The following is a 264,367-nucleotide window of genomic DNA, read 5'->3' on the forward strand; positions in this document are numbered from 1 at the left end:
TGAGTCACCGTGCCTAGCTGGATTCCTTTTCACATTGGCTTTTCTCATGACCAAATGTTACCTTCACATCTGCTCTCCTTAATGTCCAGAGAAGGAGAGAAAAACTCTCAGAAGATTCTGCATGTGTCCTCTTATGTCTCATTGGCTTAAAGTGGTTCTTATGTCATTCCTGAACTAATCCCTGTGGTGAAAGGAATGCCATATGCAGATAAGCTTAGGCCTGGGTTCCTGTACCAGTCACTGTGGCAAGGGAGATGACATTACCCTTCATTCAAAATAGTCTTCCTCTGGGGCTAGGTATAACAGTGTTCCCTGAAGTACGAGAGAAGAATTATACTGGAACCTGAATTAGGAAACTGTTAGAAAAGGGAAGAGAGGGAAATTGGTGCCTTGCAGGCAACCAACAAAGACCATGACTTCCACTCTAATCTTCCTCAATGCTATTATAAAAGCCTTTCCACTGTTGCCTCCAAAAAGTTCGTAAATTTTTGTCAAAGAAAAGGAATTAATTTTTCTTCTATTGCAACAGAATAATGCCTGGCAATAATGATCATAATATGTCTTTTAAAAAGATGTAATTTATAGGAAGTTCTCTCATTTGATACAGATCAGTTGTTAGATTATCCTATTACTTAGGTTACAACCATTGGGGGAATAGAAATAGAACTATATCTTCAAGAATGTCAGACTTGGAGAGGATATAGAATAATTATCATCACAATGAAGGTATAATTATAAACTCCAAAGTGGGATTCATTAGTTCTAACTTTCCCTTACTAATGATTGTCTACAAAGAAACAATGTAAAGGTTACAGAGAGAAGCCCACAAAAAGCCTAACAAATAAGCTACAGAATCTTTCCTTGCTAATTAAAATTATGTTAAAATTTTAAAGTTATGTTAAATTTATGTTAAAATTGGCCAGGGTGGTCTCAAACTTCTGACCTCAAGTGACCCACCTGCCATGAACATTCTGTCTCTCCCAGATTTAGCCCAATATAGAGTAAATACTGATGCTATCAAGAGAAACAATGGCAACTGTGAACATTGCAGCTTATCTGTTTTTCATTGTATGCCCAGCAAAAGGAGATATTCCCAAAGAACCTCATAATGGAAGCGAAGCTGAACATTTCATGGACACCATCTATAAAACAATTATTGTTGGCTGTATTTTAGACTTCAGAGTCTAGTCTTTTAGGTCTCAAAAGGCTTGATAGTTCTGGGCTGCATGGGATTCTTCTAGATGAGTTGTTGTAGTGGTGATTGAAGTGAATAATGGAGAATTATTTGGGATGTGTAATGGACTAATGTCTGTGTCACCCCCAAATTCATATGTTAACTCTTAACATACATTCAGTGGTGAAATTTGGAGATGGAGTCTTCGGGAGGTGATTAGGTCATGAGGGTGGCATACTCATGAATGGGACTAGTGCCCTTGTGAAAGAGGCCTCAGAGAGATCCCTCACCCCTTCAACATGTGAGAACATAGCAAGAAGACAGTATCTGTGAACTGGGAAGTGGGCCCTCACTAGATACTGAATCTCTTGGTGCCTTGATCTTGGATTTCCCAGCCTCCAGAACTGTAAGAAATAAATTTCTGTTGTTTATAAGCCACCTCATTTATGAGACTTTAAAAAAAAAAAAGTTATTGTGTATATTTAAGGTACACAACATCGTGTTACAGGATACATAGAGCAAAATAATTTTTAGAGTGGAACAAATAAACATATGCATCATCTCACATGGTAACTCATTTTGTGTGTAGAGGGGGTAAGAGCAGGTAAAATCTACTCATTTAGCAGGAATTCTAAATACAGCACAGTTTTATTAACTCTAGCCGTACTATAGCCATGGTGTTGTACATCAGCTCCTTGGACTTGTTCATCCTACATACCTGCTACTTTGTGACTTCTAACCTACATCTCCCCATTTCTTCCTTCCACCCCCTAACCCTGATAACCACTGCTTTATTCTCTATCTCTGAATATTTGACTCTTTTTTTTTAGATTCAACTTATAAGTAAGATAATGTAATACTTTTCTGTCTGTGTCTGGCTGATTTCACTTAGCATAATGTTCTCCAGATTCATCCATGTTGTGGGAAATCACAGGAGCCCTTTGTTTTTGGAGACAGAGTCTCGCTCTGTCACCCAGGCTGGAGTGCAGTGGTACAATCTCGGCTCACCACAACCTTCACTTACCGGGTTTGAGTGATTCTTCTGCCTCAGCCTCCTGAGTAGCTGGTACTACAGGCTCCTGCCACCATGACTGGCTATTTTTTTGTATTTTTTTTCCCCTCCCTGAGACGGAGTCTTGCTCTGTCGTCCTGGCTGGAGTGCAGTGGTGCAATCTTGGCTCACTGCAACCTCCACCTCTCGGGTTCAAGCAATTTTCCAACCTCAGCCTCCCAAGTAGCTGGGATTACAGATGCCCACCACCATGCCCAGCTAATTTTTGTATTTTTAGTACAGATGGGTTTTCACCATGTTAGCCAGGCTGGTCTCGAACTCCTGACCTTGTGATCCTCTCATCTCAGCCTCCCAAAGTGCTGGGATTACAGGCATGAACCACCACCCTAGCGTTTTTGTTTTTTTTTTGGTAGAGATGGTGTTTCACCATGCTGGCCAGGCTGGTCTCAAACTCCTGACTTCAGGTGATCCGCCTGCCTGGGCCTCCCAAAGTGCTAGAATTACAGGCATGAACCACTGCACCCGCCTTTTTTTTTTTTTTTTTTAAAGAGACAGGGTCTTGTTCTGTTACCCAGGCTGGAGTGCAGTGGCGTGATCATGGCTCACTGTTATCTTGAAATCCTGGCCTCAAATGATTCTCTCGTCTTGGCCTCCCAAAGCACTGGGATCACAGGTGTTAGCCACTGTGCCTGACCAAGATCTCCCTTTTTAAGGCGGAATAAATATCCATTTTACACACACAAACACACACACACACACATTGTGGTACATATATATGTAAATATATTTGTATTTTTATACATATATGTAAATATTTATATATGTTTATGTATATATACAAATATAGCACACTCTCTTTTTTCTTTCTTTTTTTTGAGACAGAATCTCGCTCTGTCGCTCAGGCTGGAGTGCAGTGATGCGATCTTGGCTCACTGCAACCTCTGCCTCCTGGGGTCAAGCAATTCTCCTGCCTCAGCCTCCCAAGTAGCTGAGATTACAAGTGCCTACCACCACGCCCGGCTAATTTTTGTAATTTTAGTAGAGATGGGGTTTTACCATGTTGGCCAGGCTGGTCTCGAACTCCTGACCTCAGATGATCTGCCCACCTCGGCCTCCCAAAATGCTGGGATTACAGCCATGAGCCATTGCGCCTGGCCTCCATGATTTCTTTATTCATTCCTCTGTGGTCGGCTGATGTTTTGTTACAGCAGCCCAAATAATCTAAGACAGATTGAAACACATAATTGTAGTACGTATTTTAAATATTGGCTGAATGAAGTTATTTTTTAAAATTTCATAGTGTGAAGTTTGGCCTATTAAGGGCAATTACCCTATTAAGAAGATGCCTAAATTTGAAGTATTCTAGCACGTGGTTGATGAATTCTTAGCCGTGAGTTTAGGGGTAATGGGAAGTACATTCAGACCTGGAAGTGATGTCTTACAAGGCGAGTCACAAGTGTAGGTCCTCTGAAGGGTTCTACATGTATGAGAGGAACCTACTCAGTGGTCTATACTGTTTTATCACATTTTGCAGGTACATGGTTGAGTGTCCAGTGTTAAGTGTAGGCAGGCACAAGTGATAAATAAAACTATCTTCATTAATAGCCTCATCGTCCCTGAGATGAACCCAGATAAACAGGAAAGTTTACGATTAAATTGGATGACATTGTACCCTAGCAGGCTTAGGAGGCAGGAAAAAGAATAATAGCATTTTGGGAATCACCCATTTATTTTTTGGCCAGGAGTACCATTTGCACTTGCCTGATTAATGAAAGAAGTTATGCTACACAAGGGACGATTAGAGTCCCTAATGAGTCAAATTAGTTTCCTTGAAAGGGCCCCAGTGGCCCTCTCAGATTGCATCCTGGCACAGCAGAAAGACCTGGACCCAGGCCTTGTCTGCTGGGACATGTAACTGGCTGTACTTGCATGGGAGGCCTCCCTTACTCCTAGTTCACATGGCTGACTCTCAGGGTATGCTCAGAGCCCTGTAAGCTTGGACAGATAGAGAAATTTTATTTAGTGGCACTGTATGAGTTTTGCCAGTTGTTTTGAGGTTGTGGGACTATATAGTACAGGTTTTTGAGTGAAAGATCTGGAATGGGGGTAATTTTCTGACTTGTTGGTCTCAAAGCACCTTAAAACCTAAAATTAACCAGTGGAAGAATTAAGCCTCTGGCCTTAATTTATAGGGGCACATATCTGCTAAGGGCTTCATTCTGAACTTACTAGGAGTGCTAAGTCTTTTTTTCTATTTTTGAGACAGGGTCTTGCTCTGTCACCCAGGCTGGAGTACAGTGGTGAAATCATGGCTCACTGCAGCCTTGACCTCCTGGGCTCAAGCTATCCTCCCACCTCAGCATCCCCCACCTCCGACCCCCAGTAGCTGGGATTACAGGCCTCTGCCACCACATTCAGCTAATTTTTGTATTTTTGTTTTTAAACAGAAATGGGATCTCACCATGTTGCTCAAGCTGGTCTTGAACTCCTGGCCTCAGGCGATCCACCTGCCTCGGCCTCCCTAAGTGCTGGGATTACAGGTGTGAGCCACCATGCCTGGCAATAGATCTTTTTGAGGTGGGGTCTTTAGGAGTTGAAGGTGAACTTTATGGTGAGGAGCTGCTCTTATACCCTAGTAATTAAGCTCATCTGGCATCAGTCTGTGTGAAACTACTAAGCATGCAGCAGGGCACGTGTGCAGGTATTTTCTTAGGACAATGGCATTGAATGCTAATGTGTAGTGTGCATTACAGGGTCACCGAGTTCCTGACTGCTGGATTCTGAGTGACCCCCTGGCCTTTCTCTAGGACTTCAAAGTCCCATATGGTAGCCACTGGCCACAGGTGGCTACTGAGCACTTGAAATGTAGCTGGTACGAATTGAGATGTACTCCAAGCATAAAATAGAACCTGGAATTAAAAGATTTAGTCTAAAAAAGTGTAAAATATATTGTTAATCATTTTAAAATATTGATTATATGAAGAAATACTATTTTTAGTATCAGGTTAAATAAAACATATTATTAAAATTAATTTCACTTATTTCTCTATACTCTTTTGAAATGTGGCTACTAGAAAATTTACATGGCTCAAATTATGTTTCTTTTGCACAGTGCTGCTCCGGAGAATAGTCAGTGGGAGAGTTAGGCTAGTGAATGTGTGGCCAGAGGCTGTAAAATCCAAAATCTATGAATAGATATTGGGTCTGAGGAGGTGCTCCCTACAAGCAAGGCATTCAGAATTGAATTTCTCCAGTTTGCCTAGAGATCAACAGACCACATCCATTTCAGTCCAGGACTTTCAGCACCAGAGGTGTGTGAGAGGCAAGATCCAGGGACCAAATAAGTCTATCAGTTCAGAGAGTCATAAAAAATGTTGTTAATCAATTGCTAGGAAACTAATATTTATAGCCAGTATTCAAACATCTGAATTGGGCTTGGAAAAATTGTTTTATTTCCTGAGAGAGATGCCCAAGGCTTTAGCCTCCTTAGAGATCTAACTCTCTGATGAGCCTCTCAGGGCCTATTAGTACGAGGAAGTGAGTGGATAATGACGCCCTAAGGTCACTGTGTGCAGGCCACAGTATTCCTGACATAGCCTCTCATTCTTCCCAAGGAGCATGGGACAGTGCAGCCTGGTTTAAAGTGAGGCGGGGCTTTTCTTCAAGAATAGTTGGCTCTATGTTGTGGGATACTATACACATAATTCAGCATCTGCCACAAATGCATCATTGAAAGATTGGCTCATGTCAGACACTGTAGAGCTATTAGACTTTGGCTGGAAACAAATGGAAAAAGCAAATGGAAAAACAAATGGAAAACTCAGAACACTGGCCTTCTAATACAAACACTCACCTCAGTGACCAGTCACAGCCTTTCTTCCCTGAGGAATCTTGGCCATGTCATGGTGGGTGGGGGCAGTGGCATCTGGAGAGTGTTTGCCAATCTTGACTCTGTATCTTTAAGTTGCTTGATTCACCTATGCACCTGGAGGGGTAACTTTGGGCACCTAGCAGCATTTGGGACCAATCAATCTGACCAAAACATTCAGTGAGCTGTACTTCAATCATCTTCCTGCTCGTTTTCCCATTTTGGCTTTCTTTCCCATTCACTGTCAAGCTGCAGACCTTCGGACTTGACAGTTATGTCTGGTGACTCCAGCCTTAGACCCTTGGCTCTCCCTCAAGAGATTTGCCTTAGATCTGTTCTACTAGAGCTCCTCTATTTGTATTTCCTTAGATATTTAAAAAAACAAAAAACAGTTAACATAGCAGGCCTGGCTCCTTACTAGGTTTGCCCTTGGCTGACATCTGCAAACTTGAATTTGGGAAACGTTTCTACTACGCTAACTGATAAAAGTGGCTTACTATACCTAAACTGTACAAACAATGTGAGTTTATGCTGAATACCTGCTTTACTTCTGGGAGTCTGGAATTTGGTGGTAGGCAGAGGATGCCTGTGTGATTTAACCGCCAGTAAAATCCCTGGGTGCAGAGTGTATAATGAGCTTCTCTGGTAGAAAACACTTCCCACATGTCATTGTGACTCATTACTAAGGAGTTAGGCATGTCTTGTGTGACTTCATTGGGAAAGAATTATCAAAAGCTTGAGCTTGGTTTCCTCTAGACTTTGCTCCATGTGCTTTTGCCTTTGCTGATTTTTCTTTGTACCCTTTTGCTGTAACAAATCATAGCCATGCGTGTGACCATATGCTGACTCCTGAGTCCTTCTAGCAAATAACCAAATCTGGGGATGGTTTTGGGGGCCCTTCACATATCAGTTAATACGCGGAAACCACTGGAGGAAGTCTTGAATGTAATTTTTGGTTTGATTATTTTTCTTAGAGTTCAGAATGGGAATCCCTGAATACATCAAGCATTACATGATATGGTTGGGAGATCCAAAGCACTAAAGCCGAGGCTAATAATATGTGGAAAATTGGCATATGTTGTAGACTTCCCAAAAGACCCCTGTTAGGACAAGTAACATAGGGTACACTCAGGAGAGATCAGTGCAGGAAGACCAAGGAAGGTCTGAAGGATTCAGTATGGCAGAAAGACATGCAAATCAGAGACAGGACCCTCCTTAAACAGAACCCAAGACCATATCCCAGAAAAGGGAATAGAGAGACAAGGGCTGGTATTATCTCTGTCACATTGGCTGAGTAGGTTAAAATCAGAAAGTGTGCTGGAAAAACAAAGCAAAGCAAAGCAAAGCAAAACAAAACAAGGACCTGCAAGAAAGAATAGACTTCTTCTGGGGGGAGGGACAGTGTCTCTGTCGCCCAGGATGGAGTGCAGTGGTACAATCTCAGCGCACTGCAACTTCTGCCTCCCAGGCTCAAGCGATCCTCCCAGCTCAGCTTCCTGAGTATTTTTAGTGGAGATGCGGTTTCACCTTGTTGCCCAGGTTGGTCTCGAACTCCTGTGCTCAAGCGATCTGCCCACCCCAGCCTCCCAAAGTGTTGGGATTACAGATGTGAGCCACCGCATCTGGCCACTTCTTTTTTAAAGTGTACTGTTTTTGATAAAGCTGTAGTTAGGAATCTTTTTAGGGACAAAAAGTTTACAAATAGAAAGAGTAAAAAAAAATTTATTGAGAAATATTTTCATTATTCTACCCTACAAAATGAAAGTTTTTTGTATATGGATGGTGTAGATTAGGTTTAGCACTGAATATTTTTTATGTATTAAATATTCAAAAAAAAAAAAAAAAAAAAAAAAGCCCTGCAAGGCCTCACTAGTTTTGTTTTCTCATGGAAAACCAGAGTTCAAATTCCCAATGGGGATGCAGCCCCTGATTTTTTGAAAGACAGAATATGTAGTGGTTATGAGCATGGCCTTTGGAATCAGATGCCTTTTTTTGAGTTCTAGTCCTATTTATAGCTGTGTAATCTTGGACAAGTTAACAACCTCTTCATTTCCTAATTGTCTTTTCTTCAAATGCAAATAATAATTATAATTGCTTCAAAGGGTTGCTGAAAGGATGACCTGAATTAATCCACGTAAAGGACTTACATAATGCCTAGCATATACAGTATGCTCAATAAATGGTAGAGATCATTGTTATTATTATTATGACATGATTCCTGTGCTCTTGGAAAGTGAATTCATAGGATGTTGTAAATAATTGAGAGCTATAGTGATATGCATTGATAACTTGCAAATGTGATAAAACAAAATGCCCCTACATTTTTAGTTATAAAACTAACTAAAAGGAATCACATGCAGGATAGCTCGAAGGCCCAGAAATTTGTTTTTTGAGACGGAGTCTCGTTCTGTCTCCCAGGCTGGAGTGCAGTGGCGTGATCTCAGCTCACTGCAAGCTCCGCCTCCCGTGTTCATGCCATTCTCCTGCCTCAGCCGCCCATGTAAATGGGACTACAGGCGCCTGCCACTACGCCTGGCTAATTTTTTGTATTTTTAGTAGAGACGGAGTTTCACCATGTTAGCCAGGATGGTCTCGATCTCCTGACTTCGAGATCCGCCCGCCTCGGCCTTCCAGAGTGCTGGGATTACAGGCGTGAGCCACCGTGCCCGGCAAAAGGCCTAGAAAATTTTAATGACACCAGTTTGAAGTTATTATCACATTTTAAGAATGTATCAATCAAAACAAGTCGTTGTTCAACTGTGGCAGGACAGAACAGTAGTTCCAGGACTTTGAGTTTTATGACCAAGTTAGAAAAAAAATTGTAGAATGTGATGAAGTGCTGCCAACTTTTCAATTTACCCAAGACTGGCATGAAGAAGATCTGACAGTCTACTACTGCTGTCATGTCCTAAAAGAAAAGATGTTTTGTCTCCAAAAAATAACAAATAGCATATCTTCAGAACAAAGATAGTACTTCCCAGAAAGGCTACTAATCTAGGGAGATGTTTTCCCCCCAACAGGTGAAAATCTCCTGAAAGGCAAGCAATACTCTTTGGATCAGCCCTTGGGATAAGAAAAGTCACAATTGGGGCTGAGCACAGTGACTTGTGCTTGTAATCCCAGTAGTTCAGGAGGCTGAGGTGGGGAGATCGCTTGAGCTTGAGTGAGGAATTTGGGTAGTGAGGCCCTCCCCTGCCTGCACAGTCTCTACCAATTTTTTTTTTTTAATTAGCCAGGTGTAGTGGCACATGTCTATAGTCCCAGCTACTCAGGAGGCTGAGATGGGAGGGTTGCTTCAGTCTAGGAGGTTGAGGCTGCAGTGAGCTAAGAACATGCCAATGTACTCCAGCCTTGACCACAGAGCAAGATCCTGTCTCACAAAAAGAAAAGTCACAAAGGCAAACACCAGTAGTGTCCACTGTCCAAGCAAAAGGAAACTATGCCACCTAAATTTGACCTATTCCTGGTTCCAGTTGAGAAACCACTTATTTTTTCTTCCTTTCTTTTGTAGAATCATGGTCTCACTATTTTGCTCAGGCAGGTCTTGAACTCCAGGCCTCAAGTGATTCTCCCATCTCAGCCTCCCAAAATGCTGGAATTACAGACCTGAGCCAACTGTGCCTGGCCTTGCAACACCATTTCCAATGCGAAGATAAATATAGGAGAGTTAGGCATTGATTTTTTTTTTTTTTTTTTGGTAGTCAGCTATTTAACTAGGTTCTTAAGATATTTAGAACACCAATTTGTGAGGATAAGTTCCATTTGTCAGGGCAAACACAGATCGCAGGTAGCTCTGGAGCTGAGGAATAGCTTTGATTTTTGGTAAAATTTGTGAGTCCACAGCTTTCTGATCAATCTTGCGCTGCTCCATAATCTCGTATTTCTCTTTTTCTGTGTCGAAGATCTCACCTTCCTGGTGTCTGGGCTTCCGCAGCTTCTTCTTGAAGTAAGCATCAGTAAGATGTTTTGGGATTTTTACATTGCTGATATCGATTTTGGTTGAGGTGGCAATGACAAATTTCTGGTGTGTTCTTCGTAGAGGAACTCGATTGAGGACCAGAGGTCCAGTTACAAGTAACAAGCCACTAGCCAGCTGCTTCAGGAAAACCACCCTCTTGCCCCTGTGGCGTCCAGTGAGGATGATCAGAATGGTCCTGGGGGTAATGCTGGCTCGCAGTTTTCTCACGTGCTGACCTAACCACCCAGGTACCACCATTCTTGTCACCACCAACTGGTTTTGTAACAGTTGCAAGAACCTTCTCCTTCTTTTTCTTTTCAACCTTTGATTCAGCGGCTGAATACTTCCTCTTGTACATGGCCTTTCTGGAATACATGGCAGATCGGGAATACCTGCCAATTCCTCTGACAAGGACAGGATTGCGGCTGCAATGGGGCTTCCCCTTCTTGGGCTTTTTAGCCTTGAGGTTACCCTTTTTCACTTTGCCACCAGCATTAGCCTTCTTGGCTTCGGGTTTCTTCTCTTTAGTATCTGGCTTCTCAACTTTTTCACCCGCCATCTTGCAAGATGGGAAAGAGGAGGCATTGATTTTGAGTACTTCCTCTTAATATGGTCACAAAAGTAACAGGACTTTCACTAAACATTTGATTTATCTGTTTCTCTTATACTCATGAAGGAACCATCTAATTCCAATGTACATCAACCAGGGAGAGCCTGGGTGGACCACCTGAACTTCAAACATTTCTAGCAAATCATGGAAATGACTTCTGAATATGGCTTAGCTTCCTATGTAGCTTCATTACAGGAGAGGGAATATGCTGATTATGTCCACAGGGGTATTGCTGTTTTATTTCTCCTAGTAAATTAATACATTTGCATTCTGGTACCTATTTTGGTCTCTTGTGCTTTTCAGACAACTTGTCCCAGTCTCTCAGGGCCTGATTACTCCCAGGCACTGAGAAAATGACATTTCCAGGAAGCAGCTCGTCTTCTTGTATACCATGGCACATGCACACTATTCCATTTTTTTTGCTACTTTATTATTATTATTTTTTAATTATACTTTAAGTTCTAGGGTACATGTGCACAACGTGCAGGTTTGATACATAGGTATACATGTGCTATGTTGGTTTGCTGCACCCATCAACTCATCATTTACATTAGGTATTTCTCCTAATGCTATCCCTCCCCCAGCCCCCCACCCTCCTACAGGCCCCAGTGTGTGATGTTCCCCACCCTGTGTCCATGTGTTCTCATTGTTCAATTCCCACCTATGAGTGAAAACATGCGGTGTTTGGTTTTCTGTCCTTGTGATAGTTTGCTCAGAATGATGGTTTCCAGCTTCATCCATGTCCCTGCCAAGGATATGAACTCATCTTTTTATGGCTGAGTAGTATTCCATGGTGTATATGTACCACATTTTCTTTTTTTCTTTTCTTTTCTTTTCTTTTTTTTTGAGATGAAATCTCGCTCTGTCGCCCAGGCTGGAGTGCAGTGGTGCGATCTCGGCTCACTGCAAGCTCTGCCTCCCAGGTTCAGGCCATTCTCCTGCCTCAGCCTCCCGAGTAGCTGGGTCTACAGGCGCCCGCCAGCACATCCGGCTAATTTTTTGTATTTTTAGTAGAGACAGGGTTTCACCGTGTTAGCCAGGATGATCTCCATCTCCTGACCTTGTGATCTGCCTGCCTCGGCCTCCCAAAGTGCTGGGATTACAGGTGTGAGCCACCACGCTCAGCCTATATGTGCCACATTTTCTTAATCCAGTCTATCACTGATGGACATGGGGGTTGGTTCCAAGTCTTTGCTGTTGTGCACACTATTCCATGTTTAAAGTCATGCCTATCTACTGACATTTACAAAAAAAATACATGGCAGTGGCTTTACTAGTCAAGGTGCAAGCTAAGCTGCTATAATAAAGAGACTCCAAAATATATTGACTTAAATAAAATGAAGTTTCTTTCTCTCTTATAAGTCTAGAGTAAGAGGTCCGGGGCTGGCCTGAGGGTCTTACTTCATTAGAGCAGAGGCCTGGGTTTCGTTCGGATACCCAAGTTTCTTCTGTCTCCTTGCTTTACCACCTCTCTAGGTATTGTCTTCATCCATGTGGTTGAAACTGGCTCTCTCCATGTTTATATTCTAGTCTGTGGGAACGGAAAAAAAATGTTGAGGGCAAGGGACTCTGGCTTTAAGGAAAGATGTGGAAGTCACACACATCACTTCTGCTCATAACTTATTGGCCCAGATTTAGTTATATAACCAAATCTAGCTGCAAGGCAGGCTGGAAATGTTCTGCTCAGTGTCATGCCCTGTGACTAAGAATATATAAAACATGTTGATTTCTCTGAATCATTGATCTAGACTCATGGAATAATCCCTGTGAAATTTTCCTGACCTTACCATTATGTAAAGAATAATAATAAACCTGCCTCCCCTTCCTCCCAATCAGAGGTAACCTCTAACTGAAACTTGTGTTAATTATTCTCTTGCTTGAAATAATAGTTTTAGACTGGGCACGGTGTCTCATACCTGTAATCCCAGCACTTTGGGAGGCCGAGGCGGGTGGATCACCTGAGGTCAGGAGTTGGAGATCAGCCTGGCCAACATGGAGAAATCCCGTCTCTACTAAAAATACAAAAATTAGCTGGGCGTAGTGGCAGGTGCCTGTAACCCCAGCTACTTGAGAGGCTGAAGCAAGAGAATCACTGGAACCCAGGAGGCAGAGATTGCAGTGAGCGAAGACCATGCCACTGCACTCCAGCCTAAGCAAAAAGAGCAAAACTCCATCTCAAAAAAAAAATAACAATAATAATAATAATAAACCATCACCATAGATTTACTATCTGTATATGTATTCAAAAAATGAAATACTTTTTGTTCTGCCTGTTTTGAGTACCACATAAATGCACTTACTCTTTTGTGACTTGCTAAACATTGCTTTGACTTCTGGTTCCTTTTTGCTTGACAATTTCATCTTCAGTTATTTTCTCTCCTGTTGCATTTTACTATAAACGGAAGGAACCAAGCCCCTCATTTAACACTGCTTAGAAACCTCCAATTTCATCACTTGTGAGTTCTACCTTCCACAAAACACTAGAACATAAACAGAATTCAGCTAACTACTTTGCCACATGTATAAACTAAATGGGGAAGTTTGTTTTTTGTTTTTGAGGCAGGGATTCGTGCTGTCACCCAGGCCAGAGTGAAGTGGTGTGATCATGGCTCACTGCAGCCTCAACCTCCTGGGCTCAAGCAGTCCTCCCACCTCAGCCTCCCGAGTAGTCGGGACCACAGGCATGCACCACCACACCTGGCTAATTTCTTTTATATTTTGTAGAGGCAGTGTCTCGCTGGGTTGCCCAGGCATGTCTTGAACTCCTGGGCTCCAGCAGTCCTCTCACCTCAGCCTCCCAAAATGCTGGGATTACAGGTGGGAGCCACCCTGCCCAGCCCTCTACTCACTTTTCCCCTTAGCATTTAAACATACTCAAATCTCTTTCCTCTTTAAAATGAAAACAAACAAATAAAAACCTTCATTAAATTTGCTGTCTTCTGATTTCTCCTTTCCTTCACAGGCCATGTTTCTTGAAAAAGTGGGCAAGATTCATTGTCTTTATTTCTCCATTTCTCATTCTTCCCTTGACCTATTGTGACTGGCCCCACCATTTCACTGAACCTGCTCTCCCTTATTAAAGTCAACAATAACTCTTAGTTGTAAAAGCCTATACAGACTTTTCTATACTTATCTTACCAATCACTGATTATAATAACAAGCACTGTGAAATATTCCTTCCTTGAGCTTTGCTGCTGCTTCAACTTCTATGACATCATTCTTGTTTTCCTCCTCAAAGGCCCCTCCTTCTCCATCTTCATAAACTTATTTTTCTACACCCTTTACCACCTCTTTAGGGGTGTTCCCAAGGGTTTTATCAGAAACCATGTTCCCTTCTCATTTTATAAATGTTTGGATGACCCCATCTACATTGATGATTTAAGTATCATCTATTAGCCCACGACTCCCAGATATATATCTCTAACTCACACTCTCCATATAGCCAACTGCCCTTGAATAATGTCCACTTCCGACTCAGTGTTACACAGTTCCCTGTCTTGGGAGATGGCACTTTCATCTATCGACTCACCCAAAAGCCTGAGAATCTACCTAGATTATCCATTCTTCTTCAAGTCTCCTTCAACTCCTGGAAGTAACTGATAATATCAATTTTGCACCCCAGATATCTCTCATACCTGCCTCTTTCTGTCTATGCTTGCTATCACTGCCAGCATGATTTATTCCTGAGCATCTTATGTCTTAGATAGTTTTACCTTTTATGGAAGTGGCTCTCAATGATCACTGTAAAGCAGAACTTGAGGAAATTAAAAATACATTCGGCCAGGTGCAGTGGCTCACGCCTGTAATCCCAGTACTTTGTGAGGCTGAGGTGGGTGGATCACCTGAGGTCAGAGTTCGAGACCAGCCTGACCAACATGGTGAAACCCCATCTCTACTAAAAATACCAAATTAGCTGGGCGTGGTGGCACATGCCTGTAATCCCAGCCGCTCAGGAGGCTGAGGCAGGAGAATTGCTTAAACCTGGGAGGTGGAGGTGGCAGTGAGCTGAGATTGTGCCATTGCACTCCAGCCTGGGCAACAACAGCAAAGCTCCACCTGAAAAAAAAAAAAAAATCAAATGGTTGATGACTCAACTTAGAAATTACTTTTGGATGGGAACTGGACTTTCACATTTTGAAAAAGTTCTAATGTGCACTTAGGATGGCAAGCTATTGCTTTATGATCTGTGAAGATGAATTGGAAGTGGATTGGAAGATGAACTGAACCATCCTGGACCAGATGTAGAAGTAATCTGACTAGGAAATATCAGAGTGATCCAAGGCTACCAGAAATATGTCATGAGTCTCTGGTAATTATGCTCTTGAACAAAATCAAATAAACAATAGCAAAACCATGTACTTCAGCTTTTTTTTGTTATAATTGGTATATGGGATATTGAACAAAGTTGATCCACTGCTTTCTCAATCACAAAGGGGTCAGTAGGTTACATAAACATACGATGTGAACATGGGAGACTGCCTGACTTCTCCGAAGGCATCTGATTCCAATTTTTTCTTTTTCTTTTATTATTTCAGTCTAATCCCATGACAGATTGTGATTCCAATTTTTAAAAGCACTGCAGCACATTTTGAAGATGAGATTTTACCTGGAGCTGCCAGTCTAAAACCCTTTTTAAAGTCACGTCTACGTATTAATTTGCTCAGTCACTGTCTGAGGTCGACACCCATTGTTGTTATCCTGTAGCCCTTCATCCTCTTGTGGGTTAAAAAACCCAGAACATATCTTTCCCTCATCTCCCATGCTCAAGCCATAGTTTGAGTGAGAATGACCTCAACTTAGCTCCACTGTGAGCCCTGATACCAGAACTTTGTATTATTCCATTGTTATGGCAATAGTAATTGATTCGGAGGTAAGCAAGAATCTAATCAGTTTCTGTGAGGACAAAAGTTTCCTCTGTCTTCCATAAGAAAGTTCATATCCACCCCAGGATGGTTCAGTATGAGAATGTAAGCAGCCATAGCTACTGGCCACTGCCAGGGGAGCAACTAGGACAGTGCATGATGCTTGAAGGTGAAGCCAAGACCATGGCAGGTAGAGTGGAACAAGTCTCTCTACTACAGACTTTTCAGTAATGCAGACCAACACCCTCTTTTTATTTCTTTAAGCAAATTAAAATTTTAAAATAATTTGTGCGATGGTCTGAATGTGTTCCCCAAAATCGATAGCTGGAAACTTAATCCCCCATGCAACAGTGTTGGGAGGTGAGGCCTTCTGGGAGGTGTTTAGGTCATGAGGGCTCTGCCACTATAAAAAGGACTTGTGGGAGTAGATTTGCCCTCTTTCACTCTTCTGCCATGTGAGGACACAGCCAGCAGGCCCACAGATGCCACCTTAATCTTGGACTTCCCAGACCCCAAAACTGTGAGAAATAAATTTGTTTTTCACAAATTACCCAGTTTGTGGTATTCTGTTATAGAAGCACAAAATGAACTAAGACAACTTGTGACATAAAGACTGATTTAATATGTGGTCTTTATTAGAATTAAAATAGTTTTGGCCAGGTGCGGTGGCTCACGCCTGTAATCCCAACACTTTGGGAGGTGGAGGTGGGTGGATCACCAGAGGTCAGGAGTTCAATACCAGCCTGGCCAACATGGTGAAACCTCGTCTTTACTAAAAATACAAAAAATTAGCTGGACGTGGTGGCAGGTGCCTGTAATTCCAGCTACCGGGAGGCTGAGGCAGGAGAACTACTTGAACCTGGGAGGCGGAGGTTGCAGTGAGCCAAGATCATGCCATTGCACTCCAGCCTGGGCAACAAAAGCGAAACTCTGTTTCAAAAAAAAAAAAAAAAAGTTTTATCACTTGTATACATCCCTTTCTAATATTATTAATTCATATGCTAGTTAATTTTTTTTTTGCTAGTTATATAACTAGCAAAAAAGTAAGGATGATTTTGAATCTTCCCATACTCAGAGGTCATAAAAATTCAGGTCCATGATTAAGGAACAAAATTATCAAGATGGAACAGTGATTTATGGGAATTTGTAACACCTTTCCACCATAGACATCATCAAAAGAGGTAAGTCTCAGACTCCTTGCTATCATGCCATATTAGAAAGTATGCTGGGTGCGGTGGCTCACACCTGTAATCCCACCACTTTGGAAGGCTGAGGCAGTTGGATCACTTGAGGTCAGGAGCTCGAGACCAGCCTCACAAACATGGTGAAACCCCATCTTTACTAAAAAAATATAAAATTAGCCGGATGTGGTGGCACATATCTGTAATCCCAGCTACTTGGGAGGCTGAGGCAGGGGAATCACTTGAACCTGGGAGGCAGAGGTTGCAGTGAGCCGGGATCACACCATTGCACTCCAGCCTGGGCAACAAGAGTGAAACTCCGTCTCAGAAAAAGAAAATAAAAAAGATAACGAAAGATGTAGTGCCTTGCTCAATAGTATTTATGAACATTAACATGTTTGGATATGTTTTATGAAACAGAAACAAAAGAATATAGTTAATTCATTTGATTATATGTTCATATTGAATTTGCATGTTGAGGGCCACATAGTAAGTAAAATAACTCTGAATATAAATTAGGTTTTATGATAATAATAATTGGCAAAATCAACAGATATTTATTGCATGGTAATTAAATTTATTCAATAACCTTTTGTAATCCATATTTACAAGGATCTTGCAATCCAATTACAAGATAATTGTTGACCACAGTCAAAGGTAGACATATAGAACTGGAAAACACACAATTGTTGCTACTGGATTATAGTTGCTTCTAGGACCCCTCAGATGACAGAGCAAAGAGACATGTGTATACTAACCTGTGTCTATATACACATTGATAAATATTTCTATATGTAACCATCTGCATCTATATTAAGTTAAGCATGAGTTCATACTGATGTCTCCAACTTTAATCCATTTAAATAAATGCAATAATATGTACTTAGATTTGCTCTCACCTTAGGACACAACTCAATTATCTTACCGGTGTTTTGTGTTCCAAAATTTTTGAAACTGCCTAGAACAAAGACTTGTCATGCCATCCAAATCTTATGGCTAAGTGACTAAGTTCTGGCCAGTGGGAAGGACAATTGTAGGGTGGGACTTACAGGGAGGCTTCTGAAAATGAGAACAGTTTGCTGACACACCTCTTTCCTTTACTTTTCCCTTCTTTTATTTCCTCTTGCCTGGAACTCAGACAAGATGGTTGGACCACTAGCAGCTATCTTTGATCATGAAGTAATTATGAGGTTCGAAAATCATTTTGGACAGTAAAACAAAATGAGAAGCTTGGATTTTTGACAACTCAGAGCTGTCAAACTGGCCCTGGTTCTGCCTACATCCACACTGCTTTTATGAGAGGAAAAACCAAATTGTTATCATTTGGACTTTGTTTTATCCAACCAAACCTGATGCTGACAGTTTTTGAAAGTGACTTTAGATATAGTTTCTTAATCAAACTGGATTGTTTTTATGACTGCTTATATATTATTCAGAAAAAGACTTCTTGAGGAAAGTCATTTTGAGTTGAGTCCTAACAAGTGGGGAGTGTAGAAGCGGTATTAGAATGTGTGGAAAAGAAAAAAGGAAGGAAAGAAGAAAAACAGAGAACCTGAGGAACTCAGAGTGCTCTGGGAAAGGGAGAGTAGTGCATTGTCAGGGAGGTGAGTACAGAGAGAATATCTTAGGAATAGGCGTAAAAATGATTAGATAGTGTGGGTATTGTTGGGAAAGTCTTATTCCTCTTCCCAGATTCTGAGATTCTGATGACAGGAATGTTAGATTTTGTTTTTTGAGACGGAGTTTCACTCTTGTTGCCCAGGCTGGAGTGCAATAACGCGATCTCGGCTCACTGCAACCTCCTCCTCCCAGGTTCAATCAATTCTCCCGCCTCAGCCTCCTGAGAAGCTGGGATTACAGGCGCCCGCCACCATGCCCAGCTGATTTTTGTATTTTCGGTAGAGATGCAGTTTCACCATGTTGGCCAGGCTGGTCTCGAACTCCCGACCTCAGGTGATCCACCTGCTTGGGCCTCCCAAAGTGGGATTACAGGCGTGGGCCACCACACCCAGCTGAATGTTAGATCTTTTGTTAGAGTCACAACACACGCCCCTGAGCTTCATGGCTTTTTAAATCCCAGTCTATTTTCTCTCTGTTTAGATTAGATAGTTTCTACTGTTCTATCTTCTAGCTCAGTGATTCTTTTCTTTATTCTGCTGTTGAGTTAAAAAATTGTATTTCTTGCATTTTTTTCAGTTCTAAAATTTCCATTTATTTCTTCTTTATATGTTGTTTCTTTCTTTTTTTTTTTTGAGACGGAGTCTCACTCTGTCGCCCAGGCCGGACTGCAGTGGCACTATCTCGGCTCACTGCAAGCTCCGCCTCCCGGGTTCATGCCATTCTCCTGCCTCAGCCTCCCGAGTAGCTGGGACTACAGGCACCCGCCACTGCGCCCGACTAATTTTTTGTATTTTTAGTAGAGACGGGGTTTCACCATGTTAGCCAGGATGGTCTCAATCTCCTGACCTCGTGATCCACCCACCTCGGCCTCCCAAAGTGCTGGGATTACAGGCGTGAGCCACCGCGCCCAGCCTATATGTTGTTTCTTTGCTGAGATTTCTTTTTATTTAATTCAAGCATGTTTTATTTATTATTTTTATTTTACTTTTTGAGAAGGAGTCTCACTCTGTCATCCAGGCTGGAGTGCAGTGGCATGATAGCTCACTGCAACCTCCGCCTCCTGGGTTCAAGTGATTCTCCTGCCTCAGCCTCCCGAGTTGCTGGGATTACAGGTGCCCACCACCACATCTGGGTAATTTTTGTATTTTTTTTTGGAAGAGATAGGGTTTTACCATGTTGGCCAGGCTGATCTTGAACTCCTCACCTCAAGTGATCTGCCAGCCTCGGCCTCCTAAAGTGCTAAGATTACAGGTGTGAGCCACCACGCCTGGCCTCAAGCATGCTTTAATTGCTTCTTGAAATATTTTCTGATAGATGCTTTCAAATCTTTATTAGATAATTTTAACTTGTCATCTCAGTGTTGTCATCTATTGTCTTTTTTATTCAGCTTGAGATCTTCCTGGGTTTTGGTATCATGAGTCATTTTTTAATTGAAATCTGGTATCATGAGTGATTTTTTGTTGAAATCTGGACATTTGGGTATTATGATATTTTGGATATTATTTAAACCTTTTATTTTAACTAGTTTTTCTTGACACTGCTCTGGCAGGGGGCATCAAACTTGTAAATGGCAACTGGTAGTAGAAGTCCAGGTTCCTTATTCCACCTCTGTTGACACCAAGGGTGGGTGGTTCTTTGTTACTGCTGGGCAATGGTGGGAGTTTCAGCTTCCCACTAGTTGTCCACTGATACTTCCCTAGTTGAGAGGGCTTGGAATGGCTCCTTACTGCCCCCATGTAGCCTCCACTGACACGATGGAGGGGAAGGGGTGACATCCTTACCATTGGGCAGTGATGAAAGCTCTGACTCTCCAATACACCTCCAATTACACCATCTAAGCAGGGAAAGGGAGGGGTACCTCATCACTGTAAGGTAGAAGTGGAAATCCAGTCTCGCCCCATGGTTTCCAGTGACACCGAGAGTAGGGAAGGATGTGTGTGGAGGATTACTTGTTACTGCCCACTTGAAGATGAAAGTCCCATCCCTCTCTTTTGTTTTCTCTGACATCACCTTAGAGGGGTTGAGGAGTACAGTGATTGGGGTATTAGGATGTTGGGGTGTCTCATCACAACCTGGAGAGTGTGGAAGTCTGGGCTCCCTACTCAGCCTTTGCTTTATGGGGTGGGGTCAGTGTGTGTATTGTTTGTCTACAGTAGAGTGATTATCTTCTAAATGTTTTCTTTCTTGCTAGGCTGCTCCTTTTTCATTGCTAGAAAGAGCAGCCTTTTATTGGGGCACTTTTTGTCTATCTATGCTTCTTGGCATTTTGGGGTTTCTGGTTTTGGCTTCTCCAGCACCCAGTTTGGGATATATAAGGCTACATGAAAACCCAAGGAACTTCCCACTGTCCTGCTCTCTGGACCCTAGCCAGTGTGACTTCTCTCCACCTTTCAAAGTCTCCCTATGTTTATCTTATATATAACTTTGAGTTTTTAGTTGTACTTAGAAGAATAGGGAGAAACCTATCTACTCCATCTTCCTGGAAGCAGAAGTCAGGGGCCACTATAAGGCATTGAAACAATTTCAAACAAAAATGCGTGGCAAAGACTCAGGGAGGAGTTGCAGTGCCTTTCAAACAAGGGCATCAGGAGGGCAATCAAATGAAGAAAGCTAGCCAGCCACAGGCAGTAACTGCATTTGCCACTACAATAATATCTGCAAGCACCTTCAAACAGTAAGAATTACTTAAAAATTCATAACGCCTTTTTAAAATCATAGAAACCTATGAAAATTCCTTAGTTTATGAATCAATGTAGGGCTTCTTGGAGGAGACATTGTTGGAGGAGACAATGCAGGGCTTCTTGGAGGAGACACAGTTGAAAGACCAATTGCAGTTCAGGAGTTAATTATAGAAACCTGTAGGGCTGGAGGAAGAAAAAGAAAAAGAAACCTGTAGGCCCACATTTGTTGCCTGCAGGAGATCTATTCCAGCTAAAACCTGACAACCCAGGAAGAGAGGCACAGGTGGGAAATGCTCCAGAAACTCACCCCTAGTAGGGGTGGGGACCCAAATCTAGGAGAAGGTCTAATTGCTGAAATGAGTTTTTTCTCCCTCCCACCCTTCCTCCCTTTCCTTCCTTCTTTTCATTTTTTTTTTTTTTTTTTTTGAGACGGAGTCTTGCTCTGTCACCCAGGCTGGAGTGCAGTGGCCCGATCTCGGCTCACTGCAAGCTCCGCCTCCCAGGTTCACGCCATTCTCCTGCCTCAGCCTCTCCGAGTAGCTGGGACTACAGGCACCCGCCACCACGCCCGGCTAATTTTTTTGTATTTTTAGTAGAGACGGGGTTTCACTATGGTCTCGATCTCCTGACCGCGTGATCCGCCCGCCTCGGCCTCCCAAAGTGCTGGGATTACAAGCGTGAGCCACCGCGCCCGGCCCTTCTTTTCATTTAATGTTGGGTAGAGGGTTGGGGTGGAGAGATGGTCAAAGAAGGAAGTTATTTTCCTCCCAATTACAGACAGGGACCTTGCACTCTGTACAAGTTTTTGGAAACGTTGCCAGCATGCCCGAAAACATGAAAGAGCCCAGATGGAAATGATCCATTCCTTTGCTTTCAACTCCATGGGTTACTGAGTGAAAAAAAAGAGGTCAAAGTCAAACTTTGTTGATTGTGCTACTTAGATTGGGGTTCACATTTCCCTAGCTACTCCATACACACTCTCTTTCCTGCTGTATTGCCATTCTCCAAAGGCGATAGTCTTGCTTTGGTGTGGTCGTGGCTTCCAACCCTTTGGTGGAGTCAGTGGAGATGAGAAGGCCTGCAATTACCCTCAAGGGGTTTACAGACTCGACTATTTACACCAAGCACTGACAGAAGAATGAATAAATGTCTGTCTCTCTGAACCGCGCAGTGGCTCACGCCTGTAATCACCAGCACTTTGGGAGGCCGAGGCGGGCGTATCACTTGAGGCCAGGAGTTTGAGACCAGCCTGGGCAAAATGGCGACACCCCGCCTCTACTGAAACTGCCAAAAAAATTAGCCGGGTGTGGTGGTGCACGCAGGCCTGTAGTCCCACCTCACCTACTCCGGAGGCTGAAGGAGAATCACTTGAACCCGGGAGGCGGAGGTTGCAGTGAGCCGAGATCGCGCCACTGCACTCCAGCCTGGGTGACAGAGAGACTCCGTCTCCAAAAAAAAAAAAAAAAAAAAAAGGTCTTTCTAATACACATACATATACTACTACTATCTGGATTTTATATTTAGTTTTGCTTACAAAATGGATTTAGGCTGTAGAATTTTCAACGATTAGAGAAATATGCCTTGAAATAGAAAGTGCAAGTTTCTAGTAATTCTTCCCTTCAAAGATGTTACTAACTTCCTTTCCTACTATTTTTAGTATTGAGAAACTGTTGTGTTAAATAAAATCAAATGAATTTAAAAGTTATTACACACATGGTAGCTTTCTGAGTGTTTTTCAAGCTGCGAGTCAGTTTTGTCCTTTTTAACACGCAGCGGTTGTGGGGACAAGGTTTCCGAGGAGGCGGGAGCGAGCGACGGCCACCGCCTCCCACACTCCCTCTGCTTTGGTAAACAAACATACTCCCGCCCGCAGGCTGTAAATGAGGCACGAGCTTGGGGGCAGAGCCAGGGCGCCTGACGTCACTGTTCAAAAAGGCCTCTTATTGGTCCTTCGCACAGCTGCGAACCTGGGAATTCTGATTGGTCTGTTTCCCTGTCCGTAAGGGGATTGACAGGTCCTGCCGCGTCAGGCCGCTCCTCTCGGCTCCGCGCTCCTTCCCTCGCGCGTGGGCACCCGCCCCCGAGCGGTGAGAGCGCGTGCGCGCGCGCCCTTCTCCGCGGGCGAGCCAGCCAGTCCCGCTGCACACGCTCGCAGTCTGTGGGCCCTCCGGGAGGCGGCGGAGGTCACCGCGGGGAGGAGGGGCGGGGGCAGCATGGCAGCCTCCTTACGGCTCCTCGGAGCTGCCTCCGGTCTCCGGTACTGGAGCCGGCGGCTGCGGCCGGCAGCCGGCAGCTTTGCAGCGGGTAAGGACCTCACGCCTCCTCCCCCTTGTCCTTCTTTCGGCCGCTCGCTTCTTCTGTCCAGACGGCGGAAGAAGTCTTTTCTCGGGAGGCGCTGCGGTTGGGCTGGGACTTAAAAAACAATATTTTGGCTGGTACTAAAGGCCTGTCCTCTTCTGCGGCCGCCACTCACTCCGCGAGTACCCCCCTCTGCCTTCCCTCCCTTTCTCCCGGGCTCCTTATGAACGGGTTCAGCGCCCTTTTCGGGATTTAAGGAGTTGGGGAAGAGCTTGGGCTGAAGGGAAGAGTATTTGGGACCCCGGCATGCTGCTTTGGAGTTAGGACTCCGAGGACGTTTGGAGGGCCCAACTCCATGGGCAACCCCAAACTCACCCCAGCGACCCCTGGTCTTTCAGCGCCCCCAGGGTGCACCTTAGGTTGGGGACACACTTGGGCAGCAGGGCCTGATGTTTAACCACCTGAGTCCGAGGGGATGGCCTTACTACACAAGCGGTGGCTGTACAAGCCAGGCAGTAAGTCAGCAGTTTCAGTCACCCTTGACCAGCAAGACGGGCTTCCCCCCCTCTTCTGTAACTGTGCTACCTAAAAAATGTCATTTCTGTCAAATTATGAACCAAAACACGTTCAGCGTCCTCAAGATTGTGGGCAGAATTAATCCTGCCTCCCTCCTCTCATACCATTGTAAATTGTGGAAGCTAGCCATGAACTTATGAAGAGGCAGTTTTTAGAGCCAGGATGAAGATCCACGGAGATCTAATACAGTCTTTCATACTCCGCACGAGGGACATGACACGGCCCCTTGGATAAGTGAATCAGGATATTCCCAGCAAGACCTAGAAAGTTGTTCTCAGTTGTTCCTAATTCCTTCACTTTCTATCACACCAGGACTCTTCTTTAATCGAAAAATTGGTTGATTTGTGGGGAGACTGCCGTTGTCTTCCTGTGAAAGTTTGAGAGTTGTTAACAGTGCACCGTTTAGCAAGATCATACTGAGAATTAATAACAAAAAAACCTTGGCATTAATTTTTTCTAATCTTTGCTTAAAAAAGTGGGTTAGGATTTGAGCCCCCCGGCCCCCCCGCCCCCCCCCCTTTTTTTTTTTTTTTTTTTTTTTTTTTTGAGACAAGGTCTCTGTCACTCAGGCTGGAGTGCAGTGGCCCAATCACACTGCTCACTGCAGCCTCGACCTCCTCGATCACCTCCCACCTCAGCCTCCCGAGTAGCTGGGATTACACGCATGTGCCACCATGCTGTCCGATTTTTGTATTTTTAGTAGGGACGGAGTTTCGACATGTTGCCCAGGCTGGTCTTGAACTCCTGCGCTCTAAGTGATCCTCCCATCCCAAAGTGTTGGGATTATAGGCATGAGCCACCGTGGCTGGCCGGGAATTGTAAGAACTTTCTCTTACAATTCTTAACAGCTTCCCATTCTCCCCCTCAGTGAAACCTCTGAATTTCCTTTCTGGTTGGAGAAGAACAGAGGCTCAGTGAGATGCAAGAGAACAGATGTCTGATACAGAACCACAGTAACAAGATAAAAATTCAGAATATGCCAAACTTGAATGTAACCAATGTTTGAGCTTCATATATTGAGCTGCAAAAATGCTTCCAACTTTTGAGATAACCCTAAAAAAATAGACACTTTTCCACGGTAGCACCAGTTTTCACATGAATTCACAATTCTTTCAGTTCTCATTAGCCAAGGAAGACATTTGCTGTTTAGTGGTTTTACAAGGTGTTCTAATGGTATTTTAATGACCCCTTGATGTACCTTTTAGAGTTATGAAAGTTCTTACCAATTCATGGTGAAAGAGCCTGAGGCCTAAGACTGTAATGCGTGCCTCTGTAAACTGGGAGGGCCTACCTCAGAGTGCTGAGGTACTCAGCACTCTGGTCTTGTACTTTGGGTTCTTTGGCCCAAAGATAATGTAAGAATATAGATTTCTGATAAATTTTAAATAGTTCTTTTGTGATGAAGTGGTTAAATCACTTCAGCAATTTTTTTTCCTCTGGCATTTTTTTCTTTTTTGCCACGGAGTCTCGCTCTGTCGCCCAGGCTGGAGTGCAGTGGCGCGATCTCGGCTCACTGCAAGCTCCGCCTCCCGGGTTCATGCCATTCTCCTGCCTCAGCCTCCGGAATAGCTGGGACTACAGGCGCCTGCCACCACGCCCGGCTAATTTTTTGGTATTTTTTAGTAGAAACGGGGTTTCACCATATTAGCCAGGATGGTCTCTATCACCTGACCTCATGATCCGCCCGCCTTGGCCTCCCAAAGTGCTGGGATTACAGGCGTGAGCCACCGCGCCCGGCCTTTCTCTGGAATTGTTTTAAACATTTAAATTTCTGTTAATTTTAGTTTACTGCAAAAGTGTTAACTTTTCTGACATTAGATTCTTAAAGAGTGGGAAAAAATCTACCTGCAAGTTTGGAGTCAAATGACATTAAGAAAAAGAACCAGGTTCAAATAGTAATGTGTGATGTTCTGAATTCTGTTGGATATTTGTAGTATGTTTCAGATGTTTATATCATATGAATGATAATATTATAAGCAGCTATATAATTTACTGTTTAAAAAAATGAAACCTAAAAGTTGCCGGTTAGCACATCTTTTTAACTTTTTTATAAATACGTTTTAGAGACAGGTCTCCCCGTGTTGTCCAGGCAGGAGTACAGTGGCACCTACTTAGCTCACTGCAACCTTGAACTCCTGTACTCAAGTGATCTTCCGCCTCAGCTTCCCAAGTAGTTAGGATTGCAGGGAGCACCACGATCCCCAGCTAATTAAAAAAAATTTTTTTTGAGACAAGGCTGGTTGCCTACTATGCTGGTCTAGAACTACTGGCCTGAAGCCATCCTCTTGCCTTGACCTCCCAAAGTGTTGGGCTTGCAGGCATTAGTCACTGTGCCCAGCCTGCCACATCTTAATTTTTAAATGTATGTTTGTTTGTTTATTTATTTATTTATTTGAGATGGGGTCTCTCTCTCTCTCTCTTGCCCAGGCTGGAGTGCAGTGGAGCAATCATGGCTCATTGCAGCCTCAACCTCGTGGGCTCAAGCAATCCTCCTGCCTCAGCCTCCCAAGTAGCTGGGACCACAGGTGCACACCACCACGCCTGGCTTTTTTTTTTTTTTTGTAGAGATGGGGTCTCACCATGTTGCCCAGGCTGGTCTTGAACTCTGGGGGTCAACTGATCTTCCTGCCTCAGCCTCCCAAAGTACTGGGATTACAGTTATAAGCTACTGTGCCTAAGCCTAATTTTAAAATACTTAAAGCATTGAAAAGGAAATAGAAGAATGAGAAATATTAAATTGTACATATATTACTATTTCATCACCTGTTTGATGAAATTGTGTATGTTATTTTACAAGGTAATTAAGTTTAGTTTCAGTCTTATTTGTACAGAGAAAAAAAATCTACAGGTGTAGGCCCTCTACAAAATGTCACGTTGTGACTCTCCAGCTTGTACATGGAAAAATAAATCACATCAGATCATCTTGAAGTGACCACCTGACCAAAGGTAGAATGGAAAAATTAGTATCATGTATAGAAACAGGAATACAATTTTTAATATTATTGGTCCTTTTTGTATATATGAAATTTACTTTCAGAGTAGCATAACTCATTGGATAAATCAGATATGTAATGGCAGTTTTTCCCTTTACATTAGCTTCTAGGGCTGCACATGAAGTTCTGAAAAGCTGCTCGTGGTCCTGGGACTAAAAGTTGACCCTAAACTTGTGAAATTACATAAGGAACGTATTTATTACTAAAATAAGTTGACTGAAACCATAAAAGCCTTTATAGAGAAAGTCATCACCCTTAGTTTAGTAACTCTTAATAGTAAAGCAGATAGAGTGCTTATGATGTAGTATTATGTGATAAAATGGATATAAAAACATAGTATTATGTGATAAAATAGACATACATTGTATAGAAAATATAACCTTATGATGTAATGAAAAATGCAGTCAAAAGACTGAAAGTCCATGCAAAATGTTGTTTTTATTTTTGTGTGATAAGATGCTTCCCCTTACGACTGTATACTTTTTCATTCTAGTTTTCTACAATGAAAATGCATTACTTTGAATAGAAAAGCCTCAGAAATTTAAAATAATTAACTTGTTACCAATTTTTGCATTTTGACACTTAGTGAAACCTGCTTTTTGGTAGCACTTAAGGTTATCAAGATATGGATAACTCCCCTTGTTACATTGGAGAAAGAGGTCATAATCGGTAAATTTGCGTCTATAAATTTAGAAACAAACTTTGCCAAGTTTTCTGGCTAGTTTGTTTTCATTGGTCCTCAGTAATAGACACTAATGCTAATTTCTTAACCAGTCAACCAGTATCACCTTTGTATTTTGTTGATTGATTTTCTCCCAGCTTGGTTTTATTTATGTTTTAACTCTACTTTTTCCACGCACTGCTGTCAGAAGTTATTTAAAGAGAGATGCATTATTTAGGTTTGAGAGTTTTTAGGGCAATAATCATTCTATTATACTCAGTGGATTTCTGCCCCTTCGGGTGCAAATTATTTTATATTTGCCAAGCGCTTATTCAGGTGTTTCACCTTAACTAAAAGCTTTCTTTCCTCAGATACAGGGCTTCTCCTACAGTCATCTATACCTTTTTCTATCTCTTTGGCTCTTACTTCTAACCCACTAGGCAGAAAGGGGCAGTTGGCATAGGACTTGACCTGTACTGCTACTACTTGACCATTTTTGGTAAGAGTAACTAATACTTACTATCATGTGCTGGGCCCTGTTTATCGCTTTATGTGCATCATCTCAAGTAATCTTTACAATAATCTTCTGAAGTAGGTACTTTTATTGATCAAATGATGTCTAGAGAAGTTAAGTAACTTGTAACTTCAATGGTATACATCTAAGAAGTGAACTTATCAGGATAGGAACCTAGGCCTTCCCAACTCAGAAAATTTTAAACATTATCACCATCAATAAATAACTTCTCTTTTGACATCAGGTTATCTAATTATACTGCCCTTTCTTTAACTTTGCCACAGACAAAGATGAAGTAAAGAGAGCTGAGTCCTTTGAAAACTTTATCTTCATTCACATTCATGTTGGCCCATCCAACATGGCCTCATTGTTATTAACTTCTTCAGCTTCAGTAACAAACATCAGTACTCCAGTTTTTCTAGGATCTTAGTAGTAGGAGTGATTCTCTTGCCGAGATTTCACCAGCAGAACTAGTCTCTGGTTGATTTAACCCCCTCTGTGATTCTTGTTCTAACAAACATACTGTCACATAATGCTCATCACCTGGTCCTTTGACTGCCTCCCGTTTCCTCCAAGTACATAGACATGCTTTCTTGTTTCCTCATTTCGTAAGGTCTCTCTCTAGGTTTGTCTGTACCCAATCTCAAACTTATTTATAATTAGGAATTTCACTGATGCCTAATACCATTTTTTTCAGCCTCTTGTATTTCTGGATAAATCCATTGTTGTGGTCTGTTTGTGCCTTTCTCCAGCTATCACTTAGCTTGGTGATATTGAGAGTCACAGAAGTTTGCTGATTAGATACAATGCTTTCATTAATCTCTTGTTTATTCCCCATTACACTTTCAGATTTTCCACAGCATTTCCAGAACTTTAACTTAGGGCTGGCAGCTCCTGAACCAGCCATTTGGCAGAAGGTTGCCATTACCATGTATTAGTTTAGGCAGTTTGGAACTTGACCTCGGATCTAGGGGAAAGAATATTGGAGAGTCAACCTGCAATGTGTAATGGTTGCTGCGACACTGTTTACCTTTACACAATCCACTTTTATCAGCAGCATTACTTTGTAATTGCTTTAGAACTGGCTTTTATTCTCATATGCCCATTTGATGAAACTTAGTTTATTATTCATTCATACCTAGTTTATTATTCATTCACATAGCATATATTAAATTACACTGTGCCACTTCATTTATTTCATTTTATTATAAAAGTAGTTACAAAAGTTACATGCTCATGGTAAAAAATGGTAAAGTTTATAAAATAAAAAGTAATATTTTCTTCAACTCGGACCCAGTAGTCCAACTCTCCAGGTGTAAGTGCTGTTTCGTGTGTATCCATACAGAAAATCAGAAAAATTAATGCATATGTATCCTTTTTTCTTCTCTTATGCCGTATCCTATAGATAATGTTCAGCATTTTGTGTTTTGGTTTTTTTTTCTACTTAATAACTTATCCTGGAGATTTTTTCCTATAATTTTAGATAAATATGTCACCTTTTTTTAAACGTTTGCACATTTCATTGTGTTGATTTACTGTGAATTATCAAGTGCCCTACAATGTATATTTAGTTATGAATTAAGTGTCCTATTAATATATAATTAGTTATGAATGAAGTGCCTTATTAATACATAGTTATTTGCAGTTTTTTTGGCTGTTACAAGCAGTGCTGTAATAAACTATATCTTTGTGTTGTTCAGAGTTTAATACATAGTAGGGATTGCTATGGCCCATAGTTGGGCACCTTTTTTGTAAATAAAATTTTATTGGAACACGGCCATACCCATTTGTTTGTATGTTGTCTATGGCTGCTTTCAAGCTAGAGTAGATGAATGAAATAGTTGTAACAGAAGCCTTATGGCTCACAAAGCTGAAAATAATTTACTGCCTGACTCTTTAAGACAAAGTTGGCTGGCCCCTCATGTGTAGTATATATTCTTAGAAATGGAATTGCTAGGTCAAAGAGTATGCATGTTTTAAATTTAAATTTTAAATAAAAGTTCAAATGTAGTTTTTTTGCCAAATTACCATCCAAAAGGTCGACCTAATATACAATTTGACAGTATATGAGAGCATATGTTTTCATCAGTTATTTCTTACCGAGTAGTTTTTATCAAAGAAAAAACTTACCCAACAGGTGAAAAATGGTATCACATCATTTTGTTTTGTATTTCTCTAATTATGACAAGTTGGGTATATTTTTAGAGGTTTTTTTTGGGGGTAATTTACATATTTTCTGTTGTCATTTTGTGATTTTTGCCTACTTTAAAAAATTATTCTTGTTTTTCTTCCAGATTGTAAAGTTATTTTACATATAAAACAAAGTAGCCCTATTTTTGTCATGTGTTGGAGTGTTTTTCTTATTATTTGTATTTTATCTGTTTGTGATATTTTTTCCATATAGATATGCTAAACTTTTTCCTCTTGTTTTATTATGAAAAGTATGAAGCAGAAAGTATTGAAAGAATAATGTAACTGACATCCATATACTCTTTCCTTAGAAACAACAGTTGTTAATATTTTGCCACACTGACTTTTTTTCTTCCACATATATACCTATCCCACTTGAATCATTTGAAAGTAAATTGCTGACATGACACTTTAACCCTAATGCTTCAGCATGAATCTAAGAATGAGGATATTCTCCTATGTAACCAAACTACCATTATCCTACCTAAGCCAATTAGCAGTGATTCCATGGTATCATCTACTGTACAATTTACATTCAAAATTTCATTATTTTCTTAAAGGCTAGCTTTTTTTTTTTTTTAAAGTCAGGATCCATTCAGACTTCACACTTTACATTTGATCTATCACTTTAGTATTGAGAACTATCTTCTCTTGTTTCTATAAGTATGATACTGACTTTTTAAAAACAGCTTTATTAGCAATATAGTGACATATGATAAATTATACATAAAGTATACAATTTGATTAGTTTTGATGTATATAAGTCAGTGAAGCTATCTTCACAGTCAAGAGAGTGTGGCTGGGTGCAGTGGCTCACGCCTACACTCCTAGAACTTTAGGAGGGTGAGGCCCACTGATTGCTTGAGCTCAGGAGTTCAAGACTGGTCTGGCCAACATGATGAAACCTCATCTCTACAAAAAAATGCAAAAATTAGCCAGGCCTGGTGGCATATGCCTGTAGTCCCAGCTACTTGGGAAGCTGAAGTGGGATCATCTGAGCTTGGGAAGTTGAGGCTATAGTGAGCTATGATCATGCCACTGCACTCTAGCCTGGGTGACAGAGTGAGACCCTGTCCAAAAAAAAAAAAAAATAGTAAACATATCCATCACCATACCCCTGAGATTTATTCATACCTCTGGAATATACAAATATTTGTATACTTTTCCTGGTTATAGATTTCTAGCTTGACAGTTGTTTTTTTCTTCCGGTATTTAAAAAATGTTGCACCACTGTCTTCTCACTTGCATTGTTTCTGATGAGAAATCTGCCTTTATCCTTATCTTTTTCCCTTTCTACATAGTGTGTCCTTTTTCCTGTGGCTGCTCTTGTGCGTTTGATTGTGATGCGTCTTAGTATGGTTTTCTTCATGTTTCTTGTATTGGGGTTCATACAGTTCCTTGGATGCATGGGGTTTGTAGTTTTCATCAACTTTGGAACATTTTTGGCCATTTGTTCTTCACATATTTTCTGCCCCACTTCTCTCATTTGAGGACTCTAGTTACATATGTGTTTGGGTGGTTGAAGCTGTCTCACAGCTTATTGATGCTTTCTTTATTTAAAAAAGTTTTTTTTCTCTGTGTTTTGAATAGTTTCTATTGCTGTATCTTCAAGGTTATTAATCTTTCCTTTGGTATCTACTCTTCAGTTAATCTTCTGGTATAATTTTCATCTCACATATTTTATTAGTAAATTTCATCTCAAGAAATTTAATTTGGATTGTTAAAAATATCTTTCATATTTCTACCTTTGGAATATATGGACTACAGTTATAATTTTTAATGTCCTTGTTTTCTAATTCTAACATCCGTTTCAGCTTAGGGTTGGTTTTGACTTTTTGACTTTTGAATATATACATTCCCTTGGGCTTCAGAGAGGTTCAGCTTTTGGCCTTCAGCCTCTTCATACTCATCTGGTGATTTTATTAACTTTTACAAATTTCACCTTTTAACTTTTGAGACAAATGGCTACCAGGTATATCTCTTTTTTCTCGTCCTATCGTTGAAACCTTGGTCATGGTATTTCTAATAGTCTGTTGGACGTCTTTTCAGCTCATTGACAGTTCATGGTTACCCTGGGTAAAACTGAGCCAGCTCTCCTTGATTTCTTCACATAGGTATTGGTAACGCTATTCTTTTGCTGTCATTTTGGACCTCACCCTTATTTTAGCCTATAATCCAATCCATTGTTAAATCCTTTTACTTCTGTCTTTGAAATAGTTGTTATACCTGTCTTTTTCTGTGGCTACCACACTTTATTAACTTTGACTTTGTTATGGACTGAAATTTTATGTCCCCACAAAATTTATACGTTGAATTCCTTTTTCTTTTTTGAGACACCAGAGTCTCGCTCTGTCACCCAGGCTGGAGTGCAGTGGTGCGATCTTGGCTCGCTGCATCTTCCACCCACTGTGTTCAAGCAATCCTCCTGCCTCACCCTCCTGAGTAACTAGGATTACAAGCGCATGCCACCATGCCTGGATAATTTTTGTATTTTTAGTAAAGACTAGGTTTCACCATGTTGGCCAGGTTGGTCTCAAACTCCTGACCTCAGGTGATCCACCCACTTTGGCCTCCCAAAGTGCTGGGGTTACAGGCATGAGCCACTGCGCCTGGCCAAAATTCCTAACCCTCAATATAATGATATTAGGAGCTAGGCCCTTTGGGAGGCAATTAGATCATGCGGGTAGAGCTCCTGTGAATAGGATTAGTGCCCTTATACAGAGAGACATGAGAGCTGCTTCTCTTTCTGCTCTCTACCATGTGAGGATACAGTGAAAAAATAGCCATCGGCAAACAAGGAAGTGGACCTACCAGACACTGGATCTGTTGCCACCTTCATGTTGGACTTCCTGGCCTCCAGAACTATGAGAAATAAGTGTTCGTTATTTAAGCCATTATGGTATATTTGTTATAGTAGCTCGAACTAAGGCATCTAGAGGATTACTGTCACTTTTATATTGGTCTTCTTGCCTCTAGGCTCTTTTCTTCCAAGTTCATTCATTGTACACTGCTGCCTCATTTCTGTTCCTAAAGTGTAAGTCTCATCTGTCATTTCTCTTGCCCACCGTTTCAATAACTACCTCTTGCCTACAAAATACAAGTTGTTTAGCATCCTTCCATCCTTCCACATTATGGTTGCATTTTTTTTAAATCTTAATCTCTTGCTGTTTTGTTTCTTTGTGCATTCTTTAGGAAGAATAGAGGGCAGTATCATACAGTGTTTACAAGTGGAGACTCTAGAATTAGAATGTGTGGATTTGAATCTTGGTATTACAACTTAGTAAAGTATTGGGTATTTTACTTCAACTCAGCATCAGGGTTCTCAGCTGTAAGATGGGCTTCATATATATCTTATGGTGGTAATAGGTCTGTTTATAAAGTGCTTAGTACAGTGTCTGGCGTGTAGTAAAATTGCAGTAAATATTAACTATTACTGTCATTTCTTCATGGCTCTCCTAGTTCCTTGTATATATTAATGTTCCTTTTTCTATATGGAGTTCCCCTCCTCCTTACCCTCCTATCCATTTGAAATCCTACCCCTTGTGTAATATCCAGGTCAGATGCCACATTCCTCAAGTTCCCACATCATGAATTCTCATTTTTCATCAGCATTGTGTTTTTATCCTTAACTGTCTTGTGTTAATGTTCATGTACATGGTTTATTTCTTCTTGGTTTTAAGCTTGTTAAAGGCAAGGACTGTGTCTCTTACCTTCCTTGGCATCTCTTTTGGTACATGTGATAGTTGCTTAATATTTGTTGAATTTGTGAATGAATTGTGGTTCTACCTGACCATACTTATGAATTGTTTGACCTAGAGTGAATTGCCTGTTAAATTAACTGTCTTTAAATTATAATCTTCCTAGTTTCTAATGTTTTTAGATTGCTAAATTATACCTTTTCAACCTTAACACAGTAATGCCACATTTTCTTTCTGGCTATTATTGCTAGTTTGTTTATGAGCATTAGTTAGAGTTCTCTGATGAAGTGTATTCATTCTGTTTGATATCAAAATAAAATTTCAATTTGGTGTCACTTTTCTGTCATAGAATTCCTTGCGGGCGAGAAAGATTATACCAGTGTATTAAACTTAGCGCCTGTTAAATGATGTTGCACAGAAATGACACCCACATTTAATGGAAGTGTTAGAGTCAATCATTAAGTTAAAGGAATTAAATATGCTTCTAACCCAAGAAGACCTCTAGTTCTTAAGCATTAGGGCTTCAAATAATTTGCTTTTAACAAATCTCATTCCATTCAGATTCAGTTCAGGGAAGAGCAGATTAAGTTCAGTTCAGGGGACCTGAAACTTAAAAGAGGGACTGTGATTAGTTGTTACACTACAAATTTTAAAGCTTGAGTTCTTGAAAGAAAAAAGAAAAAGAATGCTGGGAAATGAAAGAGCAAGGAGAGTTACTTCTCTCTCTCCCCTCACTAGACTGTGAGCTTTTAAAGGACAGGGACCATACATTGCTTGTGTCTATCTCTGAGCTCTGTCATAGTACTTCATGCAATGAATATTTATTGAGTGGAGTTCTAAATCTAGAAAGTGAAAAATTGCATCTAACGTTATTTCCATAGTAATGTAAAGCCTCCCCACTCTGTAACACATTACTTTGATTCATATGCCCACGGAGTAATTTCAAAAAGTCTTATATGAAAAAGAAAAGAATAAATAAAACCTGTATAGTTTTTAAGGCTTTTTTTTTTTTTTTTTAATGGCAGCCTGGTCAACATGGTGAAACCCTGTGTCTATTAAAAGGACAAAAATTAGCCAGGCGTGGTGTTGTGTGCCTGTGATCCCAGCTACTTCGGAGGCTAAGGCATGAGAATTGCTTGAACCCAATAGGCAGAGGCTTCAGTGAGCCGAGATTGCATCACTGCCCTCCAGCCTGGGTGAAAGAGCGAGACTCCGTCTCAAAAAATAAATAAATAAATAAAGATAAAATAAGGAAGTGTCTCTTTTCTGAAATTTCAGAGTTGTTAGACCAAGGTCCTGATACTGTTACACTTGCCATTTAAAGCCTATGGAGGTATCTCCCCTTTCTCCCCCAGGACCACCTTTGTAAACTGGTGATTCCGTTCTCCTGGGTTTAACATCTTTTTGAGTTTTGTTTGTTTGTTTGTTTGTATCATTGGAGGGGATGATTTCTGTAACTGTGGGAGTGGGAAGGTAAAAAGCTTTTCCATTCTTGGAGCTGTTCCAAGACATAGGTCTTATTGAATACTTTCTGTCTTTTATACACATTATTAAGGGAGATAATATGGAATACTTCACATTATAAGTAAATTACATGTTAGGTGTTTTATAAATGATAACATTAGCTTATTAAAAATGGTAAAAGAATGTTATACAGGTACAAAACAGGAAAAATGCTTAAAATTTTGTGAATATGCCCCAGAAAACTAAATAATTAGAAGTTAGTCTGCCTGCACATTATTGATAACTTTAAATGTGGTTAGGTCCATTAGTTTAAAATTTGCCTTTTAAAAGTTAGTGGGTTTTTTTTAAATAAATGTATTATTATTTTGTTTATTTTTGAGATGGGATCTCACTGTGTTGCCTAGGCTGTTAAAACTCCTGGGCTCAAGCAGTCCTCCTGCCTCAGCCTCCCAAGTAGCTGGGATTATAGGTGTGCACCACTGCACCTGGTTCCTAAAAGTTTCTTTTATTAAAAAAAAATCTAACAATTGACTTGCTAATATTAAATGAATGTTTACAATAAAAAATGTTATTTGCCCCTATTGAAAATAATGTATTGAAATCAGTGTGTTCTAGGTCAGTGGCTTCAAAGACTCCAGTTGGATTCATTGGACTGGGCAACATGGGGAATCCAATGGCAAAAAATCTCATGAAACATGGCTATCCACTTATTATTTATGATGTGTTCCCTGATGCCTGCAAAGAGTTTCAAGATGCAGGTGAACAGGTAAGACCTTTTCTTTAGATTTGTTTTAGATTTTGAGGATTAAGTAGGTGACAGCTTCTTAGAAGTATACCCAATGGAGTTGTAAACCTAATTCAGTGTTAATTTTATATGTATGTAAACATTCATCCAACATCCAGATTTGCAGTAAAAGAGAGTTCTCATCAGACATTCAGGGGTATCTATTCTTTGGCAGGTGACTTGGAACATTTTGCACGTTTTTTCGGAGGGCCTTGTTTTAGTTCGGTATCAGTTTTCTCAGATAGTAACTTTACTGATTGTGCTGTTAAAGTAGTTAGTTTGGTGGAAATAACCTCCTGTGTTATTAAAAGCACAATTGTCTTTAAAACAAGAGTAGGCTTAGAGATACAAAGCTTAGTTTGAGTTCCAGCTCAGATACATGGTTTCTTTTTTTTTTTTTTTTTTTTTTTTTGAGATAGAGTCTCGCTCTGTCACCCAGGCTGGAGTGCAGTGGCGCGATCTTGGCTCACTGCAAGCTCGGCCTCCTGGGTTCAGGCCATTCTCCTGCCTCAGCCTCCCGAGTAGCTGGGACTACAGGCGCCTGCAACCGCGCCCGGCTAATTTTTTTTTGTATTTTTAGTAGAGACGGGGTTTCACTGTGTTAGTCAGGATGGTCTCGATCTCCTGACCTCATTATCTGCCCGCCTCGGCCTCCCAAAGTGCTGGGATTACCGGCGTGAGCCACCGCGCCCAGCTGTTACATGCTTTCTTACTGGGGGCAAGTTACATCACTTCTGCTGATTTCCTCATTCTTAAAATGTGAACGATGACAACCTATGCCATTAGGTTGTGAAGCTCAAATGAGAGAATGTATGTGAACATACTTTGAAAACATCATATGGCAGCACTTTGTGAATAATTATTAGTTATTGGCCATAAACCAGGAGACAGCCTAAAAACACTATGTCCTATAATGAAGAGTTGAGTTATAGTGGATCTCTAGTGTTTTGTTTTTAGGCTATCATTCACGTTTAAAGAATTTTGGTACTAGAGTTTATCATGTTGGATGATAGCATCTGCTGGTTAAGTCTTGAGTTGTCTGGATTTGTTACACTTTATCAATAACTCAAACTACAGGAGACCATGTATCAGTATCTGAATATAGAGTTTGTTTTTTCTAGATATGAGGGAAATTATTCTTGGTCAAGTTGTAGAGTGGTAACTGAGGATAGTGTGTGATCCCAGAACAGAGAATACTAAAAAATTCCTGAGAAAAAGGTGAGAGAAAAAAATTAAACAGCCAACTTCTAGATAATAGACTTGAAAGTAAATACTGAAAAATGCTATACCTAGTTACAGAACGGCTTTAGGTAACTTAGAGGCCATTTTCAGAACTATATATCTGAATCTTTTTCTTTTCCATGATTTTTGTGCCATATGGAAATTGCAGCAGTATATAGTGTGAGGATGGAAGTATGACTTTGGAACTTTTCAGGGTAGTGTTGTGGCTGCTTCTGCGTGTTCAGTCTCTGAATACGGATACTATACTCCCAGTACAGCAGGCTTATAGGCTTAATTCATGTAGGGACTTGGTAGTCTTGTTGGAGAGATTTGATCAGTTGTATAGTAGAGAATCTGGGAAAGGTGGCCTTTTACCATCTTCAGAGATGGTGAGCATTTCAAGTTGATATTCAGTCTGAGATGAACCAGTTAGTAGTTATTTTGAGGAGATGGTTATTACTTTTTGTGTTAACACATCTATTTGGTATTGCCATTTTACAGTGGTTTATCTGTTAGTAAGAGTAACAAGGGTACTTGATCTCTAAACAGAGGAAATATCTTCAATTAAATACAGAATTTAACCAAAGAGTGGGGTAGGAATCGAATGGGGACTATTACCCTAGACTGGCAAAGCAGAAGCTTGTGACCTTTTATGTTGTTACTGACACAGGTACTCTTCCCTCTATGCCTGTAGCACTTCCAGCTTGTATGTGGAACAACTGTAATGATCATCACTGCTTTGTGAATCTCTCCTGCTTTTTCCCAGAATTCTAGAGCTTTCTGATGCTCTGCCTGAATTACCTCATACTCTGAAGTTACCAGGCTTACCTCTGTTTCCCAACAAGTTTCTTATTTCTGTAGTGTTGCTAATTTTAGGTAGGTGTGAAGGAAGGCTGCCTTAAGAATAAAGCTTATCCCTGCATGAAGGAGATATTTATATTTTGAAAGTGAGAGAAAAGAATCTAATACAGTATTTAGTGAGCACCTACTATGTGTCAGGTCTTTTGCTAAATATTTTGTATATATTATCTCATTTTATCTTTGCAACAGAAGTGTTATCAAGAAACCGATGTTTGGAGAAGCTAAATAATATCCCTAACGTTATATAGTGGTTCTTATTGTCTGCAGTTTCACTTTCTACAATTTCAGTTACCTATGGTCAAATGTGGTCTGAAAATGTTAAGTACACAATTCAAGAAATAAACAATTTATAAGTTTTAAATTACATGCCGTTCTGAGTAGCATGATGAAATCTTGTGCTGTCCTGCTCTGTCCCAACCTGGATGTGAATCATCCCTTTGTCCAGCATCTCCATGCTGTAGACACTCCCTGGCCCATTAGTCACTTACTAGCCGCCTCAGTGATCAGCTGTTGTGATATTGCAGTGTTTATTTTCAGGTAACCCTTATTTTATTTCATAATGGTCCAAAGCTCAAGAGTAGTGATGCTTGCATATTGTTATAATTGTTCTATTTTATTGTTGTTGTTAATTTCTTACTGTGACTAATTTGTAAATTAAACTTTATCATAGGAGTGTATATATAAAGAAAAACTGGCTGGGCGCTGTGTCTTGTGCCTATAATCCCAGCATTTTGGGAGGCCAAGGCGGGCGGATCACTTGAGGCCAGGAGTTCAAGACCAGCCTGGCCGACGTGGCGAAACCCCGGCTCTACTAAAAATACAAAAATTAGCCAGGCGTGATGGCATGTGTCTGTGGCTTCAGCTACTTGGGAGGCTGAGACATGAGAATCGCTTGAGCCCGGGAGGTGGAGGTTGCAATGAGCCGAGATTGCACCACTGCAGTCCAGCCTGGATGACAGAGGGAGACTCTGTCTCAAAAAAAAAAGAAAAAAAAAGCTGGGCGTGGTTGTGTGTGCCTGTAGTCCCAGCTACTTGGGAGGCTGAGGTGGGAGGGTTACTTGAGCCTAGGAGGTTGAGGCTGCAGTGAGCTGTGTGCTCCAGCCTGGGTGATGGAGTGAGACCTTGCCTTAAAAAGAAAAAAAAAAAACAACAAAAAACGGAAAACATAGTCTATATAAACATATAGATTATGTTATAGGATTTGGTACTGTCTCTGGTTTCAGGCATCCACTGGGAGTCTTGGAATGTATACCTCTCAGAGGAGGGGTTAACACTGTGCAGTGAATGAATAGCAAGAGCCAGTGTCTAAACAAAGGTCTTTGACTTCAGAGTTTTGGTTCTTTTTGAAATTAATGTGAAAGAGATTTTTGAGTGTGTGTATGTGACATCTCTGTTGATGATTCTGAAATGTAGCTACCTGTTAACCTATTTATAAACTAGATTGCTGGAAAATAAAGTGCCTAGATCAGTCAAGCCACTGATCATTTGTCTCCCTTGCCTTCTCTTGTGTGGTTCTGTACCCATGGAGTTACAATTTAATAATAATTATCTATTGTTTCGGTTGTTTAGTGGGTTGAATAGTGGCCTACCTCCCCAACCCCCAAAGATGTCATATAAAATTGTTAGGAGAAAACACAGAGGTAAATCTTTATGACTTTGGATTTGGCAAAGGATTCTTAGATATGACACCAAGAGCATGAGCAACAAAATGACAAATAGGTAAATTGGACTTTATCAAAATTAAAAACTTGTGCTCCAGAGAACACCATCAATAAAGTGAAAAACAATTCACAGAATGGGATAAAAATATTTGCAAATCATATATCTGATAAGGAATTTGTATCTAGAATGTATGAAGAAGTCTTACAATGCCAACATAAGACAAGTAACTCAATTAAATGGGCAAAGGATTTTAATAGACATTTCTCCCAGGAAGAGATATGAATGGCCAGTAAACATGTGAAAAGATGCTCAACATCATTAGGCATTGTAGAAACATAATCAGAACAGCCGGGTGAGGTGGCTTATGCCTGTAATCCCAACAGTTTGGGAGGCTGGGGCAGGTGGATCCCTTGAGATCAGGAGTTCAAGACCAGCCTGGCCAACATGGTGAAACCCCGTCTTTACTAAAAATGCAAAAAAAATTAGCTGAGCATGGTGGTGCACACCTGTAATACCAGCTACTCAGGAGGCTGAGGTGGGAGAATTGCTTGAACCCAGGAGGTGGAGGTTGCAGTGAGCCGAGATTGCCACCACTGCACTCCAGCCTGGGCAACAGAGTAAGACTCTGTCTCAAAAAAAAAAAAAAAAAAAGTAATCAAAACCATGAGACACACCCACTAGAATCTATATTAAAAAGTTAGATAACAAAATGTGTTTGTGAGGTTGTAGAAAAATTGGAGCCCTCATACACTGCTAGTGGAAATGTAAAATGGTACAGCCACTTTGGGAAAGAGTTTGGGAGTTCCTCAAACAATTAAACATTAGAATTATGCCATGACCCAGCAATTTCACACCTAACTATATACCCAAGAGAAATAAAAAATTTGTGTCCACTTGGAAACGTGTATTTAGCAACATTATTCATAATCACGAAAAAGTGGAAACAACTCAAAAATCTGTCAGTGGATAGAATGTCCAAACAAAATGTGTTATATCCATACAATGGTGATTATTCAGTAATAAAAAGAAATGAAGTACTAATATTTGCTGCAGCATTGATAAACCTTGAAAGCATGCTGCATAAAGGAAGCCAGTCACCAAAGACCAAATACTATAGACTTTTCCTGAAAGTCCAGAATGAGGAAGTCTATATAGAGACACAAAGTAGATTAGTGGTTGCTTAGCGCTGGGGAAGTGGGAAAGTTGGGCATAGAGGAATGATAGCTAATGCATATAAGATTTCTGGTTTTTTTTTTTTTTTTTTTTTTAAATGGAGTCTCACTCTGTCACCAGGCTGGAGTGCAGTGGTGCGATCTTGGCCTACTGCAACTTCCACCTCCTGGGTTTGAGTGATTCTTCTGCCTCAGCTTCCCAAGTACCTGTGATTACAGGCACGTGCTACCACGCCCAGCTAATTTTTTTTTTTTTTTTTTTTTTTTGAGATAGAGTCTTGCTCTGTCGCTCAGGCTGGAGTGCAGTGGCGCAATCTTGGCTCACTGCAACCTCCGCCTCCTGGGTTCAAGCAGTTCTCCTGTCTCAGACTCCTGAGTAGCTGGGATTACAGGCACATGTCACCATGCCTGTCCAATTTTTGTATTTTTAGTAGAGATGGAGTTTCAAAATACTGGGTAGACTGGTCTCGAACTCCTGACCTCAGGTGATCCACCCCCCTTGGCCTCCCAAAGTGCTGAGATTATAGGTGTGAGCCACCGCACCCGGCCAATTTTTTGTATTTTTAGTAGAGACGGGGTTTCACCATGTTGGCCAGGATGGTCTCGATCTCTTGACCTCGTGATCTGCCCACCTCGGCCTCCCAAAGTGCTGGGATTACAGGCGTGAGCCACCATGCCTGGCCAGGTTTTTTCTTGAAAAGATTCTAAAATTGTCATCATGGTTGCATATATCTGTGAATATGATAACAGGGCCTTTGGTACACTTTAAATGGGTGAATTTTGTGCAAATTATATGTCAGTGAAGCTATTAAAAAAGATATATTCAAGTTCTAACTCCTAGTACCTGTGAATGTGACCTTTTTGGAAACAGGGTCTTTGACGATCTAAAGTTAAGATGAGATCATCATGGATTTAGGGTGGACCCTAAAGCTAATGGCAAGTGTCCTTACCAGAGACAGAAAAGAAGACACAGAGACGCAGAGGGGAAGGCCATGTGAAGATGGAGGCAGACATTAGAGTTATGCTCCTGCCAGCCAAGGCATATCAGGAGCCATCAGAAGCTGGAAAAGGCAAAGATGGATCCTCCCTTTGAGCCTTTGTGGGGAGTGTGTCTCTCTTGACACCTTGATTTCAGACTTCTGGCCTCCAGAGCTGTGAGAGTAAATTTCTGTTGTTTTAAGCGACTGTGCTTGTGGTAACTTGTTGCAGCAGCCGTGGAAAACTAATGCAGCAAACACTGGGAATCTACAAAATGTGTAGGTTTTGAATCTTTCTTTACCACTTAGTATCTGTGCAATCTTGGGCAAGTTTTTCAGTGTCTCTATATGCTTGTTTCCACATGTATGAAGGATAATCATACTGTTTTCATAGAGTTGTTATAGGGATTAAGTGAGTTAATTATGCATGGAGCTTAAAGTAGCATTTGGCACATATTAATCACTATATGTTAATGTTAACTATAAATTAGTTTCTGTATGCCTTAGTTTCACCTCTGCTGTACACAGCTGTTCCTCGTCTCATGCTGTCCATTCAACTGGTAGTATCAGATATTCTCCTTTTTTGTGAAGAAAAGTTACTTTTTATTGCTCTAATCACTATGGGTTAAGGCTACTGTAGACTACCTTAGCAAAACGGGATAGGACCTTCATTAAGTCACTTATTTAACAGATGTTTCTCGAGAACTTTCTATGTGCCGGGCACTGGGAATATAGCTCAGAAGAAGATAGTCACAGTCCTTGCCTTTAGGGACCAATAGGCGGTGTTAGATTATCAAATTACACAAATATGTGATTCCAAACTGTGATAAGTCTAAAGAAAAAGTAAAAGGTCACATTAGTTTTTAATAAAATGTGTTACGTTAGGTGAGAGGGTGGTTAGGGGAATTCTCTCTAAAGACTAGACATTTAGGCAGACAGCAAAAGAATAAGTAGGATTTATCCAGATTAAGAATGAGGACAAAGGAGCAATTTCCTCAAAAAGTGGAGCCTCAGTTTTTGCTGAAGACTTTTACTTTAGGTCAACAGAGATAGCTTGAGTAACTACCAAATGTCTAGTAGTTTACCTAATGCTGTTGGGGAATAAAACAGGTTGAATTGGAGGTGACAAGGTGTTGGATATGTCTTAGGTGGCAAGACCAACTAATACTGCAAGGAACTTCCTATTGTAATTTGACTATAATTAAGTGCTAAGGCAATTTTTGAGGAAGAAAAAAATAAGCAACTCTTAAGGTTCATTTCATTTCTGATAGGGAATTACAGGAAGATTTTATATAATCTTTACTCACCCAACAAAGATTGTATTATCTTTGTAGTCTGAAATGAAAGTCATGAAGGACAAGGTCTCCAAGATTCCTGCATAAAAATTTGAGGGTTCCAGGACACCGACTCCGTTACTGGGTTTTCCTTTTTCTTCTTCCTTGCAATATGTCACTGGGTGTGAAGAAGGAATGAACGTGGGCTCTGGGTTGGTGCTCATCCCAGATGAGTGAATAGCGAAGACAGCTTCTTGTGTACAGTTGCCCCTCCTCCCCCAATACACAGTGGGGAAAATTCTGTGTGTGGTTCACACTGAGGCAGGAAGCCTGGAGGACAGAATCTTCTTGCCTCTCTTCCTCACATCTCTCATTCTCTTAAGCATCTTGACTCTAAGAGGTCCTCTGAGTATTGATTTTAACAGCAGTGGAAGGTAGGACAATGTAAAATTCAGATGAATGAAGTGAGAAAGGTAAAGGGTGAAAAAGCTTTGGTCCTGAGGGCAACAGAAAACGAAAGCATTTGTTGATAAATGATATATGTTGGCAGCTTAGAGAATGTTTTGAACAGTGGCCATGTCATCAGAACAAGTGTGATTTCCTAAGAGCACTACTTTAAAAGCTAATATTAATTTGGATGAATACGTTCTGATATATTAAAATGTCAACATTCTTATTTCATAGCTATGTTTAGTTTTTTAAAATGTTGGATAAAAGAAAAAATGAATTTCATTCTATTACTATAAGGCCAAGACACAACTTGGGATGAGATGGAAAAGTACGTGTGAAATCTTGAAACTTTTTGCCACAGTAGTGCCCTGAAGGGTTTAAAGGTTAAAAAATTCGGGGTATATTTGAGTTGACTCATACATTTTTAAGGACAAGTGTCCATTTCCTCCCTCTATGTTACTATATCAAGTCAAGCTGATGAAGTGAGAGCCAAAGAAAACAAGCCCATCCCCCAACACCCCACCAAGATTGCAGAAATGCTGGTTAGTTGATTTCTAATGTCAACTGTTCTTTCAGTGAGAGATTTGCAGGGAAGAAAATCAGATGTTGTTTTGAAGAAGTGCTTTTCTTTTTTTGAAAGCAAAAACTGAGAATTTATTGTTTCATGTATTGGAAGAGTTGGGGAGTGGCCTGACCTCTGGCAGAGCTGAATTTAGTGACATAGATGTAGCCAGATTCTTTTATTTTCTCTTTGCCTCTTGAGTCTGCTTTTCTCCATCAGGCTCCTGTCTCCCTTCAAGGTGCAAGATGGCCACCTGCAGTTCCAGGTGAAGAAGTGTTTTAGAATATTATGACCCTGGAGGCTTTTCTTCAAGCTTTAGTAAAACCGTAGTCATGCACCTCATAAGGATGTTTTGGTCATGGACTGCATACATAAAGGTAGTCCCATAGGATTATAATAGAGTATTTTTACTGTACCTTTTGTATGTATAGATCATTAAATGTACAAATTCTTACATTATGTTACAGTTGCCTACAGTATTCAGTACATTAACGTTGCTGTACAGGTTTGTAGCCTAGAAGAAATACACTACACCATGAAGGTCTGTAAGTGCCCTCTCTGATGTTTGCACAACATGAAATAGCCTAATAACTGTCAACCTTATTAAAATAATGATTCAGAAACTGTGATTAGATATAGAGTTTATTCAGGCCCAAAAGGTGGAAAATTGCCACCTGGAAGCATAAATTCAAGTTGCCTTGAATACATACGATTAGCAGATGTTACAAGTGATTTTGTTTGTTCATTTCTTTTGAGACAGGGTCTCTCTTTGTCACCCAGGCTGGAATGCAGTGGTGGGATCATGGCTCACTGCAGCCTCAACCTCCCAGGCTCAAGTGATCCTCCCGCCCCTGCCTCCCAAGCAGTTGGGACCACAGGCGTGCACCACCATGCCCAGCCAATTTTTGTGTTTTTGTAGAGACAGGGTTTTGCTTTGTTGCCCAGGCTGGGCTTGAACTCCTGGGCTTAAGTGATCAGCCCGCCTTGGCCTCCCAAAGTGTTGGGATCACAGGTGTGAGCCATTGCATCTGGCCCCAGGTGGGTTTTTAAGGAAAAAAGAAGAGGCAGTTCCTAAGTTGTTTACCAAGAGTTTACGTTAACATAAATTATTAATTGGCTGTACATTGTTCTTTGTATTCCAAATTCTAGGAATATGACAATAATAAGTGAGGCAGCTAGTCAGGAACAAAAATGCCTTTAAGCAATTGCCACTGGGCACGGAGGGTGGCGGTGATCAAAGTCCTATGCTCACGTCTCTCTGGGCCTGATAAATTTTGTAAACCTCACATGGCTCAGACTGCTCCAAGTTATTTTTCTTTTCTCACAACACATTTCTCAGAATGTATCTCTTTTGCTTGACTGTACGTGGATTATTAGGGAAATAAAAACTTTGATAAGTTTAATATGTTTTACATGACTACTTAATAGCTTGTTTATGCCTTTAAGTGTTAACCTATTCTGATAGGGCATTTATAATTGGTTGAACTTGTTATTTGTGGTCATTTTCATAAAATATGTGGACATTTCCTTATCCCTTTATGTTTTTTTTAATTTAAAAACAAAATCAGAGGGAAGTTTTTATTATATAAGCATTTATTAAAATAAGTTGGGCAGAATGATGGACTCAGAAAATGAGTGTGTTTGTAGGGCAGCCTCCAAGGCCCACAGGAAGCTTGCCATTGATGATGTTTTTTAACTTTTAGGTTCAGGGGTAATGTGCAGGTTTGTTATATAGGTAAATTGCATGTCACAGGAGTTTGGTGTACAGATTATTTTGCCACCCAGGTAATAAGCATAGTACCTGGCAGGTAGTTTTTTGATCTTCACCCTTCCTCCCTCCCTCTATCCTCAGGTAGTCCCAAGTGTCTGTTGTTCCTTTCTTTGTGTCCATGTGTACTCAGTGTTTTGCTCTCACTTATAAGTGAGAACATGTGGTATTTGGTTTCTTTCCCTGGATTAGTTTGCTTAGGATAATGGCCTCCAGCTCTATCCATTTTGCGGTAAAGGCCATGATCTCATTGTTTTTTATGTCTGCGTAGTATTTCATGGTGTATATGTACATTTTCTTTATTCAGTCTACCATTGATGGGCATTTAGGTTGATTCCATGTCTTTGCTATTGTGAATAGTGCTATGACGAACATACAGGTGCATGTGTCTTTATGGTGAACTGTTTATATTCCTTTGGGTATGTACCCAATAATGGGATTGCTGGGTTGAATGGTAATTCTGCTTTGAGTTCTTTGAGAAATCACCACACTGCTTCCACAGTAACTCATCTAATTTGCATTCCCACCAGCAGTGTATAAATGTTCCTTTTTCTCTGCAACCTTGCCAGCATCTGTTATTTTTTGACTTTTTAATAACAGCCATTCTGACTGGTGTGATATCGTATCTCATTGTGGTTTTGATTTGCATTTCACTAATGATTAGTGATGTTCAGCATTTTTTCATATGCTTGTTGACTGTGTGTATGTCTTTTTTTGGAAAGTGTCTGTTCATGTCCTTTGCCTACTCTTTAATGCAGTTGTTTGGTTTTTGCTTGTTGATTTAAGTTCCCTATAGATTCTGGGTGGTAGACCTTTGTGGGATGCATAGTTTGCAAACATTTTCTGCCATTAGGTAGGTTGTCTGTTTCCTTTTTGTTGATAGTTCCTTTTGCTGTGCAGAAGCTCTTTAGTTTAATTAGGTCCCATTTGTCAATTTTTGTTTTTGTTGCAATTGCTTTTGGTATCTTTGTCTTGAAATCTTTTCCAGGTCCTATGTCTAGAAACAGTATTTCCTAGGTTATCTTCCAGGGTTTTTATAGCTTTAGGTTTTACATTTAAGTCTTTAATCCACCTTGAGTTGAATTTTGAGTATGGTATAAGGAGGGGTCCAGTTTCAGTTTTTTGCATATGGCTAGCCAGTTATTCCAGCACCATTTATTGAATAGGGAGTCCTTTCCTTATTGCTTGTTTTTTTTTTTTTTTTTTTGACTTTGCCAAAGATCAGATGGGTATAGGTGTGCAGCATTTTTTCTGGACTCTATTCTGTTCCGTTGGTCTGTGTGCCTGTTTTGTTCCAGTACCATGCTATTTTGGTTACTGTAGCCCTGTAGAAAAGTTTGAGTTTGAAGTTGGGTAACATGATGCCTCCAGCTTTGTTCTTTTTGCTTAGGATTGCCTTGACTATTTGAGCTCCTTTTTTGGTTCCATATAAATTTTAAAATAGTTTTTTTCTAATTCTGTGAAGAATGTCATTGGTAGTTTGATAGGAATAGCACTGAATCTATAAATTGCTTTGGGCAATATGGCCATTTTAACAAAATTGATTATTCCTATCCATGAGCATGGAATATTTTTCCATTTGTTTGTGTCATCTCTGATTTCTTTGAGTAGTATTTTGTAATTCTTTTTATAGAGATCTTTCACCTCTCTGGTTAGCTGTATTCCTGTGTTTTATTCTTTTTGTGGCTATTGTGAATGGGATTGTGTTCTTGATTTGGCTCTTGGCTTGACTTGTTGGTATATAGGAATGTTAGTTATTTTTGCATATTGATTTTGTGTCTTGGGACTTCGCTGAAGTTGTTTATCAGCTTAAGGAGATTTGGGCTGAGAGTATGGGGTTTTCTAGATATAGGGTCATGTCTGCAAACAGGGATAGGTTGACTTCCTGTCTTCATATTTGAGCGCCTTTTATTTCTTGCCTGATTGCTCTGGCCAGGACTTAAGTACTATGTTGAATAGGAGTGATGAGGTAGGGCATCCTTGTCTGGTTCCGGTTTTCAAGAAGAGTGCTTCTACCTTTTGCCTATTCAGTATGATGTTGGCTGTGGGTTTGTCATAGCTTATCCCTTTATTATATTCGTGTTTCTATTGGAAACAGATGCATCATTTCAACTTTTAACATCTTTTTAAAAAATGTAACTGATAATAATTATCAGATCTTAATATTTTAGAAATTTTGAATCAATAAATCGTGAATGTAGTGATTTAAAAACATAAACCCCGGAACCAAACTGTCTAGGCTCAAATCTCAGCTCTGCCATTTGCTAGCTGTGTGACTTCAGATTACTTAACCTTTCTCTGCTTAAATTTCTTATTCTTATATAAAATGGGGATGATAAGAGTACCTTTCTCTTAGCCCAAAAGAACCTGGCACATAGAAAGTACCACAACTGCTGCTGCTACTACTATTACTGCTGCTGCTGCTGTTATTGTATCTATGCCATATTTCTCCAAAATCTTTATTCTCCAACACACCCCAAACACCGCTGTCTCAGCTGCATTATTGAGTCCAGAATATGTTGAAAGAGAATCATAGATGTATTTTCATTCTTGATTATAGCCAAAAGGCCGAGAAGTGATATGTAGACATATTTCTAAATGAAAGAATGAAGATACAAATTAAAACCAAACTAGGAGGTAAAGTGATTTGACAGCATTCCTGTTTAAGAGTCTACTCTGCACTGCCCCTTCTGACCCACCTTTATTTTGCGGAAGATACTGGTTTTTCTTTTTAACTTAAGCCTTAGCATCAAGGACATGTGACTTGTGCTTCATTTTCATTGTCTAGGATTTTCCTTGGAGATGCTGCTGATCTATGCCAAAAGTCTGGGATGTATGCACCACTTCTGTGTGAGTTTCTTCTGATTGAACTAGGCTTAATTAGATTCTCTTTTCTTTTGTTTCTCTTTAAAAACTTGGAAACCATTTTGTTGTTCCTGAGTTGTAAGGCTGAACATGTTTGCTTAAGTAAATCTCTTGGGATCTAATCTGGCATCCACTCAGGTCTTGTTAAATGAGAACTTTAAAAGCCTCTTGCTGAGTGGGCTCCATCATTGTTGACCAAATGTTTCAAGATGTAGGCACAAAGCGCTTTTGTCAGTTTTTCAAGTGTAGTGTAATTTTGAAGTCATTGTGCTTTTCTACTTTTAAAGTATTTAAAAAGTATGTTTAAAGAGTACTTTAAAGATTAAAAAACACAGGAGTGGCAAGTTTAACAAGATCACGTTCTTCTTGTTTCTTTATAAATTTCTGTTACCCATCTGGTTTACTTGGAAGCAATGCTGAACTTGACTTATGTGACTGTTTTATCTAGAAGAGGCAGCAAGATTTTTCTCTTCATGTAAAGCAACTAGGTAACATTTGTCTTCTTCCAATGGATATGTAAAAAGGGGATGTAGTCCCTTCAGATTACTCTTGGCTCTTCACCCCCCTCCTCATGTTGCAAAGCAGATTTTTGTTATTAAACAGATTTTTAATTTATTTCAGCAGATTTTTAATTTATTCAGTCCTCTGCTCTTTATATTACACACCCACCATTGATGCATACTGGCATACAGATAAATCAAAGTCTAATTCAGAGAAATTGGCTGCAAGAATTCTTAAAGACTATATTGTGGTTTACACAGAAACCAATTTCCTGTAGTCAAAATTTAGATAATAGAAGAGTAGAATTATCTTAATTCATAATAGTATAAGTATGAGGCAGTTGGAATTAGCAGGAGATCTGTCTGGGGCAGCCTTGACAATCAGAGCAGAGCCATGTCCCAGAGTCAGCCAGGCCAATGACCATCCCCATTTATGGAGGTGTTGAAAACCTGCACGGTGAAAGTCCTGCAAATGCTGTGCATTGTGCTGAATCATTGCACGTGCTTCCAGTCCCCTCAGCCCTTTTTCATGGGAACCATACTTTCTTAGAACTTGAGATTACTAAATATGAAAAATATCTCTAAGTTTCCTTTTTGCTTTGGAGATAGGAACCCTGAGAGATAACCCAAATCACTGTTTTTATTTTATAGATTTGGAAGCTGAAGCTGGAGATGTTCCATAGTTTACACAAAATCACCCATGATTTCTTGGCTGAGCTGCAACTAAACCCGGGTCTCTGGCTTCCCAAATTAGTGTTCCTTTCACTGATCCATGCTGTCTTTGCTTATCCATTCAATTAGCAAATGTAATTGAAGGACTCTAATTAGTTTGGCTTCTAAAGGCTTTTGTAGTTGATGTCAGACTGGCAACAAGGTTGTTTTTTTTTTCCTCCCAGCTTTTGAGTTGTGGCCAGATTTTGTCAGTCAATTATTTCAAGGTCTTGAAGTCATCACATGGATGGTGAGATTATTTGAATGTCTGTTTATCTGTCTAATAAACATGCCTTTGTAGTACAAATTAGAGACTGTTAGGATGTACCAAATATATATATATATATATATACACACACACACAAACACACACACACACACAGAGAGTGTGTGTTATTAGATATAGAGCAGTTGTGGCCAGTACAGTTGTGACATTCCAGCTATCACTACTGTTGTGTGTTTTTTCTGGGCCTGTGAGCTTTGACACTACTTTCCTATATAATTGAGGGGTTAGCAGTATTCTGGCAATGCAACCATCTCAAGAAGCAGATGCTAGGGATGCAGGGGGCTGATTGGCCACCCCATGCAGTTGGCAAGTGCCTGAATTGGCACTGCCAGTTCATGGGATTAAGAAACTTGGAGGTGTGAAACATCCTTAGACCTGTGAGCTAATTGTTGGTGCCCTTCAGGACCCCTCTAAAGGAGTTACGTAGATGGAATTTAATTTCTTTCAGTGGGAGAGAACTCAATTCCTAAGAAGGAGTTGAAATTAACTTAGACCTCAGGTCTTAACTGATGTCCCTTAAAGGTCTAGAAGGATGGAGCTGCAATAGAAGTATGCCATTGTTTTGCATTGTGTTTATTAGAGTAGGATGAACAAATGGGACTAAGTAACATTTTTGGTATAGTGTAGGAGTAGAGAAGTATGACTACTACACAACTTTTTTTTTCTTATTTCACTGAGCTCTATTTTTCTTGAGTAAACTTGAACTGTTTACCAGGAAATAGTTGCCTCTTCTAGAGTCTCAGTATTTATGAAGGTGTAGGAAAGGTTTTCATGCAACTTAAGCGCTTATTTCTTTGTAATTTGATGGAAAATTTTTTAATTTTTAGAATTATTTGTAGCAAATCCTCATTATACATCAAAATATACAGGTTGAATGTATCTCATTGTAGATTATAAAATGCTGCAGTGTCTTTAGAGTGAAACATTAAAAGAGAATATCTTTTTTTGTTTGTTTTAGGGTCTGAGATATTTTATAATACCATTTCCTACCTTATTAATACGCAATATGCCAGGATACTTGATTTACTGACATTTTAAAGAGTGACTTATGAAACTGCTTTTTGTTAAAGCTACATTTGTCCTGAATTTGATTTAGAAGCTGATAGTCTCTTGTGGAAAATTGAAATGTAATTACTTCTAGCTCTTAATATTTAGATTACACACTCTGTTTGGCTTCCTATTCTTTTACTTTCATCAAATGCACATAAAATATAAAAAGAAAATGTGTAAACTTCTACCACATGAAAAGCAGAGGCATTCCTATTTGTAAGATGCTTACATGTCACTTCATATTTTCTAGTAGAAATACATGTTTCTACATGCATAATGTATGTAGAAATATGTCAGTTTTTACATATGTAACTCATTCTGGAGAGAAATCCTTAATAATCTGCCTGATCGTCTTTTGTCTTTTTTTAGCGAAGAGAAAAAAAGCTTTGCAGAAGATGTTGTGACAGGTGGGATGCCGGATTTCTTTCTTTTTTTTTTTTTTTTTTTTTTTTTAAGAGACAGGTCTCACTCTGTTGCCCAGGCAGGCTGGAGTACGGTGGCGTGATCATAGCTCACTGTAACCTCCAATGCCTGGGCTTAAGTTATCCTTCCATCTTAGCCTCCCAAGTAGCTAGGACTACTGGTGCACACCACTACACCCAGCTAATTTTTCTATTTTTTGGTAGAGATGGAGTCTCGCTGTGTTACCCAGACTGGTCTCCACCTCCTGGGTTCAGGCAATCCTCCTGCTCTGGCCTGCCAAAGTGCTGGGATTACAGGCATGAGTCATTGTGCCCAGCTGATTCTTTCTGTTAAAGGAGAGTTTGAGTCAAGGAGGGAGCTCCTGGTCTCTCCTGACCTCTTTGGTTGCCAGTTGGCTGGCCAGGTTTATCAAGGTGAATATGTAGAAAAGATCCAGAGAGTTGGTGGTGGGGGATGTGAGTAACAGTGCATCTACTCATGCATGCACCTAAACAAACAGGATAGACAGCGCAATTTTCCTTTGCAGTATGTTCGTGGTCATTATTAAAGCAGAAATGAGGGTTGAAAGAGTGCCCTGATGCTTATTCATATATCTTTATTCTGTATGTAGTTTCCACGTAGGTTTCGGTAGCTCATACTGTTAGCCTTCCTGGTGGTACTTGCAGTCATTGTAGTAAGTGTTTATGTCCTTGTCTTGACCTTTTCTTTTCTGAAACAGACTTATATTTTCTTCTTTTTTTTTGCTTGAAAATACAGACTGGAGGATGGTGGGGATTGGGACTTGAGATTTTGTTAGGGGATTTTGCTGCCCACCAAATCACTAATGAATCCAGCGTTGTTGTACTAGAATAGTTTTCTTAGTCAAAGTGTATACCAAAGATTATGCTGTTTAGGAATCCAACTTGGAAGAACCCATGAGAAGTGTGTCTGTTCCCAAGACTGCTGGATTTTGCCCTTTTACCCTCAACTCCCTTCACACTTTTAAAAATAAACGATAGATTTGATTTTACAGAAACTGCATCTGTATATGTATAATGATGTGCCTTTATTTTGGGCAGTAAGCTTTTTTTTTTTTTTTTTGGTCATTTGCAAACAAGGATTAGTCTTTATGCACTGTCACTGTTATAGGCATGCATGAAAAGTGGATCCTGTTTGTGCTCTAGAAACTGCTTACATTTTAATTTAAATAATGTGCCTTTGCAATTTTTTTTAAAGGTAGTATCTTCCCCAGCAGATGTTGCTGAAAAAGCTGACAGAATTATTACAATGCTGCCCACCAGTATCAATGCAATAGAAGCTTATTCCGGAGCAAATGGGATTCTAAAGTATGTATTTGTCACCTGTGGATATTTTCTTGTTATGATAGTTGATGAATTTCACGTGTTAGAACTATTAGGAAATTACAATTGTGTTTGTTAAACCTTTCTATACTGTTCTTATTTCATAAAGTGAATAGTGTGGTGGTTTTCTCATTGTAAAAGGCTTATTTTTTCACTGAAGTCAAGTATGTGACAATGTGTATAAAGTTTTTTGGTTCCGTTTCTTTCCTTTAACTCTTGGGTTAAACTTACCCTTTCACTGGTAACATGTTTAAGAGACTTTTAAAGCTTACATTTTAAACTGCAGCTATTAATAATATAATTTTCTTACAGCTTGTAGAAATTGAGGAAAAGGATTTTATGAAAAATATAGCCAAACATTGGAAAGAACACCATTGTTTAACATTTTGTTGTATGAAAAAAAGTTATATGTCCTGTGGGTTAGTACGTTTGTAGTAAGAACTTTGGGAAGTTGGAATTAAAGGTTAGCAGTAGCTCTTTAAGCCATTTATGTCAGAGGTTGCAAATTTTTTTATGAAAAATCAGACCTTGGCAATGACCTTGAGCAGTAGAATGTACTGCTTGAGCAGTAGGATGTAAATAACTCCCACAAACTTAGCGTAAATGGAACACGAGGCATAAATGGGTTAAGTAAAATACAGTTTAGGTCAGAGTTTCCTAATCAGTGCCTATCTTCCCTGGCTCTGAGAAACCTTTTGGTTAATTGCTGCTTATCGCCAAACCCTTGCGGTTATGTTAGGATGATAGTGGTTGAATTCCCAGCTTAGTTTTCTCATGTCACTGTTTCTATTCCTAACTTACTTTGTTGTTGAATTTCAGCAAAGAGCTAGAGCAAACTGGTAGACACTGTAGTCACAAGAGGGGCTAAAAGAAAGGGTTTAATTTCAGGAAACTGTAATATGTGAAATTTGAAGTTTCTGGTAATTGAATTGTGTTGGAAAACTAACCAACTTGGAAGGAAGCAAAAGACACTTGGATATTAGGCAGAAAACTGATAAGATAAATGTTTAGATTTCAGGGAAGGTTAAAAGACACTCATTTTGGATGGAGCTCTCAGGGCCACAGTGTGTGTGGTCCGGAGGCATCCTAGCTGACCTGTTACCTAGCCTGTTTCAGTTATGGTCCTGCTTTACCTCTGAAGAAAAAGTTACTAAAAACTTCTGAGGAGACATAGCCATACATTTGTTGATATCCTTTGCTAAGGAATATGGTGACTAGCTATCAGAACAGTTTGGTCCAGGGAGTGTTTTTAAAAAGTTTGACTTTACATTGAACTATAATTTGCTTCTTATGGGTGATTCTTTAGTTTTTTCTGGGTGAGGATCATTTCCATACACCCAGTGCACGTATAATTTTTGGGATGATTTTCCATTTGTTTAAAGGTTTAAGATCTTAAAATATTAAGATCACAGATTGATAAACTTAATTCTTATTTTTTTAGGCTAAAGAGAAACCTACATGCTCTTAGAGTATGCTCTTTCTCTTCTGTGAAATATACCCAACCATTGCATTTGAATTGTAACAATTCATATGTCTAAAATTGTTGTTTAAACGGTTTTTAATATGTATATTTTTCTTTTTATTTTAGACGAGATCTTGCTATGTTGCCTAGTCTGGTCTCCAATCCGTGGCCTCGAGTGATCCTTCTGCCTTGGCCTCCTAGAGTGCTGGGATTACAGGCATAAGCCACCATGCCTGGTTATGTTTAAACAATTTTGTATGCTATGTTTTTAATAGAAAGATTTTTCCTTTTAGTAGTTTTTATCAATGATTTTTCTGTTTTCTTCTTCAGTATTTATATTTATTCAGTTTTAATTTTCTAATCATGATTCCATGCCCTCTGGGTTAGTATATCTATAGTAAGAACTTTGGAAAGTTTGGCCAGGCACAGTAACTCACACCTGTAATCCCACTACTTTGGGAGACCGAGGCAGGATGATTGGTTGAGCCCAGGAGTTCAAGATCAGCCTGGACAACATGGTGAGATCCCATCTCTATAAATATAAAATTTAAAACTTAGACGGGTATGGTGGCATGCACCTGTGGTCGCAGCTACTTGGGAGGCTGAGGTGGGAGACCCTGTCTTAAAGAACTTTGGAAAGTTTGAATTAAAGGTTAGCCATACCCTTTAAATAAATTATAATTTAGGTTAGAGTTTCCTAGCTAGTGAAGATAGACACTGCCTTATAGTGTATATATTTAAGTTACCCTAAAAAGCCAAAAAGACTGTGAGATTTCCAGATTCTTTCATATATTTTCCTTTCTACCTGTTTGATATTTTATTTCGTCATTAAAAGGTTACAATTATAAAATAATACGCCATCCCAACACAAATGGCTAGATTTTAATTGCTTATGTTTATTCTTCATTGTGGAAATAACACCGATATATGAAATTTGCAGTATGGCTTGTTAAAGACAAATAAATTACTTTTTAAAGACCCAACTACTTTACAAACAAAAATTTAAGTCCTATCTAATATCCTTTTAAAGTTAATAGGTGTTTTAAATTGCTTACATCTTAGCTTCATGTTTGTTATTATGGTTCGTGTAGTTCATCTGAAATCAGAATTTATACCATGTAGTGTATTAGGTTTCATTAGGTTTTTTTGGATCTTTTGAAAGAGTTTGGGTTTACTTTTGAAGTATAATTAATCTCAAAAAGAATTTGAGATTTTTAAACCTGTTCTAATTAATAATGTTTTTAATACTAAACTAAAATCCTCCTTGATATATGGCAGCTTTTCAGCAGATTCTAATTCTGTAGGTAGTTGCATGAAATTTTTACTCAGAGTTGTAAACTAGAAATATTTTTATTTATTTACTTAGAAAAGTGAAGAAGGGCTCATTATTAATAGATTCCAGCACTATTGATCCTGCAGTTTCAAAAGAATTGGCCAAAGAAGTTGAGAAAATGGGAGCAGTTTTCATGGATGCCCCTGTTTCTGGTGGTAAGTGGTAGCTAAAATATATGCAAACCTATTTATGTTTGTCAAAAGTAGCAATTATGGTTTTGTGGTACCATATGGTTTTGTGGTAGTTATTTTTAGACTTGTTACAGGATTCTCATTAAGAATCAAAACAAACTGATAAGTTATTTAGTACTCTCAAGTCTAAATAACTAACATTGTTAGTCTTAAATTCAGGTAAAAAAGTGTCATAACTTTGAAGTGTTATGAATTTTTGATCCATTTACTGTGGATAGGAATATATCAGTTTTTAGAAAATTTTTTTTGGAACTAATGAAAAAATAATCAGCTTAAATAATCCTGTAACTGTTAAAGAAATTGAACAAGTGGGATAAAAAGAAAAACAATTGTTTTACAAGGGAAACATTGGCTCAGATCATTTTACAGATGAATATTACCAAAATTTCAAGGAGCAGATCATCTAAATTTTGTACGAACTTTTCCAGAGAACAGGAAAAGAGGAAATACTTCCCAATTCATTCTGTAAGACCTGTATAACTCTGATACTTACACCAGATAGAAATGTTATAAAAGAGAAAAAATAAATATAGGTTTATTTTAGTCATGAATATAGATGTAAAAACTTTATATTAGCAAACTAAATCCAGCCATGTATGAAAGAGATTAAACACTATAACCAAGTTTCCTTTAGCCCATGTATGCTGAGATGGCTTAATTTTAGAAAATCTGTGCATATAATTTACTATGTTAACATGGTTAAAAGTCATATGATTGTCTCAATTAGAAGAAAAGACCCACTAATGAAATTCTAAAAACTTACTATTAACTCATATATTAATAGCAGGTATCTGGGTAGTTTGGAATGGCAGGATTATAGTATGGCTTCTCTGTAATTTCCAAGTTTTCCAAAATTACTGTGTACTCAGAATTACTGTGTACACATTTATATTATGTATTTGTAGCAGTATAGCAGCAGACAGCAGAATATGAATTTTATTCTAGTTACATTAAACTTGATTGTGGGCTTTAGAATTAAAAAGTAAAATATAATTTAAATCATTTTGTATTTCTTTATAAAGAACTTAATGATCTTGTAGAGGTACCTTATATCCCAAATGATTTTTGAATATAGGTGGAGGAATAAGTAATTGCTAGCGCTTCTGATTGTTATATTGAATTACTTACATAGGATTAGGTATAAAGATTTATGATGTGGTATAGGTACTTTGATTAAAAGTACCTACAAAATACTAATAAGCAGTTGTAAGGTTGGTGTTAGTGTGGTTTTTATTGGATGGAATTAATAAACTGAACAGGTCTTTCTTAGAGTGGTTCTACAGCTGAATTTGAAAATTGGTATGGTACAAATGTTCTTGCCATTGATTGATTTTCTTTGGCCTCAAGAGTACAACCTAAAATTATAATCTGATAATAAAAAATACCAATTTGATTTTTAAACATTATTTTAACCTTTAAAATACAATCTTATGAGAAAACTTTGAAATTACTCTTTTGTTCTTATCAAGCAATTTTTAAACTTTGGTTTGTTGTTTTAGTGTACAAAAATGCTAACATAACTGAATACACCTGAATCTGCACTATGTAGTAGATTAAAAGCTTTGTGTAGGGATGATTTGTGGTAATTTGTTGGTTGACACATGATCATTATGAGGTTAACCAGTATATAATAGCAGCTTATTTATATTGGTCTTATTGTTATTATGTTTATATTTTTTAATGTGATATGTTACAAACTGTTCCACCTTCCTACTTAAATAGGCTGGTTTAAAAATTACTGTATTTTAACTAAATAAAGTTAAACCAAAGTGTTATAGGACCACTAGGTTTGATTGCTTGTTGCATGGTAACAGACCAGTATGGCGACACAATGGGAGGTGCAGTAGAGAAAGAGTTTAATAATTGTAGGGCAGTCAAATGAGACAGAGGAACCTTCAAATCCTCCTCCCTCCAGAGTTTGGGGATGGAGCTTGTGAAGGGTCTGAACAGGTAGGGCTAAAATATGGGGATTGCTGATTGGTCAAGAAGCAAGGGGTGAATTTCTGGGACAGGGAGATGAAGAAACTGCATTCTTGTGCAGAGTTGATTGGTTCCTTGGTTGAGGTCTTTAGACTGGTTGGCTTCAGCCATTCTGCTGGAATTCAGGACCTGAAAAACACCATAAGCAATTCTTGGGTAAAAAGGTCCAGTGTCAGAGATTCTGTCTATAGGAACAGTGGGGGAGCAGGTGGTCAGCATGCCGCATGACCCTTGGTTAGTTACCAGCTACAGGGAAGTGGGTTGAAGTACCCTAGTGCACGCTGGTCAATGCCTGACTGTAATTCTGCCTAAAGCCTGGCTTGTAGTTCTCCATCAACTCTGTGAGGGTGGTTTCAAAAGGGATGTGGGGAAAGCATGGCTTAGATACCCAAAATGGGCCCACAGTTTTATAGAAGTCCAGTGTTCATCAATCTTGAGACATGAAATCTTTGAGATCATTTGAACAAAACTTGAAGAATTTCTCCCCATCCCTTTCTCCCAAGTCTTCATCTATTTCCTATTCCAGACTTTAAAAAATGCATCATGGATTTATATATAGGTACATACAAATAGAGTAGTATTCAAATTGTAAATGGGAACATACTATACTTCTTTTATCCTATGGTTAGTATTTTAAAGAGAAGTTTTTTAAAAAAACTCAGATGAATTTAAAATAGTATTGATTTTTGAGAAGCAATTGGTTTCTTCAGTCAAGCGTTTCCCCCTACTTCCTGGTAAGTATTATTCTGGGGAGTAAAGTAAGAATTATTACTTAATCATTTTTCTAGCCTATGGAGTAACAGATGGAAAGTTTTCCTTAGGTTTCATTTTGATACTTATTAGACCCACTGTGTAATGGCTCCTGCGTACATTATCCTTATTAGAAAGAATACAATTGTATTTAAGTGCTATATGACTTCTTTTAAAAATCAAAAGTAAGTAATGCTTAAACTGTTATGTTTATCATCCTGAAACCAATGTGAAGAACCACTTTAATATTTATGTAGTTATCACTTTGTAGTATAGATAGTAGTTTATAAAGCACCTTTGGCATGCCTCAGCCTATTTGGTGCTTCTTTTTGTTTGTTTTAATTTTAATTTTTGTGGGTATATAATAGGTGTATATACTTAAAGGGTAGATGAAATGTTTTGATACTGGCATGCACTGCGTAATAATCACATCATGTGAAATGGGGTTGGTGTTTCTTTTTGAAGCTGTCAAACTGTACATCTTTTTTTTTGTTTGAGACAGAGTCTCGCTCTGTCACCCAGGCTGGAGTGCAGTGGTGCGATCTTGGCTCACTGCAACCTCTGCCTCCCGGGGTCAAGCAGTTCTCCCTGCCTCAGCCTCCCGAGTAGCTGAGATTACAGGCGCCTGCCACCACACCCAGCTAATTTTTGTATTTTTAGTAGAGACAGGGTTTCGCCATGTTGGCCAGTTTGGTCTTGAATTCCTGACCTTAGGTGTTCTGCCCTTCTTAGCCTCCCAAAGTGCTGGGAATACAGGCGTGAGCCACCACGCCGGGCCTTAAAGTGTTCATCTTTATCAGAGTCCATATCACGCTGTATTTATAGGCTATGATTCTCTTCCTCTTGAGTTTAAGCTTTTTAAGTGCAGGGAGTACTTTTTTCCCCAATTTTTAAAATTAAATATTGAATATATGTACAAGATATTTATAAAATATATGTGCGGTATAAAGTATAAGTATACATTGAACTAATACGTACGGCCTACTCAGTTTAAGAACTAGAGCCTTGCTATTTATTACCTTTGAAGTTCTTGTTTTCCCGATCCTATTTTATTTTCTCTCTGATGAGAGGTACCCAGCATCCTGAATTTCATGTCTCATTCCCATGCTTTTTTTTTTTTTAACTCCATATGTTTTTATTTCTAAGCAGTAGTTTATTTTCCACCTTTGGAACATTATAGAAATGTTCCATAATGAGCATATTCTGTGGCTTGCTTTTTCACTTTACAGTGTATTTCTCATCCCTGGTGTTACTAGAGCCACTGGCTTACTTGGTACCTGTGTGAGAATTAGAAAGGGCACCTCTCTATACCAAAATAGCCCTTCAGATGAGCAGGATGAACCTTTGTATAAAGAAAAAGGTATGCTTTTCTGTGGACACATGTAGCCTTATGTCAGGGTTTGTGGTTTGACACATTGAATGTAGATTAAATGTCAGCCCCTGCACACCCATTTGGCTAAATGCCCATGTGCAGTACATGAAATGTATTGCCATTATATGGTTGTTACGTGTAGTTTGTTCATTTTAACTGCTCTGTGGTATTGTTCTATATAAATACATCACTATTTCTTCTTTCTATTGTGATGTACATTTGGATTATTTCCAAGTTAAAAAAAAAATCGCATTTTTACACACCATGGAAAGGTGTCTTTTTAGTCTCTTTTTCCAGTGTAATGCTTAGAACATGGTTGGTCTTCAGTAAATGTTTAAAAACTTGGGTTGACTTCAACTGGAAAAACAACCATGTGAAATAGACAGGATAAGCAGTGATATTCCCATTTTACCAAGGATGGAAGTAACACCAAGAGATATTAGATTACTTACCTCAAGACCATACTGTTGATCAGTGGCAGAATTGAAGGACTGATATGATGGTTCTTTAATGCATATTCTACTGTATTAGGAAATAATATTTTCTAAAGAGTTCTCATATATTTCAAGAGGGAAATACAGACTGCTAAATGGAAGAATTAGTGACCTTTAGGGCTAAGCAGCAGATGAACATTCCAGCTAGACCCAATCTAAAGTGCTTACCTACAGAATTGGGAACAAGTAAGGCCACTAAATTTGGGGGTGGGTGTTATGTAGCAGTAAATAACTGATGCAGCCAATAAAGTTGATATTTCCATAATTATGAAGAAGTATTTAATGTTGCTTGTATTATCAGTGTGCTACCTGTGCTTATTTAGTACAAGTGTTATAAACTCTTTATGAAGGAGAATTATTGTAATGCGGTTTTGATATGAAGGCCAGCTTTAACATTACTATAGCCTTGGAATATGTTTTGAAGTCAGGTAATGTGGCATCTCTAGCCTTGTTCTTGTTGCTGAGGATTGATTTAAATAATCGGGCTCTTTTCTGGTTCCATATGAATTTTAGGACTTTTTTTTCTGATATTGTGAAAAATAACTTGGTAATTTGGTAGAGATTGCATTGAATATTTAGATTGCTGTGGGCAATATGGTCATTTTAACAATATTAATTTGGCCGGGCACGCGGTGTGGCTTATGCTTGTAATCCCAGCACTTTGGGAGGCCTAGGCAGGTGGATTACCTGAGCTCAGGCATTCGATACCAACCTGGGCAACAATATGAAACCTGTGTCTACTAAAAATACAAAAATTTGGCTGGCCACGGTGGCATGCGCCTGTGGTCCTAGCTACTTGGTAGACTGAGGCGGGAGAATCACTTGAGCTTGGAGGCAGAGGTTGCAGTGAGCTGAGATCGCACCATTGCACTCCAGCCTGGGACTACAGGTGTGCACCACCACACCTGTCTAATTTTTGTATAGACGGATTCTCACTGTGTTGCCCAGTCTGGTCTTGAATTTCTGGGCTCAAGTGATCCTCCCACCTTGGCCTCCCAAAGTGCTGGCCTCCCAAAGTGCTGGGATTACAGCCATGAGTCATGGTGCCCAGCCTTTATTTTCATCTTAATTTCTTAGTCAACCCCAGTGGTCATTCAGGAGCATGTTTCACCCCCACCCCACCCGTGTATTTGTAGAATAATTCTTTGCATTAATTTTAGTTATATTTTATTGTGGTGTGAAGAGACACTTAACAGGTTTTCAGTTTTTTGTTTGTTTGTTTTCAGACCGAGTCTCGCTTTGTCACCCAGGCTGTAATGCAGTGGTGCCATCCCAGCTCACTGCAACCTCCACATCCCAGGTTCAAGCGATTCTTCTGCCTCAGCCTCCTGAGTAGCTGGGATTACAGGCTTGTGCTGCCACACCTGGCTCATTTTTCTATTTTTAGTAAAGACAGGGTTTCACCATGTTGGTCAGGCTGGTCTCAAACCGCTGACCTCAAGTGATCTGCCTGCCTTGGCCTCCCAAGGTGCTGGGATTACAGGTGTGAGCCACCGCGCCTGGCTGTTTTCAGTTTTTTAAAAGTTATTCAGACTTATTTTGTGGCCTAATAAAAGGTCTATTCTGGAGAATGTTCCATATACTGATGGAAAAAATGTATATTCTGCAACTGTTGGATAAAATGTGCTGTAAATGTCTGTTAGGTCCATTTTGTCTATACTCCAGTTTAAATTCAACATTTATTTCTTGACATCCTGTCTAGGTGAGCTGTTTAACATTGAGAATTGGGTGTTGAAGCCCCCAACTATTATTGGATCTCTTTGTTTGATGAATCTGGGTGCTCCAGTGTTGGGTGCATATATATTTGGAATTGTTATATCATCTTGCTGGATTGATTCCTTTTTCATTATTTAATGCCCTACAATTAATGATTGTCTTTTTTTATTGTTCTTTATTTAAAGTCTGTTTTATCTGATGTAAGTATAACTATTCTTGCTTGCTATTGGTTTCTGTTTGCATGGAATATCTTTTTCCATTCTTTTACTTTAGCTGTGTATGTGTCCTTATTAGTGAGGTGAGTTTCTTGTAAGCAGTTGGATTGTGGTTTTTTTTTAATCCATTCAACCATTGTATATCTTTTAAGTGGATAATTTAATCTGTTTAGTTACTATCAAGGTTATTATTGATATGCAAGGCTTTGTCCCTGTCATATTGTTAGTTATTTTCTGATGGTGTTATATATTTTGTTTCTTTCCTTTTCTCTCACTGTTAGCCATTATGGCATGGTGAATTTCTGTATTGGTACCATTGGAGTCCTTTTTTCTTTGTGTGATTGCTTTGCCAGTGAGTTTTATACTTTCGTGTGTTTTCGTGATGGTAAATGTCTTTTTGCTTCCAGGTTTAGGACTCCCTTGATTATTTCTTGTAGGGCTGGGCTAGTGGCAATGAATTCCTTGAGCATTTGCTTCTCTGGAGAAGACTTTATTTCTTCTTCATTTGTGAACAGTAATTTTGTTGGATACAGTATTCTTGGCTGCCAGGTTTTTTTGGTTTTTGTTTTGTTTTGTTTTGTTTTTTTCCTGTCAGCACTTTGAATATATCATCCTATTCTCTTCTGGTCTATAAAGTTTCTGCTGATAAATCTTCTGTTAGTCTGATGGGGGTCTCTTTATAGGTGACCAGATGCTTTTGTCTTGCTGTTTAGCTTAGACTTTATTTATTTATTTATTAGAAACAAGGTCTCAGTCTGTTGCCCAGGCTGGAGTGCAGTGGTGTGATCAAAGTTCACTGCACCCTTGAACTCCCGGGTTCAAGCGATTCCCCCCAACCCCAACCTCCTGAGTAGCTGGGACCACAGGTACGTGTCACAATGCCCAGCTAATTTAAATTTTTGTAGCGATGGAATCTCAGTTTATTGTCTAGGCTGATCTCAAACTCCTACGCTCAAGCGCTTCTCCACCTTGGCTTCCTAAAGTGTTGGGATTACAGGAGTGAGCCACTATATCCCGCTGGATTTGACTTTAGACAGTCTGATTAAAATGTGTAGTGAAGAAGATCTTTTCGCATTGTATCTTTCTGGGAATTGGTGAACCTCCTGTATCTGAATATTTAAATCTCTTGCTAGACTTAGGAAGTTTTCACCTATTCTTTCGTTAAATAGATTTTCTAATCTTTTCACTTTCTCTGTGGGTTTGGAGATACTGATAATTTGTATATTTGGTCACTGTATGTTGTCCCAAATGTCATGAATGCTTTACTCGTTCTTTTTAATTCTTTATTTTTGTCCGACTGCATTATTTCAAAAAACCTATCTTCAAGTTCTGAGCTTTTTATCTTCTGCTTGTGTAGTTTATTGTTGAAGCTTTCTAATGTATTTTATATTTCCTTCAATAAGTTCTTCAGTTCCAGAGTTTCTACTTGTTGCTTCTTAAAGATATCTATCTCTTTGGTAAATTTCACATTCATATCCTTAATTGTTATTCTGATTTGTTTGCATTGTGTTTTAGAATTAATCTGTTTTTCACTGAGCTTCTTTAAAATCAATATTTTGAATGTATCATCTGGAATTTTGAAGATTTTTAAAAATTAAAATATATTGTTGGATAATTGTTGTATTCCTTTGGAGATGCCGTATTTCCTTGCTTTTTCATGTTTCCTGTGTCCTCATATTGGTATCTGTGCATCTGGTCTAACAGTCTCTTCCTCCTATTTTTGAATTTACTTTTTGTAGGGGAAGACTTTTTCTTAAAGGTGTATCTGTGGTTTCGTGATTGAGCAGGGCTCTTTGGCTTTGATTATGGTTGCATGCAGTATTATAGTCACTGAATGGTTTCCTTGGCTGTAAATAGCTTTACTGGTATCTGTTATTTCCTTAGAGGGTTAGGGTGAAGTTATTAGTGGAAGCTGTGGTGAAGTTGTGTAGACTGGGAAGCCAGGTAGGCCAGTCTTCAGGCCCTAGTGGTGGCAGCAGTGGGCTGTGCATGCTTTGTTCCCCAGGGCAATTGATACAGTTTGGATATTTGTCTCCCCAAGTTTCACGTTGATATGTAATCGCCAGTGTTGGAGGTGAAGCCTGGTGGGAGGTCATGGGGGCAGATTTCTTATGAAAGTTTAACACCATCTCCTTGGTGCTGTCCTTGCAATAATGAGTAACTTCTCAGGAGACCTGGTTGTTTAAAAGTGTGTGGCACCTTCCCCCTTCTCTCTTGCTCCCACTCTGGCCATGTAATATGCCCACTCCCCCTTTGCCTTCCACCATGAGAAAAAGCTCCCTGAGGCGTATCCAAAAGCTGTGCAGATGCTGATGCCATGCTTCCTGACAACCTGCAGGTCCAAAAGCCAATTAAACCTCTTTTATTTATAATACCCAGCCTCAGGTATTTCTTTATAGCAATGCAAGAACAGCCTCATACATGCTGGCACCTGTGTCAGTGGTTACCAGGGGACCAATTCTTGGGCCTTCACATGGCTTACTCCAATGCCTAGTGGCAGTGGGGGCTGGGTAGGTGAGCAGGTTCTCACGTCCCTGGCCAGCTGGAGTGGTATGGGCAATGGCAATAGTGGTGGTTTGATTATCTTCTGGGTCCTATCTGTGTGGGCTGGTGATGGTGGTGGCTGCGATACTGGTGGTGGCTGCAATACAGGGTCACCCCCAGCAGCCCCAGACATGCTGCTACCAGGCTTTTCTGCTGTCTATAGCAATGCTGCCATGCTACACAGAGTGGTGTATGGGCCCTGCCTTTGCATGTGAGCCTTAGCATGGAGGCCATGCTGCCAGTGGGGTTTCAGTCACCACTCTCTGCCCTGGATAGGTAGCCCTCCAGCTTGCCTGGCCCAGCCTCCGGTGATAGCAGGAGCAAGTGTACAGAGCAGGGGGAAGGGTACCATGCTCTATGTGAGAGCTTGATCACAGAGGGTGCTCCACCAGTAGGAGAAGAGTTCACTCTTCCTTTGCAAAGCCAAGCACAGGGTTTGTGAATTGCTGGGCCTGGAGTCATTTCTCACAGCCCCGGACAGGGAGCTCTCAGACACTGTAGAGTGTGCTTCAGTTTCCTTTGTCCCAGGTACTGCCTCTCAGTGCACTGCACCATTTTTTTCTTGGGGAGTAGTATACCCTGTGGGTTAAAGTACTTTGGATCCAGCCAATGCTGTGCCACCACAGCCATTCAGGCCTTGGGGGATGGTGAATGACCAGGATGAGTTTCCTGTCTGGTGCTGTGCCTGCCCTTGCAGGGTTTCCAGATCTCCACCTGCGCTAGTGTCAGGGTTCATGTAGGTAGAGGAGCTCTCTTGTGGTTCAGATCGCAGCAGTCCATTGCAGAGACGTGGACTGCTGAAGCTCCTTTACTTACCGTTTTCCTGTAATAGGAAGTCCCTTGGGGCGCTTGGTTCATCTTGGTTAAGCTGGCTGCTTCCTTTCTTCTCTATGCCTCTGATGTTTGCTGTGAATTCACCCTTGGACTCTAGTGTTCTATTTGAGGTATTTTTATTCCTAATTTTGGCTCTTCTTTCTGGAGAGGGTGGCTGTCTGGCATCTGTCGTCAGCCATTTTCAACCAGGTAACTGAGTTTTGACCAAGTTGGTGAAAATTTAATATAAGTTGTTATAGTGTTCTTAGGACTGCTGGGATCAAATACAGTGTTGTGTCACTTAATGTTAAGCAATTGCATCATTGTTCAAACATCATAGAGTGTACTTACACAAACCCGAATCTAGGCTGTATTGCCATAGTCTATTGCTCCTAGGCTATAAACCTATACAACATGTTACTATACTGAATACTGTAGGCAGTTGTAACACAATGGTAAGTATTTGTGTGTCTAAACATATCTAAACCTAGAAAAGGTACAATATTAATACAATATAAAAGATAAAAAATGGCATACCTGTATAGGGCCACTTACCGTAAATGGAGCTTGTGAGTCTGGAAATTGCTCTGGATGAGTCAGTGAGTGAGTGGTGAGTGAATGTGAAGGCCCAGGACATTACTGTACACTGCTGTAGACTTGATAAACACTGTATACTTAGAGTACACTAAACTTATAAAAAAAATTTTTCTTTCTTCAATAATAAATCAACTTCAGCTTACTGTAACATTTTTACTTTACAAACTTAAATTTCTAAAAAACTTTCTGACTCTTGTAATAATACTCGAAACAGCAACACATTATACAGCTGTACAAAAATATTTTTTCCTGATATTCTTATTTTATAAGCTTTTTTTCTATTAATTAAAAATTTTTTTTTTTTTACCTTTTAACTCTTTTCTAAAAAAGGAAGACATGGGGGCTGGGCGCAGTGGCTCATGCCTGTAATTCCAGCACTTTGGGAGGCCAACGCGAGCATATCACTTGAGCCCAGAAGTTCAAGACCAGCCTGGGTAACATGGCAAGACTCCTTCTCTGCAAAAAATAGGAAAATCAGTTGGGCGTGATGGCATGCAGCGGTAGTCCCATCTACTTAGGAGGCTGAGGTGGGAGAGTCGATTGAGCCTGGAAGATTGAGGTGCAGTGAGTCGTGATGGCACCACTGCACTACAGCCTAGGCGACAGAAAAACCCTGTATTAAAAAAAAAAAAACAAAAAAAAAAAAAACAAGAAAAAACAACGAAGGCATGATCACACACATTAGCCTGGGCCTTTCCTAAGCCTTCACATTCACTCATTTGATATTACTGTGCTGTGTGGTTTGGATATATGAGCCCGCCAAACCTCATGTTGAAATTTGATCCCCAGTGTTGGAGGAGAGGCCTCATGGGAAGTATTTGGGCCATGGAGGTAGATCCCTCGTGAATAGATTAATGCTATTCCTTGGAGGTGAGGACTGAGTGAATTCTCAGTCTCAATTCCCACAATATCTGGTTGTTAAAATGAGTCTGGCCCCTTCCCCTTCTTTCTCTTGCTTTGTTTTTTGCCCTGTGATCTCTGCACGTGCTGGCTCCCCTTCACTTTCTCCCATGAGAGGAAGCAGCCTGAGGCCCTCAGAAAATGCATTGGTGCTAGTGCCATGCTTCTTGTGTAGCTTGCAGAACTGCGAGCCAAATAAACCTCTATTCTTTATAAATTATCCAGCCTTGGGTATTCCTTTATAGCAACACTAAATGGACTAAGACACACTGTCTTTTACTTCTACATCTTGTCTCACTGGGAAGGTCTTCAGGGGCAATTAACAGGCATGGAGCCATAATGTCTTAAGATAACAATGCTTTCTTCTGGAATACCTCTTGAAGGATCTGCCTGGGGTTGTTTTATAGCTTACTTTTCTTTATCAATAGAAGGATTATACTCTATTTACTCTAAAAATATAGTAAATCCATAAACTAGTAGTGGAGTTGTTTTATTTTCATTAGCAAGTATTATGTGCTGTACATAATTGTTGTGTGCTATACTTTTATTTTACTAGCAGTGCAGTAGGTTTGTTTATACCAGCATCACGACAAGCATGAATAATGCATTGTGCTGTGACATTACTAGGTGACTGTAATTTTTCAGCTCTGTGATGATCTCATGGGACCAGTGTTGTGTATGCAGCCTGTCATTGACTGAAGTGTCTTTGTGCAGTGCATGGCTGTAGTATGTCTAGCTGTTAAACGTCTCTTGTGCTCCTAGACTTCAGTTTTATTATTAGAAAGGACCTTACTAATAATTTAATTTAACTCTGTTAACATTTTATAGATGGAAAAATCGAGGTTCAAAGAGGATAAGTGACTTGCCCAGGGTTCTCTAGGTTGTTAGCAACTCTAGGACTAGAATCAGTTTTCCAGCTAAATCTAATGTTCTTCCCACACTGTGTCACACCTTCCTCCCTTCAATCTCATTCCTTAGTGGCCTCTTGTCTTCTTCATAGCAGTCATAGTTATCAGAAAGGATTCTCATAACTCCATTTGTATCCATTTTATTTACCCCAGCAACTGCTCCCCTATCTCCTATGTTGCTAGCTGATAGGCACTGGCATGCAGTAAAAACAGGGAATCGCCATATTTCCTAGTCCTCAGAGGCTATTTTATAATCTTAACATTTCTGTTAAGATTAGAGGCTTAACATTTCTGTTTCAGATTCACACGAGAAGAATCATTGAGAAGCCACTATTCTTGAATCTGGAGAACTCAGGAGAGATCAGATCAGTCCTATTAGGTTAGGTCCATCCTGGAATGTTTGTTAACTGGCTCTAAGGGGCATTTGTTCTGTGGATGGATTGGGATGGAACCAGTTTTTGGGGTCTTTCCTGATTGAGATCCACCTGACTAGTGCTGTTTCATCAAATAAGCCTCCAGAGAAAAAGAAAGTAAAGTGATACCTTGACATGTCTTTAACATGTTTTAGTTTAACGGGATAAGATCTGTTTGTAGGTATAAGGATTTGTGAATTGAACAGAATTATAGTTGAAAGCAAAGGGATGAGAGGATTTTTATATAGCCACAATGATAGTACGGAATGTATGCTATTGCAAGGACAACTGTGTTATGCTTATGTTTGTGCCTGTCTCTTCTACTAAGACTGAAGAGGGCAGACACCATGTCTTATTTAATTTTATATCTCCAATGTATATCTCCTTGTAGACATTTAATAAAGTATGGTTGGTTGAATGAAGAATCTTTTCTTCTTTTAAAATTCAAGACTGATGTAAATATTTTGAGCCTTCTCGCAGTTTTTCATCTTTCTGAAGTTGTCCTCTAGGTTATCTCCAGATTATTTACCTCTCTGTGAAGTGTGAGCTAACTGCCTCTACATTTTGTTATCAGTCAGGTAGCAGGCATATACTATGTTTAAAATGTTGTAATATTAGGTGCCATTGTGGCGAGTGTGATTATGATCCATTTAGTGGGGATGAGATAAGAGAAATAGAGAAATACCCAGAACAACTTAAAGAGAAAGTTCTTACATTAAAAGTTTAGAATTTAGAAAAACATACTAATACTTGCAAATAGTTACAGAATGCAAAATATTGTGATACGGCAGTATTCCCAGTATTTAACAAGCAGAAATAGAACTCCTCATTACCAGTTTAATCTCTAACAGCATTCTAGGCACTGTAAAGAAACAGTCCTCATCCCATCTCGGTTGACTATTAATTATTATTTACGCTTTTATCTCATAGTCAGCTTTCTGGATATTTAAAGAGAGAGTAACACTAGATTTAGGCCGGGAGCAGTGACTTATGCCTGTAATCCGAGCACTTTGGGAGGCCAAGGTGGGCAAATCACTGGGGCCCAGGAGTTTGAGACCAGCCTGGCCAACATGGTGAAACCCTGTCTCTACCAAAAAATACGAAAATTAGCCGGGCATGGTGGTGTATACCTGTAGTCCCAGCTACTCGGGAGGCTGAGATGGAAGAATCACTTGAACCTGGAAGGTGGAGGTTGCAGTGAGCTGAGATTGTGCCACTGCACTCCAGCCTGGGTGACAAGAGTGAGACCTGTCTCAAAAAAAAAAAAAAAAAAACCAACAAAAAAAACCCCCACTAGATTTAATCTATACAGCTGATTCCAGGCCAACAGAAGGACTTTTAGTTCTGGAAATGGAAAGTTTCTGTTAAAGATCAACTGGAAATTTCTTAAGATGCTTCCCAGCAACAACTTAGGGGCAACCAGTGGAATTTGGAATTAGATTTGACAGTTCCTTAGTACATATTCTTTAAATAAAGAAGAAAGGGAATTAGTTCATATAATTCTCCTACCACCTTTATTTTTTTGTTGTTGTGCTTTTATTAAAGAATAAATTGGGCCGGGCGCTGTGTCTCACTCTTGTAATCCCAGCACTTTGGGAGGCCGAGGCGGGCGGATCACAAGGTCAGGAGATCGAGACCACGGTGAAACCCCGTCTCTACTAAAAATACAAAAAAATTAGCTGGGTTTGGTGGCGGGCGCCTGTAGTCCCAGCTACTCGGAGAGGCTGAGGCAGGAGAATGGCGTGAATCCGGGAGGCGGAGCTTGCAGTGAGCCGAGATTGCACCACTGCACTCCAGCCTGGGCGACAGAGCAAGACTCTATCTCAAAAAAAAAAATAAATAAATAAATTGAAAGAAGTTTCCTTGGATGGTAGAAAGAGCCTGGTATGTATGTATGTGTGTGTGTGTGTATATATATATATGTATATATATAACAAAATGTAGAGGCAGTTAGCTTACACTTCACAGAGAGGTAAATAATCTGGAGATAACCTGGAGGACAGCTTCAGAAAGATAAATATATATATATAAACATATATTTATATATGTTTTAATATTTTTTATCTTTAATATTTAATATCTTTAATTTTTTTTATATATATTTTTTGGAGATGGTCTCTGTCATCTAGGCTGGAGTGCAGTGATACGATAATAACTTACTGCATCCTTGAACTCCGGGGTTCAAGCAGTCTTCTGCCTCTGGAATATCTAGGACTACAGGCATGCACCACCATGCTCAGCTAATTTTTTAATTTTTTTTTGTAGTGATGGGGTCTGGCTGTGCTGCCCAGGCTGATCTCCAACTCTTAGGCTCAAGTGATCCTCCTGCCTTGGCCTCCCAAAGTGCTGGGATTACAGGTGTGAGCCCCTGTGTCTGGCTGAACCTGGTACTTTTAGAAAGAGAATGTAACTGGCTAGGCACGGTGGCTCATGCCTGTAATCCCAGCACTTTGGGAGGCCAAGGCAGGCAGATCACCTAAGGTCAGGAGTCCGAGACCAGCCTGGCCAACATGATGAAACTCCGTCTCTGCTAAAAAATACAAAAATTATCCGGGCGTGGTGGCAGGCACCTTGATCCCAGCTACTTGGGAGGCAGCGGCAGGAGAATCGTTTGAACCCCTTGAACCCGGGAGGTGGAGGCTGCAGTGAGCTGAGATCGAGCCATTACGCTCAAGCCTGGGGGGACAAGAGCAAGACTTTTCTCAAAAAAAAAAAAAAGAAAAAAGAAAAGAAAAAGAGAATGTAACTTTAAAAATCAAGGTCTGCATTTCTTTCTTCAACAAAGTATCTTGTACTTGAAATTATTTATATAGTCCTTATAAGATTATCTACTTGTTTCTGATTATACACTTTAATCTCATCTTCTGTGTTACGCTGACAGCATCTTCACCACAAGGGACTTGCCTCATTTTCCAGTTCATACAAAGAAGGCACTAGGGATAAGGCTTTAAAGATACTCAAAGTCCTTTGCCTCTTGAAACTTATAGAGTAATAGAGAGAGTTAACATAAAAATAATTTCAGTGATAATTGCTACGAAGGAAAAAAAAAAGGAAGAGTAACAGTTTGGGAGATAGAAAGTATTGAGAGTGCTCTTTTAGATAGAGTGGATGGGATGCCCTTTCTGGGGAAGTGATATTTAAGCAGAAATTTGAATGAAAAGGTTTAGGGAAGAGTGTTTCACTGAAAGGAGTTGCTCTGTAAGGGCTCTGAGGCATTGAACTAGCTTGGTGTGTTCATGGAACATTTATCTTTGTATCACCAGACTTAGCAGTTGTTTCACTTTGTTAAATTGAATAACCTGTACCTGACTCCCCGTATGTCTAATACCATGCCTTTGTTTATCAGTTTGTTGTTTCCAAAGTAAAGCGAACTGGGCTTTATATAAATTAGCCTGTGACACAGGTCTCATAAGTATGATGCCCTATTAACTTGTGCAAATCACATTTTTATGAAAGTTACAATCCTTATTTAATGTCTCATGTTTTTTAGTCATGCCATTTTGGATACATACGTGTGTGTGTGCGTGTGCGTGTGCGCGTGCGTGCGTGCATGTAGTGGGTCTGCTACCACAGTGTTGGTTCCAACTTGATCAGCTCTCGTCTATAATGAATGCTAGACATACAGCAAATTAAAACTAAATTAAAAACTATTGCTAGTGACTAATGACCAAATACTGTTCAGTCTGCTCCCAGGGCATCATTATAGCTGTGCTTGAATAATTGAAGAATAAACTCACTGATTGCCTAATACATCTGTAGATTTGCCCAGAGACCTTAAGTTGAAGTGACTCTGAAGTGGTGCTTGTAGTTAGCCCCAGGCACTGCATGTTGGCAAGCCTCATTGATTTGCTAAACTGTATTGTTCTAGGTGGGAGTTAATGTCAAAATTAAATAATTGAACTTGTGTGTATGTGTTTGTATAACAGTTCCATACCAGAAAACCAAATTTTATACTCTACTTGGCTGAGTTAAGTTTTAGTAATTTGTTTGAGGCATTCTTAGAATAAGCACAAAACCTATTAAGAAATTTCTCTTAGAGTGCTAGGCTTGCTTGGTAAATCTCAGTGAGTTTCATATAGACTTCATTATTGTTTTTAAAATCAACCATGCAGGCTTGGCCTTTACTGCTCACTGAACTGGATACCTACTGTTTTTCCACTAGATCTGTATCTAATTTATGGTAAAAGGACCACAAAAAATTATTTCTATTTTGGCACCTAACACTATTATAGTTAAGGGTCTGTTGGCATTTCCATTAAAACGTTTTCTTAGAGAAGTTTATAACTTGGCAGTTTTACTTGGCTTTGGGCTGAAACATTGCTATTTTTGTCCAAAAGCAAATTCTTCCATCAAATTTCATATAACTGAAATTGCCTTGGTTTATAATGTGTGGAGGGGGAAGGGCTATCAGAATAGGTCTTTTTTTAATACTCTCACAAGTGCTTCGATTATACAGTAGGTCTTGTATGATATTTATTCTTATGTTTTATTCTTACCTCAGTAAGAATTTATTTTTGTTATGCAAAATGAATAAGTTCTGGAGAGCTGTTGTATAACATAGTGCCTATAGTTAACAATACTGTGTTGAGTATTAAAAATTTGTTAAGAGGGTAGATATCAGGATAGGTGTTCTTACCACAAAGCAACCACCACCACCACAACATGTGGGGCATGAGGAAACTTTTGGAGGTGATGGAAATATTTATTACCTTGAATGTGGTGGTGGTTTTATGGGTATTTGCATATGTCCAAACTCACCAAATTGTATACATTAAATATGTGCAGTATATCAATTATACCTCAATAAGGCTGTTTAAGAAAATTTTAAAAAATGATTTGAAATATTTTGGTAAAATAATTCATCTCCATGGGTTCCTCTCTTTAAAGAGTTATAGTACTATTATGTATTTTAAAGTTACTTTTGGCCAGGCGTGGTGGCTCATGTCTGTAATCCCAGCACTTTGGGAGGCTGAGGTGGGCAGATCACCTGAGATCAGGAGTTTGAGACCAGCCTGGCCAACATGGTGAAACCCCATCTCTACTAAAAAAATATAAAAATTAGCTGGGCGTGGTGGCACGTGCCTCTAATCCCAGCTACTCAGGAGGCTGAGGCAGGAGAATCGCTTGAACTTGGGAGGCTGAGGTCGCCGTGAGCCAAGATCGCACACTGTACTCCAGCCTGGGCAACAGAGCAAGACTCTGTCTCAAAAAATAAATAAATAAAAAAATTTTAAAAAACTTACTTTTTAATTAGCAACTGCTGTTATTTATTATAAAATTTCAAGTACTTAGTCCGTTGACTATTATAGGAAAGGCTTGAATTATACTATCTTAAAAAAATTAAATAAAATAAGACTTTCCTTGGTCTGACTTGCTATTATTTAAAACTTTAGTAACTCTTGTAATTAAAGTATACCTTACTTTGAGGGACAAATCCATTTCCTTAGAAATGAGTTAAGATTCATCAGTACTAGTACACAGAACTGGGTCAATTATGTTAGCCATTTACATTTTCCCATAATTTTACTTATCACTCTGTATCCATAAAGTATCCTTTCTGTCTCTGGAGAATATCTTTAGCCTGGGATTTTCTACAGTTTGCACAAGTAGTTCAGAAATGTTTGGTAAATAAATTCCAAGGGTTTCTTTGAAATTAGTCCTGAAGAAGAGGTGCCCATAAAAATCTCTTTTTACATTCTTTGGCATACCTAAGACTGCCTTGCAACAGTTGTCATAGACAAGAATTTGTATATAAGGTGTTAAGTTCTTAACACATTCAAAGAAGACTGCTGACTCACTGCCCAAGATAACATGGTTGAGGCAGCTCCAGCAGTTTGTCTCCTAAGAAAATTACAGAAGAATGTGTTAGAGAAGGCAAGGTGATCACTTTTACAGTATTTTATTATTATTGCTCTCATTATTTATTGTTAGTAATAATTACTATTATTGCCAACAACAAGCTACTTTATTTCTAAAAATTTACTTCCGCAGTTTGCAATTCCTTTATCTCCAAACCTGAAGGCCAAATTTTAATTGCATTGTAATTTCCAATCAAGTAACCATGACACCAGCTGCTCTTGCCAGGCTCTATTCTGTGGTAGAGGGGGAACCTGTGCTCTCTTTACATGGTTATGCTGGAAAGTATATGGATAAGGCAGGGGTCCTGCCTGAAGTAATCCCAGGGTATTTTTAATGTCCTTTAATTGCCATTCAGGATGTAAGTCAGACCAGACACAATTGGGTCTGGTCACAGTTTAGGACTACCGAGCCCTGTTCATATAAAGGTGAATTTAGCAAATAAATCCGAAGCTATTACTTATGTACAATTTATTTTTCTTTAACATCTATTGATTTCTAAGCAATGTGAAACTAGTTCCAATATACTCTATGTATTATATGTCTTTATTTTGTTTTGTTTGTGATCCCTGGATAGCATTGGCAGTGAGGTGGGAGGAGGAGATGTAATTGAGAATTTGACAAGGGCCTTGCTACCATAATCAAACAAACCTTATCAGACTTATTTGAAGTTTTCAAGAAGTCTGATTTTCTTAAAGTTTGATAATGTTAACAGATGAAAAGTATATGATGTTAAGTTTTAAGTCTGTCTTTCTATATATTTGCCATAAAATTCTGTTTTGCATTGCTTGGGTGATGTAGTTGTGAACATTTTAAATTTACATGCAAATTTCATAGTAGTCATCTTTCCTTCAGGTCCAAGGAAAGTATGGCAGCAGATATGCCTTCTGTCTTTTGCCTTGGAGGGATTTTGACCTGACCTGAAGATAGAAGATTGTTGTTGTTTTGCGTTTAGCTTAGGTTACCTACAGGGATAGGAAAGATGTGGATTTCTTTTAAAAGAGTACTAAGAATTTTAACATTAGTATCTGACATCTTTTTGCTTTGAGTTATTATTGACTGTTAGTTTTGGTTATCATAATTGTTTATCTACTACAGCCTCTAGGAGGACATTGTACCTAGGGAGATTTTAAAAAATCAAACTTAGTATGAGGCCAGAATACAAATAATTTTATCATTAATTACATTTCATTTCCCCTAATGCTTCTTATGTGTGAGAGTAGTACTTGTTCTTAAGTGACCAACATTTTTAATGTACTATGTCCATATATTAAAAGAATAGAAACTAGTCTTGGCAGACACTGAAATAGTTAATTGGCTTTTCCAGCCAAGATAGGTTTATAAAACTTTTTGAAAATTAAGAAATGGGAGGAAAAGTATTTTTCTATGCACTAATGGCATATTTTATTAACCCTTTACCTTAGGCTATAACATTTTTTTTTTTTTGCAGCATTCTTTCATTAGATAAGCAGCTGGAGGAAGGAGGCTAGTTAGTTTACTGTAATTGTTAAATATCTACAAACATTCAGATAGTTAAAATAATTATTTTCATATAAAATCCTGGGTAGAGATGAGGTTTTATAAAAATAAATGATAATTTTGAGAAAGAGATAAGAGCAGCGACATAATTCTGACTTTGAGACCTGTAATCTTTAATAGCAAACTTTTTTTTTTTTTTTTTTTTTGAGACAAAGTCTTGCTCTGCTCCCCAGGCTGGAGTTCAGTGGCATGATCTCAGCTCACGGCAATCTCCGTCTCCTGGGTTCAGATGATTCTCCTGCCTCTTCCTCCCATGTAGCTGGGATTATAGGCATGAGCTACCATGCCCGGCTAATTTTTTGTATTTTTACTAGAGACATGGTTTCACCGTGTTGGCCAGGCTGGCCTTGAACTCCTGACCTCAGGTGATCTGCCCACGTCGGTCTCCCAAAGTGTTGGGATTATAGGCGTGAGCCATGGCGCCCAGCCGCAAACTTTTAAAAACAGCATTTAGAAAGGTTTGATGATATCTTATGGTCTTTAATTGGACTGAACTTTTATATTATTAGTACACGTATAAAATCAACAGCTTTTCATGATTCGGCATTTACATCTTAAATCTTGCACTTTGCTCTGTAGGAAATAGAGCAACACTGGATATTTGAAGCTAATAGGAAAAGTCTACATTTGATACGTAAAAGTTACCTTACGCAATATTCAGGAGCTAGTGAACAAGGGTTGGGGGGTGGGGGTGCTAGAGAGCAGAGCATGCAAGCATGAGAGAGAGATTACATTGTCCTCTTCCATTTTAGTTGGTAGTTTCTACTGAAAACTGTAAAGTTAAACTTTTTGGAATTGTAACTATCCCAAGTGGGAATGTAAACTATATTGAACAAAATTTATTTAGCCTGTTAAAAAGTCAACCTAAAACTATGGTTAATTAGTTTATATTATTACATCACCTTTAGTAGAGACTCACAATCAGTGCAGAGTAAGAGGAGCTATTATCAGGTGAGCTGGCTGCTACCCATATGGGGCTTTAAGATAATGATGAGTTTAAATTTCCTCTTAGAGCTAAGTGAGAATAAAACTGGAGGCAATAAATACTCTTGGCCAAAGCCATTAAATGAAAAAGCTGGGAATTCTCCAGCTCTTGACTTAAATTGTTTGTTTATCAGCTGGCGCCTAGTCTGGAGTCAAGAGCTGGAGATTTCTATCTGTGACAGAACTTTGAAACTCTTGCAGGACACTTTCATTTCAACTTAAGGTAACTTGAGTTTATAGCTTTGGCTTTAAAGATTACTAATGATTTACTCATTTCCTTACCATTTAACCAGAGTGGACTTTTTCCCAGGAAGGGATCTGTGTTTATTTAGGGCCTTTGTCTGCGGAGGGATTAAAAGGCAGCCCACCAGCATTGTGAACTTGATGGTAATAAAAGGTCACCAAAACACACCATAAAAACATTCTTACCATGGAATTAATTATACAGTGTAATTTTACAAAGCAACTTGGTTACTCCATCTTATCCCCTCCCCCATATTTAAACATTTCAACTTTTAAAAAGTAAATCTTTGGTATAATTTAATTTATGAAAAAATGTTTTATGATGTTTAAATGCTGAGGAAATTGTCATGTGCATATGTACACTTTAATTGCTTAAAAATCTTACAATTTTTGAAATAAAAATGATCATTTATTGTTAAACTGTGGGATGAATAACTTGTTTGGGAGGAGGTTAGAGTAGTCAGAAGGGTTGGTTAGTATTTCAAAGAACAGCTCAGTTTCTAAAAACCTAAGTCCAGCTAAGAATTTATCTGTGCCACCAGGTGGCATTGCATCCAAACCTGCTAATGATAAAAGGATTATAAAATATATTATTTTTTGTTAAAGATATAAAGATTTTACTTTTGAAGTTGACTTAAAACTACATCTGATACCAAGGTTAAGTATCTCCAAAGAATTGAAAATATTTCTAAACTCTGTAAATATTTGTTTTTAGGTAGTTGATATGAAAACAAAAGTAAATGAAAATGAAACATTTGGAAGGGATTGCTATTTTTCATTTAGTAAAATAAGCATTTAACATTTGGCTTTTTTTTTTTTTGCTTGTCTAAACACTGGAGAGGGGAATCCAGCCTATAAAAATTCTCACAAATATTTCAAATCCCTGCCCCCCACCATGTGGCAAGATTCCACCCCCCTCTCTGGGTCTTGTAAAAAAAAAAAAAAAAAAAGTGTCAGCAGGTTTACTGTATGGGAATTTTTAAAAAGAGGGAGAGACCTCTGAAAGGTGCAAGTTGGTCCTTTTCACAAGCCTAACTATGAGATTCATTAAGCAGTTCATGTTCATGTCTTAAAAGCTGTTTTTGGGAAAGTAAATTCTTGAGTTTCCTGTACTGGTTTTCAGGGAGTCTTTATAGTCTTTTGAATCAGCTCATTTTAAAACAGTGATAATGTAAAAAGCACAATAAAAAAAGGCTCATTATAAATTTTATAAAAGTGTGATTTTTTTCATTAAAATACGTATTCATGTTCTATTTTTATGAACCTATAAATATAAGTTAATAAACTGTAGCAGAAACAATTAAATTACTTAATACAACTATCCAGGTGCTAGGATATGTTGTCAGAATAAATAAAGCTCAATGTGTATTCTATTGATTTTTATTCTTTTAAAAAATGTATTCACCATGCAGAGTGATGTTTAATGCTTAGCTTTGATCATTTATCAAAAAGCTTAGTGCTACTCATTTTATACTCTGGCCTCTTCTCTGAGGCTTCTTAATGTGCACAACCTGTTTTAAGAAATGTATATGTTTTCAAAGTAAATGTTTGACCTCCCACCTTGATGTTCCCACTTAAAAGCAAAACCCTCCTCTCCCTTATATTTTGAATAACTTGATGAGAATGTGTGTTGTACTAAAACTGAATGTATGCACCCTTCAGTATTACCAAAAGAGACCTTTTGGTTTTAAAAATTAAGAAATTTCACTTTTGAAAGTAGTCTAGACAAAGGTACTCATGACATTTGACCCTGAAATTTTTACTTTTAAACTTGATACAACAGTCTGCTTCTTAGCTTTGTTGTATGCTAATATTTCTACTTATTTAACATCAAAAAGCTGTAGAGGTTTCTCTTTATAGATTATGCCTGTGTTCTGGAATTGCCTCCTGCTGTCCATGAATTGCTTCTTGGCTTGTTGTGTTAGAATTTCTCACCAGGGTCTTTTGTGAGCTATGTAGCCAACATTTAAAAAAAAAAATCAAATTTGATATAGTAAACTGGATTAGTAAAAATTATACTTACTATTCATAATTAAAATTGAGGCTTCTTGGCTCAGCATATCAATTTTATGCAGTAAGAGTAAGCACATACAAATCTCATGTAATGATATGCATACATATAGTTGCCTACAATGACTGTATTTTTCTAGTTATTTCTATAATATTAAAATGATTTTTTTGCTGAAATTCCAGAAATCCAAAAACATTGAAAAATAATGATAATGAGAAAAACAATTCTTACTTGTTAGGATATATGTTATTTAGTAATGAAGCATTTACATTTTGGATTCTCTCATTTCAGTTGGAAATAGTATTGGTGTAAGTGAGTGTTGCCATGGGAACCTCCACATAGATATAAAAGGCAATACTGTCTAAGTGGAGGAGGAGGGGCGATGTACTGAAATACCACTGGCCTAAATGATCTATTTTATGTATGTGTTGGTGTGGGGGTGAGAGCGAGGATGAAAAGGGGAGAGAAAGTACTACAGAAAGTAAATGTTACCAGTCAAAGCAATTTACTCATACTTTTGGATTCTTTTAGATGGAAGTGTTTTAAAGCTTGAAATGTGATTCTTAATTATTGATATCATTTGCACACACTGGGGAGTCTTTGCATACCTTATTTTTAACGTACAGTGGAATATGTTTAACTTACTTTGTTTTAGATAAAATTTAATTTAGTGAAATTTGAGAGTTAAGATTTCAGTCTTTGAAATGGCTTTAATTATACATGTTATTAAAACTGTTATTTAATTCTTTTTAAATATCTGAAATTTAGAAAAACTAAACTGACTAGGACACAGTTAATGTGGCTTTCAAAGAAAAGGTGGCATTTTGGCTTTATAGTATTTTTAATACTAGTTTTTTTAGCAATTTTCTATAAATATATAGGCAAGGAAACAATGACCTACTGTATCTACATGTGTAATATTTTATGGTTTAAAAAAATAAAGAAGGAAAACAACAAAACCTAACATAAAATCTTTTTATATCCCTTAGGAGCACATAAAGATTATAGAGATAGAGATGATTAGAGAACAACCAATTTAACTGCATGCAAAGTAACATTTTTGTTTTTTGTATGTTTAGGTTACAAAAAAACAATGAAATTGTGCCCAACCTGAGTTAGCCTGGTAAAATGCAGCATCATCTTCATTGCAGTTTTAACACTATGGATTCTGGTTGTCAGATACAAGTATAAAAAAAAGAAGAGATATTAACTGACAAAAACTGTTTAAACTTACCTTTTTAGTCAATCCAGAGAAAAAGCTGCGAAGGTAATAAAACATCCAGAAGTTTTTAAGTTAAAACAAGTACTTTAAAAGGGGTGAGGGGGCATGAGCAAGCAAGGGAGAAGAAAAAGGGGTGAAAACGACAGGCACTTTGCTTCCCGGGCCTGGCTGTATCTGATGTAAATTAACCAGCAGTGGGGAGTGTATTGTTTCCAACTCCACATAAACAATGCTGGGTATCTCTTTGGGAATGGGTGGGTGCTGGGATGGATGGAGGTTGTTGAGAAGGGAACTGGCAAGCAGAGTTTTAGTGGATTTTTTTGGCATACAAAACATAGTAGGAAAGAGAGTAAAGAATGAGAAAGTATGTTTGCACGTAAAATTGATCAAGTGAAACCTTAAAATGATGTGAAATAATTCATAATTGTTAGAGAATGCTTATTTGTCAGTAATCTTCAGGTTTAAAAAAAAATTTTTTTAAAGACTGACTCCCTGTAATGTAAAACATTCATCAATGAAGATACCCAGTTTTGAGTGTACTTTTGGCATAGTATATCAGCTTAGCTGTAAACATGGCTTCTAAAAACTAAAAGACTAAGGAAACTTGTATTTCTTGGAAAAATAGGTAACAAGAGGGATGAAAAGTCAAGTTTATTTTTAAAAATGAAAGTAAGAGCTACAATATCCATGTTGTTTTTCTGTTTCAGTTTTTGCCTGCTGCTTTTTCTTCCCCGCACTCTTTCTTGGAATAAAATCTGATAGTCTTAACGGAGTGGAAAATGTGAAAATGCACACAGCCTTATCAATAATTAGATTCAAAACATCTCTAATCACCTTAAAGTTTTATAGTGCAGAATTTTCTAGAAGTCAACTCATTTATTAAGTACCTTTTGTGTGTCAGGTTATCACACTGGGTTGTTTCTGTAATTTAAAACATTTCATCCTTATAGCATCCCCATGAAATGCAGATTATCCTCATTTTTTTTTTTTCCAGTGAGGAAGTTGAGTCTCACGAAGGCACAATAGGACAATATGCAATTTTAAGAATTAGCCTGATTTAGCAAAAATAAGACATTTTAGGTAGAGGATTTTCAATATTATGGCAAGAGACTAATACATTGAAGTTTGGAGTTTCTTTGGGTTGCTAGAATAACTAAAAGTCTTTGGTTTGTTTCATTTACAAACAAAATAGAGAAAAATACTTTTTCTTGTTCTATCAATATGACACCATTCAATGACCCCACTCCCACACACATACCCACAATCAAAATATAGAAAGAATTATTAGCTAACCAAAAAAAGTTCACATAGGTAATCTAAAGTAATTTTATTTTAGGTTTTAAGTGCTTTAATCTAGTTAACTAAAGGAACAAAAAGGGCAAACATGTATAAACAAGTGAAAACCAGAACTTTTAACCTTCTAACATAATTTCCTTCATAGATCTTTTAGCAATTGGATTATTAAAAAGAGCCAGAATACCTTGTTTAGTCATTAATCGTAATATGAGTACACAGGACAGCTTTACGTATTTTCCCCTTTACCTTATATTTCTAAATTTTTATTTTCCAACATTACCCAGTTAAATGCACTTTTATAACTTTTTAAATACCCAAAATTGACCTTTACAAAATATCAATGAGAATTTCAGTATTCAACATTAATCACTGATAAGCTTTTTTTTAGTACGTTTATAGTATAGGTATTTAACGTTAATACATGATTAACAGTGTATCAAGCTTATTGCACAATCATAATAAAATACACCATTCAGAGCTAATTAGGCATTGCAATTATCATTTGGTGTTGTACTGAAAGAATTATATTGGTAACTGATGCTTTTCATCTTGTTAGTATTTTTAATCCCTCTCAATATATATAATCTTTCAGTAGTTTCATGAAAAATCTGTTCCAACAACTTTAAACAGAGGCCCTTCAAGAGTGTGAGGTGTGTGTGTTATAATAGTTTTATCTTGAAGAGAACTCAGTGAAAGATACTTTCTAGATTATGTTAAAAAGATCCAACCAACCAGCCCATACTCATCATGACTTAACTTTTACAGTTTTATACATTGAAGGCTGTAAGAAAATCTGATGTTTATAACATTTTCCTTTGCCGGTATTTGTCTGAATTTTGCAAAGATCAAGTATCCAAAGTACGAAATGCTAGTGTATTTTTGGAAAACAAACCAAAACCCACTTACCCAATAGATTTTACATATTCTAAGAATGAGAATTCAATAGTCTGATAAGTCTAAGTCTGGCTTCATAGATTTCTTGCACCAAGTAAGGTTGTCAGCAGTTTGGAAAGAAGAGTAAAGAAGAGGCTCTTTTTCTCACATTGGTGTGTTCAAAAGTAAAATATAAACCAGTGTTTTTGTTACTATAGCTTGGAGCACTAAAGAAGAACCATCTACCAGTTTCCAGATTGTTTTAGAAGTAGTGTGTGAAGACCTTTTCATTTCAGCGTGTACTTATTCTAAAGATTCCTGGCTCGTTATATACTAAATTGTTTCTAGAAATGCTTACTAGATAGGTTGCTATGAAAGGAAAGGTTTAGAAAAGGATGAGTAGAGAAAATTACTTTTGAAAATATATTCTGACCCTCACCCTTACTGGGATAAAGTTCCAAGGGAATAGCCAGAAAATTGCCCAACTAGATAGTGATGAAAACTGGAGTTTAGCCAACTCTTATTTTTGTGTGATTTTACTCACTCTTTTCCTGTGGTTGGTTGGATTGGCAAAGACCTTTAGTGGGTTGTTTGATTATGGCAGGACCAAGGTCAAGTTTAGCTTTGCCTGACTTCGATGATGTTATCTTTTCAAACTGAGATTCTTCATTGAAAAAAAAAAGAAAAAAAGAACAATTCTTGATCTTTATGCGTGTTTTAAGTGATGTGTTTTTTGAAGATAGAGGCTGTAACTTTAAAAGGGTAGATTGTTATATTTTAGGAAGTATGCTAAGTGAACATATGACAGTGTTTTCATGAAGGAGAGATGATATGGGAAAACCATAGCAATGAAGGTGAAGAAAAATAAGGAATGTGAAAGAAGACCCATTCTGTTTTTGTTGTTTAAGGGGGAGAACTCCCTGACCCCGTCAAAACATTTTAGCATCTGAGAAATAAGAAGTTACTTACCTCTGTTATTTCTTCCGTATCCCATAGTAACTTAAACTTTGATTTTTTTCCCATTGGCGACAAAAATGTGATATAGCATTCCTTTTACTTATGTCTGAATTTTGAATTTTTTATGTGATTATAAGACAGTATATACAATGATAAAGGACCAACAAATATTTACTTACAATTTTCTGTGCAAATCTTTTTTGAAGAAAAAAAACTTTCCTTAAAAAAAAAACTGAATGTTTTAAACAATTGGTATTTGGTTTTATTTGTATTATTTTACTTTCTCTTGTTCAGTTTTAATCAATTTTTAAAACTAATTAAAAATTGAAATACAAAGGATTTAAAACAAAGTTTGGAAAGGGAAATTGATCTAATTGGCTCTGCTATTTTTCTGCGTTTTCTATAGAAATTCCTTTAAAAGATGTTCTTTCATTTTAATCCTTCTTTAAGTTCAACCTAAGGAACGCGTTTGATAAACTTTTTTATTTGGATCCAAAATAACAACTCTGATGGACTAATTGGTACATACCTCATATGTGAACACATCTTTGATACGATGTTTGCTTTCTGAAGGGCTCCTTAATTATTCCCTCTCCGTAACGAACTAAAATTTTTGAATGGGATCAATCACATATCATTGTAAGGTGTTCTGCATTTGACATAGATGATTATGTTACTGTATGTCGAGTTTGAATTGTACTCACTTTATGCCTCTTGGTGGTCATACTTTTTCTTTTTTTTTCAGTGCTCACTCAGTACATAAAGCTTGTGTGGGAAAGAAGTCCTTGTTTCCTGTCTTTGTTGGTATTTGTAGGTTCCTAATCTTCTAAGAGTCTTGGGATGTAGATCTGTACCTCATGACTAGGGTTGGGTAGTTTTTATGGTGAGGAAGAGGGGAAAAGATAGTATTGAAGCAATTCCTGTCTAGGTCTGCAAAGTGCAGATTGCATTTCTCTTGCAGTGGTGTTAGGTATATGGCCCTTTTTTGGGAAAGTGTTTGGAGACCTTTATCTTTCTGTTTTGTTGTAGCAGATGGAGTTGTCCTCTGGTGTTTTTGCTAGGTATGATAAATGTTGTACTAAAACTGCTTGGTGGAAGTTTGATCTGGAAAGATTACTGTTCGTTTCAGTTTCCTGAAGAAAATGGAATCATAGTATTCAAACCATTAAGCAAACAAGTCCACGAGCAGACCAGCAATAATAATGTGTACTTCTAATTGATGCTTGTGATTCTTTTTCCTTCTTTAAAACAAAGGTTTAGGAATAAAAACCAGGATTGATTATTAGTTTTGTCTAAAATAAAACAAATGGTAGAAATAGTCAAACCTTTTCTTCATAACTTCTAGAGAGAAATATCTAGATAATGAAGGATTGTCCTTATTTTATAAAAGAAAATAAAAGCAAAGAAGTTATGTGGTTCTTTCATATTCCAGAAATAAAATGTTCAATTCTCCCATTCATGTAGCATAGCACTCTTTAGTTTTATTCTGATTAGTTTGACTAATAGTATTTTTAGATAATTATGTACTTCTAATAGCTTTTATGCAGTCTGTAATTTATCTACACTTGTGTTGAAAGCTGTTAGCCACCACTTACCTACTGGATGGAAATAAATTTTTGATTGATTAAATTCTCCCAACAAATAAACTTGTTACTAAAAACAAGTAGGAGGTTCTAATCAAATTGCTTGGCATTTAGAGACAGAGTTTCTTTCTTCTTTCTTGGGTGATTCCCACTGCAGATGTGCTCTGACACAATTGGGAGTAAATTTATAATATTTTCTTTCTTTTTTTTTTTTTTTGAGACGGAGTCTTTCTCTGTTGCCCAGGCTGGAGTGCAGTGGCACGATCTCGGCTCACTGCAAGCTCCGCCTCCCGGGTTCACGCCAGTCTTCCACCTCAGCCTCCCAAGTAGCTGGCACTACAGGCGCCCGCCACCACGCCTGGCTAATTTTTTGTATTTTTAGTAGAGATGGGGTTTCACTGTGTTAGCCAGGATGATCTCAATCTCCTGACCTCGTGATCCACCCACCTCGGCCTCCCAAAGTGCTGGGATTACAGGCGTGAGCCACCGCGCCCGGCCAATATTTTCTTATACTAATATTGGTAATCAAAAATTGATCTTGAATCTGAAACTCCCTCTTCAAATTCCTTTATATTTTATTTTCTATCCTATATGTATTATTTCCTTCAATAGTTAGGAGCAAAATAAGATAGCAGCAGCATCCGCAGTCTTAAGCCCCTCTTTTTATTGGTGTTGGAGGAAAGTGGTGAACTATGATCAAAACAGTAAGTGGTCTTAAGTGGTATCTGGAGTCCACTCATGTCTTTGACTATGATTATGGCATCTGAGATACAGGATGCAAAGGAGTCTGGTTTGGGGGATTCTGGTAGTGCCTCTTATAGTGGTGTAGCCTCTGTACCCAGCATATTATTCTAAGCCTGAGAATATAGGATTATTGACTCCGAGCATCGTGATTTTTTTTTTTTTTTTACTGAGTCTGTGGGAAGCTCGGAGCTGCATTTTGGTACCCAATAATAATCATCGTTTTCCCCTGGCCTTCCCTCTTTCTGTGTGGTTTCTATTTTCACTTGTGTCTTTAGCTTAAAAAATATTTATTTAGTCCCTACTATCTGCTAGGCACTGAGAATACAATGGTATACATGAGAGACCTGCCTTCCTTCCTTTTAGTGCTTATAGTGCATATGTTTGTGTCATCTTACAGATTATCTCAAAATACTTTTTGGAAGTAAATATATGAATTATAGGGCCATCAGGTTTTTGTGCTACTCTCTTTTTAAAATCTTTCTCTATGTACTGGGTGACAGAGCGAGACTCCATCTCAAAAAAAAAAAAAATCTTTCTCTATGTACTTTTATTCCTGCCTTAATTTTTATTTTCTTTGCTTATTTTTTCCAATTTTTTAATAAAGACTCCCTACCTCTACTTTTTTCTTAACACTTGCCTTAATATTTAAAAAAAGTTTTTATTGCATATATATGCATATACACACTTTTTTAAAAAACAAAAATGGGATTTTTTTGCAAATTACTTTTTAAAAATTTCATATATCTTTTCATATATACAGCTTGAGCATCTGAAATCTGAAATTTGAAATGCTCCAAATCTGAAACTTTTTGAGTACTGACATGATGCTCAAAGGAAATGCTCATTGGAGCATTTCAGATTTTGGATTTTTGGATTTGGGATGCTCAACCAGTAAGTACAATGCAGATATTCTAACATCTGAAAAAATCTGGAATCCAAAACACTTCTGGTCCCAAGCATTTTAGATAAGGGACATACAGCCTGTAATAAATTTACTTTATACTTTCAAATTACTACAAAATATTTTATTTTGTAGACAGACTTCTGCTATTACAGAGGCTACTCTGAATATGCTTGAGCAGAGGTATTTTCATATAAATGCAAATTTATCAGTAGGAGAAATTTTAAGAAATGATATTTCTAGGTCAAAGAGTATGTGTGTTTTAAATTTTGGTAGATGTTGCCAGTCTTTTCATCAAAGTTTTTACTTCCACCAACAATGTAGGAGAATGTTGTGGTCCAAATGTATCCCCCAGAATTCATGTGTTAGAAACTTAATTCCCAATGCAACAGTGTTGGGAACTTTTGGGAACTGTTCAGATCATGAGGGCTCTGCCCTTGTGAATGGATTAGTGTTAGAAAAGGGCATGGTGGAGGGAGTTTGGTCCTTTGGTCCTTTTTTGCCTTTCTGCCTTCTGCCATGTGAGGACACAGCATTCCTCCCCTCCAGAGGACACAGCATTCAAGGTACCTTCTTGGAGGCAGAGCTGGAACCCTCACCAGACAACAGACCTGCTGGCAGCTTGATTTGGACTTCCTAGTCTCGGAAATGTGAGAAATACTTTTCTGTTCTTTATAAATTACCCAGTGTCAGGTATTTTGTTGTAGGAGCACAAAAGGAAAAAGAGTATTTATTCATACATTTGCAACAGTCTGTTTGGGGGAACTGATACATTATATTTACATTTCTTTTCTAGTCTAATAAGAAGTAAAAAATAGTACAGTGTGGTTTTGATTCTCTTTTCTTTTTTCCTCCAAATTATGATCTTGTTTGAGCATTTTAAGCACATTTATTGGCCATTTATTTGCCTTTTTAAAAAGTGATTGCTAATTCCTGTCCTTTTTGCATGATTTTATTAGATTTATTCATTCAGCAGCTATTTCTTGAGTACTTACAGTGTGCCAGGCACTGTGCTAGGCATTGATCTTTTCTAATCGGTATGTATGAGTATCAAATGCTCATTCATTTATTCAATAAATATTTATTATCTGTCATATACCAAGTACTAGTGTAGGCCTGGTAATATAGCTGTTAACACACACACACACACACACACACACACCTGCCCTTATGGAAATTACACTGTATTTTTATTTATTTATTTATTTTGAGACAGAGTCTCTTTCACTTAGGCTGGAGTGCAGTGTCACGATTTAGACTCACTGCCACGATCTAGGCTCACTGCAACCTCTGCCTCCCAGGTTCAAATGATTCTCATGCCTCAGCCTCCTGAGTAGCTGGGATTACAGGCACGTACCACAACGCCTGGCTAATTTTTGTATTTTTCATAGAGACGGGGTTTTGTCATGTTGGCCAGGCTGGTCTCGAACTCCTGTCCTCCAGCAATCCGCCCACCTCAGCCTCCCAAAGTGCTGGGATTACAGGCGTAAGCCACTGCGCCTAGCTGGAAATTACATTTTAATGAGTGTGAATATGTGTGGGGAGATAAAAATGTTGCAAATATTTTCTGCCAGTTTGTCCTTTCTTTATTCAATTTATTTATGGTTTTTTAATTTTTAAAATACAGAATTTTAAAATATTAAATATTTAATACAATTTTTAAAATACAGAAGCTTGGAATTATTGTACAGTTGAGTGTATCAGTCTTCTCCTTTATGGCTTCTGAGTTTGGTGTCCTATCCAGAAAAGGTTTACTGTCACTAAATTTGTAAAATTAAAAAGAAATTTATGTACATCTTCTTTTAGTTATTTTATGATTTCATTTTAAAAAACTTAAATTTTTTATTCCTTTGCAGTTTATTTTAGTTGAAGGGGTGAGCGTAGAAATCTAGATTACTTTTTCTTTTAAAAATATAGTTAATGAAAGTCTGTTTTTTTACCCTAATTTCAAATGCCCCATTAATTTCATATACTCAGTTCCAACATGTATTTGGGTCTTTTTCTGAGCTCTCTGTTGATATCTCATTGTTGAGTGTTTCCTGAGTAGGACAACTTTCCGTTGCTTTATTTTACTGTCTGGAAGGGTAGTCGTCTTTCATTGCTCTTTTTCCCCCACTCAGAATTTTTCAGACTACTTCTGCTTGTTTATTGTTCCAAAGAGACATGAAAATCATTTTATCATGTTCCTCCCAAAATATTCTGTTAATATTTTTGTTGGGATTGCACTGAATTTATGGATTAATTTATGGAAAATTGATATATTTACACAACTAAATCTTTCTATTTAAGTATAAGATATACTCATTGATATCTTTTTGTGTGTCCCTTACTAGGACTTTAAAGTCTTCTTTAGGCTGGGCACAGTGGCCCATGCCTGTAATCCCAGCACTTTGGGAGGCCAAGGCGGGTGAATCACCTGAGGTCAGAAGTTCGAGACCAGCCTGACCAATGTGGTGAAACCTCGTCTCTACTAAAAATACAAAATTAGCCAGGCATGGTGGCTCATGTCTGTAATCCCAGCTATTCGGGAGGCTGAGGCAGGAGAATCAGTTGAACCCGGGAGGTGGAGGTGGCAGTGAGCCGAGATTGTGCCATTGCACTCCAGCTGGGGCAATGAGCGAAACTCTGTTTCAAAAAAAAAAAAAAAAAAGATCTTTATGTAACAACATAAACATTTCTTCAGCAGCTTATTCCAAAGGCTTTTTATGTTTGTTGTTGCTGGTATTAGTTTGTTTATTTATTTATTTATTTATTTATTTATTGAGACGGAGTCTTGCTCTGTCACCCAGGCTGGAGTGCAGTGGCGCGATCTCGGCTCACTGCAAGCTCCGCCTCCCGGGTACATGCCATTCTCCTGCCTCTGTTGCTGGTATTATAAACTGACTCCTCTTTTTTTTAAAAAAAATTTCCATCGATGTTTATACATATGAGAGGTATTGATTTCTATATATTTGAACTCTACTTCCTTTTTGAATTCTCTTATTCTACTAGTTTTTCAGTTGGTTCTCTTTGATTTTCTAGGTCTAAAAATGATCATTTTGTGCCTTTTTTTCCTAAATCATATTGCCTCTTTTTGTAAGTTTTATCTCCCTTTCTTAACTGGTTATTAAACATATGGTTAATACTTCCAAAATAATATTGAATAATAGTAGTGATAACAAGTGTCCTTGTCATGTTCCTGACATTAATGAAAATGCTTTTGTTGAGTTAATCTTAAACACAGTGGTAGCTTTGGTTTGAAGGAGCTTTTTGAAAAATTATGTTGAAGAAATATCTTTTTTTTAAATGAATGTTTGCATTATTCATTTCCTTGACCAATATTATGTTTCTAGTATGAGTCAGTTACTGCATTGGCCCTGGAAAGTGAGCAATCAGAATAGGCACAATCCCTGCCCTTGGAACTTACAGTCTGTTTGGGGAAACTGATACAGGTTGATTATTGCTTAGCCAAAATGCTTGGGACCTGAAGTGTTTTGGATTTTGGAGTGTTTGAAGAATACGTACTCGGATGAGCATCCCTAGTTTGAAAATCCAAAATGCTTTAAAATCTAAATCTTTTTGAGGGCTGACATGATGCTCAGAGGAAGTGCTCATTGGAGCATTTCGGATTTCAGATTTTTGGACTGGGGATCCTCTCAACCTGTATTAATCATATAATCATAAAAACTACCATATTTTGCCCTGTGCTACAGCAGGGTTACATTGAACCATAGGAGTATTTACCTAAGGTGGATTTTCTTGGAGGTCAGGAAAGTCTTGTTGGAAAAAGTACCATTGATTGTGACCTTAAAGGAGAGTATGAGTTAACTAGGCACAGAGGAAGAGCATGCTGAGCACCTGGTGGCACATTTTAAATAGGGAAGTATGGTGTTGGATGAGGCTGAAGAGAGAGGTTGGGCTGGACTATCAAGACCTTTTTCACCATGTTACTAATTTTGTTCATATGCTAAGAACAGTGGAAAGCCATTGAAAGTTTTAAGTAAGGAGACAGCATAATCAGATTAGGATTTCTAAAAGATTATGGTAGCTATAGTGTAGAAAACATTTTAGAGACAGGGTGTGGGTAAAAGCTGGGAGACAAGTGGGAGGCAATTGTAGTAGTCCAGGCACACAGGGATGGTAGCTTGAGCTAGAGATGTAGAGATAGAGAAAAGTTGCCACATGTTTTTTTTGTTTGTTTGTTTTCCTAAAAGTACCTTAAATTTAGGCTTTACAAGAAGTCAGCCTATAACATTCACCAAGAATAACTCATAGGATGAATGGGGCCAGGCGAAGGTGTGGCTTTTGGGATAAAAAATAACCAAGTTGGTTTGAGTACTTCTTGTTTTATTGTTTTTATTCTCATCCTGCTATTTCTTCTCATCTTTCCTATTTTGGTTTCTGACCTAAAAATTTAGTCTCTTTTCTTCAGATAGTCTCTTCGTTATCTTAAACATTCTTTCATCCAGCAAACATTTGAGTATCTCTTGTATCATGCATTCTGCTGAGTGCTGTGGAAAAAGATAAATGGACCCTCAGGGACCTCCAGATCATCATAATATATTAGGTGAGACAGATGCATATTCATAAAAAACACATTGCACTAAATCTAACACACAAAATGAAGCTGTTGATATGTTTGAGGCATCACTTGGAAGCCTTTCTGGAATAGGTGAGGTTCAAATTACGTTTTAAAAGATTAATAGAGATTTTTCAAGTGAGGAAGGGGAAGGCTGTTTTCAGGCAAAGGGAATATAGCATTTACAAAGACATAGAAATGTGAAATAACACAATGTTTTTGCTGAAATATGGAAGTTTGATATTTCTGGATTTTGGCATTTCTGGTTGTAAATGGAGAGGAAAGTGGGAAGAGATGAGATTGGCTCGACTGACAAGACACTCACATGAAGGTTCTTCTAGAATCACTGTATTCAGGAAAGCATTTACATTGATTGGGGGATATAAAAGGCTAGCATGAGAAATTAACATAGCAATGTATTTAGATTTTAGAAGCCCACAACTCCATTTAAAAAATGCCCTTTTTACCTAGGTTAACAGGTAAATTGTTAAACTAAGTTTCAAGGGAACAGATTTAGTTGTACTTTTTAGAAAATACTGTCTTTATAAATGCCTTACATTGTGTGTATATGTAAATGCTTGCAGATAAAACAAAATAATGAAAGTTAAACAAAATAATGAAAGTTCCCATGCTCTTCACTGAAGGCAGTCAGAACTTGTGGTGGGTTAGGTGATTTTTTTTTTTTTTTTTTTTTTGAGACAGAGTCTCGCTCTGTCGCCCAGGCTGGAGTGCAATGGTGCGATTTCGGCTCACTGCAACCTCCACCTCCCAGGTTCACGCCATTCTCCTGCCTCAGCCTCCCGAGTAGCTGTGACTACAGGTGCCCACCACCACGCCTAGCTAATTTTTGGTATTTTTAGTAGAGTCAGGGTTTCACCGTGTTAGCCAGGATGGTCTTGATATCCTGACCTCGTGATCCACCCTCGGCCTCCCAAAGTGCTGGGATTACAGGCGTGAGCCACAGTGCCTGGCCACGGGTGATAATCTTAAGTGAGCTGAGAGGGCTTAAGTCCTCACCAAACTTAAAATTTACTTCTAAGGAGAGACTTGGAGAGTCTCTCAGATTTGTAGAGAATTTTTTAAATGATGTTTTGATCGTACCCATTTAACTAATTGAATTTATATAGTGCCTCAATTTAGAAAAATTGAAAGCTAAACTTCAAATTAAAAATGTAAGACTTAGATGAGACCATTTGATACCAAAATATGATGGTATCAGTTAAGTTCCTTATAAAAAGAAAAATCAACTTTTCTCTTGCAGTGTTAGTATTTTTCCTGAGCTCCTGTCTCCTCCCTTTAACCATTTCTCTGTTATTTGAGGGAGATATTCAAGGATTGAATCGAACAGAGTCCCGCACTGAAAGGCTGGAAATATAATTTCACTTAACCATACCTGGTAGTATCTTCTTAAATGGCATAAGAAAGTGCTTTGCTAATTCAAATGATTCAAATAATAATATTTGCTAATATTATGACCAAACTTTGAAGAAAGTGATAGTTGTATTTTATAGAATTAATTGAGATCCTTATCTGGGACTATGAAGGGATTAACAGATACCTTCAGAATGCTTTACAGCTGAGGTGTAGGTAGATCGATGTAGAGCTCTAAAGGGATTAGATTGGTGGTGGTTAAGTAATAGCAGATGTCTCTTTTAAAATCTTCAAACCAGAGGTCTATCAAGTACAGTGCTTATTTTTTGCTGACTTGGTTCCATGAGAAACCTTGATGTTTTTTAGTGCTTCTGAAAGTATCAAGAAGAAACTATTCAGATGGTTTGGAAATTTGGGGCCTACTCTTTTTGCTTTGTAAAATGGACAGTTTTGGATAAGCAGGAAATTCTGACTGATGGGCAGCAGAACAATTAATTACAGTATAGAAGTACATTAGGTATAGTGAAAGGAGCACTTACTTGAGAAATCTGAACTCAGATCTGAGTTCTGTTATTTCCTCTATCTGTTGTGTGACTTTGGGCAAATTAGCTTTTCTGAGCCTCAACTTTTCTGGGTGTAAATCAAAGTGATGGGACTGTTGGTGCTGAGTCTAAATGCATTGCTTATTTTGAGACTTAAATGAAATGATGTACCATTGAATCTCTTGGAGTGGGCATATTCCTTTCTCTAATGCCATTTTTAGGTCCTGGCTTTTTGTGAAAATCAAATGAGATTTTGATGTTTTTTTTTTTTCTCACCAAAATCCTAACCTCAGGGTTGACTTGATCAGAATGTTCTAATGTAATCATTGTGGAAAGATACACATTAGTGCTTACTTGAGAATGTTGTAACCCAAATCTGAACTCTTACTCTGGTTCACAAAACAGGACTTCTAGAACTTTGAGAAGAGGCAGTTTGGTGTGATGGGACAATCATGGGATTTGGATTCAGGACTCCAGTGTAGGTCACTTACTAGTTGTATGACTTTGGGTATGTTCACACATACCCAAAAGTCAACCACAGAGTCTTTGCCACAGAAAAGGTTGCTCAGAGAACATAACTGTCTTTATTTTATATACAGAGAAGTGTTTCCCCAGATTGCCTTTTTACTGATTGTCTTACAATCAAGTACTTGATTTCAGTGTTCCTTTTAGTTTCTACCATACATTTGAAGACAGTGGAGTTAGAATCACTTTCTCTGATGCATACTGGGCATATGTCCTAGTTATTTAATATCTCTGTGCCTTACTTTCTACATCTGTAAAATAGATATTATTATATAACACATACCTCAAGGGTTGATTTCTCAAGGGTCTAGAAAAGTGCCTGATCCACAGTATGTGCTGAATAGTGTTAATTACTCCCATTGTTATTAAAATCACTATTGGAATTATTAAGGGGAAAACATGAATTTCTCATTTAGTCAATAAGAATTTGAGAGCTAGCAGCATAGTTTAACGATAAATTCTAGTCACTCATTTTCTACTTGTGTATAAAGATTTGAAGGAAAAGGTTTTATTCACTATAAAAATTAAAACAAAAAAATTAAGGTTTTCCTAATTCAAATGTAAGCATTTTAGTGATTTTTAAAAATGTAATAGAAGCATACTTACCCTTTTTTGTTAATCTGAATTTATAAGTGGAAATGTAACATGCTGATAAAACCATTTTATTACATAAAAATACACATTTTCAATATACCTATATTACCTAATAATGCCATTCCCACATTTTAAAATTCATTCTTGTGGGATAGCTATTTGTCCCTGCAAATGCAGATAGTTCCTAATTTTCATACATATTATTCACATACTTGAGTGAAATAGTTTGCTTTCAGTTTTTTTTTTTTTTTTTTTGAGACGGAGTCTTGCTCTATCACCCAGGCTGGAGTGCAGTGGCCCGATCTCGGCTCACTGCAAGCTCCGCCTCCTGGGTTCACGCCATTCTCCTGCCTCAGCCTCTCCGAGTAGCTGGGACTACAGGCGCCCGCCACCACGCCCGGCTAATTTTTTTTGTATTTTTAGTAGAGACGGGGTTTCACTGTGGTCTCGATCTCCTGACCTCGTGATCCACCCGCCTTGCTTTCAGTTTTAACTAGTATAATTTAAAAAAACTGTGGTCGGGTTTCTCAAAACTTAAGAGATACTGATTTTAAAAAGTGATTACAAATGAGGCATTTGAAAAGCAATTCCTAAACAATTGGATTTTAGGGGTTTAAGGCCAAGCATATAGGCACTCTACTTTTTCATTTCTGATCAAGAACAGAGTTAAAAAGTAAAAATAATTAGAGAATATAACACTTTATGCTTTTAGAGTATTGATTGCTCAGATGGAATTGAGGAAATTTTAGTAATTTCTAGAAGCAAAATTATAGAGTTAGTAAAATCATCTTAGCAGAGAATAAGATGGTTTCATGATATATTTTAAAATACTCTATACTGGGCCAGGTGTGGTGGCTCATCCCTGTAATCCTAGCACTTTGGGAGGCCAAGGCAGGAGGATCACTTGAGGCCAGGAGTTAGAGACCAGCCTGGGCAACACAGCAAGACCTTGCCTCTACAAACAATTTTTAAAAACTTAGCTGGGTGTGGTGGCATGCACCTGTTGTCCAGCTACTCAGGAGGCTGAGGCAGGAGGATCACTTGAGCCCAGGAGTTAGAGGCTACAGTGAGCTATGATCATGCCACTGCATTCCATCCTGGGTGACAGAGTGAGACCCTATCTCTTAAACAAAAGAAAATAAAAAAAACTGTTTACCAAAACTTCTTGCCTTGTATTTATCCTGGACCTCCTTTCCGTAGACATTTTCGAAGTTCACTTAGAAAATGAAGCAAACCAAAAAAACCACCAACCCTCCATTGTCCATAAGCTTTAAACCTGAAACATGGTTGCATTTGACTTGTGCCTGGCCAGCAGCCTTTTCATTTTTTTAGTTTTGTAATCAACAGTTAATTGTTATTTTCAGAGTAAAGATCCTAAAGATTTGTGCATTAGAAACATTTATTGGGGACTGATGTCCAAGTATCACTGTGTAATACCTATTTTAGCTAAATTTCTGTTGGTATTTGTATCGTTGCATGATTCATAAACAGACATTACTCCCTTTCTCTTCTAAACTGCTGTACTCACTCGTGCTGTGGAAACTGCTATTTTGAAAGTGTAGCTACTGATGGACTCTTTTTCTCTTACCTCCTCAGTTGATTAAAATGTCTCATTTTATGATGATGTTGCTTGGGTGAGAATCGGAATTACAGCTGTACCTTGGAATTTTTTCTCAGTTGTCTTGAATGGATTAGAAATGGTTAAATGCCTTCGAATACTCATCTCAACCTTCAAATCACTGATGGGTTAAAATGAGTTATTGAAAAAGAACGAAACCTAATTGTAGCGGTAAGGCGAGAGGGTATAGGCAGTGGGGAGAAGTGCATGTGTTTGGGAGTGGCATGGCTAGGGCTAGAGGGTGCAGGGGAGGGTAGAATGTAGACAAGGCAGTGAGCTATCAACATGAACTTTACCTAATGAAATTTCTTGTCACTTCTTTCCTTTTTACTTAAAAGTAAGCATTAGTAAAAGCTACTACAGCATTTTCTCCTAATAATTCATTTTTTTTGTCCAATATAACTTGTTATACCAGATTTTCCTTTCGGTCATTAAGATTTAAATTTCATATTTCTGGTAGTAAAATCATCTCTGTCAAGTGTAGGGAATCTGCAGCTTTAACACCACTTCATGTCTGATTAGAAGGTTTTCTTTTGCAATTAGTTTTCCTCTCAGCTCTTTGTGGAGAACAGTAGCCCACTGCAGAGAGGTTAGAATACCGTGGACTTTGGGTGTTCAGCTTTAATGATACAAGGAGGTAGCAAAGCAAGAATAAATGAGGTACTTTTTGGTGAGCAAAAAATGTGAACTGTCAGTGTGAGATCGGTTCTAGGAGCAGTTAGCCAGCAGTAATAGGGCACACTTGAGTAATTGAATTTGCATAACAAGGCTTGCTGAAGAGATCTGACAGGCATAGAGATTTGTCTAGCTAGAGAGCTCCAGATGGACGTGACCATGCAGCAGCTGGGTGGCACGTTGCACAGCATGGACAGCACCGCCCAGACTGGCAGCTGGACCCTGGCGACTGCAGGGCTGTGGCACGCCAGCTGGTGGCTTCTGACAGCCAGTGGCCCTGTTAGAGAGCCTTTTTATAATGGCCTGTCAGGGTACTATACCTGCAGGGACTGGCAGGAGAATGTCACAAGTCACCAGTGAGGGTTGTTAAGCTGAATAAATCTGTCCCAGGAAAGTCAAGGTGGTCACTGTTGCAACCACAAAGCTAACGCCTCACAGAGTGATTTCCCTTCTTTTCTAAGAGTGCAGGCCTCTTTTCTTTTTGTCTCCTCCTCCTCCTCCTTTTTCTTCTTCTTCTCTCTCTCTCCCCTTCCCCTTCCCCTTCATTTCTGGTCAAGAACAGAGTTAAAAAGTAAAAATAATTAGAGAATATAACACTTTATGCTTTTAGAGTATTGATTGCTCAGATGGAATTGAAGAAATTTTAATTTCTAGAAGCAAAATTATAGTTAGTAAAATCGTCTTAGCAGAGAATAAGATGGTTTCATGATATATTTTATTCATGAAACCATCTTTAATCAACCCCTTCCCCTCCCTCCCTCCCTCCCTTCCTTCTTTCCTTCCTTCCTTCTCTCTCTCCCTGTCTTTCTTTTTTTCCACATTGCTCTACACTGCAGTCGCTCTGGATTATTGTAATATTCTTAAAACCTTGAAACCCAGTTGCCAAACTTCCTGAGAGCTCATGTAGACCATCAGTTGGAACGGAAAGAACGTTCCTTTTTGTGTTTTCCTTCTGTTTTTGCATATTTGCAACAAGGGCATATTTGCATTTATAGAAATTGGTGATAATCTAATAATTTATATTGAATGTATTGTTCATAGGGAAAAATAATTTTTAAAGAATAAATTGCAGAGAAAATGAGTGAACTGATGTGAAGTCAGTTTGTTAAGTCACCTCCCCCTTCACGTCCAGGTGGACTGAATTTATGTGGAGGAATTACATAACCACCTATCTTCTTAGATTAGAATAGAATAGCATGGAAGAAGGCCAGCTTTCTGCCTGCTGTTAATAAAGTTTACATCTGTGTTCTTAAATTGAGAATTTTGCCATCTTATAACATTTTCTCCAAAAAAATAAAAATAAATAAATCATGTACCTAGAAAACACAACCATTTTTAAGGGCAGGAAAACTCTAGATTCATTTTTCAGTAAAACAGAAAACTTAAATGTTACAAGCCCCAAACTCACTCACTTTTAGGACAACCAAAATCTGGTGAAACCAAACAATTTATATACTTCCTTTGAGTGTGTGTCATTGACATTTGATCTGTTTCTCTTTGAATCGTCTTACAGATGTTTTTTGCTTTTTCATTCTTTTCCTAATTATTTCTCATATCATCCCAGTGAATTAGACAGGGTAAATAATATCTTCATTTTGATGAGATGAAATGTGAGCCACAATGAAGGCAAATATATGTAGTGTCTCCTGGCTAATCTGGGGCCACCCGGTCTTTGTGGCAATCAGGATGGTTCTGAAAAGTTATTATGTTTAACCTTCAGATTGGCAAAGATACAAAAGTCTAGTCTTAGCATAGATAGGGAAGATGTGTAGCCTCATAGACTGCTTTGGTGATGTAAATTATTTGAACTAACTCAAAGAACAGTTTGGTAGTATGCATCAAAAACTTTTATACATACCCACACGTGTGTGCATATACATACACATACATACACACATGTGTATATACGCACACATGGGTGCACGTGCGTATACGTACATGCACACATACACACATACTTTTATACATACATGTGTGTGCGTATATACACACATATATACATATATAAAAAACATGCACACCTGTATGTATAAAAGCTCTATATTTATAGATCTATAAATTTACCTAGTAATTTATGTATGTATATTTTTACAAATATATATAAATTCCCTAGTAATTCCACTTCTAAGAATTTATCCCCCTAAATTAAGAATATGTGTAAAGATTTAACTATAAGAATGTACTTTTAGCATTGTTAAGAACATCGGTTCTCAGTGTGCCCTCCATGGATCCCCAGGAGGCCATAAAGTGAAAATTATTTTTCTGATAATACAGTAATAATACTCATGGTGCAAAAGGAATGGTGAGTAAAACTGCTGCCCTTAGCAAGAGTCAAGACAGTGGTATTGTATTCTTAACAGCTACACATAATGCAGTTCCACTTAATGTTCCTTGATGAAGCATTAAAAATTATTAATTATTAAATCTTAATGTTGAGTACATGTCTTTTGTGTATTTTATTTGACGTAATGGAAAATATGCCCCAAACGATCCTGCTACAGCTGGTATTGGGGTTGTCTTGAGAAGTATTTAGGTGATTGTCTGAGTTGCCAGCTAAACTATCTGCATTTTTGTGGAACACCACTTTTATTTCAAAGAATAACAAGACATTTTATAGAAAGAAAAAAGTGAGTCTTACTTCAAGGAAAGCAACTGAGGGTATTTGTAACCAATGATAAAACTGGATCTTTCAAGTAAAAATTAGAATTTTGGAAAACTTGTATCTGACCACATGAACTTAACAACTTTCTAATCCTTAAAGACTTTTGTGAAAAGATTGTTGGTGCAGTTAAAGAATGTGAGTTTCTGCTGTTGTATACTGGGAATTTAGAATATCTGCATAACTAACTGAACCAGTATTTTCCAACTGACCGTTGTATGATGTTACAAAATTATGCCTAGATAAAAGATGCAAAGTACAAAATAGAGGGATAGATTTTAATGTAACATAGTATAAAAAGTTATTTCCACATTGCAACCAGCCTTTAAGAAACCACCATTTGTCAAGTTTGGGTTTAATATAAAAGAAGGATATCCACAATTATCTGAAAAAGTTATTAAAATTCTCTCCTACTTTTTAAAAGTGCATTATCTATATGAGGTCAGCTTTTCTTTATATATTTCAACCAAAACAACATATATCTGCTTCTGCATTTAATCTACTATGAAAATCCAGCTGTCTTCTATTGAGCCAGAACTAAAGAGATTTGAAAAATTGTAAAGCAGTGTTACTCTTCTCACGAAATTTTTTTGCTTGTTATTTTTCCCAAAATATGTTAATATGTAGTAGGTTTATGATTGATGTTTTTAAGTCAATTGAGAAATGTTTTTAAAATTTGTTTTGATTTCTAATACAGTAAATACCAATAGGTATAATCCACATAAACAAAAGCTTTTGTGTCCTCAAAAATATTTAAAGAGTATAAAGAAATCCTAAGACCAAAAAGCTTAAGAACCACTGGTTTAAAATGATGAGGACTTGGAAGTAACCCAAATGTCCAATAAGGGAGAATTGATTAAATTACATATTATGAATCGGTGATGTAGATAAATATTTGACATGAAAATATTTTATAGTATTGTGTTAGTAAAAGCAGGTTATGAAACAATACATGATTTAATATCACAAAAAGTTAATATATAATATGCTTAATATTGTATTTTATAATACCTAGGTATTAGGTAGGTTTCTCTTGAAAAGGAAGGTAGAAAAAGTTTTTTGGAAGTTGTCATAAGAGTATTAGTCTGCATCATGAGGTACTGTTTCCTTCTGGCTTTTGGTGAAGGTATTTGCTTTTTACTGGTTTTGTAACATTGGCCAAGTCTGAATTTTGTTCTCCTTACTTTAAAAATCAGATCAAGGTTGTTAACAGAGTAAGCTGTTCTATGTATTTTACTTCCCTCTAACATCTCCCTTAGCTTTTAAAATTCTGTATAATAGCGGTGTATCTGTGACAATTAATGCTTAATAAAGCTTCCCTTGAAGTCAAAATAAGGGTCTTTTGAAAACAAGAAGAATACATCATGTAAATATCATCTTATTTCTGTGAAAAAAAAGTTTTGTGGAATAACAGCTGTAATACAGAAAGTAAATTATCATCAAGCAGATGCTTATTGGTAAAGATAGGTAAGGTAACTTATGATTATACACTAAGTACTAGGCCAGGTATTTTATAAAATTGCTGAGTACTTTACAGACATCATCTCATTTAATCCTCACAAAAGCCCTGTGAGGTCAGTACTGTTGTTATCCCCATTTTACTGATGTGGAAATGGTCTCGTAAAGAGGTTAAAGAACTTGTCCTACTCATTTGTAGAGGTGGAGCTAATTCAGACATGAACCTGGCTGACTGTAAGGTTTGTGCTTTTTATCCATATGATAATCTCCAACTAAAGAGAAATGAAAAACCACCATACGGACACAAAGAGCAGCTAGCCCAGCTTCTTACTCTGGGAGACCAGATTGATTTTGAGGTGGGGAGAAGCCTGGATAAAGTCCCATACACTTAGATCTCTAGGCCATAAAAGATTCATTCCACAGCATTCAATTAGAATAATGTAAATGTGTAAAACCCAGTGCCTGGTATATCATAATTATTCAGTAAGTGGGAGTGAACTATTACAATAATTCTAAGACTAAGCCAGAAATTTAGGTTCCTGTTCATAAAATAGGAAAAGAAAAAAATTCCCATAGGCCCACAATCCCTTACTTGAAACTCTTGGAGTCATGTGAGTTTTGTTTTAGAATTATAGAAAGATAATATGTATATTTACCATATGCTATGTAACATCCCCAGCAGAGACCAGGGCAGCCCCCTGTAATCAAAACACATTAATTTCTGCAATGAAATATATGAATATTCACACTAAGCAGAAGAAATGAAGACTATAGCCTTAAATCAGTTCAGGTAAAGTTTTGCTGCCAAATGAATGAAGAAAAACTCTTTTGCATTTCAGAGCTTATTGTATAAGAGTTGAAGGGAAGGGATTGTGTACTTGTAAAGCATACAACAACATTTCAAGGAGGATAAAGAAGCAATTACTTTACTAAGTTGAATAGACAAGTGATAGCTCTGTTCAAAAGAGACTCTTAATCCTAAGTCAAAGCATGAAGTCTTTTTGGCCCCTGATTTCAAATGCTAATAATTACATCCAAAGAGAGAAAACAAGCATCTCTTATTTTATCTTCTTTCAAATAAGTATGTGTCACTTTAAATGAAGTTGGGGACTAAAATCAAGTACCATATTTTTTTTCTAGAGGATCTGTGTTTATGAAAGAAAACACAAGAAGCTAAATCCATTTGAATTGGTCTTTCTTGGTAGATTCCTTTTTATAATAGAATCTCATTTCTTTTAAATGAGAATGGAAAAATGATATTCTGTATGGTGGTCTTTAAGTGCTGAAGGATCTACAAATACTAGATTCTTCTGAACTTTGAAAGAAACTAAGTTTGGCCACTCCTGAGCAAAAGTAATCTAGAAAAAGTGATAAGTATATAAGGTGATGGATATGTTAATTAGCTTGATTTAATCATTGCACAATGTATACATTTATCGAAATATGTTGTATATCATAAATCTATAAAATTTTTATCAATTAAAACTTAATAAAGTTGGAGGAGAAAAGGAAATCTACCTTCCATCCTTCCGTAAAAGGAATTGAATAATTCTAAAGGAAGGGAATTCCAAATTTTAGGAAGATAAGCAATTATAGTTGATGGCAGTACCTGTTGTAGATAAAACTGAAGCAGAATAATTAAACATCTTCTTTATCTCTACCCTCTTCATGTCCTAGCTTCCTTCCCTATTGGTTTATATTCCACCATACATGATTACACATCCTCAGCTTCCTCGTTCTTCCTTCCCTCTATTGAATTTGACCCCACCCCTGGTCAAATCCAACTGTTCATTTGCCCTGTATTGGCCCTTGAGTAGCTGAACATGATTGGAGTAAATGGATGACCATGATGGTCTGGCTTGAATTTTAAATTAATGATCACTAATCCCAAGTTGGCCCTTAGGGCTGCTTGACAGTTCCCCTTCATTTCCTTAGTCCATTCACTGTTTTCCATCACCTAAACAATTATTTCACACCTTCTTTTGTCTCTGTGCCTCTGGTATCCTCCCCCAGTGTCGGCTGATGACCCTCCTTTTTACTTTCACTGAGAATAGACAGTCATGAAAGAACTGCCACATGATCGCCCACCCCTTAACCTGCATGCATTTGTATGCACATACTCTGCCTATCCTCCTGTCACAATTGGCCAAGCAGCAGTGGTCTCTGAAGTCAGCCTTTCTACTTCTGCTTTGATCTCCACCTCTCTTACCTTCTTCCCCATTAAATCAATTTCTAGGAGTTATTCCTTAATACGTAGTTGAGACTGAGAACCACTCTGCCACAATGTAAACTCTACAGACCAAAGATTTGTCCTCTTGCTCATTGCTGTATTATCAGTGCCTGTAACAATACATAATCCAATAGTAGGCACTCAGTCTTGTGTTTAATGGATAGATGAGTGAATGGATAAATGAACGAATGAATCTTTCTGATAAAAAAGATATAAATTGCAGTACAAGCTCTGAAGAGCACAAAACATGCTTAATAAATAATCTTTCCTTGTGTTTTATGATCCAATTGGAGCTAAACTGTTCATCTTACAATGTTCATTTAAAGAGTTTTCTGCTGATTTACTATAACTTATCCTCCCCTGAAAACTTTCCTAGCATTTTTATGCAGACAGTCCTAGTTATCTGGATTTTTGTTGTTGTCGTTGTTACTGGGAACTGAGATTTTTCTGATTTCTAAGTGGTTAAGCTTTGCTTTTCAAATGAATTTTTCTGGTGGCAGTTTCACAAGTGAATAGATCTGTACAAATCCAGAACTGTTCATTTTACTCATTACTGCTACTTGGAAGACCTGAGTTCAACTGCCTGCTCCATCACTTTTTCTCACTGAAGTGAATCTGGGCATGATTCTTGTATTGAGAAATGCCTAGTATAGTCTCAATATAATTGATTGCATTTCTTTCATTAAAATCAGGGGAAGCATGTTTGTTTCCTTGACACCTATGTTTCATGAAAAATCATAGGAAAACAGCCACATGTATTTTAATTTAGTCTATATCTCTTCCCTGAATCCTAATTTGTAGAAGTGCGGCTGTTCAAACAGACTCTCATGTATTTTGAAATACATGCAGTGCAGTTTTTGTATGGGGGTAAGTACTGTGGATTTTCTTGGGCTATAACTTAGTAGCGTGGCAGTAGGTTATAGAACCAGTCCATGAATCCTGCAGTTCTTACTAATGTGAGTCAAATGGTATGATAGAGATACCTGGCTGCTTTTTTGGGGGCTGTGTTTTTATTTGTAGGACAACCCTAAAATAGAACTCAGCTAGGTCATTTCTAAACATAATGTTGTGGTGGATACCCCAGAACAAACACCATTAATGTGGTTAGTCATTTACTTGGAAAGCTATTGCCAGGGCAAACTCAGAGCCACTAGAGACAGAAAGCACATACGTAAACCTGCTTGTTAAAGTGGAGATACAAAGTAACTCAGCAATGTAATAATATAAAGTAATGGTTAAGTATTCAGTTTATAGAAATTTGACTCAGATGTTTCAATAAAATATCCATTTTCAAATCAAAAGATAACTATTTACCTCCGTTGGTATTTGGGACCAAAGTTTTTCCTCCTTCACTTTCTGCCCCTTTGGAAGACACAGTAAAAATAGAATTCATGAAAATTTCTAAATAATGGGTGTATAGAGATTCTCTTTGTGTGTGGTATCAGTGCTCTGCTATCTAATTATTTGTTATATTTTAAATTTCAGTTTATGCATTCTGTCTTGCCCCCTTCAGCCCCCTGCCACATAATTTTTCTTTTTGGTGGAACCATTCAGCCTTAAATACTTTTAGTATATATCGTCTGAGAATAGGGACATAACGCCAAGACTACTATCACACCCAAGAAATTTGACTTTGATTCAAAGTCAAATTGATTTGATTTGATTCAAAGTGCCATCTAATATATAACCCATATTCAAAGTTTCTCAGTTGTCCCTCAAATAACTGGATTTTCTAATTTTCTTTGATCCAGCATCTAATAAAAGTTCATATATTACATCTAGTTGTTCTGTTTCTTCATCTTTCTTTAATCTAGAACAGTTCCCATGCCCTCCCTTTAAAAATAAAAAAAAAAATCTTGACATTTCTGGAGTCTAGACCAGTTATTTTATGAAATGTTCCTCATTCTTGATTTGTCTGATTATTTTCTTACTGTTAATTTTAGGTTAAATCTCTTTGGTTACCATATAGAGTCTGATTATTTTTTAAGAAGTGTAGTATTCAGTTATAGAGAATCTTGACTTGTTCTGCCTGCTTGCACCTGCTTTTCTTAGAGTCCTAACCTCTCAACTCAGGTGCAAGGAAGCAGAGTTTGACTACTTTTTGTGGGTACTGAAGACCTAGCTTATTGTAACAACAACAAAAAAATGTGGTTTTATTTTTAGTAAAAATCAGTGTCCAATATGCGCTCTAAATATAATCTGGTTATTTTTGAAATTTATGTTAAGAAGTAAGAATTTGGCTGGGCGCGGTGGCTCACATCTGTAATCCTGGCACTTCGGGAGGCCGAGACGAGCGGATTGCCTGAGTTCCGGAGTTCGAGACTAGCCTAGGCAACATGGTGAAACCCTGTCTCTATTAAAATACAAAAAATCAGCCAGGTGTGGTGGTGGGCGCCTGTAATTCAGCTATCAGGAGTCTGAGGCATGAGAATTGCTTGAACCTGGGAGGCAGAGGTTTCAGTGAACTGAGATCGTGCCACTGCACTCCAGCTTGGGCGACAAAGCGAAACTCTGTCTCAAAAAAAAAAAAAAAAAAATCTAAACATTGAACTTTAGAACCAAAATGAAATCTTACTGTAACCCTAATGTACAATACTAAGAAAACAAATATTTTCATTGACATATTGAACTTATAAAATAATACATCTTCAAACAAAAGATTCTCTTAGTTTTAACAAATATTCATGCTTAAGTAATGTCTTCAGCTCCACATTTTCAGAACCCTATTAACTCTCACTTAGCAAAATTAGCATACTGAACTCTAAACTATTTAATGATTTATATATTTTCATACTAATGAACAATGGATGCTAATAACAGTATTCTGTGAGGAGTAAGGTTTTTTTTTTGAGGTCAGCAGTGTTTAGATTAATCAGGTTGACATTTCTTGCTGGTGGGTCATGAACTGTTGATAATAGCATTAAATGGTGATTCAGTTGTTGCAGAAGGTACAACTCATTATCCAGCTACTATATTAAATTATTACAGAAACAATTGGCACTCCACACCCATGTGTTCTGCAGCAATGGTACATCAGGGAAGTGTATTTGTTTCTTTTATTTACATCTTAAATTTTTTTGGAGGCTTACCTACATTCTCAAAGGATGCTACAGCATTGCCACTACTTTAGGGAACGAGGATGATTATCTTGACTGATTTGGGGGGACGAAGGGATATATAATCCTTTTAATAACACACCCAAAGTCTTCTCTTTATATTTTGAGCCTTTCTGAAACCTTGTTTTCATAATGAGTGTACCTGGGTTGCAAGTAATAAAAACAAATATATTTATGGATTTTTAAATTGGGTTTAAATTTAACATAAATTATTATTATAAGGATATGGGTCTTTTAAAAAGATTTGTATTCATTTTAAGAGAGAAATGATGCTTGGCCAGGCGCGGTGGCTCACGCCTGTAATCCCAGCACTTTGGGAGGCCGAGGTCGGCAGATCATCTGAGGTCAGGAGTTCAAGACCAGCCTGGCCAACATGGAGAAACGCCATCTCTACTAAACATAAAAAATTAGCCAGGTATGGTGGCGCATGCCTGTAATCCCAGCTACCTGGGAGGATGAGGTAGGAGAATTGCTTGAACCCGGGAGGCGGAGGTTGTGGTGAGCCGAGATCGTGCCACTGCACTCCAGCCTGGGCAACAAGAGCAAAACTCCATCTCAAAAAAAAAAAAAAAAAGAAATGATGCTTGGAAAGTTCACAAACGTGCTATAGAAGTAATTTCTTCCGAAAGGTCATTGTTATAGAAATCTCTTTAAGAAAAATTTAAGAGATGAGCTGGATTTGTTTTTTACAGTTGTTAATCTATTGCCTTTTAAGATAAACCTCGGTAATTTGGTATGCATTGAATCAGAAATTGTTGGTGTCTTTGAATTTTAAAATCAAGTATGTTTTCAGTATGTCCCGTGTGTATAGACAGTGAATAGATAGTAGCATGACAATTGTATTAATGTTGATTTCGTTTCTTATTGGATAGTAAAGAATTAGTGAAGTCAGTTTCTAATTATTAATAAAATACCCCAAACACCCAGCCCCAGGGTTTCACAAATAGGTGCTCGATCATAATTTGTTAATGAATGTGTGACACTTGGGTAGAAGCAGGAGAGCTTTTTGGCATTTTGTATTTGCCAGAATATACTTTAAGGAGCTAAGTATAGGAAAAAGGAATATTTCCCTTTATAATGAAAAGGAATATTAACATCTTCAAAGTAATTGCCTTATTTAGGGTAAACAGGTTCTTCAAATCTATGCTGACTCTTTAAGAGAAACAATATAGCATTGGAAAATTATGGGCCACTAGAGGTCACTGTTTAGTAATCAACTTTTAATGAACCAGAACAGTCAGGAGAGCCAATAAATTACAGTGTGGATTTTTCTAATTATGAATTCATATTTAATCATTCAGTGACAAGTTAACTTTGGAAATGGTTCTGTGTACTTTGCATATGTGGTTATGCTAATGCACTATTATATTTATCTGATGTTGGTGCTCCATCATTAGAATAGAACATTGCCAAAGGCTTTGTTATATAATCTTAATTACTAATTATGAGACATAATTAACATTGTTACCGCCTCCACATCCACAAGGTTTTTGGAAATAAAGTTTTACTCTAAAAAACAATTACTTTTAAGTGAACATAGGTGTAATGGTTATGATCAGTTCCTCCTTCTCCCTCACGTCTTGTTTTCCTGCTTCATTCATGGTTTCTGTTGCTTCCATCCCTTTCTCTGCTGTCTTATTCCTTTCCTTCCCTCCTTTGGATTCCTTTTCCACTTTATTTTGTCAGTGATTGAACGTTTCTTCTCAAGCTTTCCAGCCTTGATTCAATGAGTAGAAGAATGTGACTTTTACTGCATATGTTAAAGTAATCCTAGGATGGGCAACTTGAGCTGAGCCAACCAGCAGCGCAAAGGAAGATTGTATGCATATAAGCAAGCATGCTGCTGCTGTTGTTGCTGCGAGCAGATGGCTGTCTTCAGGCTGTCCAGCCCAGAATCCATTCAGGAAAAGGCAGATTTCCGTACTTACATGATAAAAACTGTTTTCTTCCTTACAGGCTGGCTAGTTGCCCAAGAGGAGGCCTCATGATCATAGGGAAAAAACAACATGTGCACATGTGTTTCCTTTTTTTGAAAACAGCCCTGTGCATTATTTCTTAGAAAGCAGGCACATCACACCATTGCTCGGACTTCCTCTACTTCTTGCTGCTTTTACCATCCCTGCTGCTATGCCACTGCTATACAGTTATATCCACCTCACTGTTCTGAGATTTGTTTCAGTCTGTCCAAGATATACTTCTGATAAATTGTTCAGAAACTTTCTGTGGTTCCTGATGCTCACTCAGTCCAGCCCAGTCTTCCTTCTCAGCCTGCCATTCAAGGCTGTCCACACTCTGGATCCAACTTACTTTTCTGCTACTTCTTTCCACGTGCCTTAAATTCTAACCAAACTGGACTATTCATTAATTCTTAAATATTTACCTTATTTACTCAAGTCCCTGGTGCTTATTTATGCTTTTCTTCTACTAGGATTTTAACCTCTTCTTCATTTTTTAACCCATCAAATTCTAAGCCCAATGTAGATGCCACCTCCTGTGATCCCTCCTTAGGTAGAGGTCACCCTCCCTGTGAAGCACCATGACAGGTAGGGTCTCACCTCACATTGCAATTACTGTATACCTATGTTCTCAGCTACACTGTAAGTCCAGAGATTCTTGACAAATAAATCAAGAGTGCTAAAATTTCCAATTAAAAAACCTATTTGGCAGAGTATCTGGCTTTCTAATTTTATTCTGGGAAAAGTAAAATAATTTTATAATGCTAAGGTTTGTAATATTAGGGAAGGTCGTGGGATATCCTTTGCTAGAACCCTAATCTACAAAAGATAGGCCTTTGTCCAATAAGTTGAGCTCTGTCTGAACACATAAGAATAGTAGTCAGCTTGCCCTTCTCCATTACCTGCTTTGTAATATCACTGGGAATACAAACAGTTCTCTATTAAATCTCTTAAATGAGAGGAAAATGTATTTTATAATTTAAAATGGTATGTACATTTTATATGTACATAGCTCTATTTTGAAGAAATTGAGTTTTGTTAAAACAGTCTTTTGTTTATAACAGCTCACGATTGCTTGTGTTTTGATAAAAATAAAAAGAGATGTGGAAGATACATGGATTTTGAACTCGAACTATATTTTGGGGGCTCTTTTCAAGTATTATTTCCAGTAGCTGAGTACAGTATGTAAATTTCATTATTATTAGAGGGGGAGGTGTGCATAACCACTTTTTTTCTCTATTAGAGCAGCAATAATAAAGTTTTGCATGTCTGAACCTATCTATGTACTTAGTTATGACAGAAGTTAACTTGCAGAATTTTTTGTTTACAAATAAAAAAGGTAAAGAGTTACCTGTTTGAACTTTGGAATGTACTTTTCCTTGGAAAAATATTTTCTAATATATTTAGGTCCCGATTTTCAACCTCACATATATTCAGAATATCCCTAAATTATAACACAATTAGCATCATATTTCTGTGGGAAATGATTTCAGAGATCCTTCGTGGGATACCAGCCCCTCCTATCCTATCCTTTGAGGAAAAAAAAATCACCTACTGTCTCTTCCTCCCCTTTTCTAAGCTGTGGGATCTAAAATTTTCTCTGGGGATTCACCTGCTTTTCCAAAATTCCAACTGTCTCATTTCTAAAGAGATTTTCTAACTCTGTATTTCTATCACAGACTTTTCTGATTTCTGGATCTGCATTTTTATTTATTGGACCCCTTCAATTAAGCCCATTTTTGGAGTTAAGCTTTTTCATTTCAGTAAAACCAGCTCTTCCTCTTGGTCCTCTATAGTATATTACAATTTCAATTTTTCTAATCTTTTAGGTTCAAATTCTGAAAGTAGCACTGTCCAATAGAAATGTAATAGAAGCCACATGTGTAATTTAAAATTTTTTAGTGGTCACATTTAGAAAAGTAATAAGAAACATAGGTGAGGATAATTTCAGGAATACATTTTATTTAACCCAGTATATCAAAAACATTGTAATTTCAACATGTAATCAATATAAAAATTAGAGATACTTCACATTTTTTCATACTAAGTCTTTGAAATATGTGTATTTTACACTTAAAGCACATCTGAATATGAACTAGCTATATTTTAAGTTCTCAACTGCCACATGTTGCTGGTAGCTACTCTGTGGGACAGGACACAGCCTTAGAGAGTCTGCCGCTACATTTTTCTCTTAGCCAGTGACATATTCTGGTTCTGCACTGCCTGTCAGAGTTCATTAAATACATGCAAGGAAATTTACAGAATTTTTCTCGTTCCTTTTTTCCTATACTTCTTCCACTCCTGTTTTTATAATAATGCATATATCAGCCACTTTGTTAGAATAAGTCATAGTCTTTGCTCTCAAGAAGCTCATACTCTAGTCTAGTCTAGATGATGTCTAATCAGTGAGATGGGCATGGAAAAAGATACTGTGTTACAGTATGGATTGGTAATTGCCATAACAGAGATATAAACAAGTTCCATGATAAGACGATGATGTAGTTAGGGTCATCCACATTTACCAGATCTGATTGCTAGGCAGTTGCTTTCCTGAAGAAGTAATCCATGTTTACCATGTATTATGGGGCTGGATGAAGACATTCCAAGAAGAGATAGTATTCAAAGTTGAGAATTAGAAAAGGGCATAGCATGTTTGAAGATTAAATGAGAGTCAGTGTATCTGGAGTTTTGTTTGTTCTAAATTCAGCTACTTATGATTTTCTGCACAAATCCCCTACTTTTTTCACCTTATGCATTTGCTTTTGCAGATCACTTTACACAGAATTTCTTCCTCTGTCCCTAGTCGTTTCTTACCAGTATATATAATCTTAATCATCTTTCATGGCTCATATTGATCTGATCCTTTTAGTGAAGCTTCTTTTACTCTTCTGTTGTAGTTTTATGCCCCAAATGAATGTGATATTTCTCTTCTTGGAATTTTGAACATTTTAACTTTTGTATGACAATATTTTGTGTATTAAAGTTAATTTTATAATGCAGTAATAGTCTGGATCACCAAATCAGATTCTTAATTTGAGCAAGAATTGCATATTAATTATTTTTGTATACCCTGAAGAGCTGAGAGTGGGTTCCTTGTATACAGAAGATATTCAGTAAATACTTGATTTGTGGATAATAAATATTTTTATGAGATATTTAAAACAAAAGCACAAAATTGAAGTGATCTAGAGATTTCAAGTACCTAATGTTTCTTTCATGGAAAGTCTTCGTTAACATGATTGACTGCTGTATGTAGTTGGATGAAATTTCTTGATTTCATTTGTAAAAGTAGATGCCATAAAAGCAACATTCTGCTGTAATAATGAATAATGAAGGTGCTAATGGTAAAGATGAAACCTGTTTTATTATGAGAAAACAGTTAAAAGTATCTTGGCATAAAAATACAATGGAAATCAATCTTTCCTTTGACATTTAAGGACCTATTTTGTTTCTTTATATAGCCGTCTACTGCTTCTGGCAATATGGTGGACTAGGTATATTAAAATACTCTGCTGCTATAAAACACCCGTGCTGGATAAATTACAATAAATGTACTTTTAAATGCACTTTACATTTCTCAATAGAGAAGGGAGATCTTCAGTGACCCAATAATCGAGCAGTAATCTGAAATAAGAATAATAAATAAAGCCAGAAGCTCTGGCTGACCTGGAAGCAAATGCTGATTCCAGAAAACAGGGGCTCTGGATGTTAACATTTGTGAGTAAAACAATCATGGGGTAATGGAAACCTAGGCCCTATGCTCACACAAAGTGAGGAAGCCAACCCTTAGGCCCCAACAAAGCCAAATGCCCGAAGAGGCCATAACTTCTGGGAGAAAGGGTGTTCTGTGGATAATAAGCCTGCTAGTTAAAGAATCTAACTAGGAAATCTGTCTGTCTATGCTGGTTACAGGTTGAGAAATAAAGTATATTAGTTTCTCCTGAATCTTTATAATAGTAGCTCTGAATTTATGGGCATAGAATTCAAATTTAAATTACTCATCCAATTGGGAAGATACTCAACCAATAATTAAAAACCTTAATTTGGTAGGTCTAGCACTTGTCATCCATAGAAGAATAAAAATTCTTTCTGGAGAAAATCATCCTTAATCCAGGAATCTTAGAACTCATAAATATCAAGTACAATAAATGTAGGCTCACAGTTAAAAAAAAATTACCAGACACATAGGGAGACAGGTCACCAGAGAAGCCAAAAGGAACAAAAATATTCAATCTCTGCAAACTGTAGATACTGATGTTTCCAAAACAGAATATGAAATGACTATACATAAAACATTTAAAGAAATAAAAGATAGCCTGGAGCAGTGGCTCATGCCTGTAATCCCAGCACTTTGGGAGGCTGAGGCAAGTGGATCACCTGAGGTGAGGAGTTTGAGACCAGTCTGTCCAACATGGAGAAACGCTGTCTCTACTAAAAATACAAAAAAATTAGCCGGGCATGGTGGCACATGCCTGTAATCCCAGCTACTCGGGAGTCTGAGGCAGGAGAATCACTTGAACCCGGAAGGCAGAGGTTGCAGTAAACCAAGATCACACCATTGCACTCCAGCTTGGGCAACGAGAGCAAAACTCCGTCTCAAAAAAAATTAATAAAAATAAAAAGATAGATAGATTGAAAATGAATAAGGATCCAGAAAATGTCAGAAATGACCGAATTTAGAAAAATCATTGAAATTTTAAAATTAATAGATAAATGGTATATGGGAGCCGAAGAGAGAGAATTAGTAAATAAGAAGAGAGATCTGAAGAAATAACCCAAAGGTACTACAGAAAGAGTTGGAAATGGAAAATATGAAAGAAAAGTTGAGACATGAATAGAAAGCTAGAAAGAAAAAGTTATGCATGCATCTAATTGGAGTTCTAGATAGAATGGGAAGAGAGTGGTCAACATGATGATATCTGAGAATTTTTCAGAATTGACATAAACCCACAGAAACGGGAAGCACAATGTATATCAAATAGGAGTTTAAATTTTTTTAAAAAAGAAATCTTACTAAGTACATGATAGTAAAACTACAAAGTACCAAATACAAACGTTTAAAGCAGCCAGGAGAAAAAGACACATTACGTATAAAAGAACAATACAGATTGATACCATACTTTTTTACTCCCCACACCGCCCCCAGCATTATTGAGGTATAATTTGTATACAGTAAAATTTACCTGTTTGAAACAGTGTAGAGACTGATGAATTTGGACAACTATATATAGTCATGTAACTTTCATCACGTTTAAGGCAGCGGGGAGTTTCTATCACTCCAGAAACTCCCCGCATGCTTTTTTGTAGTCAGTTCCTTCCTCAACCCTAGGTAAACACTGATTTGCTTTCTGATACTATAGTTTTGCCTCTTCTAGAATATCATGTAAAAATATCATGTAAATATCATGTACATATGCATGTAGAATTCATACAATAGGTAGCCTTTTGTGTTAATAGCAGACCTCCTAAGAACAACTGAAGCCAGAAAACAGTAGAACAATATCATCAAAATACAAGTAACTGTCACCTTAGAATTTGCATCCAACAGAACCAAGAATGATAGTAGGTTCTAGTTGTGGTTAAGATGAAGTAAATATACTGTCCTTTCTCTCCTACTGAATGTGTCTAAAAACCTTGGGCAGAATGCCTGGAGAAGCTGTCTGAGGACTCTGAAAGGTAAATGATAGCAAGTAGATTGGAGAAGGAAAATAGAACTTTAAGTACAAAAGCTCTGGCAATGAGTTTCCTGGATCCTTTCCCCACTTTTTGTATCTCCCAGTCTGAATTCAAAGACAGCATGAAGCCTAGGACTGTGCACAGGTGCAAACAACAAGAATTCCAAGGGAAATTTCTGATCCAAGGAGCAGCAAGAGAGGCTCTATGAGACAGAGAAAGTGGAAGAAATGCTCTGTCTTGTTTTTCTTCCCTCCCAGCTCTGCCACCTGATCCTCTCTTCTGAACCTGCAGTTTTGTGGTGGCAGCAGCAGCCAACCAGACACTTAAAAATCCAAGGGAGGTGAATCCTCTCTGATCAGAGGAACTATGGTCCAAACAGTGTAGAATGATTCCTATTGCTTTTTTCTTTTTTTAATTATCTTGCTGTTTGGCCCCAGAGACAGATCTAGTTGCAGGAAGTACAAGACTTTCTAGTCAGAGGACCGGGTGGCAGTGGGGGATGGAGGTGGGGTAGTAGAGTGTCAGAGAGTGGGGCCCTTCACAGATAAGAGAGGGAGCTCATAAAGGGACTGCATGATGTTATGTATGAACTTCTGGGCCCACCCTTAAGCCATACAACATAGATCTGACCCTAAACAGCATACCAAGTAGCTATGAAATAGATAGCCCCCCCCCAAATATCAGACTGGCTCCTGGCTGATGCACATCTAGGACAGATTCAAATACATCCTGTTCTTCATAGAATTTGAGCAAGACCCAGAGTCTCATAGCATCTTATATCCCAAATGTTCATGATATGATACAAAATTACTTGACACAAAAAGAACCAGGAAAGTCTGATTAAGTCTCAAGGGAAGAGACAAGATACCAACCCTGAGATTAGCCAGATGTTTTGTATTAGGCAGTGATTTTAAAACAGCTGTTATAACTATGCTTTAAGAAATAATAATCTCAGTTAAGAAAAGCTATAAAAAAGAACCAAATGGAAATTTTATAACTGGAAAATACAATAATTAGAAATTTGAAGAAAATCACTGGATATGTTCAAAAGCAGAGTGCTTGTGACAAAGGAAAGAGTCAGTGGATTTGGAGACAGAAATTACATGAATGGAAATTATCTATTCGGACCAAAAGAGAGAAAAACACTAAGAAAATGGACAGAGCTTTGGGATCCCCTGAGATAATACCAAGAAATATCTAACATTTGTGCCAGTGGAGTTTCATACAGAGATGAGTGTGGTACAAAAAAAAAATATTTGAAAAAAAAAAAAAAAAAAGGTGGCTGAAAGCTTCCCAAGTTTAGTGAAAGACAAACTTAGAGGTTTAAGAAGCTCAGTGAGCCCCAAATAGAATAAAGAAATCTAGACCCAGATTATCATAAACTACTAAAAACCAGATACACAGAAAAAAATGTTGGCCAGGTGCTGGCTCACGCCTGTAATCCCAGCACTTTGGGAGACTAAAGTGGGTGGATCACTCGAAGTCAGGAGTTTGAGACCAGCCTGGCCAACGTGGTGAAACCCTGTCACTATTAAAAATACAAAAAAATTAAAAAGAAAAGAAAAATTAGCTGGGCCTGGTGGCAGTCACCTGTAATCCCACCTACTTGTGAGGCTGAGGCATGAAAATTGGCTGAACCCTGGAGGCGAAGGTTGCAGTGAGCTGAGATCACACCACTGTACTCCAACCAGGGTGACAGAGACTTTGTCTCAAAAAAATAAAAGGCTATTTAAATTTTTTGAGATCAGCTAGAAAAAAAAATGATGCATTACAGGGGAACAACGATTGCAACAACTCAGAAAAAACATGTAGGCCAAAAGGCCAGTGGAATAACCTTTCTGAAGCACTGAAACCAGAATTTTATATGTGACAAAAATATCCTTCAGGAATGAAGATGAAATAGAGATATTCACAGGTAAAGGAAAACTAAGAAAAATTATCTCCAATTTATCTGCTTTACCAAAAAAAGGATAAAGGAACTTCTTCAGGTAAAAGGAAACTGATACCAGAGAGAACTGTAGAACCACAGGAAAGAAGAAAGAGAAACAGAAATTATAAGCATTTGGATACAGTATTTTTTCTACGTTTAAGTTCTTAAAAATATGTGTGATGGTTGTGATTAAAAATTACCAATGCCTCTTGACTTACAGTGGGATTACATCCCAGTAACTCTTGCATAAGTTGAAAATATTGTAAGTTGAATGTGCATTTTCAACTTAGGATGGGTTTATCTAGACGTAGCCCCATGGAAAGTCAAGGAGTGTACTGAGTGCATATGGCTTTTGTACCAATATAAAGTCAAAAAATCATAAGGCAAACTAAGTCGAAGGCCATCTGTAAAACATTGGTGGAATTTTCTATATATGTAAATGTAATACAGATGACAACTATAATATTAAAGGTAGTAATGGTAAATTTCCTACATTTCACTTGATGTGGTAAAATATTAATTTTCAATGGACATGAAAAGTTTAGTATGTATATTGTAATCCCTAGGTCAGTCACACATGCGCGCGCACACACACACACACACACCCATACAAAGATGCAATAGATAAAATGGAATATCAAAGAAATATTCAAATACTGTAATGCAGAAGAAGGTGGGAAAGGAGAAAGAGAGGAACTAAAAACATAGTCAACAAGCAGAAAATGGACAAGGAGAAAATAAACTAGTAGACTTAAATCCAAACCTATCAATACTAACATTAAATGTAAATGACCTAAATACACCAACTAAAAGGCACAATATTATCAGATTGGATTTAAAAAAGAGACCAAAGTGTGTTTACAAGCAATCCACTTTAAATATAGTGATGTAGGTAGATTAAAAGTATAGAAAAAGATATACCATGTAAATACTAGTCAAAACAGAGCAAGGAAAATTACCAAAGGTATAGAAGGACATTACATAATGATAAGAGTCAATTCACCAAGAAGACACTAACAGTCCTAAATTTGTAGGTACCTAATAATAGAGCTTCAAAATACATGAAATAAAAACTAGCAGAATGAAAAGGAGAGAGGAACAAATCCACAATTATTATTGGAGACTTCAGCACTTCTCTCTCAGTAATGGATATGACAAGTAGACAGAAAAATCAACAACAATATAAAAGAATTGAGCAACATCATCAATCAAATGAACCTAATTGACATGTATAGAACACTCTATGCAGCAACAGCAGAAAACACATGCTACTTCAGTGCACATTTACCAAGATGGATGGTATCCTGGATCAAAACCACCCTTAACAATTTGAAAAGAACTAGAATTAAACAAAATGTATTCTTTAATCATAAAGATTTAAACTAGAAATCAGTAACATATATATGGAGATTTACTCCTCAAATATTTGGAAATAGAATAACACATTCCTAAGTAATCTATGGGTCAAAGAGGAAATGTCAAGGGATATTAGAAAATATTTTGAACTGAACAAAAATATAAATACAACATATTTGTGGGATGCTCCTAAAGCAGTGCTTGGAAGGAAATTTATAAAATTAAATGCTTGTATTAGAAAAAGAGACTCATATCAGTAATTTAAGTTCTGTTGTGAGAAACTAGAAAAAGAGTAAAATAAAACCAAAGCAAATAGAATAAAGGAAATAATAAAGAACAAATTAATGAAATTGGAAACAGAAAAACATTAAAGAAAATCAATAAAACCCAAGGCTGATACTTTTGAAAAGCCAGCCTAACCAAAAAAATAAAAGAAGACACAAATTACCAATGTCAGGAATGGAGCACTGTAAGGAACTCTATTGACATAAATTTTGCAGTGTAAATGAAATGGACCATTTTTTTTTGAGAGCCACAAACTACTAAAAATTATTTAAAAAGAAATTAAAGAATGAATTTGTAGTTAAAAACTTTCTGAAAAAGAAAAACACAAGTCTAGATGTTTTCTCTGGTGAATTCTACCACATTTCTTCTTATTTAAAGAAATAGCAGCAGTTCTACACAATTTCTTCCAGAAAACTGGAAGAGTATGCAGTATTTCCCAACTCATTTTTTGAGACCAGTGTTACATTGATACTAAAACCAGATAAACTATAAGAATAGTACAGATTAGTATTCTTTATACTATACACGTAAAAATTCTGACTAACATTAAGAAATTGAATCAGCAATACATAAAAAGAACAATACAACCATGTGGGATTTATCTTAGAATGCAAATCTTGTTCAACTGAAATCAATCTTTGTAATATTAATAGTCTAAAGAAGACAATGCTAATATGCGTATGTATATATATGTATACAGAATATATATGTATGTATGACATATAGATGATATATATCTATATGTCAGAATTCAACATCCATTCATGATAAAAGCTCTCAGCAAACTAGGAATAGAAGGGAACTTCCTAAAACTGATAAAGGCATATACTAAAACAAAAAAAACCTATAGCTAACGTTATACTTTGTAGTCAAAGACTAAATGCTTTCCCCCTGAGATCAGACAACACAGGATATCTACTCTCACTGCTTAGTCTCTCACTAGAAATCTTAGCCAGTACAATACAGTAAGAAAAATAAAAAGAAATAAAACTACTCATATTCACAAATGACATGACTGTCCATGTAGAAAAGTTCAAGGAGTCTACAAGTAAATGCTTATAAACAGTAAATGAGTTTCCTAAGGTCATAGAACACAAGGTCAACATGCAGAAATTCATCATATTTCTCTATACTAGCAATCAACATTGGTGTTTTAAGATACAGAGTTTATTATTAAGCAGGTATAGTGAGGCCAACAGATCAGGACACTACTACCATTGAGAAGATAGTTTATTACTCACAGTTCCCAAGAGGAGGGGCCGTGTCACACCACACAAGGCCATATGGGGGATGCATCAAGGTCAATCAGGAGGCAGAAGGAACAGAAGGAAAACATGGGCAAGAGCCTTTGTTGTGGTTTCCACATGAAAGAATGGGTGAGGCAGGGTAAGCAGGCTTAGGCTTGGCTAGTTTGAATAATTCCAGCAGTTTTGGGGTGTAGGGGCTATCTCTAAGTGTCTGGTACTTGGCCCTGGGGTGATTAGAGCAGAGAAATAGTGGCTTGGAGCATAAGAGCTCTATAATGGAGGTGGTTGGGGATATGCGCTTTAGATTGGTTGGTTTGCATATGAAAGGCATGCTTAAAGGTTAGTCTTTCACTCTCTCTAGGAATTGATTAGCCCTGGGAGGGGTAGTCTCTCCAGGATCAGCAAGGGCCCAGATTTCAAAGCATCAGAAATAAATTAAAAGGCATAATTAATGCAATTGCTAACTGACATTTAAAACATTATTATTTACATTTGTTTCAAAAACTAAATTACTTGCTATAATAAATCTAAATGTGCAGAACATGTGAAAACTACAAAAGTTGATGAAAGAAGTTAAAGAAGACCTAAATAAATGAAGTGTACTGTGTTCATGGATTGATGGATTTGAAGACTCTGTGTAGTAAAGATGTCAGTTTCCCCTAATTTAGCACTATTAGTTTTTATTGCATCTATGGAGAAATTGACATTAATTTTATATGGAAAAACAAAAGAACTAAAATAGCCAAAGCAATTTTGAATGTGATTAATAAAGTTGAAGAAGTCACATTACTCAATTTTCACACTTACTTCAAAGCTACATTAATTAATAAAATGTGGTATTAGTGAAAGAATAGACATAGAGATCAGTGAAACAGAAGAGAGTTTAAAATAAGACTCGTGAATTTTTTTGTTTTTTGACAAAGGTGCAAAGGCAATTTAGGGAGAAGGGATGGTCTTTTTCGACAAATGATATTGAAACAATTCTACATATATTAAGAAAAAAAGATTGTTGATCTATAGCTCACATCTTATATAAAAATTAACTCAAAATGAGCTAAATGTAAAACTTACAGAAGAAATATATGAGAAAATCCGTCTGGCCTTGGGTTTGGAAAAAATTCTGTGATATGGCACCCAAAGCATAATTCATAAAAATAATTGATAAATTGTACTTTTTGAAAATTAACAGCCAGGCACGGTGGCTCACGCCTGTAATCCCAGCACTTTGGGAGGCTGAGGCAGGCAGATCACAAGGTCAGGAGATCAAGACCATCGTGGCTAACATGGTGAAACCCCATCTCTACTAAAAATACAAAAAATTAGCTGAGCGTGGTGGTGGGCGCCTGTAGTCTCAGCTCCTTGGGAGGCTGAGGCAGGAGAATGGTGTGAACCTGGGAGGCGGAGCTTACAGTGAGCTGAGATCGTGCCACTGCACTCCAGCCTGGGTGGCAGAGCCAGACTCCATCTCAAAAAAAAAAAAAAAAAAAAAAAAGAAAGAAAATTAGCAAACTTCTCCTCTGCTAAAACACCATTAAGAGGCTGAAAAGACAAGCTGCAGCCTAAGAGAAATGTTGCAAACTACATGTTCAACCAAAGCCATGTAGGCAGAATGTATAAACATTTCTCAAAAGTCAACAATAAAACAACCAAGTCAATTAGAAAATGGGCAAAAGATTTCAACAGACGTGTCACCAAAGAAAATACCTGGTTGGCAAATAAACACGTGAAAAGATGCTCGACATCATTACCATTAACAAAATTCAAACTAAAACCACAGTGAAATACCAGTACACATCATTTATAGAATGGCTACAGCAACTTTTAAAATACAACAGTTTAAGTGCTGATGAGAATATGGAGCAACTGGAATGCTCATATTCCTAGTGGAGATGCAAAATAGCACAGCCACTTTGGAAAACAGTTTGGAAGCTTTTCATAAAGTTAAACATACACTTACCTAAGTTTCCAGCAATCCTACCTCTAGGTAAACCTTCATGCTAGCCTGGATAAATGAAAACTTGTGTACACACAAAAACCTGTACCTGAATTCATGATCCACTAAAACTGAAAACGACTTAAAAATCCTTCAATGGGTGAACAGATAAACCGTGTAACCTCCATACAGTGAATATTACTCAGCAATATAAAGGGATGTGCTGCTGATACCCACAATAACAGGTGACTCAAAGGCATTATATGAGTGAAAGAAGTCAGTGTGAAAGGTTATATTCTATATGATTATGTTCATATAACATCCTGGAAAGGCAAAACTGTGGGAATGAACAACAGATAGTGGGATCAGGAGTTGGAGAACGCAAGAGGGTTTGACCACAAAGGGGTAGCATGAGAGAACTTCTGGGGGTGAGAGAATTATTCCGTATCCTCACTGATGATGGTGGTTGAATGAATGTATACTTGCTAGAACTTGTAGAACTTTACACACACATAAAATTTAGTTTTACAGCATGATAATTTCAAAATAAAAGGAATGATGATTAAACATAGACATTTTCAGTAAACAAAAACTGATAAAATTTAACACCAAGAGATGTACATTAAAAGAACATCTAAAGGTTATCCTTTGATCCTAAAGGATCCTAAAGGGAAATCTGAGATATGAAAAGAAATGGCAAAGGCTGAGTGTGGTGGCTCATACCCACAATCTCAGCACTTTGGCAGGCCAAGACAGGAAGATCACTTGAGCCCGGAAGTTTGAGACCACCCTGGGCAACACAGCCAAGCATTGGTGGCTTGTGCCTGTGGTCCCAGCTACTCAGGAGGCTGAGGCAGGCGGATCACTTGAACCAGGGAGGTTGAGACTGCAGTAAGTCATGATTGCACCACTGCACATCAGTGTGGGCAACAGAGCAAGATCCTGTCTCAATTTTTAAAGAGAGAAATGATAAACAGGAAATGTAAACACCGAATTTGAATTTAAATAGTCTATAAGATTGGGTAATTTAAATTATTTGGATAAATCTGAAAATATCTAAATAAAAATAATAAAATATAAATTGTGGAATTAAAGAACTAAAATACTGAACAGCAATAATGTGTAAGCAAGGAATGTCTAAAGGCCTTGTGTTCTATGAAAGATAGATCAAGATGTTGATTAACTTTTGAGTTTAACTTCAAGTATGCATGGTGAAATTTTGAAAACAATAAAGTATATTTCCAAACCAGTAAAGGAAAAAAAAAAACAGAAACAACTCCTGAATCAATTTAAAAAACAAGAAAGGAGGGGAAATAAAAATGATATAGAGGAAAAGCACAAAGTAAAATAGTAGGAAAAAATGGATTAAATGTACCCAATTAAAGACGATTTTTATCATGTTGGATTTTTAAAAACTCCTGCTGAATCTTGTTTATAAGACACACACCCCTAAAACATAAAGACCCAGAAAATATAAGTATCTTTTTCTTACATACCATGCAAATTCCAATCAAAAGAAATACGGATTTACTAATATCTAATAAATGGGTTAATTAATTAAATGTAACAGTTCTTAAGATTAAAAAGCACTGTCAGGGATAAAGAGGATCATTACTAATTAAAAGGCTTAAACAAAAAGATATGACAATATAAACGTATACGTATTGTACCTAATAACCTCAGAAATGTATAAAGCAAAAAATTGTAGAACCACAAGAAGAAATTTATAAATGTCTACTGTTACAGTGGGACCTTTCAGTATACTTCTCTCAGTTGATGATCAAACAACAAAAATATTGGTAAATATATAGACTTGAATAACCTCATATCCAGCAATTGAAGAAATGTTATTTCTCAAGACACATCAAAAAATTATTAAAAATTAACTACACAATAGGCCATGAAGCAAGTCTCCAGCATCAATGAATCTGTATCTTATAGACTGCATTCTTTGATTACATTGTTGACTACAATGCAATGTAATTAGTAGTAAAAATACAATTAAAACCTATACATTTAAAATTTTGAATCACATTTCTAAAGAATTTATTTTTTTAGTCGAAGTCATATAAGAAAAAATGTTAGAACTCAACAATAATGAAAATACTGTATAGTAAACTGGGATGCAGCTGCAGCAGGACTTTTAAGCAACTGAGAATGCAAGTTTTGAGTGGAATTTGAAAATATAAGGGGCAAGGTGAGTATTAGAAAACTTAAATTTTTTCCAATATAAAGTACATAGTAAAAACTAAAATGAACTCAACAAGAAGTGAATAACCCAGTTTAAAAATGGACAAAGGATTTGAACAGACATTTCTCCAAAGAAGATACACAGATGACTAATAAGCACATGAAAATATGCTCTACATCACTAACCATTAGGGAAGGGCAAATCAAAACCACAAAGAGATTATACTGAACACTCATGAGAATGGCTATTATTAAAACAACAAATAGAAAACAAGTGGTGTTGAGGATGTGGAGAAACTAGAACCCTTTTGCACTGTTGGTAGGAATGTAAAATAGTGCAGCCACTGTGGAAAATGATACTGGTGGTTCCTCAAAAAATTAAACGTAATTACCATATGATCCAGCAATTTTACTTCTGGGTATATGCCCAAAGAATTGAAAGCACATATGTTCATAGCCGCAGTATTCATAGTAATCAAAAGGTGGAAACAACCCAAATGTCCATCAGTGGATAAATGGACAAACAAAATGTGGTATCTGCATGTAATGGAATGTTATTTAGCGTTAACATGGAATGAAATTCGGATGCGTTCTACAATATAGATGAACCTTAAAGACATTATGCTAAGTGAAATAAGCCAGACACAAAAGGACAAATATTGTATGCTTACCTTTATGTGAGATTCCTAGAACAGTCAAATTAATAGAGATAGAAAACAGAACAGTTGTTAACACAGGCATGGTGGCAGATAGAATAGGGAAATATTGTTTAATGGGTACAGAGTTTCAGTTTGGGTTAATGAAAAAGTTCTGGAGATGATGGTGGTGATGGTTGCATAACAGTGTGAATGTACTTAATGCCACTGAACTGTACACTTAAAAATTGTTAAAACGGTAAATTTTATGTTATGTACATTTTACCATTAAAAAATCACTAAGTAAAAATCCAGGAATGAAACTTGAATGATTAACAATCATGACTGGAATTTTTACTATGAGACAAGATTCTCAAGGTTAAAGAACAAAATGCAGCTCTTTGCTCTTTTTAAGAAATATCTGAAACAAAATTATATTAAAGGCTAACAATAAAAGAAGAAACAAAGATATATTTATTTTGGGTACGATATACACTACTCAGGTGACAGGTGCTCTAAAATCTCAGACTTCGCCACTATACAATTCATCCATGTAACCAAAAACCGTTTGTACCCCAAAAGTTAGTGAAATAAAAAATATTTAAAATAAATGAATAAAAGGCTGGATGCAGTGGTTCACACCTGTAATCCCAGCACTGTGGGAAGCAGAGACAGGTGGATCACTTGAGGCCAGAAGTTCAAGACCAGCCTGGCCAACATGGCAAAACCCTATCTCTACTAAAAATACAAAAAATTAGCCAGGCGTGGTGGCATGTACCTGTAATCCCTGCTACTTGGGAGGTTGAGAGGAGAATCGCTTGAACCTATGCAGTGAAGATTACAGTGAGCTGAGATCTCACCACTGTACTCCAGCCTGGGCAACAGAGCAAGACTCTGTATCAAAATAATAATAGTAATAGAAATATAAACAAGATTTGATAGCAACATCATATTACAGAAACTAAAACTTAGGGCAGAATTTGTGATGAACAGGGATGTCTTACAGTGGAACAAAACTGCACGACTTGTGAAGAGGAAACAAAATTATGCACTTTTATGCATACAGCATTATTATATATCAGTGAATACATAAAGGCAAAATCTTTAGAAATTTATGAGTTTGATTTAAAACTACAATTATATTGGAAATTTATAATAGTTCTCTCAGCATTTGACAGATCAAAATGACAACACATATAAAAGTAACAGTGACGCTTATTTTAATAGAATACTACAAATAGAGAATATACTTTCTTACCACATTTCCATGGGGAGAACTGGCCATAGATAAAACCTTTAAAGATTCAAAAATAGAAAATCCTGTCATATTCCCTAATCACAAGGACATATATAGTTTTTGTGATTCCCTACTCATAACTATAGGGTTTTTTTGTTATTGTTGTTTTTTGAGACAGAGTCTTGCTCTGTCACCTAGGCTGGGCTGCTCTGCAGTGGAGTGATCATACCTCACTGCAGCCTCAACCTCCTGGGCTCAAGTGATGCTTCTGCTTCAGCCTCCTAAGAAGCTGAGACTATAGGTTTGGGCCACCACACCTGGCTAATTTTTTTTATTTTTAAAATTTTTTCTAGAGATGAGATCTTGCTATTTTGCTTAAGCTGGTCTTGAACTCCTGGGCTCAAGCAATCCCCCTGCCTTGGTCTCATAAAATGCTGAGATTATAGGCATGAGCCACTGTGCCCAGCCTAAATACAGTTTTAAGCTGTGGTTTTGGGTTGATTTGTGGGCTCCCAAAATTCATATGTTGAAATCCTTAACCCAAGTATCTCAGAATATGACCGCCTTGGAGATACGGTCCTCACAAAGGGGAAATTTAGACACAGACACACATAAAAGGAAGATGATGGGAAGACACAGGGAGAAAACAGCCATCCACAAACCAAAGAGAAAGTCCTGAAACAGATCCTTCCCTCACAGCCGTCCAAAGGAACCAATCCTGCCAACACCTTAGTCTGAGACTTCCAGCCTCCAGGACTGTCAGACAGTAAATTTCTGTTGTTTAAGCCACCCAGTTTGTGGTACTTTGTTATGACGGCCCTAGCAAACTAATACAGCTACCATTTCAAACTTGAAAATATTCTGCTGGATAGTTTTAAGATCAGAGAAGTTTTAAGCTAAAATAAATGAAAATGAGAACATTTTACGTAAAAAATATGAGGGCTCCTCCTTTCCTGAATGTGATTTGCCCCCCTTATAAAGCTAAAACTGTGGAAGAGATTCTATAGACTTTAAATGCTTGTGTTTTGTTTTGTTTTTGTTTTTTGAGACTGGTTCTTGCTCTGTGGTCCAGGCTGGAGTGCTGGAGTGAATATGGCTCACTATAGCCTCAACCTCCTGGACTCAAGCAATCCTCTTGCCTCAGCCTCCTATGTAGCTGGGACCACAGGTGGATTGCTTGAGCTTAGGAGTTTGAGACCAGCTGGCAAATGGCAAGACGCCATCTCTACTAAAAATACAAAAAAGTAGCTGGGTGTGGTCACTCCTGTCTGTGGTCCCAGCTATTTGGGAGGCTGAGGCGGGAGGATTGCTTGAGCCTGGGAGTTGGAGGTTGCAGTGAGTAGAGATTGTACCACCGCACTCCAGCCAGGGTGACCGAGCGAGACCATCCCCAAAAAAATTGAAAATAAGCGGAGCCTCTAAAACTCAATAAACTAGAAGAAAACAAATATAAATCTATTTAAATAAGAAATGTGACAAATGTGGTAATTGGAATTAATTAGGAAATTAGTTAACAACAAGAAAAATAGGATCATTGAATAAAACCAAGAACTGGTCTTTCAGAAGACAAATCTTTAAGAAGTTTCACCAAGAAAAATAGAAACCATGAGCATCAAGAATAAGATAAGAGATTGCACACAGATATGGATGAAATAAAGAATTGTAAGTTTGGGGGCAGAAAAATGGAAAGTCCAGAGGAAATAGGTGATTTTCTAGGAAAAAATAAGTTACCAAAATTGATTAAAGAAGAAGTAAACACATGAGTAAACTTCCAATGACCAGAGGTATTCAAATAGCCATTACTAAGAAGGAACAAAGTAAAGATGGTTTTAAAAGACAAATCTTATGTAGTCTTCAAGTAATACTTAGTTCTTGTATATTGTGCTACGGTTTGAATGTGTCCTCCCCAAAATTCAGGTGTTAATACTTACCGGCCGATGTAAAGATATTAAGAGGTGGGGTCTTTAAGAGGTGATTAGGTCATGAGGGTTCCTCCTTTCCTGAATGGGATTAGGCCCCCTTATAAGAAGGCTTCATGGAGGGAGTTTGTTGTGCTTGCCCTTCTGTCTTCTGCCATGTGAAGACACAATGTTCCTCCCCTCTGGAGGGGATGCAGTAACAAGGTGCCATCTTAGAAGCAGAGAGCAGCCCTCACCAGGCAACTGAACCTGTTGGTGCCTTGATCTTGGACTTCCCAGCCTCCAAAACTGTGAAAAAATACATTTCTGCTCTTTATAAATTTCCCAGTCTGTGATATTCTGTGATAGGAGCACAAAACAGACTAAGACAATATGTAACTACATAATATAGTTTAATATTATTCTTGGTTCTAAGGTCTAGAATAGTACTTAACAAATTTAACAAGAAATGTGTAAGACCTATATGAGGAAGATGACAAAACTATAAAGGCAAAATAAGATCTGAATAAATGGAGACACCACTTATCTGCTTGAGAAAGCATGTAAACATGTCCATTCTCTTGAGATAATATATAAATTGTAATGCAAAACCATGTTATTTCTTTAAAAAAAAAAACCTTAAGCTCATCTGGGAGAATAAGTAAATAAAAAATGCCAATTTTTTTTTTTTCGTTTTTAGACAGGGTCTCACTCTGTTGTTCAGGCTGGAGTGCAGTGGTGTGAACATGCCTTGCTATAGCCTCAACCTCCTAGGCTCAAGTGATCCTCCTGCCTCAGCCTCCTGAGTAGCTGGAACCACAGGCACGTGTTACCATGTTCAGCTAATTTTAAAAATTTTTGTCGAGACAGGGTCTCACCATGTTGCCCAGGCAGGTTTCCTGGGCTCAGGCTCTATCCTGTTCTATCCTCCTTTATTCTCTATCCTCCTGCCTTGGCCTCCCAAATATTATAGGCACCTGCCCCAAAAAATTTTTTAATAAGGCAATTAGGACTCCATAAGTATCAGAACACAGTATAAAGTTACAGTGATTAAAACAGCATGATATTTGTTCAAGAACAGACAGACTGGGAGACAGAGTTAAGTCCCCAAACAGACCCTTGTATGTATAGGTACTTAGAATCTGAGTAAGGCAATCAGATCAGTGGGGAAATGAATTCTTTAATAAATTGTGTTAGGACAATTCATTGTGGGGGGCAGATCCCTACTTCACCCCATACACTGAAAATAAATAGCAGATGGATTAAATAACTGTTTAAAAAAATGTGTAAAAAGGCCAAAGAAATGTCTAAGAGAATTCTTTCAAAATCTTAGAATGAGGAAAACCTTCTGAAGCAAGACAAATAATAAAAAACCATTAAAAAAATTAACAGATCCAAAAATTGAAAACACGCACACACACACACATCTTTGTGACAAAAAGAAAAGTCAAAAGGCAACAACAGACTGAGGGAAATTATTTGCAAAATATATAACAGAGTAGACATAAAATCTATAATTAACAAGAAAAAGACCAAGAATCAGGAGAAAAGTAGAGAAATATATGATAGGCAATTTACTGAAGAGGAAACCCAGTGAACTATGTAAAAAGATACTCGACTTTTCTAGAGGACACAGAATGACTGTCGTGTATCAAGCATTGCTTATGTAGTCTTTCACAGTCCTGTCAAGGCAGATATTACTCAGTTCATGTAACAAGTGAGAAAACTGAGTCTTAGAATTAGTAACTTATGGTGGACGTTTTTTCAAATACTGTAATTTATCAAAGTGGAATGTTTTTTGCATTAAGTTAAAATCCTTTCTGTATTCTCTAATTCACGACTATCTTTAATATATTTCGTTTTCAGAATACACTTGAAGGTGTTTATTTAGTATACCCCCTTGAAGAGAAAGGGCAAGGAAAGAAATGCAGTTGGCTACCCTTGATCATGTGACCCTAACAGGTTAAGCTTTCAGGACACACACTTGCATGCATATATATTTGACTTGAGAAGATAGACATGATTTTTACGAGGATTTGTTTCTATTTTATTTTTGCAAATACTGCATGAATCATGTCTCTAGATTTTGACTGGCTGGGTACTTTTTTTATATGCCTGAACTTCTTGGCATAGTATTGAATTGTCTTTCAAGTGATCCAAATAAATAATACATATCTATACATTTATATCACTGTAAATTTGGAAATGCTGCCAGAAGTGGGTAATGGTAACATGATAACTGAATGGACATGCAGGAGACCAATTTGGGGTCTATTTGAGGAGAGGGTAGGAGGGCAAAAGGTGTTTGGACATGTTGAATTCATTGTGCTTCTGAGGGCCAGTAGTAAGAATTAGCTGATAGGTAGTTGAAATTTTGACTCTAGACTTGGAACTGACAAGTTGAGTCTTGTCTTTGAACTCAGTGTTCTACTGAAACAAGTTGTATGTAGTCAGGAGGTGGGTTGTATTAAGGGCTGAGGAGGGAGAAGGTCATTATCCATAATAGGTTTATGTATTTGGCTTAGTCTTTATTAAAAAAAAAAAGGCCGGGCGCGGTGGCTCACGCTTGTAATCCCAGCACTTTGGGAGGCTGAGGCGGGCGGATCACGAGGTCAGGAGATCGAGACCACGGTGAAACCCCGTCTCTACTAAAAATACAAAAAATTAGCCAGGCGTGGTGGCGGGCGCCTGTAGTCCCAGCTACTCGGAGAGGCTGAGGCAGGAGAATGGCATGAACCCGGGAGGCGGAGTTTGCAGTGAGCCGAGATTGTGCCACTGCACTCCAGCCTGGGTGACAGAGCAAGACTCCGTCTCAAAAAAAAAAAAAAAAAAGCAAGCAATGTTCCTTTTGCTGTGATTGGTTCTCATGAAACCGGAAGAACAGTTCTCCCCACTTAAATTATCACCATTAAGCAGTGGTTGCCTTTATCGCATATACAGAATTCTGTAAATATTTTATTCCAAGGTTTTAGTACTTGAAGTAGACCAAAAATATAATAATTTTTTAAACTACTTCCCAGAGGAGTGTTTTTCTGCTCAATAAGGAAACAGTCACGTGGCATCCAAACTCTATACAAGCAGTACTATGTCCTTTGTCCTCACGCAAATCTGGTTAGTTACCTTTCCTTAATGTTATGTTAATGCACCATCAGAAATGGTTGCAAAAGGCTATGCATTGGCTGAGGGGCTAGCAAGAATGGCACAGTGGACCATACTCAACTCATTGTAGGAATTGGCACCCTCTTCAACTGTACCTCAACCCCAAAATATGAGAGTCCACATTTTCAAGGGATTTTCACATGAAAGAGATAATTCCTGGTTAGCCAAGGGTAGCTTATTAGCACAGCCTTCTCTTAATCTTTAGTTTTTTGCTGTCCCCAGTTTTCTACTATTTGCTGCTGGGTTATCGTCTTGCCTTTTGCTTATTTCTTCTTACTCTCTTCCCTCTTTTCTCTGACAGCCATTACTTCTTTATACCTACCCTCAAAGTTATAACAGAACTCATGTGAATCATCAGTTCTCTTTAAAATAGAGGGCACATGATTATTATGCCTGTTCTTCTTCTCAAGCAAACTAGACAGGGATTAGGGATGGGAGGATACCCAGAAGGGTGTGGTATTGATGGTAATTGGATTACTGAGAATTTGGTTATTGGCCTTGTTTTACTTTGTGATTGTTAATGCTGAATGAAAGGATGCATGTGAAACTTATAGGAAAATAGCCAACTCCAATCACAGAAATGTTACAAACCACGTGTTGCCTAAAGAAAGTAAACTAGAAGGACATAAAGATTACAAGCTATTTGGCTTTTTTTTCTCTTATTTGGCTTTTAAAAATGACTTTTGGCTTGGTGCGGTGGCTCGCGCCTGTAATCTCAGCACTTTGGGAAGCTGAGGCAGGTGGATCACCTGAGGTCAGGAGTTCGAGACAAGCCTGGCCAACATGGTGAAACCCTGTCTCTACTAAAAATACAAAAATCTGCTGGCTGTGGTAGTGGGCGCCTATAATCCCAGCTACTCAGGAGGCTGAGGCAGGAGAATCACTTGAACCCGAGAGGCGGAGGTTGCAGTGAGCTGGGATCGCACCGCTGTACTCCAGCCTAGGTGAAAAGAGTGAAACTCCATAAACAAACAAACAAACCCAGCTACTTGGGAGGCTGAGGCAGGAGAATCGCTTGAACCTGGGAGGCAGAGGTTGTAGTGAGCCAAGATCACACCATTGTACTCCAGCCTGGGCGACAAGAGCAAAACTCCATCTCAAATAAATATAGCAAAAATAAAAATGACTTTTAAAGCTGAAAGAGACATTATTTGCAAGACGGGGTTTTAAAAATCATATTTTCCAGGGGCATTAAGTTAACTCTCTTTGTGCTCCAGCTATTTAGCTTTCAGGAGTTTAGCGTTTTATTGTAAACCAACATTGTACACCATCTTGATCTGAGGTGAATGCCAGGGAATTGCTTTTTAAAGTGATTTTTAGAATAAAAGAAAACCATTTCATTCTCTGTTTTGCCCTCCCTTTAAAAACCCCACTCTGCATTTCTGTCTTACGGCTTCTGTACTGCATCGGTCCTCCTCAAGCCAGCCAGCTCCATGCGGAACATTCTGTTGCTCTTTCAGCATAAGCAGGTCTATTGTGATATTTATCTGAATTCAAGCAAGGCTAATTAAAAGAGCTGCTGACAGTTGTTGTGATCTGACTTTGACTGCAGCTTGATGGTCATTATGGGTAAATAATGAACCAGGTCTGCAAATGTAGCAGCTGCCAACTTGGGATAGAAGAACGGCTATTGCTTCCAATTTAAGGATCTATCGACCGCTTCTCTTCTCCCTGCAGATTTTCTGCAGAAAACTAATGTTTTCTGCTGCTGTGTATTGTGGTTTCAGCTGTTTCAGATATAGCCTATAATTTCCTTCTTTAATATTTAACTTAGGACATTATTAGCTTTCAGAGTTAACAACTTTTCTATTTTGAAGAAGTTCAGCTTTGTCCTTGTGTAGGCTTTAGCTAATCAGCTATAGTTTATTTATATGCATTTAATTTGTGTGTTGTGCAGGAAATGGCTAGTCTGTAAGAGCAAGGTATAGCTTTATTAAGATGTTTCACAATCCTATGTAGATGCCTCTTCTAAAAAAATAGATGCATGTCCCTTGCTTTTGTTTTCTTAAAGATAAACACCTACCAAATCTCAGTTTTGAGTTTTGTTCACTTTGTCAATGGCTTATGAAATATTTTGATGCAGAGCTCTATTTATCAATTCAGAGGAACTACTGCAGTGACTTTCATTAAAATGCAATACTGAATATATTGTCACTCCATCATGAGCTTTTCCTTGTCCTATTAGCAAGTAGGAACAGGTGCATTAAGGTAAGAGACAAGGCAAATTGCATTCATAGATTAATATTCTTCCTGCAGATTTTTCATACTTGTGAAATACAGTTTCTGGATTTAAAAGTCATATTCTAGAATTTAACACAAGCTGGCACTTAACAACACATCCCTAGCATTTATTCAACTGCCATAAAAAAGACTGTCTGCATTATGTAAAGTCTGAGGATACAGTGGTGCTTTGTGCATAATGCAGCAGAGCTTTGAGATCTTGCTGGGAGGAAATGATCCCAAACATGCCCCTGAAAGACAAGTCTTACTCTGAAAATAATGATGAAAAATTGCTTATTTCTTCATGTATTTGTGTCTGTGTTTATTTCAGGAAAAGCTAACTAAACTTTGTTTATCTGACTCCAGAAGAGGGCTGTGAGTGTTTTTGCTTTTCTGTTTCCAGCTTGGATAATGCCAGAAATAGTGTTAACAAGGGGTTATGTTATGCTGGCTTATGTTAAACCAGATCACCCCTAACATGTGCAAAGCCATTCATCTGTGTCACCAAAACCCAAGAGAACATCTGACATGGACTCTGAAACAGAAACAGTGATCACTTACAAATCAAACATGGCACGCTCTAAACTGATTGTGCACGGCAATCTTTTCTAGAAAGGACAACTAATTGAACATGATAAAGTGTAAAGTTAATTAACACCCTTAAATTTGTTGATTACTTTCACGGGATTATATTGTTCGTTGAGTAGCAGCTTTCTGTCCCAGCTGTCGCCTTTTTCTGCGAATGTCGCTGGTAAACAATAGAGACACCATAACAAGTCGTAAATGGTCCCTGTGACAGCAGCCCCTTGTGAGGCTGCATCTGTAGAAAATGATTAGAACAATTGCATTTTAAAGATGGCTCACATTGCAGCCCAAGTCCCATTGGTCCTCTTCTTGATCTCTTTTGATGGCACACTGGTTAAAACATTTAAGTTCTTTTGAGTAAATTAAGTGATTTACTATGTTTGGCTATATATCAATGGAAGTGCTTTGGCGGTAATATTTTTACAGTATTAAAGACAAATATAATTTGAATTGTACTTTTTAGTTTTCCATCTCTTCCCTCTTTGGACTTGAAGCCTTCTTTCTAATAGCAATACAATTGAAAATGATCTCCTTATTTGTAACTTGGGAGTAGTTCGTCTAAGTTATCAGCACCTTTCTTTGGGTCAGCTTTTCAGTAAGGCTAAATTCCAAATTTCAGCTCTTTGCTACTGTTAGGTCAAAGACTTCAACATGTTTAAGCTGAATAAATTTACTTGTTATGTTTAAATTTTTTATAACATTTGTGTAATAGCTATATACCTTTCCAATGTATTATTACATTTGAGTGTCAAAGTTAGTATGGCCAGTGTTTTTATCACTGTTTTCAGATGAAGAAACCAAGATTGAGAGGTGTTACAACTAGTCCAAGAGGTGTGACCCTGCACTGTGATTTCTTTCCAAGTCTTTTACCTCAATCACGTTTTTCACTTTTAACTCTTCATAATAATGTCTCCATACATGTACACTTAGCTTATGCATGTTTATGTAGCAGTAAGTGAAAATGCCATTACCACGTGTAAATAATCATGCTGCCCCAAAGTTGAGCTTTTAAAAAAGTAATTGACAAATAAAAATTGTATATATTGTGTACATGTTATAAAATATGTATACATTGTAGATTGGCCAAACTGAGCTAGTTAATTACCTCACATACTAACCATCTGTGTGTGTGTGTGTGTGTGTGTGTGTGTGTGTGTGTGTGTGTGTGTATGTGTGTGTTTGGTGTGGTGTGGTGAAGTTACTTAAAAATCTACTGTCAGTAATTTTCAAGATTACAATAAATACATTGATACCAAAAAGAGCTTTTTGATAAACTAGAAAATATTAAGCCTTAATGAGTCTTAATGAGTATTCTTGATCATTTTATTAGCCATTGATATCTGCCTGCCTACTAAGAAGAAAATTAACATTTATCAGACACATGCCATGTGCTGGGTGCAAAGATTCAAACAGCTCATGCCAATAAGGATCTTAATAAGACACACCAAAAAAATCATTGATTATAGTGTAAGTGCTTTATTAGAGATATCACCAGGAATGTTTTAAGAATAGAGAAAGGGGGGTCATGAAATACTTCTCAGAGTTGTCGTGAGTTGAGTCTTGAAAAATAAGTAGGAGTTAGCCAGGCAAAGAAGGCAGAGAAGGGTATTTCATGTGAGGGAACAGCCCAAGATAGGCATGGGTGCATGAAAAATCATTGCACATTCTGGCCATTGCAAATAGTTTTCAGTGTGCATTGAGTGGTAGTTTTTGTTGCAAGGGTTAGATGAGGAGACCAGAGAAGTAATTAGGATTCACTGACAAGGAAAATACAGATTTAAAAATCAGAGATCATTTAAGGAGAGAAGAGAAAATTCATTGCTTCCTACAACTCAAGACAGAAGAGAGGGTACAGTGAGTTATGTAGTTCTCCTTTTTGCTGAAGCATAAATATACAGATACTTCAGAAAGAATAACTTAATGGAGAAAAAATGGGAGGAACTTTGAGACTATATAAGAAATGCTGGCTGGGCGTGGTGACTCACGCCTGTAATCCCAGCACTTTGGGAGGCCGAGGCAGGAGGATCATGAAGCAAAGAGATCGAGACTATCCTGGCCAACATGGTGAAACCCCGTCTCTACTAAAAATACAAAAAAATTTAGCTAGGTGTGGTGGCACGCGCCTGTAGTCCCAGCTACTCGGGAGGCTGAGGCAGGAGAATCGCTTGAACCTGGGGGGCGGAGGTTGCAATGAGCTGAGATTGTGCCACTGCACTCCAGCCTGGCGACTGAGCGAGACTCCATCTCAAAAAAAAAGAAAAGAAAAGAAATGCTAAGTAATAGTGAATAATGTTTTCAGTTGCTGGTTATTTTCATGTTAATGTATAACTTAAGCCTTGAGCCTGTTTTCATTCTTATATCAAATAAAACTGCCCAAAGATTAGGAGACAGATTAGCATAAATGTTAGAATGAGGTGATTTAAGTTTTACTTCTTTTATAGGTATAAGGCTAAGATTAGCCTGAAAAGGATATAAAGCAAGAACCAAGCTTCAATTCAGTTTATCTTGGGAAAAAAGGTCACTATTTTTGATGCAAAAATGTTAAAACATTGTTCATTACTTCATTTACTGTTCCTGCATGAAGTTCCAAATGAGAATTTTAAAAAATATGTTAACTCAGTTCAAGGAAAAGATATGCTTGCTCCCAAATAGAGTTTCCCAAGACTTCTAAGATACTCAGATCTATATTTGAGATTTGTTGTGAGATACTATGGTTTCTTTTTTTATTGTTCTTAATACTGATTTTGTTTTCCTTTGAAAATTCGATTTCATTTTTTAATTGACAAATAAAAATTGTATATATTTAGCATGTACAACATATTTTGAAAGATGTACATATTGTGGAATGGCTAAACCGAACTAATTAACATATGCATTACCTCACATACTATTTTTGTGATAAAAGCACTTAAAATCTACTCTCTTAGCAATTTTCAAGAATACAATAAATTGTTATTAACTATAATCACCATGTTGTACAGTAGGTCTCTTGAACTTATTTCACCTTATTTCTGATTTTCTAAAAGCTCTCTAATTTTTTTGCTCTGATAAGCAAACCCACATTGGTTGTGAAGAGAGGTGGAGTATTATGTGCATTTAGATAACAGGCAGAACTCAGTGTCTAATAAAAAGCATACCAGATTACTTGCTCAGTTCATGTTAAACTGCTCTGAACTAGATTTGCAAATGGATTCAGAATACCTATATTCTTACCAGTTTTTATATGCCTACCTACAGTTGACAGCAAGAATATTACTCTTCAAGAACAATATCTTGTTTTTTCACCCCTTCTCTTTCTGAGAATTCATTATTCTTTCAATGACGAGGGTTGAAAAATGAAAGGAAAGGGGGAATCAGGATTTGGTGGCGATTGCCCTCATTCATCTGACACTTCGTATGTGATGCTACCTTTTGGCATTTTCTTCTGGTTATACATCTCTTTTCCCTAATTATATTTTGGACTTTTTGAGTGCAAAGACTACATTGACCTTACATTTTGGACTTTCTGTGATGGTCATATTTCAAGTAGTTTCTGAATATAACAGAAAAGAAGTCCTTATTTTTGATTCAGCAAATATGTTTACTCATTGAATCTTTACACATAGCACAAAGATCTAGCAAGTTGTTAAAGGCACTGAATAAATATTTGCTGATGATATTTTTCCTCTTTGGACCTCTGTACAACTGTATGCCCTCTAATAGCATGAATCTGACTCTTTTATTAGCTATATGTATTTTCCTTACCCCTTCCCCCACCTCCATTCTCCAACTTCTCCCTCCCTCCACCATCACAAGCACAAGATTTCAAACTCCGTGAGAACAAAGATTGTTTCTTCCTCATTCTCAGGGTTGAGGACCACTGAAGAATGGATCTCCAATGATCGCATTTTTGATGTCAACTATAAGTAGGTGTGGAAGGGAAGAAGGAAGGTAGTTTTAGCAAATGGAGTCATCTATGATACTTTTTTTTTTTTTGAGAGAGAGGCTGACTTAGAGGATTTGTGCTTAGATTTAAAAGTGCTTCTCCACTATAAGGCTTATTAAAATCAAAACAGACTACCACGAGAAGTGACAGATGTCTATCACTTTAAAATCAGGGTAGTCAGCTACGCATTTTGCATGGTTTGGGCATTTGCTTTTTCATTTGTTTGTACAAATGAGTTCAATGTTTCCGATTCTAGTATTATAGGAAACACTAGAGACATCACCACAGGAAAGTATTAGAAAAAGCACTAAAGGCAGCCATAAATATTTAGGCTTTTTAGAGTTAATGTAGTTATATGAGAAAATTTTCTTTTTTCTCATTTGGAACAATATTTTTTGTACAAAGTAAAACATGCCATAGTTTTGTGTATTAATATAATAAATGTGGGAAAGTGGATGATTATGAACTTGAAAACCCAAAAATTATCATAGAATTTCAAAAGCTTAAAATGAATTCAGTGATAATTTTCTCTAACCACTTCACATCCTAGATGAAGAAACAGGGTGAGCAGCATTTAATGACTTGCTGGAATGATAGAAATGCTTTGTCTGTAATCCTTGGCATCTTGTGCATATCTTGTGAGAGCAGTTATCACATGGTATTACAGTCGTTGTTTGTTTCCTTGAGACTTTCCTTCTCTCTTGCCTCCTGAGAATCTCTTATGTACTAGAGCTAGTGGATGTGAGTGAATGAGCCAACAATCACTGCCCTCATGGAGCTAGTGTTATTCTAGGGAATACAGACCAGAAACAAATGAAAGTGTTAAAGAGGTGATAAATGCTATGAATAAAATTGAAGCAGGAAAAGGAGAGAGCGATGAGATGCTATTTTAGACTGTTAGGTTGAGTGGTCAGGGAAGGCCTCTCTGAAGAGGTGAATTTTGAACAGAGGCCTGAATGAACTAAACTATACCAGTCATGAGTATCTGGGGGAAGAACATTTCAGACAAAAGGAATAGCAAGTTCAAGGCTTTGAGATGGGAACATACTTCACCTGTTTCAAGAACAGCAAGGAGGGCAAGGTGGCTGGAAAGCAGTAAGTGATGGGAAGAATGATATGAAATGAAATAGGAGAGGTAGCCCAGAGCCACATCATGTAGGGCTTTGTAGGACTTGGGATTTTATACTGAGAGGGATAGGAAGTCTTTGGAGGGTTGGGAATAGGGAACAAACATGAGCTGGGTGAACTAGATCTATATTTTAAGAGGATTCTTCTAGCTGCTATATGGAGAACAGACTACAGAGACAAGAGGAGAAGAGAAATAAATTAGGAGACTATTGCAGTAATCCAGGCAGGAGTTACCTGTGGCTCAGACCAGGGTAGTAGGGATGGACAGTGAGAGAAGTGGCTGAATCACCAGTGTGTACCTTCTTAGGAGCAGGGACATTTGTGATTCATCCTTCATCCAAGGGCTTACCACAGGGCCTGATTCTTAGTTAATTGTGTTGAATAGATAAAACAAATGCAGATTTCTTGTCTTTCCCATTGACTATGCTGCCAGAGAAAGATTTTGCAAGAAGTCTTCACAGTGATGTCATCTTAACATAGGGTCTGTAGACCACTAAAATTCTTCTTAATCTGTACCATCCTGCTTCTGTTATTTATAGGTGCAGCCTAAACCCGCTAATACTTAAAAAGAGAGGCTAAAATTATCCCAGAGAAGACAATGGCTTAAGTAACTAAATAGGAAAATGCCCACTTCACAAATTCAAGTTGAAAAGTAGTAAGCCCTTACATTTAAATAGCATTTTTAGCTGGGCACGGTGCTCATACCTGTAATCCCAGCACTTTGGGAGACCAAGGCAGGAGAATTGCTTGAGCCCAGGAGTTCGAGACCAACCTGGGCAATAAAGTGAAACCCCGTCTCTACCAAAAACAACAAAAACAAATAGCCAGGCACAGTGGCACATGCCTGTAGTCCGAGCTACTCGAAAGGCTGAGGTGGGAGGATTGCTTGAGCCTGGGAAGTTGAGGCTGCAGTGAGCTATGATCATCACACTCCAGCCAGGGTGACAGTGCAAGACCCTGTCTCAAAAAATAAATAAATAAATAGCATTTTTATATTACAACATACATTCACATATTCACAGCCAATCTATGAAGAAGTTATTAATACTTTCCTGTTTTATACACTGAGACTCAGAAGTTAAATAATTTGTCACACAATTTGCCAGCAAGTGGCACATCCCCAAAACAAAATATAACATCTCCAGATCTTTTACCCTTTCTACAATGCTATTTATCAACCAACCATTTGTTGAGTATATCATGCACTGTAATAGGTAATGGGGATGCTGGCAAGCTATGACCTCAGTGCTGACTTTGTAGGAAGTTTATAATGGAGGAATCAGACAAGAAAATCCAAGATTTTAATAAAGTATGATAAATACTGTAATAGAATTAAGCACAGGGTGGATTTTGGTTTTGTATATATAATTAATAAAATATATGTAAAATAAATATTTCTTCCAGTATTCTAGCAACAACCCGAATATGCATTGTGTGTTTTTATATTTTAGAAAATGGACTAGAATCAAAATGGCATGTCATTGTAATAAATTTCTTCATTTTTGATAGACATAAACATCTATACAATGTCTTCTGAAATCCATAAGCTGTCTTACACAGTTTTAGAGTCGCAGCTTTCTAGATATTCTTTCCTAAGTTCAAAATGGTTACATTTATTTCAGGATAATTTCGGTCTTTTTGTTTTGTTTTTGAGACAGGGTCTTGCTCTGTTGTCCAGGCTGGAGTGCAGTGGCACGATCTCAGCTCACTGCAGCCTCCACCTTCTGGGTTCAAGCAATCCTCCATCTCAGCCTCCTGAGTAGCTGGGACTACAGGCACATGCCACCATGCCCAGCTAATTTTTGTATTTTTTGTAAAGACAGGGTTTCATCATGTTGCCCAGGCTGGTCTCAAACTTCTAGGCTCAAGCAGTCCACCAGCCTCAACCTCCCAAAGTGCTGGGATTACAGATGTGAGCCAACATGCCTAGCTAATTTAGGTCTTAATTCTCCTTTGCAGTGGGACTAGGCTTGATAGTGTTATATGATTAAAGGAATATGTATGAGAGATAAGATTTGGTTCCAAGGAATGTCAAAACTTTAGAATTACCCATTTTAGTTAGATGCTTACTTTGGGGTGTAGGTTATGATGAAGTCGGAAATAATTATGATACCACATCAATATGAGGAAAGAGTTGAACTACCACAGACCTCTGAATTAAAAGATAAATTATTCTTTCTTTTGTGGTCTTCTCTTGCTTAAGCAACTTATTTCTGCTTTTTAAAATATGTGTTTGAACAAGTGAGAAAGTACACCTGTCAAAAGACTAACCAGCTGAGAACCATTGTCAGCATTAATTTTTTTTAAATAAATGACTCTGAAGCTATTTAGCAGTCTGTAATCTAAATACAAAGCAAAGCTATTGATCGATGATGGATAGTGCTGGATTTGCTTGTAAGCTTTGACTTAAATCGTCTACTTAATTTCTCTAGGTGAGATCAACAGGATTAGGAGGAATGGTAGTTATATGGTTTAAATAAAAATGGCTATAGAAATTGAGCAAAATAATTGTAAAACATTAATGGTTTACCATCTTGATAAAGTAAACTAGAAACTAACAAAACAGCAGTCACTTTAATGTTATAAGAATGTTTGAATGACATAGATTGGCTAATTGAAAGCATTTTTTATAAATTGGGTTTTTGTCTATAATCTATTTCAAAGTGAAGATATTGCAAAATAATGTAATTTAACCATATGTGTGAGCATCTCATGTTTTCATAACATGTGGGCACTCACTCTTCCAAGATTGTTTGGCTAGCATAATGCTGACTTTTTTGGCTTTTAATAATTGGTTATGAATAGTATAAACTGTAAAATAGAAAGCTATTTGATTTGACAATAGCAAAATATTCACAATTTGAATGAAATAGGTATCTCTTCACTTGGGCTTTTAAAAACCATATAAATACTGTATTTCATTGAACACATTAAATTCAAAAGCAGGCCATTACTTGCAGCTGTCTATTCTAATGGCCAGATTTTATATATACTACAGACAATTACAGTTTCTTTGTTCTTACTGTACTGTAAAATAAGTTCTTCCACATACTTGCCTGGGAACTTTTGAAAAATAAAGCCTAACTTGAAAATTATGAATCAAGATTTCTTTCAATATTAAAAACAGTAATAATACTCTTGGTTTTATTTTATAGTTAATAAAAATTTAGATGAATGAAGCTTCTTCCTCTCCCTTTTAGGACAAGTCTAGATCATATTTTCTGTGCTAAATTGAAAGTTGTTTCTCCAATCATTAGAATGAATGAACATGCATTAAGCCTCTGTTAAAAGCTACTAAGGAGTAGTGAAGTCAGTGTTAAAGTTTATTTCTTCTTCTTGCTCATATCACTAAAAATAAATTGCCCAAAAGATGTATAGCAGGAAGGAAAAGAAAAATCAAATAATATTGAAAAGTACACATAAGAATAATCAGTCAAAATAAGCAACAGTTTTCCTTGCCTTAAAAAAAGAATCTACCATCTGAAATGCCTACTTGTTTAAGGAACAAAGAGCCAGGTCTCCCTCTTTGTAGATCTCACTTATAGATAGTATTTGGAGAGTGGGTGAGTGAGCAAGAATCCCAAATCCAAACGTGGGCAGCAGACCCTCTCTCTGGCTGCTCCTTTGCTGATCAGGGCCCAGGTAAAACTTTTTTTTGTATACTTTCTATAACTTAATAGGTTTCTTAGGAGAATAATAGATGCATGGGAATAATAACATTTACATTTTAAGTTCCCTTATCTGTTAGGCCATGATTGTGCCGGAATGATTGAGTTGAGATTGAGAGTACAACTGAATCTGTCTCTTTGGGTTTGTGATTAATCTGGGCGATACTTGATTGCTGAATATTTCTGTAGAGATTTAGAGTATCTTATACATGCCTGGCATAATACAGATTGGAGGCAGGATGTTTTTAGTTGGTTTCTCTAATTTTATTATCTGCCTAAACATTTTAAGAAATATATTCTTTTGCTTCTATCCCTTTACCCCCAAATGATTCAGGTGTAGGAGCTGCACGATCTGGGAACCTCACGTTTATGGTGGGAGGAGTTGAAGATGAATTTGCTGCTGCCCAAGAGTTGCTGGGGTGCATGGGCTCCAACGTGGTGTACTGTGGAGCTGTTGGGACTGGGCAGGTAAGATTTTTACATTAATGACCTTGACTTGATGATGTAAAATTGACTAATGTTCCTTTCTCTTCCCTGACCATATTTTTATTCTTCTTTCTTCAACCTGTGGATTCTTTGTTTGCTCAGATTTTAAAACATTTATTTGGAATAAATTAGTTTTGCATCATTCCTGGTGGGCTTAAGCAGACATCAGCCAATTTACTTATTAAAAATACGTCCATTATTGGCCAGACGTGATGGCTCATGCCTGTAATCCCAACACTTTGGGAAGCTGAGGCAGGAGGATCACTCAAGCCCAGGAGTTTGACACCAGCCAGGGCAACATAGTAAGACCCCATCTCTACAAAAAACAAAAAAGTTAGTCGAATGTGGTGACACACACTTATAGTCCCAGCTACTCAGGAGGCTGAGGTGGTGGGGGGATCACCTGAGCCCAGGGGTGGGGGATTGAGGCTGCAGTGAGCCATGATAGAGCCACTGCAGTCAGCCTGGGTGACAGAGCAAGAACCGATCTCAAAAAAAAAAAAAAAAGGGGGAAAAAAATTCATTATTAGGATCTTGACATGTCTGTCATCCCAGCAACTACTGAAATCATCCTTAAAACTGCCTTTATTCGAAGTGCTTGTTTCTGAGTTGCCATTTTCCTCCATCTAATTTTGTAATTACAGTTGACCCTTGAACAACACAGATTTGAACTCCATAGGCCCACTTATACACCTATTTTTTTCCATAGATATATTGAAAATTTTTTTGAGGATTTGTGACAGTTTGAAAAAACAGATGAACCACATGGCCTAGAAATATCAAAAACATTAAGAAAAAGTTAGATACGTCATGAACGCATAAAATATATGTAGATAGATACTAGTTTATAAATATGCACAAATCTGTTATAAAGAGTGAAAATTTATCAAAATTTACAAATATTTATAGACCATACATGGCACCATTCACAGTTGAGAGAAATGTAAAGAAATGTAAAGATGCATTAAATCATAATGGCATAAAATTAACTGTAGTAATACTGTACTACCGTAATAATTTTGTGGCCACCTCCTGTTGCTATTGCAGTGAACTCAAGTGTTACAAGTATTGGGCATAAAATGTCATGTGACACTAATCATCTTTGTGTGAGTGGTTCATCTCTTCAGTAAATTGTGTATCATAGTAAAAACTGATCTCTTGGAATTCTCTTGTATTTTTTATCATGTTTAGTGCAATACCATAAACCTTGAATGACACCATGGGACCCATACAAAGTGCCACTAGTGATGCTGGAAGTGCTCCTAAGAAGCTGAGAAAAGTCATGATATTACAAGAAAAAGTTGAATTGCCTGATACATACCATGGATTGAGGTCTGCAGCTGGGTTTGCCCTCCATTTCAAGATAAATCCAATGTAAGGACCATTGTAAAAAAAGAAAAGAATAGTCATGAACCCATCACTGCAGCTACTCCAGCAGGCTTGCACTTTTGGCAGAACATCGTTTTATCTCACATTGAAAATGCAGCTTTTATGTAGATGCAGGATTGCTATAGAAGGGCGTACTTACATCTAATATGATTCAAGAAAAAGTGAAGTCATTAAATGACAACTTAAAGCAAAAAGAAAGTGAAGGATCTAAAGCTGGAGAATTTAATGCCAGCAAAGGATGGTTTGATGATTTTAGGAAGAGGTTTGCTTAAAAAATGTCAAGAAATAGGCGAAGTAGCTTCTGCCAACCAAGAGACAGCAGACAGTTCCCAGGTGCCATTAAGAAAAAATCATTGAAGAGAAAGTATATCTGCCTGAATGAGTTTTTAATGCAGACAGAAGTGCCCTATTACGGGAAAAAAAAAAGGATGCTCGAAGGACATTTATTAGGAAGAGAAGCAAGCAGCACCAGGATTTAAGGCAGGAAAGGATAGGCTAACTCTACTGTCCTGTACAAATGCAGTTGGGTTGATAATCAGGACTGCCCTTATCTATAAAGTTGCTAACTCCTGAGGCTTTAAGTGAAAAGATAAATACCAGCTGCCTGTCTTTTGGTTGTACAGCAAGAAGGCCTGGACAATGAGAACCCTGTTTCTGGATTGTTTCCATCGATGGCTTTGTCTCTGGAGTCAGGAAATATCTTGCCAGTAAGGGACTGACTTTTAAAGTTATTTTGATATTGGACAGTACCCCTGGCCACCCAGAATAACATGAGTTCAACACTGAAGGTGTCCAAGGGGCCAACTTGCCCCTAAACACAGCGACCTCTAATTCAGCCTCTAGAGTAGGGGATCATAAGGACCTTTAAGGCTCATTACACATGGTACTGTATGGGAAGGATTGTCACTGTGGAAGAAAACCGTGATAGAACATGAAAATCTGGAAAGATTACACCACTGAAGATGCCATTGTTATTGTAGAAAATGCCTTGAAAGCCAAGCCCCTAACAGTAAATTCCTGCTGGAAAAAACTGTCCAGATGTTGTGCAGGACTTCACAGGATTTATGGCAGGGCCAATCAAGGAAATCACTAAAGAGATTGTGCATATGGCAAAAAAGGTGGGGAGTGTATGAAAGCTTTCAAGATATGGATCTTGGATTAATTCAAGAGCTAATAGAGACCACACCAGAGTAATTAACAGAAGAGACTTGATGGAGATGAGTGCTTCTGAACAGTGCCAGATGATGAGGAAGAAGATGTACCAAAAGCAGTGCCAGGAAACAAATTGACATTAGACAGTATGGCAGAACGGTTCTGATTATTCAAGACTCCTTTCAACTTCTTTTACAACATGGACCCTTCTATGATACAGACACTGAAAATAAAGCAAACAGTGAAAGACGGATTGGTACCATACAAAAACGTTTTTAGAGAAATGAAAGAGCAAAAACATCAGATAGAAATCACAATTTCCATAAAGTTATCCAGAGTGTGCCTGCCCCTTCTGCCTCCCCTTCTACCACCTCCACCTCTTCTGCCTCTGTCACCCCGAGACAGCAAAGAGCAACCCCTCCTCAGCCTACTCATTATTAAGATGGGATTGAAGACCTCTATGATGATCTACTTCCACTTAATGAAAAATAAATATATTTTATCTTCCTTAATGATTCCCTTAGTAACATTTTTTCTCTAGCTTGCTTTACCATAAGAATACAATATATAATACAGATACAAAATATGTGTTAATCAACTGTTTATGTTATTGACGAGGCTTCCAGTCAACAGTGGGCTATTAGAAGTTAAGTTTTTGGAGAGTCAAAAGTTACACATGGGTTTTTGACTGCACTGAGGGTTTGGCACCCCTAACCCCCTCATCCTTCAAGGGTCAACTGTACTTGCCATAGCTCTATTTGTAGTACAATCAGGCAGCAATAACCCATGGACTTCAAACTTTTTCTTGAAAAGCAAGTAACTTTCATTTAGAAGTATGAGGTGATTGACAGAGATGATTAAACAATACTGAACACTGAAATCAAGCTAGTTGTCTCCCTCCCCTTCCCAATACACACACACACTCTCACTCCTCCTCTTAATGCTTTTACCCTAGTCACTAGGACTCTCTTTATCTCACTCTAGACTTGGTATTATCTTAGATATATTTATTGTCTCCATACTCTTGTCCAGTCAGTCTCCAAGCTCTATTAATTCAAGTTACTCTCATTGTTGACCTTCATTTCCATTCAACACAGGACCTGGTCCAAGCCTTTCTTTCAGTGTCTCACACCTAGTTTACTGGTCAGGGGGCCTAATAGGTCTCTGAATGTCAAATTTACCACTCTGTCCAACATCATAACCCAGACCACCTCCATCAAGATGCTTGTATCATCATAGTGCTTCCCCATTCTGAAACTTTGAATAGACCCCTATTTCCTACCATGTCAAATTTTAACTCTCCACCCTAGCTTTCATAGCTGACATGTTCTTGCCCCAGTCTTAACCATCAAATTTCTCACCATTCCTTAAAACACAGGCATATTAAACAATTTTCTTACTGATCTCTAGCAACATCCCCATGTTCTTAAATATTTAATCCTTCTTATATATTTACCCTTCTCCCCGGATCTCCTTCTTTCCCTTTCTTGTCTGTTTAAATCCTGCCTTGGCCTCCTAAAGGATGATTTCAGGTTCCACTTCCTCTCTGTTCCTGCCTTCAGTGGTCTTGTTGCTCTGAACTCCTCTTATCTCTTATAGCCTCTACCTTACAGTTCACCACTTGTTTTTGTTGCCTTTTCATATAGCGTATTACTCCCATTTCCCAGTTAGATTGTAAGTTCCATACCTTAAAGAGCAGTTGTGCCCTATAGTGCTGAGCCTGTAGTAGCTATGTGGAAAATAAATTTCCACATAGGCAAATTTATTACCTAGTGGAGGAGACCCGCAAGTCTGCTCTGGGATAGCATGTGAGGTTCAGTGGGAGCCATGCTGCATCAGGTTCTCTTCCCCACTCGAGCAAATCAACAGCTGAATGTTACTTCTTTTAGAATGTAGCCCCTGGAATTGGGCAAGGAAAAATGTCCTGTGAGTTATAGCTTGAAAATACAGATATTTAATATGTACTCAATTTATTTTCAGGCGGCAAAGATATGCAACAACATGCTGTTAGCTATTAGTATGATTGGAACTGCTGAAGCTATGAATCTTGGAATCAGGTTTGTTGAATAGTACATTTTTATACTAACATTTTTATAGGCTTTCTTATTTGATTTTCTGATGTTAAAAAAATGATATTCATGAGAGATAAATGAGTTGATCTAAGAACATTTTGAAAGTACTTCATTATTGAACTTTAACAGACTTTGCTTATTGGACGAGCAATAGGACCCAGGAGAGCATGAATATGCTTTGCCATAGCTATAAAATGTATTGCCTGTGCATTTGAAGTTATATTATCCTTTTTATATGGGAGCCCCATTTCTTCTATTATGTTGAAATGCAAGAAACATTTTTCTATAAAATTTAAACATACTTTGGCAATGTTGGGACAAATTTGTATAAGACATGGTTTTCGTGTGTAGTGAATTCAAGTGGTATGCTACCATGTGACTAGTTTATGTACCTTTTAAAAATATAGTCTCCAAATCCGCACTAAAGGTGTTCTTGTTGGTTCATTCTCAGGCTAAAAACTGGATAGCATTCATAAAGATGCAATTCATATGCATAACTCTTTCATTTTATTTTGCCTGTGGTTTAGTTACTTTGCATTCCTATGTATCTTTCTATTAAAATGGCATACTTTGCTTAAAGTGATTGAGGAATTCTGTTTTTCCTATGGATGATCATCTTTTAAATGCTTAAGGTTAATGTCTTAATTTTAGCCTTTAATCTTTTGGTTTAGTAATGCTGCATATGATTAATCACCTAATTAATTTTTGAATGTTTTATATTTCATGAAAATAATAAATATACATTTCTTACTTTAGAAAATGCTTAATGAGCAGGATGCTTTACTCATTTGCTTTCATCACATTCCCTAAAACTGCTTACCACATATGTCACAAAACAGAATAGTGTTTCATACCATAGCTTTTGATAAAAGTAATAAAAAGAGCCAACATACTTGAGATATTTTTGAAAACACAGTAATGGATTCACATTTCCTCTTAATTACCATATCAAGATGCTGTTGTTTTATTGAATTGCCCTTGTCTCAGATGTTTAACTATCTTGACCTATTAAGTTGTCATGTTGTAATTGAGATAAAAGAGGAATTTGCTTTGCATCAGCACTAATTGGTTTATCAATATCGTGTACCATTTACATTTTAAAATTGAATGTCCATAAGATGGTAAAGCATGTCTGTACAGAGCCTTAATAAAAGTGGTAGTATATAGGGACCTTTTCAGAGTGTTATGTTTGTATTGTGGCCAGTTTTAGGATATGGGTCACTTATCATAATTGAAAAACTGGTTACTAGTAACTTGTTTTCATGTTCATTCTCTAGACTAATTTCATGGAAGAGGAAGATGTACATTTCTGGAACATAAATTGCATACACAGTTAATTGGTGTTGACACCAGCATTGGTATGCATATGTATGTTTAGAATTTTATTTTTATTTTTCTGGATATAAATGATTATATAAAGTAAAAGGCTGGATGAACCTAGGTTATACTGTACTACAGCTTTCCCTCTTTGCCCATTGACTCTGTACTTCTTACCTTGAGCATCACTGGACCAAGATGTTCCTTAGTCATAGTGATGCATTCTCTGGCATTTCTTGAATAATTTTCCTGTCAGAACTCTTATTATAAGATGATCATTTGACCTTCTAAAATGAAGTTTTGTATAGGCTAAGCGCTTGTGGAAGTTCTACTGCAAACACCAGCTACAATTGGAGGCAATACAATCGAATACAAGGTGTACAATGAAGTAAAAACCATTGGCTACTTGTAGTGGGTTTGTTTTCAAGGAGAAAATGAAAAGTGATAAAAAATAGAGATATAAGAGAGCAGAAGCAATTAATAGAGTTTCCCTTATTTTTGGCTCTGATCAACTATGACAAAATTATTATTTAGAAATATGAAACCTTTAAATCTTTCATGTTTCTAAAACTACATATATACTGATGTATATAACATAAAATATATTTTAAAAGTCTGAACACAAGGCAGAAACTCACTAGTTGTACTTAACTGTTAAAAATAATTTATAAATTTCTAGTGTTTCAGATTATACCAATGAATTGCTTATTTTCATAACATGAGGATTTTATCACTTTATCTTACAAAGATTCTCAGTGGTTTAAAGACCCTAAAAATGAATACTTCTGCTATTGTCTTTTCTCCATGGTTTACAGACATGGTTTAAAGTGACAGGATTGTTCTCTAATAGAGTATAGAGAGTGGCCACGATTTATTGAGCTTTGCAAGGTGAAAGAGAAAATTGGCATCAGCAAGCATAAATTCCCAAGTAGTAAATTCCCACAAAGTAGTATAGCATCAAAATGGTTTAGCCACATTTATATTCTGCTCACTCTGAAGTGAAATTTTTTCAGAGTATTAATGTCAACATTTACAAATTGAGTCACCCATTCCTGTGATCATTTCTGATTAATTTTATTCTAAGTCAGTGGTTTTTCTGGAACGCTGTTCCCCTTATTTAAAAAAATTGAAGAAAAAAATCTTACAGTTTAAAATTCTTATTGACCCTATGCTCTTTTACAGTGAGTCTTTATGGATGTTAGCAAAATTTTTAAATGTTGTAAAAAAAAAAAAAAAAGTAAAAGAGTAAAAAATATGGTATACAATATATTTTGAGATTCCTTTTTTATTAGACCTTTCTGCTTTCTAATTGGATTCCTACATAGGCATTAGAAGCATAGTTTTATGGTCCTGAAAGTACCCTACTTGTATTAGAGAGGTTTCGTTCCTGTGTATCACATAGAAATAACATTGATAATGTTTTGTTGTTTTAAATTACCAGCTCCACTGGAAACTGATTTAAAAAAATATATATATTGGTGATATAACAAGTTACTTGCATTACCAACCAGGCCCAGGCTCCTCCAGCAACCACTGTATTGTCTTCCGCCAAAAGAAGCTTGAAGCAGCTGAACTTCTGGAAAGCTGTTCAAGATGAGAACTTTCCCTCCATGTAGTTTTATTAATAGTTTCTTGTATACTGCCCTTAGAAGATGTTGCTTTTGCATTTATATGATGACTGGAGCCTTAGTTGTGTACCCTAATAAACATAACAGATGGCAAAGGTTTGTAATTTGTAAATGGCCAAAAAGTTTGTTCTTTGTATGTATCTATACTGTCTGGTTTTACATAAGAACAAAGCAAATTATGTCACTAAACTGGGATGTTTGTGTCACAGAAACAGATCTGGAAATGAAACATCTAAGACTACATCAGTCCAAATCATTCACTTATCCATCATACAAATTTCTTAATAAACTGATAAAATGCCATCATATTGGCTAGTTGTTGACTATTAAGTTTACCACCTACTTAATAGTCAACTACTAGCCAATACAATGGCATTTGGGCGTGCATGTAGGTCTGCATTCAAGCTGTCCCACAGACTTAAGCTTTTCTCATGTATAAAATGACAAAAATAATTACATCTATCCACTGGGTTGTTGTGACGATTAAGTGAGTTAATCCATGTAAAACTTATTAAATAGTTTCTGGCACATAGTAGGTGTCGATATGTGGTAATGATATTTGTGGTTGTGGTGAGGTGGTTATTGTTTGAAAGTAAATTGTACTTTAATCTTTTTCTTCCTAACATGTCTCACTAGCTGGCATTACATATTTATTTGTCTGTTTATTACCTGTCTTCCCATCTAGAAGCTCCATGAAGGGGAATGGTTTGTTTACTCATTGCCATATCTTAAGAATATACCTGGCAGGTATTAGGCACCCAGTGAAGATTTGTCAGATAAATAAGGAGAGGAGGGAGGAGGTAGGGGAGTGATTGAGTGAGGGGATAAGATATGGCACTTCTCTTGCGAAAGGTAAAAGTTATCCAGGTGGGTCTTAACTCAGCCCTCCTGGCAGACAGGCACAGCCTCCTTTTAGCTTCCTTCTTACTGTCTCCTTCGCTGCACGTGTAGCACTTGGATATAGCAGATCTGAGTAAACATTGATGGATAAGTGATTAATTAAAATTGACATGGTCTTAGATGTTTCATTTCCAGATCTGTTCCTGTGATACAAACATCCCAGTTTAGTGACATAATTTGTTTCGTTCTTATGTAAAACCAGACGAGTATAGATTACTCACAGATAATATAAACAAACATTTTTGGCCCTTAAAGTCTTGGTTACAATGAAGGCAAATGTTTAATTTTTTAAATTTTTTTACAGTCTTAGCATTATTTTTACTTCTTCCAAACCTCATTTAAAATTCTTATGTTTTAGAGGTGAGTAGATTTGACACAGTGACGTTTATTTGAGATGCATTATATATGCAGTCAGAGCAATGAATTTATTCTGTTTATATCAGAGAACATTCCAGCAATTGTAAAGCCACATGCATGCACGCATGCACTCTCGAACCACATCCAGTGGCAAGTTATTATGGGGACTGACAGACTGTCATTCTTTTGATGGCTTGAGCTGTATATCTTCTGAACAGCAATGGGGCTCTTATGCAGAAAGTATCATATGTTCCCAGCCAATTTACAGGGAAACAGCAATAACATTTTATCATGGTTGAGAGCCCAGTAGCTGCTTCCTATTAAACTTGCCCTTTCAGATACCTGTCTTGGATTAATTTGTTGATTTCGAATGGAAACTCAGTCTTCTCCAGTGAAGCATGACGTTCTAGGATAGACTCTGAATGACAATTACTGTGTATTCTAGCTGGTTTCAGACCATTACAAGCCTTGGGCACAGTGGAAAACAGAGGACTTCAGTAACTGATTTTAATATCATGTCTAATTTTAACTGTCAGTTATGTATCTGCCAGAGAAAGAATCCTCAGAAAGATGAAATGCAAAACACTTCTAACTTGCTCTTTTTAATGATACACTTTGCTGCGGGTGGGGGCAGGGGGAGGGAAGTGGAGAGGGAATAACTATCTCCTGAAGGGAATCAGCACGGTGGGGAAGCATCAGATTTGAAAAGTGAGAATGAAACAACTGCCACCTGATTTTTTGTATGTGCCCCTCAGGATGCTTCTAAATAGTAATGTGTTCACCAAAAAGGGTTTCCATCAATCAATACCAGTACTTTTCCTTGAACATTCAAGAAAAATTTAGGGTTTTACAAAGTTAGGATAATTAGCTTTGCTCACCATTTTGTTGAATATTATAGAAAAGAGTGAATTTCCTTAGCTGTAAAAGCTCTTGTGAGCTACTACTGAGTGTAACCTGGTAGCTTAGAAAGAAGAGAGGAATTCTGCTGCTTTAAATGTGATGAACCATCTTAAAAGATCTAAGTTAGGAAGCCCTGAAATTATATTTCAAATGGAGGGAGAAAGCGACGTTTTGGAGTCTTTGAAAGTATTTTCTCCTTATGGAGCATATTAGATATATGCATTCTTGAACATTTGTACTTTGCAGTTATAGCAAATTAACTAATTGTTAATTTGTGATTTCACTTTTCACAATTATTCCCTAAGCACACTGGCTTTATCTTTTCCTAAGTGATATACTACAGTAGCATACTGATAGCCTAATCTTATTTAAAAGGAGAAAGCAAGCATCAGTAGCATACTATGCATGCAGTGAACTTGGATCTTTATAAAAGAATGAATGAAACTTTTGGGTTTCTCTCCGGGAATCTACAGTTGAACAGAATGAATGATAGCCAATTTAGACTGAATTTCTGTGTCTGTTATAATCCTTAGTAAAATCCATCACTATAACATGGGCCACCATATGAATTCAGATACATGATATGCCACGTAACAGTCTGGGAACCACAGCTACCCCTTGAAAGCCTGATTACATAACAGTCGTATTATGTGGTAATTCCATACATATTTTTGGCTGTTAGCCTCAGCCCCCTGCTCTAGCATCTGAAAAAATGTTTTATTGGCCATGATATTCAGATTTTGAAATAAACAGATGTGTTTTAGACATACAGAGTAAACAATCTGAGCATGCCAAGATGCACAGTTTGTTTAACATTTACATAAGTGTCTCTTTTCAGTGTTTTTTTAATTTTCTGGAAGAGGTTGGTTTTAAGAAAAAGCAGAAAGCTTTTATGACAATTGTTTCATAATGGCTCTGTATGAAAGAAACCAAATAAATTGCTAGGTATAAAGTTTTATTTGAAACTTGATTCAGTGATACTTAGCAAAATTGTGCTTCCCAAACTGCATTATATCTTTAGAATCCAAGTAATGGAGCATTTTGATTCTATTTTTTCTAGGGTCCACATTGAACAGCCGTTTATGCCATCAGCCCAGTGATAGAACAAATGATGTTTCCGCTTGGGCAAGCTTTGTTTTATCAGGATCAGTAACCTTATCAGCAGTTGACCCAGAACTATAATGCATGTCTCTGAATAGATAGCATATGTCACAACTCTGTGCAGACTTGCTTCATAAGCAAGATTGTCTAATAAAGATTTAATAAATAAGGAAAAGTTTGCAGCAAAAAAGTCTTCTTTTATAATAACTTTTCTTAAGCTCGTTTACAGCTCCTGGCTCATCTCTTGCATTTATTCTCATAAAAACTAAAGGAATAAACATACGTGTAAATGCATTCACACAGACTCCCATGATGCATCATTTATCTGTCAATATTTCTTTCTGAAATATATCATTTGTGGATAAAGAATGTAGAATTTAAATTATCATGTTGGTTTAAGGTTCTTATGTGACACATAAATGTAGTAATGTCCAAAGACTAGAAAACCCATGAGTGTGATAAACCAACAATATTTTTATGCAGTTATATATTATTTTTTCTTAATAATAGGATAACATAGAAGGTTTTCTCTAAATGCAAAATGGTCCTGGCTCAAAAATGTTCTTATTTAACCAGTAGTGTTTAGTACTCTATAATTCAAAATTGGATTCTTCACTCTCGTATCAATCTGCTTAGATTTTAGAAGACATATAATAAATGGAGAGAGAAGATGGAGCATCCCCAAACATAAATAAGTCACGCACGACGTGTACATTTTGACACTTAACACTTCTTTTCTTTGACCTTTGACAGGTTAGGGCTTGACCCAAAACTGCTGGCTAAAATCCTAAATATGAGCTCAGGACGGTGTTGGTCAAGTGACACTTATAATCCTGTACCTGGAGTGATGGATGGCGTTCCCTCGGCTAATAACTATCAGGGTGGATTTGGAACAACACTCATGGCTAAGGTATGGTAAATGTAGACACTAACCAAGAGAGAAGGAAAAATGTTTCATGGTCCAATAACACTTTCCTTCTCTTTCTCTTAATAAAGCATATGTCTCATGTAAGAGGCAAAATTACTAGAATATTCACTCTCACTGAAAATGAGTAAAAACCTAACTTCGATGAAAATCCTTATCTTGTTCATTTTTATTCCTGGCCTTTTGGATGAGAAGAATGGGCCAGACCGTGTGTGTGTGTGTGCATGTGTGTGTGTGTGTGTCTGTGTGTGCGTGCGTGCTTGGGTTTGTTTATATGAGCTGGTAAAATTTTGTTCATCATAAATTTATGTTAATTTACCAACTTCTTAAATGAGAACAGTGAGAATTTTCTCATTGTTGTTAATACACTGGCAGTGCTTAGATGCATCACAAAAGAAGAGATGATTTTCCCATTGATAATAGATTTCCAAATACATCTTCCTGCTTTAAGATTTTAATATATGGATTTATATGTAAAAACTAGTTAAGTCATTTGAAAAGCAAACTGTCATCCTTCTCTTGTTTGAGATCTCAACTTTAGAAAGTCTGTGTTCTCAACTACAGAAAATAATTTTTAGACCAGCTAACTTTCAGATTTCTGCAGTGCTTATTTTCTCCCAGTTGAGGGTTTGTTTGTTTTGTTTTGTTCCTGATTAAAAAGTAAGAATACGGCCAGGCGCAATGGCTCATGCCTTTAATCCCAGCATTTTGGGAGGCCGAGGTGGGCAGATCATCTGAGGTCAGGAGTTCGAGACCAGCCTAGTTAACATGGTGAAACCCCGTTTCTACTAAAAATAAATAAAATTAGTCAGGCGTGGTGGTGCATGTCTGTAAGCCCAGCTACTCGAGAGGCTGAGGCAGGAGGATCGCTTGAAACCGGGAAGTGGAGATTGCAGTCAGCTGAGATAGCGCCACTGCACTCCAGCCTGGGCAACAGAGCGAGACTTCGTCTCGAATAGAAAAAAAAAAAAGAAAAAGTAAGAATACATATACCTAGATACCACACAAGCATACCTTGGAGATATTGCGGGTTCAGTTCCAGACAACCACAACAAGTCACACAAATTTTTTGGTTTCCCACTACATATAAAAATTATGTTTATACTGTGCCATAGTCTATTAAGTGTGCATTAGCATTATGTCTAAACAATATACGTATCTTAATTTTAAAATGCTCTACTGCTAAAAAATGCTAACACTTATCTGAGCCTTCAGTGAGTCATATAGTCCTTTTTTGCTGGTGGAAGGTCTTGCCTTGAGGTTGATGACTGCTGATTGACCAGCGTGGTGGTTGCTGAAGGTTGGGTGGCTATGACAATTTCTTAAAATAGGACAGTAATGAAGTTGAAGTTTACTGCATTGATTGACTCATCCTTTCACAGAAGATTTATGTGCTGCTGTTTGATAGCATTTTACCCACAGTAGAACTTCTTTCAAAAACGGAGGCAATCCTCTCAAACCCTGATGCTACTTTATCAACTAAGTTTGTGTAATATTCTAAATCCTTTCTTGTCATTTCACCAGGAGTAGATCCATCTCAAGAAACCACTTTCTTTGCTCATCCATAAGAAGCAACTCCTCATCCCTTCAAGTTTAGCACAAGATTGTAGTAACTCAGTCACATCTGCAGGCTCCACTTCTAATTCTAGTTCTCCTATTTCCACCACGTCTGCAGTGACTTTCTCCATTGAAGTCTTAAAGGCCTCAAAGTTATCCATGAGCATTGGAGTCAGCTTCTTTCAAACTCTTGTTAATGTTGATATTTTGACCTCCTCCCATGAATCACAAATATTCTTAATGGCATCTAGAATGGTGAATTATTTTCATAAGGTTTCAGTTTACTCTGCCCAGATCTGTCAGAGGAATCACTATATATGGTAGCTATTGCCTTCTGAAATATTTCTCACATAAGAGTTGAAAAATGACTCTTTGATCCATGGGCTACAGAATGGATGTTGTGTTCATAGACATGAAAACAACATTAATCTCCCTGTACATCTCCATCAGCACTCTTGGGTGACCATGTGTACTGTCAGTGAGCAGTCATATTTTGAAAGGAATCTTTTCTTCTGACCAGTAGGTCTCAACAGTGGGCTTAAAATAAATATTCAGTAAACCATCCCATAAACAGATGTGCTTTCTTCTAGACTTTGCTGTTCCATTTGTAGAGCACAGGCAGAGTAGATTCAGCATAATTCTTAAGGGCCTTAGGATTTTTAGAATAGTAAATGAGCATTGGCTTCAACTTCAAGCCACCAGCTGCATTGGCCCTTAACAAGAGGGTTAGCCTGTCCTTTGAAGCTTTGGAACCAGACATTGACTTCTCTTTAGCTGTGAAAAGTCCTAGATGATATCTTCCAACAGCAGGCTGTTTCATCTACACTGAAAATCTGTTGTTTAGTGTGGCCACTCTCATCAGTGATAGCTGGATCTTCTGGATAACTTCCTGCAGTTTCTCCATCAGCACTTGCTACTTCACCTTCCACTTTTATGTTATGGAGATGGCTTCTTTGCTTAAACCTCATGAACTAATCACTGCTAGCTTCACACGTCTTCTGCAGCTTCCTCACCTCTCTCAGCCTTCATAGAATTGGAGAAGGTTAGGGCTTTGTTCTGGGTTAAGCTTTGGTTTAAGGGAATGTTTTGGCTGGTTTGATCTATCCAGACCACTCAAACTTTCTCCCTATCAGCAGGAAGGCCGTTTCACTTATCATTCATGTGTTCACCGGAATAGCATTTGTAATTTTCTTCAAGAATTTTTTCTTTGCATTCTACTGTTTGTTTTAATGGGCCTGCCTTTTGGCCTGTCTTGATTTTCTACATGCCTTCCTCACTAAGCTTAATCATTTCTAGCTTTTGATTGAAAGTGTGAGACAGCTGACTCCTCCTTTCATTTGAACACTTAGAGGCCATTATAGGGTTATTAATTGGCCTAATTTCAATATTTTGTGTCTCAGGGAATAGGGAGGCCTGAGGGGTAAGAGAGAGAGAGAGAGCTGCCATTCAGTAGCAGGGCAGTCAGAACACATGTGTACCACATTTATCGATTATGTTTGCCATCTTATGTGTGCTTTGTGACACCCCAAAACAGTTTCAATAGTAACATCAAAGATCACTGATCGGCTGGGCGCAGTGGCTCATGCCTGTAATCCCAGCACTTTGGGAGGCCGAGGTGGGTGTATCACCTGAAGTTAGGAGTTTGAAACCAGCCTGGCCAACGTGGCGAAGCCCCGTCTCTACTAAAAATTAAAAAAAAACAAAAACAAAAAAACTGGGTGTGGTGGTGGCACATGCTTGTAATCCCAGCTGCTCAGGAGGCTGTGGGAGGAGAATTGCTTGAACCTGGGAGGCGGAGGTTGCTGTGAGCCAAGGTTGCACCACTACACGCCAGCCTGGGCAATAAGAGAGAAACTCCGTCTCAAAAAAAAAAAAAAAAAAAAGCCACTGATCGTGGATCACCATAACAGAAATAATAGTAATGAAAAAGTTTGAAATATTGTGAGAATTACCAAAATGTGACAGCTGCATGAACTGGGCACATGCTGTTGGAAAAACAGTGCTGATAGACTTGCTCAATGCAGGATTGCCACAAACCTTCGATTATTAAAATACAAAAACAAACATGCATTATCTGTGAAGCATGATAAACTGAAGCACAGTAAGACAAGATGTGCCCATACTTGGCTTACTCTCCCTCATTCCCCATGATGTTTGTTCATTCTGCTTCTTGAATATGCCTTGAATTCATCCAGCTCCCTTCTCCCCCGCTAGCAGTACCTTGGCTGAGCCTCGTTTGTGTGTACCATAAATACATCTTAACTGATCTTGTCTTTCAGCCTGATCTTCTCCAGTTTATTTTCCATACCAAAGCAAGAGTGTGCTTTCTAAAATGTAAAATCCTGATTGTGTCACTTCTCCTTTGAAGCTTTTGTAGTTTGAGTTACTTGGAGATTAAAGTCCATCCCTGCAACTTGTCTGACAAGCCCCCAGATGCCTTGGCTTTTGCTTGCCTCAACCAGGCTGATTTTCTTTCCCATCCCCCTCTCCTTGCTTTCATCATGCTGAACTCACTTCTCCCTCTTGTTCTGTCTCTTGGAAACCTTCACATTTGCTGTCCCGTCAGGATCATTCTTCCTTGCCCACCACCTCCCTGCCACCCCCATGTTTTCACCTGGCTCCAGGTCTGTGCTTCACTGTCTCTTTTTCTTCACCTTTCCCAGCACCCCAGACCCTGCTTCCTTGGATCCCATGATAGTACTCCTCCTATCCAATTATACCATGCTTATTTGTCTTTCTCCTTAACACAATGTGAGTTTGGGTGGGCTGTGGCTGTTTTGCTCATCATTTTATCCCAGCTTCTGGCACATTGTCAGCACACTTCAAATATTTATTGGATGAAGTAATATTTGCAACTATTATTTCCTGTTTTGCAGTTTTATTTCTCTTTGTTTTCATTTAAGAATTAAAAAAAATTTTATGTCTTACAGATTTCCACAGATAAGATTACACAGGGAAATTTTTTTTTCTTCCAATCTTTGGAACAAAACAAACAGGTATTGTGGAAGGTGGAAAAATAGAAGAGACACTCAGAAATCAAGGTTTCTGTCTGGAGCAGTTTTGCAGTTATATGAAAGCACTTATTAAAAAATGTTAACTTCCCATAGTATTTATAAGTATCTTATTTTTTCAGATTACATTTTTCCTTCTTTGAAACCAAAACATTAGGAACCACAGTTCCAAAGAGACTTTACCACCAGTCTCAGTGTGTTCTCTCCTCCTGTTTGATTTAGGATCTGGGATTGGCACAAGACTCTGCTACCAGCACAAAGAGCCCAATCCTTCTTGGCAGTCTGGCTCATCAGATCTACAGGATGATGTGTGCAAAGGGCTACTCAAAGAAAGACTTCTCATCCGTGTTCCAGTTCCTACGAGAGGAGGAGACCTTCTGAGTGTGCCCTTTGGCCATGGACACTGTTGGGAACCAAACTCTGTCTCGGAGCCTCCTTTTAGCTCACTCCACAAGTAAATGGATTTAATCAAAGGTCACCTATCTGCTTTTGATTGTCTAGGTCACAGTAATCCCTAGGATTTTTCACCCATTTTTAACCCCTTATTCTTTTTGTCTTTTTAACAAACATACTATCTGAATTTTTTTTCTGCAAGCCACTGATTGATAGTCTCTGCTAACTAGCTGAATTGACCTTTTTACAAAGTTTGATCCCTGAGCATCCTCAACTAAATCATTGAATACTTCAATCAGGATATTATCTGCTTTACTTTACAAATAAAACCAAATCTTTTGTCAACAGGATGAAACCCATCTTAAAGGAAAGAAAAGGAATTGGTGTGAAGAGAGAAGTTAGAGAAGGGAAATGCAGTGAATTACTATCTGTGTCCATCAGGAAATTTGTCCTGTTAACCAAATGGTTACTGCACTACCAGGGTTACTGGTTTATTTTCCAGGGAGCTGATAAAGCAGGAGAACTGTTGCTGCATGTTTTCTATTTGGACTCTGTCACAATATGGTAGGATATCCCTCACCAACTCCCGACACTCAGCAGACTTGTTTTTATATCTTTTTCTTTCTTGTACATTCTTACTACGTATTTTTTGACTTAAGAATGACATCATTAGACCCATTTCAGAGCCAATGATGATATTTGCTTTAGATAATTATTATATTATTATAAATATAGCCATATTATTTTGAATTCAAATAAATTTCTATACTGGTAATACTTTCTTGGTGTTTTTGTTTCTCCCCATCATTTGGTGAACTAATGATCTGACAAACTGATGTTCACACTAATGGGGAAAGGATGGGAATAAAGAGAAAGGAGGGGAGGTCAAAAGGAACAAAGCTCTGAGTTGGCCAGTGGCAAGCCAGCATTTTGCTGCTTTACCTGAATCCTTATAGAGTATTCGTTTGAATGTTTTTTAGGTCATCAGTTCTCTAGGAATTCAGCCAGTGTTAAGTGTAACATGCCCCAATATGGAGCACAGTCACCACTTTTCCCACCTCAGCCTCTAGAAACATTCCAGGTAATAGACCTAGACACCAAATTTGGCAGAAGTATTATTACTTTCATCATTTTACTGGTGGTAAAAAAATTCCAGGCACTGTTATAAGTGCTGGGGATACAGTGATGAACAAGACACAAGATTTCTGCCCTTGCAGAGCATAAGTTCTGGTGTCTTATGCGTTTGTGACAGACAAGAAATATGTATTTTTCAGATAAGAAGAACTAAAAAGAAAAAGCAGGATAAGGGGGATGGATAGGGAGTGCCAGGGGTATTTTCTTAGGGTGATAAGGAAAGTTCTCCCCAATAAGGTGGCAATTGAGCAGAGGTAAGTAAGGGAGTAAGCAATGCAGGTATCTGAGAAACAAACATTCCAGGCAAAGGGGACAGAAAGTACAAAGGCCTAGAGGTAGGACAGTACTGAATATGAGGAATAACAGGGAGGCTATAAGTGAAGTGGCACAGAATGAGGGTAGCCAGATTATATGGGGCCTTGCAGGGTACGTTAGGACACTGGCTTTTATTCTGAGCAAAATGGGCAATGTATCAGTTAGCTTTTGCTGGACAACAAATCACCCCAAAATTTAGTGGCTTAAAACAACAAACATGTATTGTTTTTCAAGATTCTGTGTGTTGGCCATATTATTATTCTGGCCTAGACCAGCTCATCTGCAGCTAGAGTGTCTAGTTTGGCTTTACTCAGCTGGGACAGCTGGAATGGTTGGGGCTTCTCTCCATGTTTTCATGCATTCTCCAGGAGGCTAGTATGAATTTGTTCACATAGTGGTGGAAGCATCCCAGCAGCAGCATAGGACAAGCCCTGACTTTCTAAGCCTCTGCTTGCGTCATGTTTGTACTTTCCCCTTGGCCACAGCAAATGTCATAGCCAAGCCCAGAATCAGCATAGGAGGGGTCTGCATAAGAGTGTGGACACGAAGAGGGACATTATGGTGGCCTTTTTGCAAACAACCTATCACAAGCAGCCTGTGAAAGTTTTTCACCAGATTGATGTGATCTGACCTACTTTTTTAAAGGGATCACTCTGGATGCTGTGTGAAGAGTCTGTAGGAGCAAGGCTGGAAACAAGGAGACCAATTCGGAGGCAATAGTAATAATCCAGTTGAGAGGTGGTAGCTGGGACCAGAATGTTAAAATGATGGAGGAGGCAAGAATTGGTTAGATTCTGAACCTAGAAAACAGAGCCAGTAACTGATGGATGGCGTGAGACAGAAAGTAGGGAGTCAGGGATAATCCCACTGTCAGTGGCCTGAGAAAGCAGAAGAAAGAAGTCGCCATTTCCTATATGGGGAAGATCATGGGAGGAAGATTTGGGGAGGATTGTAGGAAGTTTAGGAGAAAAAAATCAGGGATTTATATGGATGCCTTAATAGACATCTAAGTAAAGAAGAACAAAAGTCCAAGGACTGAGCCCTGTGTTACTGTAACTTTAGTGGTTAGGAAAATGAGGGGGGACAAGCAAATGAGACTGAAGCAGAGAGATCAGTAAAGTAGGGAAAAAACATGGAAGCAGTGTCCCGGGAGCCAAATGAAAACAGTATTTTAAGGAGGGAATGATGATCTGTGAGTTGAGTAATAGGGCTGAGAATCATTTGGATTTGGCAAAAGAGCTATCACTGGTGACTTTTTCAAGAGTTTTGGTGGAGTCTTGCAAATGAGAGTTGGATTGAGAATGGGAGAGGAATTGGAAACAGTAAGTATAGAGAATTCTTGAAGAGCTTTGCTGCAGAGGAAAACAAATGGGATAGACATTGGCAGCAAATAAGGGATCAGGAGGAGTTTTATTATATTTTTAAAATAGGAAATATTATGGGATTATACGGATGGAAGTGGAATGATCCAGTAACGAGGGGGAAAGTAATGACGCAACAGAGAGGATGTTTGCTAAATGATATCTTTTGAGTAGTTGAGAGGGAAGGGGTTTAACTGTGCCCAAATCTCTGCAAATTAAAGGAACCAGCAAAAACAGATCACATTTCAGCCCATCAGCATCTTACATGAAGGATAGAATAGAATTGTAATTAATTATACAGTTTTCAACATGAACAAAATATTTGTGCTGGAAAGGAATTACCTCTGAGTGTGACCCTGTACAAGCCACCCTCTACTGACCATTTTCTCATCTATGAAGTTGTCATAAACAATCTAGCTTAATATTAAATGCTTTCTGGAAATGAAAACAAAAGATATAAGGACAATCACAGATGATAGCAGCATATGGAAAAACTGGAACCCTTATACATTGCTGCTGGGAATATAAAATGGTGCAGCCACTTTGGAAAATAGCTTGGTAATTCCTCAAAAGATTAAACAGTGTTGGCACATGATCCAGCAATTTCATTCCTAGATGTATAACCAAGAAAGGAAAAAAATATATCCACACAAAACTTGTACACAAATGTTCATAGCAGCATTATTCATAATAACTAAAAAGTGGAAACAATCCAAATATCCCCCAACTGATGATTGGATGAACAAACTGTTATAGCTGCACAATGGAAGATTGCTTGGCCATACGAAGGAATAAAGTACTGATCCATGCTACCACATGGATGAACTTAAAAACATACCAGGTGAAAGGCGGCAGATACAAAGGACCACATATTGTATGATTCTACTTATTTGAAGTATTGGATAATAGGCAAATTCATACAGACAGTAGACGAGTGGTTTCCAGGGACTGGAGAGGGGGAAATGGGGAGTGACTGCTAATGGATATGGAGTTTTTTGGGGGGAGTGATGAAAATGTTCTGGAATTAATAGTGATGGTTCACAACTTTGTGGATATATTTTAAAATCACTGAGTGGTATACTTGTAAATAGTGAATTACATCTCAATTTTTAAAAAGCCTAAGGAAAATATCATGAGTTAAGATCTTTTGATAAGTGGTTCTCAACTGTGGCAGTTTTGCTTGCCAGGGGGGACACATGGCAATGGCTGGCGACATTTTTGGTTGTCCATTTTACTGTTATTTAGTGGGTGGAGGCCAAGAATGTTGCTAAAACTCTTACAATGCACGGGCCTGCACCCACAACAATAGTTATCCTGCCCAAAATGCCAGTCAGGCAAAGTTTAAGAAACACTGCTCTAGGTGTACATTCCACAGGACCTGAACTCAGCATATCAAAACCTGAGCTCATTTGCCCCCAGAGCCCTGCTTCTCCTTCTGGTCCTATCCCACGACTCCTCCCAAGCTTTCAGGACCCATCCCTGACTCCTCCACTCCTCCACCCATTCTCCATAGCTAATTCTAAATCTCTAGTGCCTATTACAGGCCCTCACCAGTTCTTATCTAGGGCAGCAGTCCCCAACATTTTTGGCACCAGGGACTGGTTTTGTGGAAGACAGTTTTTCCATGGGTGGTGGTTGGAGGAATGGTTTTGGGCTGAAGCTGTTCCACCTCAGATCATCAGGCATTAGATTCTTGTAAGGAGCGCACAACCTAGATTCCTCACATGTGTGTTCGCAGTAGGGTTCAGGCTCCTAGGAGAATCTAATGGAGCTGCTGATCTGACAGGAGACAGAGCTTAGGCAGTAACGCTTGCTCACCGGCTGGCCACTCACCTGTCCTGCAACCCAGTTCCTAACAGGCCACGGACCAGGTCAGTACTGGTCCTCAGCCCAGGGTTTGGAGACCCCTGATCTAGGGCACTTCAGTATCTGCAGCGACACCTTTTATTTTTCCTAACAGCTTTTTAAAGGTATAGTGTACATACAATGAAATTTGCTCCTTTTATACAATGAATGATTTTTAGTAAATTTAGAGTTTTACAACCATCACCACAATTCAGTTTTAGAACATTTCCATCACCCCTGCAAAATCCCTTGGGTCCATTTGTAATCACTCCTCATTCTCCCTGCCCCCAGCCATTGGCGGCTACTAAGCTTTCTGATTCTAGATTTAAAGCTGCTTCTTGGCCACCAGCCTGGTTTTATTTCCCAATTGCTGAGCACTGCTGCAAGAGAGGTCTTTCTAAGACTGAAATCCAATCCAGCCAACCCCGTTTAGAATGTTTGAGCCTAGGATACAGTCTGGTCTCCAAAGCCATCCTGCTGGGGCTTCTATTTCACCAGCACCACTGCCCACAATACTTGTCTTTTCCCAAACGTGCCATGCTTTGCACACCTCAGTACATTTGCACATGCCATTTCTTCCATTTGGAATGCCGCCCCTTCTGGCACCGTGACCGGTTTGGCACTGTTATCTTCTAAAAAGCCTTCCTCAGCTACTTCAGACTCAGTCGTTTCCACTTTGTTTTCATAGCAGTTTGTTGATATCTTTCTCATCATAGGACTTGCCCTGTTACATTACATTTGCAGCTTTGCTCATTTGTCTTCACCAGACTGTGAGCTGGACGGCAAAGAATGTGTCGTATCAGCTTTGAGGTTTGTGTTGAGTTCAGCACGTAGTATTAAGAGCTCAATAAGCGTTTGAATAAATGAATGAGTGAAAGCTAGGGCATTACATTTATGTTAGGTGAATTACTGACTGCATAAACGTTTTCTTAAAGATTCTTGCTTAGCAGACCAAGTTTATTAGTCAAAAGTTTAGCTTTTGCTGTTAAAACTGGAGAAATTCTGGAAAAGAGAAAGTATGCATTTTTGGTAGCAGGCTTAGTCTAAACTTTTATGTACTTGCATACAGTAAAGCATGCACCTATTTCCCCTTATGGAGCACAGCAGTTGCAAATGTAATCTTACATAACATGCTATGTAGACCTTGAGACATGAGATGAATCTCAGAATACTAGGTTTGATTTATTGAAGGGAATCTGTAAATAGGTGTCTGAGAGACTGCCATCCTACTGATCTGACACCATTATAATGGAGCACACGGCTCAGCCACAGCTGAGTCCACATGTAAGTGAACACCAAATGAACTGGGCCTACTCCTTGGCCATTCTTCACATTACACAAATTTCTATCTTGTTTTCTAAGCAATCAGAAATGTGTATATTATGTCCACATTGTAGGGGGGAGAAAGGCAAATCTGAGCAGAGAATGGGGCAAAATTATCCGTGTACATAAATTCTACCCAGGCTACTGTCAGAAGCCTGCTGCTGCTGAGGAAAACAGCGCGAGTTACCACCAGCCTCAGCTGCGGTAACTGCACCCTTGAGCATTCTCAAATGGCCAGCCAATGGGGAGGCATCTGCCTGAGTGGGGTTTTTAGCCATCTTTCAGTTCAATTGAAGAGGGAGCTTAAGGACATCATAGGGATTTGTAACATTCCATGCAAGGTGTCAGACCCATAAACTAGCGTGTCCATCATACCGATGCGCAAGTGGAATCGTCTCTCATTGGTGGCAGACAGATTGAAGATGACCTTTTGCTATGTAATTGTATTCATCATTTAATAATTCAAGAATATCTAAAGGGGATGAAGACTTCTTTATTCAGATTAGAGCATTAATAGGAAAACACAGTAAATCAGAAGCCCTTTGCAACCAGCCTACAGGGAGTGCTTTCGAATGCCTTGGTTACAAGAATGGTTACTGGGCTGGGAGACAGAAGACCTGAGTTCTAGCCCTAGGTCAGCAGTAAGCTGTGTGTGTTGTAGATCTGTTTCCTTCTCTTTAAAATGAGGGCATCCCATTGATCTTTAAGGTTTGTTTTAGCTCTAAAATTCTGATTCCCCGTAGTTAAGGGTTTAAGAAAACATGAGGCATGTGCTTCTGACAGTTTTTGGACTCTCTCTGGTTAGGTATTATTTATTGCTCATATAGCCATCTCATTTATTAAGGTTTTTTTTATAGCCAGGAATAGATTCAGAGATCAATACCTTTTTATGAATGATAGTCCGTCATGCCTGGTAAAGAGATAGCAAGAAAGCTCATCTAGAATGAGCCACTTGAATAAACCTGACACATAAGCTTAGCTTCGAGCTGCATTTTGGCAGGCCTCTCTGTGAAATAATGACATTGGCAGAGGAAGAAACTATGGAAACCTTCTTCACAGCCAGACTCATAAAATCAAAAGCAGGTTTGGGGTGTGTTTCTCAGCCCTGGCTGTATATGCAAATCCCATGACTTTTTGAGTGCAGCATTTTATCTTCAAAAGGACAAAATTTGGCATTTGCTGTAGTCATTAAAAATGATAAATGCCTAAAATACTTTAGAGTTTGGATTACTGTGGGTTAGAATAAATATTGTGTCAATACTAAACAGGATTTTAGAGTGGAAAACTTATCATGGACATTGTCAAATCAAAACTTAAAATCTTTTCACTATTTTCCCTTTAATCATACGAATTGAGCATAATTGTTGCCAGTTCTCCTTGTAAAAATGATGGTGTGGGCCTTTTGGAAGTGAATTACTCCTCCCAGCACCACTAAGAGATAGCCTTGTGCCCTGAAAGAGTTAATTCACTTCCAGATGGTGCTTTTCAGCCCCTCTGAGGAGTTCAGATGATATCAAGTTCACTAGTCTTTTACGTTTGTTTTGTGCCTCTTGAACTTCGTTTGTATACCATTTATGGATAGAACTGAAGTATTCTATGGTAATTTTAGACTATTTGAGACCTTTTCCAGAAATTTTACTTTAGAGTTCCAATCCCAGAGACTCCAGAGCAAATGCAGCTTTCACCTCATCTCTCTCTCCCTCCCCTTAATGACCTTAACCCTGACCTGAGGACCACTCTCTTTAAGTGCCAAACATGATTCATTCTCCTTGCTTGGTTTAGTTTTGTTCCTTTAATGAGCCAAGATGACCAGGAGACCTGATAGCTTATTTGCGCTAATGTAAGTATGCTCTACTAGTTAACTCCTAACTCATTTATTTGGCTTTTACTTTGCCTAGCATTGACCCTTTGTCTCAGAGATGAAATGTCTATGTCTTAGACAAAGAGATGCAAACAGTTGACATAAACAAGAGTCAGGATACAGACTACTACCCTAGAGTGAAACATAAAACAAACTGCTGGAGAGGGAGAGTATCTTTATATCCTGTACCTCAACTGCCTTATTATAGTTCCAGTATAAATGTTCATTAACATGTTTTATTATACAGTTAAAGCCTAATGCGCTCTGGTTCAGACTACTTTCCTCTTGTGAGTTCTAGGAGTCATCGTATCTCCAAGTTAAAATTTTTCATGTTTGTCACTTTGTGATCCGAATGTCTTATTTCTCCAGCCTCTATAATTTCTGATTCTGCTTATGTGTGCAGGCGTGCTTTTCTGACTTGAGTTTAATACATTGTCTCTGATTTTTTTTTTTTTTTTTCAAAGTTGCAATGGCAGAACTGGGCCATCAAGGATGCTTAGGTGATAAGCTGGAAGAGACTTTTAAGGAGAAGATTTATGATGGGTTTAGTTTCCCTGTTGTCCAGCTTGCCACTTTCAGCCGAATTCATTTTGGATTGGTAGGGGGTATGTCCATGGGGTTCTGACAAATGTGTGTTTATCCTTGTGAATTTATGCTCACTTCAGTGTCCAAAAAAAAAAATCTATTAAAAACTGATATGACTTTGAACAGTGGCTTGGTCCCAGATTATGGCCTTTCCTGGCCATCCCATTTAATTTCTGGCTGGACCATCTAGTGACATTAAAAGCTGCGCCTTCCAAAGCTGGATGTTCCCTGCATTGCACTGTACTCATTGCAGTTTAGTCTAGTCCCTTTTATAGATCAGTGACACCTTGAAGCTTGTATACCTGAGTCACCACAAATCTTAAAAGATGCAATTTTCTTGGCAGCTTTATCCTCCTAAGATGAATTGGATGGTGGGAGTGAAGGACAGGGTTCTAATCTCTGTGTTAGGACCAGGGACGATAGAGACCTCTGTCTTGGCACTGGGAAGCTGCTGGCTGAAGGACTAAAAGAAGGGTTTCTTAAGTGGTTAGTTACATGCTGGAATCTTTGTTGTGGTTTTTAAAACAATCTGCTTGTTCTCTAAAAGAACCTGTTTGTGCTTCTCCTTGAAAAGTACCAGTGGCATTCCCTCACCTACGATACAGCTTTAGGTACTTACTCTCTTCAAAAGAAATAAAATTTCAAAGAAAATTCTTCTAAGGTAGTCAAAGAGTTATCAAATCTGGAGAGCTGGGGAATCTTTTCTTGTGTTAGCCCTGTTATGCCAGATGGTTTCCTTAAAAAAATCATGAATGTATTCTGCGCGGTCAGGCATTGTCATCTTTGCAGAGAACTGTCTTTGCCTAATGTCCTGTCTGATGGGCCATTCTATGTATTATATGCTACATAATCTCCATAAATGTATACTGTGGTCCATAAAACTGCCGTACTGTTTTCAGAAACTAGTAATTCACAAAGTAAACCTGAGACAGTGCTGTTAATAAACACAAATTGCAAACAAGAAGGTAGTAAGTGGAAATAATGCACTCATTTAAGGAGTCATAAAGCCTTTGATCTTACTTTGAAGGAAAGAGTCTATGTTTAAACTACCCATTCAGGGACAGCCAGATGCCCATAAAGAGCAGTGCTTTTTAGTTTGATAGAAAATCACTGAGGCCTGTCTAGCAGGTCTGGTTTGTAAACAGATTAGTTAAAGGCTCATCAGGACTGATTTGCATAGGTTTCAGCAAGCCTCAGTCACTTAATGAGCAATGCCATTTCCAGGTTGGGAAGAACACCATTTCCCCCCCCTAGCTAGAAGTCTTAGATCATTACTTTGTGGGAAAGGAAAAGAATATTCATATAAAGTGAACTCTTGCTGTCCTCCACTAATGGGAAAATGATGACCTAAGGCTTGCTTTGCTTGCTGTAAATGGTGAAGGTTGTAATGAAAGAAATAGGTGATGAGTTTGAAATTAGGTTACAAAAAAGGTTTTCCTACCCTTCTCTATTGTTAGAGAGACAAAAGAGGACTAATGTGAGTTATAATAGAGAAAGTAAATGCACTGCAGACACAGACCACAAATATGTATCCACAAATGTTTATGGAGGACCTCCTTGGAGCCTGGCTGTGTGTGAAGGGTGAGACATCCCATGCTGCCCAAGGCAGAGAGAGCGTCTGCTTGCACCAAGCCTTCCTTCTGGGGCCATCATTACAGAGAAATGGGAACAGCAGAGGAAAAGAATTCGGCAGTTTAAGCACAGGTTTTGAAATTTCTACCAGTGAGCCGCTATTTGCTTGAAAGATGGCAAGACCAGTATTTCCAGAGAGAGCAAATCCTCTGATCAATCTTACTGCACTTTTATTTTTGAGTTTCAGAATAATGGGCAATCACCTTCCTGTCAGTAACTAAGAACCTCTCTTCTCCTTAAATGTTGGAGTGAGAAAAATGTCCAAAGAGGCAGGGCATGGTGGCTCACACCTGTAATCCCAGCACTTTGGGAGACTGAGGTGGGCAGATCACTTGAGGTCAAGAGTTCGAGACCAGCTGGCCAGCATGGCAAAACCCCATCTCTACTAAAAATACAAAAATTAGCCAGGCATGATGGTGCGTGCCTGTAATCCCAGCTACTAAGGAGGCTGAGGCATGGGAATCACTTGAACCCTACTGGCAGAGGTTACAGTGAGCCGGGATTGCACCACTGCACTCTAGCCTGGGCAACAGAGTGAGACTCCATATCAAAAAAAAAAAAAAAAAAAAGAAAAAATGTCGAAAGAAAGCCTTTGCCTATTTTGATCACTCAATAGATAACAAACGGAGCAGCTCAGTAGAAACAAAAACTTAGAAACTGCTTATTCTTAACTTTGAAAAATATTAACTTTGAAAAATAAGCAGTTTCTGAGTAAAACAAAGTGATCTCTGAAGTTTTCAACTGACTTCCAAGCATGCAGTGAGCTGCTGGGGGACAGTGGGTGCTTCTTTGTCTGGCTTGCAGCAGCAGCATCCTGCTTATGGGAGATGTTTTTTAAATATTGTCAACGTTGGCAACATTAACTTGCTCAGCTAGAAACGTGGGTTTAAATAGCAACCTTTGGCCTTTGGGTCCTGCCTTGTCAAGGCCAAGGACCTCAGCCTTAACCCTGCTTCCTAGAAGCGAGATCAAATCAGCACTCTCCTGTAAATGTCACCTTGGATCCATTGCACTCAGGAAGACACAGTGCAGCTCTGGGAAGTGTTAGAAGAGAGCCTGGGGACAATTTCATACTGGCATGTGCAAGACTCCGGGTCCCGTCCAGGTAATTCAGATGGATAGCGGGTGTAAAGGGAGGCCATGCCCTCTGTCTCTCCAGATGGATTTGATTAGGCTAAGGAGGAAGAGGAGGCCTTGTTAGTCTGCTTGTGAAGATGGCTAGGGAGAGCATTCTAGTAAAATCTACTTGAGACCAGGTAAGACCGTTGCATCCCTCCCTAGGAAAACTGGAGGTATTCTGTATCTCTCAAGGCACCATGTGTGAGGCCTCAGAGGGCCTTGCAGTCCCTCTTGCTGGCACCTGTCCCCAACCCCACTACTTTCTGATGGGGAGATCTCCTCTAGCTTGACTTTCTCCACATCTCTCAACTTCCATGTCAGCACAGACCTGCATCTTACAGGCAGAGACCTCCTGTATTCATTCATCTTAAGCTGTTTTATGTAATAGTATTGAAAAGTGATTCAGATCCTTTTCCACGCCCTGGTCTCCTTACTGGGCTCTTTAGATGGGCACTGACAAGGAGGCTCCAACCCACCTACCTACTGAGGAGGCCTCTTGATGCGTGGCAGCACCTGCATTTCTACCACAGGCGGGCATGAGGCAAATGAGCATGTCCACTGCCTGAGTAGATGTTCAAACACGAGCTCCATAAGGGCAGGGACCATGGTTTTGTGACTGAGGTATCACAAGCACCTGGCACATTGGATGGATCCCACACACGGCATTTGTTTGGTGCATGAGTGAATGAACAAATGAATGAGAAAACCCCAGTTTTTATTAGTAATTCTCTTGAATTACTAATAAAATTACTAAGGAACTAGTAATTCCCTTTCCTTTAGCTGTCCAGGAACACAGGCAAAGCCAAAGCTCCCAGGGTCCCGATTCCATGGGCTCTAAAGCAGGAAGGATTGGAGGAAATGAGGGACTGATTGTAGTGACGCAGGTTTGCCAAGTCTTAGGAAGCCCAGCCGCAGTATTTGGAAGCTTTCCCTGAGTTAGAAACATGAACACATAACCTCTGTTATTACGGGCCCAGGGTCAATTCCAAGGCATCAGGAAGAGGCCCTCTAAACATCCCTTTATACACATAAATCACTAGCACAGTTTCTAACCTGTAGTAGATGCTTAATAAATGCCTTTGCTCTCAGAGTGACTGCATCTGATTACTGGCAGGTAGGATCTTTGATTGGAGTCACGAGCCTGTTACATTGAAATGCTGCTGTGCTACTCAAGCTTAGAGAACACAGAAGCCCACCATAGCAGGAGACCAGAAACTGCTTAATCTCATTTCATTTAATGTATCTTAAGTGAGATATGTCTAAACACTCTGCTTTATTTTACAAATTTATAATCAACTTTTGAAAATGATGAAAGCCATCCTTTGCTGCCCTACTCACCTCCCACATCCTTCAACACTGTATTAAAAGTTAGGCCACAGAGAGTTCAGGCCTGAGTTCTAAACCCAGCAATACCATTTTCTAGTGTGGGCTTCAGCAGGTGACTTAGCCTCTCTCAGTGCCAGTTTTCTCATCATAACATACGGATAACAGTAACTGTCCCAGGGGATAATTGAAAGGCTTAAATAAGACAGTGTAGGTACAGGGCATGGCATGGTGTCTGCCACACAGTTAATGCTCACTAAAACTTACGAGCTCTTATTATGAGCTACTGGTAACCAAGAAGCCAGTTGGTGAAGAGCAAACTTGGTAAATAAAAGACTGCCATCAGCCATCTTCTACCTCAAATGGTTTCTGGTTAGTTAGCAAGAGGGTATTTGAATCTGCTTGTGGGAGATTTTTCTTCTCTAGTGCTGTAGGACCCAGTAGAGGTAGTGAATACGAAAAGCCTGGCTCTCTCAAACTTGGCAGAAGATAAGTCAGAAATGTGCAGACTCACTGGCTGTATCTGCTAAGACAAAAGCAGTGGTCTGGCTGGGCGCAGTAGCTCACGCTTGTAATCCCAGCACTTTGGGAGGCCGAGGCGGGCGGATCACGAGGTCAGGAGATCGAGACCACGGTGAAACCCCGTCTCTACTAAAAATACAAAAAATTAGCCGGGCGTGGTGGCGGGCGCCTGTAGTCCCAGCTACTCGGAGAGGCTGAGGCAGGAGAATGGTGTGAACCCGGGAGGCGGAGCTTGCAATGAACCAAGATTGCACCACTGCACTCCAGCCTGGGCGACAGAGCGAGACTCTGTCTCAAAAACAAACAAACAAACAAACAAACAAACAAACAAACAAAAAAGCAGTGGTCAGCAAGGTCATATTCTGGGAGACAGATCTTGCTGAATGAATTCCACTCAGAGCTGGGGCTTTAGCGCAGCCCATGGCTGTGAGTGCTCAGCCCAGTGGGGCAAATGGTGGCTTCAAGTCCTCTCTCCTGTGCAATCCTTCCCTACCCCATTCTTTGATGTGAAAAATGGACACTTTGTCAATCTCATGTAAAGTGCTATGCAGATGCAGTTTCAAAGCACTTTCCCACCTCCCTGTCCCTGAGTCTTTCCCATTTAGAAATTCTGAAGCTGCCAGACAAGCAGACATCACTCTAAACCAAACTGGAGATTGCTAGCTAAATGTCTGCAAACCCAGGGACTCAGCTGGTGCACAGCTGATGGGAGTGTAGACTGATAAAAATCTTGCTGGAGAATCATTCGCCAATAGATTTTAAAAACACTCATTTATAATTAAACACCGAAATATTTACAAATGTATTCATTCATCTTAGCTTGTTTTATATAATAGTATTGACAAGTGATTCAGATCCTTTTCCATGCCCTGGTCTCCTTATTGGGCCCTTTCTAGCCAAGCTTTGCCAGGCTCAGTGCAGCTGGTGAAGAGGTTTGGCTTTGGAGGTGGCAGTGAAGTAGGAACAGCCACCACAAAACTGTAGGAACCGCCAGGGATGGTGGCTCACGCCTGTAATCCCAGGCACTTTGGGAGGCTGAGGCTGGCAGATCACAAAGTCAGGAGTTTGAGACCAGCCTGGCCAACATGGTGAAACTCCATCTCTACTAAAAATACAAAGATTAGCCGGGTGTGGTGGTGGGTGCCTGTAATCCCAGCTACTCCAGAGGCTGAGGCAAGAGAGTTGCTTGCACCCAGGAGGCAGAGGTTGCAGTGAGCCAAGATTATGCCACGGCACTCCAGCCTGGGTGACAGAGCAAGACTCCATCTCAGGGGAAAAGAAAAAAAAAAAGAACCATAGGAACCCTGGAATGTTCCCTACCACTGTTAAATTGTCAATAGGGCATGACATGGCTGGTGAAAATTGTCTATCCATCCTCACTTGCAGCCATCCACAGCTCTCCTAGTTACTGACCTGTAGTAGATCCTTAACAAATGCCCTAGGCAGGGAATACAAATAACTGCATATAGCCAGCCAAACATGCTTCCAGCATAATAGAGCCATAGAATGTAAATAGAGCTCATAGTAAAATAGAGCTACGGGAAACAGGAAGATGGCATGGGGAAGGAAAGTGGATTAGAGAGTGAGCTGCCATTGTTTAGGATAGTATCTTAGGACATAAAGAATAGAACAGGAGCTTTGGAATATAGCAGACTTGTATTTGAGTACCTGAATTACCAATAAACAGCAAACTACTTAACACTCCTGAAGCTTGGTTTCCTTATCTCTAAAATGGAGAAGCAGGCTGGCACTGTGGTTCATGTTAACAATCCCAGCACTTTGGGAATCTGAAGCGGGAGGATCACTTGAACCCAGGAGTTGGAGATCAGCCTGGGCAACATAGTGAGCCCTATCTCCACTAAATAAAAATAAAAATTAGCTGGGTGTGGTGGCACACGCCTATAGGTCCAGCTACTGAGAGGCTGAGACAGGAGGATCACTTGAACCCAGGAGTTTGAGGCTATAGTGAGCTATGATCACACCACTGTACTCCAGCCTGAGCAACAGAGCAAGACCCTGTCTCTAAAAAAAAAAATAATTAAAATAAAATAGGAAAAGCAATTTGTAGAGCTATTGGGAGAATTAAATGAAAGAGCATATACAAAACATCTGACCCAGGGAAGGTACTCAATAAAAATGAGTTTCATTTTCAAATACTTTGTCCTGTTGTCTCCTTAAGAAATCTTTATTACATAATGTGTGATTTCAGATTCAAAAAACATGATCAATGTGACATCTCTAAAACTCTGTTATGTCCCAGATATGAACAGTCTGATTTATATCGTATATGTAGTTTCCACTATCTTAGTGGGGTTTTAAGGAATTTGCCCTTGTAGTGACCTTTTTGATTAAAGACTCTGCTAAGAAGTTGGTTAAATAACAAAGTATGGATTATTAAGTCCAAGAGTAGCATTTAAAAAATATGATTACCTAAAATGTGGTGCTTCCAGTAAGCACTGTGTTTAACATCAGGTGAGTTGTACTGATATCTTTTGCATAACTAACAGATGGCTTTGAAGTTTACTCAAAAGACAATTAAAAAGGCTGGTCAGGCAAGGGATGGCGGGATGTTTTAAAGCCTGCTTTTACCCAAGCATTCCATGCAGATAAGCACCAGGGTAGAGGAAGAATAAGAAATGGTCTTCTAAGCTTAAGTGTTCTGTTTCACTTCCTTCTGTCCCAAGTAGTTGCTAAAGTAATTTATAATTTGGAAAGCTGTGATCACCCTACCTGAAGCAGTAAAATCTCATGGTGGGGCCTCCTAATTTATCACCGGCAGTAAATGCTAACAAATTATACTGTACTAAAAGCCATTGCCCAGGAGTTTAGCCCAGAAGACACCAAGGCAAAGCCTTTTTTTTTTTTTTTTTTTTTAATCAGGATGAGTGAATGTTTAGTCTACTGGATATTTTTCAAGCTTACATTTTTATATTATACCTTTTGGTTTTTTGAACCAGATCCAAGTTTGACTGGTATTTGCAGTAATGTACTCTTTGTTTTCCCTTTATTTCCCATCTCACTGTTACCTCTATCCTAGTGGAGCCTTTCCAGTGTTTGAAGAGGGCAAACATTGATCTAGCCTGAAGTTAGAACAGGAAAATATGTGTGGGGAAAATGATGTTACCATTTGCACTCAGTCATTTGGTCAAGAGTCAGCCCTCTCATTTTAAAACCAAAATATGCATCAAAAACTTCAACAGACTTCAGCAGCAATGGAAAGCAGCATGTTTGGAAATTGCACATCAGGAGGCCTACTGCTGAGTTTAGAATGATTACCAGATTCCATCATACTACCTTTTAGTGAAATCTAACAGTTTCTTGTTAGAGTCTTAGAAACTATTCAAGACCAATCCATTTAGCAAATAAATAAATAAATAAATAAATAAATAAATAAATAAATAAATCCTCCCTCTCTGGGTGAATTTATTGATATCAGAGAACAGATTTATTTAAAAACCCAAGAATTCTTCTCTAAAAAAAAAAAAGCAAACAAAAAAGCTTTCCTCAAGATACTAAGGATCCTGAGGCCTCAGAGGCTCTTGGTCATGCCAGATTTGAGCATCTTCCTCTACTCTTTTCCTAAATGCCACAGAAAGGGGAAAAAAAAGTGAGGATATATCACTTTTTCTGCCTCTTTACTGTCTTTTAGATTGGTTGGAAACCTAGTTTTTGTTGGTTTTGTTTTAGATCTGGATTTCTTTCTTTCTAGTTGAGTAACAGGGTTGCTCATGCAAGTCACCCATTCTCTTGCCCTCATGAACTGGGGGCCCGCAGGAGTGGCAGCACCTAGGGCTGTGATAGACATGCAGAGCCTCGGCTGCCAGCCAGACCTGTTGTGAGAAGAGCTGCTGAGTATCCCTCAGCTCGCACTGTGCCAGGGGATGCTGGTGTTTAGGGTTGTTGGCAGGTTTTTAGTTTGAAGGGATGTCCTATATGAGGAAAGAATCCTAGACCCAGAGCACTCCAAGAAGCAGAGGGCTTACTCATGGGATATACATGCACCTGAACTGGAGTCTGAAAGCAAGATCTGGAGGCAGCTCCAGCGACAGGCTGCCCCCTGCCCCTAGCTCCTGTGTCTGCTCCACTCTCCTCCCTTCACAGACCACATTTCAGAGCTTCCTCATGGCTTCTGCTGCGGCACAACTTAGGCTTTGACGTGGTCCATCATGGCCCCTCCAACCCCTTTCTCCATCAGCATCTCCTTTCAGCTTCAGCTCATACTGATGCCTCATTTCCTCCATCTAAATTCTCAAGAGCTAGAATCTGATTGGTCCAATAAAATGTTTTGCTCCCAACTTTCCACAGGTCACTGGCTAGCCTAGAATTGGACTCTGGATCAGCTCGAGGGGCTGGGGGCTACAAATGATCTGCATGAAGGCTGACCTCAGCAGGGGAGGAGGCCAAGGACCAGCAGGCAGTTCGAGAGGCCTGAGAGGTGGGCCCCTGGCCACCCTTAAATTTATCACAGCTTGTAGGAACTACAGAATAAAAATCTGAATGCAACTTGGGAAAAAATTCTCAGCTGGGCGCGGTGGCTCACGCCTGTAATCCCAGCACTTTGGGAGGCCGAGGTGGGCGGATTACGAGGTCAGGAGATTGAGACCATCCTAGCCAACATGGTGAAACCCTGTCTCTACTAAAAATACAAAAATTAGCTGGGCGTGGTGGCACATGCCTGTAGTCCCAGCTACTCGGGAGGCTGAGGCAGGAGAATCACTTGAACCCCAGAGGCAGAGATTGCAGTGAGTCGAGATCACACCACTGCACTCCAGCCTGGCGACAGAGCAAGATTCCGTCAAAAACAAAACAAAACAAAACAAAAAAAACAAATATACACACACACACAACAAAACAAAACTCTTACCGGCTCCCCAATGCAAATGTCAGTTTAAGTCAGGAAATAAAAAAAGTTTCTAAATTTATTTACTGCTAGACCTATTCTAGGGAGAGAAAGAAGGAAAGGTGAGTATGGGGAACTAAACATTGATTTTAAAGATATTTTGTGGGCCAGTTAATTTTAGGGACTTATAGTAAGACAAAAAACAACATACCTAGGAGGTTGGTGAGAGGAAGTCTAACAAATTGAAATTTTCTGATGTATTATGTAGAAGACAGGTACCCCCTTACCTCTCTTCAAAGAGCCTAATAACATAGCTGCATTTATGAAGCCTGGAAGAAGTTAGAGAAAGTTTGAGAGTTTTAAAATTATTACTGAAAGATTTGAATCTTTATCAGGAATCTTAGTTTTTCTAGAAAAATGATAAATCTCAGGGCAGATATGTCGGCCATCTGGGGATCCAGAACTAAGCCTCCTGATGCTGCAACAAGACAGCGCTACAGAAGCCCTGCAGGCTAGTTTAACAGGCGGTGCCGAGAGCTCATCGCAGTCACAAATAGAGGTGATCCGGTTTGTGCAATGTCTTTCTGCTGGTCGCGTCCCTCCTTTCCTTTGTTTCTCCCTCCTGACCAGTGAGACTCATTCCCCTGCCTCCACTCTGTCCCCTCTGGCCTAATCCACACACAGTTGCCACTTGGCCTTCCTGGAGCACAGCTCCAACCACAGACCTGATCTGCTCAGACACCTGCAGAAGTTGTGAAGGAAGCGCAGCCTCCCCAGCCTGGCACCTGCCTTAACACTCTGCACAGTGGCCACACCTCCCACGACACTCTTATCTGCACCATACACTCTTGTCATCCTGCAATGTCTCCTTCCTCAGGAGTGTTGGCCCAGTCCCCCGCCCTTGCTCACTGCCCCTGCTCACTGCCCCCAGCTTTCCTATCCCTGCCTAGAACCTCCTCTGGGCTCTGTCTTTCAAAATGCCCTCCACTTTCCAAGTGCCTTCTTTTTTTTTTTTTTTTGAGGCGGCGTTTCACTCTTGTCTCCCAGTCTGGAGTGCAGTGGCACGATCTCCACTCCCTACAACCTCCACCTCCCGGGTTCAAGCGATTCTCCTGCCTTAGCCTCCCAAGTAGCTGGGATTACAGGTGCCTGCCACCATGCTAATTTTTGTATTTTTAGTAGAGATGGGGTTTCACCATGTTGGCCAGGCTGGTCTCGAATTCCTGACCTGCCTCAGCCTCCCAAAGTGCTGGGATTACAGGCATGAGCCACCGTGCCCAGCCTCAAGTGCATTTCTGATACTGCTTTTGAGATCCCCCTCCTCCTTCTCCCTGGTTTGTTGATGTCTCATCTTCCTCATAGCAGCTGTGATCTCACATGCCCCTTTCCCTTTTGTTTTTCAGTTTTCACCTTGAAGATGCCATCTCTCCCCCATTAGGTCAGAAGTATATCAAGAATGGGAACTTGAAATCCTCACACCGAATGTGACATGGTAGAAAAACAGAGTGGTAAAGTAATGCGAGTAGGATCTGGACTCCCAATTTCCTATCAGAATTCACATTCCTGGTGGATTTATTTGCTGTGGTTTGTGGGATGTTGAACAAGTCACTTGCCTCTCCCAGTCTCAGCTTCTGTATCTGTAAAATAAGACAAGAATTATAGTGACCCCACAGGCTTGCTGCGAGGATCACCTGAGCCATACGTTCCAAAGTGCTCCGTGAACTCATCAGCACCTCACAGAACATCACTTGCTGCTCTAGTGATGCCGGTAGGTGCTCAGTAAATGCAAGCCCCCATGCAGCTCCTGGATGGGGATGCCTGGAGGCTCCAGGGTTAGCCTACAGCATTAACCTGCTTGTCCATCAGGACTTTTATAAGAGCGCTAACAGGCAGGAAAATTGCTGGATTTGAGTTTCACCTCCTCCCCTTAACCAGGTCACCTTCTGGAGGAGGTGCTAATGAGCAGCAAAATGACCAAAATGTGGGCAGTAAGGGAGGCAGAGAAGGAAACAGCCGAGGAGCTTGGACAGCCCTCTGCTAGCTACTCAGCTCTTGAAAGCTAGGCCTAACAGGCATCCCAGAGCCCACCACAAGGCCCCTCTTGGCACCAAGGGGAGAATAACCATGCAAGGCCAGAGATGTGGTTTTGGTTCCAGTGAAGCTGTGGGAAAAAACCCAAATCAGGCCCCTCTCTCTCTGACCATATAAACTTGCAGTCTTCAGCCTCCACAATGGGCACAGTGGTGCTTTAATAATTGCTCTTCCTCTTAAGCAGGTTCCATTTTAACTGACCACCTTCTTGACAAATATTGAGCCACAGAATGTTCTTGGCGAGTGGCAACCTAAGAGTGCCATCAGCAGTGGAGGGTCTCAAGTCTTCCATTCCAGACCCATGGCCAGAGCAGGCAGGTCCAGGAGGGGCAGGCATGGGACTGGCCGCTTCCCAGACATCCATGAATAGATGTGGCCTCCTGTGAGTCTTCCCTTACCATCTGCAGTGTCAGCTTCAGGGCTCCAGGGAGAACCTGAGGCCTTGAAGGAGCAGGCTGGTGAGCCCCAGCATTCACTAACCACAACATTTGCCAACAAACTTCACCCCTCAGTGGCTCTCAAGTCTGGCTGCACATGAGAACCACCCGGGGCAGCAATGCTGCTGCCACCTTGGAAGGTTGCTGTGTACTGAATCGAGGTAATGCGTATTCAATACTTGGCACTCAGTAAATACAGCAGGTCCTCAAATAATGTTGTTTTTCTTTTTTTTTTTTTTTTTTTTTTTTTGAGATGGAGTATCGCTCTTGTCACTCAGGCCAGATTGCAATAGCATGATCTCAGCTCACTGCAACCTCCACCTCCCAGGTTCAAGTGATTCTCCTGCCTCAGCCTCCCAAGTGTCTGGGACTACAGGCACGCACCACCACGCCCAGCTAATTTTTGTATTTTTAGTAGAGACAGGGTTTCACCAGGTTGGCCAGGCTGGTCTCGAACTCCTGACTTCAGATGATCCACGCGCCTTGGCTTCCCAAGTGCTGGGATTACAGGCATGAGCCACCGTGCCCGGCCAAATAACACTTAGTTCAACGTTATTTTCTTACAACGTTGATGAGAAAAGAAAAATCAATTCCAGCTGGGGCCACTGTCTATGTGGAGTTGGCACATACTCCTCACATCTGCTTGGGTTTTCTCTAAGTACTCCGGTTTTCTCCCACATCCCAAAGGTGTGCACATGGCATGTCTACCTGGTCCCAGTGTGAGTGTGGGTGTGTGTGAGTGCGCCCTGAGATCTGATGGTGTCCGGGCTGGGGCAGGTTCCGTCCTGCACCCTGAGCTGGCTCCAGCCACCTGCCACCCTGAACTGGAATAAGCAGGAAAATAATTATCTTGTTTCTATGAATTTGTCTTAAGTGTATGTATTGCTCATATTTATTTCAGTGTTTAACATTAGGAGCATTCTGGCCTTTATTTAGAAGTTTGGTGACGTTTTTGTGATTAGAAATATTCCAGGAACTTAGCTCCTGTTTATAGCAATTAGCTTATGGGAAAACGGATTTTGTTTTATGGCGTTTCACCTAAACTTGCAGTTTCCAAGAACCTATTGGCAATGTTAAATGAGGACTTACTTCATTCCTTTTTTCTGCATTTGTGCCTCTATATCTTACAAATAGCAGTATATAAAATTAATATAGTCTAATAAAAACCAGACACAATTTGAGGTGACACTCAAGGGTGCTGGTCTATAGTTTTTCACCCTGCTGTGATTCTACTGTTATTAAATCAGAGATTCTCAGTTGAGAGGAAAGGAAGCATGCTCCCTTAAGGAGGAACAAAGAAAAGGAGTAGAAGAAGCGGGCACAGTATACTTTGCACACATCATGAACTGGGCTTGACGCTAACAGACTTAGATTGGATCCAGGCTCCATGTTTTACCTAAGATAGAAAGTGTGTGACACTCACACTGATAGCCCATGATCAAAACGTTTTTTGTTTGTGTGTTTTTTTGAGCTGGAGTCTCGCTCTGTCACCCAGGCTGGAGTGCAATGGCACGATCTTGGCTAACTGCAACCTCTGCCTCCTGGGTTCAAGCGATTCTCCTGCCTCAGTCTCCCGAGTAGCTGGGATTACAGGTGCCCACCACCATGCCTGGCTAATTTTTGTATTTTAGTAAATTTTGTATTTTTAGTAGGTTTTGCCATGTTGGCCAGGCTGGTCTCAAACTCCTGACCTCAAGTGATCTGCCCACCTCAGCCTCCCAAAATAACAGGATTACAGGTGTGAGCCACCACTCCCAGCCCAAAATGTTTTTTAATACCAAAATAATTTTTCTTGTAAAAGTACTATTAAGTCAGGATATTGATAATTCAAATGTTTAAAGAAGTATATTGAGATTTTAATATTTGCCAAAAGGGCATGGGCTATTTCTCATGACAACAAGTAGGAAAAGTTTTGCAGTGGCTTTTAGGTGGGGAAAAAATGTGTACCTAGAGAGATCTGCAAAACTCTCAAGCTTGAATTTGTTGTCTTCTCACAGGAGCCCTTGACTTTGAGGCATGTTTCTTGATCCTTTAATTTTGTGCTTAGAACACATCCTTGGATGGGGGTCAAAGTTTCATAGAAAGAATTTCATTTACTTAAAAGGTGTAGTTGCTCACTGGAAACCCTGGTGCCTTTGGGGTTCTGATAGGTGAGAATGAGTTCCGGCTTTGAAACAGAGCTTTTTTCTTCTTGGGATGAAAAGCCAGAGCAAGACACTCATGGGAATCACTGGAGGGCTTAGTAAAACAGAGTGCTGGGTTCTGCCCCTAGAATTTCCAATTCAGTGCATCTGAGTTGAGAGTCTGAAAATGGACATGTCTAACTAATTCTCACGGGGCACTCATACTACAGGCCTGGTGGCCACATGTTGAGAACCACTGCTCTAACCTGAAAAGGGAAGGAAATACAGAGCCTGGGCAAGCTCAGTTGGGAGCAGTTGCAGAGTTCTGTACTCCAGGGATGGGGCAAGCCCAACATGCAGTCAGCTGGTGAGGTCTGTGGGCAGTCCCTGGGTATGGTTCCTACCTGTCCCTGTCTCTGGGCCTTCCTGGGCATTAGGCCATCTAACCAACCTATAAATGGTGAAGGAGCCAGAATTTGAACCTAGGAAATTAAGAACTATGAAGGGTCTGAGGTTTTACTCTACTTGTAATCTAACAAATTAGCCCGCTACAGTTTCATGGATTGGCCATAGACACAAAACTCCTGGATCAGAGACAAAGAGCAATTTATTGCTCATAGCAATAGCAGTAGGTAGAATATCAGCATTTTCTTGTGCTGGTTTCATGAGCCTCATTGCCACAGGGCAATACAAAGAGGGCCAGTTGATTCCTTTACATGTGGTAGATTGAGTTATAGGAGAGGAACACTAAGATGAGGGAAACTGAGTCTTTTATAACGGACAGAGAGTATGCCTAATCTCTTCTCTGGTAAGAGACACTGTATCTTTGAAGGCTGACCACTCTACAAAATTTTTCAAAAGTGATATACTTTGGATATCCCCTCCAAATCTCATGTTGAGATGTAGTCCCCAGTGTTGGAGGTGGGGCCTGGTGGGAGGTGTTTGAGTCATGGATCCCTCATGGCTTGGTGCTGTCCTCAAGGTAGTGACTGAGTTCTTGTGATGTCTGGTTGTTTAAAAGTGTGTGGCATCTCTCCCCCACTCTCTCTCTTGCTCCCACAGTGGGAGTAGGCCTTGTGATGCTCCTATTCTTGTTTTGCCTTCTGCCATGAGTAAAAGCTCCCTGAGGCCTCCCCAGAAATGCTGGTCCCATGCTTTCTGTATAGCCTGCAGAACCTGAGCCACTTAAACTTCCTTTCTTTATAAATTACCCAGCCTCAGATATTTCTTTATAGCAATGTGAAAGAATGGTCTAACACAAAAAGATAGTTTAGAACAATGTTATTTGGTATCTGTGCTTTGCTAGATGTGTAGAAACATGAAAGACCCATGGATAATTGCCTCCCAACAAGTCTATGCTCTTAATACCTTACACTGGAGTTAGTAACTACAGCCCACCAGCCTGCAGCCTGTTTTCCTACAGCCAATGAGCTAACAATGTTTTTTACATTAATGGACTATCACACACACACACACACACACACACACACACACACACACACACACACGGAGAATATACAACAAGAATCTTACGTGGCCTGCAAAGCCTAAAATATTTACTACTGGCCCTTTAAGGAAAAAAAAAATTTGCCAACCCTTGCCCCATGCAGTACTGCTTCTGTAGCCCTGGCTAGACTTATGCCAAGAGTCTAAATGAACCTGACTTATTCTAGCAGTTTCTGTAACCATTAGATATTCTGGGACAGGTTTATAGCAGATTGAATTTCTTAGGTGGCAGACTCTGAAATGGAGTTTAATGTGCAGATATTTATTAAGGAGCACCTTTGGTATTGACACCTGTGTAACATAAGGCAAGGAAGTTGGACTGGATAGAGAAGCTGGGCTGTGATTCAGGCCCAGCAACAGACTCAGCCAGTCACACAAGGAACTCTGAACCTGGAATAGCCTCTCAGACTGTTCCCAAGTTGGGCTGAGATGCCCAGGCCTTTATACTCATGCACCAGTCACTCACTGGATGTAGGCCACCTGTGAAGACCAGGCCAGGTGGCTCTTGGGAGCTGAGGCAATCCCTAAAGGGTCTGACAACTGAAAGCTGTCTGCCCACGCCTCCCAGTAGCTGGGACAACTGGTCTTTCATTGAAGGGAAAATCTCAGAGGAGCATCTCAGTGTTCATCACATGGTGCAAACATTTTAGGGCCATGATAGTGGCCTCTATGAGATCATCATCCTTCTATAATGATTTTTCTAATCTCTCTTTTTTTTTTTGAGACAGGGTCTCACTCTGTCGCCCAGGCTGGAGTGCAGTGGCACAATCTCGGCTCACTGCAACCTCTGTCTCCTGGGCTCAAGTGATCCTCCCACCTCAGCTGCACATATAGCTGGGACTACAGGCCTGCAACACCACACCCAGCTAATTTTTTTTTTAGAGACAGAGCTTTGCCATGTTGGCCAGGCTGGTCTCGAACTCCTGGGCTGAAGTGATCCATCTGCCTCAGCCTCTCAAAGTGCTGGGATTACAGGCACAAGCCAATGTGCCTTGCCTTTGTAACCTTTTTGATCCCCTGAAGTACTATACTTAGCATAAGGTCCTGCATTTTAAGGTCTAATAAGTATATATTCAATGAGGAGGTGAATGAGTTTTATGGACTAAATGTTTGTGTCCCTCTCAGATTCGTACGTTAACTAATTTCTAATGTGATGGTATTAGGAGGTGGGGGTCTTTGAAGGGTAATTAGGTCATGAAGGCGGAAGCCTCATGAATAGGATTGGTGTCCTTATAAAAGGGACCCCAGAGAGCTCTCTCACACTCTTTTATCCATGTGAAGATACAATGAAAAGATGACAATCTGCAACCCAGAAGAAGGCCCTCACCAGAACCCTACCACTCTGTCTCAGACTTCCAGTCTCCAGAACCATGAGAAATAAATTCCTGTTGTTTCAAAGCCACCCAGTCTGTGGCACTTAGTTATAGCAGCCAAAACCAAGACAAAGAGTGGGGGGTGAGTGGGTGGATGGATGAGTTACAAAAGGAACCCAACACTGAAGTCTTGGATACTGCTGCAATGACCTTTTCCCAGGTCCCACCTCTGTTCATTAGGAGCCCTGGACAGGGAAGCTGTGTTATAGAATGCCATACTACCCACTATCCTTCCAAAGACTGTTCTTAAAATCAACTCAAACAAAAAAATAACTGTGATAGACTTGACCTTTGAAAAAGAAACATTAGATCCTCTTTCTGGTAGCTGGGAAATTCAGCACTAGCAACAAAATTGTGTGAATCACTGACAGAAAAGGGGCCAGTAGCTGTAGCTCTCACCAATACAAATGAGAGGCAGGCAAAAGGCAGATTAAAATATGATCTTGTTGATGCTTTGGCTTTGCTTCCCAGACTTTTGGTGTGTGGAATTGTAGACTGCATTTTTCTTCTATAGAGCCCCAAAGCATTAGAATTAGGGTATCTGGGCCACGACAGGCTTTCATCCATTGGCAAGAATTAGACCCCAGGGAGGAAGAGGCAGGGTAGTCTGCACTCAGGGAGACTTCAAGAGCACTCTTGTCTTGGGTCCCAATTGGCCAGGCAATATCATGGTTGAGTTTCTGAGCAGTCAAGTGGGATATAAGTAGATGAACCACAGCAGAAAGAATCCTTGAACAGTCCCAGGCAGAAGTAATTTTCTACAGTTTTGGTTGGCAATTCTTTTGAGATTCAGAGGAACAAAAGACAACCAATTCAACAGTAATAAGAAACAGAAAGTGGCAAATTATTCAGTAATAAGGGTTAAAAAATAGCTATAGAAGCCCTTTAAAAATGAATTCCATAATAGAGATCAGATTTCTGCTTTCAGTAGTGGCAGAATAGGATATCTGGATCAACCTACCTGTCTGTTGAAGACCATTAGAAAAGCTGAACAAAGTAGTTTGGAAAAATCTGCTTGAAGTCATTAGAGAGCAAATAAGGCAGAAAAGAGTTACCAGGTTAAGATTTGGGGGAAGGCAGAAATGCAGAGCAATGGAAACCCAGTGGCATTTAGGACTACCTCTGCCAATCCCAGAAGAGATGGTTGAGAGGTTAAAAACATAAACAGGGCTTTGATTGCTTTGCAGAACACAGGGGAACAGAAACTGGATTCTATAATTTGAGGTGATACTCACAATTATCTATACTCTGGAAGAAAAGATGAACCAGAAGTAAACCAACTTTCAAAGGGACTGAAACTCAGCTTCAAATCCTCTCATTACTGAATTTGGATTAATGGGATCCCAGGTTGCTAATGCCCCAGCTATCATCCAGATGCACAGATAAATCCTTTCTGAAGACATGGTAACATTCTTCTAACTTTTAATTTTTTCTACTATTTTTCATAACCAATTTCAGGCATTTATACAAAAATAACCGGGCACATGAGAAAAAAGAAAAGTACAAATGAAAATCAAGAGAAAGAACAGGTCCACGGGGGATCCAGACAAGAAAAGTATTAACATAGACTTTAAAATAACCATGCCTGACATGTTTAAAGATAACATTGTGGATGTGTGTAGGGGTTTGGAAACTTACCGATTGAACCATGGATACACTGCCAAGGCGCAGACGACGGCTGGAAGGCCTAGGGCCTGAATCCCCCGAGAGCCGCACCTCAGTTTCGCAGGGGAGACGGGCCCTTGTGGAGTTCGAGTCGGACCCAGAAGAAACCAGGGAGCCCGGGTCTCCTCCGAGTGTGCAATAAGCTGGCCTGGGGCCCCCAAAAGGACACTGGAGAGAAGCCCAGGATCACCCAGTCTTTGCAGCAGGGTGCAGGCTTGGAGTCCCCCCAAGGGCGGCCAGAATCAGGCCCAGGGTCCCCCCAGCGTCAGCAAGACCTACACCTGGAGTCGCCTCAAAGACAACTGGAGTCCAGTCCTGAATCCGCACGATGTCAGCCGAAGCCAAGTGAGGAGGCACCCAAGTGTTCTCAGGGCCAGGGAGTACCTGGCCTCGGAGTTGGCCCAAAGTAAGGAGGAGCTGACCCCAGGGGGCCCCCCAGCATCAGCTACTGCCGGGCCCAGGATCACCAGAGCCTTAACCCCAGTCAGCAAGCTCCGGGTCTGGAGCCCTCTCAGCCACTACTGCAGCCGGCACTGGAGGCACCTGGCTTCCCCCGGGGTCAGCACGAGCAGAGCAAACTACCTCCAGCTGGGGAGATGGTGACGGCTTCTGGGCAAACAAGCCAAAGGGTTCTTCATCCCAGGCCCCAGCGTCCAAGAAGCTGAAGGAGGAGCAGCTTCCTGTAATCCCGAAGGGGAAACCCAAATCGGGGCAAGTGTGGAAGGACAGCTCCAAGAAAAGATTCTCTCAGATGCTTCAGGACAAGCCCCTGCGTACATCGTGGCAGCGGAAGATGAAGCAGGAGAGGAAGCTGGCCAAGGACTTTGCCCGTCACCTGGAGGAGGAGTAGGAGAGGTGCCGCCAGGAGAAGAAACAGCGTCGGGCCGAGAACCTGAAATGCCGCCTGGAGAATGAGCGGAAGGTGGAGATCGTCCAAGTGATCCGAAACCCTGGCAAGCTCAAGCGGGCAAAGCAGCAGCAGCTGCGCTCCATTGAGAAGCGGGACACCCTGGCCCTGCTGCAGAAGCAGCCGCCCTAGCGGCCGGCAGCCAAGATCTGAGCTCAGAATGGCCCGAGGCCTTCCACGGCCAACAATCATGTCAGACCCAGCACCTCAGGCCGCTGCTCAGACAACTCTGCTAGAGCCGGCACTCCAACCCCATGGCTCCAGAACAGGGACCCCCGACTGGGGTTCCTCGGCCTTTGAAGACTTGCAGGCAGGTCTCGGTGGGACAGAAGCCCAGAAGGGGGGCTGGGACCTGGCAGAGATGGGGCGGGAAGAGATTCAGCCCCCATGCCTCCTTCCTCTCCTTCTCCAAGTGCCTTCAAACCAAGAACAGTACATTATTCTGGTTCCTCAGTGAGTTGGTGACTGGTGGGTGACCCCTCTAGCGATGCATGTCCTGTCTCAGCGTCCTAGGTCCATCCCAGGCCTGGAGGCTGGCATTTGGGAATCCAACTTCCCCCACACCTTCCCAAAAGCTGCTCTGGGCACCTCGGCGCCCCACTAGCTCTGTCCCCAGCAAAGTGAATCCAGCTCCTCCCTACTTTTCAACACTGAAAGATTAAAATGGGAGGCTGCAGGGAGCAGGGTTTTTCCCTAGCATCCCCTTTCCAAACCAGATTCTGCAGAAGCCCCAGAGAATCTAACTCATGTCCGTCCAGTCTACAGCAAAAATATTTATATTTATTGTGTGCCTGTTGCATACAGGCACAATCCTAGGCACCAGCTAATACTGACAGTAGACCAAAGTAGGAGCTTTTATTCTGATGGAGAGAAAACATAATAAGCAAAATGCAAAAATAAATAAATAACATTGTGATTTTTCACAGAGAAAATTCAAATGGAATCTGTAGAACTGAAAAATTCAGTAACTGAAGCTAATAATTCATTGAGTGAGTTTAATAGAAGAATAGATGCACCTGAATAGAAAATTAATGATCTGCAAGATAGGCCATGAAAAAATATTTGGAATGATGAATGATGTCAGAGGAAAGAATAAGAGACATGGAGATACTGTGAGGAATCTAACATAATGTGTAATTGGAGTCCCAAAAGTAGAGGAGAGAGATTGGGCAGAAGTAATATTTGAAGAGACAGTAGCTGAGAATCTTCAAAAAATGATGAAAGACATTGAGCCACAGACTCAGGAAGTACTACCAACTCCTAGCAGGACGAATAAAAGCAAAAGCAGACCTAGGCACGTCACAGCAAAACTGTTCAAAATGTCTTCAAAGAGTTGACAGAAAATCAACCAACTGAGGATCCTACACTCAGTAAAAATATCCTTCAAGAATGAAGATGAAATAAAAACATTTTCAACCAAAAATGGATAAATTTGTCAGCAGAAGACCTGTACTGAAGGAATACTAAAGGTTATTCTTCACATAGAAGGAAAATGATTAAAGACAGAAATTGGAGGTGTAGAAAGGAATGAAGAGCAATGGAAAGTGTATGTAGGACATATAAACAAATACTGATTATCATAATGCTTCATGGAATTTATAATACCTATGGAATTAAAATGCATGGCAACAATAATATGTAAGGTCAGAGTGGGATGGAAGGGGGTAAATTAATAAATTAGTATTTTAAGGCATTATCAGAAGAGGGTAGAAGTATAAAATAACATCAGGTTTTTATAAATCAGGATGTATACTGCATCTCTATGTTAATGACCAAGGACTATTAAAAGAGTACCACTCTTGATACATGCACTCATACCCAAGCACACATGCACTGGCATACACACATAGAAAAGTCATGGGAAGCCTCCACCAAAATGTTAATTTTGGTTATATGTGGGTGGAGGCAGCTGGCCAATTTTTCTCTTCCTTTGCTTATGTGTATTTTAATTTTTTTCTAGCATATAGAAAATGAATCATTACCCATCGAGAGCTTTACCTTCTAATTCTATGACTCGTCTATTTCTTTTTTAGCTCTTCTGAGCTGTAGATAGATGATTTAAAGTAAAATCTGCCATTAATTTGAAGTCTGGTTTTGTTTTGTTTTACTGAATAATAAAACCTTAATATCTTCCCCTGTCATTAAATACTATTCTATAAATCTGAATGACTATAGAATAGCCCTTTGCATAGCTGCTCTATAATTTAGCCATTTTCCTATTGTTGGACATTTGAATTATTTCCAATTTTTAGAATAAATATTCCTAATTGACATTCCTGCATACATGATTTTTTCCTGAGGAGATATTTCTAGAAGTGTAATTGCTGGGTCAAAGGGTCTACAAAATATTAAGTTTTTAAATTCATATTACCAAATTACCCTCTGTTAGGGCTGTATTTAGTTGCTTTTTAATTGGCCAATATAAGAGTATGGAGGGGGTTATTGTAATTGTTTTGATGGTGTGCACAAGGTCTATGTCTATTACAGTTGAAGGTTCCCTCCATGCTGCCGTGGTCACACCTAGAGAACTATGCCAAGCAGTGCATGGTTGCAGTAATGGGCATAAGGCCTAAAGGAATTCACAGAAAGGGAGCAGTCTTGTGGGTCTGTTTGAGTCTGGAGAAGCTTTGTGGAGAGACGAGGCTTGAGGAAGGTCTTGAAGGTGGGTAATGGACTGGTCCAGTGGTGGAGAAAGCCGCTGATGTGAAGCAGGTGCCCTTCAGACCAGCCCCAGCAGGTGTGGGCGCAGAGTGGTGGGACCGGAGAAGGTAGCAGGTGTCTCCAAGTAATGCTGAACGAGGCTGGACTAGATAAGATGGGTCCCGGCAGGCAAGGGGATCTCCAGAGCAAGGCAATGGTGTGATGAAAGGGACATGTCTGTGTCCTCATTTGACTCCCACATTTGATGATTCCTCAGAAATGGGAAGAAACTGGAGCTTTTCTACTTTTTATTATATTAGAAAAAAAAAAGCCTGCCAATTTGCCAGTCTTGGAAGGATAATAAAAACAAAACTCTTCCTCTCTCAGCAGAATGGAATTAGACTCACCTTGTTACAGATTGTGCTGCTACCAATTAGAGAGAGAAAAGATACTCTACTGAAACGTTCTCCACCTTCCAGCTGCTCTTCTTTAATCCATGTAGTTTAAATCCCCCAAGGACCTTAAACTAAAGCAACCACCAAATATTGAAAAATAAAACAAACTGTGAGTTAGGGGGACTGTAAAGAATGCCTTTTGTTTAGGAAAGGAGGGGAGCAGGGAGGGTTTTCAATGGAAACCCCTTTAAAGGTGAGGAAGAAAGAAGTTTAGGGCCCCTTTCTTTCTCCCCAGGGATTTCCAAGCAAAGACTTGTAGACTCCAGGAATCCCGAGGACAGCGCTAGTGTCTTGTTAAATCAGGTAGAGAACTTAAATTAGAGACTGATGAAAGCAGGTGATCTCCCAATTGAGAGAAGCCTGAGAGAGCCAGGCTGCACTCAAGGATATCCCCTCAAAGGCCATTACTGGGGAGGAGATGTTTTGCACGTGTGCCCAGGAGCAGATGTCCTGAGCCAGAGCAGACACAAGGTGATGGTTGGTGGGGCAGACCCCCACCTGCAAGAGCAAGTCCAGTGAACCCCGAGGTTATCCATACACACTGCCAGTCTGCCAAGAGAAGCTGCTTCTCACTGTGGCAGATCAGCTGTGACCACATCTCTTCTCCAGAGGAAGGACAAGGAGAAGGTGCCATCCATAGGACAACAGTGGGCAGCTGTCCCCTCTCCTGCATGGGCAAAGGCACTGGGCACTGTCAGCAGATTTTGACCCTGTCTCCTTTACCCTGCATTGCTTGAGCTACAGGACCACATCACTGAAATCAAGCATCGGACTTTAGGGGGTCAAGAAATGGGATTTTAGATCTTTAACTTTTGGATGTGTTGTTTAAACTACTAAAAGAGCAATGAGGGGTGGAGGGATGGGGTCAGGCTGCCCAGTTGACTTTGGGTAACTTGATTTTCCTTTCCAAACCCGTCTCCTCTCTGTAAAATAGGGCTAGAAATAGCGCACACCTCAGAGGATGCTGTGAGGAGTAAGTGAGACGATGCCCTTGACCGCTCAGCGGGACCCAGCACACAGGGAACGTGTGGTGCAAGTGGGAGCTCATTTGCACTCCAGAGTGGGAGGACGTGAAAGCTGGGATGCGGCTTCCACTGCAGTCCAGGGGTCAAGTAAAAATGAAGACATGCTTCTCATTAAAAGACAAAAATCTTTCTTTAGAAAAAGTCTTCATGTGGGGCAGAGTGTTCCTTCCAGACAAGCCATCTCTGAATCCAAGTATGAAGTGAGATTCAGAGACAGGACAGCCCGTGCAGTCATCTGTAGGACTCGAGCCAGGTGAGTGTCCACCAGATGAAACCGGGCCCCAAAGAAATCCAGGGGGCTGGATCCTAGCACCTGTTTAGATTCAGTGCCCTGCTGCTCTGGCCCAGGTCTTTATTTCCCTGGTTTTCTCTGGCTCACCTTTGTGTACTTTTCTGGTAATTTTGGCTTGTGGGGGAAGACCAGGAACAATTGATAGACAATGAGATGGAATTTCTTTATCCACAGTTTCAGTCAGGGGAACCCTGCACTCCACCACACTCTACACAATAGGACTTAGAGACCTGTGCTTTAACTTGGCCTGGTTCAGGGTCTAATCACTGTCCTCTGGGTGGCCAGCCTCCAACAAGGGAACTGTCACTGTGCCAAGGAGGCCAGACTCAGTTCATCAGAGCAGGTGGATCTGGGAGGGGGTCCAGGGCTATGGCTTCAAGGGGGTCACTAAGATCCCTGCCTGGCCCATTTGCAGATGGGCCACCAATGAAGACGAAGTGTGGTCTTGGAGGCAATGGAGGCTCCCGGAAGACTGGAGGCTCCCGGAAGGCTGGAGGCTGGCCATCTCTGCTTGGCTCCTGGGGCACAGGCTAAGCTTCAATGGCACTGGGTGGCACTCAGGTGGTGGGGCACATGGAGCTCCCTGCTGTGCAGCCTTTCTGTTTAGAACCAGGGGACGGGCAAGGCATGCTTTCTGAGGATGCCTCAAAGACCTCTGCTGCTGTCCAGTCAAGGCCTTCGCTTCCCAAGCATTTCCCAGGCTTCCTCACCTCGGCACCCTTAATGCCATCCTACTTTGCTAAAATGTGCTAGTAAATGACACCCATGTAAAGAAGAAATGGAGAATGCCATAGTCTAATAATTTGCCTCCTAAAGTTCACACCCTTTTTGTCAGATGGCAGGAGTGAGAATGACCTTTGATGTGGATGGTTGGCAGACACCCAGCGAGAGACCCCTCCTTGCCCCCAGAGACTTCCCCATGGAGTTGCATCTCCCAGCAGAGGAAAGCCCAAGGTAATGTCCATGCTGCAAGCCCACCTGATGTGGATTATCCCTCTCCATTTCCTCCACATCCCCAGAAAGCTCAGCTTTACCATCATTAACAATATGATACCTAAATATTAAATTCTAAATAATGTATTAGCATTATTTCTCCAACCCTAAAATATGTCCTTGAATTGTACAGAACAGGTGTCCATTGCTGTGCATTTATGTATTTGGATTTTTATTTCATTAATTTTACTAAATAATACATGCACATTGTCAAAAGCGAAAAATGTCCAAAAGAGTATACAATGAAGATGAGGTGCCTTTCCTCCCATCCCTGCCCCACTCCCCAGGCCTTTGTTTCCCTTGCACATGGAGCAACCAATATGTTTAGTTTTTTCTGTGTCGTTCCAGAGATAGTCTACATATATACCAGCATGTATGTATGTGTGTCTGTATGTTTGTTTGTGTGTGTGTGTATATACACTGTATCCTTTTTAAAGTACAAGAGGTGGCACATTGTTAACAATGCTTTGCATATTGATTTTTTTCCGTTCAACAGTATATCTTGAAGCTTGTTCAACATCACCATGTATAGATTGTGCCATAATTTAACCAGTCCCCTACTGATGGGCAATTGTGTTGTTCCTAATTTTTTGAAATTATAAACAAACCGCAGAGAACATCCTCAAGCATACTTGTTTGGATGCAACACACATATCTGTGGGTTAAAAATCCTAGTATTATAAAATGCAAAACTATAAAACTCCTAGGAGGTAACAGAGGACAAGACCTAGATGACTTTTGGTATGACAATGACTTTTTAGATACAATACCAAAGGCACAATCAATGCAAACAAATGTTAATGCACTTCATTAAAATTAAAAAATTAGGCTAGGAGTGGTGGCTCCTGCCTGTAATCCCAGCACTTTGGGAGGCTGAAGTGGGCGGATCACCTGATGTCAGGAGTTCGACACCAGCCTGACTAACACGGCAAAACCCCGTCTCTACAAAAAATACAAAAATTAGCTGGCATGGTGGTACATGCCTGTAATCCTTGCCACTCGGGAGACTGAGGCACTTGAATCGCTTGAACCTGGGAGGCAGAGGCTGCAGTGAGCCGAGATGGTGCCACTGCACTCTAGCCTGGGCAACAGAGAGAGACTCTGTCTCAAAAAAATAATAAAATAAAATTAAAAATTTCAGCTCTGCAAAAGACATATTCTTTTTTTCTTTTTTTCTTTTTTTTGAGATGGAGTATCATCCTGTCATCCAGGCTGGAGTACAATGGCACGATCTCGGCTCACTGCAACCTCCACCATCAGAGTTCAAGCAATTCTCTTGCCTCAGCCTCCTGAGTAGCTGGGATTACAGGCATGCACCACCACGCCTGCCTAATTTTTTGTATCTTTAGTAAAGATGGGATTTCACTATGTTGGCCAGGCTGGTCTCGAACTCCTGACCTCGTGATCCGCCTGCCTTGGCCTCTCAAAGTGCTGGGATTACAGGTGTGAACCACTGCGCCTGGCCAAGACATTTTCAAAAGAATGAAATAACAAGCTACTGATCTGGAGGAAATATTATATTTATAAAAGACATACCTTATAAAGCACTGTTATCCAAAATATACAAACAATTCTTAAAATCCAACATAAGAAAACAACCTAATTTTAAAATGGACCGAAGACCTTAACAGATACTTCACAAAAGAAGATATACAGATGGCAAATAAGCACATGAAAAGATGTTCCACATCATATGTCATCAGGGAAATGCAAATTAAAACAATGAAATACCACTATGTACCCAGGAGAGTAGCCCAAATCCAGAACACTCACAACACCAAATGCTGGTGGGGATGTGGAGCAAGGGGAACTCTCATTCATTATTGGTGGGAATGCAAAATGATACAGCTACTTTGGAAGGCAGTTTGTCAGCTTCTTACAAAACTAAACATAATTTTACTATACAGTCTAGCAATTGTGCTCCTTGTTTTTACCCAGTGGAGTTGAAAACTTAGGTTCACACAAAAAACAGCACATGGGGCCGGGCACAGTGGCTCACGCCTGTAATCCCAGCACTTTGGGAGGCAAAGATGGGCAGATCACGAGGTCAGGAGATTGAGACCATTCTGGCCAACATGGTGAAACCCTGTCTCTACTAAAAATACAAAAATTAGCTGGGTGTGGAAACATGTGCCTGTAGTCCCAGCTACTTGGGAGGCTGAGGCAGGAGAATTGCTTGAACCTGGGAGGCAGAGGCTGCAGTGAGCTGACATCATGCCACTGCACTCCAGCATGGGTTTTAAATATAAAAATACAAAAATTAGCTGGGCATGGTGGCGTGTGCCTGTAGTCCCAGCTACTCGGGAGGCTGAGGCAGGAGAATCGCTTGAAAGTGGGAGGCGGAGGTTGCAGTGAGCCAAGATCGCACCACTGCACTCCACCCTGGTGACAGAGCGAGACTCCATCTCAAAAAAAAGACAGCACATGGATGTTTATAGCAGCTTCGTTCATAACTGCCAAAACTTGGAAGCAACTAAGGTGTCCTTCAGAAGATGAATTGATAAATAAACCACAGTACATCCAGACAATGGAATGTGATTCCACACTAAAATGAAATGAGTTATCAAGCCATGAAAAGGCATGGGAGAATAGAGGAACCTTAAATGTATATTACTAAGTGAAAGAAACCAATCTGAAAAGGCTACCTAGTGTAGGATTCCAAGCATATGACATGCTGGAAAAGGCAAAACTGTGCAGAAAGTAAAAGATCAGTGGTTGCCAGGGATTGGGGGTGGGTAAGAAAGGGAAGGGTAAAATGGCAGAGCACAGAGGATTTTAAGGGCAATGAATCGATGATGTACGGGGCTATAATACTAGAGACATGTCGTTATATATTTGTTAAAACCCATACAACACCAAGAGTGATCCCTAATGTAAACTACAGACTTTGGGTGAAAACAATGTGTCAGAGTAGGCTCATCAATTGTAATAAATGTACCACTGTGGTAGAGGTGGTTGATAATGGGCGAAACCATGCATGTGTGGGGGCAGAGGCTATATGGGAACTCTTCATGCCTCTGCTCAACTTCACTGTAAATCTAAAACAACTCTAAAAAATAAAGTTTATTTATTTATTTATTTATTTATTTATTTTTGAGATGGAGTCTCGCTCTGTCACCCAGGCTGGAGTGCAGTGGCACATCTCAACTCACTGCAGCCTCCGCCTCCCAGGTTCAAGCAATTCTCCTGCCTCAGCCTCCCAAGTAGCTGGGACTACAGGCGCATGCCGCCATGCTCAGCTAATTTTTGTATTTTTAGTAGAGATGGGGTTTCACCATGTTGGCCAGGCTGGTCTTGATCTCCTGACCTCATGATCTGCCTGCCTCGGCCTCCCAAAGTGCTGGGATTACAGGCGTGAGCCACCGCGCCCAGCAATACAGTCTATGTTTTAAATAAGTCCTAGTATTAGCATTGCTGGGTCAAAGGGCATATGGATTTTAAATTTTGACTGGTAATGTTTTTGTCCACCTGAAAATTGTCAGAGGGATGAAGGTTAAAGAATAACTAAGAGGCATGTTATTAAAATTGCATTAACAAGTATGTTTTAAGCAACTTTATACTGTATTGAAAAAGTACAGAGCTGTTCACATATAAACTATTCTCTGAAAGCTTCTATTACACAAAAACAATAGTAGCCCTTATCAACCCCTTACTACCCATGAGGCACTCTGCTTGCTACACACAATCTCATCTTATTGTTAGAACACTCCATGAGGTGCAATCGTCATCTCTAACTTCTGAATGAGGGAAATAAAAGCACAGAGATGTTAAGTAACTCATCTAAGGCCACACAGCTAATATGTGGCAGGGTCAGGACTTGAACCCAGACTATGTGATTCCACAGCCTCAAGCTCAACCACCATGCTGCCCACCTTACAGTAATTCAGACAGAACACAGAAATCCTGATTTCTAGATGTATTCACATTAAGATTTTTTTTCAGAAAACTACTGTACCATTAACATAGAGACAGAAATAAGCCTCAATAACACAATATTATCATTGCTTATTCTCTGCCACTGGATCTTGAATGTAATAAATAGGTTCTGGGTTCGTTCATTTAGGGCTGTGCTTCAAGTTCATCCTCCACCCATCTGCACCCTGCCCTGTGTCTCTGGAGGCTGGCATCTAAGGACAGCGTCACTCAGGCTTTCTGCCCTCTGGCTCTGGTTTGGTTGGGCCAATGGTAGGAAGTGGAAGGAGATGGAATGGGAGGTGTTGAGAAAGGTCAACTCCTTCCCCCTCTTCTGGGCTGAAGTCTACAATATCTAAGTCTTGACATCTGATTCTTGCTTCAGACCACTAACTCTCAGATATTGCTTATGTGATTTGCTCAAAGAGCAGTCTTTCCAACCTGAACCAACTTCATGGCAGATTATATTTCTTTTCTTTTTTCTTGAGACAGGGTCTCACTCTGTTGCCGAGGCTGGAGTGCAGTGGTGTGATCAAGGCTCACTGCAGCCTTGACTCCTGCTGGGCTCAAGCAATCCTCCCACCTCAGCCTCCCAAGTAGCTGGGACCACAGGCATGCACCACCATACTAGGCTAATGTTTGCATTTTTTATAGAGACAGGGTCTCACCACGTTGCCCAAGCCGGTCTCAAACTCAAGCGATCTGCCTGCCTTGGCCTCCCAAAGTGCTGGGATTACAGGCATAAGCCACCACACCTGTCTGGCAGATTATATTTTCAAAGATAGATGCGGCAGTATCTCCTATCCCAGGTGCTCTTCCACACTGTGACCTTGATGCTCCTCCGATTGAGAGGTGGGTTTTTTCCAGCCTCCCCCCCACCACCCCCGCCACCTTGGGTCCGAGTGAGTTTGTGATTGTTTCTACCAGTAAAGTACACTAGAAGGAATGGGCTGTGAAGAAAGGGCCATGGAGCTTTGGCCTAGTCTTTTAGAATTCTCCCTTTCCAAAGGCCCCCTGTGGGAACCCTTCCTTTCAAAACTGAGCCTCCAGGCTGCGAGATGCCCACACTGTGTGGGATGCTGTGTACCACAGTCCTGGTGGAGCCAGCCGCCTACATATCAGCTCAGGCACCAGACAATGAGTGAAGAACCCATGCGGGAAGTGGATCCTCCAGTTCCCACCACATACCATACTACATACGGCCCCAACTTAGGATGGCTCAACTTAGGAGCTTTCAACTTTAAGATGGTATGAAAGCCATACACATTCAACAGAAACTGTACTTTGAATTTTGATCTTTTCCCAGGCTAGTGACATGCCCTGTGATACTCTCTCATGCTCCCAGCCAGCCACGCGATTACAAGAGTAAACAACCCGTACCTGACCATGTACTGTGTTGCCAGCATTTCTTAGATATTGTGTTTTGTGTTTTCACATCCCATCATGTCTATGAAACACCCATCTGTGTCTAGGCTAATGTAAGTGTTCTGAACATGCTTAAGGGAGGCTAGGCTAAGTGTTTGGTAGGTTAGGAGAATTAAATGCATTTTCTACTTAGCAATATTTTAAACTTATGATAGGTTTATGGGGATGAAACTCCATTGTAAGTCAAGAAGTGTCTGTATTCCAGCCTCTCACAGTTCATGTCTTCCCAGCTGAGGCCCCAGGCATCACAGAACACAGAAGAACCATCCTTACTGTGCCCTTCCTAGTACTTGACCCTTGGAACCTGTGAGCATAATACATGGCTGTAGTTTTACACCAGTAAGTTTGGGGTGGCTTGTTATGTGGTCACAGTAATAGGGACATGAGTATACCTAATGCTATGTGCTCATGTTCCTGTCACTGTGACTGCACAACAGTACATGGTGACAGCATAACAGTACATGGTGACAGTACTGGCTGATTCATTTAGAAATACACAATTCCCAAGGCCCAAACTGTTTTTATTTTTATTTTACTTTAAGTTCCAAGATACAAGTGCAGAACGTATAGGTTTGTTACATAGGTATACATGTGCCATGGTGGTTTGCTGCACTTATCAACCCATCATCTAGGTTTTAAGCCCTGCTTGCATTGGCTATTTGTCCTAATGCTCTCTCCCCTTGCCCCCCACCCCCTAACAGGCCCCGGTGTGTGTTGTTCTCCTTCCTGTGTCCATGTGTTTTCATTGCTCGACTCCCTCTTATAAGTGAGAACATGCAGTGTTTGGTTTTCCATTCCTGTGTTAGTTTGCTGAGGATGATGGCTTCCAGCTTCATCCATGTCCCTGCAAAAAACATGATCTCATTCCTTTTTATGGCTGCATAGTATTCCATGGTGTATATGTGACACATTTTCTTTATCCAATCTATCATTGATGGGCATTTGGGTTGGTTCCAAGTCTTTGCTATTGTGAATAGTGCTGCAATAAACATACATGTGCATGTGTCTTTAGAGTAAAATGATTTATATTCCTTTGGGTATATACCCAGTAATGGGATTGCTGGGTCAAATGGTATTTCTGGTTCTAGATCCTTGAGGAATTGCCACACTGTATTCCACAGTGGTTGAACTATTTACATTCCCACCAACAGTGTAAAAGTGTTGCTATTTCTCCACAGCCTCATCAGCATCTATTGTTTCCTGACTTTTTAATAATCACCATTCTGACTGGTGTGAGATGGCATCTCACTGTGGTTTTGATTTGCATTCCTCTAATGGCCAGTGATGTTGGGCTTTTTTCATATGTTTGTTGGCTGCATAAATGTTTTCTTTTGAGAAGTATCTGTTCATATCCTTTCCCCGCTTTTGAATGGGTTTTTTTTTTTTTTTTGTAAATTTAAGTTCCTTGTAGATTCTGGATATTAGACCTTTGTCAGATGGGTAGATTGCAAAATTTTTCTCCCATTCTGTAGGTTGCCTGTTCACTCTGATGATAGTTTCTTTTGCTGTCCAAGGCCTAAACTTAAACAACATCTCCCTCTCCACCTTTATTTCAGAAGGAGGTGAGATCATAGAAGTTCAGATTTTTCTCCAATCATCAATTCAGTGTTTGAGAACAAGCATGAGTATTTAAAATCAAAAGAATACTATAAACCTCAATTCATACTGCTAAAATTCTGGTGCTACTTTTATAATGTGGGGTTGCAAGTTTTCTTTCCATTGCTACAGTTCCCTCTAATCTTGCAGCCATCTATGCCTGCTCTGATGAAAGTATTATGGAATACCCTTTTGTCTCTGACCCTGCCTGGAATACACACATAAGTTAGCTTGAACCACATGAAATTGCCATTTTGTAGGTCATAAATCGTTAAGTATCAGTAATTGCATGTGGTTCAACCTAACAGTAACTTCCAACTCCATATATATATACATATATATATCATTGAATTATACTCTTAGCTCTCAATCTAACTGGTACTTGCTTCCTGCCTTCCTCTTCTGTCTCCACCCCATCTAAGCTGGATTCTTCTGTATCACATCATCTTGTCCTTTCTTCCATAGCACTTATCATAATTTGTAATTATGAGTGTGTTTATTATTTAATGTCTAATGCTCTAACTAGACTTACATAAACTCTACAAGAGCTGCATAGCCCTGTATCCCAGCCCCTGGGACAGACCTGGCACATCATAGACACTCAATAAATGTCATCTGAATTAATGTATATACAATGTGGCTCTCTTCATCTGCAGACAATGTTTTTATTCTGTTGCCAGAGTGTCCTGTACACAGTGTGGTCCTTGCCATTGTACCTGGATCGGAATTTAAGCTATTAGAACAATTAATGGTTCTAATCTTATAGAGAATACTCAAGATACCACATAACTCTTCTTTCCTATCTTTCCAGCTCTTAGGATACTTCATAAGTCACAGTTTAGTGGGGATTCACACACTCATCCATTTAATCTTCTTTGTATCCATCTATCCATGTATCCATTCATCTATCTATTTGAATGCTAAGCACTCACAATGTAGCCTTCTCTACTTGCCTGGAACCATGTCTTACTCATGAGAGGGGACACCAAACTCAATAAGGCTTGGTCCCATCCCCAGTGAGCTCATGTAAGCAGAATTTGAAACAGAGCTGATAAGTGCTATTACAACAACTCGTAAAAAGTATCATTGGAACACGGTGAGGCACATGACTACTGGCAGGAGAAATAAAGAAGGCTTCACAGAGGTAGTGTTCACTGGACCGTGAAAAGTAGGAGTCCACTGGGTTGGAGGCAGAAGCTACACAGGCAAAAGGAAAGCCTAAAAAATTAGAATAAACCCAATAGTCTTAGATGTGATCAAAATAAATCAGGGAGTAGATGAGTATTTGTTAACCCTTTATTCTGAATGTAGCCTCAGACCACATAGGGCTCTGTCTTTATTTCCTAAATATAGAACATGTGCGTTTGTTACCCATGTTCATGCACAACTAATTCCATTTTCATAAACTTTATTGATTCTACCATGCTCTTTACAGCCATTGATTTTATAAACTCTTCCCATCAACTTTAAGTTTATCGTTTCACTTGGTACATATTGTAGTAATTGGATTGCGTGCCTTAATGGCGCGATAAGTTTTTGCACACTTTGCCAGTGACACTGCTGACTTAGCACAGTTTGTCTTACTTACTTTACTGCATTGTTCTTATTAATTCTTCTACAGCCAACTAAGCTATTTCTCCTAGGAATTGCCTGGGAGACAGAAAGCCTTATTTCTGTCCTACTTTGCTATTCCTAGAGATGAGTAGAATTTCAAATTGTTCTTACTTTCCAGTAAATACAAAGCAGGGGTTGTTTTAGTTATCTATTGCTGCGTAACAAACAACCTGAAGCATAGTGGTTTAAAATAACAGCAGCCATTTGCTGTATTTCACAATTCTGTGGGTTGACTGTGCTCCACTAGGTGGTTCTTCTGCTTCATGTTGGTGTTGGCTGGGTCTATAGTCATTTGGAGGCTTCACTGGGCTGGAATGTCGAAGCTGGATCACTGACATGGCTGGCAGTGGGCACTGGCTATTGGCTGTAAGCTCAGTGCTGTTGACCAGACCACCTTAGGAGGACCCCTCCATGCAGCCTCTCGTAGCATGGTGTCTGGATTCTAAGAGGGAACATTTCCAGCACATAAAAGCAGAGACTGCAGATCTCTCAAGTCTCAGCCTCAGAAGTTATGCAGTGTGACTTCTGCTACTTTTCATTGGATGAAACAAGTCACAGGGCCAGCCCAGATTCAAGGTGAAAGAGTATAGACTCTGCCTCTCCATGAGAGCAGTGGTAGAGAATTTGCAGCCATCTTTAATTCATTACAGGCAGATCAATTCCCTTCTGAGGACATAATGTACCACAAAGGGTATCTCTGATGTTGCCCAATTGTTCTGCAAATGTACTAGTGCATTACATTTCTTAGAAAATCACCTAAAGGCCCAGCCCTTCGCCCACTTTTAATGTATCTTACTATTATGGAAAGTAATTAGGTTCAAGAACTGTGCATTTCTTTGCACTTCTAGCTCATTGCTATTGATGACCATTGGTAAATAAAAGCATTTCATTTTTTAATTTCTCTTTTGTTTTTATTGCATTCTTTGTTGACATAATACTTCTATATCCTGTATGAACTAATCAAAAAGAGCTCTAATAGAAGCAGGAGTGCATATGTAAATAATCTCTCTTGAGAACAAAAGTATAAACATAAGCACAATTTGCTAATTATTCTGATCTCATGTTGAGATGAACTCTTAGTCATGACATTTATCCAAGACAATATTTTTCTAAACAAGTATTTTTCTAAACAAATCTGGTATTTCCCTTAAATTCATTTACTCCTTCCTTCCTTCCTTCCTTCCTTTCCTTCCTTCCTTCCTTCCTTCCTTCCTTCCTTCCTTCCTTCCTTCCTTCCTTCCTTTCCTCCCTCCCTTCCTCCCTTCCTCCCTCCCTCCCTTTTGAATGCTTTGACTTGGATTGCCCACTTTGGCACTGTTGATAGAAAGATGAATGAGACAGAGACCCTGCCTTCAATGACCTCACAATCTGAGGAACTAAAATGTGCACAACTTTATATACAGCATGCTAGACAATGATGAGGGCAATGATGGTATAAAGCAAGGGGTGAGGAAACACATGCAAAAGGGAGTCAATTCTGCACGGGGGCATCAGGGAAGGCTTTGCAGAGCATATGGGAGAGGGACCCATGCCAGGAGAAGGGCAGCAGAGGAGTGGGCCGCACAGGGTAAAGCTATATTGAGAACAACATTGATTGCCACACTTTGGCCACCTTCTTATAGGTGGTGATGAGACGGCAAAGGCTTTTGATGGTTTTTTTTTTTTTTTTTGAGATAGGGTCTCACTCTGTCACCCAGGCTGTATGTAGTGCAGTGGTGTATCATAGCTCACTGCAGTCTCAAACCACTGAGCTCAAGTGATCCTCCCACCTCAGCTTCCCAAGTAGCTGGGACCACAGGTATGTGCCACCATGCCTGGCTAGTTTTTTCAATTTTTTTAATAGAGATGGGGGTCTCACTATGTTGTCTAGACTGGTCTCAAACTCCTGGTCTCAAGGGATTCTCCAGCCTTGGCCTCCCAAAGCACTGGGATTACAGGCATGAGCCACTGCACCCAGCTGGCAAAGGCTTTTAATAAATGCCTCCAGGTTGGTCCCACTCTGTTGGGGCCTATCTGGGCACTGGGCCCTCCAGTTTGCCTCTTTGTACCCAGCTACTTCTCCTGCCCATGGAATCACGATGTGACTGGACTTCCTTCTCAGGCTTCCCATCCTTCTTGGCTCTCATCATTGTGCTCCTGCGTTGTGGGGCTCCCCCAGCGTGTCCCATCAGAGATGTTCCCTCTGCCACTCTGCCCTCCCCCAGCATCCCCACCTTCTGGTAAGCCCTGATCCTTTGCCTTGTTGGGGTAGGAGGTTAGAGAGCCAGAGCCTTGTGAATAGCAAGCAAGGTCACTGAGATAGTCTCAATGAAGAGAAAATAGAAAATGTGAAGACTTCTTGTTGTCTCGCCACCTTTATGCTTCCCACTTTCTGAGGTCCTGCTCCCTGGAGAAACCCTCCTGTCCTTCAAGGACGGCACCTCTGTGACCTGGTCCCTGATCTGTCAGGGTCATCACAATTTCCTCTTAACCCTGACAGCATTTAAGCCTCTTAGGGAAATGATCACGGTCTGCACTTGTGTCAGAGTTGTCATTTTTTAGCTTGTCTTGTCCCATTTCCTGCCCACTCACTCTATCCATGTTTTTTGAGGGCAAGATGCATCTTGAATGCTTTTAAAACACTTCAAATAAACAAGACATGGGCACTGTAGAAAATGCAAATAAGCAAAAAGAAGGAAAGAAAAATGATGAATGATCCCACCACTGTTAACATTTTGGTATGTCTTTTGTCCTTTATTTTGATATGCCTTTTTTTCTTTGTATATTTATATATGTAATTTGTTTAAAGCCCCATTACATGTGCTGTTGAGCCTTGTATGTAGTAGGCCCTCAGGAAATGTTTGTTAGATGAATAGTGAGTAAATAAGTGAAAAGTGATCTAATGAATGATTCTTTGGAAATCTTCCCAGGAGATAACCTCCTGAGAAATAATGTGCGACTGACTCCTAAGAGGAGAATGGCTCTAGAATCTTCTCTAAATGTGTAGCAAATGAAGGTAATTTTGAAATTTAATTCACCAACTCATCCACTTACTTGCTGAGTACCTACCGGGTGTTGGGCTTCTGAGCCGGTCATTAGGTGAAGTAATAGTGGAAGCTTTGGTGACCGATGCAGCATTTTGGAAGAGTGTAAAGATGAGTTTGTGGGAGAATTTCAGCACTGTTTTGTGGGGAGGGGGGTTCCCAGCTGTCAATATTCATCCTCATGTCTGTTTGGTGGTTACAGCCTTGGAGCGGACCTGTGTCTATCAGGGGCTCTTAGCTCAGTCACTTGGCCCTGCGAACCATCCAACCCACTTTTCTTTAATTCTTGGGGCCTCCCAGGAGACTTTCCCTCTGAAGATAGAATGCACAGAATGTCAGCCAGACTCTCTTGATTCTCTAGGCAGAGTGTGCTCGTATATAGCCAGCTGGCTTACTAGTCAGTCTCTGGGGGGTTTAACAAGGATGGGGGCCCCCTGAATCCTGGCACCTCTTTGAAAACTAACAAAGCTGAAGACCAGATTCTGTGGGCAGGTCAGGGCAGTCAGAGGCAATTACCTGGGAGGGTCATCATTTTTCAGCCTGCCAAACCCTCCCAGTCCCCTATAATACAACAACGTTAGGGTCTGAATGACGTGGCTGCTGAAACTCTCGGCCCCAGGAACAGAAATCAGAATTAAAATTTCAAAGCCCTATATAATCTGTAAAGGTGCATGTAAACAGTATTATTGCCATCATTAGGAGTACCAGAATTTTGCAAGTGCTTGGCAGTAAGGAGCCTGTGTGTTTTTAATTTCCTCTAAGACACTTAGAATAGCCATTTGGTGGCCAATATGTTCTCAATAGCTGCTGCTGAATAGTAATAATGTGTGGTTTATTCAGTATCCACGATTATACCTTCAAATAAACATTTTTCCCAAGCATTGGGATCCATGGACAACTTTGAATGGTGCACCAAAGTTCAAGAGTTCTTTATTGATCTTTTCTTTCCATTTTGGGATTTTAACAAAACGGTTGTTAGATATTAAAATCTGCATAATATGAGAGCATAGGAGCATCATTAAAGATGAGAAATTATTGGGACAATGAGATACCACCTCACACCAGTCAGGGTGGCTATAAAAAAAAGATGGATAATAACAATTTCCACATGGAGATGTGGAAAAATCAGAACCCTCATACACCAGTGATGAAAATGTAAAGCGGTGCAGCCACTTTGGAAAATAATTTGGCAGTTCCTCAAAATGTTAAGAATAGATATATCATATGACCCAGCAATTCCTCTTCTAGGTCTATAACAGAGAGAAATGAAAGCAAGTGTCTGCACAGAAACTTGTACACAAATGTTCATGGCATCATTATTGATACAACTCAAAGGTGGGAACAACCCAAATGTCCATGGATGGAGAAATGGGTAAACAAAATGTGGTACGTATAATGGAAGGTTATTCCACCAGAAAGAGGAGTAGATGCTGATAATGCTGCACCATGATGGACCTTGAAAACACAGCGCAGTGTGAAAGAAATGTCACAGAAGAATATATATGGTATGATTTTGTTGATATGAAATGTTCAGAGACAGAAATAGTGGTTTCCTGGAACTGCATGGGCATGTACCTGTGTGCATGCATGTGCGTGCGTGTGTGTGTGTGTGTGTGTGTGTAGGGGAATGGGGGTGTAGAAAGAGAAAGGGTGACTACTAAGGGGTATGGGGTTGGGGGATAAAAATGTTCTAAAATTGTAGTGATTGCACAACTCTGTAAATACACTAAAAAATATCAAGCCAGGTGCGGTGGCTCACACCTGTAATCCCAGCACTTTGGGAGGCCGAAGTGGGAGAGCCCTTGAGCTCAGGAGTTCAAGATCAGCCTGGGCAACATAGTGAGACTTCATCTTTACTGAAGATCAAACACTTAGCCAGGTGTTGGGGCATGCACCTGTGTCCCAGCTACTCCCTGGGGGATGGGGTGGGGGGCGGCGGGTAAGGTAAGAGGATTGCTTGAATCCAGGAAGTTTTTTAAAAGCAGTTGTTTTTCTTAAAAAGAAATGATCAAGCGGATAATTTTAGAAGTAGTTCAACTTTTGTTAATGTTCATTTATCTTCTAGTTTGATCATCCTTTCATAATGAGCTCCACAACTGCAAAACTGAAGCTGTGACACCCGCTACACTTGTCTCCCTGGTCTCTGGAAGGGGCTGCAGTGAGGTTTGCATCTGACTCCTAGCCTGCCTTCCTTTCCCAGAATCCTTAGTGGGCCGTTTGCCTATTCTGCAGCCTTCGCCTTGGTCCCTTAGGCGCTATAAATCACACTTTCCATTCTGACCTCTCACTTTAAAGTGATCTGAGATACTTTGTATAAAGGATGAGGCAGCACATAAAAATAACTAGTATTGTACCGATTTGTCTCATCTGGTAGTTTGTGATACATATTTGTAAAGTTCTAGCAAATGTGAGAAGCCACAGAAAATTGCCTTTTGTCCAAATAGAGGAGCTAGATTTTTTTTCTTTTATGTTATTGATCAGTGAGGTAGGTCCAATGATATTTTATTTCATAGTTTTCCGGCAGGAGCAACACCCACCCAGCCTGCTGCAACTGCCCAGCCAACTAAATGAGCCAGTCGTTCTACAGGAACAGCAGCCATGGAAAAGTCGAGCTTGCTGGATTCATGGGCCAGGCAGCTCCATTTCCCCAAATTACAAACGCAACTTGAACTATACGACTTACTAAGGGAGCACTTTGTTACAGACAAGTTCGAAGACTCTGTTTGACAGTTGAAGTCAGACCGTTTTGATTTTTACATAAAGATAGTTAAACATTGTCTTGACAGGTTTATTCTAATTTGGTAAAGGCAATAATTTTATGGGATGGTAACTGTTTCCTTGCAGTCATGATTCCTGCTGTTACTCTTGCATTTTCTTCTAATTGGCAGATTGATGGGTTCCCAAGAATTTGCTTAAAAACCATTTTCAGAAGAAGAGAGACAAATCAGAGGGTCGTGCTTTCTCCCCTGAAAGACCACTTCTAGTAGTGTGGGCAAGGGGTCTATTTTTACTCACAATTTACAAATTATTTTTGGCATATTAATAGTCTTTTGCCTATTTTAATTTGTATGAAGGCAATAAATGTGCTTAGTTTAAAAGTCAAATAATACTACAGGACTTATGAAGAAAAACAGCAATCCTTTCCCGATTCAACCCCTCCTCCAATTCCTGTTTCCCAAAGGAAATTCCTTTCATCTCTTTAGCCGTTCCTCCTGATATATACCTTCATATTTCTAATTAACAATATTATACTGTTTTCTCTTTATTTTTCACTTACAGATATCACCTACTGACTTCCTGCTACGAAAGATCAGAATTCAGCTTTCTTATATTCCTCTGCCCCGTCATCCTTGAAACTCTTTTCCCGCTCTTCTGTGGAAAATCCTCTGGCTTTTGTTTATTTTTATTTTTATTGTTGTTGTTGTTAATCTCACATCTTTCTCTTTCTTGACAACAGTCTTGCTTTGGTGGAGCGCATCTTCTAGTGACTTCTCAGAAAGTGATATATGGAAGGTACATTTTGAGACCTTGTCTTAACCCCCTCATCCTCGATTGAAAGCTTAGCAGAGTATAAGATCCTGGTTTGGAAATTATTTTCCTTTAGGATCTCAAAGGCATTATTCCATTATCTTCTAACATTATTATTATTATTATTATTAATTATTATTATTATTTTGAGGCAGGGTCTCACTCTGTCATTCAGGCTGGAGTGCAGTGGTGTGATCACAGCTCACTGCAGCCTCTATCTCCTGGGCTTGAGCAATCTTCCCACCTCAGCCTCCCAAGTAGCTGGGATGACAGGCATGTGCCACTACACCCAGTTAATTTTTTTTTTTATTTTTACTTTTGTAGAGATGGGGTCCTATTATGCTGCCTAGGTTGGTGTGAAACTCCTGGGCTGAATTGATCTTCCCGCCTTGGCCTGCAAAAGTGCTCGGATTGCAGGCATGAGCCACCATGCCCAGCCTGTCTTCTGACTTCTGGTATTGATATTGAGAAGTCTGATCCCATATTTATTTTACCTGTGACTGGTTCTCTCTCTCCCTGTCAGAGCTCTCAGGATCTTTTCTTTATCCTCAGAACTCTGAAATATCATTATGAAATGCTTTGTTATTAGTCATTTTCATTAATTATGCCAGGTTTTTAAGCCCATTCAATCTGAAATATCACATCCATCAGGGAAATTTTTTGTATAATTTTTTGATAATTCCTTGGTCCATTTTATCTGTCCTGTCTTTCAGAAATTAGACCTTCTGAATTGATTCTCCAATTTTCTCTTATCAATTTCTTTGACTATTTATTCTATTTACTGTGAGAGTTACTCAATTAACTCCTAATTCGTTTATTACATTTAAAATTTCTGTCATCATGGATTTAATTTCCAAGAGCTTTGTCTTGTTTGCTGGATCCTCCTTCCTTCTAGTATCTGATTTTTCTTACTCTCTGAGGATATCAATCACTATTCCAGAAGCTTCCCCCTGCTGCTTGCATTGTTTCTGTGTCCTCTACAAAGCCTGCATCATAGGATAGCTAACTCAATGTGCAGCTTGAGCCAAAGAAACAGAAGGAAATCAAGATTGAAACCTGCTTCTTTTTGCCCCTGAAGACACTGCACCATAGTAAATCTCTTTGTAAAACATTTGACTTCTCCTTCCTTTCAATGCTGCTGCTTTTTCCTTCATCAAATGTCTTACTCAGATTTTAGTCAAAATTTGTATTGGTCAGGACTCTCCGGAGAAACACACACACACACACACACACACACACACACACACCCTATTGGTTATCTCTCTCTCTCTCCACATATATATGAAACTTGGAAACCACCTATTTGTCATTCTTGCTATGTATATGCATATGGAGAGAATGAGAGAGATTATACGGAATTGGCTCATGAAGGCTGGCAAGTCCAAAACCTGCAGAGCAGACCAGCAGGCTGGAGACCCAAGGAAGAGCTGACGTTGCACTTCAAGTCCAGCTATCATTCGGTAGATTTTCTTCTCTGCTATGTCTAAACTTAAAAAGAAAAGAAAAGAAAAACAAACAGAAACCCTCTGAACCTGTCCTTATTCTCACAGCTTCTAATATCACCCCTGTGGGAATCCATAGTGCCTCAACGTTATTTCTAAATTGTTCTGTACACAAGACCTGGTTCTGCCTCAACTACCACCTACAGGACAGTTCCCCTTGAAGACTGTGGTGCTTCAAATGTAACAATTTCACACCAATCTAATATCAAACAAATTTTCCACAATATTAACTTCTCACTCCAGCAGTCACTTTCTCTCAGTCTCTCAGGCTTGAGACTCAGAAACCACCTGTTGGTCATTCTCGCCTTGTATCCCAACAGCCATTAGCACCCAGCTGATGCTCCCTGGGAACTGTTCTCTTATTCCCTCCCCATTCGCTGTTACCCTCTTGACATGGGACCTGCTTGGCCATGTTCTGTGCTCCATGCACTGTAGTGAGGCCCAGCACTGTGAAAGGGATAAGACATGGTCACTGTTCAAGGAACTCAAAATCTACAACCTAGAAGCACATGACACAGCTGGCTTGTAAGTCACTTCAAGTTGGGGTGTGTCTGGGCATTGTTTAGATGCCTACTGTTGCAGGCTGGGCTACCCAGGAAGCAGGCTCTGAGGCAAAGATGAATTTGCAGGAGCTTTGTGGGGGGGTGCTCTTGGGATGACACCCAAGGGAAGGGAGGAGAGGGAAGCAGGATCGGGCAGTGGGGGGAGTCCAGCTGCTGTGTGGTCTCAATGGCAACCTTGGTAGATGCTAAGGAGAGTTCTGAAGCAGAACTTTTCAGAGTTGTCCCAGTTGGGGAACAGGTGCCAGGACGTTATACCTCCATGGACCAGTCATTGGATGCAGCAGGCCACCCCGGGAAAGGGGGTGACCTTGGATGAAGCGGCTTCGCGTTGGGCGAGGCAATCTCTGAGGGCTTCCTGCTGGCAGCAGTCCCTGCAGCTGTAGAGTGGCCCTTCATCCCTTAAGGGGCATGTGGGTGGTGCAGGCCTGTGGCACCCACCAGACCTGTGGATGCTGGTATAGTCTCGACACCTCTCAGCGTAGAGAACAAATAGGGGTTGTGTAAGTAAGCAATTCAGGAAGACTCAGGTAATCTTCTGGTAATCTCAGGTAATGCATTCTGTTTGTTACATGCCTACGCCCACTCCATCAGAATGGGTTAGGGATTGAATTAAAAAACGGTAAGATCACAGGCCCTGCCTGAAAGAAAGAAGCTTACAGTCCGATAGGAGCTACCAAAAGGTAAACAAACAGGACAATATAATGAGAATCAGAAAACAGAGGGTTATGGAGTAAAAACACATTTTCAAAGAAGTCTTAGGACATGACAAAATGCTAAATAAAAAAAAGAGGACACCAACTGTTTGTGTAAGCACTCATTTTCCAGCACACACTTTTGTTATGCTGGTGCCAAAAAATCCCTTGTAATTTGATTTTTAAACTAAGCAATTTTTTAAGTTGCCAGTCACCTAGAAACAATAAATGCACTGAACTTTTTCCTCAGTCGAGGTTCCCCTTGTCTTTTTACAGCATTTATTTTTTTTCTTTTCTGAGTATGAAAGTTTTACAAATATATAGATGGAAAAAATACTGGAAAGAAATTCATCAAAATGTTAACAGTGCTTATAACCCCCAAGTAGTCAATTTATATGTATTTTTTTAAGTTTTTTTTAAATTTCCCACATTTTCTACAAGTGTCACTTTTATAATCAAGGGAAATATACTTTTTAAATATAGTGTGAAAGTGTTGCGACAAAACTGTGTGAACACAGAAGATGAAAACACAGAGCAGCAGGTGAGGGTGAGCTTCCTGGATGAGGTGTCACCTGCACCAAGCATTAAAGGTGAGCTGGGGCTGGGTGAGGAAAGGATGGAGCACATGGTGTTGCACTTGAAGGGCACAGGCAGAAAGAACAAAATGTGCCATGGCCCTAGGGTGTGAAGAAGCATGTTGGGTGAAAGGCTGAGAAACAGGGAGCCCTTGCGAGGGAAGAGATGAGGCTAGAAGGGCAAGAAAGGGCAGAGGATGAAGGGCCTCCAGGGATAAGGGATGCAGATCTGGAAGCCCACGTCAGACACTTGCACTCAACCTCTTCCAGCTTAAAGGGCTTCATGATTGAACAGGGTATTGACTAATGGATGCTGTTTTGTGGAACTAATTTAGAAGTAAAAACTGATTTAGAGTGAAAAGCTTCATGCTTGACATGAAGTTTCTCAGCCTAAGCAAGGTGACCTGACTCAGGCAGAGAAAGTGGTCTGTCAATGCGAGAGATGATACGGACATGACTACACACACACACACACACACATACATACATACACACACACCACCCCACACCCTTAAAACTCTAGAATCTACATTTTTTAAAGGAAGAAGAAAAGAACCAGCTCAGGTTCACTTTGCATACTTTAAAAGTAATAACCAAGATTTGCAGGTAGCCCTTATCCAGGGATCTGAACTCTCCACAGGTCATTAACAATGTTAACTGTTAGCAGCCTGGGAATCCATTAAAAACACATGTCGGGGGCTGTGGCCATCTAATGCTGCAGGAATGCGTTTGACTGAGTACTGAACTCGCCTATGCAGATCTCAGCACCTCTCTGTCGCCCTGTGTGCCAGCTGGGCTGGGTTAGCTGAAGATGCCCTTAGGACTGTTTTATCTGGGGCACCCACACTATTAGCACCCACACTCGTTTCCTGTTCCTGCCTCAATTTTGTCTGTGTCTGGGAAGAACTAGTGGGCACTGGAGGCCACTGGTTTTTCTCCTAGCCCAGTCCTTCCTTCCCTATCCCTATCCCTATCCCTGCACTGCCTCACTGCCTACTTGAACTCTTACTGCATCCACTCAGGATCTGCAATCCGCTTCCACTTGCAACCTTGCTCCCCTCCTACTTGCTTCCACTTGGCCACCTGGACAATCTCTGAAGCAGAGATGAAGGAGTCCTTTACTTGCTCAAAACTTGAATGACCCCCAGTTACCTGTGGCAGAGTCCAACTTCCCCAGCATTTTTACACGCACCTCCCACATCCAAGGTCCTCCATGGTCTGGCCAGACCTTACCTCTGCAGACCCGTCTCCTACCATCCCCCATGGACTCCCTCCACGCCAGCTGGCCAGGAGCACCCTGTCCACAGAGCACAGACATTGCCGGTTGCCCCCGAGGACCCTGCTCACACTGAGCTATTAAGTAGGTGTAGAAGTAATGACAGTTTTGGTCATTTTTTTAAAAAAAGTAATTGCAAAAACCACAATTACTTTTGCACTAACCTTTTGCAACTTTTTTTTTTGCCTTCTTCTCCGCCAGGATGTGGTGGAAAGGATAGGCTTCAGAATCAGACTGGCCTGGGTTTTAATCCTGTATTAGCATCACTAAATATGTGATGTAGAACAAGATATTTAGTCTCCCTACACTTCCTCATTTATAAAGCAAAGATCTTATTCTCTCCCTCAGAAGGCTGTTGTGAGGATTATAGCCAATGTTTATGTAACACATTGTATTATGTACAGGGGGACATAACCTGTTGTCTTAGGTTTTGACTGAACTTCCAAATGGAGACATAGGGGGAAAGGAACTCCGTATTTGAAAGAGTGGAACAAGAAACATCCCTCCAGATTCACAAAGGGATACAGCAAGCATGGCCCTAGTAGACTTTCCAAGAGGAGGCTAGAGCTTCACCGCACTTCATAGGGCTTACATATTAAGTTTAGCAGGTAGCCCCATGGGGGCCCTACCTCACTGGAGGGGAGAAGGCAGAAACCTCCCTCAGGATCTATGACAAAGCCTTTTCTAAAATACCTTCCTGCAACCCACCCCCTATATATATAAGATATTTATTTATTTATGAGACAAGATCTTGCTCTGTCCTTAGGCTGGATTGCAGTGGTGAGATCACAGCTCACTGCAGACTCAAACTCCCAGGCTCAAGCGATCCTTCTGCCTCAGCCTCGCAAGTAGCTGGGACTACAGGCATGCACCACTGTGCCTGGTGTCTTTACACAAATAAAGATATTAGTTAAAAATCATGAAACCACAACACATGAACTGATCAAGGTGGAAAGGCAGAGAAAGGCAGCTAATTCCTGACAGAATTACAAGGTGGTGGCCAGGGTTGAGGTGGCAATAGCCAAAGTGTCTTTTTTTCAAAATCTCTGCTGAGAATGTACTGTCTGTCTTCTTCTAGTCAGGGATTGACTCGTGGGTTGTAAGGTTGCCAGCTTGCTCAGATAAAGACAGGAGACTATTAAACAGGTATAGGAGTGGCTCATGGAAGTCAGGCACAGCTGGTCTTCATGGGGATTACAGATGGCAACTGGGAAGCAGTCAGGGACTCAGGCAGATCTAAACTGGATACGAGTCTGAAGTTTTGTTGTAGGATGAATTGGACCTTATCATGTCTGCGATTAGGACTGTTTTATTTTTATTTGTAGAGGCTGGGTATCATTCTGCCATCCAGTCTGGAGTGCAGTACCATGATCTTAGCTCACTGCAGCCTCAAACTCCTGGGCTCAGGTAATCCTCATGCCTCAGCCTCCCAAAGTGGTGGGATTACAGGCATGAGCCACAAAGCCTGGCCAGGACTGTTTTAATAACTGAAAGTGACCGGGAGAGATAGGCATCTAATATTGTCCAATTTCTGATAGACTGTTTGAAGGAGAAAATTAAGAAGTTTCTAGATTAAAGCCTACTTCTTTGGGCCCATTTAGTGAATAATTCTCTGCCATGTGTAAAAACAATTAGCACAATGTTTGGCATATAAGTGCTCAATAAATATAGTAGTAACAGTTATTATAGTATTTGCACCTGGTGCCTGGCACACAGTATTATTATTAAATAATGTTATTTAGTAATAATAATATTGTTATTATCCATGTGCACATCTCTCCCCCAACTAGACCGATACTCTGCTGTGGCAGGTAGGGGAAGAGCAGGCAGTTTGAACATGGATTCTTTGCACTCACCAATGAAGAGACATGATGTGCACAGAAAATAGTGGGAAGTAGGAGAATTTGTCCAATGGCAGAGTGCTACATTCGTTGGCTCTGACATCTGTATCTGGCTCAGATACCTGGAATTCTGCATTCTCTTCAGAATAACTTCTAACAAGAAGTACGGGCAATAAGATACATGCAAAAGAGGGAGAATGGAAGAAAAAGGACATTTCTCCTGGCCCACACCATGCCAGAGACCATGCTGAGCCCTTTTCATTTGTTGTCTCATACAATAAGATGCAATAACATGTGCAAATTGTGGCTGGTATTACCCCAATAAAACATGGATATGTTTTTACAACGTGCAATGCTTGTACAGAGAACTATGAGCCTATTTTTTCCATTATAATTTTTGTGTAAACATGAAACGACAAGAGTTTAAAGATGGAGCCTCCCTGAGCACAAGCTTAAGAGTTCCAAATATAATCAAAATCCTCTTATTTATTTTCTTGCCTAAGTGGCTTCTCCCAGGAGGATAGCAGTTGCATTTCCTTCATTCTGTGCAGCAGTGGTTGCAAATGAATGTGCTTTACCATCAAAACGTATCTATGCACCTCTGCAAGGGTAGTTATCTCACTCAATAATAGGTACAGCCTAGAGACAGTGTAGTTTTAAACCCAATCTTAGAAATTCCGAGGAATTAGTCACTCACTTGAAGAAAAGAGCAGGAAAGGGTAAGACTGCAATAAAACAACACCTTGTTCCAAATAATATCTCCTTTATGCTTCTAAACTTCACCCAATCCATAGGTTAGTGTGAGTGGATGGATGTGATAAATGGAGACAGAAGGTGAAGAATGGGAAAGTTATGAAGAATTAACAAGTTCTTCAACCTAGAGTTGGGTTAAGGTTGTGAATATTAGCCGGAGAATGCCTTTACTTTCAAATTGGAATGGGAAGATAAAAGCCTAAGAAAAACTCATAGAAATTTAGATTTATAGATAATTTGGGCATCAACACATATTTGAAGTGCATTACATCAATGATGTCTTAGAAGATTAAAGTCATTGCTATACACAAACCTATGGAACTAAGTCACACCAAAACAACAATCTGTTGAATTAAATAAATAGGTTTATTTTTTCCTACCTGATGTTTGTTAGGCAAGGCATATTTTTCAGCTTAGCAATTGCTTATATGAAAAACTACTGGTTCTAGAACAAACGTTTCTGGTTTTTAGTTCGTGTGTGTGTGTAGAGAGAGAGAAAGAAAAAGCACACTTTATTGGGAAGCAGAGTGTTGCACAGTGACCGACAGGCGAAGGCGGCCCAATGGACGTCTTACACATCATACTCCAAAAGACTCACAGGATGTGTTGCTAATAAAAATAAACTGGAACACGAATTCCTCTGGGCAACTCCCCCAACCTCATCCCTTTGAGGGCTTGGGAAATCACCCAGCTATTTTCCTGATGGCAACTGTGGTTCACTAGAGACAGAGCCCCTTGGGGATGTCTTCCTGTTCTTTATAAAGAACATTTTCTTGAGATTTTTTGAAGTTTTCATTTGTTACTTTCATTCCATGTTCTTTTAAGGCCATCAGACTAGCTTCTGTGCAGATTGCCTTGATGTCAAGTGTCAAGTCATTCCAGGGTTACATAATTGGCCAGTGTCATACTGCTTGTGTGCATCTGAAAGGTGTGCTACTTGGTCTTTTCATCAGGCAGGGGGAACGCGAGCTTCCTGTCAATGTAGCCTGGTCTGGTAAGTGCTAGATCCAAAGTTTCTATTTGGCTTGTGGATATAATAACTTTCGCATCTCCCCTTGAATCAAATCCATCCGACTAGTTCAACATTTCCAACATTATTCGCTGAATTTCTCCCTCACTACCAGAATTTGAGTCACATCTTTTTGTCCCAAAAGCATCAATTTCATCAATAAACATGATGGAAGGTGCATGTTTTTCAGCAACTAGAAACAATTCCCATATGAGTTTGGGCCCATCATGTAGGTATTTCTGAATAAATTCAGAGCTGATCACTTGCAAGAAAGTGGCTAAGGTGTGGTTTGCTACTGCTTTGGCTAACAAGGTTTTACCTGTGCCAGGTGGACCATAGTGAATGACCCCCTTAGGGGGCTTTATACCCATCTCTTCATAATATTCAGAATGATTTCCTTAATTTCCTGAATTTGGCTGTCCAACCCCCCAATATCAACATAGGTCTCCTGGGGGGTCTTTTCCACCTTCATCATTGTGTCTAGGGAATCCGTGTCATCCATCAGCACCCATATCACAGCATGCACCTTGTGGTTGAGCAGGACCGAGCAGCCAGGTTCCAGCAGATCCTTGTCTACGAATGAAAGAATGCTGACGTAGTACTCTGAGCCCACAGATGTAGACATGATGGCATGATTGTCATCAATAATCTCTTCCAAGGTTCTTACTGACATCAGGGTCCCCTCAGATCATCCACTTTTGATCTTTCTTCCTCTTGCTTTCCTTCTAATAGTTTCATTTGTTCCTGATTTCTAATGAATTCTTCCTTCATGAGAAGACAGTCTTTAATTCTCTCTAACTTTCAATAATTTTAACTGGCACTGAGTGCGAGGTGTCATCAGTGGCAGTTTGCTGGCAGCATCTGGTCCCTTTGTATTCTTCTTCCTTACTCTAGCTGGTATAGGAGGTTCATATTTCTTTTTCTTGTCCTATCATCCTTCTTGCCAGCTCCAAGACCATGACCACCACTCTTGACTTTGACCCATCTTGCCTTGGCCACTCAAGCTGCCTAGTTTTTAAATTTTTTTGTACAGATGAGGTCTTGCTACATTGCCTGGGCTAGTTTTCAACTCCTGGGCTCAAGTGATCCTTTTGCCAAAGTGCTGGGATTACAGGTGTGAGCCATCGCACCCGTCATAGAATAAACATTTCCTGACATGGATACAACTATCTTAGGATACTTGTATCTGGAAAGAATTTGCTTCCAGAGACTTGGCTTTTAAAAGCCTACTGAAGATAGAAGGTAAATTCAGCCATAAATACATCTACATGATTTGGTTCAGTAAAATTCCATGTGCTCTGTGAAGCTATTACTTTTTCACTACCTGTGTTGAACAATTCTAAAACAGAACTGTCTTATTGACTTGGTTTCAGGCTTATCTGGAAAAGTGGGCATAATAACTCCTCTGTAGCTCAAAACTCATGGGATGTGTGGCTAGAAGTCTTAGGTTAGTGTCCCAGAATTGTTCTGAGTGGCTCTGTGAGTATCTCTGTGGCAGGCACAGCTAGCAGCCTACTAGTTATTACTCCCTTTTCACCTTCCATTTCAGAAACATCATTTTACCTAGAGCAGCAATGTGTCCTACTCAAAATACTCACATCCCCATACTTCCTTGCAGCTGGGGCTGATACTTTATTTTCTAATTATCTTATTAGTACTGAGTTATCTCTTTAATTGCAAGCATTGTTCTAATCTTGATTTTATTCACAGAATATTACATTAAAAAGGAAATAGTGGTTTCACCAAGACTGCAGTGAGATGAACCAGGCTAAACCTTTGCCCATAACTTATTGTCCACTTATCTGAAAAGGAGTCATTCTAGAACTAAGCTTCATTTGAAGTGTGGCATCAGGGAGCTTTGACACTAGAGCAAGATCCTTAGCAGAAGAATGAAACAGGGTTTAAATCAGGAAATCTTTAATTCAGAAAAAAGTGTTTAACGTTTAATAAGATTTCAAATAATGTTCACTGTTGACTATCTTTTTTAAAGTAAAGACCCCAGCCAGGTGCGGTGGCTCATGCCTGTAATCCCAGCACTTTGGGAGGCTGAGGTGGGCGGATCACGAGGTCAGGAGTTCAAGACCAGCCTGGCCAACATGGTGAAACCCAGTCTCTACGAAAAACACAAAAATTAGCTGGGCGTGGTGGCGCGCATCTGTAATCCCAGCTACCTGGGAGGCTGAGCCAGGAGAATTGCTTGAACCCGGGAGGCAGAGGTTGCAGTGAGCTGAGATCGCGCCATTGCACTCCAGCCTGGGCAACACAGCAAGACTGTGTCTCTAAATAAATAAATAAATAAATAAGACCCCAAGATTGAAGAATTATAGGTACTTTAAAAATTGTCTTTATACTTTTCCATGTTTTCAAATTTTCTACAGTGAAGATCTACTACTTCATAACCAGAAAATAAAGATATTTTGGAGTACAATAAAAGAGTTTAGAAGAAAAAAGAAAGGCCTAATCAATATAATTTCCTTAGAGAACACTAGACATTACATAAGATAATATTAAGAAAAACATAACCTTAACATTTTCATCAGATGTGCTTTTGAGTGTCAGTTGCAGTTTGTTTCTGTCATGTGTGTGTTCCAAGTAATTGGAGTTTTTAATGTCCAAGAATTCAATAATGTACTCTGTAAAATTCCCACTGATCTAATAATTTTTCTCCTTATGGACAGGCATGAAAAGCCCATTATCTTCAATGCAGAATTCTGCTTGCAGAAATGGCCTAAATCTTGTTGGAAACAATAAGAATTGAGCAATCCAAATAACTCCAGCCTAACACTAGTATGACATTTGGTTAGGGAAGATGTCCCAAGAGAAATGTAAACTATTTGAAAACATTCTGTTACTAAAACTTGGACATAAAAAGAATGACAAATGGACTGGATGCAACAACTTAATTCTAAGCACGCATGGGTTTGGCTGCTACGAATGCATTTTAACACGTACAATTTTTCATGTTCTCTTATATGGATATCATCCCCACCACATGAAGAAAGATCAATTGACATTTACTACTTGCCGAAGAACAGGTTAGAAGCAATCAGCAACCTCACTTCTGGCCTGGAATCAAGCCGAGTGAGTCACAGAATCCTAGAACCTTGGTGAGAGTCCCATCCAACCTCCCTCCCCAAGTACACCCCTGGGGACCAATTACAACCATCTGCTTAAGAGCTATTACTCTGTCCCCCAAATTAAAAGCTACAAATTGTCAAACAGAAGGAATACAAGAACAACGGAGTAAAATGACCAGATCTGAAAACATTCGTAGAATGAATAATCCCCAGACAGCTTCAGATGCGTGTGGCTGAGACCTCAGAAGGTGCAAGTCAAGTGTGAGGGAGTGACGGGTGGAGGCTTTGTTTCCATTCAAATGGGACCAGTCGATAGATGGGTCCAGGAACCCCAGTGTGTGTGTGGATACTATTGCTACATCTTCCCTGCTTACAGTCCAGCTCCATTAGGGAGAATGTGTACAAAGGCTTTTTGGTCCGAGTGGTTTCTTTATGGGCAGATTTACTCTTTCAAGATATTTTTTAAGGCAAAGGAAGTGTAATTGGAAACCTGCAGCATGTTGAGTTAGCTATTCTCTTGGAAAAAGTAGAATGGTTCAGTGAACACTTTGAAGCATGCAATCTGTGATCAATATGTGAGGAGAGAGGATCAAGATGAGGAAATCCTAACTAGGAAAAGACAAGAGAAGAGGATTTCAGTGTTAACACCATTTAAAAGCCAAGCATTCCTCTGACAATGAACTCTTGCTACAAACCACAAGGGACAACTGCCTTTTGCTTTATTAACAAATAAAAAGATGGGGATGTCTAGACAAGAAAAATATTAGAGATCATGTTTTAAATGTTCTTGTACTGGAAGATATAAAACCATACACCCTCCTTTCTCACTTTCCTGCTTTTTTACAACCAAAACCCAAGAAGGAAAAAACTGTGGAAGAAATTGTCTGGGTCCCAGGGCCATTCCCACATATAGGAAAAGCAGGTGCCTCAATGTGACTGAAAGACTTCTTCTCATCTCCTTTGTAAGATAGTTGGGTCTGTGTTGGATTTTTTCTTTTTTCTTTTTTGAGACAGAGTCTTGCTCTGTCGCCCAGGCTGGAGTGCAGTGGTGTGATCTCGGCTCACTGCAAGCTTCACCTCCGGATTCAAGCCATTCTCCTGCCTCAGCCTCCCGAGTAGCTGGGACCACAGGCGCCCGGACCACGCCCGGCTAATTTTTTGTATTTTTTTTTTAGTAGAGACGGAGTTTCACCATGTTAGTCAGGATGGTCTCGATCTCCTGACCTTGTGACCCGCCTGCCTCAGCCTCCCAACGTGCTGGGATTACAGGCGTGAGCCACCGCGCCTGGCTCTGTGTTGGATTTTTAAACCCCTCCCTCATAGCACTGTATCAGCCACAGAGCAGTCTCTCAATAAATGCTAGGTGAAAGGAATGAATGGGATGGAATTATTACAACTTGGATTTTTTGCTGTTCTTATTCTTTAAGTCATATTTTCTGTGAGTTGCTGTTTAGATTGGAGTTTTAATAAGAATCATACACGTGGCTGAGAACAGAATAAAGAAATATGAAGAATGAGGACTGGAGAGGTTGGGATAAAGAGTGTGTCATGTGGCTGCAGTTGCCCTCATCCCTTAAATGAGGAAAGTGGACGAGGACGACCTCTAAGTTCCTTCTAGCTTCAACGGATTGTGAGTTTTCCTGCATCCTCCCATGTCATTAATACTTTAGCTTTAAGCACCTCCCAATTCAAACCTCCTCTTCAATATTGCCTTTTCTATCCATTCCATCACTGTTAATCTAACATATTGGCATGTCCAACAAAATGGGGACTCAAATATTTTATTAAAGTATGAGACCGCTCTATAACAGAATGCTGTCAACAATGTGGCTGTTAACATTGATAATGCCACTGGATGACATTGTTCATAATTTTTAAAAAGTTTAAAACAATGATATCATAGTAAAATAACCCTGGAATATCTAGAAGGAAAGAGAGTCACCAATACTGTGATTATCCCTGGATGGTGGGATTATGGGTGGTTTTTATTTTTCTTTTTGAATGAATGCATTTTCTAGTATTTTTACAATGAACACGTTTCTTATGTTACAAAAATAGGAAAGAAATCAAAGACTTCATCTTAAATGATCCTAAAAAGGATGGCTTGAGCTATTCTTTAATTTTTCTTTTCTTTTTTGAGACAGAGTCTTGCTGTCGCCCAGGCTGGAGTGCAATGGCGCGATCTCGGCTCACTGCAGCCTCCGCCCCCCAGGGTTTACGCCATTCTCCTGCCTCAACCCCCCCAGTAGCTGGGACTACAGGCGCCTGCCACCTCGCCCGGCTAATTTTTTGTATTTTAGTAGAGACAGGGTTTCACTGTGTTAGCCAGGATGGTCTCGATTTCCTGACCTCGTGATCCACCCGCCTCGGCCTCCCGAAGTGCTGGGATTATAGGCATGAGCCGCTGCGCCCGGCCTATTTTCTTTTTTTTTTGTTTTGAGACACGGTCTTGCTCCATCGCCCAGGCTGGAGCACAGTGGCGTGATCATAGCTCACTGCAGCCTCAAACTCCTGGCTCAAGGAATCTTCCTGCCTCAACCCCTCAAGTAGCTGAGATTACAGGTGCCTGCCACTATGCCTGGTAATATTTTTTTCAGTGTAGAAACAAGGTTTTGCTATGTTTCCCAGGCTAGTCTCGAACTCATGGCCTCAAGTGATCCTCCCATCTTGGCCTCCCAAAGTGCTAGGATTACAGGTGTGAGCCACCGTACCTGGCCTCATTCTTTAACTTTTCTGTGGAAGGAGAGTCTATGCCTTCCATTTATCCATTGAAGGCTCCTGGCGTTTTTTGTTGATTTCACAGCAGGACTAAAGCTCTCCACTTCCAGAATTCACCTCCAGTTTGCTTTGACACCACTTTCACTCAGGCTCTTCACAAGCATTGCCTCTTCCCCAATTGTTCTGTGCCAGATCCACTGAGATCCGCCTAGTTCTGTCTCCTCTCATGGAGCTGGAAGGCTGACAGCTAGACTCTCAGACTCCTAGACTACGGTTCTGGATGGGATTTAGATTCTGCAGTGAGATGCCCTTGCATAAAGATTAGAAAGAGAGAAGCAGAGGCCATCTTCCTGCAGCAGTGCTGCCTGACGAGTAAGCACTATTGGCAGCAGCTGGTCTCTAACAATTTCTTGGGTATAGGGTGACTGTGGCAGCAGCCAGAGTGGAGGCAGTTCAGTATCTGGTAGTTTCCTGACCTCTTCATCATAGCTGCTGTGGTGTGACCTTGAAGCCAATCATCTAGCCTAGCGACACCATGACTCATTCCTCCGACCCCTCCAGTGACTTTGGAGGAACCTCATTCCCTGTGTTTCATTCCTTTCTTTTTGATGTGACTGAAGTTGTCCCGCCTCATCCCCCAGGACAGAGTCCTGGTTCAGATCCCATCTGCTTCATGAAGCTCACTGAAGATTTTGGGAGTCTAACAATGGCCTCACCTTGTGGATCTTCATTCCACAAGAATAGAGCAGTGACAACAGGCTGGGAGGGCCCCTGTGGAGGGCTGGAGAAGGAAAGGAGGCCTGAGAGGATCCTGGGGCTTTTGTTTTCTCTCTGAGGTTTCATATTAAAGGTTCCTTGAACAAAGTATGCCACAGCTACGAGAGCTTTGAAACCCTCTGGACTACATTTTTTTTTTTTTTTGACACAGAGTCTCACTCTGTCACCCAGGCTGGAGTGCAATGGCGTGATCTCGGCTCACCGTAACCTCTGCCTCCTGGGTTCAAGTGATTCTCCTGCCTCAGCCTCCTGAGTAGCTGGCATTACAGGCGTGTGCCACACGCCTGGCTAATTTTTGTATTTTTAGTAGAGACGGGGTTTCACCACATCGGCCAGGCTGGTCTTGAACTCCTGACCTCAGGTGATCCACCCACCTCGGCCTCCCAAAGTGCTGGGATTACAGGCGTGAGCCACTGAACCCAGCTGGACTAGTCTTAAGATAAGGATCTTTGTGCACAGAATATCTGTGATGTTGCAACTCAAGGGAATAGAGACAAGAATAGGGTTCATTCTATGCTTTCCTTGAGATGAGGGACTTGCATGTTTCATTGCAACTCCTTTCAGGGATATAAACCCTTGCCCTTCCTGATTCAGTTAAGCCAGGCCCCATCTTCAGTGACACTGTCAACAGCTGGTCACCATCCTCTCTTTAGCAGCCTCTCCAGTCTAGCAGTCCCTCTTCTCTTCATTTTCAAATTTGTGACCCTTCAAAGTGAAATTTGAAACTTTCTGCAACAGGATTGGTGATTTATATTATCTTGTACGGAGAGCTAGAATTGCAAGAAAATTGATTTCTAACCAGACCCTGCTGTGCCCCGTCCCATCACAGTAAGGCCCAGTAAATGAGAGGTTGAGATAGAAATGCCATTTTTCACCCATCAAGTTGAGTACTTCATCTGACATACCTGCAAAACTAATAGTTTTAGATTTAACACATTTTTCCATAAATTTTCCATAAAATTTACAATTCTCTGTAAATCTAGACTCACAAATACAAAAATAAAAACCCAAAACATTTTTAAAATGCAGCTCCTATAAAAGTGGGAATCATCTATCAGTCCTGAAAGATGAAATTTTTAAAAGAACAATGATGATGATGATAATGATTCATGTTAACACACCTTTCATCAAAAGCATTCCAGTAACTTTTTTATTTTTTATTTTTTGAGACAGAGTCTTGCTCTGTCACCCAGGCTAGAGTACAGTGGCGCAATCTCGGCTCACTGCAAGCTCCGCCTCCCAGGTTCACGCCATTCTCCTGCCTCAGCCTCCTGAGTAGCTGGGAGTACAGGCGCCCGCCACCACGCCCAGCTAATTTTTTGTATTTTTAGTAGAGACGGGGTTTCACCGTGTTAGCCAGGATGGTCTTGATCTCCTGACCTCATGATCCACCCGCCTCGGCCTCCAGAAGTGCTGGGATTACAGGCGTGAGCCACTGCGCCTGGCCTCCAGTAACTTTTTAAATGTCATGTAGGGGTTGCATCAGGCATTTCTGGTCATCACTGTCTTTGGGGTGAAGCATAGCTTCACAACATGACTAATGCCTGGTGATTACAATGTTGGAACCATTGGAGAATCTGGTCTCCAAAGAAATGCTAAGAAGCATAAAAGTAACTCTGGGCAGTATTACACAGGATGTGGGAGTATTTTTTTGAATATTATGGACTTTTTAAAAGCATGTCAATCACATGTGTTAGAGGGACTTCCTTTACCCGCCCCCTTGACATACACTTGCTGAAGTTTTTGTTTGGTACCAACCCATGAGGAAGACTGTTTCCTTCCAAAGGGACATCTTATGTGAGTTTGCATTTAGGCTTGAGATTTAGGTGGCAGACACACACAAAATAACTAAGTCGATGGGTGCTCAGAGAATTGGGAGAATATAGAATAATGTAACATTATTATTATTTTAATTGAGTATAATTGCCTTATTAATCAGTATTTGCATAATACTTGGTAAAGCACTTAGCTAATACATGGCTATATTCGCAATTTAATTCACCCAGAATATTTCTATTCAGCATTTATATAGCACCTATTGGTTTATGATGCTAATATAGTAGATTCATGTTTCTGTTAAGGCTTAAATGAAATAAGTTGAAAGCCAAGTCCATTATACTACCTTCTTTATATAGAACCTTTCATCATGAAGGATTCCAAATTGCTTTACGAAGTACAGTGAAACCCTTTTACACTGAATTCCTAAGGGGACAGCTATAGCAGTGTTAGCTGTGGCATTTCATTGTATGAGCATTGTATTCAGCATTATGGGATTGATGGGGAAGGAGCAGATTTTAAAATCGGTATAGCCCTTGGGAACTCAGATTGTGTTATTTGCCAAGATGTCTGCAGTCCAGAGCAAAGGAAAAGTTAAGCTGTTATTGACCTATGAATGAAATTTTTAGGCTTACAATGTAAAGTATGAACGAGGAAAGCATTTAATACAAAAACCCCCACCTTAATACAGTAAGTTAGAAATACATCATATACAGAGAATCTGCTAACAAATATCATGTGATAATTGACAGATTTTTTTCAAGAACTCATTCAATTTTCCTTTTTTTTTAAATAGTTTGCTCAGATGTAACATTCAGAAAAGTGCACAAACTGCAATGTGGCATATCAATAGATTTTCACAAGTGAACTCACCTGTGTAACCTGTGTACAGTTGAAGAAATAGAATGCTACCAGGATACCCACGGATCCCCATATGCCCCCTTCCTAGTCATTACCCAATATCCTATAGAGACCACTTACTTGACTTTTAATATAGTACATTGGTTTTGTCTAGTTTTGAGCTTTATGTAAATGGAGTTACACAGTATGTACTCTTCTTTGAAAGCTTCTTTTTCTCAATATTATGTCTGTGAGTTTATACATGTAACCGTATATAGCAATAGTTAATTGACTTTGATTACTCTAGAGTAATCCATTGTATGAAGGTCCTGTAATTTACTCAACAAAAGACATATATAAAAAATATATTGCCGGGCGCGGTGGCTCACGCTTGTAATCCCAGCACTTTGGGAGGCCGAGGCGGGCGGATCACGAGGTCAGGAGATCGAGACCACGGTGAAACCCCGTCTCTACTAAAAATACAAAAAATTAGCCCGGCGCGGTGGCGGGCGCCTGTAGTCCCAGCTACTCAGAGGCTGAGGCACGAGAATGGCGTGAACCCGGGAAGCGGAGCTTGCAGTGAGCCGAGATTGCGCCACTGCACTCCAGCCCGGGCGACAGAGTGAGACTCTGTCTCAAAAAAAAAAAAAAAAAAAAAAAAAAAATATATATATATATATATTAACTCAAATCAGTAAGACAAAAGGAGACAAGTCAACAGAAAAGGGAACAAAAGTTTCATTAGTGTTACTTTGAGAGAAGTGAAAAGATGATCAGTCTCATTAGTTATCAGGGAAATGCAAACTAAAACACCAGATACCATTATACTCCCACCACAATGCTAAAAGGAAAAAGACTGACAATACCAAACGTTGGGAGGATGTGGTGATTTTCACGGAGTGCTAGTTGGAATATAACATGGCACAACTACTTTGGAAAATTGTTGGACAGTTTTCTGTAAACTGAAACATACATCTACCCTATTCCTGTTCCACTCCAAGGTACTTAAGATAAATAAAAATATATGTTCGTATAAATATATGTGCAAGAATGTTCATGCAACTTTATACATAATAGCCTCTAGCTTCAATCAGGAAATAACCCAAATAACCATCAAAAGTATATTGAATAAGTAATTTTTTCTTCTTTTTAATATGTCAAAAAAGCTTTGTTAGCAAGCAGAAAAAAAGGCAGCACCAAGGATTAGTGCAGAAGTTAGTAAAATAGAGAACAGAAAAACAATAGAGAAAGTCAATGAAACTAAAGGTTAGTTCTTTGAAAAGATCAACACAATTGACAAACTTTTATTTAGCCAGACTAAACAGGAAAAAAAGAGAGAAATCTCAAAAATGAAAGATGGACATTACTGCTGATGTTCTAGAAATAAAAATTATAAGGGAATACTATAAGAAAATTGTTTGCCAACAAACTAGATAACAGATCAAATGGACAAATTCCTGGAAAGGCAGATGCAACCAAACTTACTTAAGAAGAAGTAGAAAACGTGAGTAAACCTAAAATAAGTAGAAATTAAATTAGTAATCAAGAAGCTTCCTACAAAGAAAAGCCCAGGACCAGATGGCTTCATTGATGAATTCTACCAAACATTTAAAAAAGAACTGATGCCAATTCTTCACACATTTTTCCAAAAAATACAAGAGAAGGGAGGACTTCCCAACTCACTCACGAGGCCAGTATTACTCTGATAGCAAAATCAGACAAAGACATGGCAAGAAAAGAAAAACTACATATCAGCATCACTTTGAATATAGGCACAAAAGTCTTTGACAAAATATTAGGATAGGTAATATAGAAAAATAATTATACACTACGATCAAATGGGATTGTCTTAGGGATGCAAAGTTGGTTTAATATCAGATGGTCCAAGATGGCTGAATAGGAATAGCTCCGGTCTGCAGCTCCCAGCGTGACTGACGCACAAGACAGTAATTTCTGCATTTCCAACTGAGGTACCTGGTTCATCTCATTGGGACTGGTTGAACAGTGGGTGCAGCCCACAGAGGGTGAGCTGAAGTAGGGCGGGGCATCACCTCACCTGGGAAGCACAAGGGGTTGGGGGATTTCCCTTTCCTAGCCAAGGGAAGCCATGACAGACTGTACCTGGAAAAACAGGACACTTCTGCCCAAATACTGCGCCTTTCCCATGGTCTTAGCAACCGGCAGACCAGGAGATTCTCTCCCATGCCTGGCTCAGTGGGTCCCATGCCCACAGAGCCTTCCTCACTGCTAGCTCAGCAGTCTGAGATCAACCTCTGAGGCTGCAGCCTGGCAGGGGGAGGGGTGTCCACCATTGCTGAGGCTTGAGTAGGTAAACAAAACAGCTGGGAAGCTTGAACTGGGAAGAGCCCACCGCAGCTCAGCAAGGCCTCCTGCCTCTATAACCTCCACCTCTGTAGGCAGGGCATAGCTGAACAAAAGGCAGCAGGAACTTCTGCAGACTTAAACATCCCTGTCTGACAGCTCTGAAGAGAGCAGTGGTTCTCCCAGCACGGCATTTGAGTTCTGAGAATGGACAGACTGCCTCCTCAAGTGGGTCCCTGACCCCCCGTGTAGCCTAACTGCAAGACACCTCCCAGTAAGGGCCAACTGACACCTCATACAGGCGGGTGCCCCTCTGGGGCAAAGCTTCCAGAGGAAGGATCAGGCAGCAATATTTGCTGTTCTGCAATATTTGCTGTTCTGCAGCCTCTGCTGGTGATACCCAGGCAAACAGGGTCTGGAGTGGATCTCCAGCAAACTCCAACAGACCTGCAGCTGAGGGACCTGACTGTTAGAAGGAAACAGAAAAGAATAGCAGCAACATCAACAAAAAGGACAACCACACCAAAACCCCATCTGTAGGTCACCAACATCAAAGACCAAAGGTAGATAAAACCACAAAGATGGGGAGAAACCAGAGCAGAAAAGCTGAAAATTCTAAAAACCAGAGCACCTCTTCTCCTCCAAAAGATTGCAGCTCCTTGCCAGCAACGGAACAAAGCTGGATGGAGAATGCTTTTGACAAGTTGACAGAAGTAGGCTTCAGAAGGTCAGTAATAACAAACTTCTCCGAGCTGAAGGAGCATGTTCTAACCCATCACAAGGAAGCTAAAAACCTTGAAAAAAAGGTTAGATGAATGGCTAACTAGAATAAACAGTGTAGAGAAGACCTTAAATGACCTGATGGAGCTGAAAACCATGGCATGAGAACTTCGTGAGGCATGCACAAGCTTCAATAGCCAATCCAATCAAGTAGAAGAAAGGATATCAGTGATTGAAAACCAAATTAATGAAATAAAGGGAGAAGACAAGATTAGAGAAAAAAGAGTAAAAAGAAATGAACAAAGCCTCCAAGAAATATGGGACTATGTGAAAAGACATTTGATTGGTGTACCTGAAAGTGACAGGGAGAATGGAATCAAGTTGGAAAACACTTTTCAGGATATTATCCAGGAGAACTTCCCCAGCCTAGCAAGGTAGGCCAGGATTCAAATTCAGGAAATACAGAGAACACCATAAAGATACTCCTTGAGAAGAGAAACTCCAAGACACATAATTGTCAGATTCACCAAGGTTGAAATGAAGGAAAAAATGTTAAGGGCATCCACAGAGAAAGGTCGGGTTACCCACAAAGGGAAGCCCATCAGATTAACAGTGGATCCCTCGGAAGAAACCCTACAAGCTAGAAGAGAGTGGGGGCCGATATTCAACATTCTTAAAGAAAAGAATTTTCAACCCAGAATTTCATATCCAGCCAAACTAAGCTTCATAAGTGAAGGGGAAATAAAATACTTTACAGACAAGCAAATGCTGAGAGATTTTGTCACCACCAGGCCTGCCTTACAAGAGCTCCTGAAGGAAGCACTAAACATGGAAAGGAACAACTGGTACCAGCCACTGCAAAAACATGCCAAATTGTGAAGACCAACGAGGCTATGAAGAAGCTGCATCAATTAACGGGCAAAATAACCAGCTAACATCATAATGACAGGATCAAATTCACACATAACAATATTAACCTTAAATGTAAATGGGCTAAATGCCCCAATTAAAAGACACAGACTGGCAAATTGGATAAAGAGTCAAGACCCATCAGTGTGCTGTATTCAGGAGACCCATCTCACGTGCAGAGACACATATAGGCTCAAAATGAAGGTATGGAGGAAGATCTACCAAGCAAATTGAAAGCAAAAAAAAAAAAGCAGGGGTTGAATCCTAGTCTCTGATAAAACAGACTTTAAGCCAACAAAGATCAAAAGAGACAAAGAAGGCCATTACATAATGGTAAAGGGATCAGTTCAATAAGAAGAGCTAACTGTCCTAAATATATATGCACCCAATACAGGAGCACCCAGATTCATAAAGCACAGTTGGTTTAACATCCAAAAATCAATTAGGGTAATATACTACATCAATAGAATAAGGACAAAAACCACATGATCAGCTCAATAAATACAGAAAAAGTATTTGACAAAATCCAATACCCTTTAATGATAAAAACACTCAACAAACTAGGAATAGGAGGGAACTTCTTCAACCTGATAAAAGATAACTATGAAAAACCCATAGTGAGTGTCATACTTAATAGTGGAAGACAATGTTTTTTCCCAAAGATTAGGAACAAAGCAAGGATGTCCATTCTTGCCTCTTCTATTCAACATTGTACTGGAGGGTCTAGCCAGGTAATTTGGCAAGAAAATGAAATAAAGTATATGCAGATTGGAGATGAAGAAGTAAAACTATCTCTATTTGCAGATGACATGATCTTATGTATAGAAAATCCCAGGAAATCCATTAAAAAACTACTGGAAATAATAAATGTGTTCAGTAAAATCAATTGTATTTCTGTGCAGTAGCATTGAGCAAGCAAAAATTATATTAAGAAAACTGCACTCCAGCCTGGGTGACAGAGTAAGACTCCATCCCCAAAAACTAAAAACAAAAAGGAAAACAATTCCATTTATAATAGTACCTAAAAGAATAAAATGGCTGGGCACAGTGGCTCATGCCTGTAATCCCAGCACTTTGGGAGGCCAAGGTGGGTGGATCACGAGGTCAGGAGTTCAAGACCAGCCTGGCCAACATGGTGAAACCCTGTCGCTACTAAAAGTACAAAACTTAGCCAGGTGTGTTGGCACGCACCTATAGTCCCAGCTACTCGGAAGGCTGAGGCAGGAGAATCACTTGAGCCTGGGAGGCAGAGGTTGCAGTGAGCTGAGATTGTGCCATTGCACTCCAGCCTGGCAACAGAGCAAGACTCCATTAAAAAAAAAAAGAAAAAGAAAAAAAGAATAAAACAGCAGTAAATTTAATAAAAGAAGCACAAAACTCATACTCTGAAAACCACAAAATATTGCTGAAAGGAATTAAGGAAGACCTAAATAAACAGAAAGCATCACATGTTCATGGATTAGAAGATGTACTATTATAAGGAAGGCAATATTCCCCAAATTGATCTGCAGATTCAACGTCATCCTTTTCAAAATCCCAGCTGACATCTTTGTAGAAATTGATAAGCTGATCCTGAAATTCATATAAAAATGCAAGAGACACAGAATAAACAAAACAATCTCTATTTTGTCTTTTAAAATTTATAATTGACACAAAATTGTACATATTTATGGGGTACGGTGTGATGTTTCAATGCATGTGGACATTGCATAATGGTAAAATCGGGATAATTAGCATATATCCATCATTTTAAACACTTACTTCTTTGTGGTGATAGCATTAAAAGCCCTCTCTTCTAGCTATCTTGAAATATACAATATATTGTTATTAGCTACAATCACTCTACTGTGTAATAGAACACCAGAACTTAATTCTTTGTCTAACCGTAACTGGCTAGATGTTAGCTAACATCTACCCATCCATCTTCTCCCCTTCCTGACTCTCTGGTAACCGCTGTGCTACTCCCTATTTCTACGAGATCAATGATTTTAGATTCTACACAAGAATGAGAGTGTGTTTATCTTTATCTTTCTGTGCCAGGCTTATTTCACTTAACCTAATGTCTTGCAGGTTCACTCATGTTGCTGCAAATGATAGAATGTCTTTCCCTCCCTCCCTCCCTTCCTTCCTTCTTTCTTTTATCCCTCCCTCCCTTCTTTCCTTTCTCCCTTCCTCCCTCCCTCCCTTCCTTTTATTTTTATTGTTTGAGACAGGGTCTCACTCTGTTGCCCAGGCTGGAATGCAGTGGTGCAATCATGGCTCAGTGCAGCCTGAAACTCCTGGGCTCAGGCGATCCTCCTACCTCGGCTTTCCAAGCAGCTGGATACTACAGGTGCATGCCACAACACTTGGCTATTTTTTTTTAATTTTTAATTTTAGTAGAGATGAGGTCTCACTATGTTGCCCAGGCTGGTCTCCAGCTGCCAGGCTTAAGTGATCTTCCTGCTTCAGCCTCCCAAAGTGCTGGGATTGTAGGTATGAGCCACCGCACCTAGCCAATGACAGTATTTCATTGTTTTATGGATGAATAGTATTTCTGTGTGTGTGTGTCTGTGTGTGTGTGTGTATAAAATTTCCTTTATCCATTCATCAGTAGATGGACACTTGTTATTTCATATCTTGGATATTTTGAATAGTGCTGTAGTAAATATTGGAGTGCTATCTCTTTCATATACTGACTTTCTTTTCTTTGGATATATATCCAGTAACGGGATTGCTGGATCATATAGTAGTTCTATTTTTAATATTTTGAGTAACTTCCATACTATTTTCCATAATGGCTTTCCATAATACATTTCCACCAATGGTGCCTAACAATTCCATTTTCTCCACAGTAGCTCTTGTTATTTTTTGTCTTTTTTGATAAGAACCATTCCAACTGGGGTGAGGTGATATCCATTGTGGTTTTGATCTGCATTTCTCTGATGATTAGTGATATTGAACATTTTTTCATATGTCTGTTGGCCATTTGTATGTCTTCTGTCAAAACAACCTTGAAAGTAAAGAAAAACTTGGAGTATCACATATCCCAACTTCAAAACTCACTACAAAGCTACAGTAATCAAGACAGTGAGTTATTCTCTCAGGATAGACATATAGATCAGTAAAAAAAAAATTGAGAGACCAGAAATAATCCCCTGAATTTCTAGTCAATTGACTTTCTTGACAAAGCTGTCAAAACAATTCCATGGGGAAAAAATAGTCTCTTGAACAAATAATGCTGGAAAATTGGATATCCACATGCAAAGGAATGAAGTTGAACTCCTATCTCACAGCATATACAAAAATTAACTCAAAATTGATCAAAAACTTAAGTGTAAGAGCTGAAAGTATAAAAATCTGAGAAGAAATACAGGGGTAAATCTTTGTGACCTTGGATTAAACAATGGTTTTTTTACATATATATGACATCAAAGCACGTGGACAAGAAAAAACAAATGAACTGGACTTCAACAAAATTACAACTTTTATGCTCCAAAAGACACCATCAAGAAAGTGAAAAGACAATCTACAGAAAATTTGGTAAATCACACATCTGGTAAAGGATTTGTATCTAGAATATATAAAGATCAATTACAATTCTATACAGTAGTTCCTCCTTGTCCATGGTTTTGCTTTCTGCAGTTTTAGTTACCCACAGTCAACCATGGGCTGAAAATATTAAATAGAAAATTCCAGAAATAGGCAATTAATAAGTTTTAAATTGCAGGCCATTCTGAGCAGTGTGATGAAATCTCATGCCACCCCGCTTCACCTCACCAGGTAAGTGAAGCATCCCTTTGTCCAGCACATCCATGCTGTATCCTCTACCCACCCATTAGTCACTTAGGAACCTTCCTAATTATCAGATCAACTGTCACAATATTGCAGGGCTTGTGTTCAAGTAACCTTTGTTTTACTAAATAGTGGCTCCAAAGTGCAATCGTAGTGATGCTGGCATATTTTTATAATTGTTCCACTTATTATTAGTTATTGTGAATCTCTTACTGTGCCTAATTTATAAATTAAACTTTAACATAGGTATGTATGCATAGGAAAAAGCAAAGTATATACAGGGTTTGGTACTCTTTTCAGTTTCAGGCATCCACTGGGGGTCTTGGAACATATCCCCTGTGGATAAGGGGGGACTACTGTAATAAAAAGACAATCCAGTTGAAAGATTGGCAATGGATTTGAATCAACATTTCTCCTAAGAAGATATACAAATGGTCAACAAGCCCATGAAAAGATGCTCAACATCACTAGCAGTTAGAGAAATACGAATCAAAACCTCAATGCGATACACCCCAGTAGGATGGCTAGACTCAAAGACAGATAATAATTAGTGTTGGGGAGGATGTAGAGAAAATTAGAACACTCAGACACTGCTGGTAGGAATGTAAAATGGTACACCAACTTTGAAGAACAGCCTTATAGTTCCTCAGATGGTTAAACAGCTACCACATCATCTAACAATTCCACTCACATGTGTATATAGAAGAGAAATGAAAATGTGTGTCCACTCACAAAATTATAAACGAATGTCCACAGCAGTAGTAGTATGTATAATAGGCAAAAAATAGAAACCACTCAGATGTCCCTGTAGGGGTGGAAAGGTGTGGTACCTTTCCTCATCCATCATAAGAATCACAACTACCATTCAGGACATAGGCGTGGGCAAGGACTTCATGTCTAAAACACCAAAAGCAATGGCAACAAAAGCCAAAATCGACAAATGGGATCTCATTAAACTAAAGAGCTTCTGCACAGCAAAAGAAACTATCATCAGAGTGAACAGGCAACCTACACAATGGGAGAAAATTTTTGCAACCTACTCATCTGACAAAGGGCTAATATCCAGAATCTACAATGAACTCAAACAAATTTACAAGAAAAAAACAAACAACCCCATCAAAAAGTGGGCAAAGGACATGAACAGACACTTCTCAAAAGAAGACATTTATGCAGCCAAAAAACACATGAAGAAATGCTCCTCATCACTGGCCATCAGAGAAATGCAAATCAAAACCACAGTGAGATACCATCTCACACCAGTTAGAATGGCCATCATTAAAAAATCAGGAAACAACAGGTGCTGGAGAGGATGTGGAGAAATAGGAACACTTTTACACTGTTGGTGGGACTGTAAACTAGTTCAACCATTGTGGAAGTCAGTGTGGCGATTCCTCAGGGATCTAGAACTAGAAATACCATTTGACCCAGCCATCCCATTACTGGGTATATACCCAAAGGACTATAAATCATGCTGCTATAAAGACACATGCACATGTATGTTTATTGCGGCACTATTCACAATAGCAAAGAGTTGGAACCAACCCAAATGTCCAACAACGATAGACTGGGTTAAGAAAATGTGGCACATATACACCATGGAATACTATGCAGCCATAAAAAATGATGAGTTCGTGTCCTTTGTAGGGACATGGATGAAACTGGAAAACATCATTCTCAGTAAACTATCGCAAGGACAAAAAACCAAACACCGCATGTTCTCACTCATAGGTGGGAATTGAACAATGAGAACTCATGGACACAGGAAGGGGAACTTCACGCTCCGGGGACTGTTGTGGGGTGGGGGGAGGGGGGAGGGACAGCATTAGGAGATACACCTAAGGCTAAATGACGAATTAATGGGTGCAGGAAATCAACATGGCACATGGATACATATGTAACAAACCTGCACATTGTGCACATGTACCCTAAAACCCTAAAGTATAATAAAAAAAAAAAAAATTACTAAAAAAAAAAAAAAAAAAAAAAAAAAAAAAAAATTCAGATAGTTAAATTCAGGAAGATCCCCAAAGAAAGGAAAATAAATAGACAAAAGTGAATAACTCTGATCTAGATTCTAAAGGATTTTTTTCATGAGGGTCTTCTTTAGTTATCCTTAACTTAATGTCAGTGGGAATATACTTTGATCTACAAATTATTAGCCTCTTTGGTGTATTACTTTGCTCTTTCAGGATCCTTGCGCATTAAGAATATATATGTAAACAGTGAAAAAAAAAAAAAAAAAAAAAAAAAGAATCACAACCAACACGCCTATAGCAGAAGATGGGTTAACAAGACAACAGCATAATAGCTCATTTAATCAAAGTTTTATGTGACATAGGAGCCTTCAGAAATAAAGATCCAAAAACCAGGGGAAATTGTGTATTTTTATGCTTAGGCTTAATGAAGAATGGATGGCCATGCAGAAATGTGATTAGATTAAAAGGGTATGCTCTAATAGTAATAGATGGAGAGGGGGAACCCAGCAAGACCTGTCAGTTCAAATTCTTCTTGGCCTCTGTGTAGCATTCCTTCCTTGAGATTGGGCAAGATCCTTCCGGAATGAGAGTCTTCAAGGGAGAAGGGAAGAGGGAGAGTGATCATTCTAGGTTTTATGGCTTGCTTTGGGGAGAGGAGTTCTAGGTTCTATGACTCACTTTGGGGAAGAGAAATTCTGGCTCCTAGGACTCACTTCCAGGGGTAAAGATTTGGCACATCTCTCAACTGGTGAATGGATAAATGAAATGTGATATATCCATATGATGAGATGCTATTCAGCAATAAAAAGAAATACTGATACATTCTGTAATCCATAAAACCTTGAAAAGCCTTATGCTATGTGAAAGAAACCAGTCACAAAAGACCACATATTATATGATTCCATTTACATGAAAGGTACAGAATAGGCAAATCCATAGAGACAGAAAATGGGGGATGAGGAGTTGAGGGGGACAGCTAAGGGGTGTGAGGTTTCTTTGGGAGGTAATAAAAATGTTTCTAAAGTTGATTGTGGTGATGGATGCACGCCTCTGTAAATACACTAAAAGCCATTGAATTGTACACTTTAAGTGTGTGAATTGTATGGTCTGTGAATTATATCTCAATAAAGCTGTTAAAAAATAGCTTTGTTTCCAAGTGACAAAATCAATACACATTCTTTGTGGAAAACTTTTTAAAAGATTGAACATACAAATGGATAAAGTAAAAGTCACCCATAATTCCACAGATAACAAGAGGTAACATTCTGGTGTCTATTAAGGACATGCTTTGGCTCTTCTGAAGCAAGGAGCAAATTCCTTTACAGTGCAAACCATCAAGAACCTTACTGGCTTTACTGGTCCCCCAAGACATGTGTTGGCATATGACATTGCTTTCACAAAGCACTGATGCTGTAGAAATTAGTTCTGTCTCTGAGATGGCTCATAAACCATTTTTACTTTAGCAAGTGGGGTTGAAAGTGAGATCTCTTGAGGCCTTGGTGGATGGGGACAGCAAAGGCTGAGTTTGCATGGGAGGTAGAAAAATAGAAATGTCTGGAGCTTGGGCATCTGGGAAGTGTTATGGAAAGATGAACCCCTGGGAGAGAGGAAGAATAAACGTAAGAGTGAAGTAGAAGCCTAGGGGCAGGGGCACATCTTTGAAAACAAGCCTTATCTATTTCACTGTTTTGCGCACAGGGATAGTCCAAGATCTGACAAAAGAGGAATGTTAATAATCATGTCTAAAAAACCTTCCTAGCATTAATATTACCACTAACAATAACCCTTTCTCCGTTGAATAGTGTACCAGATTGTATTTTCCAGAAATCGCAGTATCTATAAGGTTCTTCTATCCCATGCACTCTTTTTGCAAGATGCCTGACACTTCTTCACCAAGAGATGGGAGTCTATGTCTCCTCTCCTCAAATCTTGGTGTGACTACCCTGACCAGTGGAATATGGTGGAAGCAATGCTATGTGACCTCTCGGGCTAGATCATTAAAAGGATATAGCTCCTACTTGGCTCTTTCAGGACACTTGCCTTTGGAACCCAGCTACCATGTTTTAGGGAAGCCCAGGAAACATGGAGAAGCCACATGTGGGTGTTCTAACCCACAGTCCCAGTTAGACCTTCAGTCAACAGTCAGCATGAATTGCCACACATGTGAGTGAAGAGCCTTCACATGCTTCCAGTTCTGAAGCTTTGAGTTTTCCAGCCAAAACCATTAACAGTGAGAAGCAGAGACAAGACATCCCTGCTGGGCCTGTCTGAATTCTTGACCCACAAAAACTGCAGAAGATAATAAATGATTGTCTAGTTTTGAGTCACCACATATATGGTAATTCTGTTACACAGCAATAGATAACTAATACAAATAGTGCTGACAGTTTCAAAAGTTTTTCACAGTAATCTGTTAGTTCACGCAAGCACAATGAGGAAAGTTCTTTCCACTTTACAGATAAAGAAATTGAAAGGCAGAGACATGTCTCCTGTGTTTCTTAATGCATGTGTACATATGCTAAAAATTTTAAACTTCATTATTTACTTTTCTCATTATTACTGTTAACTTGAGATTACTTATATTTTATTAGAAAGGGAAACTTTGATTCCCTTAAAAGGACTCATAAAGATATAAAATAAGGCAAGAGTCAAGGAAGTCAGACAAATTGTTACTTCTTCTTCCTGAATTTGGTACCACTTATGCTCTAGTTTCCAACACTCAATAACCTTAACAGTGAATCAGTTTTAGAACTACATGACCACCTGCAGAATCCCACCATCTTAAAGGATCTGAATCTAACAGATCTACCATCTCATGCCACAGTGTCTCAAGTTGTATCTCAAGATATCTAAATTTCTGTAGATGATGGTAAAATATGCTGCTGAGTTTCACAGGATCCCTAACGAACCTTTGTGTTTGCTAACTGCTCCAGACACATGGGTTTCTTCTGCAACATTTTGCCTGTTGTCATACTAGGCCACCTATGGTAGGTAGCCTATGTTAGGTGAGTAAGGGTCTTAGTTATGAAAAACACTGACCAAATGATAAGGTACTTGCTCTGATTTGAGATTCAATTAAGAACCATGACTTTTATACTCAATCAGTATCTTGTACTTTTTTTTGAAAAAACAGCAAGTTATTTGTTAAGTCAGCTTCCAGATCCTTGACAGATCATCTTCGATCAGAAATATGGCTCAATAGAACATATCTAGAAAAATATGCAAGCTGTGCATCTTTCCTATCTCCTCTGGGAAGTAGATCTGGAGGGAAAGGAAGTATGACTTTTTACTCTTTTTTATTTGAGTTTTTATTGTAAGCATGTGTTGACTTTATAACAATAATAAGGAGGTTTCATGATAAACAGTTTGGGACAGTAATATGAAGAGATATCTACACCTTATGCACTGACATTTTATTTGATCTGTGGGAAAGAGGAAGGGACTCCATCTGGGAGAAGAAAGAGGACCTGCCACATGGAGGTTGGAGTGGGAGGGGCCGGGATGTGAGGAAAGAGATCCAGGGACGACCTCCAGCAAGGGCCATTGCCAATGAACTGCTAGTGTGGTTCTATCTGAGGTACAGTTTTACCCTTTTCTTCTCTGCTTTGTAACCCTTTTATAATCCCAAGGAAACGTCTGGCTGAAAGATACTAATCTGTAGAGGATTATTTCATGGCCATGCAGCATACCAAGTGTTCTAAGTTATGTAGATTTTCTCTTTTTCAAGCCAAAAATATCATCTTGTACAATATTATTTTGGCAGACTCTGGGATTATTTCCACTGAGTTTGTTCTGGTGTAGTCTCCTCTGTTTACATTGAAGGACTCCCAATAAACAGCCATGTGAGGTCATTATTGCATTTACTGTTAAGATGTTGTTAAATCAGTGTTTCTGAACCAATTCAATATCCTCTATGTAAAGATGCATGTGTAAAATTTCTTTCAGACCAAATCCCAGGAAAATCTTTTATTCCCCTGAGAAATTAATACTTTTCCTCATGAACAATGAATCGTATTATAGATTAGGCTTTTTTTTTTTTTTTTTTTTTTTTTTTTGCTTTGACTGCCAGGAAGCTCAGAGCCAGATTTGCCACTCAATTCTAATAGTTATTAGATCAAATGTCCAGCATCTCTCTGCTTCAACTTGAACCTTGGCCTTGTTCTTCTATTCTATATGTTTTTACTGGCCCTGTTTTTTAAATCTATTTTCTATTTTATACTGCTCATTCTTTATAAGCTGCCTCAAATCCTTTAGTAAAAATAGTCCATTATACGTAAATAAACAAAATAATAGAACAATTTAAGGTAATCAGTTTTTTTCTGCAGCTAACAGGGACTTAAGAAACAATCTAATCTGGCCGGGTGTGGTGGCTCACACTTGTAATCCCAGCAGTTTGGGAGGCCGAGGCAGGTGGATCATTTGAGGTCAGGAGTTCAAGACCAGCCTGGCCAACATGGTGAAACCCTGTCTCTACTAAAAATACAAAAATTAGCTGGGTGGTAGTGGCAGGTGCCTGTAATCCCAGCTACTCGGGAGGCTGAGGCAGGAGAATCACTTGAGCCTGGGAGACGGAGGTTACAGTGAGCTGAGATCACATCATTACACTCCAGCCTGGGTGACAGAGCAAGACTTTGTCTGAAAGAAAGAAAGAAAGAAAGAAAGAAAGAAAGAAAGAAAGAAAGAAAGAAAGAAAGAAAGAAAGAAAGAAAGAAAGAAAGAAAGAAAGAAACAATCTAATCCAACTTGCATATTTTATCAATGAGTAAAGGGAGACCCAGCAAGGCCCACCTTGATTTGCCTGGGACTGAGGGGTTTCCAGGCACATGGGACTTTCAACATAAAAATCAGGATGAGCTCGTCACTCTACTGGGTTAAGTGGCCTTTCTAAAGGCACACAGCAGTAAATAGCAGAAATGGCACCAAAGCCCAAGCCTCTGGCCCTCTAAGGCAGCTGTCTTCCCTTACTAAATGTCATTTTAGAGTCTGGTTTTATGAAAGCAAGAGTTTAAAATATGTATCTAGGAACAATTCAGTATCCATCTCTTAGTTCTTACCTTTAAATTTTTTCTTTCATAGGGAGTTACACTTGACTCTTTCCTCTTGTGTACAGTTGTATCCACAGCTAGAAAGGTATAAGCACTCCCCGAAGATAAAGTCCCCATCCTCACAGCTTCCTGGCAGGCGCAGCTGACTGCACTTCTTGGAGTGAGAAAGGAAACTTCCCTATGGCCCACTGCTCCAGGCCTCCCTTCTGTTCTCCAGGGCAGAAGCGGAAAGACCCCAAACTAACACTCACTGGAGCTTTGGGAATCACATGAGCTCCTGTGTCTTTTCAATAGAATACTGTCCATTTTGAGGAAAGAAAACAAAAACTGTCTCCTCCTTCCACTCTTAAACTTTTTATAATACGCCCTCAGCCAGATCTAAGAACTGAAAATTACCTCCAGTAGTTTTCTGAACAAAATAGCACCTTTGACAGCTTACTATGGAGGCAGATTCTGGGAATGTTTTAGGATCTCAACTTACATCTGAAACTTTTCTCTTATTGGTCTAATATGCAATAATTTAAACCAGTGTGAAGCAAAAATTACCACATTTTAAAATGGAAATCTAAATAGTTTTCTCACCAGCTTAGGGGGACAATGAAAAGTGCAAGATGACTTGGGGTACAAAGATCATTCTAACTCCTGCTTGGCACGGGGTCCTTCTGGATCCCATGTCAGAGCTGATGAGGTAACTACACAGGAGACCCTCAGTACCCTTGTTCCTGGCCTCTCTAGGGAGACCGGGCAGGGTCCCAGCCCTAATGCAGCTGGCTACCTTGGCTACTTCAATGGATAGCCGATAGAATGTACAGACAAAATGATGTCATCCTCAAAACACTCTTTTAATTTTTAATTTTGACCTTATTTATTATTATTTTTTTTAATACGGAGTTTCGCTCTTGTTGCCCAGGCTGGAATGCAATGGCACGATCTCGGCTCACTGCAACCTCCGCCTCCTGGGTTCAAGCGATTCTCCTGCCTCAGCCTTCTGAGTAGCTGGGATTACAGGCATGCACCACCACGCCCGGCTAATTTTTCTATTTTTAGTAGAGATGGGTTTCTCCATGTTGGTCAGGCTGGTCTTGAACTCCCGACCTCAGGTGATCCGCCTGCCTTGGCCTCCCAAAGTGCTGGGATTACAGGCATGAGCCACCACGCCTGGCCAATTTTGACTTTATCTTATGAGGTTCTATCAGAAATAGAAAATAGAAAATAAATAAATACTGAAAGTAACAGTAATAAATAGAGGCGTGAGCAACATGCTTTTTTATGTCACGGTGTGTGTGTGTTTCTATTAGAGAACGCGCCCCTGTGAAAAATAGCCTTTAAACTGGAAGTGCATTTTCTCTTCAATCTTGGCTACCCTTCTCTCTGGGTGACGACACATGGCTGCCAACATGCCGTGGCCTAAGGGGCTCCAAAAGCTCCTTTGTCCCCAAATGTCTTCCCATCTGGAGTCTGTCATGATGCCTGAATTCCCATTATTGGGCTCAACCATTTGACTCAAGATGCTGAGGCTGCAGAGGACGCCAGTGAAAAACCTAAGCATGATTCCTTTGGGAGAAGTAACACATTTTACCATTGGGCACACATGATATCAAGCAGGTTATCAGATCAGCTAGTTGTCACCCTGGAAAATGAAACACAGGGTAACTACACTTTACTGGGGTCCAAAGAACACATTTGGATCTTGTACCAGGACAATGGAAATGGTAGAGGCACGGAAGGAGGTCCACAGTACAGAAGGATGCTGGCAAACAGACTTCATTCGTGAAACACAGATGACTTTAGCCCTTTTCATCCACTTTAACCAGGGGTTTACAAGTGTGTATGTGTGGGTGGATGTAGGTGGGTGACACTACCAGACACCTTTGTGGGTGTGAAGTCCTCAATATGATCTTGCACATGCAAAGTGAAAGCTTCAGGGCATCCAAAGACCGAAGACTGGCAAAGGATGTCGCTAATGCTCACATTTTTTACCAACCACCATAACCAAAGGATCATTAACTGAAAATACCCAGTGTTCATTCTTCCATACTACTTCCTACAGCACCCAATTTTTTCATCTGGCAGCCACCTCTTGCCCATGAAGCCCCTGTGCTTGAGGGTACCTCCTCCCTTGCCCAACTCAAGGAATGGGGCCTGATGAGCATAAGCAAACTTCACATAGCCCATTCCTCTGACAGTGACTGGCTCATGGGTGGGCATATGACCTAAGCTGGTCCAGTTAGGGTGAATTCCCAGAGCTCTGCTTGGCATTCCCTCACCGGATGAGAATGAAGAGGCCAGTAGCTCAGATTACAACTGGAAGCTCTTACATGAGCACTAGATGAAACATTGTTTGGCTGTAGCCAAAGCTGTAGCCAGCAGTGCAGAGAAATGGAAAGAAACTGGATCCTCAAGGATGAGATTGAGCCTCTGGACTGAGTATCCTGGAGCCTACCTCTACAGCTGTCTTGTCAGTCACATGGACTTAAATACTCCAGTAAGTGTGGTCTGAGGACCAGTAGCATCAGCATTACCTGAGAGCTTTGTGGAAATGCAGAATTTCAGGTCCCATCCTAGACTTCCTGAGTCAGAATCGGCATTTTAACAAGATCCCCAGCTAATTAATGTGCACTTTAAAGTTCAAGAAGCACTGCCCAATATAGTTTAATCCTGTTGACTTGAATTTTCCATGACTCTCGATTTAACAAATCCTAAAAATCGCAGGCTCCCTCCACTGGTGAGTCTGGGCTTCTCTCTGCTTCTGTGATCTGATTAGCCCCTTTTTGTTCCACCACAATGAACTCCCTAGCCCCTCCACTCCTTTCTTCTTACCATTGTCCATTTAGACAACCATCTGGAGATGTCTTGTTTTCTCTGTTGACCTCTTAATCTATTTCTTAAACATCCAACACATATGCAAGTTGGACCCATTCCAAATGGTTTTTAGAGCAGTGAGAGGGAGTTTTGTACTGACTAGCAAAAGACAACTTTACTATTTGTTTATTGCCAGGGTCAGAAGGTTAGCTCTTAGCTCACCAACCCAACTCTTGCAAGTGGTTTCCCGCTCAGGCCACCAGAGGTGTAGAGTTTCTGAAATACTTGGAAGACACAGATTCATTGGTTAGTTCCATTGTTGTGTCTGTGCTTTAGAGGAAACTTTTTAGGCAGAAGGGAACGGAAGGATCTCATTCTCCTCATTTGTTTGGGGGAGATGGGAATCCCATCTGCAAGCTTACTGATCAGGGCAGCACTTGACAGATGGCACATGCTTAATAATTATGTCCTGTCATTGGTTCCCTCTTTAACATAGGCACAGCAATCATGCCCATTTCAAGAGGGAATATCCTGATCATTTGGCCATCAGCTAGTATTCTTGCTGAGACTGAGGCTGTGATTGCTGTGCAACCCACTGTGTGTCAGATTTAAGGTGGAAGTTGTGACTTTTGCATTGAATTCCACTCAGCATCAAAGTTTTCCTGGAGAGGCTCTCGGCCTGTGACTCGGAGATCTGCTTCCCTCTCTGGCCCTACACTAAAGTGGCTGTGTGGCCTTGGGCAGTCACTCCTTCTTCCAGCCTCAGTTCCCTCCACTGTCAAAGAGGGGACTGGACAGGATGGCTGCTCAAGTCCCCACCAACATTCTAGGAGTCCATGACTCTGCTGTGGTCTGCTTCCACAGCATCTCTCTCAGTAGCCCTCCTTACAAGTATTCCGTTTGGAAAACCACATTCAACAGGAGGGAGAAGTGGAGCACAGAAAAGTGAAGGGTGTGCCCTGAGGTCTGACTATAGAAAGTCAGAAGTGGAGCCTGAGTTCTGCTCTCTTGTGCCAGCTCAGGACCTGGACCTTGTCACATGATCACATTTGTCTCCAGTGACTCCATGGCAGAGAAGAGCTAATGACAATACGTTTATGCTATTTCATGAAATCTAATTTTTATATAAAATGTCTAGATTAGAATGTGGTTTTCGTCTCTTAAAAGGATGTTGGCCTAGTAGAGATAGTTTAAATCATTCACCAAAAGGTTTACATGGGGACAGACGTCCCCAGGTCTTAAGATGCTGCCTCAACTGAATGGCATTCCTTTTAATCCTGTACTTGCATAATAAAACCAGTTAGCAGAACAGCCAGTGTTTGCTCTGGGGGGCTATTCATCAAGGTTATAATGGAAGGAAGAGCACCTGGTAACACTGCAAAAGCAGACTTCATTTCCCTTTGTAATTACAACTGTAAAATAACTTCCAAAAACCCAAATTGCTATTGAGCACTAAATAAGGCAATTCTCAGTCTCCACCCCCCTGAGTGACAGTCTCATTTCTGCTTAATTGAGCAGCAGTCAATTTCTTTTTGTAGCCAAGGTGGTAGCTTCGGCTTGTTTGTCACTTGGGTGAACTGGTTATGATGGTGGGCACGCGGTGGCCTCATCTCAACCTTGCTGGTGCTCATTTGGTGATTCTGCCGTCTGCCCGTGCAGACTGGGGCGGCCAACAGTGCTCCTAGTGAGTGCTACTGTAACTTGTAATTTATTAAGGAAAGCAGAAAATAATCACAGAGGGCAGCTGCATTACACAGTTCTTGCTCTAATAGTGGTCAATTACAAACAGCAAGAATTCCATAGTCTCTCTTAGGTTGAAACAAATAGATTGAATTTTTTTTCACTTGCTGAAAAATCTCAGCATTAAATTTAATCAACATTAGCATATGACATGACAAGGTTGGATAATTTTTGGCCTCCACACTGACTATAAAATGCTGTCAATTACCCTCCTACATTCTCTCTCATTTTTTTTTTTAAGAAAAAGGCTATTACTACAGAAATAAGTGATTGTAGTTTAAGGGACAGCAGCTGTTTAATTTCTGCTTTAATTTTAAAATCCTGGCCATACTGCCACTTAAAAAATCAAACTTAGAGTTAACCATATGTAAAAAACCATTTAAGTTGAAAACAAAACATTTATGTATCTGTTTCTTAAATAAAATATGATGCCCTATTTCTAAGTGTTTATTATAATCTTCTTGCATCCCAGCTCCATCACATTCCAGCTTTATGTCCTTGGGCAAGCTCCTTAGCCTTGCGATAACTCAGTTTCTTTACCTGTAAGGTGGCAATAACAGCTCCTGTCTCACAGGGTGCTTGGAGAATTAGATAAAATATATATGAAAAGTGCATAGGACAGTGCCTGACAGATAGTAAGTGCTTTATTACATGTTTTCTATTCTTATTCTTATTATTTACATTTTCTGCTCCTTAAAAACTCTTAATTACAATGATTAAGTCACGTGACGCCCAGGAGGGTAAATATATTCTTTAGTGCTTCCTAACTTGGTTTAGCACATAATAGAATCTTTAGGCTGCAGTCTGCTCCTCTGAGGAGATTGAGGAAATAAATGGAAGGAGGAGAGGCCAGTGATTCCCAAGGAATGTGTGCGTGTGGTGGTGGGGACTGAAGACAGGGACAGGATTGGCCACCTTCACCAGTTTAGGCCTTGTCTTGGCAAAGTGCAGGTGCACACCATCCTCTAAACCTGAATGGAAGGGAAAAAGGGTTTAGAAAGTAAAAACTGCTGGAGGGAAAGGGGGAAGGCTGAAGGGGCTTGTGTAGAATAGTCTTGGTCTGACTGGGAGAGGACTATATCCAGGGTACAAATGAGAACAACTCAGGCCAGTCTCCACCCCATCAGGACCCACTGAGACCCAGGCACCAGGATTTTTCAGGCACCCTGGGGGTGATTCCAATGTGGAGCCAGGGTTGAGAACCACTGCCCTAAAGAGCAGGTGAAGAGGTGGAGGAGGGTCGGCTGAGACCTGAGTGGAGAAAATTTTAAACCACTGCTGCTGTGGTGAAAGGCCCAGGGAGTCAAAAAGAGATGATCAGTAAGTGCTGGGCCATAGTGACAGGCAAGTCATCTGAGATCAAATAGTGTGCCTTTGTGCAAGACCTCACTGTCATTGTTTCTTGGCAACCTCAGCTGAGGTTCCTTTGGTCTGTGAAAGGTAGAGGTGCACTCTGACCAGGGTATGAGGAGAGAGGAATTTATTGGAAAGACATAGGGGTATCTCAGCAGAAGCCAGGAGAAGCAAGGGTGGCAGGGCAGTGCCTGGGGACTTGGCATCAAGAAGTCAGAGATTCTTTCTCCCAAGTTCTGCCATTGATCAGGATCAAGTCAAGGCCTCCATTCCAGATATCAAGTTCCTGGGAGATGGAATGATGGGTCCAGCCTAGGCTACGTGTTCACTCCTAGACAATCAGCTACAGCCAGAGCACAAGAGCTCACAGGCAGCCCATCTCTGTGTACTGGTGACAGTTTCAAAGAACAGGTATCATAGTGAGTCTGTCCAACACACCAAGAAGGGTTCATTTTCCCCTAATAACACTTGGCATCCTTGCCGTGGGAATGGACAAAACCAACTTCTGGGTCTCCAGGGTTGTACATTGTGAAGGCAGGCATGGGCCGACTGACCATCATCAGTCAGGAGGTGAGGGAGGTCGCACGGCTGGAGATGACTGAGAATAAGGAGAGTACTGGTAAGGACAGCAAACCCCTACACAGTGCTTACATGCATCACCCCCACAACCTTATGAACTAGTATTATGATGATCCCCATTCTTCAGATGAGGAAACTGAGTTGTTAGGTGACTTGCCCAAGGTCACAGAAACCCAGTCAGGCTCCAGTATGTGTGTTCCTGTCTTCTGAATCACTATATTATCTCAAAAGATAGAAAGTCCCGGTGATGCTTAGAGTGTGGGGTACAGGCAAAGCAGGGAGTAACGGGGATATGGTGGGAACTGTCTCTGAATTCAAAGTCTTGGAGGGAGAGCAGGTCTAAAGGATGAAGACCTGTGCTGTTGGGTGGCTGAGGTATTAAGAAAGAGGACATGAGAAGTTTGAATCCACATGACTCCATGAAATGATCCTTTCTATAACTGATCTGCAATTATATCATTATCTAGACAGTTCTCCTGAAACACTACTGATGAACTCTGTTTTGCTGTTTGACTTTTTGGTGTTCATAAGACTATAAGCTCCTTGTGGGCAGGAACCACCCCAGTTGGTGCCCTATAAATGTCCTATTGGTGGATCTAAATGGAGAGTTTAGGCCAGGCATGGCGGCTCACGCCTGCAATCCCAGCACTTTGGGAGGCCGAGGTGGGCGTTGCTTGAGGCCAGGAGTTCAAGACCAGCTTGGGTAACATGGTGAAACCTCATCTCTACAAAACATACAAAAGTTAGCCGGGCGTGGTGGTGTGCACCTACAGTCCCAGCTACTCGGTGGGAGGACTGCTTGCACCTGGCAGGTGGAGGCTGCAGTGAGATATGATCACACCACTGCCCTCCAGCCTGAGTGACAGAGCAAGACCCTGTCTCAAAAAAAAAAAAAAAATTGAGTTAATTTTCCTCCACCTTCATTGACTGGTGTGGAGTATTTAGCCTGATGTAAGAAAAATTTACTAACCAAGAAAGTTTCTCCCCTTCATATTCTACCTTCTCTTAGTGTTTTCTCACTGTTCCTGCAGTGATTTGCTGGCACTGAGACTGTGATTTAATTATGCAAAGTGTGACAGATCATTTGAAAGTTATTAGTTGCTGAGGAAGCACATTTATGATGTGAAAAAAAAGCCTTTGCATTTTACTAAGTTTCACATCCTCTCTGAACACTTTTTAGAAGGAAATAACTTAAATTTTAAATGATTACCCTGCAGATTTATGAACTATTTCAACAAGATGTGACAATGAGAATGTGCTCAACTGCCTCCAGTGGTAAAAAGAAAGAAACCCTGATTCTATGACTGATACAAGATATGTGAGTTTCTCAACTGCTGTCAGCATCCAGGCCATATCAACCCTGTCCCTTTCACACCTCGGCAGAACAGTAAGGTAATCCTGCCTGCCCTCAGGCCAACTGTACTGGGAGGTATACACACTCTGGGCCTCAAACAACTCTTGGGTTAAAAAGACCAGAGCTAAGTCTATATGTGGTAATCAGGGAATCAGGCTATGAGTATCTGTTGACAGAACCATCTTCCCGGTTGTCATACTACAATCAGAAGTGCTGGAATACTTTGTCCTCAATGCGCCTCCTAGCACATCAGCCTCACCTGGAAGCTTCTTCAAAATGCAGGGTCTCAAGCCCTGCCCCAGACCTACTGAAGCAGAATGCACATTTTAACAAGATCCTCAGGGCACTCCTATGCACATTAAAGTCTAGGAAGCACTGGCAAACACACTGATCAGTCAAGAGTTCCTCAAGGGCAGGTTCTGTGCTCATTTGTCCATGTATCTCCCATGCTCAGAACAGTTAGTGGGAGCTCAGTTGTTATTTGTTGTATTAAAATGAGTGGTTTATATGCAAAGGTACACACCTATGAAAGTGTTGGGGCTATGGAAGAAATGTAGAGTGGCTGGAGTATACAAGAAAGGCAAGGAAGTCTCTTTCATTCATTCCTTCGACTGGTGTTTCCTGAGTGCCTGTGATGTGCCCAGTACTTTCTGTATTTTTATTTCTTTTTAAAATTTTAATTTTTAATTTTTAATTTTTGCCTAGTATTGTTGTAGGCACCAGGGGTACAGTGACAACCAAGGTGCCCCAGTGTCTGTCCTCATGGAGCTCATCTGCCTGGGTATGCAATAAATTAGCCTAAGAACTACTCTTCGAACCAAAGGTGAATAGGATCTTTTGGTTATTGGTTGCTGGAAACTTAACTGCTTTTGGCTAAAAATAAAGATATCCCCATTATTTTTCTGTTCATCCATTCTTCCTCAGTTGTTTCTCTCTCTCTCTCTCTACGTATAAGAATGGACAGAGGTATGATTTTCAGTCATTATCCTCATTGGAAGCAATGCCACATCTCAGTTGTATTAACAGTCTAAGTCAGGAGTTTAGAATGGCTCTTTCGTGCTTTCAATGCTTCTCAGTTTTATGGTTTTAAGACTCACTGCCTGCGCCAGTTGTGTTTCCTGCAGAATGTAGACCACTCTCAGTTGTGCTATCTCAGGGTATTCCTTCTGTAACAGCTGGGTGTCTGACAACCACAAGACAGGAAAAATTTATTTCCAAATGTCCTTTCCTTTTTTCCACATTAATTTCCAAATCCTGAAGCTCTGAAACATGAGGCTTGAATTGATCTACTATATTTTTCATGTTGAATGTATGTCACTCTTTTCATCACTTATCAAGTATTTTTGGATTGTCTTCTATATGCTAGGCACTGTGGATATAAGGAAAGGATTAGCTTTATAAATTAGGAATGCAGTAAAAATTGACTTTGATGTCTTTAGTCTTAGAAGCAGAGAGCCGGCCAGGCATAGTGGCTGAGGCCTGTAATTCCAGCACTTTGGGAGGCCAAGGAGGGTGGATCACCCCAGGTCAGGAGTTCGAGACCAGCCTGGCCAACAAGGTGAAACCCCATCTCTACTAAAAATACAAAAATTAGCTGGGCGTGATTGTGGGCATCTGTAATCCCAGCTACTTGGGAGACTGAGGCAGGACAACTGAATTTCTTGAACCCGGAAAGCGGAGGTTGCAGAGAGCAAAGATCATGCCATTGCACTCCAGCCTGGGTGACAAAGCGAGACTCTGTCTCAAAAAAAAGAAAAATGGAGAGCCACTGAAATAGAAGTATTATGGGATATATTTCTAGAGCGATGTATCATTTAATAAACTATGTTCCTCCATTCAGTAGACTACTAGACAGTCACTAAATTAAGAATATTAAATATTAATATTTAATAACATGCAAAGATAATCCTGATATATAAGCCTCAAAGGTTAAAAATAACATGTACAGCATGAACTCATTTTTGTTTAAAATAACAAATGTAAAATATCTGGAGGGAAATACATCAAAATGTTATGAGTGTTTGTCACTGCATGATGGGGTAATGAGGGTTATTTATCAGGATTACATGTTCACTTTTGTTATCATAAAGAAAATAAAAAACATATTTAAAAAATACATTGTCCTTCTCCCTGAGCCCTGGAATCTCTGAGACCCCTACGGGACGAACTGCAGTGAAGCTGTCTTGGAGCTTAAAGAATTTCTGGGTTCCATGCATTGGTTCAGAAGTGGATCCCGCATCAGTAATTGAGTTTAAATGATGGCTTCTTCCTTCCCTTACAGCTCTCACCTCAACCTTGGTTTTGCTCTGAAAAAAAATAGGACTATTAGTAATTACTATAGTGGACATTTGTGGCTGCCCAGTAATCTTTTGCACAGCCTTCCTATGTTTGGGGAATTCCACACATTGTGAAATTCCCACACCTCCCCGAGATGCCGTCAGAACTTACTTCTCTAGTCTCTTGCTTTTCTAGGAGCTCCGAGCCTGTGTCCCTGACTATGGGAGGTTCCCCCATGAGGCTCTGATGTGGAAGAGAGCTCTGGAAGGAGGATGGAGTCCATTTTTCCAGAAAGGTCCTGGAGGAGACATCTAGCTTTGGGGAGCTAACATCCCTAAATAAATTTCTTTTCTGCTTGAACTGGCTAGCTAGAGGGGTTTCTGTTGTTTGCAACTGAGAACCCTGGCAGAGCTATCTATTCAGACGGCTTTCATTAATTTATGTCAGAAATGCTCAAACTTTTTAGTTTCAGGATCTCTTTACTGGCTTAAAAAATTATAATGAACTCTGAAAAGTTTTTGTTTAGATAGGCCATATTTATCGATATTTACCATATTATATCTTAAGATTTAAGAAAGTATGTATCTAGTAATTGATTTTAAAATAATAATAAACATATTTCACATCAACAGAAATAATATAATTTTATGAAAAATGTTTCTAAAACAAAAAAATTAGTGAGAAGTGTAACATTAATTTTTATTTTTGCCAATCTCTTTGATGTCTGAATAAGCAGAGGTCAGTTCAATTTTCTTATCTTCTAAACTTAATCTGTTGCAATATGTTTTGTTGTTTTGGTTGACATATATAAAGAAAATCTGGTCTTACATATTACTAGCTTTTCAGATAATTCCAAATAATTCTTCTTTGATATTACACCAAAACTTGACAACTGGCACTTTCTTAAATGTTAGTTGCAATGTGGAATCTAAAACCATTATCAATGAACTTTTCTCTTTTTATTATTATTATTTTTTTGAGATGGAGTCTTGCTCTGTCACCAGGCTGGAGTGCAGTGGCACAATCCCAGCTCACTGCAACCTCTGCCTCCGGGGTTCAAGCGATTCTCCTGCCTCAGCCTCCCAAGTAGCTGGGATTACAGGTGTGTGCCACTATGCCCAGCTAATTTTTGTACTTTTAATAGAGACGGGGTTTCACCATGTTGGCCAGGATGGTCTTGATCTCTTGACCTTGTGATCCGCCTGCCTTGGCCTCCCAAAGTGCTGGGATTACAGGTGTGAGCCACCGTGCCCAGCCATCAATGAACTTTTCATACTCTGTTACATTACTATGGATTGGTATCTCTTTCACTTTGATGAGATCACTTACCCACACACAATTTTGAAACATCATACATTGGTCATATGGAAAATATACTTTCAACATTTTATTATAGGATATTAAAAAATTATATCCATTACTGTTATCTCCAATTTCATCAATCACACCAGTACTTTTCCTCAAGACAACTGTCACACTGTCATGCAGAAGTGATTTGTGCAGGAGTACAGGCACAGAGGAAAGGCCATGTGAGGACACAGGGAGAAGGTGGCCCTCTGAAATCCAGGAAGAGAGGCCTGACCAGAAACCTGCCCTGCTGACATGCTGAGCATGGACTTCCAGCCTCCAGAACTGTAAGAAAATAAGTTACCGTTGTTTAAGCCACCCAGTCTGTGATATTATGCTGTGGCAGTCCAAGCTGACTGAAACAGCTACACACAAGCTGGGAGCAGGCTTCCAGCCTGACTCACTCTATCCATGCAGTCCCACACTCACTTGCTTTCATATATAGTAGGGGTTCTCCTCACCAGTCACGTGGTTACCTGACATTGTATCATCTAGGATGCTTTTGGGCACAAGGAATATAAAAGTGTCTTAAACTGAAAGAAACCCAACCAAAAGTGTCTTGAACTAAAAGAACAAGAAGTCCAAAGGCGGGTGCCTCCAGGGTTGTAACTCAGAGGCTCACAAAGACCCAAAGGTTTCCTGTTTTCCATCTTTCTATTATCGTGCCCTCTGGATGTGATTACCCCACATGATGGCAAAGTGGGTGCAGAAGTTCCAGCATCAGAAGCCAACTGTAAGATGTCTAGTAAAAAAGAGGGATGCTCTCATCCAGGTATCTCTCTTATGAGCAAGAACATTGTTTTCCAGACTCCCCGCACGTCCACCCTCAACTTTCTCTCAGGTTTCACTGGCTGAGACCGGGATATATGGCCAAGTGGACACCAATCATCAGCAAGTGGAATGAAACCAACAAACAAGCCTCCCCTCCAGGGTCTGAGTGGGTGGGCCCAGTCTCCTAAGATAAATGATCCAAAGGGGAAACAAAGGGCTGTTTTCATCATCCTCTGGCTCCGGGTGTAAATTTGCAATCATGTTATAAGCTTGTAATTGTGCTATAAGTCTGCTACTATGTCCCTGAACTTGGACCGTTAGGCAAGAAAGTATAAATGTTATGATGCAAATCCTAACAGATACTCTTCCTGTCCCATCCACATCCCTCAGACCCCACCATTTCCGGGTGCTCCCCAAAAGACAGATGACTTCCGGCTGCCAGTACCTCTCCTTGGAATTAACAACCCCTCCTCAATGCCTTCAACCAATGACTGACAGGAGTTGGTGTCTAAATGTCCCAGTGTGCTCACCTCTGGAGGTCTAATTATGGGCTATTTCCTACTCCATTTCCTAGACTCGGCTCCAGCTGCCCACTGGGGCAGCTGGCTTACTCACACACCTTTTACTGGCTGCCTCCCCTGTCCCATTTCCCCTCTCCCCTGCTGATACTCCCTTCCCTGCCCAAAGAAATCATCTGCATTTGAACCCTTGTCTCTGGGTCTACTTCTGGGGAAACTCAAAGACACACACTATTCTATGCTATATAAATCAAGCCAGAAGAGTATAAGGAACTCCCAGGGTGAGTTTCAACTCCATCCTGAACCATGAAAGGTGGGAGGAATTGGAACCCACTGGGCATGTGAGCTGACCACATCTCATCGGGGCTGGAGTCAGACTCAGCTCTGATGTTATAAGATCTCTTAAGGGAGTTGTCTTGCCAAGACATCCTCATTAAACACGTCCCCCAGGAAGTTAGGAACCTATTTTGGGGCCAAGGCAGTGGCAAGGGTGGGGAGTGTGAGGAATCCCCAGAGACAAACAAAATGACTTCATACTTTCAAGGGCAAATAAACATAGTACAAGCTGTATGTGCATGAAAACTAAAAGGGAAGTAATCAAACATGGGAGTGGCTCAACAGCTTGGTCCTTAGGAATATGGACTCTGCTAGTGTCTGACCTGTACAAAGATTTTAGAGAGTGTTCGCCTGGTTTCTGACTAATTAAGTGCAAGAAAAAAATCTACAGTCAATAACAGAGTGTTGTAAATGCTGAAGTAAGAAAATCTTTAAAACCTCTTTATATGATTTTGGTCCAATTTTCTATTTCCACCCATTGTTTTCTGTGTCTCAGCATACTTATTGTTAGGCTTTTCTCTTTTCTAAGAGCACCTCACTCTCTGAAGTTTGTCGTCATATTTTGTATCAGTTTTCCCTCACAATGGTAGGTCAATATCATTTTTCCCTGTTTAAGGAGGAAAAAGCAAGGCCAGAGAGGGAGAAACGCCTTTGGCTCAGGTCAGATAGGGAGTTACCAGGAACCCTTTCCTGCTGCCTGCGGGCAAGGCACCTCCCAGACATGTGTAAACAAGATAAAACAAGGCCAGTTACTTCCTTAAAGAAATTAAAACTCCTAATTTGGAAAACTTTCTCCCTGAAGCTTTATGTCTAGGTCAATATGACAAGTGCAATGAAGTTCCCTACTTTCATCTGTCTATCTAATTTCTCCCTAGATCAATTCCCACCTCCTCTGGGAAGTTCTCCTTGATTATGTCAGCCTTCAGGAGTCTTCCTCTCCTCTCTGCACTTGACCACACTTTGCCATCAATGGCAAGTGCTATGTGTTCTGTGTGGTTTTCCTGGTCCCTTGCATGATCTCTGGCACATAAAAGTCCAGTATGTATTATTTAATGAATGCATGAAGTTTTGTGACAAATATGTTGCATGTACCTCTGTGTGTGTGTGTGTGTGCACGCGCACGCACGCGCGTGCGCTTGGGAAATGGTGGGAGGCTGGGAGCAGTCCCACCCCAACTTTAATTGATCAGTCAAAACAGGTGAAGTCTGAAGACCACCATGCCGTAGTCACAAAGTGACTGTGGACCACAAAACCATGTCGCTTCCTGCACGTTCCTGACAAAAGTAATCTTCGAAGTTCCGATGTTCCTTACTATCACAGCACTTGCAAATGTTACAATCGCAGGCTAGCAAATGACCCAGTCTACTCAATTGACCACCCGACAGAAAGCTCAGTTACACTAGGCTCTGCCGGAGCCAGAAGCTGGCAAAGACTCCACTGCAGGGGCCAACTGTCTTACACACACTTGCACAGGCACGCTGGCAGAGGACAGCCACATCAAACAGATGAGTGCTCCTCCATCTCCCTGCTTCTTACATTCACATTTGGCCACTAATCATTTATTCATCCACAAGAGTTTACTGGGAAGCTACTATGTGGCAGGCCCTAAACCAGGGACTGATGAGCACAAACAGCTCCTCTACTGGCAAACGTTCAGGTGTTCACAGCTTCTGGTCGGCTGATGATGACTCACCTTGCTTTCCAGAGCTGTTTTATTTTCTTCATTATTAGTATATAGTAATGGTTATCATAGATGGGGACGCTCTGTCAACTTGATCTATTCTCCTGCATGATTAGTGGACACTCTTTGTTGCTTGGTGGAGAAACAGCAGCCACAAAAGTCATGTCCTCATTTTGGTCCTCAGTTTCTTTCCTTTCTTTTTCTTTTTTTTTTTTTTTTTTTTTTGAGACAGGGTCTTGCTCTATTGACCAGGCTAGAGTACAGTGATGCAATCACAGCTCACTGCATCCTAGACCTCCTGGGCTCAATCTATCCTCCCATCTCAACCTCCTGAGTAGCTAGGATTACAGGTGTGTGCCACCATGGTCAGCTAATTTTTGGTTTTTGTTTGTTTGTTTGTTTTGTTTTTTCCTGTAGAGATGGGGTTTTGCCATGTTGCCCAGACTGGTCTTAAATTCCTGGGCTCAAGTGATCCGCCAGCCTCAGCCTCCCAAACTGCTGGGATTACAAGTGTGACCCACCGTGCCCAGCCAGTCCTCAATTTATCTGTATCATGGCTGAGCACACCAGGTGGTCAACAAAGCCAGCACTTGGCAGCAAGAGCAGGCTAAACTCCTGCGCAGTCTTGATTCAGCAGTTTCAAAGCCATTCCTTGCAGTTCTTTGCTCAGGGGCCTCCCTCCAATCCACTCAGAGACTCACATTGAGTAGGATACAGAAATCACTGCACGTGGCGCTCCTCCCCACTGAACACTTCATTATAATCCAACAGGAAAGAAGTTTAAACTAAACAAATGCTCTCTTTCCTTTTCTTCCCCCACCCATCAGTCTCTGTCATCTTGATAGAGAAAATATGGCTGTTAATAGCCTGCAGTGGAACAAACATTTGCATAACTGTTACCTCGGAGCCCATAATTCTGAGCTAATTGGCTGATGGTGCTTAAAATGATTAAGTGATTGTAATTTATATGATTAACCAATTAAACCATTCTCCAGTGATTGGCTCAGGGTAGGCCTTGAGATGTGCGCTTGTCTCTCAGCATGAAGGCCAACGCCATACAGTGTTAAATGTTCTTCCAAATGCTGAGTTGTTCCTCTGACCAGCGGGTAAAATCCTTTATACTGGGTGGTTAAATTTGATCATGTTCAGTGAATGGCTACCAAAAACTCAGTGCCTGGCATAAAAGAAGTGGAAGACAGGGCAATGATTCTTTAAGAATAACATAAAGGGACAAGTGGCTGTGTTGTTTCCTAGAACCACGGTTGTTAGTTGAAAATAGCCCAATTCCATGAAAGTGAAAGTCACAGTTAAGACTGAAAACTTGGGAACCATGTTGTTCCATTCCAGCCCTGGGCTGGGCCACTTAGCAGCTGTGTTGTGTGATCAGGTTATCGAACCCCTTTAAGCCTGTGGATTCCTCTCCTATGAAATAATACTCTTACTTACCTCTTAGGATTATTAGGAAAATCAAGTAAGGCTATGCATATTATAATCCCAATAAATATTAGTGGCTGTTATTGTTGTTAATTTTGTTATGACTCTATTGCTCCACTGGAATATAAGCTCCAAAGACATCCTCGCTTTTCTATTCCTGGTGTTCAGGAAGGTGCCTGGCACATAACGGGGACTCAAAAATATGTGTGGATGATTGAAATGATCATAGTGAACACAGAGCATTAAACTCACACTGGGCACTGTTCAAAATGCTTTACATTCATGAACATGAGCAATCCTTGCAACAAGTCCATGACAAGGAGGTGATATTGTTACCCTCTGCATTTTAGAGGTTAGGAAACTAAGGTAGTGAGAGGTAAATTAATTTGCCCAAGTTCCCACTGCATGTGGCAGGTGGATTTGAATTGAGGCCTACATTATGTCACCTTTGTAACTAATAAGTAGGAGGATGTTTAGACACGTCCCACTATCCAAAGTAAAATGTCATTGCCAAATGGGAATAAGAAAAGAAAATGTTTTGGTTCCTTGCATTTGGTAGAAGAAACAAACTGGGTTAAGTTGCCAGTGATGCATTTCAGGGACTTGTCAAATTTGGCAAATGAAATAAGGAAGAACTAACTTGAGTTCTCAGAACCAACCAGACAGGTAGGCAGAAAGCAGAAATTGAACATATTATTTGTTAATCTGTTAGGTAAACTCCATTTCACTGTAATCCATGTAGGGCTTCCCCCACCACTGTGCCTGCTACCAGCAGCCATGTTACTTTCCCTGTGCCCCAGGGTAGACATACCACCTTCTTCCCGAGACTTCCCCAGCTCTTTAACCACTGAGAGATCTGGGAAGCCCAGTTGGTGGCTAGTTTGTTCAAAAGCATAAAGAGAGGCAAGCAACTGGCATCCCCATTCTGGGAGCTGTGGACCCAACATACCAAAGGCAGGATCTCGTGGGTATCTCTCTCCCAGGCCTCTTCTAGTTATTAAATGTCAGCATAATAAAAATAGCAAGTGTTCTGCTTCCATTTACAGCATAATGTGCAGTTGTGCCATGGGTACTACCAGGGTTGAGAGGCATTATACTGCTGCTGCTACCTACTGCAATAAACATGGGTATGAGGCCAGCTGGAATTTCCCCAACAGAACTGAACACTTTATCAGTTCAATAGCATCTGACTCGATCCACTTTCCTTTTTCATTCTACAACTCCCCTTCTTTTTCTCCCCTTTCATCCTGGCCAGGATTTATCTCTTTCTCCTTCCTCTTGTCTTCCTTCCTTTCCTCTCTCTTTCTTCCTCACTCATTTCTTAAACATGAATGCTTAATCTACCTATTTTCTTTCTTTCTTTCTTTTTTTAAAATAGAGACAGGGTTTCACTTTGTTGCCCAGGCTGGAGTACAGTGGCATGATCATGGCTCGCTGCAGCCTTGAACTGTTGGGCTTGAGGGATCCTCCAGACTCAGCTTCTTAAGTAGCTGGGACTACAGATGTGCACCACGGTTCCTGGCTTCTACCTATTTTCGTGGGACAAACTATAGTTCATTTTGATGAATATGGCCGTTCAGAAGTGATTGGAGTACGCATGCTATGGAAGTTGAAATTTTTATTGTTAACCTAATATTAATTCCACTTTCTTTCAACATGGATTCTTAGCGTTATGTTAGTGTGACTTTACCTAGGCTCTTCTTTTTAAAATTTATTTTCTCTTACAAAATTAATATATGTTCATATTAGAAACGTTGTGAAATACAGAAAAAGAAAAAATAAAAATCACTCTGGCGTATCTCCTAATCTTTCTTCTTCCCTTAAATCCTCCTCAACTAAAAAATGAAAAAAAAAATTTTAAACCTGAAAGACTGGGCTCCATGTGGTTGTGTGTGCGTAAGAGGAAGGCTAGGTTTTGGAGAAAGGCCCTTTGTGATTCACTGGGCTTGAAGAAATGTATCAAGATATTTGACAAATATAAATTCTGGCTGGGTTCCCATAATACTGACCTCTGGATCCCTGATCTTTCCCAGCTTTTAGGGAAACCATTTGCTGGCTATGGCTCGGGAGAGAGAGAAACCCAAGCTGTGGACTTGTCAGGTCAAAGCTATTCAATTCATCTCTAAATCTTTACAAATCCAAGAATTTCCCTGAAGTCATCGTTTACTGTAAACTTGTCCATTGCTTTTTGTAAAGGAGAGGAAAGAACCTTGCTTTGGTTAAACATCAGCTCCTATGAAACCAAGCATTGAAAGAGGGCAGAGTCCATAATTGATTTTCTGACAGGTTATAAAATATTAAAAGATGGGAAAGTTTTAAAACTAATTTTTAGGTATCCGTCTGAAGCCGTGTCCAGTTGGCCCGCAGGATCAATGAAACAACATTATAGAGAGATGCTGAACTCATACTCTCCTGGTTAATCTATATTTCAAAGATGAGATTGAGCTCTTTAATGACCTACACGCAGAGTGAGCCGATTCCCAGTTTAAACCTCCCATTTGGAACCTTGGTTGCAAAGATTAACTATTTCAAGGCAATGAAAGTCAACACATCCCTGCAGTCTTGGCATGGTGGGAAGGTGGGAGAGAATCCAGACAAACCGTGGAAAACAGGACAAGTAAAGACCAACCGGGTCTTAATGACGATATAATGTTGACTTTTTGGGATGATTTTTGGCTTTTTATTTTATATATTCTGGTGTACTTCTTGTTTTGCAGGAGACATGGGACACAGCCTTTATCTATTCCTGGAGGTCCCCTCAAGCATAGGATCTAGCCCATTTGAACTGACTGCTAAAATAAAATTATATATGCTCAGTGGCTTATATACAACAGAAATTTATTTCTCACAGTTCCCACAGACCTTGAAGTCCACAATGAAGGCAGATTGAGTGTCTGGTGAGGGCTTGCTTACGGCTCCTGGGTGGGACCTTCTTGCTATGTCCTCGCATGGAAAAGGAACACTCTGGTTGCTTCGGCCACTTGTAAGGGCTCTAATCCCATTCTTGAGGGGTTCACCTTCATGACCAAATCACCTCCCCAAACCTCATCTAATACCATTACATTGGGGAGTAGCTTTCAACACATGAATTTTGCAGGAATATGTTCAGTCCACAGCAGGTGGCATTATGGAAATTTGTCTGACCTTATGTGCAAATGAAGCCTATCCTAATAAGGGTGGGAGTGTTTTTTAGTTTCTTTAGCTCCATCTCCACCAGGAAGTCTTACCCGAGGAGCACAGGAATTCAGGAAGTAACAGGGTTTCAGGCACAGGATATGAATCAGGGATGTGACCTTAGGACTTCCAGTTCTGTCTTGACCGCTATCGTCAAGTGGCCTTGAAGCAAAGGGGAAAATTCTGGACTGAGGTAAATTGGGATGGGGATTCCATCTAAGCATTTCTGGAAACTGTCTCTTTTTCTTCCCTTTCAGGCTGGGCCTCCCTAGAATGCATTCTACCTTGTCAATGTCCTGACCCTCTCAGAAGGTTCTCCAGTAGTTTCTAAATCAGCCTTCCTTGTGGTTTCTGGCCATAGCTCATTGACCTCTCCATGACTTTGGGGACTCCTCACACTTGGGCCCAGTATTTAGATGCTCTTTCCTCCTCTTCCCATAACCCCCCACTTCTACTCCCTCATTTCATGCTCCCCTCCCTCCCCATCCCCAGAACCATAAGCTCTTTGAAAGCAGGGATTGGGCCTAGCTCATTTCTACTCCCAAAACTTGAGTACAACTCCTGGCACCATGACCCTCTGACTATGTTTGGTCATTTATTTTCTTTTCTAGCTCCCATCTAGAGTGTAAGTTTGGCAAAGGCAGATCTTGCCAGATTTGTTCACCTCTCTCTTCTGGGGTCTAGAAGAGTGCCTGGCACATAGTAGGTCCTCAGCACCCACTTGCTGATGGAAGGACAGGCCAGCTGAGGCACGATGCACAGCAGATGTGTGAGCGGGGTACTATGGGGATGTAGTTCCAGAAGCCATTTGTTTTTAAAGGCTTGAAAGGAATGTTGAGAAAGACTGAGCTGAAGAGTTGGAATTGGATCTGAGCTTTAAAGGCTCAGTGAGCCTCTGTGGCTTAAAGGTGAGGAGCTGCACAATAGCTAAGATTTGGAAGCAACCTAAGTGTCCGTCAGCAGATGAATGGAGAAAGAAAATGTGGTACATGGAGAATGGAGTACTATTCAGCCATAAAAAAGAATGAGATCCTGTCATTCACAACAACTTGGATGGAACTGGAGGTCATTACGTTAAGTGAAATAAGCCAGGCACAGAAAGACAAACATCACATGTTCTCACTTATTTGTAGGATCTAAAAATCAAATCAATTGAACCCATGGAGATTGAGAATGAAAGGATGGCTACCAGAGGCTGGAAGTGATAGTGGGGGGTTAGGGAGAGGTAGGGATGGTTAATGGGTACAAAAAATAGAATGAATGAATAAGGCCTAGTATTTGATAGCACAACAGGGTGGCTACAGTCAATAATAATTTAATTGTACATTTAAAAATAAATAAAAGAGTATAATTGGATTGTTTGTAACACAAAGTATAAATACCCCATTTACTCTGATGTGATTATTACATGCTACATGCCTGTATTAAAACATCTCATGTACCCCATAAATATATATATCTACTATGCGCTCACAAAAATTAATTTTTAAAAAGTGAGCAATTGGAGCCAAGGCAGGGGTGGAGACAGGGGTGTGGTCAGGGTAGAGGGGGCATGATCCCATTCAGGGCACAGACAGAGAAGGTGGAGGGGACTAGACCATTCAGTCGGAGACTGGGGTAGAGGGGGCTACACAGATGACTGAGGCCAGATGGTGAAGGGTCTGGGGTATCCTAACAGGCATTGGGATTTTATCCTTTAAGGCTGTTGAGGGTCTTAAAGAGAGGAGTGATAGTTCAGATCCGTTTATAGAAACTGTGTGGATGATGGAGAGGCTGTGGCAGGTGGCAGGCTGGTGGCAAGGAAGCCAAAGAGGAGGGTCTCACTATGGGCCAGGGGGTGGGATACAGCTGTGATTTCATCCAGAGTCTCGTCCTGCCCTGGTATACGGGAGTGGCTCCACGAGTGGCTGAATGAGTGGTGCTGAATGAGTGCTGAGGTTTCTGTGAGTTTCTCTTAAACACATGTATTTTCAAAGTTAATTCAGTGCACATTAGGTCACTGGTTCTCAACATGGTGATTTTAGGCCAGGCACGGTGGCTCATGCCTGTAATCCCAGCACTTTGGGAGGCCGAGGCAGGCAGATCATGAGGTCAGGAGTTTGAGACCAGTCTAGCCAACATGGGGGAACCCCGTCTCTACTAAAAATACAAAAATTAGCCGGGTGTGGTGGTGTGCACCTGTAATCCTAGCTACTCAGGACGCTGAGACAGGAGAATCTCTTGAACCCAGGATGTGGAGGTTGCAGTGAGCCGAGACCGTGCCATTGCATTCCAGCCTGGGCAATAGAGCAAGACTCTGTCTCAAAAAAAACAAAACAACAACAACAAAAATCCATGGTGATTTTGTCATCTAGGGCAAAGTCTGGAGACATACATTTTTGGTTGTCACAGCTGGGGTGATGCTACTGGCATCTAGTGGGTAGAGACCAGGGAGGCTGCGACACACCCTGCAATGCACAGGACAGCCCCCCACAGCAGAAGACTGTTCAATCCAGGATGTTAATAGTGCCAAGGGTGATATAATTAATGGACTACTTAGGCTGGGCGCGGTGGCTCACGCTTGTAATCCCAGCACTTTGGGAGGCCGAGGCGGGCGGATCACGAGTTCAGGAGATTGAGACCACGGTGAAACCCCGTCTCTACTAAAAATACAAAAAATTAGCCGGGCATGGTGGCGGGCGCCTGTAGTCCCAGCTACTCGGAGAGGCTGAGACAGGAGAATGGCGTGAACCCAGGAGGCGGAGCTTGCAGTGAGCCAAGATCGCGCCACTACACTCCAGCCTGGGTGACAGAGCGAGACTCCGTCTCAAAAAAAAAAAAAAAAAAAAAAAAATTAATGGACTAATTAATAGACTAGAGGTGGGTCCCTGAAAATGTGTGCTTTTACTTTGCTGCAAGCAAGACCTTCATCCAAGAGTGACTTCTTGAAGTCATTTAGACTCCAGAGAGCACTTTAGAATTGGGGTGACAAACAGCCTGAGGTTCTGACCTCAGCAATTTTGACCTTGACTGCATTAACTTGTTGCAATCAGATGAGTGTCAACAGAAGGCACTATTTTTTTGTTTTTTTGAGAGAGAGTCTTGCTCTGTTGCCCAGGCTGGAGTACAGTGGCATGATCTCGACTCACCACAACCTCTGCCTCCCAGTTCAAGCAATTCTCCTGCCTCAGCCTCCTGAGTAGCTGGGATTACGGGCATAGGCTACCAAACCCGGCTAATTTTTTGTATTTTTAGTAGAGATGGGGTTTCACCACGTTGGCCAGGCTGGTCTGGAACTCCTGACCTCAAGTGATCCGCCCACCTCGGCCCCCCAAAGTGCTGGGATTACAGACGTGAGCCACCATGCCTGGCTGGCACTATTAATTTAAAGCGAGAACACTCATAAGCCACCAGCATTGTGCTGGTCACAGGGTGGCACTCCAGAAATGCCAATCCTGTCCCTCTTTCCTTTTAATAACTTGCCCTGATATTTCTTCTGATTCCAATCCCAGTTTGTCCAGGAAGCACTTCCTCAGATCCATCAGGGCAAGGATCTTTGTTTTGCATACTGTTATATCCTCAGCACCCAGAACAGAGCTTGGCACAAAGCAGATGCTCAATACATATTTGCTGAATGCCTGAGTGAATGAATGAATGAAACAAATCCCAGTTCCAAGTAGCCAGAGATGTCACTATGGTAAGCTCTGTGAAGGTTTGCATTTTCCTGCGATGGACATATATGATTAATGTTTCATGAGCAAGCTCATGCAAAAAAAAAAATCCATTACCTGCAGAGGCCAATTTTTCTCTTAATAGGAGGCAAGTTGCAGAGGCCTGTGTGGCTCCAAATTCTTATACATGTGAAGGAAAGATGTTCCAGGCTGATTTTGTTCACTCACTCTCTCTGCTCTCACGCAGACCCTTCTGCAGGGAAGGTGGCCTGTCAGTCCGGGATTTTCTTCTCTGAGCCTACAAGGCCCTATCAGAGCTGCTAGTCTCATAATCAAATTTTAATGACTGTCTGCTTTCCTTCCTAGATGTTTATAGTCCTCTGTACTCTGATTAGGTTTTTGGTCCCGCAAGATAGTTAAAAGCCCACAATTTGCGCTGGGTGTTTTATTTTTTCTGAGTTAAGTGAGTGGGTAAATGTTCCTTTGATCTTCCCGCCGTGGATGAGGACTGTTTGTGCTTTTAAGGCCCTCACCAATTATGGGAAATGGTCTCAGGGCTGGGTTGGAGGCTGGCCTTCTGGGTGGTTCAAATGTCCCTCGAAGGTTTTTATTCTTTCTCCTCCCCTCTCCCCTACACCCCAAGTGCTGAAGAACAGGAAAAGTCAGCAGCAAGAAACTCTGGGAAGAAAAATGAACTGGATGGTGCAGGCCAATGGAGGGTGAGATTTCTGAGCCAGTTGTTCCAGGAGGTCAGAAGCGTTTCTCTCCGCAGGGTTTCCCTCACCTTTGATGGGGTCGGTTGCCAGTGGTGGGGGAGATTGAAGCCACTCATAGTACCCAGGTTAAATCGCCATCCCCATGGAGTTTGATAAGTAGCTCTGCGGGAAGACTGACCAGGAGGAGACAGACCATCTCTTAGGCTGGATTTGCAGCTGAAACCAGTAACCAGCAGACCTCTGTCATTGCACTTATTCCAGCAATTACGTACGCAGGAGGAATGAGGAACTGTGATCCCAGGAGAGAAGGCAGAGGACCTCGAGAATCATGCCCAATACCTTGGGGGTTTCCAGGTGTGTTGGGACTGAAAGATGAACCCCATGCTGCCTGGTGACTTCTTTGTGGCGCCTATACAACATCCTTCATATGCCACAGCTAAGTCACATGCAGTAGCACTTCATTATTTTAACTAAGCTCATTGCAAGAGTAATCATCATTGCCATCAGTATCAATCATCAGCAGTTTTCCCGATTATGACCATAAGTGATGACAGTCTATGTTGACAATAAACGATCACACCTCTGGCTTGAATTGACATTTCACTGGACATTGCGAGGCTGTGCCAAACACTCTTGGGCTTGCTTATGTAAAGAACTATTTATCTGTGACAAAAGCTGAGTCTATCAGATATTTGTTTTTGCTTCGCTAATGGATAAGTTCATAATATTTGCAAAATTCATCCTTTAGTAGATGACAGCCATGGAGTCCAAAACACATTTAGAAAGAAGTTATATGCTCTTAGCTCAGGGCTGCGGCATCACAGCCATTCCCCAATGGTCTTAAACGTGTATTAGTTGAGTTATGGCTCTTTCTTCCAAATGGACATGGGAAATGAAGTTGTTTCAATCGCAAAATGGCTCTTGGCTGTTTCCTATTTCTAAGTGAAAGCAGGAGGAAAAGAACCTGAAGGACAACAGCTTCACTCCCTTTATAACTGGCCTTTTCTGGCATCCGACATGATTCAAATTCTTCAACATTTAAATAAGACATCTCCTGAACAACAATAACCTAGTTGCTTATTATTCTTGTTACTGCATTTCCATGGTTTAAAGCACTCCCTGGTCTCAGCCATTTGTGCTACAAATAATTTTAATTGAGCCGAGAAACCCTTGACATTTTAGAAATTACCTTCTATTTATAAGACTTTAAGAAGGACCCTTCCTGGCAGTCCTGACCTCTGTGATTTGGCCTTTTTTCCCCTGACTTTGAGTTTAGTTTTTTTATTTTCATTGAACCAAAT

At 39.8% G+C, this 264,367-nt stretch overlaps 1 protein-coding gene, 2 long non-coding RNA genes and 3 pseudogenes across 3 annotated transcripts; 2 read left to right on the plus strand and 4 right to left on the minus strand.

The window, feature by feature from the left end:
* Window positions 1-9,760: 9,760 nt before the first annotated feature.
* LOC129490109 (large ribosomal subunit protein eL6-like) lies at window positions 9,761-10,584 on the minus strand (annotated as a pseudogene).
* A 10,410-nt stretch (window positions 10,585-20,994) lies between these two features.
* Window positions 20,995-22,649, minus strand: LOC129490582 (uncharacterized). Its single transcript, XR_008660292.2, has 3 exons — window positions 22,501-22,649; window positions 21,752-21,855; window positions 20,995-21,149 (listed from the first exon to the last, which is right to left on the minus strand). It is a non-coding gene; the product is annotated as an uncharacterized lncRNA (long non-coding RNA).
* A 305-nt stretch (window positions 22,650-22,954) lies between these two features.
* HIBADH (3-hydroxyisobutyrate dehydrogenase) lies at window positions 22,955-159,499 on the plus strand. The gene is made up of 8 exons (XM_055293592.2): window positions 22,955-23,270; window positions 35,966-36,126; window positions 53,142-53,251; window positions 56,095-56,216; window positions 141,871-142,004; window positions 146,544-146,620; window positions 153,592-153,748; window positions 158,554-159,499. Exons 1-8 carry the CDS (start codon window positions 23,180-23,182, stop codon window positions 158,710-158,712), a joined length of 1,011 nt encoding a protein of 336 aa, XP_055149567.1. The 5' UTR covers window positions 22,955-23,179; the 3' UTR covers window positions 158,713-159,499.
* On the minus strand, window positions 58,092-67,939 carry LOC129490114 (uncharacterized). The gene is made up of 2 exons (XR_010113555.1): window positions 67,041-67,939; window positions 58,092-58,361 (listed from the first exon to the last, which is right to left on the minus strand). It is a non-coding gene; the product is annotated as an uncharacterized lncRNA (long non-coding RNA).
* Window positions 159,500-185,762: 26,263 nt separating the features above from the next.
* Window positions 185,763-186,957, plus strand: LOC129490583 (coiled-coil domain-containing protein 86-like; annotated as a pseudogene).
* A 28,153-nt stretch (window positions 186,958-215,110) lies between these two features.
* Window positions 215,111-216,253, minus strand: LOC129490115 (26S proteasome regulatory subunit 4-like; annotated as a pseudogene).
* Window positions 216,254-264,367: the final 48,114 nt, after the last annotated feature.

The sequence above is a fragment of the Symphalangus syndactylus genome, chromosome 9 (genome assembly GCF_028878055.3).
Source record: "Symphalangus syndactylus isolate Jambi chromosome 9, NHGRI_mSymSyn1-v2.1_pri, whole genome shotgun sequence".
NCBI classification, from domain to species: domain Eukaryota; kingdom Metazoa; phylum Chordata; class Mammalia; order Primates; family Hylobatidae; genus Symphalangus; species Symphalangus syndactylus.

What these genes read in the sequence shown, in the direction of transcription:
- HIBADH (XM_055293592.2), top strand. Translation starts at nt 23,180, where the DNA reads ATGGCAGCCTCCTTACGGCTCCTCGGAGCTGCCTCCGGTCTCCGGTAC. An exon ending in GGAGCAAATGGGATTCTAAA is followed by an intron (nt 53,252 to 56,094) that starts GTATGTATTTGT and finishes TTATTTACTTAG; the next exon opens with AAAAGTGAAGAAGGGCTCAT. An exon ending in GGATGCCCCTGTTTCTGGTG is followed by an intron (nt 56,217 to 141,870) that starts GTAAGTGGTAGC and finishes CAAATGATTCAG; the next exon opens with GTGTAGGAGCTGCACGATCT.